The sequence below is a fragment of the Meriones unguiculatus genome, chromosome 18, assembly GCF_030254825.1.
Source record: "Meriones unguiculatus strain TT.TT164.6M chromosome 18, Bangor_MerUng_6.1, whole genome shotgun sequence".
In the NCBI taxonomy this organism is placed as follows: Eukaryota; Metazoa; Chordata; class Mammalia; order Rodentia; family Muridae; genus Meriones; species Meriones unguiculatus.
The window spans coordinates 19,836,468-20,124,825 of record NC_083365.1 but is presented as its reverse complement, the minus strand read 5'-3'; the positions used below and the strand labels follow the sequence as shown (position 1 = coordinate 20,124,825).

General features: G+C 42.0%; 3 protein-coding genes and 1 non-coding gene across 10 annotated transcripts in view; 3 read left to right on the top strand and 1 right to left on the bottom strand.

Annotated features, from left to right (window-relative positions):
* The window catches only part of Frmd5 (FERM domain containing 5), a 250,220-nt gene extending 156,208 nt beyond the window's left edge, over nucleotides 1–94,012 (bottom strand). For 4 of the 5 annotated variants that reach the window (XM_060371877.1, XM_060371879.1, XM_060371878.1 and 1 more), the window contains exon 1: nucleotides 93,671–94,012. In XM_060371877.1, the coding sequence (XP_060227860.1) occupies nucleotides 93,671–93,772 (102 nt within the window). In that variant the 5' untranslated portion in view covers nucleotides 93,773–94,012. Of the gene's footprint in view, nucleotides 1–12,034; nucleotides 12,096–93,670 lie in introns of all 5 variants that reach the window. The other variant, XM_060371881.1, reaches the window with a different exon arrangement.
* LOC132649112 (U6 spliceosomal RNA) lies at nucleotides 41,108–41,214 on the top strand. Its single transcript, XR_009587546.1, has one exon. It is a non-coding gene; the product is annotated as a U6 spliceosomal RNA (small nuclear RNA).
* Nucleotides 94,013–156,514: 62,502 nt separating the features above from the next.
* Nucleotides 156,515–223,601, top strand: Golm2 (golgi membrane protein 2). Of its 2 annotated transcripts, XM_021649010.2 has the most exons (10): nucleotides 156,515–156,996; nucleotides 181,935–181,989; nucleotides 184,479–184,581; nucleotides 186,373–186,463; nucleotides 189,091–189,232; nucleotides 189,977–190,057; nucleotides 193,868–193,969; nucleotides 197,198–197,368; nucleotides 214,135–214,302; nucleotides 221,440–223,601. In XM_021649010.2, exons 1-10 carry the CDS (start codon nucleotides 156,670–156,672, stop codon nucleotides 221,508–221,510), a joined length of 1,311 nt encoding a protein of 436 aa, XP_021504685.1. In that variant the 5' UTR covers nucleotides 156,515–156,669; the 3' UTR covers nucleotides 221,511–223,601. The 2 variants fall into 2 exon arrangements, with proteins under 2 accessions (XP_021504685.1, XP_021504687.1); XM_021649012.2 differs by lacking the exon at nucleotides 214,135–214,302.
* Nucleotides 223,602–232,808: 9,207 nt separating this feature from the next.
* Nucleotides 232,809–287,014, top strand: Ctdspl2 (CTD small phosphatase like 2). 2 transcript variants are annotated; one of them, XM_060371803.1, is made up of 13 exons: nucleotides 232,809–232,973; nucleotides 245,303–245,512; nucleotides 252,714–252,852; nucleotides 253,780–253,926; nucleotides 256,214–256,426; nucleotides 261,957–262,035; nucleotides 264,691–264,802; nucleotides 266,762–266,848; nucleotides 275,762–275,824; nucleotides 275,927–276,006; nucleotides 278,697–278,823; nucleotides 279,809–279,904; nucleotides 282,160–287,014. In XM_060371803.1, exons 2-13 carry the CDS (start codon nucleotides 245,327–245,329, stop codon nucleotides 282,223–282,225), a joined length of 1,395 nt encoding a protein of 464 aa, XP_060227786.1. In that variant the 5' UTR covers nucleotides 232,809–232,973; nucleotides 245,303–245,326; the 3' UTR covers nucleotides 282,226–287,014. The 2 variants fall into 2 exon arrangements, with proteins under 2 accessions (XP_060227786.1, XP_021504682.1); XM_021649007.2 differs by having other exon boundaries at nucleotides 232,812–232,973; nucleotides 253,777–253,926.
* The last annotated feature ends 1,344 nt before the right edge of the window (nucleotides 287,015–288,358 follow it).

Genomic DNA, 288,358 nt, shown 5'->3' with positions numbered 1-288,358 from the left:
TACCCAGCGCAGCAGCAGAAGTAGGAGACCTCAACTTGACGGAAGGTGAGAATCCACCTCCGAATCTGTCCCTGGGTGTACACATGTGTGACATGGCATACACATACGTGCACTCACACACATATATAAACACAAAATAAATAGACAAATAAAGTCACCTAAGTCCGAGAACGGCAGCTCGGCCTTATAATTCCAACACTCATGAAGCTGCATGTTTGAGGCCAGGCTGTGTAAAGTGTCTGTGGCGTTACTCAGCCGTAAGGGGGACATTCAGATCATGCCCCCTCCTCACTAAGGCTCAGGGGTCACCCCAGAAGAGGGGGTGGAGGGCCCGTAAGATGCAGAGGTCAGGGAGGAGCACAGCGAAACAGTGTTTTCTGGACGTGACCTCATAGCAGCCGTGTTTCCCTGCCCAAGGCCAAGCCGGACAGCATTCTAGCGCCTGATGAAAAGGTGTTCATGAGCTCCCACCCCTAACTGAGGAGCAGCGCCAGCTGTTGGTGGCTGCCAGGGAAAGGAGAGATGGTCTTCTTTAGGGGCCCGATCCCTGGCAGTTGACCTGCTCCGCTGGGTGGCTCTATACCCATGAGTCTGGGAAGCACAAATTGGACTCAGTGGATTAGTAAGAAAAAAATAAAAGAATATGAAATTGGGGGAGGAGTTAGAGGCAGGAAGAGTTGGGTGGGGGTAAATGTGACCAAAATACATGCTATGAATGCATGCACAAAGAATAAAAATACTATTTTAAAAAGACCCTGTCTCAAAAAAAATTTTAAAGTACAAATAATTTTTTTTAATGTCCTTTTATTTAAAAAATTCTGTTTCTTGTGCTGAGTTTACACCTTTATAACCAAAGTCGACAAAGAAGAGGGGCGTTCACAATTATTTTGACTGTTTAACTGTTAGGTATCACAACCTACCTGTCAGGTACAAAGCATCTGTTAGTGTGCTCACAATTTGGAATAGGACACGCGTGGACAAGATGGCTCCCTTTTATAAGCAAACCATGCGTACAGTGTACCAGGGACTAACTTCTGAAGGCAAGCGGACCAGATCTACACTTTCCTGCCAAACTCTACGAAGATTTCGCTCATCTAATAATGAGATGTGTGTTCGGTGCGCCTTAATCAAAAAAGAAGACACTGTGACCTGACAGGAAGAGAAAAATCTCAGATCCAACAGAAAGAACAAATATGTTTAAAGCGGTCACTAACTTAGATATTAACGTGACTGCCTACTGCAGTATATGCAAAGAGCTAGTATACAGTACAAAATACATGACTAGATAAACAACCAGAAGGATAAAAAAATAATGGAGGAATATGGCATTCCTAAGGTAAAAAAATGTGGTAATTCCAATAAATGTATACATTAGTTTCTCAGGTTTACATTTTCATCATAAAACAGCTACCAGGCTCAGAAATGAATCAGTCATTAAAGTGCTTGCCGAGCAAGCATGAGAGCCTGAGTTCAGACCACGCAAAAACTCCAGCACAGCAGTGTGTGCCTGAAATCCCACCCAGTACTGGAGTGGGAGAGGTGGGCACGCTGGCTATCCAGTCTAAGTGAAGCTGCCAACCCCAGGTTCAGAGAGAGCGCCTGCCTCAAAAAACAAAGAGAAGAGTGACTGGGGCAGACAGCCATCATGGACATCTGGCTTCTGTATGCACCAATACACACGCATGCATACATGAACATGCACACACAAAAAAAGAAAGAAAAAAAACCCTTAATTATTAAACATCTGCCAAGGGATGGTAACTTGCTACTTGTTCTGAAGGTCATGGAAAGGAGAACTTACCTAAACATTATCATGATTTCTGCATACATTCTTAAATAACGAAAGCTTGTTGCTTACAGAGGTTGTTGCTGGGGCTGGAGAGGTGACTCAGTGGTTAAAGGCCCTGGGTGCTCTTCCAAAGGACCTGGGTTCGATTCCCAGAACCCATAGGTTGCCTCACAAACATCTGTAATTCCAGTCCCAGAGGGAATCTGATGTCCTCTTCTGCCTTCTGTGGGTACTACATCCACACATAATTGTTTAAGAGGTCAAATGAAAACGTTGCTGTTTAAAAAGTTGTTCAACTTATTTAGAAAATTCTGTCTGGCTTTCCATATCCAATTTTTTTGATGAAAAATTCGCATATATATTCTTTGTCTCCCAAAATTGAGAGTACTATATTTTGGGGAATTTACAGTCTAACTATCTGTAAGTATATGGAATTGTGAATGTGTATGCACATGTAATATTTTCCACAAGCTTATAAAACATGTAAATCCTACATTTGTTTTCAGGAAGCACTCGTGTGTGTGTGTGTGTGTGTGTGTGTGTGTGTGTATGTGGTGTGTGTATATGTGTGTGTTTGTGCTGGTTTTTAACTCTATCTTTGAAATAACCAGAGATGGAAAGTGGACATTTCTTTCTCTGCTCAAAGGCGATAGGAGAGGTCCAGTGTGTGGGCACTAATCAGATCCAGGATGCAAGAGAAATGATGGGCGCGAGACAGACCTTTGGGAGTCTTTGACGTAGAAGAATCATTTGTATCATCGCCTGATATGGCTGTCATTTATGTACCTGGCTCTCTTTCTATAGATTAAAAATTCCTGGAGGGTAAGGGGATGCTTCATACGCTATTTGTTCCATGCAACATCAACAAAGGACCTTTAAAAAAACAAACAAACAGAACGAAACAAAAACAGGTGTTCCAAACAATTGAAGTTGCAGAGAACTCTTCATTCTCTCTCCAGCTGTCCGGCCTATATTTGAATAAAGCTACTATGAACATAGCTGAGCAAATGTCCTTGTTGTACAGGAGAGCGTCTTTTGGGTATATGCCCAGGAGTGGTAGCGCTGGGCTTTGAGATACCACTATTTCCAATATTCTGAGAAAACTGCCAGATTGATTGTATTCCCACCAGCAATGGAGGAGGGTCCCCTTTCTCCAGCATATGTTGTCACTTGAGTTTTTGATCCTAGCCATTCTGACGAGGTGTAAGATGGAGTCTCAGAGTTGTTTTGATTTACATTTCCCTGAGACCTAAGGACGCTGAGCATTTCTTTAAGTGTTTCTCTGCCATTCAATATTCTCTGTTGAGAATTCTCTGTTTAGCTCTGTGTCCCATTTTTTTAATTGGATTATTTGGTTCCTTGGTGTTTAATTTCTTGAGTTCTTTATATATCCTGGATATTAGCCCTCTGTCGGATATAGGGTTGGTGAAGCTCTTTTCCAAGTCTGTACCACCTGTATTTGAAATGTACACATTTCCTCTAAATCACAGCTAATCACTTTGGCTTCTTTCCTGATGGAAAGGTCAGAGCTTTGCATCTGCCTGTATCTCCGTCTCCATTTTGTCACATGAGCACTGTCTTCTCTCTTCTTGCACTGCACAATCCTTACATCAGTACCGTCTGATCTCCCTGGCGCAGAGATTAGCAGCCCAAAGTAAGATTGCCAGACAAGCAGCATCGCTGCAGGGGGACACTCTTCCCTTTCTTTGAGAACTCTCGGCTAGCCCTGCTTCTCTGTGGCCACTTTGCCTCATTTCTACAATATTTCTTTACACTCCATAGCCCTTCCCTTGATGCCCTGGTTAATTAAGTTTACATAATTTCCCGCTGATTAGTTTCAAACAGCCTGCTCTGGATTTTCTCTCCATTAATTCTCTGTCTTTCCAGACTGCTTAGACCCCTCAACTGTGAATTTGGGAAAATTTATGTGTTACTACAGAGCTCACTGTCATCCATGCATACATCAGTCCCTACCCCCCACAAAAATACTGTGGTTCTTGAAGTAATCTGGGATTATCTATCCCAGAAAACCAGGAGACCACGATATGGAGTCCAGCCAGAGGTAGGCAATAAAACCCAGTCACCTTCGTTTATGTGCCAAAGTGAACTAAGATCCACTCTTTCACTCACCATGCATCTCCTATTTACTGAGATCACATGAGAATCTGTGTGCTTGGAAACTCAGAGCATTAGCAAATAAAATTATTAGCCTGTATTTAAAAAGTATTGCTCAAGCTGATTGATAGCTTCCATCCAAATGAAACACTAAACTGGTATTCTGTCCAAGTGTTAGGGCCATAAATAAATGCCTTATAGAGAGATTTTTAAAAGCCATCAGTTTTGACCATTCTGTGGTGGATGTGAATTGCCACGTGGCCAATGAAGGCTTCTAATAACAGCAGCAGTGAAAATGAACAGGTCAGCCATGTTACAGCCAGGTCCACCTGCTGCCTAAGAAGCTGTAAGACACTGCGGGGCGAGAGTCAACCCAAAATGTCAACACCGATCTGCTAAGGCCTTTCCCGACCCAGGAGATGGCAACAGGCTTTGAAACCGTTTGGAAACCAGTTTTTCTCACCAAAATTTTTTCTTGGTGTTCGGGGGAAACAGTAAACAATCTAGTCTCCAACACGACTGTTCTTAAGGCTGTTGGGTTCCACAGTCTTTTCCATTCACATGGGACAGTGAGCCTGACTGGACTGGGAAGCACCCGGGAGGTTCCGAAGGCATTCCTCCAGGTGTCTGCCACAGCACTTTGAGGGAGGAAGCCAAGTGGGGAACGCCTACCCTGGCTGCGGGGAGCACTCTTCCAATGTGCTAGGAGGCCGAACAAAATAAAGGGACAAAAGAGGACGCCCAGGAGTCTGGACATTCTCTGTCTGCATCCTGCCCACAAGGGTAGAAGCCGTTCTCCACCAAACCAGATTGATCCCCCATAATGGGCCGAGCGCTCTAAAACCACAAGCCCAAATACAGAGGTCTTCCTTTTAGGTTATTTTCCTCGGCAACACAAAGTCTAACCAACATATCGTATTACCTCTGCGAAGCAGAGAAAGAGCCTCTTCCTTCCCCACCTCACACAGACAACGCACATGAGACACAGCCAGAAGGAACAGAGCTCACACTGCAACAAATCCTCCTCGCCTGTACTCTCAGGAATCAAGGGTAAGCCTGTGATGTCGAGTTCAAGGAACAGAGCTTACAGTGTGACCTTGCCCGCACACTGAACTACACCAGGTCAGATGTGTTGACACTCACTCCTCCCAGCAAGGACAAAGTGTCTTCATGCTGGGGCCTTATTCCAGGGCAGATAAGCAATTATGTGCTGCTCTGCAGAATTATCTTTCCATTGTTCTTTTATTTCTATTGACGACTGGATTGTTTCATATGCCAAGAAACACTATGATAGAGTCCTTTAAAAAGTTTAAATCAGTTTCCACAGATAATATGGAGTCTTAAAAAAAAAAAAAAAAACAGACACATATAAATCACTTCCCAAAAGCGTAGCTGAAGGTCATATTATGCAGAGAGGAGATATAAAGCAAAGGAACACACACATTTCAATTTGCAAGCTTACAGATAAGTGTCAGTACTTGGAGAAAGAGATTCATAGGCTTGGAAATGAAAGAGAGGCTATGGAACACTGGCTAATTGGGTAATTCGCAGGGATAGCTTCCCCTTGGAACAGCATAATTCCCATTATGATAAGCACCTTGCAGGTGTACTGAGGGAAGGAGAGATAAAGTTTGGCAATTAAGTTAGTATTTTCCCAAGTGAATTCTGACTCCAACGATGGCACCAAAGCAGTGTGATGCAATTATGAATCGAAATTTCACAGGATTTTCATGGCTGAAGATACTCTGTAAAAGACCTGATGAAAATATTCATACCTCATAACAGGATTCTCAAAAATGTTCTCTGAGTTACTAAATGACAGAATAAAATGTTCTTCTTTTCCCTTTGGGCCTCAGTGGACATATACAAGCAGCACAGGATATTTTATGTAATAACAAAACAGAACTGAACTGGCAATCACACAAAATAGCTAACCTTCCCCAGGAAGCGCCAGGGAAGATGGGGACATTCAGTCTTAGGATGTAGAGGCAAATCCAGACACTCCCATCACAGATGCATTCATTTTACTTATGCAAGAAAAATCGATCTCATGAAATATTAAAATATTTAAAAAAAGGGGGGGTCTGGGGGTGTAGCTCGATGGTAGAGTCCGCCTATTACACCCAAGGCACAGGGTTCAAACCCCAGCGCTGCATATACACAATCACAGGAGCCATCAAGGTAAGATTTGATTTGCTCAGGTCAGTCATGTAGTTACTGATCACTGCAGTGCTTGGATGCTCTGTGCTTAAACTCGGAGGGCGGAACCGCCGTCTTTCCGGGTGGAACCTAACACGATCACCCTGCCCAGGCTTAACCACCTGATCTGTTCCTAGGTAAGCTCCAGTTGAACCCAGCATCCTTTATCCCACTGCTTCACTTCACTGTTCTTAAATAGCTTTGCTGTTTTCGATGCTGCTGGTGTTAGGAGTTCTGAGCGTTTTGCTGTTTTAATACATTTGTTGTTTGTCTCAATCAAGACACTGAGATGAAACCAGACTTGGAATGAAACAGAAGCAGCACAATAAAGTATAGCGTCTCCTTGGAAGAAGCATAACTCCCATTATAAGCACTTGGCAGGAGTTTGGATACTATTATTCATGGAGAATTTCAGGAACTCCCAACCCTGCTGGGCCCCTAAGTGTCTTGAGCTACCCAGCCTTCCTAATAACACATAAGGGGTCTAGACATGATCTAGTCTTGAGCCTGTTACTATTTTATCCAATAAGTTGTTTTTATTTTCCCTTTGCTGTTAGAAAGTGTAATTCATTTGTTTTAAAACTATATGGAGTCTCTTCCCAACTCTGCCTATAATAGACCCCTTGATTTGGAATGACCCGAATAATCTTTTGTATCTGAATGTCACCACCGACATAAGGTGTAGCACAGGCAAAGAGATCTATGACATCCCTCGCTGTTCTAAAATCTTATGACACGATCACCAAATTTCAATAAAGTAACATTACACATATACCCGTATGCTAACGCCCTGTCTTTGCTTTATCTAGACTTCAGTTTCTCACAGTTGAATGAGAAATCAAAAAACATTTAAAACAACCCAGAGGAAGCGCCAAGACCCATCTCTCTACTTCCTGACTGCAAACAAATTCGATCAGCAGTCCCAAGTACCCGCCACCAAACTCTGCTGTGATAGAGTGAACCCTCAAACTGTGAATGTAACCGAGGCATCTCTAAGGCCAAGCCCAAAACGAATGTGTGTGTTTGCTTCTATGAATAAACTTGAAATGACAACAACCACCAGCCAGTGGATGCCTGAACCATCACTACAGAACTGACCAGCAGGCTCCATGACTGGACGCTGTTATTGATGAAGAATTCCCGAGGCAGTGCCCTTCATTTTCAGCTCACACCAACTGTCAGAGACTCTGCTGAGATGAGCAGATATAAGTCTGTCTCCTCCTATCTAGCTCCTCGCAACTTCCTGACTCCTCCCTCTTGTGCAGTGTGACTCAGATCTGGATCCTTTTTCCATGATCACCTGACAGATGCTCCAAAAGTCCTGGAAGGAGCCATCACATTCCAGGAAGTTTTAGGTTTTCTATGTCAATTACTCTTTGGCCTTTCCCCCACTGAGCTATGTACTACAAATGGGTGAATTTTGGCACCTGCTATATTTCAAAGTGGTCTTTAAAAAAGAATCCTATATAGAAACGTAAGACATTTAAATTGCTATGTCCGTAGTGAAGAAATGACAGCGACCCTAAAAATACTCCCTTGAGTCACAAAAACAGATGCTCTCCTTATGCTCATTTGTTAGACGGACTGGGCCTAAAGTTTAGTGGCATAGTGCTTGCCTACTGAGCACAGGTTGTGGTTCAATCTTCAGTTTGGAGAAGTGGAAGGGATAAAACCTTTTTCTTTCTTTCTTTCTTTTTTAAAAAAAAAATGAATTGGACATAGTGGTTCATGCCTGTAATCTTGACACTAGGAAGGTAGGGGTAAAAGCACCAAAATTCAAGAGCATCGTAAGCTACCTAGAGAGTTTGGGGCCAACCTGGGATACATGAGACTCTGCCTCAAAAAAGTAAAATAATAACAACAAAAATAAAAGCCAGAGGCCACCATTCTCATAGGAAATATGTTCATAATTCTGCCGAAAGAATATGACTACAATCTACAATCTGGAGAAGTAGCACATACAAACCACACGCAGGGACAGGATACAAAGTTGCTTGTGATCTGATGAGCACAAGGGGGCTGTAACCATGGAAACACAAACACAGCCATGGAGGACAAGTTTCCTTATGTACCAACATTACTCAGCAGCTGGCAACTGTATAGAGTCTTATTTAATAACTACAGCAATTAGTTTATTGTGAAAAATTTTAAAGATGAACAAATAATCCAAATAAACACATGACTTGGAGAATATTCATTATGTGAATATTACATAAAATACTATGTTCCACAGCCTAGCAATGTAACCAAGAATTAGACCCAGTGCTAGCCCTACAGGAGATGTGTCTAAGAGGTAGCAAGAAAATACAGGAGATAAGATAAGGAACAGACAGGAGCCAAGAAAAGAAATGTAAGAACATCTTTTCATTTTTGGCAATGGGGTAGACGAGATAACTTTAAAAAACCTCGCTCAAGGCTCTTTGACACACACACACACACACACACACACACACACACACACACACACCCAGGGAGGAGCAGCCTTGCTGGGCCACAGAGGAGGACTTTGCAGCCAGTCCTGAAGACACCTGATAAACCAGTATCAGATCTAACGGGAGGAGGTTCTCCCTTATCAGTGGATTTGGAAAGAGGCAGAGAGGAGATGAGGTTGGGAGGGTGGGATTGGGAGGGAAAGAGGGAGTGGGATACAGCAGGGATACAAAGTTAGCAAACTGTAACTAATATTAAAAAAAATAAAAATTAAAAAAAAAACCTCGCTCAACAAAACTGAAAATGGGGGAGGGGGACTCAGTAAAATATACCAAGCGTTCCTTTATACGTACAGATAAGTGTTCATGAAAATCAGGGAGACTACTCAGAGGCCAAAGCAGAAACATTAAGAAAATCAAGAAACTCAGCAAGTGACTTGAAACTGAAATGGTGTGTGTGTGTGTGTGTGTGTGTGTGTGTGTGCAAACACCTGACTTGTTATGGAGATTTAAAGGTCAGCAGAAGCAGAGAAAGAGGCCTCAAACCAAGTTAAGGAATTCGGCCTTCATCCTGTAGTCATGGAGACTTAAAGCAGATACACAAAGGAAGAAAACAGTACGATCAAATTTGCATTTTTCAAGTTATTCTGGTAGCAGCACGGTGGGTTTAAGATACCCAAACAGGAGGCAGATGAGAGGTTAGAAAATGAGAAATAATAGCTAAACAGGTTGGTATGCAGCGAGTGGCCGAGAGTGCCTTTACATGTCAAAGGCCTGGCTTCACATGCTAGCACCAAAAAAACAAAACAAAACAAAACACAAAAATAAACAAATAAAAGCAAGGAGGGAAATTGAAAGCCTGTTTCACCGAGAGCCTTAAGTGTGTCACCTTGCTTCACCATTACTACGGCTCAACAGAGCCATTGTGAAACTGAGCCTCAGAGAGGTTAAGGAGCTGGCTGCTGTGAGGTGAGGTACTGAGAATCTGCTGGCTGGCATGCAGGCTAGGGAAGGGATCGTGCCTTAGAAGGTCAAACTGACAGGGCGGCTGTCCGCTTAGCTCCAGGGAGGGCAGAGAGAGGAGAGTAATGCCCACGTGTGTTACACAACACGGATGACTCGACGTTTGAGTTCCCTCAAGCTAAATGTAGACGTGCCGCATTGGCAGCGCCATGCTACTCCTGGCGATCAATGCTCGAGAATTAAAAACAGTCCAACAACCTTATTTGTACATGAATTTCCACAGCAGCTCCAGTAACAAAAGCCAACATGTAGAAAGCATCCAAACATCTAATAACAAGTGAATGGAGAATCAAAACGTAGCATGTTCATACAGAGAAGTATAATTAAATAATAAAAAGAGGAATAAAGAACTGCAATAGCATATAAGGTGGATGGATCGTGAAAAATAATGCTAAGTGAAAGGTGCCAGGCTCCAAGGCCATGCTTCTATTTACATACGCATTCCAGATAGGGAGCAGAAAGTAGATAAATGGTTGCCAAGAGCATGGCACAAAAAAGATTAGGAATGACTATTTAGTGGACTTTTTTTTATATACATGCGAGTATATGTTTGTGTGTGTTTATGCGTGTAATGTAGTATATGTGTAAGTTCACATGGGTGTGTGGTGAGGGCAGAGGTTGGCATTATGGGTGTCTTTTCCAACTGCTCTCCATCTTAATTTTGTTTTTTGATGAAGGGTTTCTCACCGAACCTGGAGCATACAAACTCGGCTAGACTGAACTGCAGGGCTCTTCCTTCTGCTTCTCCTGGATTCCTCAGGGCCGGGAGTACAGCTGCAGCTTTTATGTGTGTACGAGGGGTTCAAACTCAGGGCTTCTTGCTTATACAGCAGGCACTTTACTGCTGAGCCATCTCCCTGGGCCAAATGAGTTTTCTTTAAAAACTTGATTTGTATATTATCATCGTTATTATTAGTGTACACACACACACACACACAGTGCACATGCCACAGTGTGACTGTGAAGGTCAGGGAAACGGTGGAGCTGGTTCTGTCCTTCCACCTTTACCTGGGCTCCAGGGATGCAGCTCCCATCAGCGGGCTTAGGTGGCGATGCTTTTGATCACCAGACATCTAACCAGCTCCCCTAATGGGCTTCCTGTTGAGGTAATGAAAACATCCTGGGCTTACATTAGAGGTGACAGCTACGATTATGAATGTACTTGTCCCCTGAATTGTCTGATTTAAAGTGGTTTTATGTGTGTCTTTTCACAAAATCTTTAACAATATTCCTCTAAGTTTTTAATGATTTGTTTCTATTATTTTTATGTGCGTTGGTGTTTTGTCTGCATGAGGGTGTCAGGTCCCCTGGAACTGAGTTACAGACAGTTGTGAGCCGCCATGGAGTGTTGGGGGTTGAACATGGGTCCTCTGACCAAGCAGCCAGTGCTCTTAACCACTGAGTCATCTCTCTAGCCTTCTGCCAGAAATTTTGTTGTTGTTGTTTTGTTTTTCAAGACAGGGTTTCTCTGTGTATCCTTGGCTGTCCTGGACTTAATTTGTAGACCAGGCTGGCCTCAAATTCACAGAGATCCGCCTGCCTCTGCCTCTCTGAGCGCTGGGATTGCAGGCGTGCACCAGGGTGCCCGGCTCTTCCACAAAATTTTAAGGATGGGATATTGGCCTGTCCACAGAACACTTTCATAGTGATACTAAAAGGGTAGAACCCCCTTTATCATTAAAAAGCGCCAATTCTACCTTTTATAAAATATTTATATAATAAAGGGAGTGTTGGACTTAATAAATCACTACTATGAGAATTATCTGTCTACTATAAAAATGCACTCACGCTCTTGGTAACACAAAGGATAATGTGAGACAAGAGCAAGACAGAGTGAGTCAAGGCCAGCCCCGGCTTTACAGGTGTTAAAATCAAGGGGAATAAAGAGGGCTTAAAGGAAGCCCAACAACATAACAGTATAAGATAAAAATTCAGGATGAATACAGTCAGTGTGTGCTGTGAATTCAGAAAAGAGAGGTCAGGGCAGACTCCCTTGAAATACACGAAACGAGAGCAAAGCAAGTTGTGTGGTAGTTAGCGTGTGCTATGGAGCCAAGGGCAGTAGTGAGCGTGTGCAATGGAGCCATGCTGCACCCTGGCTCTATCACTTATTTTACTTGCAGGACCTTCTGTAAGTTACATTTTTCAATGTCTTCATCTGAGAGTTTAAAATTACAGAACTTCTCCCAGAGTTGTTGAGAAGACTACATTAACATGCATTTAAATGAACCATGGTGACATATAATCCTGGTATGCCTATAATCCTGGTACTCAGGAGGTTGAGACCAGAGGACCATGAGTTTGAAGACAGCCCACAATACACTGCAAGACTCCATCCTTGACATACAAAATGCTTAGATAAGGGTCTGGAATGTAGAACATATTAAGTATAAGCTTGTCCTAGCTGGAATCACTATTGCTGTGATGAAACACAGTGACCAAAACGCAACTTTAGGAAGAAAGAGTTTATTTGACTTACACTTCCAGGTAACAGTCCATCACTGAGGAAGTCAGGGCAGGAACTCAAACAGGGCAGGAACCTGGAGGCAGGAGCAGATACAGAGGCCATGGAGGGGTGCTGCTTACTGGCTTGCTCTTCATGGCTTGCTCAGCCTGCTTTCTTATAGAACACAGGACCACCAGCCCAAGGGATGGCCCCACCCACAACATGTTGGGCCTTCCCCCATCAATTGCTAATTGAGAAAACGTCCTACAGGTTTGCCCATAGCCTGATCTTATGGAGGCATTTCCTCAGTCCAGGTTCCCTCCTCTCTGACGACTCTAATTTGTGTCAAGTTGATGTAAATGTAGCCAGCACAAAGCTCTCATCAGTACCGTCACAGACCATAAATAAAGACTAAATGATAGTCAGAAATAAAATTAGGTATTCTGGGACAACTACTTCCAATTGTTTTGTGTGTCTAAATGTACAACTGAACTTAAAATCCCGATATTTACACTAAAATGAGCAACCTGAGACCACCCCATACAGCCAGCTTGGGGACAGACACAAAGACCAATGTAGCTAGGGAAACAGCTGAACATGGAGATACAGCACAAATCAAAGAAGCCAATGCCTTGCTTTGGAGATCAATTTATAGCAACTATTAATAATTGTTATATTTAATTTGTAAACATGGTTTTTCTCTCTCAGTGAGATATTTAGGAAACCCTTAAGTGTTTTTCCTCAGGAGAAGAAAATGATAAATCTAATTAAAACACTGCACTTGGCTGGTGCATTTAATCATTCATGAAATGAACACTATAAAATCAGGCTTATTTGGCACTTGGCATATGTTCATAATATTTATTTCAAACATATACAGAGATCTAGGTATACAAGTATATGCATACATGAATTTATGTGGCCAGGTTTTTCAGATGATAAATTCCTCAAAAGCAAAAAGTATCAATAATCTGTAAGACTCCTTATCACTGGTGGCCGGTGGAGTGCTCATGATATCATCTTTAATGAAATCATTCCTGATTTAGCTCTTGTCTCCTAAGCACAGGAGGCTTTGGAGGAAGATAAATCGCAGACCATTAATGTGAACAAGACTTTGTGATGGAAGAAAAAAAAAAAAAAGGAAATCAACAGCAAGAGTCCACCATGGTACGTCCCAGAAGAGGGGCCCAAGCGACAGTTTCATGAATGTGGTGGCTATTTCATTAAATGGTGGCCTTCCCCAAACTTTTAAAAAAGATTTCTTTGTTTTATCTGTGTGTGCACGGTGTGTGTGAGTGGAGGCTAAGAGAGTGAGGATTCCCCTGGAATGGGAGCTGCAGACGTGGGTGCTGAGACCCAAACCTGGGTCTTCTCCAAGAGCATCAAATGCTCTTAACCTCCAAGCCATCTCTCCAGCCAGCCTTTGCTTTTTAATGGTATTGTAGACCACTGTCAAATGCAATCTTCACTTTGCAGAAAGTTGGGTTTTGCTTTTTTTTTTTTTTTTTATGGCAGTTTTGTGTTTTGTTTTTCTCTAGCACTGTGTGCTCCGTCTTCCATATCCAGAGAGGAAGGGGAAAGCACATAAAGTGCCATTGTAAACATAATTTAATAAATTTAGGATGGAGCTGAGGCACACGCATGTGTGTGTGTCTTCGAATGTGTGTGCAGGCCAGAGAAACACCCCTGATAATTGTTCCTCAGGCACTGTTCGCCTTGATTTTGGGGTCAGTGCCCCTTGTTGGTCTAGAGCTCACCACAAATGCTGGCCTAACTGGCCTGGCCACCGGGTCGACCGTCTCTAGCTCCCCAGCAGAGCCACTACAAGCAATAGCCACCATGTGTTCTTTCCCTTTGTAACATGGCTTCTGCAGGTCACACTCAGAGTCATGCTGGCAAGGCAAACACTTTCCCAACTGAGCAAGAACCCTGGCCCCTTGATTTCTATTTTAAGGCTTATCCGGGAAAAATGATTTTCGAAAAGTCTTAGTGAAGCCGTGCCCTGATATTACCTCTGCTCTGAGCTTCCATTTTACTTTACGGTATAGGAATTATGTTTTTGTTCTATTCTCCATCTTGCTCTCTCTCTCTCTCTCTCTCTCTCTCTCTCTCTCTCTCTCTCTCTCTCTCAAGAGCTGGCACTGAAATTTATACAAATTAGGTAAGGAGTACAAGATTATAGTTCCATTTTCACCTACACACACACATACACACACACACACACACACACACACACACACACACTAAACTCTCCCTCCTTCAGGGGGAAAAAATCCTCTGATCTCATTAGATATAGAAAAGAAGGATATGAACAAACAAGGTGAGTGGAGGGCTCCCCTTTGTAGAGGCTGATCTGAAACTCGAACATGGATGGGGGTTAGTCGAGTAACAACGAGCCAGGATGACTAAAATCTCTGGCTTGTGCGAAAGAGATACAATATTTTTTTTTCCAAAAATTGTAACCATGTTAATATGACATCTTTACAGAGCAATCCCACCTAGGCGCTGAAAAAAAACACAAAAATATTAACAGTGTCTGTTAACAGCCGCTGCATTTTGGGCTAAGTGTGTCATCTTATCAGGGTTCTCTCTCAGCAACTCACCTCTGCCCTGTATCTCTTTCTCCGGGTGCACAGGGAACTTTCTAGGTAGCCTTGTGCTTTCCATGAGCCCAGCGCGCACACTCACTCAGCCAGGCCAGTTGGATTTTCTCTGCTAAGGGTCTGGAATTGAGACCGTGAGATCTACCAGGGGAGTGAATTTATGAGCTACCCAGGTACTTCCGGGTAGTCACTCTGCAATAAACAGTGGAACAGAGGAGCCCTGCCTGCCTGTACTCCTAGGAAAGAGGCAGATGTACAAATAAAAGCAAAGGGAGAAGAGCATGTTCCCTGGCTCCTGGCAGAGGCCAGCTGCTCCCTTGTTCTTGGGTCAGGCGACATTAATATCTTTACAATGAGCCCTCCTGGTCGTGGTAGTCCCAGTTGTCAACCAGACGCCCTCGGGAAGCGCCTTAGAAACATCCCTGGCCATGTCTGTGAGGGATGATCTGGATTAGATGAACTGAGGCGGAGGACCTACCCTAAACGGTGCCATCGCATGGACTGGACTCAAGGAGAAGGAGAAAACGAGCTGAGCGCAAGCATCCGTTGCCCTCAGCTTCCTGGCTGTCCGCGGTGTGGCGTGTCCGACCTCCTCATCCTGCCGCCCAGCCTTCTCTGCCTCCACGGCACTCCCTGGAACTGTGGCCTGCCAGTGTTGCTTTTGACAGCCACAAGAGGAGTCATGAATAGATCTCTCTTCTGCTCAGGCTAGTCCACGTTCCTTTCAAACGCCTCAAACGCCTCATAGTTAGTTCTAGCTATGGGTGTGTTTCTCAAGCCCCTGCTGTGCACGAGTTATTGTCCATCTGTGTACAGATATCTAAGAGTTTTACCTTCCACATAACTTCTTTTGATCACTGAACAAATTATTTTAGACCTTACAGATTTTTTTTTTGTGGGGGTTGTTTTTTATTTTTGTTGTTGTTGTTTATTTGTTTGTTTGTTTGTTTTTAAGAGAAAGGGTTTCTCTGTGTACCTTGGAACTTGCTCTGTAGACCAGGCTGGCCTCGAACTCACCTATCTCTGCCTCACAGGTGCTAGGATCAAAGGTGTGCAAAACAACCAACCACTTTAGACCTCACATATTTAAAAGCTGTATGCCTATAAATAGTAAGCTCAAGGCCTGTGCTCTCTGTTTTGTTTTGTAGCCCACATTTACTCTGTGAATTTCTAATAGATAAACATCACTATTCTGAAAGGCACATGGGTAGACAGAGACAGCATGTTCAGCGAACTTGTTCGTCTCAGACTCAGCTCATCCAACAAATCTCAAATGCATTAACACAAAGTCCTGGGAAATTCACTACCGAGTCCATTAAAACAGCCTCTTTGGAGAGCACTAGTGGACGTGCTGTATCCATAAGATGCGCTACCATGACGCAGTGATGTACCTGTATTACTCATGAAACCCCTCAGGAGCCACCTAACGGAAGAACTAGTCTCTCAGTGTGGAGCACCCCCCAGTCACCCAGCATGGGGCTCTCCCGGAGCACTTGGAAACACACAGGAGCCAAGAGCTCACCTAATGAATCAGAGTCCAAGAAGTAAGCGTAGGGGACTCTGAAGAGATGACAGGGGATTCTGTTCTTCTTTAGTGAGAGTCTGAGGCATGACCTTGAGTTTCGCACACATGGAGTGCAGGTCAGCTGCTGATGGGCTTTTCTTCATCTGCACCTCCTCTCTCGGTTCTGCATTCTCTAACTTCCATTTAACTACCTGTTCCTCTTCAGGCAGACTCCTAAAGCAAGGCTCCCTAGCTTTCCCGGAGTTCAGCTCTCTTGTTCCTTCCTAAAGCAGCCAAACAGAGAGACGGTGATAAAACACACACACTTCTCCCCATTCTCGCCCTAGCCCTTCCAACTGCCAACTGTACCCAGAGGCGTCCCCTGGTGGGCACTGCCCGGCCCCGATGGTCCTCCTCAATCCAAAAGAGACTTTTAAGGAAGGATGGCGCAAACATCTTCCAGAAGCCCCAGAGTCAATTATGTCCATGCCTTGTTTTTGCTTGTTTGACAGTGTGTCTTCAAGCAGCCCTGGAACAGGCTATGCACCTGGAACTCACACAGACGCTCCTGCCTCTGGTACCCACACACAGGAATTGAAGGTGTATGCTACCATGCCCGGCCCATGAGTCTAACTCAGCGATTGAGTTGATAACAAAGGAAGTGCTTTTCTTGTTTAAACACTACAGCAACTGAAATGGTACAATGCTATCCATTTCACAGTCTGACCCACCTCCCCAGAATATTGCTGCTGGCTGGATCCGGTTGTGTGCATCTTTAAAACATATCCTGTCCAAAGGAATTTACAATGGGGCAGTCCTCAGCCAGCCCTTTCCAGAAACCACGGATGTTAACGTGCACAGCGGCTCCTCTGTGTCTCCCAACTGTCTCACTCTCTGGGAAACATCGGAAGTAAACGTAAGAGCAGGAAAAGGTAGACAAGATGGCCAGTGACTCCCACCATACCTTGTCATGTATGGAACACAGAGAATGTGTTTCTCTCATCAAGATTCAAAGAAGTCTGATAAACCGACTTTGTTTTCTGAAATAAACAAACCAACACATCCGGCAGTTACACTGACTTCTCCAGGGCTGAAGGATGAAAAACGACTTAAACAACTAAGGGTGAAAAAGAGCAACTGCCCCCACCTGGTCAGAACTGTAATAGCAACAAACAAACAAACAAACAAACAAACCAAAAGGCCTTCAGCAGTATTTTCCTTTGCTGTATAAAGAGCAGTTTGGTTCATAAGACTTACCCGGAGGAGACCTGACCTCACCCTAGAATGACAGGAGTCCGGGGCGTCCAGGCAAGGTGGGTAATAGGAGACTACCCATCAGCCTAATGCCTGTACTAGCCTTGGAGTAGGCAGAAGACGCCATCAATAGGCACAGGAGGCTCTGGAGAAAGCAGCATCCCCGAGCAGGGGGCCGGACTCCACTCTATACATAGAGACAATACATAATGACACGTACACACAATATGCACACATGGTAACCAGCTATCTGTGCCTAGAAATTTAGACTAGTAACTCGACTCGTGTGTGCAAACTCCTTCTGTGGGCAGAAGGACTGCTACTGTGTGCCCAGATGGGGACATGGAAAAATTATGTTTACCCAACTTCAGAGAATCCATGCCAAAATATTCCTCCCAAACAAATGATTTCACTTGTTCTTGTTTTCCTCCAACACACCAGCCTGACAAACTGTTTTACACATGAACTTGACTTTTCAGAAATCAGCATGCAATCATGGCAAACTCAGTACATCCTTGTGCTCCAGGAGATACAGAAAGGCCTTCGAACGACACGCGGACCACATCTGAATGTAAAATGTCATCTTCTGAAAGGACAGGAGAGAGGACCTGTACAGCAGCCGACCCGGCCTGACTCTGCGGTGTGTGCATCATCAGGAGCCAGACTCTTAAAGTAGCAAGAAAAGAAATGCCACACTCCCCAAAGCTCATAGTGACAAAACAAAACAAAACAAAACAAAAAAAAAAAAAAAAAAAAAGTGCTTCCAAGGCTCAAATTCTTCATTAGGCAGAAACCCTTTTCCACACAGACGGAGATATAAGCAGAAAAGCAATTAGGAAGTAGCCCTGATTATCTTTCTTTGCCCACAGAATTTGACAGCTCTGAACACTGACCACAATGAATAGTTTCCTCAGCGGTTGTTATTTGACACCTCGGATGCCTCCCTTGAGACCTGTCCCAGCTGAGACCAGAAGACTCTAGACTCCACCATCTGATTGTACACTTATTCACTGGGCAGAGTGGGGCATGCTTGTCTCAGCTGCTTGGGAGCGTGAGGATCACTCGAGGCCAGGAGTGACCAGCCTGAGAAGCATAACAAAACTCTACCTAAGGAAAAAAAATAGCTGTGCATTTTAGGCATAACTAAAGTCACCTTTTTCTAGCACCCAAACTGTTTTTGTAGAGTCAATATTTAGTACCTACAGTGAAGATGCTTGCCTTGCAAATGAAGAGAGAAGTATATTATTCATGAGGACAGCAGCCCAGCAAGACTATGACCACAGTGTACACTGGCTCCCAGATTAAGGAAAGCACCATCACAAACCATTTATCCTGATGTTGACGGTTGCTGCATGAAAGCCAGCCACCGCCAACACAGCAACACAGCTTCACACCAGCATGTCATAGTTCTGGCAAAATGTGCCAAATGCACAGCCATTTTAACGATGTCAAGAAGGTTGGCAAATGCAGCTAGAGGTTGCATTATATGTGCAAGACTCTGGGTCTGCACTGAAAACAAACAAGCAGAAGCACGGGGAAATCAACGTGCTTATAACCAGTAAAATGCCTAGCCACAATCCCTATGCCAGGCATGCTCAAAATTTAACATGCATACAAACACCTTAGGGTCTCATTAGACCCAAGCTTGGATTCAGTAGTTCTTGGGCAGGGCCCGAGACTGTGAGGTGCTAATGAGCTCCCAGATGATACTGATGCTTGTGGACTCAGTAGCGAGACCACCTACCATGACCTCTCCTGGGAGTCCAAAGTAATCTCTTTTTCCCATCCCATCACAAGAAGAAAGCAGACACCGTTTAAAAGGAAACATACAAAAACTATAGGGAGATTGCTGTCTTCCCTTGTGGAGAACTGGAGGACGCACCATCATTCCATCCTCCTTTCCTCAAAATTGTCTTGGCATCCTGATGTCCTCAAGGGAGACAAGACTGCTTGTTGCCAAGATCCAGCAGTATCCAAGGTACAAAAGCATTATCTTTTACCGTCTAACACAACCACCTTCCTGAAGTCAGCCTAAGGACAGTTTCAGGCCTCCTGCAGAGGTGGCTGTTAGACTGTCTCTGGAATTAAAAATATAGCTAAATGATACTGGATTCACAGGGCTCCATAACACCTTAAAAAATAATCTCGTTGACAGGCAGTGGTGGTGCACGCCTTTAATCCCAGCACTTGGGAAGCAGAGGCAGACAGATCTCTGATTTCAAGGCCAGCCTGGCCTCTACACAGTGAGTCCCAGTAGAGCCAGGGGTACACAGAGAAACCCTGTCTCAAAAAAACTAACTTGTCTGAGTTTAACCAGACTTTTTTTTTTTTTTTTGCCCTTTTTTTCTGACTTAAAGCATTTAACTAGCATCCTGAAAATACTCTGAATTCTCATCCAACCCACAGCAGGAAGAGTGTTACGGCATATTCAAAGGTTTTTATATTGGAAGATGGAAAACAGCAGGGAAAGGTTTAAGCTGTATTCACTGGAGCTGAAACCTACTCATCTAGATCGTATCTGGTAACGCCTCGATCATAATATTGCATCCAAATCACCTACACTGTCACCTAGCAGCAAATGGAGCCCGTGGACTAGAAGCAATTAGAGCACATCCAGACACCCACAGATGCAGCCGTCACCGCCGAGGAAGCACGTGTTCAATGAACACAACAGACTTCCTCCTCGAACAACACTTAAGACTGCAGTTTACAAGCCGATCCTCAGAACTGAAATCGGCTGCTTATTATTAAAATTAGTGACATCATATTGGATCCAAACTTTTACAATTTTATCTCCTTTCCTCTCTCTTTTTCTCCCCCCCCATACTGGGGATTGAACACACAAAACTCTACTACTGAGCTGCACCCCCCAGGCCCATAAGCCGTCGCCATGAAACAGCAGAAAGCCACAACCATCAGGGTGAGACAGGGTGAGGCCTCCGCACCGCCCCTCCAGAGCAACACATGGACCATCAGCAGCCTGACTTCTCGGCCTAAGATTCTTTCGCTCCACCCCCTGAAAGAAGTTGCTATAAGGAAAGACTCTACGTTTTCTGCATTCTTTTTTTAAATATTAGATTAAAGGTCCTGGACAAGAGAACTAGCGCCTTTGTCTGGAAGTACTCCTGATTTCATATCTGTGTGCCAAGAGGGAGAGGCCAGCAAGGTAGGCCAGCAGCTACTCACATGATTCTGTGGAGTGTGCCCCTAGGGGGGAGCAGAGAAGGCCGTGGAGGGTGTAGGAAATCCAGTCCAAACCAGTTAAATATTACAATAGACTGTTTTCCCCCAAAGGACATAATGGAGTACCTCAAACAAAGTAAAAAAAAAAAAAAATTAATATCCTAACCTCATTAGCTAACCTACTTACTATGTATTTCTCCTCACTAATTCCCTTGAGTGTCTCTGGATTCCAGGCCTTGAAGATGACTTGAAAATTTCCTAAAGATGGAACTAGATTGATGGTGAGAACTGGTGTGCCTGCTTCTTTTCACCTGTTGCTGTAAGGAGTGGAAAGAAACATATTTGTTCCCGGGGTGATGAGCAAACACAGGTGGACAAGATGCTCTTGTGATCCCAGGAGAGACACACCCCATCCTAGGTGACCTGTACAATGTATTTGCAAATTGCAGTTGGTGCCTCCTAATTTTCTAGGGATGCAGTGTGCAACTAAGGGAAAGGGTAGTTACGGCTTCGCTCCCTTTAAGAAGGGAGCCGCAGCCAATGGCACTGGAAACACTTAGGAGCTTTTAAAAAGAACGGAGATCTTGGGTCCTACTTCTAGAGAGTCTAAATTGTGAATTTGGAGGAGCTCAGAAACCTACTTCAAATCATCCTCCATAGCGATTCTGAGCTCTCTAAAGTCTAGAAGCTCTGGCTTAAGAAAATGTGTGACTGAAAACCCTTGGGTCACTGGTGGTGAGTCAAATCTGCTAGGTGTGGTGGCATATTCCTTTAGTCCCAGCCCTAAGAGGCAGAGTAAGGGGGATCTCTGTGAGTTCCAGAGATGGTCTACCAGTTCCAGCCTGGTCTACATGGTAAGTTTCAGGCCAGCCAAAGCTTTGTAAGACCCTGTCTCAAAACACGGATAAAAGAATCAGTCATAACTGATTTTTATGACCATCACCTTACCACACTCAAAAGCACCATTACTGAATCTTTGCAGTGACTGAACTGAATCTCTTGGGTACATTCACCTCCCTGGACCACAAGGTCTAACCACAAACAAGGTGAACTGGTCCTGCCCTGGCCTGTGGGGCCTTGTAAGAACAGTTAGAGTTTGGGAAGATGCCACACTTCAATGCAAGAACAGAGATGCTCCAATGGTAAGGGACGAGGTGAGGCTGCAGGCAAATCCTATACTAGCAGAGTTCAAGTCCAACAGAATGAGAGTTTTGAGAAGGAAGGGGTTGTCATGAATGTTATCACAGAAACTAAAAACAAACAGACAAAAGCAAAAAACCCAGAATGAATGCAGGTTCTGGCATGAAGGTCTTCAGTCTTTAAGAATATATTTCAGATAAACACTCCTGCCAAGATATGAAAATGAAATTAGAGGAAGTAAAGCAGCCATGAAGAAATAGGGTAAGAGAAATGAAGCTCTCCTAAACATACTATTTTTAATAGGAAAAGAGGAAACGCAATTAACCTGAGCTGGAATTAAATGTCGTGTGTTTGTTTTTCTGTAGATAGGGGTCTTTTCAAGAGCTCCCCAGAGACATTCATTCTGGCCTACAGAAGAGAAACTTAACTTAAAAGGTTTCCCAGTCCATCCACCATCTACCCCACTAACCAACATTTCACCTCAAGTTTCACTGACTCCTTGGGGGGTTCCTTAAACAAGCAGCAGAACAAAGAAACAGGCTGTAGTCCTCACTGTTATATGTGGCCACTGAGCGAGCAGAAAAACCAGCTGTTCCTTCCTGCTCTGAGTCCTGAAGGCCTAACAAGAATGAAAAGAGGAGTGGATAAAAGCAGGTGTCTGTGGAACAAAACAGTCTCACCTACACTTTTAAGCCTGGCCGTTGGTGCCAGGGAAGAAGGAATCCAGCTGTGAAGGTTGGGAAATTTCCTTTCTAGGGGAAGACAGACAGCTAAGGGGAGATGCGCATGGCCAATGAGGAAGAATGACCTCTGAGTAGCGGACACATTGCATGTGCTGTCCTCAGGCCAGCTGATCATATGAGAACAGCCTTGGGAACTGGCCAGCGTGGGTGTCTCTGGACTCAACAGCTACCACAGGGCTGGACTCCAAGACTTTCTCAGGTCAGCACTGAAGGAGGTCTGCCCAAGTCCAAATTCTCCAAAAAGGGAGTGACAGGAACGACAGCAATAAAAATGGCAGATGACAGAGGAGACTCTTATGTTCTGAGGAAGATACGCATTGCACTCAAATTACGATTCAGATTCACGGGATGCTTTCATTTAGACATACATTATAAAATACATCCTTGGCCCTTTTTCTTTCCTCACTACATTCATTTTCTAACTTTCAATATGCAGGCTATTACTGCCTCTGGTAATATAAATAGATCAAATGGCTCTAGTGATACATAACTCACAAGCCATTTAAAGTTTACCCATTTAAAGGGTTAAACAGTTTTTAATGTACATATATACACATATATGCATATATGTTAAACTCTGCCACAGTTAATTTTCACTATCTCTGAATGAATTTCCCCAGGCATTAGATATCTTTCTCTATCTCCCAAACTGCCTTCAGCTCTAGACAATCACTAACTTACTGTCACATGGATTTGCTTACTAGATGTTTCATATAACTAGAATAACATAATACCTAGTTGTTTGTACTGATCTATTTTATTTAACCCAATGCTTAAAGCTCATTGGTGTTACTACATATATTTCTTTTAATTAATGAAAAATATTACATAATTTTGAGTTTACCACCATTTTATTTGCTTATTTACCAAAAGACATTTGTTTCCACCTTGGGATGATTATAAATAATATCAATAACACTGATAAATATCCAAGTAGTGAAGATCTTATCAAAATAGTTCCAAAAGTCTAGAAAGCAAAATTTCTGGATGCTATTGAGCCGGCTGCAAGGACCTGTCAGTCAGATTTGAATCTGCCAAAACGTGCAGATTTGGTGTCATGCTGTGTCACTCATAACTGAATGGAGAAATGAGCCTTTGTCTTGCTGCTGTTCATCTCGAGCTATCCCTCCTCTCTTCTGTATATGCTTTTAGTTCTAGCCATTTTCAGTTCAGCCTTTCCAAATATGAAAACATTTTTTACATTCATTAGCTTTAACAAGAGAACCCGTAATCATTACCACCCATTAGAACTAAATGGATGGTGAGTATTTACCAAGCTGTTGCTATTAAGCTTAGTGCTATGGTTTGGGGAAAAAAAAAATGTGTTACATTTAGTTTCACAGAAAAATAAAGTTAAAGCCGGCTGCAGTGGCACATCCCTTTAATCCTAGCACTCAGGGAGATAGAGGCAGGCAGATCTCTTGAGTTCTAGGCCAGCCTGATCTACAAAGGGCATGTCCAGGACAGCCAAGGCTACACAGAGAAATCTTGCCTTGAAAAAAAAAAAAAAAAGAATGAAAGAAAAATGAAGTTAAGTGTCTTCCTAAGGAGATCTCTAACTTGCAAAAATGTTTCTTAATCAAGAGTAACATAACTATGTAAAAAGTTTGTTTCTTTCATCTATGTATTTCATGGTATCACAGAGCCTGTTAGGAGCATAAAAGAAGGTAATACTTATATGTACACATTAAAATAATTAATCTTGGGGGCTGGAGAGATGGCTCAAAGGTTAAGAGTACTGTCTGCTCTTCCAAAGGTCCTGAGTTCAATTCCCAGCAACCACATGGTGGCTCACAGCCATCTATAATGAGATCTGATGCCCTCTTCTGGCCTGCAGGTGTACATGCAGACAGAACATTGTCTACATAATAAATAAATAAATCTTAAAAACAAACAAAAATAATTAATCTTTTAGTTGTAAAGCAAAAATACAATTCCACATGTTACTAACACAAAGTGGAGAGTATAGTGATGTCAATGGTAAAAAGTCAAGGTCCTGTCACAAAATGGAACAAGCTTATTTTCCAAGCATTCACTTCAGAAATCTTAGCATACAACCTATGACCAAGAAAAGGGCTTTGACCTAATCTACACATGTGCTTCATGACCTGAGCTAGAAGTTTGGAGTGGGGGACAAGGTCCTCACAGAAGTCTATTAAGAGGCCATCAACAAATGCTAACACGAGAGATCTGCTATTGTATGTAAGTCAGAGACTCACGCTCATGTGACGTATATAAAGCATATCATACGATCTTACAATTATGGGATTTCCCAAAAACCCACAGCTCTACTGAGACATAAGTCACAACAGAAACTTTGACTCATTAAAATGCACAGCTCAGGGGGGGCTAAAGAGACGGCTCTGCAGTAAAGAGCACTCGCTCCTTTTCCAAAGAACCTGGGTTCTTCATATACAGAAGCAATAAAATTTATGCTCTCCCTTTAAGAACAGCATCCAGAAACCTGATAGGCTAGGCTCAGATAGAGCCTAGCCCTCCCCTATCTGTGGGTTGGTGGAGGGTTATAGGAGGAGAAGAGTGAGAAAGGGTGAGAGTGGGAGGGGCTGAGGGAGGGGGCTACAGCTGGGATACAAAGTAAATAAACTGTAATTAATAAAAAATAAATTAATTAAAAACAAAACAACATCCAAACCCCACCTGCCGGCAGAAGCAGATTCCCTCCACTTCTGGGGCACGCAGCTCTCTTTGCCTCCATGCCTTGCTTTCCACTTCCAGAATGCCTCTCACCAAGGTGGGTCACCTGGCCAGCTCATCCTGGTCTTCACAGGCTGTCTCCTTGTGACAGCTTAGTGAACGTGGCTCCAGCCCCTCACTCATCCCTCTCACAAGCACCATGGTCACAACCAGTTGTGTATTTTTTCTCTCGAGATCCCATGACCCGTGATGTCTCTGCAATGACTTCAGATACTTAAAGGAGTATGCCTTCCCTTGAAAACTGTGAGGGGAGGTTCTGTCACCATCACCGTGGCTGAGAGTACACAGATCCTCAATAAAATACTTTTTGTTTCCTGATAGACACATCAGCCATCCTCGAACATTTTGGTCTCAGAAGCCCTCACAGCAAAGACTTCAGCAATTTCTGTTACAGACGAGTGAGGTGGCTCAGCAGGTAAAGGCACCCACCATGCATGCCTGACAAGCTGAGTTTGAATCCCAGAACCCCGGGCTTTAATAAAAGCTGCCTGCTGTCTGTAATCCTAGCATTCCTTATGTGAGATGGGAGGCAGAGACTTTAGAATCATACAGAAGCCTGAGGGCCAGCTGGCCTGCAGTATGCAGAGTGGCAGAAACACGGTGGACAAAACAAAACAAAACAAAAGGCCTCCCGGAAGTTTTCTCCTCATTCACACACACGAACATGGACATATGCACTAACTGGTTAAATGTTTCATGTGTGGATTGCATGTGAAGGTTGTTTACAGTATTTGCCTTTAGAATGTTAAAGTCAGAAAGCCGCACGCTAAGCCCTAAGAAAAATAAGCAGCATGAATAACTCCCAGCCTTTTACAAAAAAATGACCACAATTTCCAGGAGCTGAACACATCTCAGGAGTCCGCAAGGACCCCAGTCCACCACACGATAGGACTTGGGAACTTGTTGGGTTTTTGTTTTTTCTTAAATTGCTAAATGCATTTTTGTACTCACAGGCAAAGTTAACACATTTGTGTAGCTGATGGGCAAGTGAAAAGATCTAAGCGGGGAAGAGAGGTAAGTTTAGTCAAAGCTAGGGAAGGCTGCTAGGTATAAAGAGGCAATGATTGCAAAGACGAAGGAATGCAAAATAAAGAGGCAAAGAAAAGAGAGAGAGAGAGAGAGAGAGAGAGAGAGAGAGAGAGAAATCCTACTAATCCTGAGAAAATAATAAAGAAGCCAAAAGTAATTTTGCTCAAACAAAACCAAGACCAAGAAATGAGGGCAGGTGGGTGGCAAAGTGAGCAGAGCGCTTGCTGCCAGGCCTGATGACCTAAGTTGGAGAGAGCCAACTCCTGAAAGTCACCCTCTGACCCTCATATGCCACTGTGGCGATGCACTGGTACACCTATACACACAGCCTTGAGAAGACGTATACACACCTAAAAATGAAAACCAAGAATGGTAGAAAGGCCAAACGTCTAAACCAAACCTTACACAGAAATTGGCCTTTGGTATGAAATGCTGCCCACTGACAAACTCCCTTGCTTCCCCATCCCCCACCCACACATCTTTTCCCACAACCACCCTTCCTGTGACCTCTCCTTCCTCATCTGGATTTGCATTCCTTCTGGCTTTGCCATCACTGGCAGAAAATGCTGCACAATGTGACGTGGTTTAGAGACAGAGATAAGAAAAGGCAGTTTTGATAAAGCTGTGACTGAATTCAGACGATACATTTTTCAACACTCAATTAGAATATAAAAATGTTAATGAGATTTTAAAATAGGAACACTGAAGCTATTTTTATATGCTAGAAATACATTTAAAATTAATGCCCTGAAAATATGCTTCATGAAAGCCAGGGCTGGACAGTAATTTGGATTTGACTACTGTGCTGAGATGGTAGAAATAGAGAGGGTTTAAATTATTTCGCTAATTTTATGTCATTTTTTTTTTACAGGAACAAAAGTCATGGAAATATGATAGGTAATTCTCATTTTAAGGTCTACTTGGCCCTTCCCACAAAATATCCAAGGAAATCCAATCGGTTTGGATTTTACTAAGTAGTTACGTGTACTGAGGTCAAAATATAAGCCCAAACCAAATCCATCCAGTAGATGGTTGTTATACAGTCCTCAAGCTCAGAATTTTTTTCTATTTAAGCAGTGTAAAAAACAAAGAACAAGGCAAAAGAAATTGTGTTTAGCCTGTAAAACAAAACAACAAAACCCTATCCTATCATTTATTTGCTTTGAAGTTTATTGATGCCAAAGATAGAGCATATAGCTTAGTCCCTAATCAATAATATGTCTCAGTAAAGTCAATAATTAATAATCATATTGATACAGTATGTACTACAAAACTACTAAAGCCCTGTCAGGAATGTTGGTTGAAATGTAGTCACCATAGGCTCATGTGCTTTGCACCTGGTTTTCAGCTGCTGGCAGAGTTGGGGGGGGGCATGGGGCATTGCTGAAAGAAATGGGTCACTGGAGGAGGGTCCTGAAATTGACCCCCCCCTTCTGGTTCCAAATAGAGTTCTTTGCTTCCTAATCCACTGCCCTGCAATTCCTAACATCATGGACCAGGATAATCCTAATTTCTTCCGCTCCCCTCTTCTGCCATGTTCCCTGAGATTTGGAGGAAGTAACAAAGATGTCTAACTATTCTCCTTCAACTTGTGGTGGTTGAATAAGGATGGCTCCCATAGGCTCATATATTTGAATAATTAGTTATCATGGAGTGGCAGTGCTTGAGAGGGATTAGGAGGTGTGGCCTTGTTGGAGTAGGTGTGGCCTTCTTGGAGGAAGTGTGTCACTGGGGGGTGGGCTTTGGGGTTTTCAGAGGCCCAAGCTATGCCCAGCGTCTTTCTCTCCCTGCTGCCTGCAGATACAGATGCAGAACTCTCAGCTACTTCTCCAGCACCATGTCTGCCTGCGTAGTGACCCTTTCCCCACTACGATGACAATGGAATAAGCCTCTGAAACCGTAAGCAAGCTCCACAGCCCAGTCTTATGGGAGCATTTTTTCAATGGGGGTTCCCTTCTCTTAGATGACTGCAGTTTGTGTCAAGTTTCAAAAAAACTATCTACTACAATAGCCAAGGAGGATGATGTCCTGTTCTTCCCTTCCGCATCTGATGATCAAATTGATTTCCTGGTTCTGAGAGGTCCTGGATTTGTACTGCGGCTGTAGTTTCAGCTGTCGCCTCATTCCACCACACCTGGCTGCCAAGGGAGGTTCTGGTTGGGCAAACAGTTCATACACCAACATTTTTTTTTTTCAGATAAGAAAGATACACTACTTCCTCCAAGAGTAGAGGGAGGAGATGACTACTCTCCCTGGGGACAGGCTGACTCTTCACCGGCACTGTTTCATCACTGCTGCTTCTGTAAACTAGTATTAGGTTTCCAAGGCCTTCCAGAAACACATCAGCACAGCATCTGGCTTTCTGTCAAAGTTCTTAGAAACTGGGGCATCATACAAATCTTGCCACATCTGTGTTCGAATAACCCAGACAGCCCTTTCTCTTATCTCCTCCAGCTTTCTTTACCACTCTAGAGCCCTGACTTATACGCTGGTCAAAGACACTTAGATCCAACAGAGCTCTTCCTGCCTCATAATGATCCTGCCCCAGAAAAGGGCTGAGAAAAGCCCCTGATGCTTCATCGTCTTGGGGTCCCTGCTAAATTAAGGTCTTCCTTTAGTCTATGGTGGACATAAATGACCCAGGCCAGATGTGTGGGCCATACGCTTCTTGTATCTCATTCTCTCGACAGGGCCTGTCCATTCTTCATGGAGACCTTCGAAGGCAATAACCAGGTGACTTTAACAACCCATAGAAGCCACTCTTCTTCCATATTTCCTTGGGCTGTTTAGCTTTTGTCCTAAGGAGGAATGGGCAGTTTTTTTACTTAGTTTTCCTGCTTCTGCAGCACTCAGACTGATTCTGTATCTCCCACAGCCGTATGGATAAGGCTGTGAGAGGTTCTTTCATTGTTTAAAGGCTTTCCCCAATTCAGGTAGTTCAGAGACTGAATGTTCTCTGACTGCCATGGACTCTCCAATGGATCACTGTTAAGGTCCACCTACATGCTGACTCATGGGTTTCCTGGTTCTCTGTATTAAAGGTCTGACCTGAGGGGTGTCTTCTGTCATTTTTATCTCTGTTCCTCTTCACTATCCAACTTCTTTCATGAGTTCTAGTTTTGGGGTGTTCCAGAAAGGCCTCATTAATATGGATCTGATTCATGTTCTCTTTACCCCTTGGTCCCCTGCCATGAGAAGGGGCAAGCCAACACCTTTATCTTATTCTCCCTTTTATCAAAATTCTCTGCCAATTTGGGGGTTAATATACAGGATGCTAGACATCCCTTTTTCATTGTAATTCTGCCTTTACACAAACAAGCTCTTTCTGTGCATCTATCTCAGCCTCAATGGGCTTCTTACGACACACGGCAGTGGCCAGGCAACCTCCACAGCAGTTTGTCAATACGTTAGGAGCTACTTAGAGACTGCGATAATTACTTTAGCCTTTCAACCATTCTCAGGATGTCTCCACACGCACGCGGCTGACTCCACTCATCCAGCAGCCACTTCATCTCTCAAAGAAGACAGCTACCACCCTGGGATCCCTTAACAGAAACCCTACCTCCTGGCGGCTCGGCCTCACTTACACATCTTACGACCTTTAGTAAGAGCAATCCAACTGCTACTACAGTTATGAGGCATGCATGTGCACACACACACACACACACTTCATGAGGAATGACAGCAATGCCCTAATTCCCCCTACAGATGCTCCACCCCTTAGACAGCACACCTTCAGCTGCCCGTCTCATCATAATACCACTGTTGCTCCTTCTGAACTCTCCTTGGTTTTACATGACCCCGCTGACCCTGCTATCCCTGTGCTGCTAACTCGGGGTCACCTGTGCTCTGTGAGTAAGCCCAAACCCATGGTGAACCTGTGTTTGCCATTGGGGCTTATAGGGAAGAGGTATACTTTGTACATGTCTCCCCAGGAGAATAGTTCTTACGCTGTTACTATAAGACTAACCATTCTGAGACAAGGTCTATGGAGCCCTGGCTCTCCTGGAAGTCACTGTGTAGGCCAGGCCTGCTCTTACCTCCCGAGTGCTAGGATTAAAGGCGTGTCCTCATACCCAACTGATCTAGGACTATAAGTTTGGAAGCTTTGCTTTGATTCTCGTGTTGTCGTGGTTTCGCACTGGGACTTGTACATCTGGAGCTGGGGAGCTGGTTGTTTCTTACTTTCCTTATCCTTTCAGAGTCGGTGCTTGCACTGTTCGCACTAGGTCGCTGTGTTCACCTGGAAGGGTAAGGGCAGGGTTCTAGAGCTTTGGTGGACACGCTGACCTCACGCCATGCATGCCAGCTCATAGGACTCTCATGGATGGGACACTTCACTCCCCGCATCAGGGAATGTGGAGGGGCTGAACACTGTGCTCACCCCGGCCAGACGGGTAAGGCTAAAGCTTCCAGGTGGAGTGCATTTATTCCTGGAGTGATGCAGGGGTTAGGAGCCGAACCTTAACGGACACATTGACCTCACTGGTACTGTGTGCAGCGATGTGGACTCCTAGGCACGTCAAACTCACCAGGATGACAGGCAGCTCTGGAACCTTCCTGGCTTATGCTCATTGGGAGCAAACAGGTAGACGCAGGGCCTTCACTTGTGTAGTCTTCACCTACGTAATGAGTGGGGGCTCTCCTGTTTACTTTAGAAGAGCATTTTCATGGCTGGAATTCTGGATATGACACTTTTTTTCCTTTCTTTCATGACTTTAAAACTGTCACCTGATAGGGCGTGAATCTGAGATGCCTCTGAGACGTCGGGATCACACTTTGCATGCTTGTCCCCCAGCTGGTGGTGCTACTCTGGAAGCCTGTGGAGCCTTTACAGTCAGGCTCGGGTCACTAGAAGTGAGAGATGGAGATCAGGCCTGGAGCCTGGTTTCTATGGTGCGGTCTGCTTTCTCGTCTGCAGTGAACAGTCTCTCCACACACTCCCGCCACCAGTAACTGAGTTCTCTCCCGTAGAAGGAATCTCTTGTGTCTGTGTGGAAGTATCATCTGCCAATAAAAAAAACTAATGGCCTATTAGCTGAAGTAAAAAATAAGGAGGTGGGAGTTCTAGGGAGAGAGAGAGAGTGATGAATTCTGGGAGACAGAGGCGAGATTCGCCCTTGACTCTGAGGAAGATGGGCCTATGAGTCTGAGCAGAGGTAACCAGCCACGTGGCAGAACTAAGAATAGAATAAATGGGACATTAGGTATGAGCAAGTCAGGGAGCGTGCCTAGCTATATTGGCCTAGGCTGTTGTAAATATATGTAAGCGTCCTATAACTTTCCAGCCATGCTGTGCTAACACTGCTACCCAAAATAAACCTCCCCTCCCTTCTGTTGATTCTGCCATACATTCTGTCATAGTGTAACCAAGTAACTCACAGAAGGAACCAAGACACTCACCATCTTCTAGCCTGCAAGGTTTCTGATGAGAATCCCACGGTAAGTCACAACTTTGTCGATTTTTCAGTGGCTCCTTCAAGATTTTTCACCGTATCTTTGGTTTTCAGAAATCTGAATATGATATCTCTCGGTAGGTACATGGGCTGGGGCTACGCATGGGGCATCCATCTTTAGGTGTTCTGAACCCCTTAGAGCTGTGGTTTGTTATCTCATGTTTCATCATTATTAGCACATATTAACTATACAAACTAGTGGGTCTCACCGTGATGCTCCCACACATTAAATATTATTCTCTATGTTCATCTACCCTTTCACCCTGTCTAGACCCATTCATACTTTGTCCCTTCCCCTGGTACTCTTTCTCTTCTGCAATAATTCCTTTCATATCTGTCTGTCTTCCTTCCTTCCCTTTGTCACTTCCACATATCGGAGAACTCTCATAATAATCGCCTCTCTGGGACTGCCTTATTTTGCTTTCCCTGATTATCTTCAGGGGCAAACATTTCCCTGCAAATGACAACACTTTTCTTCATAGTTAAGCAATACTCCGTTAGATCTATATTCTGTATTTTGTCATTTAATATCTAAACTCCCAACAATTATTTCTTTAAATGTTTTCCCTTTTATTGAAAATAGTTTTTTTTTTTCTCTCTCTCTCTCTCATATATAACAGATCCTGGTTCTACTCCCTCTACTCCTCTATGTTCCTCTCCTCCACATGGCTGGTGAGGGGCAGAGCCAGCTCTCCCCAGATCACATCCTGGGGCCTGCTCACCAGCACCCATGACACCTGGACCAGCTCTCCTGTTCTGCCCAGGTGAGGTGAGTGCTGCCGCCGATGACGGGTGAAGCCATCTCTCGTGTTCTCACGCTCTCACACTCTTGGGGTCTACTCTCCCATGCTGCCTAGGCAAGGGCTGGAGTTAGCTCTCCCACGTGCTACAGCAGGCCCAGCCCTCCACAGCCCTCTGACATCAACATGGCCCCCAGTGGTAGCCCGGACCAGGTGGTAACATGGGCCATGGGACATGGCCGTCTGCAGCAGCACAGGCTGTTCACATCAGGCTGTTCCTCAGCGCCCTAACATCTCCAGCTCTGCCTCTCTTCATCGTGCGCCCGCCATTCTGACTCTCTTTCTCTCCCATCCCTCCTCCACTTATTTTGCTCATCTTAATGGTGCCCAGGCCTCTGCGTGTCTTCCACCCTGCCCGCACTGTGCAGCAATAGTCAAGGGTTGTCTAGGGTAGCCTCTGCTCCGCCTGTCATTTTTTAAAACAGCTGAATAATATTCCAGCGTATAAACATACCACATCTTCTTTATCCATTTATCCCTCTTGAGGGGCATCTAGGCTGTTTCCAATTTCTGTCTTTTATAAGACTGGTATAGCTGGATCTCGAGTCCCATCTTCCTGAGGCACCGCCACACTGATTTCCTTAGTGGCAGTACAAGTCCGCACGCTCACCAGCAGCGGGTAAGTGTTCCCCTTACGCCACATCTTCACTCGCAGGATCTGTCACTTGTTTTATTGATCTTAGCCATCCAGGCTGGTGTAAAGTGAAATCTCACAGTAGTTTTGATTTGTATTTCCCTGATGGCTAAGGATGTAAAAGTAACTTTCATTCGCCTGATGTAATTGTTGTCTCGAAGGCTTACTACCAGCCGTCTGCTAAACTATGCCTAGTCCTGGAAGCTTCTAGTCTCCATATAATCTAACCTAGGCCTAGAACGTTTTCAGCCTCTGAGACTTACTTGAGTAAGCTCACCCTTTCTAGCTCTTTCTGAACTCCAGATGGCTGGGTTAACTCAGCTGTCTGGCTCAAATGCCTCTCCTAGCTGACTGCTTCAAACTGGCTTCTCTCACTTCTGCCTGAATTGCTCTCCTTGGCCTCATACTAACTCTAGTAATCTGTTCTCATCTTCTGCTTCCTTCTCGTTCTCTGTCTCCTTCTGTCTTTTCCTGTGTCTAACTTGTTCTGTTTTCATACTGTCTCCGGTAAAACTGCCTCTGAATTCCATGAGCTGAACTGCCACTCCTTCTGAGTGCTGGGATTAAACGTGTCTGTATTCCAGCCTGATCACACAGACATAGAAGGTCTTTGAATGTGGTCTCTTGCCAGACATCCATGTTCTGAATTAAAATTTCTCTACAGATGTTGAATATATTGAGAATGTTTCTCAGCCATTTGAGTTTACACTTTTGAGAATTCTCTGTTTAGATCTGTACCCCATTTTTTAATTGGGTTACTTATTTTCCTGGTATCTAGTCTTTTGAATTCTTTATATATTTTTGGCTATTAGCCCTCTATCAGATATGGAGTTAGGAAAAGAAGAAAAAAAAAAAAAAAAAAAAACAAACTCTTCCCATTCTGTAGGCTGACACTTTGTATGAATGACAACGTCTTTTGCCCTTTGCTGTGCAAAAGCTTTTCATTTTCATGATGTTCTATTTATTAATTTTTAATCTCGGTGGTCTTTTTCAGAAAGTCTTCCTGTACCACTGAGTTCAAGGCTATTCTCAACTTTCTCTTGTATAAGACTCACAGTATCTGGCCTTGTGCTGAGGTCTTTGATTCAACTGGAGTTGAGTTTTGTGCAGGATGATAAGTATGGATCTATTTGGATTCTTCTATGTGCAACCATCCAATTTGACAACCACCAATTGCTGAAGATGCTTCCTTTTTTCCCAGTGTGTATTTCTGGCTTCTTTATCAAAATTCAGCTGTTCATCAAAAGTCAAGTGTGTGGATTTATGTCTGGGTTTTCAATTTATTACACTAATTAACATTTCTGTTCCTGTGTGAATAGTATCCTGTTTCTATTACTATTACTCTGCAGTACAACTTGAAATTGGGAGTGGTAATACCTCCAGAAGTTCTGTTTGTTTGTTTTTGTTGTTGTTGTTTTGTTTGTTTGTTTTATTTAGGAGTGTTTTAGCTATCTTGGGTTATTTGTGTTCTCATACAAAGTTGAAAATTGTCCTTTCGAGATCTGTGAAGAATTGTGTTGAAATTTTGATAGGGATTGCATTAATCCTACCAACCAATAAGCATGGCAGATCTTTCCATGTCCTAGTATCTTCTTCAATTTCTTTCTTTAATGTCTTAAGTTTTTATCATACAAGTCTTTCACTTGCTTGGTTAGAATTACCCCAAGATATTTTCTGTTATTTGAGGTTATTGTGAAAAGTGTTGTTTCCCTGATTTCTCTCTTAGTTCATTTGTCATTTGTATATAGTAGGCCAACTGATTTTTGTGCATTTATTTATTTTTTATCCATTTACTTTGCTGAAAGTGTTTATCAGCTGTAGGAGCTTCCCAATGGAATTTTTAGGGTCACTATGTACACTATCATATCTGCAAATAAAGATACTTTGACTTCTTTGCTTTATTGTATCCCCATGATCTCCTTGAGCTGCCTTATTGCTCTGGCTAAGATTTTAATCACTATAATGAATAGATATGGGAAAAGTGTACAACCTTGTCTCTTTCCTGATTTTAGTGGAATTGCTTTGAGTTTCTTTCCTTATAAGTTGATGTTGGCTATGGGCTTGCTGTAAACTGCTTTTATTATGTTGAGGTATGACTCTTGTATCCATAATCTCTCCAGGACTTTTACCATAAAAGATGTTGAAATTCATCAAAGGCCTTTCTTCATCTTCTGTCTATCAGGTTTTTTTATATGGTAGGTCATATTTAGTGATTTATTTATGTTGAACTATCCCTCTATCTTTGAAAGGGAGCTTACTTAGTTATAGTAGATGATCTTTTTGGTGTGTTATTAGATTTGGTTTGCAAGCATTTTATTCAGAATTTTTGCATCTATGATCATAAGGGAAATTGGTCTGTAATTCTTTTTATTTGTTGGGTCTTTATGTGGCTTAGGTATCATGGTAATTGTGGACTCATAAAAAATTGAACAATCTTCTGTTTGTGGGATAATTTGAGTAGTATTAGAATTTACTTTTTGGGTTTTTTGTTTGTTTGTTTGTTTTTTGAAAGTCTGGTATAATCCTTCCTTAAAATCATCTGGCCCTGGGCTTTTTTGGGAGGTTAGGGGTTGGAAGACTTTAATAACTGCTTCTATTTCACTAGGGATTATAGGTCTGTTTTAATTGCTTATCTGACCTTGACTTAAACTTCGTAAGTGGTATGTACCAAGAAAATTATACATTTCCTTTAGCTTTTCCAGGATGATGAAGTTCAGGTTTTTAGAATTTGTTCTTATGAGTCTCTGGCTTGTCTCAGTGTATGCTGTTAGGTGCCTTTTTTCATTTCTAATTTTGTTACTTTAGATATTCTCTCTCTACCTTTTTATTAACTTGGATAGGGATTTATAAATCTTATTGATTAAAAAAAACTTATTGATTTTCTCAAAGAACCAACTCTTTAGTTCAATTATTCTTTGTATTGTTTCGTTTGTTTGTATTTCACTGATTTCAGTCCTTAGTTTGATTATTTCCTGCCATCTACTCCTTCTGGGTATGATTTCTCTCTAGAGCTTTCTGATGTGCTATTAAGTTACTGGTATGAGCTCTCTCCAATTTTTAATATAGGCACTTGGTACTATGAACTTGACTCTTAGAAGCACTTTCCTTGTGTGCTATAAACTTGGGTATGTTTTGGTTTCATTCTCATTCAATTCTAGATATTTAAAATTTCTTTCTTAATCTGTCTTGACCCATTTTTCATTCAGCACTGAGTTGTTCAGTTTCTATGAATTTGTAGGCTTCCTGTTGTTTCTGTTGTTGTTGATATCCAGCTTTAATCCATGATGGTCGGATAGGATGCAGGGTGTTCAGTTTTCCTGTATCTGCAGAGACTGCTTTGTGTCCAAGCATGTGGTCAACTGTAAAATGGCTACTTTGTGGTCAAGTATGTGGTCAATTGTAAAATGGCTGGCTGTTTTGGAACAATCACCAGTTCTCTTAACTCCCTGGCAGCCCTCCTCCCGGTTTCCAGCCCAGCTCCACAGTTAGAACTGGTTACTGTTCGAAAACAGCTAGCCATTTTACAGAAAATTCTAGGGGAAAAAATTCCATGAGGTGCAGTGAAGAAGGTAAAGTCTTTTGTTTGGGGGTGAAATATTCTGTGAATATCTGTAGGTCCATTTGGTTTAAAATGTCAGTTAGCATCAACATTTGTTTAGTTTTGTCTAGGTGGCCTCTCTATTGGTGAGAGTGGGGTATTAAAGTCTCCGTTATTAGTGTGTGAGAGTCAATAGGTAACTTAAGCCATGGTAGTGATCCTTTTACCAGTTTGTGTGCCCTTGTATTAGGTGAATGGATGTTAAGAATTGTAATATCCTCCTGGTGGATTTTTCTTTTGATAAGCACATAGTGTCCTTTCTTATCTCTTCTAATTAGTTTTGGTCTGAACTCTATTTTGTCAGATATTAAAATGTCTACACCACTTGCTTCTGGTCCAGTTGCTTGGAATATCTTTTCCCATCCTTTTACCCTTAGGTGATGTCCACAACACATGACTTCATGCATTTTATAAATGCAATGCCAAAAGTCTCCAGTTGACTGCTATTCAGCACAGTAAATGCCTCATACAATCATCTGACAACTGTTTCCCAGGTTTGCTTTCAACATGGGAAAAAGCACACACACCTCTTCTGTTACCCTTCTCTAGGCTCCATGTTTTTTATTTCTCCTCATATGCCCAACCGTGACACTCCGGAGGCTGGCACTCTCTAATCCTCTCATGAAGCCACGCTGTAGCTTTCTCTTTCTCTCGACATCTGATCGCCCTCAGATGACAAAATGTCTCTGGCTTCGATATCCCCATTTGCAAAGTGAAAATAACAGTGGGAGAAGCTAAGTGCAAGTGTACAGCCTTTGAGAAATTCTTGGCTATCGCTGTCATTTTCTACCATTAATAGATGATTAAATATTATAGCTACAGCCACCTGTCCAAAGAGTCAGGTATCACTTTCGTAGTCGAGCATATAACCTCTACTGTAATGTTACTTCTAAGGGAAAAAAAACAATTTAGACTTTCAAATTATATCCACTCAATATACCTTTTCCAGGAATAAGCTGGATGTAATTTTGAGGTCCTCCCATACGCTACAAAATACTTTTTCATTCTTATTTTAATTTTCATGCGCACATATATACATGTATATATATATATACATGTAGAGCACGTGTGTATGCATGTCTACGCGTGCTACTATATATATGAGCGTCATGATTGGTGGCAGCCTCTGCACATCTGGCCTTCCATCTGCAGCAAGGACAATGCCAGGCATAATGCTTAGCTCATTTTTTTCTTGGAGAGACTCCATTACCCACTCATATATTTCACTAACTCTAAAAGAACCAAGCAAACGATCTGATGGTTTTTGGTAATTAAAAAAACTTCCTGCCAGCATGCATTTTCAGCAATTGCCAAAGGTATTCCACAGTGATAAATTGCTTCTATGGGGGCTTAATCAATCTATTTCTCTTGATCTTCAAGTTTCCTCCTGCCTATATAAACACAAGCTCAGAGTATTTTCTAGTACAGCAACTACCAACATTTCTGAGATGCGGATAGGGTATGCATCCCTTTGTTAATGTAATTATTGGGCCAAACAAGACAAAGAAAGATGGTTTCTGGATCAAAAGTCATGGACAATTTTAACATCCACAGAGCACTTCTTCCATATGAAGAAAGGTCTATTTATGTAATAGGATTTAGATAACCATAGATCAGATGCTGCTCTCATAGTTTTGAAAAGCAAAGTCAAGTTTTAGGACAGTAATTACTGCATATTACTACTAACTAAAGCACGTGCTGTACAAATGCAATATTCATTTTAGGTTTCACAGCAAACACTTTTCCCATCCTAAATTGCTTTAAACCATTGAAAAGAGCCTGGTGATTTTTGCTGTAACAGAGATTAATAGAGTTCTAATTAACACACACACACACACACACACACACACACACATAGTGGGAAAGGGAGGGAGGGAGGAAATAAGGGAGGAAGAGAATGAATATCAATTAATTTAGCTAAAATGCACCAGTACTTTTCATGATTCCAAACAGATGTCCTACACAAAGGCAACCATGGCTTCCTTCAGCCTCTATGAATCTCAGTGTCACTAGGCATAGGTGGAGGAGCTAGATTTCAATTTCAATTCCAAAACATTTAGAGTTGTTCTTAATCCTCTGAAAAAGCAGAATGATAAGACCCGATTTCTGATCTTTACAGAAAGAGACAATTGCTACTTGCAGACCAGTCTGTACTCTCAGCCACGCGAAGGGCAGCCATAAGGCAGAGAAAATCCACCAGCTGCTATTTTAGGAGTCAACAAGAGGGAACCTACATGCCAGAAAACTGATTTGTTGAATATTTCTTTCTCTTTATACAAAGGTGGCCAAAATTTCCTGACTGTAGAAATATTCTGTATTTTTTATATCTCAAAAATGTTCTTCACTGCTTAAGTGTAAAGGAATAATAATAAAGGTGGTTTCATCCAAAAGTCTTCCTGTCTTATATCTTTGTAAATAAATCATTTCACCGAAACTGGAGGAACTGTGTCTGTATTTTGTACACTCACTCAAAATTTGAATTCAATCTTTCCAATATTTTGAAGAAATACTAAAGAAAACAAAATCCAGCGGGAAAGGCTCCCCTCTTTACCTTGCCATTCCCACTGCCTTTTTTCTGAAAATGACATGGTTCCATCAACCAGTACCATTAATGAGTATCTTACATGAACAGTTGTGTTTAAAAAAAAAAAAAATCTCTTTTAAACTTTTGTTTCTTTGCAGCTGCCTCAGACGGGACCAGAGGATATCCAATTTGTAAGGCTTACAACTATATCCTGGAGAAGGCCTCCTGAAATATTCTGTGCCATTCATGGCTAATTAGGCACCTGTGCCTTTCCAGCAGAAGCACAAAGAAGGCACCTGTGCCTAGGTCACTCTCCCTCCAGTTCCAACCCACCGAGGGCACTCCCCGATTCCGCCTGACTCCTGGGACTTCGGGCAATGGCATAACTTAGGTCTGTGGACTCTGAATTCGGTGAACCTCTTTAGTTCCCAACTCTACCACTTACTAGAGCGACCTTAAACAAATCACTTCCACATTCTAGTCATTTTCAAAAGGAATTTCATTACTGTTAAAACTTGGACGATCGTGATACTTTTTCAAGTGACATATGGGGCTAACTGGGGTTAAAAAAATCACATGTTTTTTTGTGTACTTTATTTAAGGAACTTCGAAATCTTAAATGCCAGTCTGATCAACACGTGAGAATAAAGTACACCCAGAGTATGAAAGCCAGAACTAAACATAAATCTAAGAAAGATAAACATTAAACTTACCTCTGTAAGTCTTCCACCTAAAAGGCCATAGGGGTTTCTCTGCATCATGCCTGCTAAGAGGTATCTTGGTAAGAATGATCTGCTTAAAGCTACAACTTAATGATACTGAAATCTCAGTGGAGAATATGCAGACAACGGCATGAGTGGATCGTCTAGTTAGAGGAAGTTACAAAGAAGAATTTGGCAACAGTTACTCTTCAGTGTCTGAGGAAGACAGATATTGGGCACAGGCATGATGGCGGTCAGAGGGCGGGTTCTCCTTTAAGAAACAGCTAAATACGCCTCTTCTCGCTGAGGTGAAGGTGGCATCCCTCTCCTTTAAAACCATCAAGACACTTTACAGTTACTAATGAGATCAGCAAAAATAAAAGGCAGACCTACACTGATGGACCTCCGTGGGGACACTGTAAGGCCCGAGACAGAAAGTCACTATCTCTTCTGGCTGCTGTATGGACTCTCTGTCTAACTTCAGCATTAGCTACCAAGAAAATACTTGGCAGATTGACCAAGGGCCATGCATTAGACTCATGGTTTGATTCTCTTCTTCCTCTAGGTTACAGTATCAATATAGAAAGATATATTTACAAAATTACATATATCCTTTAAAAAAATAAAGCTGATAGAGTACTCGCAATTGAAAATAAAGGTTGATAAGGTTATACAGTTTAGATGCTGAGGCTCAGGCAGCTATGGGGTCAGGAGAGAAACCAGTAAGAAAAGCAGAGCAGCTCGAGGCACGAGGAAATGATGAAGGCTGGGTGCGGCAGCCGCTACAGCGCTCTAACCATTTACTACCAAGTAATAGACCCAGAGTTATTAAACTTTCTGATTTTTTTTCCAAAGGAAGCTGTAATTTGTGCCATCTTTGTGAAATATTAGCAATTATATTTCCATTTTTTAAATTTTTGAATGAAGATAACTTAGACCAATTATAAGTAATGAGACTGAAGCTATAATTAAGTCTCCCCACAAACAAAATCCCAGGGCCAGATGGATTCACTGCTTAATTCTATCAAACTCTGAAGGAAGACCTAATACCAATACTTCTCAAACTGCCCCACAAATTATAAAAGGAAAAAACACCAGAACCGTTATGAAGCTGATATTAATTACCCAGATACCAAAACACGGTAAAATCACAACAAACTGAAAACTACAGACCAGTTTCCTTGATGAACTTAGATGTAAAAATTCTCAATATTCTCAATAAGTGCTCACTTCAGCAGCACACATACTAAAATTGGAATCATACAGAGAAGATTAGCATGGCCCCTGCCCAAGGATGACACACAAATTCATGAAGCGTTCCATATTTGAGAGACTGGAGAGATGGCTCAGAGCACTGGCTGTTCTTCCAAAGGTCCTGAGTTCAAATCCCAGCAACCACATGGTGGCTCATAACCATCTATAGTGAGATCTGGTGCCCTCTTCTGACATGCAGGCAGAATACTGTATTCAGAATGAATAAATAAAAGTTCTCAACAAAACTGTTGCAAACTGAATTCAAGGGCACATTAAAAAGATCATAGATCACGACCAGGTAGGCTTCATCACAGGGAGAAAGTCCAACATAAGCAAAGGAATGAAACAATAACCTTAATGATAGAAGTCATATGATCATCTCAATAGATACAGAAAATGCACTTGACAAAGTTCAACATGCTTTCATGATAAAAGTCTTGAAGATATTAGGAATAGATGCTATGGTGAGTAGTTGGTCCTGAGTCAGGGAAACTGTTTGGGAAAGATTAGGAGTGGCTTTGTTGGAGGAAGTATGTCGCTGACGGCGGACTTTGAGGTTTCCAAAGCCCACACCGGGTCCAAGTGCCTCTGCCCTCGGGTCAGGATGTAAAGCCTTCAGCTACTGCTCTGGCGCCATGCCTGTCTGCCTCCTGGTCTGATGATCATGGATTAACCCTCCAAAATCGTAAACAGGCCCCCCATTAAATGATTTCTTTTATGAGTTGCCTTAGCCAGGGTGTCTCTTCACGGCAGCAGAGCTGTGCCAAACACCAACGGAAAATACCTCCAAACAATAAAGGTTCTAGACACACACAGCTAATGTGTTACTGAGTGGAGAAGATGAGAATGTCTCCTCTAAGTCCAGGAGGAAGGGGGTGCTCACTGTCCCCACCCTACTTAACAGAGTGCCCAACAGAGCAGTAAGACATACAAAAAATATGAAGGGACAAAAAGGAAAGTCTATATCCCTATTTGTAATGACACAATTCTATACTTAGAGACCCCATATACTCTACCAGAAAACTCTTCTTTTTTGTCTTTTTAAGATTTTTTTATTAATCACAGTTTGTTTTGTATTCCAGCTGTAGCTCCCACCCTCATCCCCTCCCAATCCCACTGTCCCTCCCTCTTCTCCACCCATGCCACTCCCCCAGTCCACTTATAGGGGAGGTCCTCCTCCCCTTCCATCTGACCCTAGTCTATCAGGTCTCATCAGGATTGGCTGCATTGTCTTTCTCTGTGGCCTGGTAAGGCTGCTCCTGCCTCAGGGGGAGGTGATCAAAGAGCCAGCCCAGAAAACTCTTAGACTTAGTAAACATTTTTCAGTAAAGTCACAAAGATATAAAACCAACACATTTTAAAAAAAAAAAATCATAGCTTTTACATATACCAATAACAAAATTGTTAAGAAAGAAATTAAGAAAAGTATTGTACAGCCAGAGTAATAATGTACAGGATGGGGAAAAAAAAAATCTTTGCCAGCTTTGCTTCAGACAGGAGGCTAATATCTAGAACGTATCAAGAATTATAGCAACTAAACAAGAAAGTAAAACTGCCAGACAACAAATGGGCTAATGAAATGAGCAGGCAGTTCTCAAAAGGAGAAACATAAATGATAAATATATCTAAAAAGATATTTAACACTCTTAGCCATCAGGGAAATGCAAATAAAACTACATCTGAGATCCTATCTCATCCCAGTCAGAACTACGATCATCAAGAGCGAACACCAAATGAGCACTGTTGAGGAAAGAGGAATGGGGAATCCTTTATTCACTGCTGAGACTAACCTGCTACAGCCTTATGAAAATCAGTATGCGAGTTTCTCAACTGAAAGAACTGAAAGCCAGACTTCCATAGGATGAAGCTGGAAAGGCAAGTGAGGAAATGCAGACTCGGAAGGAGAAAAGGAGCACGTGTTCTCTCATACAAGATCCTAGCTTATAATGCTGATATGTACACGTATGAGTGGGACTTGGTGTGGAGACAGATATGAGACCAGCAAGAAGAATTTAAATGAGGAGGAAGAGGTGTTGAGGAAGGTTAAGAGGGGCAACGCATGGCAGGAAAGCAGAAAGGGGTAAAAGGGAGTTAGGAAGATGGGGAGATGAGGAAGCATATGCGTCAGCAAATATGTCCTGTCTGGGAGGGTCATAATGAACCCTAATAGTATATAAGCATATGCTTAAATAAAAATGATAGAGCCAGGCAGTGGTGGAACACACCTTTAATTTCAGCAATCAGGAGGCAGAGGCAGGCAGATCTCTGAGTTCCAGGCCAGCCTGGTCTACAGAGGGAGTTCCACGACAGCCAGGCTACACAGAGAAACCCTGTCTCAAAAAAAGAAGGAAGGAAGGAAGGAAGGAAGGAAGGAAGGAAGGAAGGAAGGAAGGAAGGAAAAAAAAACTGTAAATAGATAAGCCCAGAGGTGGTGGCTAATGCTGGGGAAATTTTTATTTTTTTAAATAAAAAATTAAAATGGAATAAACTAATGTTAATTGGCCAAAGAAAAAGTTGTCTGTAGCTTAAATTTAGCATGAAACTTACCATGCAATTTGAAAATGCTTAAATATATTCAAAAACAGAAGCCCGGCAGTGCAAGACAAACTATTCAAATGATGTAGTCTTCTTACAAATAGAGATACAGCAGAACTATCCAAGTGTGTTATGTGGAACATAACCCAGTAATAAATTTTGTTACCAACATCAAGTTTTATCTCCAGAAACAGTAGTCATCTGCAGGACTCAGGCATTTATGTCACAATCAATTCCGTTCTTTCGAATCTAGGACTGACTTATAAAATCAACTTAGCAAACTCCACTTCTTAATACGCTCACCCTGCCAACGTGTTCTGCTCTTTAATAACATTCTGACTCAGTCATATGCAGAGGAGAGACATACAGTATACATGGGCAACAAAAGCTAGGGCTGGCAGGGTAGAGTGTCTAAGCCTTCCCTGTCCCAGATGGAAGCAAAGAAAATAATTCATATTCAAATTTTAGCGAAAGCAGGGAAGAGTGCTAAGCAGATCACAAAGTCCTAGAATTTCTCAGAGGAAGAAAGGCAGGTGAGATCAGATCTGAAAAAAGATGAGAGGAAAATCTGAGCTCAAAACACTTATGATAAAAACCTCGTGCGACGTTAAGTGCGGTTCCAAAAGCAGCTGAATGAGGTGCAGGTGGGGGCTCTCTGGAAACCGGCGGGATTGAAAGGGAGGCCAGACGCGGCCAGGCGGGGTCTTCCTCTCTCCTCAGGCCAGCTGCCGGGAGCACAGGGGTTCAAGCTAGTGCCTGCAGAGGGTAGGCCAGGCCCCACCAGGCCCCACCCACGGCCCTTTCCACCAGCCTCAATTGTGCGCTGGTGGAAATGGCAGGATGAAGAAGAGGATTTCAGGAGGTATTTCGTCAGTCAGAGCCTGCCTGCACTGATCACGGCTGCAGCGCTCCTTTGAAAGAACTGTCCAAGGACAACGATGGCGGACGGGCATGCGGTGGCCGAAACAACACGTTCTCCTGACCTGGGTAAAGGTTGAAGAAGGAACCAGCTCCTTGCAACTAATCGGGTTTGGAAGACAGGGACAAGGATAAGCACTCTTCTTTGTGCCTCCCTCTCCAGGGACGCTACTGGTGGCTTTTTTGTATACATTCTTCCTCCCCTGAGCCAAGGGAATGGAATTCTTGGCTCCTCAAAGCAGCCTTATGCAACCATGACAAACGTTACTCAAGTTTGATTGCACCTGTCCAGGGAAAGGAGGAGACAGCTCAACCTATCTTTCCCTTTACCCACTCAATTTGCACGTTTTCATTTTCCTCTCTAGAAAGGTACGTATATTTGTTTGCACTGCTTAGTCTGTATAACATTATTGATTTTAGAGCTGACTATTGAGTATTGGACAACCAACTGGTGTGCTTTTCCCAGGGGAAGACTATTTCTCCCACACTGAGCATTCCTTGATTGTTTGTCTATGGTTTGGGGGTAATGAGCTTTTCCCCCTTCCACGTTAGCATGCCTACTGGTGTCATCCTTCTTCAGGTCTTGTTCAGGCAGCCATGTTAATGAGACTGCCTAAGTCTGGCTTCCATGTTGTTTCTGGGAGACACAAGCCTAGAGGACTTTGTGTTCCTCTGGCCCTTATAGTTCTTTGTGTGAGAGGTGTTTTTTTGTTGTTTTGTTTTGTTTTTTTTGTTTGTTTTGTTTTTTTTTTTTAATTTTCCAACTTAAGCCTGCAGCCATGTGTGAAAGAGACATGAAACTATGGAACTCTCTGAGAAAAAGTCTGGAGGGAAGGAAAACAGGAAGGAATGAGAAGGGTTTTGTTTTGTTTTTTGAAGAAGTCTTAGTGATTTGGTAGTTGGACTGTCTAACCTTTAAGGACCCTCACTCTTATTCATAGCAGATTTGGGCCAGTAATCACTGGTTGGAAGACAGAATTCAGGTTAAAATTTCAACCTTTGCATGGCAGTACTGATCTAGTGGTCTTTCCCACAACACAAACACCTCCTTTCCCCCTCCCCCCTCTCTTCTTCCACAGCCAACTTCTCTGAAAGATGTAACTCACTCTTGCTGTTTTCCCTGCCCTGTCATTTATTTCCCTTTGCATCCACCCAAATCTGTCCTTGGGGTTGCTCCACCAGAGTGCACGCCCATGATTTTGTAATGTTTGACACAGTTTACCTCTTATGTTTAAATAATTTCCTCAAAACCAATCCAAGTTATCATTTCTTTTGTCCTCCTCAGATCAGTTCCCTGAGTTTTTTGTGAGTTATTTTTATGTTTGAAGATTTTATTTTAATTATATGTGTGTATGTCAGTGTGTTTGTGCACATGGGTGCAGCGCCCACAAAGGCCAAAAGAGGGCACTGTATTCCCTTGGGGCTGGAGTTACAGGCTGTTATAAGGTCTTGGACATGGATGCTGAGAACTGAGCCAAGGTTCTCTGGAAGAGCAGAAGTGCTTTGAGTTACTGAACAAAATTTCTAGGCCCATGTGGGTTCTTTTCATTATTATTGTTGTTGTCATTTTATTTTATTTTTATTTCAGCTAAGCATGGTGGCACACATCTTTAATCCCAGCACTCAGAAGGCAGAGGCAGGTGGATCTCTATGAATTTGAGGCCAGCTTTGTCTTTATAGTGAGTTTCAGGCTAGCCAAGAATACAAAGTGAGACACTGTCTCAATAAATAAATAAGCCCAGTGATGATGACAATTTTATTTTACATGTGGGGGTGTTTTGCCTGTGTATATGTATGTACACAGTGTACATACCTGGTGCCTGCAAAGCCAGAAGTTGACACAGCATCCCCTGCAACTGCTGTTACAGATGTTTGTGAGCTACAGTGTGAGTGCTGGCAATCAAAACCCAGGTCCTCTGGAAGAGCAGCTAGTGCCTTCATTGCTTGTGCTCCAGGCATCTGTGTGATTTTTTTTTTATGTTGAAGATTCACAGGAGCCTATCCCTGAACATTCTTCTTGTTGTGTTTTGTTTCTAATCATTCTTATCTTTGGTAAATTTCCATTATCATGTAGGCACTCAGGACTACCGAATCTCTACACACTCCAGGAGGCTGAATTCTTAAGCATAAGACTTGTACACTCTTGCTACATATATTTTTCTGTTTAGTTTAGGTACCTTAGTATTTAAATTTTAATACTAAAATTTTTAAAAATGGATAAATAAATATGTATAGTAAAAAGCAGCCCAGGGCCCAAAAGATGGCTCTGTGAGTAAATCTGCTTGCTACCTGATGACCTAAACTCAGTTCTAACACCCACATTGTAAAAGGAGAATACTGAGTCCCAGAAGTTTGCACAGAACTATGTATACACACACACACTTAAAAAACAACTTTAAAGGTCCCATTATAATATAGTTTTTGAAATTAGAATCCAATTACATTTCCCTTTCCCTTTCTTCCCTCTATCCTTTCCAGGTATACCCCTTTCTGTTTTTTCTCAAATTCGTGGCTTCTTTTTCTTTAAACGTGTGTGTGTGTGTGTGTGTGTGTGTGTGTGTGTGTTAAATAAAATACATATATCAGAGATGGCACAGATTATAAAGGACATAACTTCTAAAATCTGGTGTGACTGGGTTGCACTTCTCGGTGACACTGTTAGCGGATCTTCCTGAAGACCAATCACAAACGCATACCCAGAACTACGAAATTTGCTCCCATAGTTTGAACCAACAGTACAACTGGCAATGTGAGAAAATATTCACATTCACCTACAAGGGGGAGGGGGCGGGAAGAAAAATGAAAGGAGAGAGAGAGAAAAATAAAAGAAAGAAGTAGGAATACCACAGAAAGATCTTTTCCTCTATGTAAACACAGAAAGATGACCTCAGACTATAAGAGTGCCATAAGAGAGTGAGCATGAAAATCAGGATTCATCAGTGACAGACTCAAGCGCTGCCATTAGAAACGCAGCCAGTGTCAAAGAACGGCAATGCATCTGAAAGACATAGTGTTTTGTTTTTGGTGTATTCTCTTTCCTCTGGAGTTGCTTAAATTCATGAAAACAGTGTCCTCCTAGCTCCTCAATGACAATGGCACTTGGGTCAAATCAACAGCTTAAGAAAAAAAAGGAGGAAATGGATATGGAGATGCTAATAGCATCATACTCTTTCTCGGCAGTGTTAAATTTTCACCTTTGTGTTTACAGCCTGTTTTGTGTGTCAGTGATCACTGGATCTAGAGCCCACCACCAGTCTGGCCACTGTGGGTTCAGATTCACTGTAGTGCCCGCCTCTTCTCTCTTTAGGGACGGCATTTAGGCCAGAGCATTATGGCTTCTCCTGGGTGTGTATAAAAGCAACAAAAAGCTTTTAAAATGTCATCAGCCTTATCACTAAGCGATAATTATTATTCCATTTGGAAAATGAAATAAACTATTTTTCATTTGGAAAACACCCATGGAGTTATAATCATATATGCACACACACACATACACACACACATACATGTTTGGTGGAGGGGAGAAATTCAAGAACTATGGCTCCAACTGATGACTCTGAAATCCAGGCAGAGAATCTCCCTATGGTAAGTCCTACTTTGCCCCAATTTTAACTTGTCCCATTAAATATTAATTAATTATTTCAGGTCAAACCTTATTTAAAAAAAAAAACTTAACTATAAGAGTTTAGAATACTGTAAATGTGTGTCGTGAGACATACCACAGTTTATAAACTGTGGTAGATTTAAATGAGTGTCATATTGTTCCTAATAAAATCTGGGCTGCTAACTAACAGCACCCCACTTCCCTTCCTTCCACAGTGATATGATCTTGTCACAAACCTTTCCAAAAATATTGCACCAGCCTACTGACTAAGAACCATCTCAGCTTCAGACTGAGTTTCACATTCCCATCAACTGCAAACACTGACCCCATGCTCTTACTCCTGTCACTGCTGTCCTCATCAGACCTGGCCCCTCCTCTCTTTACCAGCCCCATTTCTGTTCGCCTTTCTCACTATCTCGCCATCACTTAAATCACCTTCATATCAGTCTTCTTCATAACCAACTAATAACATACATGGGACAGCCCAGATGCAAGAGTTAGCTTAATAATGGGGCTGGAGAGAAGCTCAGCAGCTAAGAGCACTGGCTGCTCTTGAACAGGACCCAGGTTCAGTTCCCAGCACCCATGTGGCAGCTCATACCCATCTATAAGTCTATTTCCAGAGGATCTGATGGCCTCTTACCGCCTCTGGGGTCTCCTGCACACACATGGTACATATACTTGCAAGCACAGAGAATACACATAAAGATAAGTAAACGAAAATTTAAAGAGTTAATATATTTTCTCATACCAATCATTGTGCACTACTGTAGTCATGTAACATATACCTTAAGTGTTTGTTTGACCCTAACGAACATTCATTCTGTGACTGTTCATTTTAAATAGCAAACACTGGGAGGGAAGACACACACCCACACACACACACTGCACATGAACACGCACACACAAACACGCACACACTCGCACACACATGCCAGATGGAGAATAGATAGAACATGTCCATCTAATGAAGCATCTTCAGTATGAGATCACAGGAGACATGCACCCGATTTCTAGATGGAGTCCTCGGTGTTCGCTTCAAAATCACAAAACACTGGTCATCATTACTCACCTTTGCCATGACTACTGAATAATCTCAATTTGATTGTTATTGGCTGCCTTTTCTCTCACCTTTTCTCATTAATAAAGGTAACTTAGTTTTTACACCCTTCTATCATAATTCCTGAACTTGTCTGGCATATAAGAAGCAGAGGAAAAGCAAAAGGTCAAAATGGCTCCCCTGCTCCAGAGGATGGTGCCATGACTGTCACTTTTCAACAATTATTATGACAAAGGAAAGACAATCTTCACAGAAAACAAAAACAAAACAATATGTATTCAGAATACATAAAACAATTTAGTATTTAGAAGTTAAGAAATTAAGCTTCAAAGAGAAGTGTCAACAACAAAAAAACATTATAATTCATGTTGGCAGACACCTGGGATCTATCAATATGATTTCAATAAAGCCACTCACAGAGGAGCTGAGGGCACCCCTGGATGCTCACTTACGCAAACTGTTACTGTCACCCAACAAGAGCCTAGAAGTAGGTGTATCAGGTGCCATGCTTGCCACTGGACCTCCTCCACCATCCCCAACATTATTTGACAGGAATCAAATGGAACTAACTTAAAGATAAGTTGTTTTTAAGATGCTGACAAGAATGGAGAAAGGGGTACAGCTTGACCAAGAAAAAAGCTCAACATGAACAGGGCGATGCCCTGGGGACTCTCTGGCATCAGCCTTATCACTAAGCGATAACTATTATTCCATTTGGAAAATGAAATAAACTATTTTTCATTTGGAAAACACCCATGGAGTTATAATCATATATGCACACACACACATACATGTTTGGTGGAGGAGGAAGGAGACAATTGTTAACCAAGCCACAGCAGGAGCAAGAAGCTCTGAAGCTGTGCAGACAAAGCCAACAGTGCTGGTTAAAAAGCATTTCTACACTTTACAATCCCACATGAGCCCTACTTCGAAAGAGGTAACAGTATAACGGTGAAGACAGACTAACTCCAATCCAAGTCGCCCTCAAGCACCACTGTTAGTCATCCTGGGAATCTGTATGAGATGCTCTTAACTTTGCCCAATCTAAAAATGAACAATGAGGGCTGGCAGGTTGGCTCGTCTCTAGATGATCTCTCGCTTTGCTTGACCTCTAGAACCCATGCAAAGGTGGGAGGAGAACAGTGACTTCACAGAGTTGTCCTCTGGCTGCTACATGCATGCCACGGAACACATGCCCCCTCATGCACATGCATGCACACACATTAAAACAAACATGAGGAGAGAATGAAGAGAGAGAGGTTAAAATGAACACAGAGGTCCTTCCCTATGTGCCATATTAAAAGTCCAAACAATAAACTCCCCTGAGCTGAGTACAGCTTATACTAAGTGTTCATGAGGCCCTGGGTTCAATCCAGCTCCTTAAAAGAAAAAGAGATGGAGGAAAGGAGAGAGAATCTAGTAAAAAAGAATTCTGCCTCTAAACTCAAAACCCAATTTTTTACATGCTTCATGAACATCGTATAACCTGAAGCCTGCCGGTTCTGATTTATTGTGGGTCTAGCCTACAGGAAGAGGAACAGTCACCTGGAAAAGGCAGCATGAAGATCCGCTCTGCTCCCCGGGGCCAGGAGACACAGCAGCAGCCTTGCCCCGCTCCTGAAGACTCCGCTGAGGAGTGACGGCACTTCCTCCGTGTGTGTCTTTACTCTGTCATCCATACCTCAAAGGCACTTCTTAATTTAAAATAAACAAAATGTGAAAGTAATCCTTTGAGGTTCCCTGAAGTGCTCGGACAGTATTACAACTCTGTTTCTGCTCCAATGTCCCATTAACTCCAAACAAGAAAAGACAGCTTAAAGCCATTTCCAAGAGAGGCAAGAGATACTGTAGGGAAGCTTTCCGAGTGAAGCTCTCACACACCAATCACTGCCATGAAATGCACCTAATGAGAGCCCAGAGCAGCGGCAAGGGCCTCTTTCTGTCCAACATTCATGATCATCGTGTCTCCTCCGACAGGAGGCACGCTTTGAGCGCTGGCCTGCAGAATTCCCTGCCTAATAACCAGGACCCTTCCAATGACTGACTTCTGGAGGAAGCAAATGTCCCAAGAGCAAAAGCGAGATACTCGGCAAACTTCTGTAACAGGTGGTTCTCCAGAGCAACAGATGGGCAAAGGTCACCTGAGGGTCCTCAGTGTTCATTGCACAACACCGGCGGTGGCCTGGCTCACACAGAGCCCTCCCTCACGAATGAGACTCCCTTTGGAAAGGAAGGCCACACTCTACACACGCACCGTCCTGAATCATTCACAGAATGCTGGCGGATGCATAAAAAAGATACATAAATGAAATACTGACAGCTATGTTGGTCAGGTGTAATTGCAAGATTTTTAAACTAACTTTAGCATCTAAAGCAGAATCAGATTTGGTAATGTAGATGCTAATGCTTTAATCAGGAGGAGTGGAGGGCAGACATTAGGCCAGACCTTCAGGAATGAGTCGTCAGGGCTGGAGCTGTGCGTGGCCCATGAAAACAGTGTCCTTTTCTGGAATCAGCCCCCAAGGCTCTTGAAGAGATTTCACTCTTGAGAATCATGCCCAAGGTGCTCTGCGCAGTCTGTTTCTCTCCTCACATAGATTCACTAGTTACAGAGACCGTTTTGAGGTTTGTATTTGCTTCTGCCTTTTGTACAAATTTTCTTGGAGGGTCTCCTTTCTCTGATCTCATCTTCAGCGAAGCATTCATCTATGCAAGAGGCTCTGTAGCCTGTCTTCATCCACACCCAGCTCGAAGCTATTTGCTGCCCCAACCATGGCCGTCTATTTTGCGGCCTCCTGGCAGCTGGCAAATGCTCTGATATCATGGGTGAGCATCTTCAATGTCCTCTTCCAGGTGTCCTTTATATGTTCTCTGATGAAATCAACGTCAGGAAGAAATAAGCCTTGAATGCAGTCACACACCATTATGGTCTTTCTCGTATCACCTCAGTGTCTTCCCACGGCCTCCCTGGGTGCAGGGCTCCACAGTAGATCTCAAATGCTGCTGCAGTTCCTTGATATCTGGTTGGATCAAGGAGATGGCACTGGAGAAGAAACGCGGCTGTGCTGCTGGGAAGCTCACCAAGTGCAGGAGCATTATCGAGAAGCAAAATCTGAAAAGGTACGTTACTGTCAGGTCAGGAGAGTCATTCCCAGTTCTGCTGCCACCGCCACTCAGGAGCACCTCTTGGAAAAGGCTCCAGATCAAGGGCAGCTTCTTATTGCTCCTGCAGCAGGCAGCAATGCTTACTGACATGTCAAGGCCTGGATTCTTGATGAGCCAACTCATGAAGGACTTTAGAGCTTGCAGCATTACCCCTAAGTAAGGCCGCTGTCCTGTCCAAAAGCCTTAAGACCTGACATTGACTTGGCTTACTTACAGACTCAAGTCCGTTCAAGTGTCCATGTCTAGCGTTTTTATCCACACTGAAAATTAGCTCTGGCAAGGACCTTTCCTCCACTATCAGCTTGTGTGATTTTCAAAAACTCTACTGCAGCCCTCACATACTCTCAGCTCGATTTCACATTATGTAATGAGTAATGACTCTTGAATCATTAGATCACCCACAGCTGGCCGCATATCAACAGTGTAGTTAGGTCCAGCCTTTTCTATGCGACACCAGAGGCTGTGGTCCTCTCAGCAATGAGAGGCATGTGCTTCGAAGTCTCATCTAAAGATCATTGCGAGTGTCTCGGTGTCAGACACAGGACCTTCGAGTGTTTTTGCTGGCCTCACTGTCTTCAGTGAAGCAGATCCTTTACTGATCTCAGCACTCTGTTCTTCCTGAAGATCATAGGTAGGACAGGACATGGCTGACTTGCCAGCGATAACCATCTGTGGTCCTTAATCCCTTCAAATTTCCCTGCCAGGCCAATCACTCAACACCTCTTACTGGCAATGTTAAGTGTATATTTTTATGTACTCTGAGGCCATGATGAGCAAAACAACACAAGATTAAACCAAACACACACACACACACACACAACGGTCCAACTACTGGACAGTAGAAACATAAGATATGAGAGCCTGAAGCAGTGCCACACTCAGTGCCTGAGCAGTGCCACACTGCTTCACAGTGAAGCTTCAGTGGTCTTGGGTCCAATCCCTACTGCCCCTAAATAAATAAACAAACCCTGCCTCAAATTCAAAGTCTTCCAATCGAGCCTTCCAAGCAGTGTGACTCTAAGCATGGGCCACTGTGTCCAACTAATTGAAAAATGAAGTGTTTTTTTTTTTTTTTAAAGAAACAAATTACAATAGCTATAAACATTACAAAGTAGCTGAGGACAAAACAACATCCAAGAATATGTGCACATAGCTGAGAGACTAAAGGATAACATCTTATTGTTCCCAAGCAGAAATACTTGATAGAGTAACCTCGGTTCTTTTCAAATTGCCACTAGGAACCCAACAATAAAAACATGACAGTCAATAAGGAACTTGGTAAGGTCATTCTCAAACTCACACAGATGAGTAAAGAATCATAATCAGTCAGCCAGTCTTGAAGAATATAGTTCAATAATTTAAGTGGTGTGGTTCTAGCATAAGTGAAGACAATCAGACCCTTGGAGCAGAAAGAAGTACAGTCAAGTCTGTATGCGGAAGCCTGACGTTGTAGAGAGGCAGGAAAAGTTAAGGAGAGAAACAAACTATTCAAAAAAAAAAAAAATGGTCCAGGATAACTGACTTGCACACAAGGCATCTTTACCCTACAACAAAATAAAAGTAACAAGAGAAAGAAAAACTTCCCAAAAGAATGAAAACGCTGCAGCTGCTTTGGCATTTTTTCCTTGATACAATTTCAGTACCCAGCACTGAACTCACCTTGTAATCTGGAAGGTGTGGAATAGAGTGGGAACCTCACTTTAGACTCCTGGTAACTCACCTGCCTGATGACCTCCGCACTTGCGGGCTGCTACAAAGCCTTACAGGTGTCAGGGAGAGGGTGTCAACTGGTAAAAGCACTAAGTCCCCGGGACCCGTAGAAAAAGCTGGTACAGTGGTGCAAACCCTGAAATCCTCGCTCTCGCGTGGTGTGTCGGGAGGTGAAGGCAGGAGAATCAGCCGGAAGCTTAGGACCAGGTACCCAGAAGTACTAAACAAACGTGGCAGCAGAATCAAGAAGGATCCTGCCTCAACAAGGTGGGGACCAGAGCCGACTCCCAAAAGTTGTCCTCTGAGCACCGACAGGCATGTCATGGCACACACTTGGCACTCCCCGCCCATACTAGATACATAGATAAAGTATGTTTTCAAAAGACCTAAGTCACTCTTACACCTACCACACGTGTCAAGCCTCTCACAGCCTGGTCTTCAGCAGATGGATTTTCCTCAGGCTTCCAGTTACTCACAGCTCTGTTAGGCCTGCTGCCCTTGCCGGCAGTGACCTTTCCCTATCACTGTGTGTCATCAAATGTACTCATTACACTAAGTCGGTCACACAATCAATACGCATGCTCTGTATCAAAGGATCATCTGAAGAACCGATTAAAAATGTGATCGGAAAACCCTAGCGCATAGCAGCAAGCTTCCTCCTCTGACTCATTAGTACCAACTCACTTAACTGCATCAGCATTTTGTCTGTAGGTTTCCTTCTGGCCTCCAAAACTACCATGGAACGTCTCCTGCTTCATCCGGGCTTACCACTTACGACCAAATTTCCATGATCTGCTAGGTGGCTCCTAAGCCTAAGATGTGAAATGAGCCTGACGTAATTTGGTTCTAGTGAACTCAGAGAAACACAGAACTCCAACTTCTCACCTTGTGCTCACAAGCCACTTAATCATAATTTTAAGTATGCTCATGAAAAATTAGCACAATTTACAGAGAGACAAAATTATAACTTAATTACTATAGCCTCTACAGGGGACATATAATTATGAAAAATGTCTCTTCACAATGAAATTTTCTTCACAATCCATCAGTTTCTAAAAATAACTGGTAAATCTAAGAAATGGTCCTCCTTAGGGGGTGAAAGAAAAATTTTGAGAGGGAAATAAATATAAAACTGTAACTGAGTCATATAAATTACTTTAAAGAAGCTAGGTTTGGTAGGACACACACCTTTAATCTCAGCACTCAGGAGGCAGAGGCAGGCGGATCCCTGTACATTGGAGGCCAGCCTGGTCCACATAGGGAGTTCCAGGCCAGACAGGACTACATAGTGAGTCTCTGTCTTTATCCCTCAACCCCATGCCAAAAATCAAAGAAAAATAAAGTTACGTTGATAAGTCCTGTAATACCAGTTCGGGGAGTAAGACAGGAGAATCGCAAGTTCAAGGCCAGCCTGAGAAATAGAGAGAGAGAGAGACTTTGCCTCAAAATAAAAACGTAAAAATGTGGTTCAGAGATTCAGTGCGCCCCTGAGTTTAACTTCCAGAGGTAATTTTTTTTTCTTTGACAGTTAAAGCTAAGCGAAGGTAGCCTAGGACACTTCATAAAAGGGGGTTAACAATGTGTTCTAAATGCTGATGGAGTTTTAGTACCCAGTTCCAAAGATGATGAGATATGTGCCTGGCCACAAAGGATGTCCCACACATAGTACACTCAAGCCCTGATACTGGAGGACAGAAAATGTTCTGCCATCCTCATGAAGCCGGCTTGTTAGATCTTCCTGTTGAATGTGCCAGCAATGCCTGTGAGACTTACTTCTTTAAGTAAAATGATAACATTTGTTGGGAAAGAGTGTGTGTGTAAAAGAAAAAAGAAGCTAAAGATATTGTATAGTGCAAGGATGAGCATACAGCCAAAGATTTTCATAGACCACAAAAAAAAGGCTACTTTGCCATTAAGGAGCAAAAATGTAAGTATCTGATTACAAGATAATCTTCGTGACTCAGTTATCATCAGAACATACTACTAAACATATTCCTGGATAGTAGACAGTAAGTGAAAAGCTCTTGTTAGTATTTCTTTCTAAGGTTCTGGGGTCAAACACAGGGCTTCGCACATGCTAGGCTAGTGGGTACGTCAGCACAACGCTTCGCTCCTGTCCCAAGCACTTACAATTACAAATGAGAAGCTGGAATATGAAATTAAAAGCTAAAGGCAGTGAGCAGCTACTGTGCATGACTAGGAAAGCCCCAAAGCATTTTAGTGTCTGGTGCAACAAGTGCTTCTGTCTGCCTCTCTTTACTGTCTCTTTTCCATAAGGAACTAAGCAAAAATGAGTAGATCACATATTGGTATGGGTCCGTCTGTGCTATCCCCTAGGAGCAGAGTTAGAGAGCTAAAGTATAAACAAACAGAGAAAGACCGGCTTAAAGAGAACCCAAGGTTTAAGCCTTGCGAAGGCAGAGCCAGAACCTGGGTCACAAGCAGCACTCATTCTATTGTTTTATTATTATTATTATTATTATTATTATTATTATTATTTTGACTCCCTGATCATCATCAGACCCTAAAATGGCATTTTACAGAGCCTTTCAGCTACAGGAAGATTAAAGACGCACCAGACTCCTACAGTCACAGGATTGTGGAGTTAGAAGAGTCTTTTGTCCGCCTTGGGCTTTCTAGCACTGTGATAAAACCCCACGACCAGAAGCAACTTGGGGAAAAAAGGGTTTATTTCAGCCACAGTTCCATATCGAGTCCATGCTTGATGGAAGTCTGGGCAGGAACTCAAGGCAAGAACCTGAAGGCAGGAACTGAAGCAGAAGATATGGATGGGTGCTGCTTACTGGCTTGCTCCTCATGGCTTCCTCAGCCTGCTTCCTTATATTATCCAGGACCACCAAGCCAGAGCTGGCACCACCCACAGTAGGCTGTGTACTCCCGCATCAAACATTAATCAGCGGTGCCCACGATCCAATCTGGTGGAGCATTGTCTCAACTGTGGCTCCCCTCTTCCCAAATGACCCTAGCCTTTGTCAAGATGACCAAACTAGACAGCACACTGTCCCTCCAACTCTGCCTCTCACATACATGCAGACTTCTGAGCGGTTTGCACAAACTTCCCATGTGAAGCACAAAGTGAGAACTAAAACTATCTACATGAGACTCGGAATTCATTCCCAGAACCAGAGGAAAGGGAAGGAGGGACAGAAGAACTGAGGAAAGGTGTTTTTCACTTCCATTACCAGACTTCCATCTCTTTTCTTTTCCCCACCCTAACAATTGCTTTGGCTTAAAAACAAAGGCTTTATAAGTCGAAGGGCATATTACTTTGATAATTTTTTTTATCGTTGCAGTTGTGAATCACTTTGGGAAAAGCTTGTAAATAAGGAAGGCCGCTCAGCCCAAGTCTGTTAACCTGTGAGCTGACCATTCCCTGCCTCTCTCTTACTCACTGGGGACATCAAGGCATGGATGGTGCGCAGGATGAAGGACCCAGGAGGGCAAAGCCCCGGCAGTGAGTTATTAAGAAGAGTCTCCATTATGTTTCACTCTCTCTATGTGATGTGGTGTTTTACTGTCTTGGACGCAAAAAGGACTCTCTGGCTCGGAAGCCCCCAAAGAGCCTAATTCTAAACTACAACCGCTTTCCTTTCCAAAGGAGACCCTGAGCCAAAAGATCCCCATACACGAGCATAAAGACCTCATCAGTGGTTTCAAATGTTTTTCAGGTGCACCTTACCATACTGTCCTGAACATTCCAAACGAACATAAGTGTCACTCACGAATATGTCACTATTATGCTTAAGGCTTCCCATTCACTTCCTCCAAACGAAATCTTTCTGGAAGAAATCCATATAGGTTATCCACACCTAATAATGAGATTATTTGCTTTCTGAAGTCTGGTTGGTATGCAGGCAGAAGAGGAAAGGACCATGGCTGAAACCCGCCATGAGTCCCAGAGTCACAGTTATTACTGGCCTCATCTTGATAAAGTGTTCTGAGAGGGAAAAGAACTTTTCTTTTCAGTTTACCAAGATTTAAAATAGAATTCTCTGGAGTAGAATCCCAGGGGGGGAAGAGAACTTGCAGCAGGTCTGTTTCTCCGGCTTTGCCCTTCCACTGCTGATTCTGCTTGGCAGGCCTGTCTTGAAAGCCCTCCTGCAAGCGTTTGTCCCGAGGTCCTTGTGCTCCAGGCCATGAGGGAGCTGGCAGAGAGCAAAGCCACACGAAATCAAATGCACCAGCTACCCACACTGGGCCAAACAAGAGCAAGAAGCCATCACCGGTTATGACACCAGTGAGGGAGTGATCCGTCAACACTCAGCTCTGTAAATCCAGCATCTTTCGAAGTCCCTGTTTCAAGTGACATCTTATTCCTCGGTGCAATGTCTGTGTGTACATTCTTCATAAAGGAAGTGTTCTCATACATACACACACTTAGGACAGTGATACACACACATACACACACTGACACAGCGATACCCACATGTACACACACATGTACAGCAATGAACTTCTGGTGTCTAAAGGGGACAAGGGGGAGTTGGGGTTCTGAAAATCAGGTTTGACAAGGACACGTAAATGAAAGCTTACATAAAATATTTATTTAACAACAGAATATCTGAGAGAAAAATCCATTTCGATGGAAAACTAATTTTGAGCAGACCTCCAACTTGGAAAAAACTCCACTACAGAGTCTGCTGTTCAGTATCTGGGCCGTGGTAGCAGATAACGCTCAGATACAATTCTGATTGCACACTAGCATCCAATTACATTTAATAAGCAGCAGGAACACACAGTCACAGGGACAATTCTGCCAAACAGAGTGAGAAAGTTCGAGATTTAAAACATGTAATTCAGTGAGCACATTTGGCCATTGATAAAATATATTGGCCCCTTGTCCTTCATTTTAATCATCTTTATTAGAAGAAAAATATAGCATACCAAAGAAGTTCGCTGTATGGAAATAGCAACTTAAAAGTGCATGTTCTATTGCTATGCAGAAAATCAGCACCTGTGGCTCTGCAGGCTGAGAACGGAACTTTGACTCTGAGGTAAGAGTACACGGAAGACCCTTCCACGTGACTTAGAAAATGAGTACCAGGAGAGACTGACAGAAGCCGGGAGTCTGGAAGAGGCACCAGGTACCTGCCTCCTCACCTACACCACAACTACACTGGCAAAGTCTGCCTGCTGTAACTGTGAGATTGAAGTCTATTAAAGGCTCCCAGGCTCCGTGGGAGAGCGTGGATGGAAAACGGGGCTAATTTTAGTCAATTTCACTTCCTAGCATAGTAACAGCTACCCATTCCCCACCTGTCAGCCTGAGGGCAGACAGCTATGCACCTGCTCAGGAAGCCACTGACACGGTTTTCAGGAGCCAGAGGTAGGCAAAGGGGGATGATGGGTAGCCGCTTCTGATGACAAAGATGCAGACCAATGGGCCGGCAGGCAGCCATTACTGTTAACACCTCTGCTCACTGTTGCAAGCCCCTCCTCTCCCAGCTGAAGTGATTTTCAAAGGACTCAGGAACCAGCACCCTCTCAGCTCCCTCTTCTTTCTTCCCTCTCCGCCCTTTCCAGGAGCCAGACGTTAACGATTATAATGTTCAAAATCAACTGCTCACAGACGACAAATCAGAAGAAAACCGCACACACTGGCCGAAAGGGAGGTGCCCTTAAAAAGACCTGGGGAGACAGAAGTTTACAACCCAGGCTGACCGCTGACAAATAAACAGCCTCCAAAACCTAAAGAAAAAAAGACAGTAAGAAAACAGCAAGCCCTAGAGAAGGCAGAGAGTTTGTGATAAGGAGATGTTACGCTGTTATGTTCAGATGTCTAGTTTTCAAGGAAAAAAAATATGGACTAGGCTAAGAAACAAGAACAAAGCAACAGAAATCCTAAAAACAAACCAAAATGGGTGATTACTGACAAGTTTTTAATTCACTGAAGAGATTCAGATGTAGATTTGGGACTAACAGGTGAACCTGAAATCAGTAGGTGCTGGGGGTGGAGCTCCATGATGGAAGGCTTGCCCACCAGTCCCAGGGCCCTGGGTTCACGTTCCAGCACAAAAAACAAACAAACAAACAAACAAACAAACAAAAAAACACGAAGTAAAAGAACGGAAATAATCAAGTCTGAGGACAAAAATCAATTATGAAAGTAAAAGAAAAGTCATCAAGGGGCTAAGGAGATGTCTCAGTGGCTAAGGACACCGGCTGCTCTTGCAAAGGATTCTAGTTTGATTCCCAGCACCCACACCCACACCCACAGCCGTCTGTAAGTACACAGCAGGGGGATTTGACACCCTTTTCTGGCCTACAGAGGCACCAGGCACACACATGGTGCACAGACACACAAGCGGGCATACACACACAATAAAAACAAATAAATCTTAAAAAAAAAATATATATATATAAACTGACCAAAGACATGTGAGACACTATCATCTGAATCGACTTCCACACAGTGGGGACCCCAATGGAAGAAGAGAGGAGAGAAGAAAGAATATTTACCAAAATAATGACGGAAATTCCCAATTTGATGAAGCACAGAATATAAACATCCAAGCTCAGTGAAAACCCTGGGGAAGGTGAACTCACATTCCAAGACTCACTGTCAACAAATCCTAGAAGCCACAGATAGAAAATGTCTTGAAAACAAGAACAAGTGACCTGGCCCATATGAGGGAATTGCGGTCAGAATATCAGGTATTTTTTTTTTCATTACAACTTCATGAGCCAAAGAGTTCTCATGCTCAAAACGGTAACAAAAAAGAAAAAAAAAGGAGGGGTGACGACATGATGGAAGAATGTTCGCACACACATGAGATTCCAGGCTCAATCTTTAGAACCAGTTTCTTAAAAAAAAAAAAAAAAAAAAACAACTTGTATCTGACCAAACTGTTGTTCAAAAGTACAGGAAATATTGATAGTCCCAGAAAAGCAAAATCTTCAATGTACCTTACCACTAGACCTGCCCTGCAAGACATGTTTAAGGGAGTCCTGCAAAGTGAAAGGAGAGGACAGCCAGGCAGTAACTCAGGCGGACAGAGAAGGAAACCCCAGACAGAACGGAGAAATGATGATCTCTGTAAAGGCAGACACCCTGGTGGTTACAGAGGAGTTACTGCAATGACAGTTTGCGATGCCAATGTTTATTTTCTACGTGGCTTAAGAGACTCGAATTTGGTAAGTAAAGAGAGGAACTGTTAGCTTACGTTTTAGGGAATATAATATGTAAGGATGTGACTTTATGATATCAACAACCAGAAAGGTTGGGGATAGAAAGAAACATTTCTGGGAGTGGAGACAGCCCAAAGGTAGAGTGTTTCCCTCACAGAAGGTGGAGAAACTTAACATTTTATTACATTTACTTGTTTATTACATTTGTTTGTTTGTTTGTTTGTTGTTTGTTGTTGTGCATGCCACAAAATGCTCATCCAAGTCAGAGAACAGCTTGCTTGTGGGAATCAGTTTCCTTGGGCAACGAGAGTCCTAGGTATCCAACCCAGGTTGTCTGGCTTGGTGGCAAAGGCCTTTACCCACTGAACTATCTCACCAGGTTCCAACAGACTACTTTAAATGTTAAGCTCTCTGCTTAAAAGATGAGGCTTATCAGGATCTATTAAAAATGCACGCTCTAACTATATGCTGTCTACAAGAGACTCAGGTTGGAGCCAAAGACACAAATTGGTTAAGAGTAAGAAAAAAAGTCTTGATCAAAAGATATATCAAAAAAGACACATAAAAAAGTATAGCAAAGGTGGCACTAATGTCAGTGGCAAATAAACTTTAATTTTAAAAAAGCTCTGGAAACAAAAATAATAAATACATACTTTCAAACGTTTCAGCAAATTCATATAATGATTATAAATATTTGCACATTTAGTAATAGGGAATCAAAATATATGAAACAAAACTGACTGACTTGAAGAAATAACTCTCCTGTTATGGTCTATAAGACCAAACTAGGCAAAAAAAAAAAAAAAAACACATGCACACACAGAACCTATATATTGGGGGCTGGAGAGATGGCTCAGAGGTTAAGAGCACTGGCTGCTCTTCCAGAGGTCCTGAGTTCAATTCCCAGCAACCACATGGTGGCTCAAAACCATCTAGAAAGAGATCCGGCACCCTCTTCTGGTCTGCAGGCACACATACAGGCAGAATACTGTATACATAATAAATAAATAAATGAATAAATAAATCTGAAAAAAAAAAACTACATACAGACTACACAGAACACTGATGCAAAATTCTTCAGCAAAATAGTAACAAACCATCTTACAAGGTTTCTGTCTTGGTCTATAAGGCCAAATGAGTTAGTTTTCCCCTGCAATGCAAGAATGGTCCAAAAACAGGTCAGTGCGAAACACCGTCTTAAGGAAATAAGAAGAAATTGTGCAAAACACCATCTTAAGAAAAGCAAAGAAAAAGGAGAGCGGAGTGCATTGCGGCTACAGGGCTTCCTGAAGTACGGGTGTCCCTGAGCAGTCTTGTGTGGGTGTCAGGGTCCAAAATATGGTCCTCCGATACAACAGTAAGTCTTGATCACTGAACCATCTCTTCGGCCGCTAGACTGTAAATCCTGTTACATAAGCTTTCTAAAATACAATTAATTAAAACATTTTTTAATATTTTTAAAAAAATAAAAGCGGCTACCAATATAAAAAAGACAAGTAACACAAGTACTAGTTTTGCTATTAATCTCCACGTTAACTTGTTTGCTTTCACATTTGGTTGCTAAGGAAACCAAAGATTTATCTTTGACATTAATATGGTTTTTAATCACACTTAATGATTTAAAACCCTCCTTTATTATTTATTAAATATCAACACACATTTATGAGATACTTGGGAGTGAAAACTGTCTGATAAACACTGTTAGGTTTTAGTGCATTATTCCCATGACAAAACAGGCAACATTTTATGGATAAAGCTTCATTGCAACCCCTGTATATAATGTGTTTTATACCTGCACAGTCACAAAAGTGTCACTGTGTAATACTTCAGCAAGGTTCCCAGAATAGGAAACTCTTTAAACACAAGAAATGAAGGAGAGCAGTGAGAGAGGGGAGTTAGGACATGGTGGCTCCCGGGTTCAGGCTCTCAATCTAATGTTTTAAAACTGATCGCAGAGTCAGAGGCACAGCTCTCTGAATAAATTAAAAGCCAGTGGATCTTACATTCTACGTGTGAACCATATGGTATGTGAATTGTTTCTCAAGAAACCTATTTTTAAAACAAAAATAGGTACTTGAACAGGTACTTCACTGGAAATGACAGCATATATATATATGATCATGGCTATACATTTATATATATATGCATGAGCTCTTCAACTCTGTTAGTTGTTAGAGAAATATAAATTAATATCAACATAAGATACTATCATATGGCTACCAGGACAGCTAAAATTTAAAAAGGTAATGCCATTTTGTGGTAAGGATATAGTACAGCATTCGTAGGTATTAATAAAAACGGAAGTTGTACGGCTGCTTTGGAAAGCTATTTAGTAATATCTACTAGAGTTGAAATATAAGCTAAGAACGGTAACAAAGGCCTGTAAACCCAGGCAGGATTATGATTTTTGAGACCAGCCTGGCATATATACTAACGCCCTATCTCAAACAAGAAAGCAAAAGAGTGGGGGCAGGGTAGGGGCGGGGTGGGGGCATGCGCACACGCATGCTAGGTCACATGCAATGCACTATATATGAATACTTTAAAAACATGTCCAAGAATGTATATACAAGTATTTTTTGAAATAGCACTAGACTAGAAACATCTCAAAAGACTGCTAAAAATTGATTGTGGGGGAGGGGCTGGAGAAATGGCTCTGTGGTCAAGAGCAGTAGATGCTCTTTCAGACGGCTGGGGTTCAATTCCCAGCACCCACATAGTAAATCACAACCATCTGTAACTGCAGTTCCAGGAAATCCAATGTCTTCTTCTGGCCTGCCTGAGCATCAGGCGTGCATATGGTGCTCAGGCACATGCAGGCAAACATTCATACACATAAAATGAAAATAAATAAATTTCAAAAAAAAGGAACGTCCTTAAATTAATGCTTTTGCTAAACATGGTAGGAAAAAAAAGATCCATGTTGAACAACCTTTTATTAAGTCCTGCTTACTTTAAAAAAATAATAAATACAAAAGCAGTACAGGCTGACTTTTAACTCGTAGCAGTCCTCCGGCCTCAGCCTCTCAAGTGCTGGGATTATAAGCATGAGCCACCATGACTAGCTTTTTATATTATTTTTTTAAGCGACACATTTTGAGAAGCAAAGCAACATTCCCCTACATCAGTGCAAAGGGGCTAGCCCGAGCTAAAGCTAGCAGATGTTCGTAAATGGCAGTCAAACTGTTCTATCAGTATCTCTAAGTTTGTTTCCATTTTAAATTTAAGTATCAGCAATGCCTTAGCCTAGTCTGGTAAATCGCATCCCAAGCTGCTATTAGTTCAGGATATTGAAACACAAATTTCTAAATGTGTTATGTGAAAAACTATTAGGCTGATGGGATGGTTCAGTGAGTAAAAATGCTGCCATGCAAACCTAATGCCCTGGTTCCATGCACTGAAACCACAGAAGAAGAGAACCAACCCATAAAAGTTGTCCTCTGACTTCCATCCAAGTAACTGAATTCACAAACCACACAGCCACACACCCCCACCCCCACACACATGCATGCACACACGCACGCACGCACGAACATGCACATGAATGCGCGCACACACGTGCACACAAGCACACACACTAATACTAATAAATAAAATAAAAAATTTAAACTGACTATTGCTGAGCCATATATATGAAAAATTGTGAATCCAAAATAATACTAGCCCTACTATATGCAAATATACAGTCTAATTTCAGATAAATTCTTCTCACCACTTCATCAGACTCCAAATAGGAAAGAAAATTTAAGAGCACAATTCGGAAGCTGATCTCAGAAGTTGAGATGGAAAAAAGAAAACCTAAGAACTTCAATCAGATGCACATGACTCATATTGTTTGGAAGTTTCTGATTTCAACCCTTAAAAAAGGAAGGAAAGAAAGAAAGAAAGAAAAAAGGAAGGGAGGGAGGAAGGGAGGGAGGGAGGGAAGAAAGAAAGAAAGGAAGGAAGGAAGGAAGGAAGGAAGGAAGGAAAGAAAGAAAGAAAGAAAAGAAAGAAAGAGAGAGAGAAAGAGAGAGAGAAAGGAAAGGAAGGAAGGAAGGGAAAGAAAGGAAGGAAGGGAAGGAAGGAAGGAAGAAAGAAGAAAGAAAGAAAGAAAGAAAGAAAGAAAGAAAGAAAGAAAGAAAGAAAGAAAGAAAGAAGGAAGGAAAGAGAAAGAAGAAAGAAAAGAGAAAACTCAAGGACCCTTCAGATTAAGTTTGAGCCAGATGCCTGATCAGACAACTGAATCACTTATCTGGGCTACATCCCCCTTGAATCAGACCTCTTCTCTTCCTGCTGCAAATATGTTTGTTCAGTGTAAATGGAGTGATGAAACTTGACCTTTTTAGCTGAGCTGCTGGCTGAGCAGGATTTTAAGTAGTATGCTTAGGATTTCACTTCACTTGATTTAAGGCAAAAGGAAGTGATATAGAAGTCTGTGGATGGGCAAAAGAAGGGACTCTTGCCTCAACGGTGCAGGAAATGACAGCTGTGTCATTACCTGTGACACAGTGCACATAGAGAGGTCAGAGGACAGCTTTCTCTCCTTCCACTGTGCAGTTCCGGGGATCACACTCAGGTCACCAACCTTGGCAGCAAGTGTCTTTACCAGCTGAGCCACCTCACCCTTTTGCCAGAGTCACCGTCTTACCCCAGGCTTAGAAATATCAGCAGTAAAACACTGAATTACTGTGAAAGTTGGAGGCTCCAAAACAGGCTGAATATCTGTCTTGTAAGAACTGTTCCCATTTATTTTCCTGTCCTCAAGACAAAAAAAGGGAGGGAGGAAGGGAGGGAAGGAGGGAGGAAGGGAGAGAGAGAGAGAAAGAGGGAGGAGAGGAGGCAGGGAGAGGGGAAAGGGAAGCGAGAAAGAGAGAGGAAGAAAGAAGAGGAAGAAATGATTGAGCTCTATGCCCTGCTCAGCACCTTGACATATCAATGTCCTTTCACAGATGCTCCCTCCAACAGCATGAAAATAATAAGACTTCCATTTCCTCACGTGGTGCCTCAGAACCTGAAAAGCGAAGCAGTCTGGATTGAAAGCCGACTGTTGTGGATATTTAAGGCCGCGTAGGCTTTCAGTATTTCATAAAAATTTTACTCTCCTTAATCCTCGTCCCCTTCCCCCGGTACTGTACACGTCTGACTCAACCTATTGCCCACTAAAATTATAAACACAGGGGACTGTGAGCAACGGCCTGAGAAATTACATACTCAAAGCAGCCTGCAAAAACAAATTTCCATGAATGTCTAATGCAAGGAGGGAAGAGCCTGCATTTAGGAAATTTCTGTATACCTGCTACCCGATTTTCATTCAAGGCAAGTGTGAGCAAGTGCTTTTATTTGCATAGCTGATAGGAAGCTGAGTCCAATCTTTTACTCAAGCAGGCACGGTGCTGGAAGCTGAGGATGCAGAAATAAAAGATGAAATCAGACCCTTCATTCAAAAACCTCAAGTCCACGGAAAGACAGCCAAAACAACACAATCATGATCCCTCAGACTGAGCCTAGACTGGCATGGGAGGGTACAGCGGGGTACACCTAACTCAAATCTGAAAAGATGAGGATGGCTTCCCAAACAAGCATCAGAAGCAAGTCTGGAGAGCGCCTCAGGAGAAATGAGTAAGGGGTGGGAGAGGAGGGGCAGGGCATTCCACACAGAGGAGGAGGCATGTCAGACACAGATCATGAAAATTCTGGAAACAGAGCAGTAATGCTTAGCTTTTATTTAACAGCACTAAATTATGCAATTAAATCGATAAGCTTGGTGCTACGTATAATTTAACACAGACACACTCACACACACAGGTCTCTGAGGGTAAAAACCTTACTAGGGTATCCATGGAAAAGACTAAATAGCAAGCAGAAGCACTGACATGCCTCAAGCTAGACAATAAAGGGATCTGCATCCCATGTTCAAAGACTGTGGAGGCTAAACCCCAGGGGGGAAAAAGCCTGGAAGGTGCAGGAATGATTAGCCAAGTACTAATATACTCCTGATGAGCGCCAAAGATCTGAATTCTGAGGGGGAGTGCAAATGAAAAGAATGAATAGAGTTCTAAGAAAGAAGAACAAAGGAGGCTGTCATAATTAGCTTCAGCTGTCAACTTAACAACAAACATCACCTAGGAAGAGGGAACCTCAACCAAAGAATTGCCTCGATCAGGCGGGCCTGTGGCCGTGTCTGTGAGGCATTTTCTTAATTGCTAGTTGATACAGGCAGACCCAGCCCACTGTGGGCAGTCCCATCTCTAGGCAGGTAGACCTGCGCTGTGTAAGAAAACTAGCTGAGCAAGCCAGTAAGGCGCTCCTCCGTGTGTCTGCTTCAGTCCCTGCCTCCACACTGGAGTTCCTGGATCGGCTTCCCTTCGGGATGAGCGGTAACCAATAAGCTAAAATAAACCCTTTCTTCAACAACCTGCTACTGGTTCCGGTGCTTATCGGAGCGACAGAAGACAACTAGAATACAGCTTGACTGTAATCTCCTGGTTCGTTCTAGAGTGACCAGTATTGGGAGCTGACAGGTGATTTTTTTTTAAACAAATATCATTTATTTATTATTTATACAGCATTCTGCCTGCACACCAGAGGGTACCAGATCTCACCATAGATGGTTGTGAGCCACCATATGGTTGCTGGGAATTGAACTCAGGACCTTTGGAAGAACAACCAGTGTTCTTAACCTCTGAGCCATCTCTCCAGCCCTGACAGGTGATTTCTTGAGTAGGTCTGTTGACTCAGTGGAACTTCAGAGCCCCAAAAACCAAAGAATAGCCCTGATCCAAAGAGAAAGAAATGTTTTCCATCTTTGAACAAAACCAACCCTTACATATCAGTATGAAAATGAGGGGCTTTGGAGATAGCTTCTCCAGCAAGGACCTACTGAATTCTGTCAGATCCCTTTTCTGCATCTTTTGAGCTGATCATGTAATGTCTGTCTTTAAGACTACTCATATGGTATACTGTATTTGTTGATTTGCATATATTGAATGCACTTTGCATCCCTGGGAATGGAAAGCAACTTGATTATAGTATCTGTGTTCTTGAATTTGGTTTGCAACTATTTTGTGGAGAATTTCCACACCTACGGTCATCAGACAAATTGGTTTTTAAATTTCTCATCATTCTGTGATGTTATCTGGTTTTAGTATTGGGGTAATACTGGCCTCATAGAATGAATTTAATAGTGTTCCTTCCCATCCTGCATTGGGAAGCAGTTTGAGAAGTACTGGTGTTTGCTCTTCCTTAAACATTAGGTAGAATTCCGTCAGGCTGTGTTGGAACGTGGAGTGTTTAGATAAATGGAGACAGGGAGAACTTGTCTCACCACCCCACGAGATCCCGGGAATCACAACACCACTGCAACATTATTTTTTTTTTCTGAAGGAGGAGTTTTCAGTGTAGTCTGAGATGATCTCAAATGTGGATCCTTCTTTCCCCCACCCCCCAAGCCCTAGGATTACAGACATATACCACGATGCTCAAACTTCAAGCTCATCTTAAGCATTAAGCCCATTATCACAAAATCATCACATTTTCATGGTGGCATCTGGTGAAGCTATGTATATCATTTGAAGAGCCCTTCACAGCCAATTGAAAGAATCACAGCAAACTTACTGGCCCTGGTTTTATAGGAAGAAAATACATTACTCAGTGGTTGGGGATATATTAATTTTATCAAGCCAAGAATGCCATACAGTTGAGGCAGAAGGGGCAAGCGATTCATTAAATATCATTGCGGTGGCACAAAAGGTTAGACGCATCCCCAGGAATGAACCTGCCCTGGGCAGCGGGCTTGACTGTACTGGTGTTAGGTCCACGGATGCTCACGCTCTTTCTCTGAATTAGTAACAGATCCAGGGGAAGAAGGCTGCACCTGTGCCCATGCACAGGCTTTCGATTTGGTGGGTGAATATCCAGTTACCGTTTCTAATAACTGTGTGCTCTACGAGGAGGGACAAGCCAAACCCTCTGAGAATGCGTGGCTCAGGAGGACTACAGTTCGGAAGGCTTCCGGAAGAAGTGACAGGTGAGCCTTCTTGAACAATACAGAGGGAGGAAGGTGAGGGACATTCTGTGTGGAAGGACCAGCATGAGACAGGCATCCGGCTTCTTTGTCTGACTAAAGGAGGGACCAGTGAGCATCCACAGTGCAACACACTAGCTCCTGTTGACAGAGAGCACATGGCTTGCTCTTAGCAGATGCATTTAATCTTTTGTGCCCCCACAGTGCCATTGTAATCACTAATGTGATGAGTGATACATAATTAATAACTGATTTGAATGCATCGCTACTGTGGTAATTCCCGGAAACTCAGGGGGTGGTGTGTGGCAACCAACTTCTTCCATCAGCAATAGGACCGGCCTCATCTACCTGTCTCCGTTGATCTACATGTTCCGGGTTCCAAAACAGCTTCTCATTCCACCATAACCTTTCCCTCCCCGCTAAAATTATTTCCACAGGACATGGGCTCAGGCGAACGACTTCTTTCTCCACTTCTATGTGACCTGTCTATCACCTTTAGAACTTATGTTAGGCTTCCTCCCAAGAGGTCTTAGGAGAGATGTTTCCTTAAGGGATTATAAACCTCAGACTTCCCTCTTTCCTTTCTTCTTCTAATGCCTACAAAAATAAAATAAAATAGAGACGGCAGAAGCCTCAGTCGGCATATATTAAAAAAAAAAAAAAATTAACCAGTGGTAGTAGCACACACCTTTAATCCCAGCACTCGGAGGCAGAGGCAGGTGGATCTCTGAGTTTGAGGCCAGCCTCGTCTACAGAGTGAGTTCTAGGATGGCCGGGGATAGATAATCAGACCCTGTTTGTTTGTCTCAGGAAACAAAAACCAAATGAAAATTTTCTACTATTTTAACATTTCTTTTTCCTAGCATCTTTACATTTAACTATTTCTTCTTTAAGATTCAGTGTGTGTGTGTGTGTGAGAGAGAGAGAGAGAGAGAGAGAAAGGAGAGAGATGGAAGAGAGAAGGGTGAAGGTGCCCTTGGAGGCCAGAGAGAGTGTCTGATCTCCTGGGCTGCAGTTGAGGCACCTGTGTGCCACCTAACGTTGGGTGCTAAGAACCAAACTCAAACCCTCTGTAAGAGCAGCAAGTGTTCTAAACCACTGAGCCACATCTCTGTAGCCCCTCTATTTTTTTTTTTTATGTAATTTTTTTTTCAGTGCTGGGGACTGAACCCAGGGCCCCACACATGTTAGCTAGGTAAGCCCAAAATTAAATTTATTTTATTGACACAGGAAAATTATTTATGGGGTACATGGGATGCTTTGATAAATGTACGCACTGGATGATGTTTATAAATGAGAAAATCCATCTACTGAAACATACAGTTTCTTGATGGTGAAACGATTCAAAATTTTTTTCCAAGTACAGTCCATTCTCATTATTATGGTCATCCTGCTGTGCAACCCATGCCCACCTCTTAACTATACTCCTGACTAGAGATCAGTATCCACATCACAGGCATCCCTCCTCCTCCTTTCTTAAAATTTGCTTTTGTATTTGCACTGCTCTGCCTAACACTTGATTTCTCTCAGATAGCCTTCTTTTTATTAGAGTGCCAATTCTGGATTTGTTATTTCCTCTAGAGTTATGTCTCTTCCTACCTTCCAGCTAAGAAGTTAATTATCTCTCTGTCTTAAGAAACCTGCGGCCATTCCCAGCTCCCCCTCTTCAAAAGCTTTTTATATTAGGCTTGACTCTCAGGATTTTAGCAAGCTCAGTTCAGCTGTCTCTCCAACAGACCACAAACACCCCAAGGGCAGGCACTCAGACAATACTTTTTAAAGGACACCGAATAAATAATGAACGTGCGTAATGAATCTAACAGATTCATTATATCGTTTCCTTTGATCACTTCATATCAAACCCCCCCACCCAACCCGTCACCGATATCAAGCTGATGACAGCTCTGGATTCTACCAATTATTTGCCATCCTCAGGACACTATCAAGGCTGAGCTGAACATCTGGGCACCCCACCATTTGTTAGACTGCTAACTAAGCCCACAGGAAGCAAAATATCCAAGCCCTCATCCTTCATAAGCCCGGGCAGGCATCTGCCTAGGGAAGAGCTTCCACCGGTGCTGGGAGCCAGATTAAATGTTGGTAGACATGAATCGTCCAGCCAGAGACCAAAGCTGAGCTCCAACATGCACTCCCAAACATCTCCAAAGGCTCTCAAGAAAACGGGGCACGCAGCAGAAGAGACCAGCTGCCCACGGGCTTCTGGAAGCTCACGGCCCCACCCTGTCCCTGGGAGGTCTGCCTATCCTCCCTCCCTCTCCTTCTCCCATCCAGACAGTACCTGTGCCCCATCCTATCTGCTCGGTTTCCTCAAACATCCTACTTACAACTTACCACAGACACCGTCATTCCAGCAGGTGTCAACCAGGCATGCCAGGGACTTTCTCGTGTACCTTTTGATATGACAATTCACTAGTTCAAGTCCTCCCACATGCACACAATCTTTTAACATGTGGCTTTTTTTGTAACCTTAAGGCACTTTTGCGGGGGATGGGGGTTGTTGTTTTGTTTTTGTGTGTGTGTGTATGTGTATTTTCCCTTCATGTATGTATGTGCCTACTGCCTGGAGGATTCCCTGGCACTGGAGTTACTGATAGTTGTGAGCTGCCATGTGGTTGCTGGGAATTGAACCTGGGTCCTCTGAAAGAGCAGCCAGTGCTCTTAACAACTGAGCCATCTCTGCAGCCCCTAAAGTACCTTGTGTAATGTATACACTTGTATATCCTATCATTTGATGCATCATAATTAATCATTCTGTTTCATATGTTTAACTTTTTAGTTACAATGTTCTATTGACTGGGCTTACATAAAAACATTTTCTTGTAGTTCTAAGAATTATCTTGGAACAGTGTCTTACACTTGAGCATATCAGACTTTTCAGGAAGTCTGCTGGGCTGACTAACTGCTATCCCACCCTAAGGCTGTCCTGTAGCTCCTGGCCTTCCCTACTTCAAACGTTTCTTCTCTCCCTGTTGTTCTTGATCAGTATCACTTCAGGATCACGCAGGTGACTCCTCCCTATCGCTTACTACCTCGAATCCGGCTATCTGTTCTCCTCTGTGCTCACAGCAAGCACTGACCACAGTGAATTCACGAGAGAAATCACAGGCCTTGGCTGAACCACTGTCCGCTTTGCTCTGTAGAAGCTGGTAGAGGTAATAACGTAGTAAATCACACTTGCCTTAGCTCTCTTTCCCTCCCCCACCTACCCCTGGCTCCCTGAAAGGGTCTAATCGTGTCTCACCTAACATGTAACCCTTAAGGGCCCACCACACCTTTTTGAGACTGATTTTAACTGTATAATTTTTTTTATTAGTGAAGGAATGAGGTCCTTCAGCAAAACATATTCAGCTAATTTTTCCCCAGGTGTGCAACACCTTATGGTCTATATTGTGGTCAATTTACAAAGGTTAAAGCTATTGTTTTTTTATTGCTTTATGCACCACAGTCTTCATCAGGAAAACATAAAGCAGACACTCTCCCCCACCCCCGATTCCTCCTGATCTTAATTGAGGGTTAGCCTCAGCCAAATGAGTCCTTTGGAACTGGTATTTCAAAAAGCACTTTGAGAACAAGCTTTAAAGAGGGGGAAAAAAAATCCCAGGGTTGGAAGTAGGATGCAAAAATCACCCCTGAAAAGAGGAGAGCGGAAAAATGGAGAAAAGTGAAATTCCAGAGTGAGGGGAGGAAGGAAAAAAGGAAGAAACAAGAGCAGAGAACAGGGACTCCGCTGGAAATATTTAAGCATGCAGGCACACGTCTCTCTCCCTATAAAAGCCAGTGGTTGTTAAAGCATGTGGGGCCGGGTTTCATATTTACTGAACAGTGTGGACTGCTAAGGACCTTTGTTTCATCACTCCTCAGAAAATGGGAACTTCAATATGACACAGACAAAACAGAGGTTTTGCTTCAAATATGGTACCTATTTATATATAACGTCTGAAAATCTCACATTCTGTTACGCTACCGAAATACAATTTTTAAAAATTTAAAATTTTTGAACTGATAGACCAAGATCAGAAAGGAGAGGAGAACCTCCCCTATCAGTGGACTTGGGGAGTGGCATGCAAGCAGAGGGAGGAGGGAGGGTGGGATTGGGAGGGGAGGAGGGAGGGGCTTATGGGGGGGATGCAGAATGAATAAAGTGTAATTGATGAAAAATTTTAAAAAAAAGCAAAAAAAAATTTTTTAATTTTTAACTTGTGATAACATTATAATGACTTCCATGTTTGAATATTGTACTAAGACTCCTTTTTTTCAAACGGAAAAAAAAGTATTTTCCTTGTTTAAACATATCTAGACAAAGACAATTATTATCAACTTCAATTTTTTTTCATTTTAAAAAAATCTATTCAGAGGTAAAATATAATATTTAGCCTTTGAATACTGTCTTTTGTGCTGCGCTTTAAGCTTTTCTGTTCCCAGGAATGAGATGATATCAGTACATAAATTGTTCAGGGGATTTTTTTTTTCTAGTGCGAGACACTGGGACGCTGAGCCCTACGACTGAGCTCTCTCTCCAGCCTTCGTTATTTTTAAACAAGGCCTCACTGAACTCTATGACCCCTGAAGGTGCTGAGCCTGTGACCTCCCTGCCTCAGCCTCCTGAGAATCTGGGATTACAAGCAAGCACCACCCTATTCCATCCATCTGACTCTTCAATGATGTCCACCAACAATGCATTCCCTATAGTATCTTCAGAACACAGATGATTTTTTTTTCTTAAGCAAAGACATGATTTTCCCTTGAATGTGAATGATTAAAGTTTTTGTACACAGTTCCTGGGCAAGGCTCGAGAACCCACATAAAGGTGGAAGGAGAGGATCAGCTCCACAAAGTTGTCCCAGGACCTCCATATAGGTGGTATGGTGGGCCCTTCCTCTCCATAATCATAAATAAAACAAAACCTTTGGAAAGTTTCCAAATGGCATTGAGAAACTTGGCTGGCACAGGCACCATTGCCTTCCCCATGTTAGGCTCTGTTTTCCCATCCTCAGGAAGGCTGCTGTGTCCTTACTGAAGAGAAAACAGTTCAGATTCCATCTGAACTTTTAACACAGTATCACTGTGTATTATTTTTATTAAGCTGCACAGTCTGTTTTTTAAAATAAGACATATATATATGACAAAATTGATTATATGTAAATTACAAACACATCAGATTTTCTATTTCCTTTAATTTAGAATTAAATTCAATGACTTTTTGAAAAATAGTCTATAATTTCAAAAAAAAATGAGACATGCTGTTTTTCAAATTGCTCCAAACAATAAAGGCAGATCCAACAACCACAACGAAAAGCTAAATAAATCTTGTAAGGATGCAATGATATTTTACGCTAGGTAGCATTTTTTATTCTCCAAAATACACATTCATTTCCGTGCTACTCAAAATACATAATTTCAGTGTTAAAATATATTTGACTTAAAGGAAATGGGGGGCTGTAGAGATAGTTCAGTGGTTAAGAACGTTAACTTCTCGCAATCATGAAGACAAGCGCTAAGACCGCACACGCCAAGCCAAGCATCCCAGCGGAGGTCTGTGACTCCAGATCCAAGTGTGGCAGAGGCAGGAGGATCACTGCACCTTGCCAGACTCAAGAAGCCCTGGGTTCAGGGAGGACCCAGACTCAAGCAAGTAGGTGGAAAGTGCTAACAGGGAACACTTAACACGCTCTTGTGCCCTGCATATGTACAAGCATGCATACCGACTCCACACTGGCACACACTAACACAGGCAGACGGAGGCACAAATAAATAAACAAACTTTTAAAAAGTGGAAATGCCTGGGAATAGTGCCTTTCATCTCAGGGACAGGTGAATCTCTGTGAGTCTAGCCTGGTCTATAGAACAAGTTCCAGGCCAGCCAGGAACTAAATAGTGAGATCCTGTCAAAACACACACACACACACACACACACACACACACACACACACACAGAGAGAGGCCAAAAAGCAAGGGAAAGAGACAAAAAAGAAATTGTTACAATAGACGGTGACGAATCAAAAGGACTCTGAAAACCCTCAAGTAAAAAAGTTTCCCCGTCAACAAGCAAGAAGAGGAAGTAACGCTCTAAGTGACAACCTTATCAGCCTCAAGCATCAGAACTGGAAAAGCTACTTCCATTTCAGCAAGGAGGAGAAAGCCGCCTGCCTCCGCCACTGAGGACTAAGGACTTTACTCCATCTAGGACTGAGGAGTCGAATCTACAGATGAAATCTCTTCTTTTGCGTGCTGTGATAATGTATCGTGAAATCTATTCTGGACCAACAAGTGAATCTGGACAGGGCGGAAGAGGATTAGATTTCAAACGCATCTAAAAAGGAGCAAGAAGCTAAGAGGACAGGCACTGGGAAAACGATGAAAAAGGGAAATTCAAGGCTGAAGAAGAAAATCTGTGTGCTACTCATAGGCTTAGTACGTCAGCCATGCTCATTAAGCTGAACAGCTACACAAAATTAAAATCAATTTATCTTTTCCATAGGAGAAATCTCAAGTACTCACATCATTTCTTAGTTTGGACAAAAAATAACAAAGGGTCAGTTACCTGAAGAAGAGGAGGGGGACCCAGATCAGAGCAAAGTTTCCCCAAGTAAGTAGAGATGTGAGGCATATAGCCAAAGATGTTGTGGAAGTTTTGGGTTTTTTTATATGCAAACGTGTTTCTGTTTTAATGCCAGGTGTGGGATGTGGGACTGATTCAGACAGTCCACAGCAGCAGACTATTTGCCTCATGTGGGCTCTGAGAGGGGTTCATTGTCAGCTGCAGATAGTTTAAATCTGAGGATTCTGGAGAGAGAATAAATGCCAGAGCCCAGAGCGTGTTGGGGAGCTCTAAGAAAGAACAAGGCAGCTGCTGCTCCCCAACTTCGGCTCCACTGGACTGGCTCCAAGGAACCCGACGACCCTAACCACCAGGAAGTAGCTAAGAGAACTGTGCCCCCTCTCCCACTAACCCTTTCTCTCTCCTACCTGGTGTTGGGGTGCTAGAAAGGGAGAAAGAGATATAAGAAATGTAAATAAATTGGTTTTAAAGAAATAGGCCAACAGAAAGATTACAAGGAGGTTACAGCCAAGAAATGAGTGCAGTGGTTAAGGCTGAACTGTCAACTTGACACAACCTAAAATGGCCTCAGAAGAGTCTTAACTGAGGCACTGTCTAGTTGTCGATGTTAGCGTGACCTCTGGGCATGTTGTGGGGATGGTGTTGAGTAGTAATTGGTGTGGGAGGGCCTAGACCACTGTGGACGCCACCATCCCCTACACCAGGGGTCCTCAACCGTATGAGAAAGGAGAGAGGAGCCAAGCAACAGGCGTGCGTGCATTTCTCCCTGCTCCTGACTGTGGATGTGACGTGACCAGCTGCGTCAGCTTCCTGTCACTGTAGCTTCTCTGCTGCAAAGGCCTATACCCTGGCATCATAAGGCAAATAAGCCCCTTTCTCTCCTACGTTGCTTTTTGTCGGGCTGTTTTATCACAATAACAGAGATCATCAAGAAAAAAAAGTACACATCACAATTCAAAGATCACTGTGGAGGATATAACTATAGGAGAGGGACTCGTGAGGTTCCAGCCCTAACTGAAGAGCTACTGGAAACGACTTGAAGCTGCTGTGGGGAGGAGGGGAGTTTTCTTGAGTGGGATAGCCACTTCTCCCCCTCTTTCGGTCTGTCTCTATCTCTGTCTCTGTCTCTGTGTGTGTGTCTCTATCTCTGTCTCTGTCAGTCTTTGTCTCTGTCTCAGTCTCTCTGCCTTCATCTTCTTCCAACTCTGTAAAGTAGGTGGGCTGCTATGCCTATTACCTTTTCTTATTTTGGGGAAGCACGTACTTGTAAAAGTTACCCACATTTTGACACTCCTTCTCATGCAGGGCGCACCACACAGGTGCTATGTGACAAACCCAAGACTTGACTTCAAGTTTTCTGATCACAAATGGGATGGTCTTCTCACAATACAACTATCACATAAATCCACTAAAACCCACCACAGGCAGCTGAAAAAAGCCTCTTCGTCTAAGCATGAATGACTTGCCCATCAGCCCTCCAGCCAACCTCAGAGCCATCAGTGCAGAACTGAAAACCCCAGGAAAGACTTTACAAAAAAAAAAAAAAAAAAAAAGGCTTGTTTTAGCCATTATGATGACAGTTAATGAATTCATCTTTACCCTTTCCACACTGACAAGCCACTGCTGGTGTTTGTCAAAACCGATCAGAAAATATATGCCTGTTTCCCCTCAGCAAATCTCTGCTTGTTTCCTCACCTGCTTTCATAATGCATCGTCATTTATAACCTCTGACAGTTGTGCCACATTTCCTACCCATTACTTAAAAACCCAATGCAGTCATTTTTGGAAGGGCTTGTGCTAGAAATCTGTTTTCTATGGAAAGATACCCTCACTTTTCAGATCATGGAGGACGACTTAGTTTCTATCACCACCTTTGCCATCAAGGAAATATTAATATTTCTAATTATCACAAATATGAATCGGTGGGCTTTTCAATATCCTTCTTCATTAGACAACTAAATAAAGCTGGGCATGACCACAAAAACACCACACCAAGAACAAGGAGCTTTATGAGTCAATTCTAGACATCAGGGCTGTGGGCAACATCTCCCCTCCCCCCACCTCTCTTCCTCCTTCCCTTTGCCCTTTACCTCTCCTTTTCCTCTCTGGTGCTAGGGGTCAAACCAGGACCTTTTGCATGCCAGGCAAGCACTTAGCACCTCGCTGCATCTGAGTGCCCCCAGGTTCATATGGAAATGCCACAGAGCAAAAAACCATCTTGAAAATGGACAGTTAGGAGCTGGAGAAATGGACCAGCGGTTAAGAGCTCTTGTAGGACCTAAATTCAGTTCCCAGCACCCACATCGGGCAGATCACAACCGCCTGTAACTCCCGCTCCAAGATATCAGACACCATCTTCTCATATCCACAAGAACCTGCACACATATGGAATTTACTCACACAGACGTATACACATCAGTAAAAATACGTTTTTAAAAGAACAAAGTTAGGAAGCCGGGGGGACGGCCCAGGAGTCAGGAGCACGACCTGCTCTTGCAGAGGACCTGAGTGCAATTCCCAGCACTTATCAGACAGAGAGCTCACAATCGCCTATAACTTCAGCTCCTTTCTGGACTCCACAGGCAACTGCACTCACACATGCACACGGGCACACACATACAATAAAAATATAAAAAATTTTTTTTTAAAAAAAGAGAACAAAGTTAATGAATTCACATTTTCTGATTTCAAAACTTCCTGAAGAGCTAAATCAATCAAGGAATGTGGTACCAAAATGAAGGTAGAAAGATGACTAGAACAACACCAAGAGTCAGAAATAAGCCCATATCTTTATGACCAGTTGATCCTCAAGAAAACGGACCAAGACCATTCAATGGGAGAAAGAACATTTTTTGAAACTCATGGTATGAGCTTTCCATATGTCCTCACGTGACACTACCTAGACCACTATCGTGGTTTCCAACACCCACATTAATAGTTTGTAACACCAGCTCAAGGAGATTTGATGCCATCTTCTGGACACCAGATGCAAATGCACTCGTGTGCACATCTCCCACACAGAAAAACATGCATACACATAAAATCTTTGAAAGATGAAAAGATAATCCACAGGGAAAAAAAAAAAACAGTAAAGGCATTAGATCCAGAACACAGAGTGAATTCAAACTCAACAAGAAGACAATAATCCAATTTAAAATGTGCATGCCAGGCCTGAGGGTGCAAGTAGTACCCTCAGCTAGTAGGAGACTGGGGCACACTAAATGCAAAAACAAAATGAAACAAAACAGACTCATAATGCATAACCACAATTGTGACACTGGAAAAGGCAAAACTCTAAGGAGGTAAATCAGATTCATGGCTGCCAGATGCTGGAGAAGGAGGGAAAGTCAGATCTCACAGGAGCCCAGGAAACCACACGATTGGTACATATGGTATTTGTTGCATGGGTTCATTTGTCAGACTCTTGATAAGCACATACTGCGAAAAGGCACCAATTTTATTCAAAGTAAATGTATACCTTCCCTCCCACCTCCACCGCCCCCCAAAAAAACCTGACTTTTTTTTCTACACAAGGTTATTGTGTTGCCCAGGATAGCTTGGACTCAAGAATCCTCCTGTCTCAGCCTCCTATGTAGCTATCCATACTGAACTAAAATGCTGACATTTTATTTACACTGTAGAGGTGAAAACAAAAACAAAAACAAACAGTATTTGGAAGCCTGAGAGCAAAGAATGACCACCTTTAAAGCGGTCCAGAATTTACCCTCACTGAGTTCTACAACATTCAGGATGCGCCTCTGCATTGCACCAACATGAGGAGCCTGGCGACTGCAGCTCAGTGGCAGACCATTGCTCTGACAGGCAGAGTGCCCTAGCTTCAAACAAATCATGAAATCCCAGGCCCAGGAGTGGGGCAGATATGTAATGTCGCCTATGACAGCCTGATGAGATGGCTCATGTCTGCAATCCCAGTACTAAGAAGGCTAAGGCAGGAAGATCACTATGGGCTCAAAGCCAATATGGCAATCTAGTGAATTCCGGGATACCCTTGACTAGGATGAGAGCCTGTCAATGAAGGAAGGGAGGGAGGAAAATATTGCCTGTGACACTGTAATAATATAGTCATAACAGTGAGGGCCAGGTTAGAAACCCCTCCCTTGGCATTTAAAAATCAAAGTTAGAAAACAAGTCTCCCAGTAAAAGATAAACTAGTAAAAGTCAACATAACATTTACGTTATCTAGCTAAGTCCATTAATTTAAGGAGCAAACTGTCTTAACAAATAAGTTCTAAGAAATTCCCAAACCTAGTCACCTAGTTAAACAGATCATACCCTCTGTCTAGACCTCTGTTGCTATATTTTGCATTTTCCTCATTGTTACTCTGTGAGTGTGTGCATGCATGCATGTAGTAGGTGGGTGTAATGTATATGATATGCCATGGCATGTATATGGAAACCAGAGGACACCTTTCTCTGCTTCCACCTTTACACTGCTTCCACCTTGAGGGGTCCTCCAGCCTTTGAGGCAGGAGGTCATCTGAGTCATCTCACCAGCCTGTCTAGATCTTTAAAAAAGAAAAATAGAGAGAGTAGGAGGTAGAGAAGAGAGAGAAAGAAAAAAAAGAAAGAAAGAAAGAGAGAAAGAAAGAAGAAAGGAAGGAAGGAAGGAAGGAAGGAAGGAAGGAAGGAAGGAAGGAAGAAGGGAAGGAAGAAAAAAGAAAGAGAAGAAAGGAAAGAAAGAAAGAAAGAAAGAAAGAAAGAAAGAAAGAAAGAAAGAAAGAGAGAAAGAAAGAAGAAAGAAAGGAAAAAGAAAGCGCTACAGACGTATCAGCGTTCATTAACATGCTGTTGAAGGGGGAAAGCTCATTTGTCTCAGAGGTGTACGTAATCCCTAAACTACCGCTATGGAAGTGGACGACTTATAAGAACTCTACGCAACCTGGAAGACTACTGCTCAAAACCATTTGATTCCCTTTGTCTTCGAAAGCAACGCCGTAATTTGTTTGTCCAATGTCTTTGACCCTAAAGCCACTGCCTACGCCAGCAGAAGGCAGTAGTCATTAATCCAAATATAACCACAGCAGATTCTGCATGGGTTTTAAAAAGAGCTCTTGGGAGTTTGGACTAGCAGGAATCAATCCTCCAAAACGTAATCTGTGTTGGACAGCAAATAAAATTTATTTTGAGTTCTGCACAACGAAGGTCAGACCACAGAGGGGAGCACTAACCTCCTGTCACCTCACTCTGAGAATGACAACGGCCATGCCAAGTGGCCCTCACCAAGGAAGGGAAAACGCTTAGTGGACTATGAGCAAATCTCTCGTGAGCTACAGAACGTTCTGGCACTAAGAGACTAGAGGGACCTCCAATCTGAGCTTTCTTTTCTACAGATGAGGAGGCACATTGCTTCTTGGGGGGCCAGTTGCCAGCCCAGGGTCTCAAAACCACTCAAGAGTCAGGCATTTAACACAGGTCTCAAGTTTTTACCGTAAACTATTAAACTTCCTGCTTACTTCATCAGAAAACCGTGAGAATAGCTTTGAAGTCAGGCAGACCTGAATTCAAATCCAACAGTAGACACAGGGTCATGTTGGGGAAAAAAAAAAAGTTAATAGAAAATTCTACATTTAATGCCTAATGCAGCCTTTAAAGCTGAAAGCTTTCAAACATTTTTAGATTGAGCCCTGTTGCGTCCCTTTATTCAGGACAGATTTCTACTCTGTCTCAAGTTCTGGTTAACTAAAATATAAACATAAAGCTTTTTGTTTAACAATGAACTTCAAGGTCACACATCACCACATCACACTCTCTGCCTTTCCATATACCAACATATACACTGGGGAGTCGGGGGGGGGCACCCCAATACAGGTGTGGAGAATAAAGGACAACTTTGGTGAGTTGGTTCCCTCCTGTCGTCTTAGTTCCAGGGATCAAACTGAGGTCATCAGGTTTAGAGGCAAACACCTTTACCCCCTGAGCCATTCTGCCAGACTTACTGTTTCTCGGCACCTCCCTCCTCCCGCAAAAGAAGGCATAACCACACACACAGAGTCCTGACACAGGCAAAGGCCGGAAACCACAGACGGTGCTGAGAGGGTTGCCTGGCCTACAGTGCCTGAGGCTTTGCATGAACAGGGCCCTAGGTTTCCATTTCTAGCACCAAATAAACGAGGAAGGTTATGTTAAATGAGTGGCTGAAAGTACAGGGGAATGGCGAGAGGCGAGCAGAAATGCCAGCAAGCACATCAGGAGAGAACACAGACCACTGTGGTGTCTACAGCGCAGAGGTGCAGTTGTTGACGTAGCTTGCACAAAACCCTTGGCTAGACCGTAACGGCTAGACCGTAACATGGGGGGGGTTGAGAATTCTGAGGAGGGGAAAACAGTTTTTTTTACTTCTCTTACCATTTTTTTTCCAACCAGAAAATAAAGATATGTAATATGTGATATATATTTAATACAAACTCCATAATATTCTACAATGACATGCTGAGAGATCTATTTGCAGCAAGATAGTATAACATTATATCTGTCTCTTTAAAAAAAAAAATCAGACCGTCAAGTGTAGGCAACATTGAAATTAGAGTGTGAGTAATGTCTTCTTTACCGTAAAAATTATTAGAAAACAGTTTGCAGATGTGACTTCTGTAATGTGGTTATTCATTTAAATAACCATATATATTAAAAGTAAATCAGGGGCTGAAGAGATGGTTCAGCAGTTAAGAGCATGTGCTGCTCTTGCAGAGGACCTGGGTTCGGTTCCCAGCACCCATAGGGTGGCTTACAACATCAGTGACTCCAGTTCCAGGAGATCCAGTGCCCTCTTCTGGGCTCCACAGGCACCAGGCACACATGGAGCACACATATACAGATGCAGAAAAAAAAACACTTGTGCACAATTTTTTTTTAATGTTTTATATTTAAAAAGAGTGTTGACTTCTCGGGTCATCTCCACTGCTTATAAAACCCGGCTGTGGTTCTGCAGTTACACCAAGCAAGCTGCTTTTTCCCACCACAGCTCGCATACACTGGAATCTGAGGCTGAGGATAATGTGACGTTATCGCTCAGCAACCAAGCTCCTTCCATGGAGTAACTTCTGACGAGCATCCGAAGAGCTGGTGGTCTGGCCTGCCGCACAGACTGTGTGCCCTGGAACGGCAGGCGCACTGCTCCACGGAGCATGCTCAGAAAAAAAAAAAAATACTTCCCAGCCCGTGACGTCCTTCTGACCTGTAGAACTCCAATCCAATCCAACCAGGGGTTTGGATAGTTCCTAGACACAAGAGTCTGAAAGGAAGTGGGCTGGGTGGGTGCTTCCACCTGCTAAATTATCCCTGGAAATACATGACATCCTTCAGTGAATCTATTAATCCTGTTCTCTTGCATTCTGATCAATGTTCTCTTACCTGCTTGGCTGGTGCCCAATAAAGTATGAGTCTGAGTGGCACCTGCCTAGAGCACTGGAAACCTTCAGGGAATGATAAAGAAGCTCCTACAGTCAGGTACCCTAGGATGCAGCAGGGGCCCAGGTTAGAAGCTTGTGAGTTACATCCTGTGCGGAGAAGAAACGGCTGTACACTAACCTAGTGGCAACAGATGATTCTATGATCATGAAGGGCCAGACTGCACGGGCTCCGAGTGTTTGACTTACTCCCACAAGTTCGATGGGAGTGGCCAGACATTGGCTTGCTGTTTTGATATGCCACTATTAGTTTGTTCACATCTTGGGTCCAAGGGTCTTAGCTAAAATTTTTGGCTCCCATAATACTACTTCATAGCAAACTCCCTCATCTTCCCAACAAAAGAGTGTTCCTACTGTCAGCTATGACCGCATCCATTGGACTTCAGGCTTAGGCCTTCTTTTTCCAGAGCAAAATAACTGATTGCATTGGCATTCTGCCTAATACTGATTGCCCAAATGGCAGGCACTCCTTTTTTTTGGAGGTTCCCATCCCCAAAGCTATTCCCTGGCACTGTATTCAGTGCTTAAAGTGCACCCTGGATAGGGCTGACCACTTTAGAGTTGCCAGGGAGGGGTTCACTAGGGAATCCAGGGAAGTATGTCCTGGTGATCTGGAAGCTATTTTTGGTGGGCACAAGTTTAGGGACAGAGATGCTCAAATGTGCCTTTTTAGGATTTCACGTGTCACATTTTATAACTGCTACTGAACAATCAAGGCTGAGCCGAGACCATTAGGAGTCTTTTTAAGCGTCAGCTGAAAATTGGAATTTAATCATTAACATTGATGCCCACGAGAAGAAGATTCTTAAAAATAAAATTCATAGGTAGCTGCTCCAGCGACAGGATTAAAATCGAAACATGCTAGCGCCGTCCTGTGAGGATTCTGAATGTATCACAGTCTTAGAATTAGACTGCATTTACCACCAGCTTTCTGCATTTATTTTTAGTTTTGACTGATTCCTCTCAGTCTGTCAAATATGATTGAAATTTTGCTGGCAGTAATTCTCCCTCAGCCAGCATATTTCTGTTGTTCGACTCAACTATACCAGAGCAAGTGAGATAAACACACTAAAGACTTCGCATCTCCAGTTCCCTATCGGAAGCAGCTTCTGAACTCAGCCTGAAATGCCCCTTATCCATCCCCAAGTCCCATTTTTTTTCAACTTCGGTAATCTTTCATAACCTAGATCAAATTTCACCCCCACTGAAAACTTAGAGTCCTTCTCCCTCTCCCAAGCCCCGCCCCACACTTGCGGTGAAAATGCCTCGGCTGCCACAGCCCCCAATCCACGAGGTTTATAGCTTACAAGTAAATTCATAAATTCTCACTGTGCTCTAAGTTATAAAAAACATGAATTGATAAATATGCGTTGACCAGGGGCTGGAGAGATAGCTTAGTGGTTAAGAGCACTGATGGCTCTTTCAAAGGACCTGGGTTCAATTCCCAGCATCCATACGACGGCTCATAACTATGTGGACTCCAGGTACAGGAACCTGATGCCCTCTTCTGGCTTCCAGGGCACTGCATGCACGTTATAACATACATACAGGTGAAACATCCATATAAAATAAAAATAAGTATGCAATGATTGAACTGTTTTTAAGCAAGGGAACGAAAAACATGAAACTGATAAATATAACATCAAAATGGTATGTTGAACAGAATCTTCAGACTCATGACATCATATAGGTCTGCATATGTATAAACAAAGTAAGGCAGTAAGATCATTGCAAAAATAAAAATCAGAAATGTGAGATTCGCTGGGTGTAGTGGCACACGTCTGTAATCTCAGCACTCAGGGAGGCAGAGGCAAGTGAATCTCTATGAGTTTGAAAACAGCCTGGTCTACAAAACAAGTCAAGGACAGCAAAGGCTACACAGAGAAATCCTGTCTCAAGAAACCAAAAAATAAATAAGGAAAAGGAAGGAAGGAAGGAAGGAAAAAAAAAGAAAAGTGAGATTCAATCTTTGCTTTTCTCTTACTTTCCATATCCAATAAATGAGACTTGTTAATCTTCCTCACGAACGCCTCCATAACCAGGCAGGAAAACTCTCAAACCTCAGCAGCACAAGAACCACCTAGAAATCTTGTTCTAAGGACAGGTAGAAAGACGGCTCATTGGGTCAAGTGCCTGCCTTTCAAGCACAAAGGCCAGAACCTGATGGTAGAATCCCTCCAACAAAAATAAATAAATAAGTGCCTGGCATGGTGACACACGCTTGTCATCTCAGCAGTGGGAGAGAGACAGGCAGATCCCTGGCTTGGCTTCCTTGGTGAGCTCCAGGACAATGAGAGACTGTGCCTCAAAATAAGATAGACGGTACCTGAAGGACAACATCAGAGACTGTACCCTTGGCTTCCACATGCATGTGCACACCAACACATATGAGCACACATACATGCATGCATACATACATACACACATATGTATGGTTTCTGAACTTGCTCTCCTGTTTTTGGTTCACTAGGGCTGAGATGGAATCAAGAATTTACATTTCTATTGAGTACCCAATTGGGTACATGGTAATCCTGTGATCCAGCAACCACAGTTTACAAACCACTGGTTTGCTGGACAGTGGTGGTGCACACCTTTAAATCCCAGCACTGGGGAGGTAGAAGAGGGAGGATCTCTGTGAGTTCAAGGCCAGCCTGGTTTACAGAGTTAGTTCTAAGGCAGCCAAGGCTACACAAAGAAACCCTGTCTTGAAAAAACAAAAACAAACAAACAAAAGGAAGAAGGAAAGAAGAAGGAGGGAGGGAGGGAGGGAGGGAGGAAGGGAGGGAGAGAGGGAGGGAGGGAAGGAAGGAAGGAAATCAACTGGTTTTATCCATTCCTTACTTTACTTCATCTTCTATGCTTTCGACAGAGCTCACAGTCTACAAAAGAAATAGGAGCTTTGTAAAATGGGGAGGTGCTTTGAATGATGCATGAGACAGCTAAATTTGTCCTGCTCTTGAATGGGTTCCCTTAGTGTCGAAGTTTTCTGAGGTTCTGAAATGATCACTAACACTCAAGAGTGAATCTTCTTCCGGCACTTCTGGAGTGGTCCAGAGCACTTCTCCATACAAACCAGCAGATGAGGTCATGGTCATGCAAGGAGACAGAAGGGGGGTGGCAGCTACAATCACTGTCAAAGGGGTGTTTTCTGTGGATGAGTGAATGGAACTATTGTACACAAACTCAGTGGATGCCAAGCATGTGGCCCAATTATTTCGCCTGTCTGAGCATGGCACGGAAGGCTCTCCTTGGAGAACTTGATCCACGTGTTTGTGTTTTGTTCTGTATCCACGGGCCAAAGCCTAGAGACTTTCAACCTGAGAGTCTTCAAGTTTCTGACTTTCAAACCTAGAACATAAATAGGTTGGAAAGATTTAAACATCATCTATAGAAATAAAATGCAACTTCAGCTGGCGAAAGACAAATACTCTGGTTTACACTAGTCAGGATACTGACAACAGTGAGGGCCAATCAGGCAGTGGCCTTGGAAGGCCATGATTTATGTCTAGGGATCGGTCTGAGAAAAACTGGAGTTTAAGAAGACTTGGTGAAGCCAGGAGTGGTGGTGCACACATGTAATCCCAGCACTCAAGGAGTCAGAGCCAGGCGGATCTCTGTGAGTTCAAGGCCAGCCTGGACTATAAGGCAATTCCAGGATAGCCAAGGTTATACAGAGAAAGCCTGTCTCCAAAAAACAAAAAACAAAAACAAAAAAAAAAAAAAAAACAGGGCAGGAGGTTGGGGGAGGCTTGGTGAGATGGATAAGGACCTGAATTTGGATTCCTAGCACCCACATAAAAAGCCGGGCATGGCAGCATGTGCCTGGGGAGACAGAGAGGGCATTCCCAGAGCTCACTGTCCAATCAGCCTGGGTAAATTGGTGAGCCCCAGCTTTAGAGAGTGACCCTCTGTCCAAAAGAAAGTGAAGAACAATTAAGGAATCTAAGTTCAGTCTAAAGACACACACACATACACACACACACACACACACACACACACACACATGGTTGGGGGGCAGACATGGGATTGGAGAAGTATGTACTCTTAGATTCTGTTCTCCTTAATCTATCTTTGACTCTCCCTATATTAAAGGTAGTTGTATTGGTCACCAATGTCCAGAGTCTTAAAGGAATAGAAGATCTGTTTCAGTGCTAGAATGGACATATGCCTGGGTGTTTTCACCTGGGGGTGGGGGGGACATTCACCCAGCAACACAGGGGTGAAAATGGCTTAGTACCATTTTTATGTTCAGCTGCATAAAAATCAAAATTAACACACACACACATACACACACACAATGACCTGAGCCTGAGTTCACGCACACCTGAGGGAAGAGTGGCCCACCGGCAGCTGCTCCATGAAGTCTGCTAGCTCAGCCAGCATGTTATAGACTCAGCTGTCTGTCAACAGTGAATTCACCTTGAAACAGCCCTCACTAGAGACAGCGGGGCAGCACAGTTCACTTGGAGGTCTACCTCCTGTTCCGTATAGTACTGACACTGGGGACAGGGCTGAAAGCGTTATTCCGCTATCAAGGATGCGACATTCAAAACGCTAATGCTGGCAGGCCACTGGGGTTCCGTGAAGCAATTCACTGGCACAGTATTCATTTGGCATAGGCTCTTTATACCTGCAGGGATAGAGAGCACAAAAAACCTGAAGGATAAGAGGAAAACCAGAAGACGCAGATGCTTACAGACTGGGGCTACATGAAGTCAACAGAGGACAGCTGCAGTTATCAGAGATGTCAAAGATCCAATAGATATCATGCTCAAACGTTTGGCCTTCTCACATGGGAGGGACCCTTCAGGGAAAACTGGTTTGGGAGAGATGGATTGAAAATGAAGAGAGTTATAGAGTTAGGAGATATTTATTATTTTCAGGTACATGACATTTGGGGAATTATCACTGCAATCACAGAACACAAATCAAAACAAATGGGGCTTTTGTCGTTTGTTTTTTTAGCTAGAACAGTACAGGCCTTAAGCTAGGTGCTGTAATTTTTCTTTTATTTATACAAGCTTTCACTGCATAGCCCTGGCTGTCCTAAAACTCGCTCTGTAGGCCAGAGTGGCCTGGAACTCACAGAGATCTGCCTGCCTCTGCCTCCCGAGTACTGGCATTAAAGGTGTGAGCCCCCATCACCCAAACAAATTTTTCAGGTTCGTAACTTACAGCTTACTCTTAGTCTAGCCTTTGAGAGTTCTCAAGTATAATCTGCCATACAAATTGTGTGATCATTTCAGTATAGTAATGATTACATTACCAGTAAAGTTCTTCCATAAATGTCTTGTTTCTGATACTGTGTTACATATGTCAAACCTGGACATAAACAGCTGCAAATCTGTAACAGAAACATCAGTTCACCCAGGGTGGTGGCCACTCTAATCCCAGCAGTTGGGAGGCAGAGGCAGGTGGATCTCTGGGAGTTCAAGGTCAGCCTGGTCTACAGAGTTGAGTTTCAGAACAGCCAGGGCTACACAATAGAGACTCTATCTCAAGCAAACAAACAAATAAAAGTCTGTTTTCAGCGTCTCCTACTGATGATGGCACAGCTGTGATAAGTGAATCTCTCGATGATGAAGTAAACTCCACATTTCCAGTTCTTTTATTACATGGTTTGCTGAACTGCCTCATCCAGCACAGTCACGCCAAGCGTTTAATAGAATGCAAATTCATACAAATACCCAGAAGTAAAATCTGTTGTGGTGAACGTTCCTGGATCCCCGGCGTGCCACTGACACCCCATAAACAGACAGAAGAACGGGGATCATGTATCCAGAATTCATCTTCTGTGCCAAGAAGATATATTTTATAAAAATATCTAATTAGTTTTATACAATATTTAATACTGAAGTCAAGAAGCAATACAAGTGCTTTTAGGATTCTGGAAGGCTAATTTTGCAGTTATCTTAATTTCAAGAGCTGGAAACTAACTGACTTGCTATTGTAACAGAGATCCTGAGACAGAGACAGCATAATTACCTGTTCCGTAATTTTTTTTTTTAGGAAAAAAAATCAATATTCATGAAAATACAACAGCTTTGTGTTTTTTCTCTGTGAATAAAATTACCCTAATTTTCTACCAACATTCCATCTGCATTAATGAAACCAAGGGTTCAACTTACAAAATGGGAAGCAGAAATTCTTAGAAGAGGCAAACCACCAGTCCAGAAATATACCTCCTAAAGCCAAAGACCCAGGTAAGACAGAGGAAGATAGATGGGAAATCACGGATTTTTATTTTCTTCAGGGGGGAATTGGGGTATCAAAGGACAAAATTGCAGGAGCTGGTTCTCTCCTACCGCGTGGATTCCTGAAATCAAAGTCAGACCATCAGCCTTGGCAGCAGGCGCCTTCACCTGCTGAGCCATCTCACCAACCCAGCTTCTTAAATTTTAAAGAGAGGCTCTAATAAGAAGTTATACTAACCCAGGATGAAATTTTACAACTTCATGGAGACTAATCAGAAATCATTTTAAAACAAAATATGATTGAATCTGACTTATTTTCCTTTAAAAAGAAAAAAAAAAAAAAAACGAAGAATTTTTCCAGTTCTACTTTGTGCTTAAATGTCCCTCATTTGTTTGTACTATTTCCAAGTAATTTTCTTTTAGCTATGAAATAAGCATTATATTACCGTTGTACAGATGAGAGAATGAAGGTAGAAAGGTAGGAAGCAATTTAGGAAGTCAGAATAGACAGTAAATAAGATTAAGAATGAGAAAGACATTGGTTTAAATACAGTAAGGCCACCTACTAACAGGAAGTAAATTCCTTTGACCTCTGGGACCTGTCTTTTCAGCTACAAAACAGAAATGATACTACCCACCTCTTTCCTGTAAGGCGCAGTCTAACAGAATGCTTGGTGCATAATTAGCCATTCGGCACAGGGCCTGCCCACCAATCCACCATGCCATTTTCTTCATTTGGTACAATGGGTATATAATCAACCCATAATGCCACTGTGAGGGACGTGAGGGACAATGAAAGCCCAGGTCCCTGGCAAGCCCAGGACTGCTTGCTGTTCATTTGTCCTCTCCCTCCCTCACTCTAGGTCTCAAAATGACTAACTAGTTGAGCCACAGTCAAATCCAAAAATTGGCTCCTTTGTAGAACTGCCTCTCTACACACAGCTTATTTTTAACACTAACGGAAAAATCTTCTTAACCTGGCTGCTTAGTCTGTAATTTCAATGTGTCTCAAATACAGTCTAACTCATTTCTAGGGTGGCTTTATCTTTCAGTTATCACCCTCCAAAATGTTATACCTCTTTTGAAAAATACTTGTTTGTCCAATAGATATTGCTACTAGAATGTCTGCAATATATCCTTAATAACACACAAACTGTTAAAGGTGTATTCACAAAACATGTGTAGACATTTCAATTCAGGTTGACTTCAAAGATACTAATTAATTAGTCTTTTCGCTTCTATTTTCTCCCAAATAAAGTCAGGCAGTAAACATGGCAAGTGAGTACAGATCTGCATAGATAAAAACAGATGAGTGAAAAATATGCATCAGATCAGAAGGTCTGAGGCAATGACCTTCAAAACTGGCTGTTAGCAACGTTCTTCACAGGGGAGCAGTGACATTACAATCCTCCTATGCATACTTTCCTTTCTCCTGGTCCACAGACAAATTCCCGTATCAGAAAGGATAAAGGAGGAGGCTGGTGACAGGCAGAACCTTCTTTGCAAAGACAGAAGGCCTTCCGGCTACCTAAATAGTTACCTCCTGAAGCCCATCTCACTATAACTGCATCATGAAATGCCGCTAGACCAATACCTTGACAGAACTGTCGTATGAGTGAAATTTACCAAACATGGTTTTCATGACACAAACCTACTGATGTATTTATAATTCTGTATTGCCCTACATGGTCTCTGGTGATTTCAGAAGCCGTAAAAAATATTTCTAAAATAGACACCGTATCTAAATGAGAATGTAACACTTTAAGAAAAGAGGAGCTCAAATCACTACCAAAAGATTTTAAATATACAGTACTGCCATTCTGAAGGTGTCCAGAACAAGGCTTATCTAAATAGGGAGCCCACTCCTCCCTTCCCTGTTAAAAACTGTACCGGGTATTTCACAAATAAGCACATCTGGCCAGACACATGTGGGCACACACACAACACTCAGAGCAGAAATATATAAAAAGGAAAAAGATGCTAAGAAAAAGCTCAGTCTCCAAATGCTTTGTTTAAAAAGCCATATATAAGAAAATATTAGAATTGTGTAGATACTGTCTTTTTTCAAACCTTTTCTCATATGGGTAAAAACAAAAGCAAAACACTAACTGAACAGTGGTGTAAAAAAATGACAAATATGCTACAATTCCTCCGTTTTTGAGACTACCTCAAAATCATGATTAACTAGACTGTGTATGGAAACCATGATTCTTATAACATTAAATTATAAGAGCAACAAAAAATAAACACAAACACGATGGGCTATAGTAAACATTAGCCCAGTAAGTCCAACTTAACTTTAAAATATTCTTTTGTTTTCAATGACAATAAGAACCATCACCAATCACAATATTCACCAACCTCACCTGTTCTGCAACCAAGGAAGACTAAAAAGTTGCCTTTCCTGATACCTAAAACCACAAGGCTATCAAACATTTTTAGAGGAGTGATGTTTCATTTGTACTCTGCACCTTGGTAAAAGTTAATGATCTACTGGAGAAATTTTATGTCACTATATACCACAAAAGTATTCTTAAGATTTATGAAGCCTAAACCTCACACTGCCCTCGGCAGGCTATTTTACATATTTGTTAAAATTTTAAACGAAGGGATAAAGACTTTAAAAGCTCTTGACAATGTACTGAAACAGCAAAGGTGTCAACTGCATGCTTTAAAACAAAACAGGGGAAAAACTGTACACAGATGTAACGACACCATAGAAACAAAAAGTAGCATGCCACTCACTGAGCTGGAAGATAATACATACTCTCTCCCCACCATAGTTAACTGCAAAAACCCCTTCATTTAATGGCTAGCATCTTTATGGGCATTTAATCTGTGTTAAGTAGACTTCAAAAAGAGCTGTGCTCTATCTCTGCTCTCCTGGATCTTTGGCAGCAGTCAGCACTTAAGCCAAGGGCTTGGAAGGGGGGAAGGTGCTTGGGGGGTGGGGGGGGGGAGTCTGAACTGAGCACAGTCAGCATTAAGGAGCTGCTCTCAGACACTACCGAGGGACTTTCTCACACGTCTCTGTTTTATGCTATTGAGCACTGTCAGCAAGATGACAGATGGATGGATAGATAGATAGATCGATAGATATTAGATAGATAGATATAGATAGACAGACAGATAGGTGCAACATGAGGGTAAGACCTAGGCAGGCAGTTTTTATCACATCTGAGCTCAAGAAGCCTCCTCTGGGTTCTTGCAGAAAAGGAAAAGGATCAGGTGAGACCCTCCCCGGTCCAACTCAATTTGCTTCTCCACAAAGAGCAGTTTCTGGCAGTGAGCGCAGGGTCCTCTGTTTGAAGAACTAACGAGAGCATTGTCGTTGCTTTCAGTCTCTGACTTTATAGGGGGAGAGTCTGCATTCCTGGGGAAAACACTACATGACTCCTGACGCGCCACACAGCAGTTGTGAAGGGACACAAGCTAGGGGTTGTAAAATCCCTTTCAAAACGCCAGGTTCTGAAAGAAATGCTGTGCGGCATTATTGCATTGTTGGCTTCTCTTTTTAAGTCCCCGATTCTTTCCAGGCACTGCCAACCTCCAAATCGCTGGGACTTGTTGCTAAATCTTTACCTCACGCCCCTCACCCCCAGAAGCAACCAACACCTTGAGATTTGGAGACCAAAAGACGAGGAAGGGAGCTAAATCCTGAAAGCCCAGAGGGCTGGGCGCCTTCAATAGGCCACTCTGCATGGGCTGCGCGTTCCGTCTGACTCACAAACGCTCAGGAGAAATTATGACATAAACCTTTATCCTTCCAACCAGGGAGATAGATAAAGGCTGGCTGGCTGGCGGGCCTGGCGGGGGCCCGGGGAGCCTCAGCCCGCGCCCCCCGACGGGGCGAGCGGGGCAGGCGCCTCCCGCCCTGCACGCCCAGCTCCGGCTACTCGCCAAAGGTGCAGCCTCTCCACCGGCTGGAGGAGCCCCGAGACCCGGGGTACCCCCCCGGCCCGGGAGGCTGCAGGAGTTGCGGGACGCGACTCAGCCCGCAGGGGCGCACAGCCCCCCGGCTGAGCTCGGGCTGGGTGGCCGCGCGCCGGGCGGTGCGGCTGCGGGGCGGACAAAGCGCAGCCCCGGGGCCGGGGCCGGGGCCGGGGCCGGGGCCGGGGCGACCCCGGGCGGCGGGAGTGCGGGAAGCGGGATCCCGCGGGCGGGAGGGCGGGCGGCGCGGCGCTGACCTGGATGGTGCAGGTGTACTCGCTGTCGTCCAGCAGCCGCACGGTGCAGCTGTACTCGCGCTCCAGACTCCTGCTGCTGCCGCTCATCAACCTGCTCAGCATCTTCCCGCCCGCTCGCCCGTCCTCGGGAGCGACGCGGCGGCGCTGCGGACTCCGGACCTGTCGCCCCTCAGCGCGGCAGCTCCGCGCCGGCTCCCGGCCCCCGCACCATCACACCCTGGCCGCTGCCTCCTCCCGCCCCGCTCCTCTGCCTTCTCCGGAGCCGCGGCCGCCTTCCCCCCTCCCCACGACAAAACCCCAAGCAAGCTGGGCTCTCTCCCGGGCGCCCCACTGCCCGTGCCCAGCTCATGGGGCGGAGCCTGGGCGGGGGGCCAATGGAGGTCAGCGCGGCGGAACCGATCGGCAGGAGGGAGGACCAATCAGAATGAGGAACGGGAATGATGGGCGGGCGGAGGAAGCAATCGCCGCACAACAGCAGGACCTAGCCCAGCCGGGCCGGCCCACTAGCGTCCCAAGCCCTCGCTCGCTCCCTTCACGGGCGGTGGTGGGTATGGATGCTGTTTGTCCTCGGCCGGGCGGTGTGTGGACACTTGACAGGATCCGTGTCTCCGACCTGGAAGGACGTCTGAGCTGTTTCGGGAGTCGCAGGTCCTGCACCCTGCCGCGCGCGGTCCCTGCGCTCCCGGGAGCCGCGGCGGGGAGGCGGCACCTGCAGGAAACGGGCACCCACGGCTCCAGACCTGGCGGCTGCCCCCACCTGTGCGCTGCCCCGAGCCGGCTCCTCGGCCCCCGGGCCCCGCGCACCCTCGTCGCGGCGAACATCTGTTTTACAGTCGCCGTTTACGCTGGTGCGGCCGCAGAAGCTCCCGTAAGCGCCCGCGTTTAGCGCCCAGAAAAACCCTCCGCTCAAACCCTCCTTTTTTTATTTTTCTGGAGACAAAAGGAGACTGAGGTGTGTGCTTCGAGGCTGGGTGAGGAGCAGGAAGTGGTGAGCCTTTCCTGGCACTTTTTGGAAGAATTATGACAGTCTTCAGACGTGTGCGACAAAACACAATAGGTCGGGAGCTGCACAGCACAAAGAAAAGAGGGAAGTGCCTCCTTTCCTTTGTGTCCTCCACCTCTGCCGACTTCAAGTTCCTTCCAGAACTTCACCAAGAGACGTAGTGGCCCTCAAAGGTTTTATTGTTGGCAGCATGAACGTGTGCGCGTGCACGGCGTGTGAACGCTCAGCTGCCGTGCACGAGTGTGGAGGTCGGGAGGACAACTTTGTGGAATCGGCTCCTTCCTTCCACCTTTTATGTGGGTTTCAGTGATCAAACTCCGGTGGCCAGGCTTGCCTGGCAAGCGCCTTTACCCGCTAAGCCATCCCACTGGCTCTACCCTCAAAGATTTCAATGGAAGTAAATGTTATAAAGGAATCAAGTTGGAATAGGGTTGTACCTCAGTGGGAGAGCCCCGGCCTAGCATGTGACAAGAGCCAGCACTGAAACAGTGTCAATGCAAAACACATTAGTGCTCTGAGAAATGTATTTATTTAAAATAATGATTTATTAATAATTAATAATTCCTTATTACAAGCATGCTCTTATGTCAGCATAACACATAACTATTAAATCCCCTCCCCCATAGTAGACTAGAAGAAAATTCTGCCAAATTTTTTCCAAGACAGGGTCTCGCCGTGTAGCTCTAGCTGTACTTGAACTCATTCTGTAGGCCAGGCTGGCCTCAAACTCACAGAAATCCACCTGCCTCTGCCTTGCGAGTGCTGAGATTTAAAGGCATGCACCCCTACGGCCTTAATTTTAACTTAATTTTGTCGACTTGTTTACCCGAATCAGATTCAGGACCTTGCATTTGCTAGTTAGGTGTTGATGGTAGCACTCAGAGTGAGCTACATTCCCAACATTTGCGTTTTTGAGGTGGAGTTTTACTGTGTAGCTCAGATGAGCCCAAACTGGACCTACTTTGAGTTTCCCAGTTTTGGATTAGAGGCGTGTTGCATGTAGCTGGCTCTTGACCTTTACAGTATGCTTCACTGTTCACTTCTCCATCACCTTTGTACAGTGCTGCATTCAGTAGCCGTGGGAAGAGGTTCTTCTTTTCAGTGGAACCCTGACAGAGTTATGAGACTAAAAACCAAAGAGTCAAATGCTCTGTCTGCGTCAGAACCTGGAAAGTAGCTTGGGATCTGGAATACAGAATTCTGAAAGGCATTCTGTAAATGATGAACTGATAGATGGGATGATAGGAATACTATTGTATCTGCATCTCCAAGGAGGATCCATGAAGAACCAGGAGCTTCAGGAAGGTCTTACAGAAAAACATAATCATTACTAAGTCAAAAAGGATAACCCGTTAAGTCCAGCCTTGTTGTGTAACTGGGAGGAAATGGAAATTTTCAAGCAGGATGCACTTTTGTTGAAGGCAAAAGTTGCTATCTGTTATAAAATCTAAAAGAGGAAGGAGAAAATGTCCAAGAAGCTAGAGGAAACCCATTAGTGTGATGATAGGGACAGATTTTAACAGGTTATGCAAATAAGCAGCTGTTAGGATAAAAAGGCAAAGCACCACGAATCCAGAAAGCTGGAAGGAACTGAATGCTGTCTTCAAAATAGACATACTATAGGGCAATCAAGAAAGGTGGATGGTGGCTGCTATGCCAACGTTTCAAGTAGCATCCCTGCTTAGTCTAAGAAAATCACGTCTGCCTCGAAGCTCCCCAGTTCAAGATCCACCCATGTCTGTGCATAAGATGAATCTGCAAACTGTCCTTTCCTGTCTGATACAGAACAGAGAGTGGAAAACAAAGAAACACAAGAGTCTAGTATAGCGCTTTAAAAGATCATGAGCAGATGTTTAAGGGGAACTGGAAAGATGGGGTTCCAGTAAAGTCAAACTGAACAAATACTTTGGCATTTTTTCTGTTTATCGAGTCCACTGTGGCGGCTTGCCCATTAAAAGGCTGCTTGTGAGGCTTGGGCTGCGGTTCAGTTGGTAGAGGGCCTGCGTAACTTGCACAAAACTCTGGGTCCTATCCCAGAACCACGTAGACGTGGGGACATCGGTCTACAGCTCAGGTCCCAGCAAAAGGTAGAGGCAAAAGGATCTGAAAGTTCAAGGTCACACTACAAAGTGGATTCCAGACTGGCCTATGCTAAGACCCTATCTCGAGAAAACAAAAACACAAGGCTTCTAGTGCCTTTGTGAGCCATAATGTTGTGCTTTCATGTTTTTAAGTATAAGGAAACTACATTTAAAACAAAATTGCAGCTTACAATGGTTGTGAACCCCACCTTCCAAGTTATCAGTAGCTAGCTCCCTTCCCTATTGTGAAGGAGTCCCCAGGTACCCCAGTTTCACTTCCCGTTTCCTGACAGAAGCGGTGTAGGGGGAAGGGTTTCTTTTAATTCCAGGTTACACTCCATCCCTGTGAGGGGGGCCAAAGCCTCAGAAGCCTGAAGCAGCCATTCAGTCCACGTCGAGCAGAGAGAACGCCTGCGTACGTGCTCCTTCTCAGCTGGCCTTCTCCGCTTTTATATAGACCAAAACCCAAACCCAAGGAGTTTACCTTGCACCTCACATAGATGTGCAGGCCTTTCGTACCTTTTTCAACAGAATGAAGACAATCCTCCAGAGATATGCCTGCAGCCAATCAGATCTGGACAGGTCCTCACTGAGACTTTCTTCTCTAGCGATTCTAGATTTAGTTGACATTTAAAACTAATAGTCACATCACTCCCAGATATGCCTGAGATTATGATGCCTTTTCTTCAGATCCTCCACCCCCACCTCACCCATACCCTGCTGGTCTCTCTCCAGCCAGGACTGCATTGCCCTAGGTTTTGGCAGGAAGAAGCATCACCTTTTTTGTTCGTTTGTTTTTCTTTGTCTTTTTGTGTTTGAGACAGAGACCTCTCTACATAGCCCTGACTGTCCTTGAATTTACTTATATAAACCAGGCTGGCCTTGAACTCACAGAGATCCATCTGCCTCTGCCTCCCAGGTACCAGGATTAGAAGCGTGCACCACCAGACCCAGCAGTATTGCCTTTTCTTATATTTATGGTTGTGAGCCTAGCCTTTAACAGCTGAGCCATCTCTCCAGCTCTAGTATTGCCTTTTCTTAATCAGAACATCAATAACATATATCCTTCTCATCAAAGTCTCCACTGTAGCACAGCTCAGACCAGGCTCTGAGCTCCGGGGCTGGAGATATGGCTCAGTCGTAGTATCCTAGCGCACGTGAGACCCTGGATTCTGCCCGAGCTCTATAAGAAAACAAAGGAAAAAATGGGCTCTAACTTCTAACAATACTTTGAAAGGTATGGCATGGCTGTGCTGCACCATATTTCAAAGCAGGCATCCTGAAAGCCTTCGTTGACTAGAAGTGTAAGCGCCAAAGTCCTCAGACTGGTCTGTGTGCCTACAGAGAGTTCCCTGTCCCTAGCAAAAAGCTGCTGATCACGTTTAGGACATTCTGGTCCAATAACCCTTCTTAGATTAGAGTTCACTCTTAAAATCTCATTTTCTGTCCCATATACTACCTCTTCCTAGGGTGATTGAACTAGAATGTCATCTTGGGGGTCACCTCGACCTCTGAGTCAATGAAACTATTGCATTTGTTTTTCTTTTCTTTCTTTTTTTTAATTTTATATCTATTCTCTCACGTATTACATCCTAACTGCAGTTTTCCCCTTCCTCCTCTCCCCCAGTCTTTCCGCCATTCCCATCTGCTCCCCCGTTTCCCTTCAGAAAAGGGCAGGCCTCCCTGGGACAGCAACCATGGCGTGTCAAACTACAGTAAGAGTATTCACCTTCCCTCACATGAAGGCTGGAAGAAGCAACACGGTAGGGGAAAAAGGGTCCCAAAAGCAGGCAGAAGCAACAGAAGCAACGCTTCCCACTCCCACTGTTAGGAGTCACACAACAAGACCAAGCGGCACAGCCAGAACATACGCCGAGGGCCTACGGCAGTCCCAAGCAGGCTCTATGGCTTCGCAATTCAGTCTCTGCGAGTTTCTGTGAGCCCAGGTTAGTCGATTCGGTGAACTTATGGTGTCCCTGACCCCTCTGGCTTCTCTTCCTCCCTCCTCTTCAGCAGGTTCACCCAAGCTCCTCCTAATGTTTGGCTGTGGTTCTCTGCATCTGTTTCTGTCGGTTGCTAGATAGAGCCTCTCTAATGATGATTGCACTAAGCTCCTGTCATGTTTGTCTTTCTGGGTCTGGGCACTTACTTTTCTGAGACAAGACCTCAAGTAGCTCAGACTGACCTCCAACTTGCTATGTAGTTGAGAATGACTTTGAACTTCTGACCCTCTCCCTGCCTGTACCTGCTTAGAGCTGTATTACAAGTATGTGCAGCCAGCATGGCCAACTCAAGACATCTTTCAAAATAATAGCCTGAGTGTAGTATATATGCAGACAGCAAGATTGCAGGCTATCCTTGGCTACATAGAAATTTCAGGTTTAGCCTGTGCCTCAGAGTGAAACCCTGTCTTGAAAGGTAAGTTGGCAGAGCAGCTGTCAAGCCCGGCAACCTGAGTTCCTTCCCACATGGAGAATGGAGAGAACCGGCTCCCAAAAATTGTCCTCTGACATCCACATACATGCTATGGCATGTGCCTCCCACACTACCTCCTCAATAAAAATGGAATGGAATGAAAAATAGAATAAGAAGAATAGTCTAAAGACTGGGGGGGGGATAGTTCAGCATTACAAGAGTGTGCCAGCACTTCCAGCTCCAGACAAACATTCTAAAATAACAGTCTGACTGATGATAGTAGCTCACACAGGCAGAAGGACTGCAGCAAGTTCAGGCTGGCACAAGCTTGTAATCCCAGAACTGACAAGGTAGAGACAGAAGGATCCCCGGGGTTCAACAGCCAGTGGGTCTAGACTAATTGAAGAGTTCAAGGCTAATGAGAGACCCTGTCTCAAAGGAAATGGACAAAGTTCCTGAGGATGTGCCTGAGGTTGTCTTCTGCAGTCCACATTTGTGCGCACACACACATGCACACACACAAACATAGTCTAAACATAGACACTTCTTACAAAAACCCAGTTATTCAGTCCTTATGTGTAGGTCAGAGGGAGCATCAAAGCCAGCTCAGTTCTTTGGTGTAATCATTTCCCCAAGCAAGCAATAAGAAGCACATGTATCTTCAATTCTTATCCCTCTTAAATCTCAGCTTCTGCTCTCCTAAGAACAAGTGCTCTAACAAGGACATCCTCGTCGCTGTATGCTCTAAATGTACCGAGAAGAAGGAAGCAAGCTCTTATGCTCCTCTTTTCCCCACCAGTGCCTACAGGAGCAGGGCTCCTCCTGCTCCACACAGAAATTTGCCCACTCAAATGAAGCATCGTTCTTCCGTCTAAAGCATCTACACTCAGAATAATGGCTGCTTCACATTTTCTGAGTGTGTTAGATTGAGAATTGCTTTAATATGAGTCGTTAAACAATTGATATCATTTTCCACAAACAGTATTCTCTGTTGTCAGGACAGAGTCCCACCTACCATTTAAGAGGCAGATTTTCACCTGGCATTGTGACACACACTTTTCATTCCAGCACTCAGGAGGCAGTTTCAGTGGAACTCTGAGTTCGAGGCCAGCCTGGTCTACAAAAAGTTCCAGGACAGTCAGAGCTATTACACAGAGAAACCATGTCTCGAAGAAACAGACAGAGGGACAGAAAGAGACAGAGAGAGAGACATTCCACCTTTTCCAAACCCTTACGGTTTTCAGGTTCCATCCAGCCTCTCTTATGCTAAGAATTTCTTCCTTTACAAGAAGATGGAAGCATCCTTGTGCTATGTTATTCAAAAGTATAGTTCTGAACATTTAATGTCAGGCACTGTGATAACCTTATAAAGTATGTAAGACATACTTCAAATATAAGAAAAGGAAACGTGAATCAGGAAGTTCTCAATGTAAGAGAGAACGTTAGATGTATGTATAATTAGCCACAGTGCAATTGCCTGTAACTCAGTTAGTTCTAAGATGATATTAGTTGATTTACCATGTACGTTCAATACACGGAACATGGAAACACCTCTTTTAGAGAAAATCCTATCTATCTCAGGAATGGGAAAAAAATCATACAGTGATTTAAACTTGAGAGACAGAACAGCTTGTAGACAAAGCGTTTGAGTTAGCGCCTGAAGGATGGGTACAGAAAACAAGAGGACAAGGGAGGAATGGCAGAGCTGTGTTAGTCTGTCTTGCAAGGTGAGAGGTGTTATTATGTTGCCCAGGCTGGTTTCCACTTAGGCTTAGACGATCTCTCCTTGGGGTTCTGGGTAGCTACAAGTGTTTGCCTCTGCACCTGGCAAGTGTGAGAAACAGCATGGGCAAAGATCTAAAAGCACTAATGTGCATGCCATTTTCCCAAACCACAAGCAGCCCTGATAGTGTGGGGAGTTCGGTGGCTGTTAAAAGACAGACTGCGGCTAGATCATGAAGGATCTTCAAGTATGACTGTATAGTCTGGAGGCAGTTTTAACTTAAAGAATTAAGGACTTAAAAGGCCAGTTTAGCAGAGAAGTAAAGGTACTGGGTCTGCATTTGTTGATGGATATTTTTAGGCCAGTATAAATAATTAAATTAGAATATGAAATAATTAAATTAGAATAAAAATTTTACTTGGGGAAAATGAATTGTAAAAACAATAGACTATCTTTAATGAGGCACCCAAAACATCTGCACTATCTTTCCCGTTTGTGTGATAGTTTTTATTTACTCTCCAATGGTGGTGCATTCTTCTTATATTTCTAGCTAGTCTTCAGCTATTATTATAGCAACAAAACATATAGAAAATAAGGGAAAAGAATTCATTTCTTTAAAAGATTTACTGATCTAGATGTGATGATGAATACCCATAAGCTCAATGCTCTGGAGTCTGACATTGGAGGATCATAAGTTCAAGACCAGCCTGGGCTGCCTAGTAAGACCTTGAGTCAAAATAAATAAATAAATAAATAAATAAAGTCTGATGGTCGACTGTGTTCAAGTATATTTGCCAGGTACTGAGAGATTGCAGAGATGAATACATCCTCTCTAATTCTTAGAGAATTTGCCATCCCATGCAACCTGCAAAATTACTTCATTAACATTTAGTAAGTATTCTGTCAATGTAGAGGAATATCCAGCATTCATTGGTTTTATAAAAAGGATAAAAATAAAAGTGAGAATGAATACAGGCAAAGAAAATACACTGGAAATGAAGGAAATTGGAGCAGTGTGTATTTCCTGATTCATACTATCAATTGACTACTTGCTCTAAAAACACACCCTCATCCTCTCTACCATCTAACTCCCAACTTTTGTGCAGCATGTCATTTCTCTTTCATTGGTGCTGATAATATTTGTAGCTTCCAGCAACCATATATCTCTTTTCGTTGTTCAGTATTACTTGAATAAGGGGATTCAGTACTTACTGCTGAGTTTCTATTGTTACATAATCATCTCTGGGTTTCTCCTTCATGTTCAAATGGGTGGGATTTCTGTGCTAAGTAGTTTGTTCAAAAATGGCTAATGTACATGAATTACAACATAAACTCAAAATGGATTAAAGACAAATATAAGACCTGAAACCATACATTTACTAGAAGAAAAAAAAGCAAGAAAAAATTCTTCAAGTCATTATAATGAGCAAAGATTAAAAACAACAACAACAACTAAGACCTCAACAACGTAGGAAACAAAAGAAAAGCGTTAGCAAATGGGATTGCATTAAACTAAAAAGCTTCTACATAAAAGGCTCTGCATGGCAAGGGCAATACTAATAAGAGTGGAAATTAAGGTACAGAATAGGAGAAAATATTTGTAAGCTATATATCTGACAAGGATTAATATCCACAATATATAAGAACTTGATAGCAGAAAAACAAATAATCCATCTGAAAAATGGGATTAGGGCTGGAGAAGCAGCTAGAGGAATAACAGCCAGCAGATGCAAGTCTGTGGATTTGATCCACAGGACTGACAGATAAATGATCAGACAGACAGATAGCACTAGATTAAATAGACTTTTACTAAAAAGAGATAAGCAAATGGTCAACAGGTATATGAAAAATGTTCAGTGTCACTAATCATCAGGGAGAAAAAAAATCAAAAGTACAGTGAATCTCATACCAGTAATAATGACTATTATCAGCTGGGTACAGTGGCACACACTGTAATCCCAGCACTCTGGGAGGCAGAGGCAGGCCTGTGAGCTTGAGGCCAGCCTGGTCTGCAAAGTGAGTCCAGGACAGGCCAAGGCTACACAGAGAAACCCTGTCTCAAAAAAAAAAAAAAAAAATTAAGAAAGAAAAAAGAAACTGAGTATTATCAAATCAACAAAAATAAATGTTGTTGGAATGTAGAGCAAAGGGAACTCTTGTGCACTGTTGGTTAGAGTGTAAGTTAGTATGGCCAGCATAGAAAACTGTATGGGGAGACTGAAAAATCGAAACTAAAATGGCCATATGATCCAGCAGTCTATGTACTGTGTGTACATACAAAGGGAGTGAAATTCATATGTTAAAAAAAACAAGTGCACTCCAGTACTCAATGCAGCACGATGCAGAAGGGTTGTTCAGAGAGAGAGTACTTAAATGGCCATCTGTGGATGGGTAGATAAAGGGGTTGAGAGTAAGATGGTGATTCCAGAGACTGAGGAGGCTATCGGTAAGGAGGGATGGAGAATGGCTGATCCACAGAATCAAGAAATTCTGGTGTGCAGCTCCGTGTAAGGTGACTACAAGTGAAGATCAGGCAGAGGAGGAGAAAGAAGAAAAGAAAGACGTGGAGGAGTAGGAGCATTTCAAAAAGTTAGGGAAAAGAGCTTGAGTCCTTTCACCAAGACATTCTAAGCTGCAAAGATGGCTCTGCAGTTAAGAACATTGACTGCTCTTGAAGGTGACCCGTCACCTACATCACATGGTTTAAAACTATCTGCAACTCCACTTCCGAGAGATCCAGTGGTCGCCCTCTGGGTTCGATGGGCACCTACATGCATGTGGCACACATGAACTCATATATGCATACACATAATGAATCTTTTACTGGGTATCATGGTGCATGCTTTTAATCCCAGCACTCAAGACACAGGGGTAGGTGACTGTCCATGAATTCAAGGCCAGCCTGGTCTATATAGTAAGTTCCAGGACAGCCAGGGCTATGTAGTGAGACCCTGTCTCAAAAGAGAAGGTGGTGAGGAAGAAAGAAAGAAAGAAAAAAAAAGAAAGAAGAAAGAAAGAAAGAAAGAAAATGTGCTAAATACGGGGCTAGAGAGATGGTTCAGGGATCAAGGGCAACTGCTTACTCTTCCAGACCACCCAGGTAGCTCCAGCCTCAGGAGATCTGACACTCTCTTCTTACCTCCATAGATACCTGGCACCCCATCTGGTGCACAGACATACATGCAGGCAAAACATCTATAAAAATGAATAAAAATAAGTAACTCTTAAAGAAATGCTATTTGAGGAGCTAGATACATTTAAACAGACTTAATTGTTACATGATATATGCATGTACCAAAACATCACGTTGAGGGAAGAGGGCTGGGGAGATGGTTCCCCGAGTAAAGCATGGTTTCCAAGCATGGGGACTGGAGTTCAGATCCCTAGAAAGCACATAAAAATCTGGGTGGCTGTGGCAGCTGCCTATAACCCAGGCCCTCAAGAGGCAGAGACAGGGCATCCTTAGGGTAATTTGGCAAGCTAGACTAGCTGCAGTTGGTGAGCTCCAAGTTCAATGAGAGACCCTGTTTCAATAAATAAAATAATAATAATAATATAATGGAGTTGGGCTGCAGAGATAGCTCAGTGGTTAGAGAGCACTGTCTTCTCTTACAGAGGATGCAGGCTCTGTCCCTATACCCATATGGTGGCTCACAGCCATCCATTACCAACTCCAGGACATCAGACACCCTCTTCTGTCCTCTGCAGGCCCCAGGTACATATGTGATGCGCATGTTCTGCCCAGTTCATGAACCCCAAAAGACCAGGAATAAACAGACTCCGCTGTAAATACATGAGGTTCTTTTTATTGTAAATTACAAGCTGCAGCTTGGGCCCACACCCCACACCTCTGAAGCGGTGGGAGCCGAGTTCGCTGTGCCCAGGTTAGTTGGATGATTTAAAGATTCTGGCCCATCCCAGCATGCCCAAGGCAGGGGCGATTCCTGCCTGGCAAGCATCTATTGGTCAAAATGCTACATTTTGAATCGATTGGCTATAGGTAGGTTCCCAGACTATTAATGACCTGGTGTCCCTCCCTAGGGGGATGGGCCAGTTTCCTAGCAACTGTATCTCTAGTGGGTGGGGAAAAAAGAATGCAGTGACGTGGCTCTTCCCCTCAGGGCATTACTAGACTTCTTTAAGTACCTATTCGGGTCTTAATAATAGCTGCTAATTTATCTTTTGGTCTCTCACGCATACATGAAGGCAAAACATTAATACACATAAAAATGAAAGAAAATCTAAAAAACTTAAAAAATAAGTAATATGGAGAACAATTGAGAAAGACACCTAACATCAACTCAGGACTCCAGAAGTTCACACACATGCACACACACCTGCATATGTGTGCCCAACACATGTGAACACACACACGAAAAAAGAATCGTGGTACTCCATAAGTGTGTATGATTTTTATGTCCTGGTTGTCTTGGGTCTCACTATATAGGCCAAGTTAATCCCAAACTTGCAGCAATCCTTCTGCCTCTGCAGACTGGGCGTATAGGTTTGTACCAACACACCTGGCTAGTTTTGCTTTAAAACCTGGCTGCAGGCCAGGCAAAGGTGGTGCCTGGCTCTAACTCCAGTACTCGGGAGGCAAAGGCAGTTAGAGCTCTGTGAGTTTGAGGCCAGCCTGGTCTACAAAGCGAGTTCCAGGACAGTCAAGGCTACACAAAGAAACTCTGTCTTGAAAAACCAAAACATAAAATAAAACTTTGTTGTAGCCACTGGTGAGCTTTGGGGTTGTCAAGCAGCTTTGTTGTACATTTCAGTGGGCATCAGTGCATAGACTGGGTGACACCTGTTGCGCTTGTCTTTAAACTATTTGTTTGGGTTTCTTAACGCCTCTCCCTTTCAACCTCCCAACCCTAGGTAGGAGAGGGAAGGTCGGTGGGGGAAAGGGACACAGACCTCTTTGCTTCTCTAGGCTGTTTTAGGGTCTACGTGTTCTTTTGGGGTTAAGTACCAATCTCCATCAACACTGAAAGAAGTCTCCTCTGTCTATCTCCTCCAAGCCGCTGAGCCTCAAAGCGTCTTTCACTTGTCTCTCCAAACCACCACACAGTCTTGGTCTCTCCAAACTGCCACAGGCTACCTTCTCGTTCTGGGCCCTGGCGTTCATATCCCTCAGAGTCTTAGACACCACCCCTCTGTGTGCTGCTGGAGGCAGGCTGTTACCAGCTGGCAAAGACCACACCCCCAAAGGAGGCAGTTATCAGCTGTGGGTAAACTAAAGCCCAAACTAACATCCCACACTTGGGACTAAAACAAAAACACATTTATATAACATAACTGATTTAAAAAAACAAACAAACAAACAAAACTTCCATTACTGGGACCTGGTCTAATTCTTCTATTCATACTTACAAGTCACTTCACTCAGCTCAACTTAAATTTGAAATATTGTAGCTGTTCATCAAAAATATTTTCACAAAGAGGTTCAAACAGAAGAGAAGAGTAAACATTCCACAGTGCACATACTAATTATTCAGTAAATGTCTGCAAAATTAATTTGAAAGTTTCCCTCGACATGGTTCAGTTAATTAAAATTGTAAGTCATTATTACATCTTATCATTTTTTCCATTGTAGTAATAAGGGAGCTCTCGCAGTGCCAGATCCCTCACATATGTGAGAAGAGTGCCCTACCACCAAACCATGCCCACTGCCCACCATTCTCTTTCCGTAGAGGAAGAACTTTCAGCATAATGAGACTAAACAACTCACTGAAAGACTACAGCCCTCAAGATGTAAAACCTGGGCTCTGGTCCCAAAGATGCTTTCTTTTTTTTTTTTTTAAGATTTATTATTTATACAACATTCTGCCTGCACACCAGATCTTACTATAGATGGTTCTGAGCCACCATGTGGTTGCTGGGAATTGAACTCAGGACCCCTGAAAGAACAGCAAATGCTCTTAACCTCTGGGCCAGCTCTCCAGCCCCCAAAGATGCTTTCTTAAGGTGTCTATGAATGTTGGTGGGGAAAAAAATGACCAAAAGCAACGTGGTGAGGAAAGACCTTATTTAATCTCATAGTTTGTACTGCACCAACCAGGCAAGCCGGGGAAGAAACCTGCCTCTAGGCAGGAAATGAAGCAGCAGCCATGGAGGAATGCCGTTCACTTGCTTGCTCCCATGGCTTGCTCAGCCTGCTTTCTTAGAAACTCCAGACCCACCTATTCAGGGGTGGCACCATCCTCCCACACCAATCACTAATTAAGAAAATATCCCCACGGGAGGGCATTTTCTCAGTTAAGAGTCTGTCTTGCCAAATGACTCTAGCTTGTATCAAGTTGTTATTAAACTAGCGAGCATGGATGATATTTTTAACAACCAAATTAGAGAGTCTTCTTTTTCGAGGATTTAATGGAAAGAATACTCAACTTGTAGGCAAAACGTCTCCACTCTGAGCTCCGGCTTCAGCATCACGTATGGGCAACCTTTCAAGTCATTTAATTCTATTGCTTACTCGTAAAATCAGTGTGATAATGACTCCCTGGATTGTCCTGAGTGTTATAAGACTCTTGCTTAAAACTGTTGGTCTAGGAGCTGGGAGATGGCTTAGTGGATAGGAGCACAAATGTGAGGACCTGAGATGGTCCCCAAGAACAAGAGAAAGCCAGCCGTGGCTGCCTGCACCTGTAACTCCAGCTATAGGGAGAAGAGCAGAGCCAACTAAAGGCTGGGGCGTAAACTGGGCGATACAGCATTTGCATATGCAGGGCTCTATCTTTAATCCCCAGCACCCAGAAAAAAAAAAATGAGGGAGGCAGATTGAGCACATCCTTCTAATCTCATACAAAGTTTACTAAAACAACAATAAAACATTATTATTTTTTTTTTAAATCAGGGTCTCCTTATGAGGCTCTGGCTGGCCTGGAACTCGCTCTGTAGACCAGGCTAGCTTTCTGGGTGCTAGATTACAGCATGCACCACTGTGTCCAGGTCAGCAAGATGATCTTTTAGAATCCGGATGATCTAAAAGCCCAATGTGACTGGAGAAGAAACGCAGCAAAAATATACCGGAACCGGGTGTGGCAGTGCGCATTCCTGCGTTCAGGGCTGAGGAAAGAGGATCACTAGTTCGAGGCCAGCGTGGGATGTGCAACAAGATCTTGCTGTCAGAGGGAAAGTTGTTGGAATCTCAGACACATATGAGTAAGTAACTATGGATTAAGCAGAACCAAGAAAGCTAAATCCAAACCTAAAAAAAAAAAAAAAAATGGAAGGCTGAAAAGCAACCTGGTTCATACTTGTTTTATGTCACTTTGGCATAAGCTACAGTCTTCTGAGGGGAGGAGCTTCGATTGAGAAAACCACCTCCATAAGGTCAGGCTATTGCCATGGTGGCGCACGCCTTTAATCCTAGCGCTCCAGAGGTAGAGGCAGCTGGATCTCTGAGTTTGAGGCCAGCCTGGTCTACAGACAGGATGTCTTCCAGGACAGCCAGGGCTACACAGAGAAACTCTGCCTGTAGTGGGGGTGGGGCTACAGGCAAACCTAAACCTACAGGGTGTTATCTTAGTTAGTGATTGATGTGGGAGGGCCCAGCCCATTGTAGGAGGCTCTACCCTCGTGGTCCTGGGTTCTATAAGAAAGCAGACTGAGGGTCTGGAGAGATGGCTCAGAGGATGAGAATGCTGGTTGCTCTTCCAGAGGTCCTAAGTTCAATTCCCAGCAATCACAACCATCTTATTATGAGATCTGGTGCCCTCTTCTGACATGCAGACAGAACATTGTATGCATAATAAATAAACCTTTAAAAAGTTTAAGAGAAAGCAGGCTAAGCAATCCTTGAGGAGCAAGCCAGCAAGCAGCGCCCCTCCACGGCCTCTGCACCAGCTCCTGCCTACAGGATCCTGTCCTTTTTGAGTTCCTGCCTTGGCTTCTTTCAGTGGACTGTGACTTGGGGTATGTAAACCAATTAAACCCTTTCCTCCCCATGTTCCTTTGGTCATGATGTTCTGTTTTGTTTTGTTTTCATAGCGATAGAAACCCTAAGTAAAACAATACTGTAGAACTCTCAAAATACTTAGAAACTGATATGCCTGCTGCTTTTGGAAATGAGAGCAGAACTGAAACAGAAGCATTGTTTGAAGTGCACTTGAACAGCAGCTCCCCCTGAACTCCAAGCAGCAAATAAAATTTCTTCCATCCGTGGCTGGACTGCAGGCTAAATCTCTGGAAAGAATAAAGCAGGATGAGGTCACCATACCTTTCTGAAATACCTCTGGGCCGGTGAAATGGCTCAGCAGGGAAGTGATACTTTTCGCACAAGGCTGGTAATCTGAGTTCAATCCCTGGACCCCACAGAAAGGAAAGTAGGAGGAACGTAGGAGGGGCAGGATGAGGAGTGCGACGAGGTGCTGTCTGCTGGATTTGACAGAGCTCACAGCGCTGGCTACCTGAACCAGTCCTACAGAGGATCAAGCCAGCCAGCAGTTCTTGCGTAGGTGGGGGAGGGGCTCCTGGATGCCATTCCTAGCTGAGACACTACTAGCCATGAACCGATGGCTGCTGGGAGAACTGGGGTAGTTTTTTCCTCCGGGGGCGTGGCTACTGATAGGTCGCCCATACTCTTTCAGACAGTAAATTGGACACAGTGGGTTACAGAAGAAGAGGAGGAGGAGAAGGAGGAGGAGGAGGAGGAGGAGGAAGAGAAATCATGAATTCACAAAGGTGGGAAGGACACAATCTACAGAGGTCTGAGGAGAGTGAGGGGAGGAGCTGGGAGTGGGCGTGACCAAAATACACTTGCATGTTGTGTAAAATCCTTAAAAAACAAGTTTGAAAACTTGTAAAAAGAAGCACACCTCTAAGGCTAGTGTTCTCTACACAAAATAGAAAATGTCTGAGGCCATAACTATGCCAGTAACTCAGATCTGTAATTAAATATTACACTGCGCCCCATAAATGTATATATGTATATATAATTATGATGTCACTTAAAAATGAAACTCTATTTTTTTTAAAGTAAACACATCTAACATATAATATAGACCAAGTCGGGTGTGGTGGCACATACTTATAATCACGGCACTTGGGAGTCAGAGGCAGGTGGGTTGCTGCGAGTTTGAAAAAGACAGCCTGGTCTGTGTAGCAAGTTCTAGGACAGTCAGGGTTATGGAGTAAGACTCTGTTCTCAAAAAAAAAAAGAGCATAAAAAAACCAAAACGAAAGGGAAATAGGCACTAAGTCAGAAAAAAGGTTTTTAAACAATGAATCTGGGTGTCGGGGTTGGTCGAGTTCTTACCTAGTGTCTAGTATAAGGGTTATTCTTGGTTGTCAGTTTGACTAGATCAGGAATTAACTATGAGATAAAGCAACTGGACTTAATGAGTTAGGGATGGTCTTGATCAAGTTGTTTGAAGTGAGAGGACCCACCCTAAGTGTGGACAGCGCCCCCCAGTGGTGGCCGGGAAAAAGAAAGTTCCCGGCAGGAAGCTTTGCTCTTTGCCCAGTTGCCTTCCTGTGGGCGGCAGCAAGCTGGTCTACTCTGTTGACCTCATGGACCCTGCTCACCGCTTCCTCTATTCCATTGCTGCTGAGGCAGCCATCACTCACTGGCCTCAGCACTCGCGACTCCAGCCTCCCAACGTGGACGAAAGAAATCCTCCAGGCCCTCAGCAGTCCACTGCGACTGCCGAGGCGTCGGGCCTCGTGGACTCAACAGCTCCCGGGTTCTCCGTCCTTGCAATGTGAAGACAGCAGTTGTTGGACTACACAAGTCACGTCATGTCAGCCAATCTGACAAATCCCTCGTGGAAGTATATTCATTCTCTCGGTTCTATTTCTCCTGAGAATCCTGGGCGACACAGTTAGTACGTGCAGGACCCATGTCTGATCCCGGGGGGAAAAAAGAGAACAATTTATTAGTATTCAGAACTTGGCACAGTGGTACACACATACAATCTCGGCATTCAGGAAGCTGAGACAGGAGCATCATCAATTCAAGGACAGTCTGGCCTACAGGAGACCCTGCCTGAAAAACAAAAGGACCTAACAGAAATCAAATAAGGGACATAGCAAATAAAACTGAGTAGAAACAGAAGGAAAATAGACTGTAAGAAATGATCAAAGGCATGATTCATGGAAAGGTCCCAATATGAAGAACATGAATTTTCAAGTTTGCGGAGCCTGCCAAGTGCCCTGCACATTGGATAGAAACAAGTCTGCCCTGACAACACTGGGAAACTTCAGGGCACTGGGGACAGACACAACGCTTTTTTTCCGGAATGGGAAGAGTGTTGGGAACAAGCATTAAGTTTCTAGCTTCTGAAGAGCAGCTCTGTGGGGAAGCGTCTACAGTCTCGGAGAACAAGCTCCTCCCAAGACACTGCGCCCACAAGCACAACCAGCTCAAAAGCAGTTTAGCTCACGTGTGCCTTTCCTTCCTCGGAGTTTTTGAAAGGTGAGGGTACCAAAATCATCAGCGCAAACTAAGAAGAGTACTCTTAGTGGTGGATTATTTTATGTCTTCAGATATGTATTCTCCTTTCTCTCAGAGCTAGAGTTTTACTTCCTTTCCTCCAGTAGCATCAAGGGTGGCTGTTTGTTTATTTTGAACAGTAGAATAAGAACGGAAATACAGATGTATCCTTTTCTTTTCTCTGGTCTCTTCTTCCTTCTCTTTCCTCTTGGATAGCAGTATCGGGAATTGAACCTAGAACCCCATGCTTGCCTGGCTATGCCCCAGTTTCTATTTGTGCATGCATGCCTGTACACGTGTGTGCTCTTATGCACAGGTCAAAAGAGAATATTGGGCACCCTGTTCAATCACTCTCCATCTTATGCCCTTGAGACGTGTCTTTACTGAAACTGGAACAAATCCTAGCCATCCCTCTGTCTCTGTTTACACCCAGCACACACAGGATTACAAACGCGAGAGCAGGCACAGCCAGCTTTTTACATGGGTGCTGAAATCTGAACTCAGGGCCCCATGCTATGAGGCTGAGGGGACCCTGCAGGTGTCACGGCAGGCAGGTGAGAATGAAAAGTCTTTAAAGACACAGGATGTAGGGAGAAGATATTCATTGTCTCAGAGTTTATGGGCAGGAAGAAACAATTTCTCTTTGAAATGTAGTTTTTTCTTTCTTGCCAAGTCTCAGAGATGTCTCTAGGGTCAACAAGACCCCTGCTTGTTCATTGAGAAAATGGAGTCCAGTATGGTTTCTGTGATAAGTTGAGACAACAGAAGCTGCCAGGAAAACCACTTCCCTCCCTAGCGGACATGCTGGTCTTTTTTTCTTCCTTTACTCCCAACATTTCCAGTCCTTATCCACAGTGCGGGGCTTTTGGACACACAGAGTCGACTCAGCCCATATCCAGGAACCATCTTTACCCCAGGGGCGCTTCTGGCAGAGCTCAGAGTTCTTACCCTCCGCCCCATTTCTAGTTTCCGAGTTCCTTTCTGGTTCCCTTTCTTGGCACCCAAGCCTTGACACAGCACGACCTCACTGCCCTCTGAGGAGGAGCTCAACATGCTGTTATCAGTCCCCAGTCTAGATGGTGCTATCTGCAGCCATATCTGATTCGGGCAGTCTGTTTGGATTTTTGGCTATTTCTCCTTCGGGATATTACCCAGAAATAAAGTGTCTACCTAACCCTAAGCCTTCTTGTGTGTAGTTTTCCCGGGCCATCCTGCCTTCTGTTTTGGTGCATGCCGATGAGGCTGTGCCTCTTCCTAGGACCTGCTGCTGGCTCCGCGTAATACTTGTCTTGACTTTATTGCAACTGTTTACCCATAGTTAACCAGGGAGTCCTGGTCCTCCGTGTCTCAAGATAAGTCAACGATTCAAGCAACTTGGCAGGCAGGATGTAAAGCAGTAGGAAGGTTCAAAATTTGAGATTAAGACTGCCCGTACATACAAAGTCATGGATATATTATACACATAGACACATGCAGCTTACAACCCTTTATGTAGTTCACACCCGTAATGACGCAGACATCAACTTCCCTCCTTTCAGTTAATGACTGGATTTGAAAAGATACTGTACGAAGAAAATGATTTGTTCCGTTGGCAGAAATTTTAAAAAAATACAAAGTTTTACATTTTTTTTTAAGGTTTTTCATTTTGGGCTATAATAGTAACTAACTAATGTCACTTGCTATACGCCAGGCACTGTTTTTAAACACTTCATGCAAATGAATTTATTTAATTTTCATCACTATTCAGTGAGGCAATACTGTCTTCACAATGTTAAAGCCCACTTACCAAAGACCAGACCACCAGGAGAACTGGGCCTTTCCAGTGATGCTGAGCAGTGTCTCCTGTCTTAGCACTCAGGAGGTGAGACAGGAGCAGAGCAGCCTGGGCTACACAGCCAATCCTGTCTCAAGATGTAATAATAAAAATAGCTGGGCCTTGCCTACAACTGGCAGTACACACTTTTAATCCCAGCACTTGGGAGGCAAAAGAAGCCAGATCTCTGAGTTTGAGGCCAGCCCTGATCTACAGAGAGAGTTCCAGGACAGCCAGGGCTACACAACAAAACCCTGTCTAATAAACAAACAAACAAACAATAGCTGGGCCTAGGAATGCACTCTGTCCCTAGCCTCTTATCTTCAGCTCCTTTAAACTGCATTTTGTAGTCCTTTAAAATAAAATCCGAACAGATTACTCTCAGTGACTTCAAACTGGTTCTTTTGGCTTTAGCTTCCTAAGACACTCGATAATGTAAACAGGAAAGCCGCCAATTTTCCAGTAAATCATGTTTTGTATTTATTAAACAATACCATAAAATTCAGATGAAAACCCTTATTGTAATTCAAACTGGAGGGATTTTTTTTTCTTTCTTTCTTTCTTGTTGATGATGTTCAGAAACTGATCCAGCTGTTTCTCCAGCTGCCTGGTAATTCCACAGAAACGAATCAGCAAATCAGTTCACATTCTAAATTCTGAAAGGGACAGTGCATTTCCTTTTGTTTTCCTGTGGCACCTACATTTAAATCACAATGCGGAAGCTACTCAGCGCTGAGTGAGCACATTTGCATAATTGGTGTCAGGGGTCCAGAGCAGAAGCAAAGGGGGTTAGAGCTTGGTGGGTGTGATAATTCTATCCATCTTCATATCCTTTTATGACGGGATGTTTTGTTGCTGTGCACGCCTCCTTTAAAGTCTACCTATGCTAGCAGAGCTGAGTTCCCTTACAGAGAGAAAATTCCGCAAGTTTTTACATATTTAGGTCTTTTCGTCGTTGTTTAGAATATTCGTGGGTAAGCATGGGCGCCCACTGCTATAAAGTTTTCGCGCTGTTCAGCATTTTCCTTAGGAACCATTTGCCCACAAAGCCCTCGACATCTGTTGAACCAGACAACCAGTTCCTGTCCTGGAAGGCTAATCGAGAGAATTCTGGCAAAAGTTTCGGAAGCCAGACACCTGCAGTAAACATGGCCTCCGTCCCTCAGAGGTTAGCCATGTCGGGGCGGCAATTGCTTGCAGGGAACAGAATCCCAAACCAGCTTGCGTGAGCATGGAGAGAGGCTGCTCTCGTTTACAAAGATGGCTGCGTCAGAGGAGAAAACCCCGCCCGGCGGGACAGCCAGCGTTCACAAAGCACATGGGATTTAAGTCAAGACTGAAAATTCTCTTTTCACGTTTAGGCTTTGTGGCGTTTTCCGACCTCTCTGAAGACTGATTTTCTCAGCTTCTGCCATCTCCTTGGCGGAAAATGGCAGCCCCACCCTACCCCTTCACCCCCTCTGACTCCCCTGCCCAACACAGACTAGCAGAGGGCTCCGCATCCCAGTATGTAATTAGCTTAAGTCAGATGGCTGCCTACCCCTTAGGCAATTAGATGGACTCTGGGTTACTTTCCCCAGGTAAGAGACTGGGCTTCCTAAGCAATCCAATAAGGCTCATGAGCAATCACAGCATTTCGTCGCTGAGACGGCGATTTAATACCAACCAGTTCAATTTAGCCACCCCATGAAGCATATCCATACTGCAAAGCAAGCACGTTGCACGTGACAAATACATACTTTTTGTCAATCAATTAAATAGAAAAAAAAATGAAATGAAAAAATAATGAGCTACAGATGAGTTTGCCCTCAAGTCCTCTGAGCTCCTCATCGTCTGCATCTGCCTCTGCATCTCAAACCCACCCTAGTCTCAGCTAAGAAGGTTAAATACTTTTTAATTATTGCGTCTGCCAAAGGTCATCAGCAAAGGGACCGGGCCGGTTGTGAGCGACTGTCGACGTGTTCGGCTGACCCTGACTCGACTGCTCGGAGAGGGTTTCCTGGAAAATCTCTCCTCGTTGCTCCAAGAAATTCCACACACTCGTCTGCAATTATCCCCACACTTGCCCTCAAATTAGGTGCTCGGTGACCAAAAAATAACATCGGAAAACACGTGAACGGTAACACCTTTAAGAGAGTGTCTTCCAGAAAGTGAGCCGATCTCAATGCTGTTCTACTGTGAACATGTACAAAAGAGAAATCAAGAGTGATGTCTTGGTTAATCGGCACATCACAGTTTTGACATTCTAACGGAAAATGGAGTCGCTTCATTAAGATACAACTAGGTCATTGTCCGCTACAAGAGACGTGGCAGAAAAATTAACAGTGACTAGTGGTGATCCACCTAATACCAGCATGAGCCAGGATAAGCTCTGGGTTCTGTGATTTACTCAGGCCAGGACCTCTTTCCATTCTTTCCATGCTCAGGGGAAAGTGCCCTCTTACCCTCTCTCCCCTCCCCCTTACCCTCTTAATGGTTCTTTTCTTTATTCTATTCTATTCTTTATTCTTTATTCTATTCTTTCTTTTGTTTGTTTTGTTTTGTTTGTTTTGTTTTTGGCTTTTTGAATCAGAGTTTCTCTGTGTAGCCTTGGCTGTCCTGGATTCGCTTCACAGACTAGGCTAGCCTCGAACTCACAGCAATCTGCCTGCCTCTGCCTCCTCGCGTGCTGGGATTACGTGTGTGTGCCACCACACCTGACTTTTTTGAAACAGGGTTTCTCTATGTAGCCTTGACAGCCCTGGGCTTGCTTTGTAGACCTGGCTGGCCTTGAACTCACAGAGATCTGCCTGCCTCTGCTTCCCCAACTGCTGGGATTACAGGCGTGCACCATCTCACCCAGCTTCTTAAAGGTTCTTAATGTTTAACTTTTAACATCTCGAAACTAAATTGTGCTTATTTTATGTGCATGGGTGTTTTGCCTGCATGTACGTATGAGTACCATTTGCAAGCCTGGTGCCCTCAGAGGCCAGAAGAGAGCATCAGATCCCTTGGGACTGGAGTAACTACCTTTACAATGCATGTGAAAATCTCCCTCTGGCATCTCGAGAGTCTTTGGGTCCAGAAGATAGAGAATGCTGCTGCACAGCTCTCAGACTCACTCAGTGAGAACTCAGAAGTTAGCAGCTGAAGAGAGAGATGACTTCTAAATTGCATCTGTGCAGAAAATGCTGACTCTGGGTTCTGGGCCAGGAATAGCCACAGCCATTTATTCTCCCCTTCTTATGTTTTCCAAGTGAGTCATAAAAGATGCTGTGTACTCCAATAGTGTGTCATGAAGTGGGAGTGACGAAAGATGGAAAATGGACATCGCTGTCTCTCCTTGATGGATCCGACTCTTTGGTATCGTCTGTGAGGGCAGAGCAACCTACAGAAAGCAGAAGTGAGACTACCCCCAGGCCAGTCCAATCTGGGGTGTGGAGGTATGAACTCCGGCGGGTCATTCAAATCTCCCGGGAGGTTTTTTTAAAACAGTGATACCCAAACCTGTCCATATTTCTGTGTTTTGCACATATGAAGATGTGGCTTTCACCCTCTAAGGAGCAGGTTTTTTTCCCCACAGGCGTGCCATGGAGCCCACTTACAATGCACGTCTGCAGTGGCGACTCCCGCATCAGCGGTTTAGAGCACGGAAGTTTACATTTCACCTGCACAGCAATGCACGCCTCAGCAGAATTATTCTGAGTAACCTTCTAGACTGCTGGGTCATCACCTGGACTGTTAGAACAGAGGGAAAGGGAAGTAGGAGCCCCAGCGCTCAGGCCACTGAAGCCGGGGGGGGGGGGAGGGCAGGTGCAAGCTTGGACTGTGTTTATCTCAACAAACAAACAAAAACAAAACACCACTCCCCAAAAGAGGACTCTTCCTCTCATAGCTTTTGCCAAAAGACCCTCCAGAGGTGCCACTCACCTTTCAAGGAACAAAGTCACATGATACAAGCAGAGCTTACTAAGATGAGTATGGGCTTCTAGACAGGGGCTCTCAACCTTGTTAACGCTGCAACCCTTTAACACAGTTCCTAATGTTGTGGTGAGCCCAACCATAAAATTCTCTTCATTGCTACTCCATTACAGTCATCCTGCTACTGTTATGAATCATAACGTAAATATAGTGTTTGCAGATGGTCCTAGGCCATCTCTGTGAAAGGGTCACTTAACCCTTAAGGGGGTCACCACCCACTTTTTTAGACATTGATGAGCAGACTACTAGAGTGAGCGGTTCCGGGTGTTTGTGCTGTGATTTTAAAAGACTCATAATAACCAGAGAGATGCTCAGTGGTTAAGAGCCTGCATTGCTCTGCAGAGGATCTGAGTTCAGGTTCTGACACCTCCATCAGACGGCTCCCAGCTTCCTGGGATTCCAGCTGAGGCTCCAGCTCCCTCCTCTGGCCTCTAACCTGCAGCCATGTGCGTGCACATACGCTGAGACAAACATCATTTAAAATAAAAAAAAAAGACGCCTGAGGAAGGAAGGAAAGAGCCTCGATGGGTCAGAATGGAGAAACACATGGCTGATTGGCATGGATGGAGGAAATTAGCCCAAATGAAGAACATTAGCAAGTATTCCACGAGTGTGTGGAATTTCTTGGAGCAACGAGGAGAGATTTTCCAGGAAACCCTCTCCGAGCAGTCGAGTCAGGGTCAGCCGAACACGTCGACAGTCGCTCACAACCGGCCCGGTCCCTTTGCTGATGACCTTTGGCAGACGCAATAATTAAAAAGTATTTAACCTTCTTAGCTGAGACTAGGGTGGGTTTGAGATGCAGAGGCAGATGCAGACGATGAGGAGAGGTAGCCCAGGTCGGAACGATTAAAGCAGACGGCCTGAGATAGGGCCTTAGAAGTGATAAGGATAGTTTAGAGGGTTAATATAAGGCTATTCTAAAATAATATATAGAGAGAGGAGACACATCCCTGTGAGCCAGCAAGATGGCTTGGTAAGGAAAGGCCCTTGCCACCAGGTCCGGAAACCCGAGTTCAACCTTTAGGACCCACACGGTGGAAGGAGAGAGTTGGCCCCTCTAAGATGTCTTCTGACCTCCACACGCGTGCCACAGCATGTGTGTCCAACCCCCAAAAGAACTAGACAAAAGAAGAAAGCAGGTTTTGGTGGTTTCAAGACAGGCCCTCACTATGTAGACAGACCAGCCTAGCTTTACACTCAGGAGAGATCTGCCTTAAGGCATGCACTGTCTAACATTTTGCAAATTTGTCTTTTGAGACAGGTTTTACTATGTAGCCTTGAGTAAATTTTATTTTAAAAAAATATTTATTCTCTCTTCTCTCTCTCTCTCTCTCTGTGTGTGTGTGTGTGTGTGTGTGTGTGTGTGTGTGTGTGTGCAGGTGACTTTGGATGCTAGAAGGGACAGTTGGACGCCCTGGAGCTGGAATTACCTGATGTGTGTGCCAGGAACCACACTCCAGTTCCTTTCGAGAGCACTATGCACTCTTAACCACTTAAGCCACCTCTCCAGCCCAGAATTTTTGTTTTGTTTAAAGAAATAAGTCAGGAAACAGATTTCAAGACATAATAGAATAATTTAAAGGAAAATGAGCATTTCAGTTTAAATTGACCTGATTCAAAATATTCAATATGATGATTTTTCTAGATTTTTGTGTTAGACATAGAAACTCCTATTAATTACCAAAAACAAAACAAAACAAAACAAAAAATCCAAAACTGTTTGAGGAAGCAGGAAGATACACACATATGTATATGCATTCAGAGAGAGAGAGAGAGAGAGAGAGAGGCAGAGACAGAGACAGAGAGGAGGGGGACTGCAACCATGGTCTTCACAGCTCCTCTGGGCAAACCTTTGCTGCCCTTGCAGCTCCGCGTTAGAGCCTGTGCTGAGCGTACCAGGTCCCAGGGCTGCAAATAAACGTTTCATTGTTTAAGTAGCCCCAGAGCCATTCCCCAGGACTGCAGAAAGAAAGCATGAGCAGAAAAAAGAGAAAAGAAAAGGAAGAGAGAAAAAAAAAAAAAGACGAGAGGAAGAGAGAGAGTTCTCCAGCCTGTTTTCTCAGCCAAAGACTCCTGAGGTCCTAAGGAGCTCCGCGCAGACAGACTCTTGGCTGGGACAGGCTGGTTGCGAAGGGAGCGTGGACTATGTGACCGATGCCTACAGATTTTCACGAAACCGCACCTCGGTTCTTCCAGGACTTCCACGGGGACAGGCAATGGATAGGTCTCCATCACTCCGTCCCTGACCTATTTCTGTGTCTCTCCACAGACACAGCTCTGCAGTCCTGTTTCCCTTTAGGAGTTAGGCATCCGGCTTTGACCTGGCATTTCAGTACCCTAAGCTGATTGTGACACCAGGATGACAACTTCAATCTTCATCAGCGACCCTGAACAATCAGGACAGCGCCAGCCTCGGGGAGAGGTTGCTGAGGAATACGCAATGCTGCCACCTTGTGGAAGACAATAGTTACATTCTTTGAGGCAGAAATGGGTAATAACAATATTAGGGGGGAAAAAAAAGAACTTAGGGAGTAGGGAATGCAAAAGGGCCCTGAAATTTACTTATTTTGTAACTTGTGTGGTTTGACTTTCTGTAACTTTATGAGTGAATCTCATTTTACAGTAAGCTTATTCTACTAATAAGTAAATGAAATTTCAAAAAGAACCCTATCACAACTCAAGGTCTTTAAGATATCTGATTAAGTTAACATGTGTCCTGGCTCCACCAGGAACTAGTTACATAATTTTCATAACACAAATTTGTTTTCCTGTTAGAAAAGTGTGGGCTATGGAGATATTTAAGTGATAATTTTTTCTCTAGTATCTTTCCATTAAATTTTCCCCAGCCTTCTTAATCCGCCGGAGGAACTCTTATTTCCTTTATAGGTAACTACACAACAGAAAGTCCATGGAAGGTTTTCAGTAATGAAATCTAAACTGAGGCATGTCTTGAAATTTTAATTCAGAACACAGCTGGCTGTTCTGGCAAGAGATCACATCCAAAGATGATCTAGGTCTGTGTGATCCAGCTGGAATACGAACATGCCTTTAATCCCAAACAATGAAGGGAAAGTTTGTAGAAGGAGGCATCCGTGTTTGAGAGTGATGCCTAACTGGGTGGAAGAAAAAGTGACGAATCAGAAAAGACTTGACAGAATAGCACACGCTCGATTCTCACGAGAAAAGAGAAGAAAAACAAGATATTTAAGGGGCAGTGCAGAGAGAGAAGAGGCAGTTTTAACAGGACAGGAGTAGAGAGACAGGGTGCAGAGAGAGAGCACAGGTGACGATGGAACAAAGCCAGAGAATGAGCAGGATCCAGGATATTAGAGCAGACTGCTTGAGTTAGAGACCAAGCAGAGCAATTCAGAGGCCGAGAGAAAAGCCAGATTGAATAAGTCAGCTGGGAACGGAGTTTGCGCCAGAACAGCTGAGTGAAACAGCAGCTCAGCGCTAAGATTTAGAAAGGGTGAGCTTATTCAGCAGTAAGTCTCAGAGGCTGAAAACATTCTAGGCCTAGGTTAGATTGTGCGGAGGCTAGATGTTTCCAGGACTAGGCCTAGGTTAGCAGAAAGAGGCAGTAAGCCTCCCAGACAACTGAACCAGGTGACTGAACCAGTTTTAACTTCTTTTTACAGAGGCATGGTCCCAGAGCAGCATGCCCTCTGGGCAGGACAGCTGCACTCATGAACTCACAGCAGCTGTTGTTGGCTGTACAAGGGCTGGGAAAATGGCTCAGCAATTAGCAGCACTTATTGCTCTTCTGGAAGACCAGGTTGATTTCCAGCACATGATGGCTCACGACCAGATGTGAGGCCAGTTCCAGGGGATGCAATAGCCTCTCTGACCTCTGTGGAGGTACCAGGCACACACGTGGTACACAAACATACATGCAGGCAAATCACACATAAAATTAAAATTGAAGCTGGCAATCCCAGCACTCGGGGAGGAAGAGGCAGGTGGATCTCTGTGAGTTTGAGGCCAGCCTGGTCTACAAAGTGAGTTCCAGGACAGCCAAGGCTACATGGAGAAACCCTGTCTCAAACAAACAAACAAAATTAAAACTGAATAAATCTAATTCAAAAAATTTTAAGACCTACATAAGATCGAGACAGTCAATCAATGTTCTAGCATGGAGGAGGAAAGGGTTCATGAGCTAACCCCTAACTTAGGAGCTATTGACAGTTGATGGCCCCTGGGGCAGGGAGGGTCAATTTTATTTAATAAGGTCCCTTGTAGGTTAAACATGCTCCAATGGTTATCTCTACACATGAGAGTACAGGAGCAGCTCCTATTGGGCTCAATGGGTTATTTAGAAGAAGGAGGAGGAGGAGAAGAAAAAGAAAAAGAGGAGAAGGAAAAAGAGGAGAAATGGGGGGTTGAGGAGGCAGATCTGAGGAGAGTTATGGGAGGGAGTTGGAGATAAATATGATCAAAATCTATTGTATGCAATTCTATGAGAATCAATAACGATATTTTTATAAAGCAAGGTAGGGTAATTCTAACCACACAGGTTTTTTGTTTTTGTTTTTGTTTTTTTTGTTTTTTAATAAAAGCAACACCGTTTTTTTTTTTTAATTTATTTATCTATTACGTATACAATGCTTGCACCCCCAGAAGAGGGCATCAGTTCTCATTATAGATGGTTGTGAGCCACCCGGTGGTTGCTGGGAATTGAACTCAGGGCCTCAGAAAGCGCAGACAGTGGTCCTAACCTCTGAGCCATCTCTCTAGCCCCCACACAGCTATTTTTTTTTTTATCGATAGACTTTATAAAAATTTATGTGTACAAGTGGTTTGTTGAACATTTATGTCTGTGTATCTCTTGCATTCTTGGTACCCATGGGGGCCAGAAGATGACATCAGAACCTTCAGAGCATAATTTAAAGTTACAAAGACGAATCAGTTGTCCTCCGTTTCTTCTGTGTCCTTAGCTCATGTAGATACTGAATGGTATGCAAAGCATTGTGACTCATGAACTGTTCCCTTTGCTTGTATCTGACTAGAGAAATAGACTATACTAATGAACTCACCTGAGATAGTTAGATTGAAGTAAAAATACATACTGTCCCAGTTGCCACAGCTAGAGGAACCTCAGTTGAGGAAGTGCCTGGTAGACTGCCTGTACTCAAGCCTGTGGGCCATTTTTTTTTTTTTTTTGCTAATAGAGGGATGCCCAGCCCACTGAAGCCAGCGCCACCCCTGGGCGGGTGGTCGTGTGTATATAAAAAAGCAGGCAGAACAACGAGGAGCACTCCACCATGGTCAGTCTCTGCTTCACTTCTGAACTCCGGGTTCCTGCCCCATCCATGATGGATTACAACGGACTGCAAACGGAAATAAATCCTTTCCTCCCCACATTGCTTTCGGTTAGTCTTGTTTTATCACGGCAATAGAAAACACACACACTAAGTAAAACACGTACCAAACGAAATGCTAAGGCTTTCTGTGCAAAGAGAGCTGCGCAAAGCTACAAAAGAAGATAACCAAAAGCTTGCGGGGGTCTGAGATGTTTTATGTTGGCAACACTCTGAAATGAAGAAGATGTGGGCATTTCATGACTGAGACAATGATTACAACAGGACTTGAGAGGAGAGCAGGAGTACATGTGGGAGAAGATGCATAAGAAATTTGAGTGGAACATAGAGTTTCTGAGAAGTATTACTTAGAAGAAATATTGCGTAAGCAGGGACCAAACTGAGGAGGATCCCAAAAAGGAGCCTCAAATGCTATAAATAGTCAAGACATCATTCTCATAGGATTTTAGGAGGAACAAGCTCTTAGGGCCTCATAGATGCTAACGCACGCTCTGCCACTGAGCTATCCCCGACCCCATAAATTCTTATTTTTCTCCATGCATCGTTTCACATTTTAAAAGTGTCTGCCATACACTAGGCTCCAATCCAGGCGAATGCAAAACTGCTAGAACTCAGTGAGGGTTTGTGTAGAGGAAATCCATGACTGAGGGGCTGGAGAGACGGCGCAGCCATCCACAGCATTGGCTGCTCCTCCAAAGGACCGGGTTCATTCACTCTGCGTTTTCATGGGTCCCAGGCACAGTTTTCTTTAATATTATGTTTCCCGTAAACTTTAGATTCCAGGTGGATCCGAGAAAGTCATTTCAGGACTTATTCCCTTCTTTAGGGAGAAATCGTGTTCTGAAATGATGATCTCATTACCCAGGGCAGGCGAGTCCCTCTTGTCTTTGACAGGTATACCGTTAATCCCATTGATGAAAAGGCAGATAACTCTAACTAGCCAACTCTGCAGCTTGAATGGTTGTTTTCTGAGAGCCTATGGTAGTTTAGGAAATAGATCTCATGGCTCAGAAGAAAAATAATTTGATTCTGCCAAATTTTTGTTTTAATAGAGACAAAGCTTTCACTTTATGACAGAAAAACAAAACAAAGAGGCCATGCTTAATACCAACACAATCCTTGTCTTTCCTGAATAGAGTTTTAGAAATGAGACTGCATCCAAGGAAATACATTAATCTGGTTGTAGGCACATTTTTTTTTTACTTGTACATTTCAATTGTTCATTATTCTTCTTTGCATAGGCCTTTCTATGTAGTCAAAAAACCATTTTCTTAGAAACCATTAACAAATTAAAAGGGAAGAATACAGGACTCTTGTAGCGCGGGGCTGGTTCTATTCCATTTACAAACAGCTTTGTTATCAACCAGAACCTTTTTCACTTTGGGACCCGGCGGTGGTTTGAATGAGAAATGTCCCCCCTGCTTGGTTAAATGCTTGGTTCCCAGTTGTTGGTGGTGTTTCGTAAGGGCTGTGTGACCTTTCGGCGGTGTGGTGCTTTAAGTGAAAATGACCCCCACAGGCCCAAAGGCGGTGGCACTGTGAGGAGGCGTGGCCTTGTTGGAGTAGGTGTGGTCTTGTTGGAGGAAGTGTATCACCGGGCCTGGGCTTTGAGGTTTCAAATGCTCAAGCCAGGCCTCTCTCTTCAGAAGCCTGAGGATCCAGAGAGAGAGAACTCTCAGCTCCCTCTACAGCACCTTGTCTGCCTGGATACTGCCATGTAAGAGTCTCTGTGGTCATGGTGTCTCTTCACAGCCCTGGAGACCCTCGCTAAGAAGTGGAACCCCGCCGGTGAGGTCGAAGTCTGGCGTTTCCGTGTAGTTTCTCGGCTCGGTATAAAGCAACGGACTCCCTTTCTCAGTGGGGTACCCTCTCTGCCTGAACCCTAAAACCTCCAAACAGAGTCATAAAGAAGATTACAGGCCCGACCCTTTTCTGATAAGAAACCTACTCAGCAAGCACCTGGGGATACCTAATGAGGTGTCTTGGTGTCTTGGCTTTCAACCATGGCCTTTAACAGTACCTGGAGATTCTCCTCCACCCACAAGATAATCAAGTACCGTGTTCTCCTTCCTATGATAGGATCATGATAGGATCCTGTGATAGGATTCATGAAATAAATCTCTCGAACTTCACTTCTCCACCAAGGGCACCCATTTATTCTGGGGAAGGGAGGGCTCTTCTCCCTGGAGATTTGTGGCCGAACTCCTGGGGCTCAGCTGCTTTGCTAGTTAGTCAGCCATGTGCTGCTGGCTGCTGTGAGCTTCTCCCTCCAGGGTGTCAACATGGATCATGGATTGCTGCCACCATCTTTCTAGTGCCCTTCCGCCCTCTGCGGTGCCCGCCTGTGGGAACAAGCAGCAGGCTGTTCCTGAAACAGCCACCACTCATCCGGGTCAAGCCGGACCCTCGTTGCCACCTTACTCGGGCTTCCAAGCTCTGAGTTCCTGGCTGCCATCTGGCCTGGCACCGGCAGTCTAGTCTAAAAGAGGGTAACGGTTATTTCTGGAGAAATCTTTTCTCCTGCCCCGCACACTCCCCAGCTTGCCTGGAGATCTTCTGCCTAGCAGGCCTAAGACACTAAGACAGGAGATGTGGCTTTGCTGGAGGGAATTGTGTCCCGTGGGGTGGAGCTTTGAGGGCTTAGGAATTGACCCCGCTTCCTCTCAGCTTCCTGTATGTTAAATAGTAGACAAGTAAGCCTCTTGCTCCTCCCACAAGGCCTGCTTGTTGCCATTCCTGCCCAGCCATTATGAACTCTGCCTTAGGGAGAGTAAATTAAAATTGTAAATGTTGTTTTTATTTCCTCAGATGAAGGGATGAGATTAGACTGTACCCAAGCTTTACGCATGCATGGCTTGGGCTGAGCCCAGAGCATTTCTATCTCTATTCTAACTATCCCAAGGCCTAGACCTAGGCCTGGAAGCTACTAACCTCTATGCAGTCTAATCTTCTATAAGCCCAGACCTTGATGGCTTCAGCTTCCAGCCTCCATCTTCCTGTCTGTTCTTCTGAGAGTTGGGTGTATCCTATCTCTGACTCATTCTGTCAGAGCTTTCTCTGATTCATCACTTTGTCTGCCCCTCAATTAGAAATCATTTGTTTGTGATTAAAGGTGTGTGTTAAAGGTGTGTCTGTATTCCAGCCAGATCACACAGGCCTACAGGGTCTTTGGATTTGATCAGAGTAGCCATGTTCCTGGATTAAAATTCCTCTACATTAAAGGCTGATTTACAACCTTTTTGACTGAAAAACAAAAAAACAAAACAGCAACAACAACAAAATGCTGACTGTTGAAAATAGAGCTTAAATGGCTGTCAGCAGGCTGTTCTATTTGAAGTGTTAAGTGCCTAAGAGATTCATAAGACAAAAATGCCTCTAACCTGTAAGCCCTCTATGCAAGGGCAGATGCTTTCTGAAATGCTAGAGGCAGTTGTTTACGTGAGATAGCAAACCCACGTGTTTTTGTTCCCCTAAACAAGTGTGTTTGACCCAGCTGCACCGCATGGCTTCATCACATGCAGGAAGAAGTGCCCGCAATCAGGAAGTCCGTCAAGATGTATGCTTACCCCTGATTGGACCTGGCGGGAGATACGCAACTTTACAGGATTGCCTTTATAAGCCTCTGCGAAATGTGACTTGTCATCATTGAGAACCCCAGAATGGTCCTAGCCAGAGTCCATCATCCTGGCCAATATTCGATTAAAACTCTTTTCAAATTTGACTCGAAATAATGGTCTTATTCTCACCTGGCAGGATTAACAGAGCCTGGGAGATAGTGGTGCTGAGAGTAATACACACAGCGCAGGCTTCATTCATAAGGTTTCAAAGGGGGAGCAAGGAGCCTAGAGGACATGCATGTAATATTTTAACAAAGAATCCCTGGGCCCTAAAGACTTCCTTGAGGATGAAATTTTAAAGTAATGGACTAATTTCTAATCTTCTAATTTTGGCAAAGGAAATCTAGAAACAGACTATAGTGCTTTGAAAAGGAAATGCTCCTGCCCCCCAGGCTTATATATTTGAATATTGGTTGGCATTGTTTGGGGAGGTACAGCCTTACTGAAGGAAGTTTTTTACTGGGGAGGGGTGTGGAGAGACCGTAGCCTCGCCACACTTCTGGTTTGATCCCTCTGCTTCCTAGGTATTGATGGAAATAGGATCTCTCAGCTTTCTGATCCATATCTCCCTTGCTTTTTTTTTTTTTTTTCACTCTTATCCATCTAGAACTGTAAGCCCAAATAAACTCTTTCTTCTGTAAGCTACTTCTGGCCATGGTGTCTTATAGGCTTAGATTTTTCAAACACTTTCATTTTTTTTAAATATTTATTATGTATACATATACCTGCATGTATACCTGCATGCCAGAAGAGGGCACCAGATCTCATTATAGATGGTTGTAAGCCACCATGTGGTTGCTGGGAGTTGAACTCAGGACCTCTGGAGGAGCAGTCAGTGCTCTTAACCTCTGAGCCTTCTCTCCAGCCCCAAACACTTTCTTTAGTTAATGTTCTTAAAAGCCTCTACTTCCCTTACACCCCTTTCCCCTCCCCTCCCCCCCAAAAAAACCCTTTTGATGTGAAGTCAGTAGGGAAAGGAGCTGTAGACCTCTTTCAGCTGCTTCCTGCTAATTAGAATCACTGGGTTCTTCGGGAATATACCAATCTCAGTTGTCAGGATACCAGCCATCCAGCCAAACAGGAAAGCAGCCAACCGCAGCAGCAGCAAACAGCAGCAATGGTGGTCCGACTCATCAAAAGGGGCAAGACTCCGCCCAAACGGAATGAGTGCCCTGAAGTGGTGAAACTCTGCTAAAGCAGCATGAACAGTTCTCTTCAGTGTTTCTGTGAAAACCAGCAAAGTGATGTGAACCATTGCAAAGCATATCGATGCAAAAAGCATTGTCTCACTGTCTGTGGGCTTCTATTGAATGATTAAATAGAATGAGAAATGGCCCCCTAAGCTTATATATTTGAACACTTGGTCCCCAGTTGGTGGTGCTGCTTCGGAAGGTTCTGGAATCTTTAAGAAGTACAGCCTTTCTGGAGGAAGTACTGTTAATCCCACCGGGTGACAATAAGATCACTACCACAATTTTTGAGCCAAATATGAAGTAATATTTATTAAATACTGGCCAGGACATGGACACTACCCAGATCCGTAGCTGGGATTTCCAGAGAATGGCAAGGATTAACTAGACCTGCGCTTTTAAAGGCAAAACGTACAAGGCTATGCGCGCCGCACCTTTGTCCAATTGGGGGACAAGTTACTCCCTGACGTACTTCCTGCCTACGGTACCTGCCACCTGTGCAGTCGAGGCAAACAACCTTGTTTACAAGAGTGAAAACGCATGGCTCGTCATCTAACTTGAACAACAGCCACCAGCATTCCAGAAAGTTATCTGTACTTGGGCAAGCGGAACTTGGAGGTTAGAGGCTTTTTTGTTTTACAGATTCCTTAGGCACAGTAGTTTAAAACATAACTTTAGCCATCGCAATACATCACTCGGGGCAGGCTTTCAGAGTTTTAACTTCGCCACTTTCTGCTTGTTCTTTCTGCTTCCTTGTGTGTGTAAAGAGTGATCTGCTCTGCGCCCAGGGGGTCCTACAGAGACTGATGCACCATGCGTGGAGAGGACCTAGACCCCGCGCTCAGATGTGGCCGATTGGCAGCTCAGTCTCCATGTGGATCTCTGACGGAGGGAATCATGGGCTGCCTCTGTCATGAACTCAGCTGACTGCTCCCTGATCATTCACCCCTGATGATGCAGCCTTGCCAGGTCACGGAGGAAGAGGATCCAAGCAGTCCTGATGAGACTTAACAAGCTATGGGCAGAAGGCAATAGTGGCGAACTCCCCCTTTCAGTGGACTAGGGGAAGGGAAGGAGGGGAAGGAGGGAAGGTGGGACTGGAGGAATTGAGGGAGGAGGCTTCAATTGGTATATATAATGACCAAATTGTGAAGAAAAAAAAATTTAAAAAATGATCTGCAAGATTCCTACTCTTGCCTCCATGCCTTCCTGCCGCTATACCTTACAAACTCTAGAAACAGAAGCTAAATTAAACTTTCCTTCTCTAAATTGTCATGGTATTTATTTTTATCATCGAAACTAACAAACACTTAACTTTGTCTTTCGCTAAAAGCTCATCTATTCTTCATGGCTCCATGATGGCATTGTTGTCATCACTTTCAGGAAAATAAATAGATTTAGAAGGTTTGGGTAATTTTCACTAAACTTTAAAAACAAAACAACAACAAAAAAAGCAAGGAACCGGAAAATAAATGCCATCTGCTTGGTTTCTCCCTTTTCCTCTTTCCCATATTTGTTATGCTTTGACCTTTCGGGATAATTATGGAAAATAGTAGTGCTTGCATAATAAGAATAAGGAAAGAAAAAAGTTAAAATGTCAACTAAATAACCAATTGGCATTTAACTGGAAGCCTCCATAATGACAATGTCTATGTCATAAAATTAGAAAATAAGGAAATGCTAGAGGGGAAAAAAAGAGAAAGGGAGGGAGGAAAAAAACGATAAAAGGGAGAGAAGAAACGAAGAAAGAAAAAAAAAGAAATGAATAAGGGTACAACAGAAGGACTCAGAGGCTATATTGGGGATGTTTTAGGTTCATAATCCTGATGTGTTTTTTTCTTTTCTTTCTTTGTTTTTCTTTTTTAAGTTTTTCCAAGACAGGGTTTCTCTGTGTAAACTTGGCTGACTTAGACTCAACTTGTAGACCAGGCTGGCCTTGAACTCACCTAGATCCTCCTGCCTCTGCCTCCCTGAGTGCTAGGATTACAGGGGTTCACCACTGTGCCTGGTTAATCATGCTGTTTCTAAGAAAATAGAAGGCAAACAGGCAAAGGTCAATGCAGTCACTTCCAGTTGGGTCTCACTGGGGTGAGACCTCCAGCTTCCACCTTTTCTGCACCAGGGTTGCCCTGAAGAGTTTAAGTTAGCCTGGGTGACTCCATTTTGAAATAAGGAGTCATCTTGACTGGGAGCTGAACTCAAGTACCAGGAAATATCACAGAATGTCCACCTGGCAGAAAACAAAGTTAGCCCTCCAAGCAACGGCCTCCAGGAAAACTTATAGAATAAATGTTTAGTAAAAAATAGACAATCACCCTGGCAATTGTGATTACCCAATTCTATAACATCAAAGCATGAACCCCCGCTGCTTTCTCTCATGGAAACATGAACCCCCCTGCTTGCTGTCATGGAAACCCCCTGCTTACAGTCTTTTCCTTTAAAAATCCTGCTCACTCAGGGCTCAGGGTCCTACTTCTCTACTGCTGTGTCAGTGAGACTTGGCTCCCGAGTTCAATCACTCTCGTAATAAACCTCTCTTGCTCTTGCATCGACTCGTCTCCTGGTGGTTTCTGAGGGTCCGTGATCCTGGCATTACAGCCCAACTGTATTTGTTTGTTTGTTTGTTTTGTTTTTGTTTTGATGTTAAAAATTATTACTCTTTTAAAATTGTGTGTAAGTGTGTGAAAGTATATCTGGATACCCACAGAGGCTAGAGGTGTGGGAATCCCCTGGAGCCAGGGAGTTCTAAGCCACCTGATGTGGTTACTGTAAACCAAATTCAGATCCTCGTCAAAGGGAATATGTGCTCTTAACTGCTGAGACATGTCTCTTCCCTTCCCCTTTTTAGAAGATTTATTTTCTATTCATTCCTTCATTCGTGTGTTTATTTTATTTGTGTGCTTATTTATTTATGTGTGGGTGTGTGCCTGTATGTGTGTAGGGGGTGCCCGAAGAGCCTGGACAGAAGGACATTGGCTCACTTGATCTAGACTTACAGACAGTTGTGAGCCTTCTGCAAAAGTGCTTAACCCGTTGACCCGTGTGTTACAATTTCATAGAAAAAAAATTTAAGCCAGGAAGTACACATATGTTTATTTATGTTGTCAGAACTATGAGAAGTCACTCCCCAGGAAGCAAAGGCCTCCTCTGGCTGGCATCTTTCCCTCCCCAACATGGGGTCCTTCAGAAAATGTTCACTCTCCAGGGTCTGATGTTTGCAACAGTCTGGTAATCAAGACAGGACACAAGCATCTTTCTTTAAAATACTGCTTTTTGTGGCGGGGTTTACAACCAGAAGCTGACCTCAAAGAGCAGCGTGTAAGAGGAACTATATCACCACCCTAGGATTATGATAAATATTCATGAGTTTATTCTGAAATAAATCAGTAATTAAGTAAACAAGTAAATGGGAGAGAAGGGACAATTATTACAGAAGAATTCTAATTAATAAAATAGAACAAGCCCAGCTTGTTTAGCGCTGCCAGAGTCCTAATAAGTTTGTAACAAGTGGTTAATAATTATTAGTAATTAGACATGTCACTATCATGGTCCTGTGATCAGAAGTACTGAGAAGGGCATGCTACCTTTCTGTAACTTCAGTCTAATAATGAGGAAACAGATAAGCCCAAACTGAAATACATCCTATAAGATTCCTGGTCACTGCAACTGAAGAGTGTCAAGGCTGTGAAAAACAAGGCATGAATGAGGAACTGTCAGAGACTACAGGAGTGTGAAAACTAGCTGAGGAACACAGCTCGGAGGTTCAGTGAAAGTTCGAGGCCGTCCTGGTCTGCAGAGTGAGTTCTAGCTCCAGGCCAGAAGCCAACAACCTGTCTTTAGAACAACAAAAAGCAAAGCAAAACAAAAACCCAAGAAGTTGGGGAGATGGCTCAGCAGACAGAGCAGTAGCTGCTTTTCCGGAGGACCTAAATTTAGTTCCTAGAACCCACATCAGGTGGCTCACAACTCCAGAGCCAAGAGATCTGGTCTCCTCCGTCACCCACCCACAGGTGGAAAACACTCACATACACAGACACATAAATTTAAAAAAATTAAAACTAAAAAAAAAGGTCAGTGAGATGACGTAGTGGTTAAGGGCACTTGCTGCCCAGCCAGATGACCTGTGTTCAGGCCCCAGAACCTAATGGTGAAAATGAGAGAACTGATGTCTGTGAGTTGTCCCCTCAAAGCTGTGGATTAATTAATTATGTGTAAAACAAAGCAAACAGAAGAAACATGAAGACTAAATGTAATGCGAAATCCTGCCTCAAATCCTATGACAAAAGAATATTTGTAAAAAAATCATGATATCCAAATCAAGTCTGTATCTTCAGCGGGTTTCACTGATGTTAATTTCCTAGTTTTGATAAATGTTCTATGATAATCAAGCGTGACATTAACTTTGGGGTAGCTTAGGTAAAGAATATGTAAGAACTCTTATATTATCTTTGGAATTGTTTTGTAATTCTAAAACTATTCCCAAAGGAATATAATTAACTAAAAATTAAAATTATATGCAAATAATACAAAAGTAGGCTTCTTCTGTTTTCTAAGTCTGAACTGTGCCTTCTAGAAAACTCTATTACTATAAAATTATTTATTTTGTGTGTATGGGTGTCTTCTTTGCATGTCTGTCTGTGTGCCTTTTGTGTACCTGGTGCCCATGTAGGCCAAAAGAGGTTATTAGATCCCCTGGGTCTGGGGCTACAGAAGGCTGTAGCTTTGTAGAGGCTGAGACTTGAACCTGGTTCCTCGGAGTCCACATCTAAGTCATCTTTGTTTTCTTGATGCTTGACAAATAAAAACAAGCAAATGCCTATCGAGTTCCCTATGTTCTACACACACTTATCACATATGTGCATATTTATACACATACATACATGACGAGTGGAGCAAAAGACTATAATTGTACAGGCATATGCGTTCCCGAAACTGGAGTGCCAAATACAGAAATGACACATCTCATGGATGAAATGGGTGTGTTACATGAGCTCAGATGCTACGAACGAAGCCTTTCATTTCTAACATATGAGGGGATAAATGAATTAATTTAAAAAGCCTTCCACTTCTCTCTTCCCTGATGAACTTTGAGGCCAGTTGACAGACCACATCGGTCTTTGTCACCTGGTGACAGGATTGAGGTAACGGCGGCGGGCGACAGTCTGTTCACTTCCCGTCTAGTCCCTCATGTACCCCCAAAAGAGCATCCATATGAGAGCTGACAGCAGCCACGGAGTGACGAAAAGGGAAGTGCTACAGCAGGAAATAGAAACCAGCCTTTCGCACACCCACTTCATGAATAGGGAACGGGAAAGAGGGCAGTTTGCTCACACTTGCAGATTGATGGACAGGAAAGGACAAACGGGAGAGAATCAGATGGGAGCTGTCTTTCTTTCTTTCTTTCTTTCTTTCTTTCTTTCTTTCTTTCTTTTCTTTTCTTTTCTTTCTTTCTTTTTTTGCCTGTATCCTCTTCTTTCTGTGTGCCTGAATATGTGTGTGGAGAAACAGAGGGAGAGACTAGAATTCATTCCCAAATGTACCATCTGCCTCATAGTTACACACACACAGTTATCTGTAGAAGTGCAGATAGGACTGAGACAAAAATGCCTGCTTGCCAGTTTTCCTAAATATGTATGTTCAGAAATTTCCTACCATTAATGAACTGCAAAGTAACTACACATTGAGGCTGAATATTAAACAAATAATGTAAACCAGGGATGTCAAATTCTCTAAGGTGCTTAAATAAGAAGCCAGTAAACAGCTCAGCACATGCCTTTAATCTCAGCACTAGGGAGGCAGAAGCAGGGAGATCTCTGTGAGTTCAAGGCCAGCCTGGTCTATAGAGCTAGTACTAAGACAACCAACACTACACCAAGAAACTGTCTTGAAAAACAAAAGAAGCCAGCAAGCATGAGAAAAGGAGGAAAATGCGCTTTGGTGGCCAGATGTTATATGTGTGGGTATTTGTTATGACCTTAGAGTTAAATATGTTGCATGTACGTTTTACAAGTTTCAAAATATGTGTTCCTAAGACATATGTGTCACTCCATACCTGTAATCCTACCCACTCAGGAGGCTGAGGCAGGAGGATCTCAGGTTTAAAGTGAGCATATGTGTGTGTGTGTGTGTGTGTGTGTTATGTGTATTAGGTGTCTTGCTGATTACTTTTCAATCTTATTTTTGGAGCTGGGCCTTCCACTGCCTGGAGCTTACCAATGCAGCGAGGCTGGGTGTCCAGAAGCTCCAGCGATCTGCCTGCCCCTGCCTCTCCAGCGCTGGGCTTACAGATGTGCACCTTCACACCCAGCTGCTCCCGGCGGTGCTGGAGTTCTAAACTTGACTGACTGAGCCGTGTCCCCAGTCCTTGTTTGTTTTTGGAAACAGGGCCTTGCTCTGTCTTCCTGGTTTGCCTGAAGCTCACCATGTAACCCGTGTGTTGTGAACATTTTGGTTTATGACGTGGAAATGTAAAACACGTTTTTATTATAATCCCAAGTGGGGGACTTTAGTTTGTCCACATCCGTCTTGTGTGGAGAGTGGTCTTTGCCAGCTGGAATTAGTTGGATTCTGAGGACTTTGAAGGGTATAAATGTGATAGCCCAGAGGAAAAAAAGGGTGGTGTAAGAGACGGAGGAGGACTTCTTGCTGCATTTGCTGGTTTGCTGGTTTCCTGGATTTCTGATGACGGATATTGGTATTACCTCCAAAAGAATCCTACGACCCTACCCAGCAGGAAGAAGTAAAGAGGGCTTCATCCCCTTTCCCTTACAACCTTCTTTGCCCCCTATCTGGGGTTGTGGGGTTGGAAGGGAGATATGAGCTTTAAGGAATTGCCCAAATAAAGTATCGCTTGAAAAACTAGTGCCTATACCCATGCTGCTCTCCAACTCGTGATCCCTTTGCTTCTGCCTCCCGAACATTCTGACGTGTGCCACCCACCACACCAGGATCTACAAGACTTGTAGTATCTTAGACACACTCTTGTTCTCAGATGATTAAGAGAGGCATTGGAATATATGCTGGACCAGCCACACAGGAAAAAAAAAAGAGCAAGAGAGAGAGAGGAAGACTGTTGTTATCAAGTTTCTCTTCTATGCTTATCCTATTTACAAAAGTTTATTCCTGAAAAAGTGGGTGTTTTTATTGCTATTGTACAACTGAATTTAGAGAAATTAACTATCTTTGTGTTTATAAAACTGATCAGCTGACTAGGTACCTTTAAGTCCAGCATTCAGGAGGCAGAGGCAGGTGGATCAAGATTAGTTTAAGACCAGCCTGGTCTACATAGAGAGTTCCGGGCTGACTGGAGATACACAGTGATACTCTGTCTCAAAATAACAAATGTCTGCCCCGGGAAGGAATTTTAACAACACTTGCTGTGGTTAGTAGGAGACAACAAAGCTGAGGAAAAGTGATAGCGTAGTCCCTGATGTGGGAATACAAGCCTCTGAAAGGAAGTTGCATGAGGCAAGGGTATTTATAGAGGAGGTTTGGGCACGGTAGTTTGTTCCTGTAGGACTCATCGGGGTAGCGGCAGGAGCATGAACAGTGCAGAAGGTAGCGAGACACGTGACCAAGTGAGGCCGCCTGAACAGGGCTTTCTGTAGGGGAAATATGAAGATGGCAGGCTTCCGGGAGGGATGGAGTGACACCTGCTTGATGGACAGAGTCTACCTTGGGAGTAGAAGTATGCTTTGAGAATAGCCCAAAATCCAGAAGCAGACTCTGCAAACCCGGGAGCAGCACATCAAGGGCAGAGGAATCACCAAGCAGCTGCAGAGGGGGCCTGGCCGCTGCTGTGGGTGAGGAGAGATCTGGTAGAGATATATTAAAGATGTAAAGGCTGAGGTGGCCTCCTGAGTGAGGAATTACAGCAAGAAAGGGCGGTGAAGCTGGAGGCCTCTGTAGTGGCCTTTGACTTAGAGGCTTGATTAGAGAAAAGAGGAGACATGGAATGTATGGACCCCAAAGAGCAAGAGCGCCCCCTGGGACCCCAGTACCTGGAACCTGTTTAAGGAGTCAGGTATAGATGAGGAAGAGGAAGGGAGTGACTTGAAAGCAACGAAATATACCCTGTGAATCTGACCTTTGACACAGACAAAGTGAAACATCCATGACCCAGCAGGCAGACAGAGGTCTTAGCAATGGTCCAATGCTAGAGACCGCGGTAATCAAAGAATATTGTGCGCTGGAATTGCTGAAATTAGGGAAAAGCTTTAAACTAGCAATGAAAGAATCTCTCACATCCTGGCTCGTGAGCGTGTGGGATACGGGAGCAGATGGGATCAGTCTGAGCGCTGCAGAAGCAGAAAAACTGAGCAATATAACCGCACACCCGTGCTCGCGGCACAACCATGCAGCCGGAGGCTCTATGAGGGGAGCCAGTCCCCATGGAGTGGCTCAGGGGAGTCACTAGAGATACTTGGTCATCACCAGTAGAATTTCCCATGGGTACCAGGGGCTGAAGGACAATAGCGGAGGGAACTTGGTATGAAGGAAGCCATGAAGATGCCCAGTTCACACAGGCCGAGAGGGTGGTTTCACCAGAGACCAAGAACTGGATTCAGTAAGGACTGCAAGACTGCCAAGGTGCTTCTGCAAGCTTTGCTGAGCCCTTTGGTGGGGCAATCTTTATGAAAAGGCTTTGGAGGATCTAAGTGACTTGGACCAGCATGTCTAAATAACAGTGTCCTGAAAGTGAGAGAGCAACCTAGAGATAAGAGAAAGCAAAGCAGAGGAAAAGGTCTATCTGGCTTACTAAAAAGCAAAGATTTGCAAGAAGCCCAAGTTTCCAAGGAAAAAATGGACGCAAAGCCAGGTTCTGGAAGACATTAGAGCCTGAACAGCAGTTCACATAAGGCATCCATGATAAAATAACACAGGTGCAGAAGATCAAGCATGTCCCAGGAGTGGACAATTCTCCCTCCAGACGAAGCAGGGTAACTTTGTCTCCTGTGAAGGGATATGCCGGGGGTGGAGGCTGCCCATCCAGGGCTTCCCCCAAGCAACTGTAGCTCCAGCCACAGTGCCAACCCAGAACCTCTCTGACCCAAGGAAGCACCAGCCTGAGCAGCAGGGCAGAGCACTGGGGAGAGGGGCCAGAGAATTCTTCCTCTTTGGCCCTGGGCAGGGCTGAGCAGCATGAGCCATCTCCAACAAGCCCATCATGGGCAGGAAAATGATGGGAAATTCCATGGAAGGTCCTGGGGGTTTGGAAGTGGAATGGCTCAGAGAGAATGACTGAGGGTTGTAAAGCTCTGTGATAGAGCTTCCTTTCCTGGTATTGTAGGCAACAATGATCTGTGGAAGAAACAATGTATACTAATGGATAAGGTCCTGCTTGTATTAAAGGCTAGACCTTGCTTTATCCATTGTGAAGTTCCTTGATCACCAGATACAACAGATTTTTCAGAGTGCTTTGCCAAGGTTATCTCTGCAGTCCCAGTAATCATTGTGGGATGGTGGCTCATTCTATCCATCTCCTGTGTAAAGGTTTGTTCTGCACAGACAGTGTTAAAGGCCTGTGAGGGCATCTGGAGGAGCAAGCCTGGCACTGTATTTTCAATTGTTGATTCTGTATCAGCACAGAGGTAAGTGCTGACAGGATTTTTCTATCATCATTTCTACGGCCCATTCCTGGCTTTATACTTGTAAATCTTTGTCCTTCCACACCTGCTCAGATACTTGAAGGTCAGGCAGCTTCTCACTGCTTGACTGTAATAAAGATCCGAGGGCCAATAGCTGGATCAGGAAGTGGAGGGCAGAACTTCTGGGAGAGTGAGGGATGCTGGGAGAAAAAAGCAGACATGGAAGAAAAGAGATAGACAAGAAGAGGAGCAGAGAGGTAGCCACATGGAAGGTCGTAAGCGAAAATAGTTAGGTCAAATTTAGATAGTAGATGAGAATCTCCCCCAGTTAAAGGCCTAAGCTTTAAACTATGTAAAAGTCTCCTTGTCATTATTTATACCACTAGTAAGTCCATAAAAGCCCCCCCCATAATAGTTGTGGGAACTTTATGTCCAGGTAAGGTGTAAGTGATACCCACAAGATGACTAGTTAGTCCATTAGTTTGCAATTGCCTCTAAATATGTATAAGTAAACAAAAAGTAAAAACAGTTGCTCCTGGAATCCATGGGCAGTTAATTGGGAATCCCAGTACTAGATTGAAGTTAAGTCCTAGGAGTTGATGGCCACAGAGTCTATAGAGATCTCTAAAACAATAAAGGCTACTGTCACTATTGTTGGTTGCATTCAAGAACTGGATGGTAAGACCCTATTGCTGAAGAGGTTGCATGTTTTAGTTGCCAAACTTGGATAAATAAAGGTAGGATTGGGCCCAAAGTGTCCCCTCTTTGGGAGCTAGCTCCTGTGAAGATAGGAGTTGCCTCTAAGGATGTTGAGGAGAATTAAGATCAAAAGTCCTATTCAGCTGTGTGTTTTGCTTGCTTCACAATGGACGTACCAGGCCAGATATGCCGGCTCATGTAGTAGTGGTATGAGTAGTTAATGGTTAGAACCCACTTTCTTATTAGACTTAAGGCCTGCTCTGCAGAGGGAAGGTCACGAGTGGTTCAGGAACTGGTACTGGAACAAAACATGGAAGCCACAGGCTCCAGTATTGATGAAGGAAATCTTTGAAGTAACAAAGCTTGTGCTTTAAAGGATGCTCTAATAAACTTGCTTAGAGATACTAAGTTACTCAAAGTAGAATCCAGCTAAAAAGGCACCACCTCCAATAGGACTGGAAGAGTATAGTGAACTCATCTGGCTTATTAGAGAAGCTTGTGCCATCACAGAAGTGTAGGGATGCTGACAGAATGTTTCTGCTAACGTTCATTCACAAAGATTGACTGCCAATTAGGCTCCATCCTCCTAACAGAGGGAGAGATGGCTCAGTGGCTAAGAGCACTTGCTGCTCTTGCAGGGGACACATGTTCATGTACCCAACACCCTCTTGCTGGTTCGAAATCATGCTTAACTCCAGTTCCAGGGGATCTGATGGCCTGCTCTAACCTCTGATGGCACCAGGTATGAACGCGGGACACATACATACAAAATATTCACACACATCAACAAGTCTTTAAAAAGACAAACACCCAGCTGACAATGCACTGTGGAATGTTATAGAGTCTTATGAAATGTTTGATGTGTCACATAATGCAAATGTCCAGTTTAGTGGTCCTTTGGCTACCTTATATTGAGCTGCTTCTGCGTAATAGAATTGCCTCGAGACATCCAGAAGATCCAAATGAATGAGACTAGAAGACTTACTCCAGCAAAAGGATGGTATCTTTCCACAAAAGAAGACACAAGGGGTCATCTCATCCAAAGATTTGGGACTATTTGACTAAAGAATATTCTTTATAGCCGGGCATGGAGGTTTACACTGTTGGGGTGACCTTTTTGTACACTGTGTGAAGGATGCCTCTGTATATTCAATTGCTAATTCTGTACTGCCGGATAGCTGAGAACTGTCCCAACTTTGGTTTTGTTACTCTGTTTGCTCAGCACTTCCATCGCATTTGGTAAACATACATTTCCTTCACCTCCTGATTGGTTTAATAAAGAGCTGAATGGCCTATAGCAAAGGCAAGAAAGGAAGGCGGGACTTCCGGGCAGAGCTAGGAACTCTGTGAAGGAATCAGAGGTGGGAAGAGTCACCAATGGATCCGGAGGACTAAGATTGAGAGGTAACGGGCCATGTGGCAGGACACAGGACAGTCCGGTATTGTTGGGTTAGAGTAGCTGAGAACCTGCCCAGCTATGCCGCCTACACTTATAATACAGTCGATCTCAGCGTCATTATTTGAGAGCTGGTGGTCCAAAGAAAGTCACATTTTAGCACAGCTTTAATCCTAGCACTTGGGAGGCAGAAGCTGGTGGATCACTGCAGATCTGGGGCCAGCCTGGTCTGTGTAGCAAATTCCAGGCCAGCCTGATCTACATGGTGAAAGTCTATCTCACAAAAACAAAAAACAAAACAAAACAAAACAAAACAAAAAAACAAAAAGGATACACTAGCGATAGACTGTTTTGACCCTGTATAGAAGTTAAATGAGTTGTCCTGAGACCCAAATGTGGGGAAACTGATGGTTAGGCTTTTCTTTCATGGTTTATGACAACTGAAAGGACTATAGCTAGGAGAAGATCATGATTTTTGACCATAAGAGAAATAACATGTTCATGGAGTGAAGTTAACCCCAGAGGTCTTTAGAACCACATTTCCTTTGATATTCTTCTTGAGACCTTAATACCAAGCATGTCAGAAAGTATGTTGAGGCAAACAGTTTTTCCAACATTTATTTTTTGGGGGGAAGAGAGGCCTGTGCTACAGGGGTCAGAGGACAGATTATGGAGGGTTCTCTCCTTACATTATGTGGTTCCAGAGAATGAACTTGGATTTTCAGGCATGAGAGCAAGTCCATTTGTCTGCTACGCCATCTTACCAGCCCAAGCCCCTCCCTCAAATATTTTTAATTTAAATAGAGATTTTTAAAATTTTATTTAATTAACTTTATTTGAGGCAAGATCTTACTGTGTTAGTCTGGCTACCCTGGAATTCAGTATGGAGATCAAGCTGACTTCTAACTTTTGAGGAATCCTTCTGCCTTTGCCTCCAAAATGTTGGGCTTAACGGCATGTGCCACCACACCTGGCAGAAAGAAGAGCTTTAAAACTAGGACCAGAAGTGCAGTGGCACACACCTGTAATCCCAGCACTTGAGGAGGCAGAGACAGGCGGATCTATGTGAGTTCAAGGCCAGCCTGGTCTACAAATTGAGTTCCAGGACAGACAAAACTGCACAGAGAAATTCTGTCTCAAACAAACAAACAAAATGATAATAAAATAAAACTAGGACCGAATTAATTAATAGGTTTACTGATGGTTCAGTGTTCCAAGAGACAGACATTAATTAGTGTTATGGGTTCAGGAATAGCCTCTCACTGACCACTTGGACACCAGACTCAACTCAACAGATTTATTGAATGCTAAACAGGAACTGATCAGCCAGGGCCATAATCTAGACTCTGCAGCCAGACTATGAAGTTGGTCTGCTCCTAAAGTAGGTTTTTTTTCAATAAAACAAACAAAAAACAAAAATCATAACCAGGCAACAACTAGGTAACAAAAACATAACCATGTATCCAGGTATAGGAAGCAACATTACATCATTTTGACTAGCTAGACATTTCTAACTGACCTTTAATTTGATTGGTTCTGCTGTTGGGGGACTTCACAGAGTGTCCAGGTAACAAAGTATACAAAGTATGAGAAATGAAACCATAGAGACATACTAAAAGTGGACACTTGGAAGCAAAATGGCTTCTGGTAGGCTAAAGACTGCAGCAGGTAAGGAGCCATAGTTATGCTAAGAAATAGAGTAGGTTTCAACAGAGCGGCTATAGAATTTAAGCAGGTTACAACAATTAGAACTCTTACAATATTTATTAACAAATATTTTTATGTGTATGAGTGTTTGCCTGCATATATGTGTATGTACCATCTGTGTGCCTGGTACCCAAGAGGCCATAAGAGGGTATCAGATAGCCTAGAACTTGAGTTACAGATGCTTGTGAGCCATCATGTGTGTGCTGGAAACTGAACCCAGGTCCTCTGCAAGAATAATATAAACACTCTTAACTGCTGAACCATCTTTCTAGCCCCAAGAATGAATTTTAAAACAACACGGTTTCATTCTTTTTCATTTTAATATAACATTAAATAATTGCCAGTTATTACCTTATCAGCCATTTGCTTCAGGTAATCTTGCTCCCAGAATTTTGTCAATGTTCCCAGAACAATTAGAGATTTAACTCTGTCCTTCTCCATAAAACATGACCTGCCTATAGTCCTTTCTCCTTGGGTGATCTGCCGCCTTCTATTTTAACAAAGAAGATTGACAGTGAAAATATCTGATTACATTTCTTTTCTTCTCAGGGGTAGGGATATAGCTCGGTGACAGAGCACTTGCCTAATATGCACAAGGCCCTCGGGTTTGATCTCCAGCAATACCCTATGAGGTATTTTTGTCATCCCACTCTAGTGACAACTTTGGCATTTTGGTTCCTTAAAAACAAAAAAACAAACAAAAAAACAGCGATATTATAAAAACATGCTTTCATTTTAATCCCAGGTTCCCAGGTTTAGGGATGTGGGGCAGCTTAGGACTGTCCGCAGCAGCTGACTGTGATGTGCCTCATGCTCTCGCAAGCAGTGTGGTTTTGCCAGCTGCAGAGAGTTTCTGCAATTGTGTGACGTTTGGAATTCTGAGAACTTCATTTAGAGGACGTATAAATTCGAGAGCCCCAATAGCCCCGAGTTTGGTTACTGTTTGCTAGTACCGGTGGTCACAGAAGAAACAAAAGGAAAGAAATTGGATTCAGGGATTTACCTACTTCCTCTTTCCCCTTTATCGTTGTCAGAGGATGAAACATAAGGGGGGTAGGGTGGATAAAGGGTAGGAAAAGGAAGAATCCACAAAATAGCAAACACCAGATATCTCCCGCCACCAGAGCTCATTTCAACATGATAGCACAACATCAGGAAAGTCAATGTTTACAGATGAAACCACTTGAGACAGCTACATTGTCACATAGCCCTTGTCTATTCTCTCACAGGGCTGTAAAATGTAAGGTCAGATGAAGATCTTGAAGACTTAGAGATGGGTAATCAGCAGCCAGAAAAAAAACACACAGTTGTAGAAATGACTAAGTTCGTTGGCAAAGGAACTTCCAGTTCAGAATTCTCCAAGGTTCTGTGTTGAGGTGAGTGGTCCCAGCGTCCATCCAGTTGTCTGGGGTGGAGACTTGTTCTGTGACTCATCTGAATTGCAACAGTCTCCTCATGAGTCTTCCCACCATCCTCAGACTTTAGACACAATCACCGTTACCCAGGAAAAAAAAAACTCTGAAAGCCTAAGTTTGATTATACTTCTCCCTTCTCAAGATCTGCTGTGGCTTCTTACTACTCTGGAGCCAAAGTCCAGACACCCAAAATGAATCTGGGCCTCACTTTTCTCTCACCCCATCTCTTGACAGCCTTTCTCCAGTCCCTATACCAAGGAATCACAAGTAGTGTGTACAAGATCATCCTCTGGTCGTGGATATGAATGTGAACGTTTACTAACCAAGAGTAAGAGACAAACAGAAGATAGCTAAAATCCCAGAGAAAGCTATGCAAAAGTTAAAAGGAGGCAAGAACTCGGAGGAAGAAGAGAGACTAGAGGAACATGGACAAAGAGCAAAGACTGGCCATCAGAAGAAACAGATGATTCGCAGAGCTTTGATCATGACAGACTGACTCCTGGATCAAGTTTCAACCTATTAATATTTGTCTAAGGCAAGCTGAATAGATTTTTTTTTGGTTTTGTTTTGTTTTGTTTGAGACAAGGTCTCACTAATTAGCTCTTGCTGGCTTGAAGCTTGCTTTATAGATCAGGCTGGCCTTGGACTCACAGAGATCTTCCTGTTTTTACCTCTTAAATGGAGAAATTAAAGTCATATGCCACCAAGCACCATCTTTCTTTGCATTTTTAAAGCATTTTGAGAGATGTTTTTGTTTCATGCTACCATAAGAATCTATCTACTGGGTAATGGGCTGGAGAATGTAGCTCAGAGTGCTTGCCAAGCAGGCAGCAGGCTGAGGTCCCCACCACCTCCAAAAAAAAGTATCTAAAAATACTTAGTCTGTATTTTTAAGGAATTATTTAAATAGAGCATGTCTTTGTTTATTTGTTTGTTTTTCTGTGTAGCCTTAACTGTCCTGGGCTCACTTTGTAGACCAGTCTGGCCTCGAACTCATAGAGATCCGCCTACCTCTGCCTCCCTGAGTGCTGGGATAACAGGCGTGTACGTATTTTTCTATGCATTAACCAAAAGTTGGTCTATGATGTGGTGCTTAAATTTATTGACATAGATGTTACCTGTAAGAGGTTAAGTGAAAAAGTCAGGGAAACAGGCACAGTACTTTTAGTATGCATAAAAAGAATGTTATGGCATGCATGTGAACATGTTTATTTGTGGGGAGGAAGGTAGGAAAAACGACTGGAAAGACCTCTACCAAAATGTAAGTGGAAGTCATGCCAAGATGAGGACATTGTGTTTTTCAATCTTTGTTCTCCCTTTCAGATTATCTGATATTTTTAAGTGTGTGCACATGGGTATATGTACACACAGCTGCACATGTGTGCACGCAGGGGACAGAGGACAGGCTTCGGTGTCACCCTCCAAAGGGCCACTGACTTCCCTTGAGGCAGGAGCTCACTGGCCTGGTACTCACCCCTTACGCTAGACCTGCCTCCCAGTGAACCCTAGGGAGGAGCCTCTTGCCCCTGCCACCCATCGAGAGGATTTCTGGGGTGCACCACTACACCCAACACTCTCACATGGCTTCTAGGTATCGAACCCAGGTCTTCATGCTTGCAACTGAATTATCCCCTTAGTCGGATTAGGTTTCTATGACTGGAAACAGAGATATCTGTTAAGATAAGAAAAGCACTCCCCCCAGGAATAGAAGTGGACTAGTAAGCTGAGGGAAAAACCACCAAAGATTGTTTTAAAAAAATAATTACTATCTTTTGATTTTATCACTTACCCCTTCCTTTTCCTCCCTACAAACCCTCACTCACACATACACACACACATATATACACACACACATATATGTTTATATATCCATCCCTCCTGGCTCTCTTTCAAACTCATGCCCTCTTTTTTCATTGTTGTTACATCCATCCATCCATCCATCCATCCATCCATCCATCCATACATACATACATACATACTATCTGTTCTGTGTATTTGTTACCACCGGGTACATATTTTTATGGCTAACCATGTGGTACTGGATATCCAATTGGTATGCTCTTTCCTGGGAAAGACCATATCTCTTGCTCTCGACATTCTTTGATTGCTTGCGGGTCTTTGTGAAGGGCTGAGGCCTCCTGAGCTTTCCCTCATCACATTATCCTACCTTTTGGGGTCGTCTTCCTTGTTCAGCTCATGTTTAGGCAGCCGTGTTGGGGAGACTCTACGGGTACAGCTTCTGACATTCTGAGGAGACACAGCCTCACAGCTGACTTCCTGATCCTGTGGCTTCTGCATTATTTTCACCCCCTCTTCTGCAGTGATCCTTGAGTTTTAGGTACCAGAGCTGTGTTGAAGACTAACCAGTTGGGACTGGGCCAGTGCTGATTCTTTAGGTGAACATCCATTACTTTCAGAAGCATTAGAAGCTATGGGCTGTTTCTGTTTTAAAAAACACAGGAAATAATAATCTTGTCAGGATCTTCCCACATGGTGGAAAGATCAAGTGTTAATAATTAGCAGCCAGGGCTGGAGAGATGGCTCAGTCGTTAAGTGCACTAGCTGCTCTTCCGGAGGACCTGAGTTCAATTCCCAGCACCCACATGGCGGTTCCTAGCTGTCTGTAGCTCCTGGTCCAGGTTATCTGGCACCCCCCCCCCCAACATGTACATGCAGTCAAAGAACCAATGCACATAAAACACAAATAAATAAATTAAAAAAACTAATTAGCAGCCAAAAGAGATACATCAGCTGTGAAACATACTAAACTGCCAGTCATATTGCTAAATGATGGAAAGATAAGAAGAACCAGGTTTGTCTTTATGACACTCATGGGGTATACCAGGAGAAGTGCGTAGACTATAGCTGTAGTGTAGCTATAAAACATGAAGTGTCCCACATGTAAAATGAATGTGAGTGAAAGGGTTTAGAGAATATTCGCAGGGAATATATTCTGCAGAAAAGAACCAATGTTCCAAGGCACAGAGCAGAGTCACACAGCAGGCAGACGGTGCCATTTATTCATATATACTTTCACCCAACTTATTTGGCTGTGTGTATTAAAAAGACTTCTTGGGGCTGGAGAGATGGCTCAGTGGTTAAGAGCACTGACTGCTCCTCCAGAGGACCCTGGTTCAAGTCCCAGCCTCCACACGGCAGCTTACAACCAGAACTCCAAGATCTGACACCTTCACACAGACATACATGCAGGACTTCTTTACAATACAACTAGTTATTAACATAGATGTTAAATAAACCCAATGGGGGCCAGATAACAAAAGAACACTATTGCAGTAAATTAAAAATGAAATGGGTGTTGGGCTGTATAATGTTTATTATTATCCCTATGATTATCATGGCGGTATTATCTAACCCGCTATCACAAATAAGTCAGAGACAGCTGTTAGACTTTATAATTGCTTTATTTACCTTGGGCCGGGCATGTATTCCTACCTACACTGTCTAAATCACCTCACCAGCCATCTCCCAGCCCCCATTCAATGCCATTCTCCTTAACTATGCTATCTTCCATCCATAATATTTTAAGTCTTTGCTTTTCTTCTTCATCTGGGCCTTTTCACACCATTATTGGAGTTCTTCCCCCAGGCCCCATGAGGTTTCTTCTCTAGTCTAACCCATCATGGAGTCCTCCTTCTTCCTCTCTTCCTGTCTGTCCGTTTCTCATGGTCTCTTGAACCCCTAAAATCCCAGACCCTTGACCACACCATTCCTCCCTGCCCAGGTATAATCAGCCAACCAGCTCTTAGGCAGGTTTACAAAACGAAGATGGGTGTAACCTGATCTTAACAGCCAATAACACCCATCAGACCAACCTCCAACAGAAAGGTCTGTTCAGCGCAACATGAAGAAGGATGACTATTTCAAAGGTACTGCTATCACTTGGTTCCAAGAGCCTTCTCCCCAATCTCTGGCCGATGCTCTGCCTTGAGAAACAATGTGCTGTTTCTCCAGGATACTGACACATCAAAACACAGCACCTGCACAGGAGCCGCGAGGTGGGCTCAGTCCATTGTCAGGTCCATCCATCGTACATTGGGGGAATCTACAAAGGAAAGCTGCACGTTGCAGTTCACAGATGTAGTGGAGAACTGCATAGGTTAAGTAAAAGCCTTTAGCCTCTACTCAAAGCTCAGACAATGAGGCTGCCTACAGGGCACTGTATGACCCTTGTGCTGCTCTGCCCACAGCTGATACCAGGTTAGCTTTGCAGCAAGCATGGTAACGGGAATAAAGTGGGGGAGGGGGGAGTGTGTGTGTGTGTGTGTGTGTGTGCTAAATAAAAGTAGCTTGGAAACTCATAGGTTAGTTGTTTGGAACCAAGTCCATGTAAAGTCTCATTGCATTCGATGAGAACCTGTTTAATTGGGTCACTCTACAGAAGCCTGTCTCACAGAGGAAGCCGCCACCAGAAGACTAGATGAACCGCAGTGCAGAGAACAAAAAATAGGGCAGAAACCTTGGGTTTGCTGCCAACTCCCGAAAAAAAAGAAAAAAAAAAAAAACACATTGCAGCAGATTGTACAGAGTCTTGGCTGTGTGTTCACTGGTTGCCAAGAACCCAAGTCTGGTTCTTAAAAGCTGTAAAGGAATAGAAGCAAACGTGAAGGAACACAACTATAATTTTTTTAAAGATGTATATATATATATATATTTACTTTAAATTATACGTATGTGTTTGTGTCTGCGTGCGAGTGTGTACAAAATGGGTGTCTAGACTGGGTGCTGGACCCTCCCGGAGCTGGAGGTACAGGAGGTTGTGAGCTGCCGGAAGTGAGTGCTGGAAACTGAACTCCGGTCCCTCGGAAGAGCAGTAGGGAGTGAGAAATCTCAAGATTGTTTTCTAGAAGGGAACTAAATTGTTCCTAGACTGGAAGCTTGGGTCTTTTGAAGACCCTTTCTTGTTTGTTTTTTTAAATTGTTTTATTTTTAATAAATGTGTGGCATTGTTGTGCTCTTCGAAAAGGATCATGGGCGGGTTTTCTTTCTTTCCCTAACAAGGAAGTCGCCTTGCTTCCTTTTCCCACCTGAATGTGGCAGGAGGTAGACATTAGGACCGCAGTCTTGACACTCGACATCTTGAGTTCAACCCCTAGCCTTGCAGTGCAGCCTCCTTGCCCCACAAAAGTCGCCTCCTTGAGACAGGGTCTTGCTGTGTAGTCCGGGCTGGCCTTGAACTTATTCCTCTGACTTCAGCCACCTGGGGTATTGGATTACAGGTGTGAGTCACCAGCAGGGGTGGATGCTTTTGTGAGCTAAACTGCTGCCTTAGGGTGTTGGTTTTCTTCACTCTCCTCAGGCGACGCTCTTTAAAGAGCATTCTTAGGAAGCACGCGTTTACCCCTGCCGCCGTCAGACAGCCTTGCGAGGGGAAGGTCGCTGGTTGAACAGAAAGCCAGCCGAGCCTGCATCAGTGAAAACAACCAGAATTCGGGTACTTAACTAACAAAAGTGAACAAAGACCCGAGGACAATAAGCGCTTCACAGATCTCTGCCATCGAAAGTTGTCTCTTTGAAACAGAAGTCAAGAAGCACAGAAGCTGGAGTTCCCCCAAATAAAGACGCCAAGGAGCATGGGGAGGCTGTTCTTAAGGGGGTGGAATCAATGTGGCTTCATTGTCCAAAAATAAATATTTATTTATTTTTAATAAGTGTGTTTGTGTGTGTGCGTTGCTCATGTGTACCTTTGGAAGCCGGAGCAAGGCATTAGATCTTCTGGAGCTGAAGTTGTGTGCTGCTTGACATGTGGGTGGGGAACCAAATTCCAGTCCTCCGCAGCAGCTTCTGCCTTTAACCTCTGAGCATCTCTCCAGCAGAAAAGAATCTTCATTAAAAAAAAAAAAAAAAAGCGAGTGAGTAAAAATAACAAATAAACATCAATAAAAATAGAAAGCTGGGTGTGCTGGCACATGCCTATCATCCAAGCAGTTGCTAGGGGGAAGCAAGAGAAACGGGAGTGCAAAGTCATCCTAGGCTACATAGTAGGCTTAAGGCCAGCCTGGGATATGAGAGACCCTTCCTCAAAAATACCAAAATAAATAAATTAATAAATATATAAATAAACAAACAGGGCCTTTCTTCCTCTACTATATCTCTTCCAGTCCCTTCCACTGACCATACAGTCTGGCACACGGTTGACAGTCAGCAGGTGTTTGATTAATTAATTTGTATTAGTAAATGCATGTTTAGTAAAAACAGTAGGCACTGTTTTTAAACTCTTTGTTTGAGGTTCCTAAAACCTCTACCTCCTTTCTAAACTCCCAACCCTAGGTAGGAGAGAAAGAAGGTTAGAAGGTTACCTCTTCCAGCTTGGTCATTGGGTCAATAGCAGTCTCATTCATCAGGATATCCAGCAGTCCAGGTAACCAGCCAACCAGCAAATGAACAGAAGTGAACAGTCTTCTTTCTTTGAAGTGTTAGTGAAGTGTCATTTCCATCTGTCTCCTCCAAGCCGCTGTCCCTTCTCTCTCTGGGCTCTCATATTTATACCCTCTGAGTCCTCAGAATTAAACTAATTTGCAGCTGGTAAAGACCACGCCCCTCTCTGAGCCACACTCGACAATGATCAGCTGTGGACAAACTAAGGCAGTCCCATATCCCACACTTGGGATTAAAACAAAAACATATTTACATAACATAACTGAGTTTTTAAAGAAACCAAAACTTCCACTACAATACTCTATGACATAAAGACTTGAACAAAGCAGGTCTCTAATAAAAATGTTATGATGTAAAAAAAAAAAAACAAATTTTTCTTTTTTTGTTTTTTCTGAGACAGGGTTTTTTTTTTTTTTTTTGTGTAGCCTTGCCCTAGAACAAGCCCTGTAGACCAAGCTGGCCTGGAACTTACAGAGATCCACCTGCCTTTAACTCCTGACTGCTGGCATTAAGGGTGTGTGCCACCAATGCTTCGCTGGAAATTTTTAGATTTTCATTTAGAAGTATTACTTACTTTATTTTTCAGGTATGTATTTTTTTTTCAATCAATGATCATATTTACAATATAATGGAAATCATGTGGACATGTGAGAAATTTGTGTCACTGTTATTGAGAAAAAATAAATTAACAAATACATGGTAGTGAAAGATGAAAGGAAATAGGAGATACATCTAATATGAGGGAAACGCCAAACAAAGGGTCAGATAGATACTATCACTTGGGCAGAGGTATATGATGAAAAATTGGGCTGTGAAGTTTGATAGAGTCTGGGTTATAACCATACAAAAATGTGTCCAGGGATGTGGCTCAGTGGTAGAAAAAACTTGCCTATCATGTATGAGGCCTTGTTGTCAGTTCCAAGCACCCCCCAAATACTGTAATAGCCAGACATGGTGGTCCATGCTTGTAATATCAGTACCTGGAAGGCTGAGGCAGGAGAATTGTGAGCTTGAGGCCAACTAGAGCACTGTAGTGTAGTCCAGGCTAGTTTGGGGCACACAGTGAGACTTTATCTCAAAAAAAAAAAAAAAATGAAAGAAATCAAAACTGTGGCCTCCTTTTGCACGTAATTACAGCTGTGATTCCAACAACCCCTGAAGGCTGAAGCAGGAAGGTTTCGAACTCAAGGTCAACCCGGGCTGTACAGGGAGACTGTATGGCCTGAAGACGGGGGTTTGTGGGAATCTGACTTTCAACACCTTACGGCTGCACTTCCTTGCCTTCTTGGGTAAGTGTGACTACCTTTGGGTCAATGAGAAGTAAAGGGACACGGATGTATACCCGAAGAAATCGTAAAAGTCAGGAGAACAGTGTGATCCTTCCTCTTGCTTCAAGAATGTCATGATCAGAGATTAAAAAAAAAAAAAAAGTTAGGATGACCCTGCAGGATACTAACAAAGGGAAGCAAAAGGAGCCTGCCGTACTAGCCTCGACAGCCTGCCTTGGGTGGGTTTGCTTGTTCAGTTATTGTTGCTAAGGACTGAAGCAGGGACCTCATAGGTGCTAAGCATCTGCTCTATCACTAGGCCCTACCCCAGCCTTGCCTTTGATTTTATTTTATGTGAAAGAGATGCGGGTTTGTGTTGCCTAACTGATTTTTTATATCCTTTCCATGATATATGGAGCCAAGATCAATTCTAATATGCTATTTCAGAAATGAGAAAACTAGGATTCTGGATAGCTTGTTTGATGTTACAAAATTAACAAGAAGGCATGACTTTCTTTCCTGTTTCTCCAAAGCTCTGCGAGCATATCACGAAAGGCTTGATGACATGTTTGGCTAAACCTAAGCGATGCAGCATAATGCTTTTTAATTATACTCCCACGTACACCATGCCCATCTCTTGCAATCGGGGTTTGCAGGTTGGTTTTGTCAACTTGACACAAACGTAGACATACCTGGGGGGAGAGAATCTTAATTGAGAAGATGCCTCCGTCAGATTAGCCTGTGGGCAAGTCTGTGTAGGAGGTTTTCCTGATTACTGATGGATGTGGGAGGGCTTCACCCGGGCAGTGCCATGCAGGGTAGTCCTGGGTGCTACAAGAGAGCAGGCTGAACGAGCCCGTAGATAAGCTGATAAGCAGCACTCCTCCATGGAGTCAGCTTCAGCTCCTGCCTCCTGGTTTCTGCCTTGAATTCCCTTAGTGATGGGCTGTAAGCTGAAATAGACCTTTTCCTCTACAAGCTGCTTTTGGTCATGGTGTCTATCACAATAGAAACCTTAACAAAGACAGGCCTATTCACATGTCAGAAAACCTTCTTCCAGTTCTCAGCTATGCTCTGCCTTGGGAAACTGGATTGTTTTAGTGCAGAGATGCAGAGATCAAGGCACCTTTTGACCTCAGATTGATTGTCTTTAATATCTCAGTAACAAATAACCCAGCAGCCCTTATCAAACTGGTAAGCATTTCCACTTCTGCATCGCCACTGCTAATGGAAATTCCTACTCGGGAAAGGCCGTGGCTTCCCTGATTTGTGAGGGGAAGAGTTGAGCTCTCAAATAGAAGCAAATAGCAGACGGTCCGCCCTGTTGAAAAGATTGTTTTTAAGAGTCTGGTTCTTCCCTGGGGCTTTCTTGTTGAGCAGTTTATTCAAGTGTCCTTATGAGCAACTTTCTGAAGAATTATTTTCTGATATGAGTGTTTTGCATGTCTGTGTGTTTATGCACTACACTTATGCCTGGTGTGCAATGGGAAGCGTGTGTGAGGGTCATAGGTCAATGTTGAGTGTCCTCCTTGGTTGCTTTCCATTGTGTTTTTTTGAGACAAGGTCTCTCACTGAAACTGGGATTGGTCAGTTTGATTGACTGGCTGGTCAACACACTCTCAGGATCTGTCTCCAGGATCCCACAGCCCACCACACCCTGTACTGGGTTCACAGTCACATCTCCTATGCTCAGCTTTTACATTGGTCAACATGGATTTGAACTCAAGTCTTCATGCTTGAGTGAGAAGTATTTTACTCAGTGAGCCATCTCTCCTGCTCCTATAATATGTTCTTATAACCCAATTAATTCTTAAAATATCATCTACGATTAGCCTGTTTTCCCAGTTATATAATAATATAGGTATCTATACTTGACAACCTAAAAATAATTACTTTATGTAATTACTTTATATATGTATGTATATATTTTGTTGGTGGATTTTTTTTGAGATGGGGTCTCTCTGTATAGCCCTGGCTGTCTTGGAACTTGCTTTGTAGACCAGGCTGGCCTCGAACTCAGAGATCTATCTGTCCCCACCTCCCAAGTGCTAGAGGAAATGACTTCTCTAAAAACAATTTTTTTTGTTTTATATTTGTTTCTGTTTTATTTATTTATTTTGCAGGATGTATACCACACGCATGGCTGGTGCCTGTAGAGGCCAAAATAAGGCATCAGATCTCTTGGAACTGGAGTTAAGGATGGCTATGAAACTAGGGGTGGGGGAATGCACGGCTGTGATCCCAGCACTCTGGGAGGCAGAAGCAGGTGGATCTCTGTGAGTTTGAGGCCAGCCTGGTCTACAAAGTGAGTTTCAGGGTAGTCAAGACTATACAGTGAAAGCCTGTCTCAAAAAACAAAAGAAAGCTCTGTACCACTAAGGCTATGAAGAGGGTACAGGAACCTGCTTCTCTTCAAGAGTAGCAAGAGCTTGTAACCACTAAATTATCTCTTCAGCCCCAGGAACTGACTTTTTATTTGAGACAGGATCTCACTATGTAGCATTGGTTGACTTGGACTCGCTATGTAGACTAGACTGGCCTCAAACTCATAGAGATCACCTGCTTCTGCCTCTGTGGTGCTAGGATTGAAAGTATATACCACTAGCCAGGTGGTGGCAGTGCATGCCTTTAATCCCAGCACTCTGGAGGTAGAGTTAGGTGAATCTCTGTGAGGCAAGCCTGATCTACAGAATGAGTTTCAGGATAGTCAAGGCTATAGAGTGAAACCCTGTCTCAAAAAACAAAACAAAAGAAAGCGCTGTATCACTAAGGCTGCTGGAACTAAGGCTGTGAGAGTTGACCAATTTTTTTGTTTTTAAAGATTTATTTATTTAGATGAATGCTCTATCGGTATGTACACCTGCATGCCAGAATAAGGCACCAGATCTCATTATAGATGGTTGTGAGCCACCATGTGGTTGCTGGGAATTGAACTCAGGACCTATAGATATGTAGACAGTGCTCTTAACACTGAGCCATTTCTTTAGCCCTGAAGTTGATTTCTTAAAAAAAAAAAAAAAAGTTTTTAATTGTCTGCACAAGATTGCACCAGCCAACATGACAATACAGGTGGGGAAAAACTCGTGTGGCTTCCCTTCTTGATAGAGTTACTGGTAGCCAGTGGTTCCTGAGGAAAGTAGACTAAGTTTCTACAGGGGCAAGCTTCTGGTAGATTGTTCAAGACTAATTCTGCAGTCCTAAGCCCAGGTACACACCGGTAAACACTGATTTGACGATTATAGAAGTTATGACTTTGAGATGGGAAGGTGGTGTGAAGATGGAGTTGGACGGGGAGAGGAAAGGATGGAAATGTAAAGTCAATGAATTCGTGAATGATCTTAACAAAAAAAATTAAAGTTTAAGTTAAAAAATAGTTTTCTTTTTTAGACTAGTTCTAGATCTACAGAAAAATTGTGACAGTGTAGAGTTCCTCATCTTCACTTTCCCTTGTTAACTTTATTATATGTGTATTCGTGACAACAAACTGTTAAAAGCACTTTATTGTAGCTCAGGTGGTAGAATGGTTAACTGGTATATGCAAAGCCCTGAGTTTGGTCAGCAGCAACATTTAAACAGGTTGAATGCCTATAATGTCTGCCTTCAGGAGGTGGAGGCAGAAGATCAGAAGTCGGAAGTCATCTTGGCCACGTGACTGGTTTGAGGCCAGTCAGCTCCTGATATAGGAGACCCTCCTTCAAAACAAAGGAACAAAACATTACAGTTTGTACTAGTTAGTTTTCTATTGCTGTTGTAAAATACCACGACCGAGACAGCTTACAGGAAAAAAAAAAAAAAGGGTTTATTTGAGCTTACGGTTCCAGACGGATAGCAGTCCATCGGCACTGCAAGAAAGCTCAGGCATAGAGGCGAGCACAGCCTCTGGGGCATCAAGCTGAGTGCTCCTGTCCTGAACCTCTGGTCAGCAGCAGAGGGAGCAAACTAGAAATAGTTTAAAAGCTCCCCGCCCCCCCCCCTTGCAGTGATATGATCAGGCCAGCAAGAGCATACCTCCCAAACCTGCTTCACCTGGGGATCAAGGGTTCAAACGCTCCAGACCGTGAAGAACACTTCTCATTCAAACCACCATGCTACCTGAAGCATGCGTTCAGTGAATGCTTCCTTGTTCTGGTCTCTGCTCCTACACTGCAATCGTTTATTGGTCTGCTTCGAGCTCATTACAGTTGTGGTTTTCTTCACTTTTGATGGCTTTGACATTTTTTGTTGTTTTTGGTTTTGTTTGTGGTGTGAGGAATCAAGCCTGGGGAGGTGCTCTACCATTGTACCACATGGTAGCCCTCCTGACAGCTTTGAGGAGTACTGTCTGATGTTTTTCTCATCATCAGACTGTTACGAGTTTTTGAGAGGACTGCAGAGCATTCTCACCACCACATCACACCGATGACAGGCAACATATTCCACTCTCGGTGTTAATCTTCATCACCGGGCCTAAAGAACTGGCATTTCCCTTTATTTGGTTAATGCCTAGCTCAGCACTGGCTATGAATGCACTTATACGCTCCCTTGGTGGTTTCTAGATTAGATTATTAAGGGGATAGGTTGAGGAGGTAACTGTGGAAAATGAAATCCCAGGAGGAGAGGAGAAGAGGCTTTCAAGCTTCAGCTCTGCAGCCCCCTGGCTTATAACTCTAGAAAAATTTCGTGGCAGTTTGTAAAATAGAGCAATAGTCAAATAGGGCTTTTAAGCACCTGTTGGGGAAAAGGTGCATGTGTTTTGTATAATGTAGGTCTCTCAGATCCCATTTAAAAAAGACAGCATCCTTTAGGCAGTTAATACAACATCAGTTAGTGGATTTTCAGTGACTGGCTGAGATAACACAGAGCTAACATTAGTAGAATAAATGGCTAAGATTTCCAATTTGGGGGCCCGCGAGAGGGCTCAGTAGGAAAGGGTACTTCTGCCAAGCTGGGCATCCTGAGTCCCAGGACCCACATGGGAGGAGGGAACCCACTCTTGCAAGCTGTCTTTTGACCTCTACGATAGCCCGCAAGCTCCAATAAGTAAATGTAATAATTCTTTTAAATTCCAAGTTTGACCTGCCTTCCTTTTTGCCAAAGTCTGCCTGATTGTTTTCTGAGAGTGGATGGAGATGACTTCTCCGATCTTCTGAAGTCAGAGCTCAACTTTTTGTTCATTTTTGTTTTTGTTTTTTGAGACAGGGTTCTCTGTGCAGCCTTTGCTGTCCTGGACTCACTTTGTAGACCAGGCTGGCCTCGAACTCACAGAGATCTGCCTGCCTGTGCCTCCCTGAGCGCTGGGATTGATTACAGGCATACGCTTGGCTAGAGATCATTTTTTTGAGACATCGACTTTGTATGCAATCTAAGCTGGCTTCCAATTTCTCCTTCAACCTCCCAAACGCTGTAACTACAGGCATAGCTAACCTAAGAATTCAACTGTGATGTGAACTAAATATTGGCAATGCTGGTGTTGTTTTTCCACATAGTATAAAAGAGAAACACCCCTCTGCGAAGGTACAGTTTTTTTTTTTTTCTTTTTGGAAACAACTAAACTTTATTTTTGAAATGCACAGGAAGCATGGAACAATTACTCAAAGTTGGGAGTCTTCCTGTCTCCAAACTATCAGCCGGTTTGAATAAACACACTATAAAGTTTATGTTCTTGAGGGAGTATGATCACTCGGTGTCTGACAACAGCAAATACAGTCGCTGCCAACACAAGTGAAAACCAGTAACTTTGTATTATTTGTTTAAACACATACGAAGGAAATATGCTGAGGGAACAAGCAGGGCATTCTCTTGAGTATAACGGTACGTGTTACGTTCACTGAAGAGAACAGGAACACACAGAACAACACCTGCTACAAAGCAGAGAGCAACGGTGTCAAGAATCCCATCACTTGGCTTTAAGCCCAGTTCAGAAACGATGCAGGGCTTTGAAGTTTCCGAGCATCGTCGTGTCCTAGCTTTCTCGTCTGTAACACCGTTGTCGGGATAGGAGGGATATAAAACTAGGCGTGCAGAAACAACTTGTAAGGGCTACTATTGCTAATTCGGAGCGTGTCAGCCGTCAGTAACGGCGCATTAGCTGCCATTCACAGAGGGCAGCTTCTGGACTTTGCCTTCGGCTCGGTCGAGGAAGAAAGCAGCGGAGCGTTTTAAAACGGGAGCACCGCATTCTGGAATTCTTCCTACCCGCGGCAGCCGTAACCTTGGAAACCGGGCGGCTAACATCTCAATCCCAGAGCTTCCCAAAGCTGGGCATCTTCCTGCTGTCTTTCCACACCGTCCCGGCACCGCTGTTCACGTAGACTGTTTCGTTTCCTCCACGTCGTTGGCACAAACGAGAACAGGCAGAAAACCTTTGCCGGACCCCTCTCAGGCCGCATCTCACCTGGAGCATCTCACCTACCTGCTGTTAACAGTCTCAGGATCCCTGAGAGGCGGAACTGCCCAAGGGCCGGCTTAGAGCAGGACCTCCCCAGACCCGGCCTCCCAGGCATCCGCCAGGTGACAGCAGCAGCCACACCCACCCAGGTACGCAGCGCGACCCCGCCGCCGCGCCCCAGCCTCCGGAGAACCCTCGCGAGACAGGACCGCAGGGGGGGGACGAGAGGAAGCCCACTATCTCGCGAGAAGAGGGGGTGTCGGCGGCGGAAACCAGCAAATGCCCCCCTGGGCGCCCGGGTCCCAGCCGGTGGGCGGGGACGGAGGAAACCCGCCCCCTTCCGGCGCGCGTCCCCGCCCCCAGCCCTGAGGCGTCGGGGCCGCGGGTACCGGCGCCGGCTTCTCCCGGTTCCCCGCGGCGGGCGCCGACCCGGCTTCGGCTCTCGGAGGGCTCGCGGCGGGGGCGCCGAGGGGGCGGGGAGGACCCGCGACGCCCCGCCCCCTTCCGCGCTCCGGCGGCTAGCCCCGCCCCTGGGGGACGCGGTCCCGAGGCCGCTCGGATCGCAGGCCGGCGCTGTCCGCAGGTGTCGGCGGCGGCGGAGCCACCGGCCCCATGGTGGGTTTCGGGGCCAACCGGCGGGCCGGCCGCCTGCCCTCCTTCGTGCTGGTGGTGCTGCTGGTGGTCATCGTCGTCCTTGCCTTCAACTACTGGAGCATCTCCTCCCGCCACGTTCTGCTTCAGGAGGAGGTGGCCGAGCTGCAGGGCCAAGTCCAGCGCACCGAGGTGGCCCGTGGGCGCCTGGAGAAGCGCAATTCGGACCTCTTGCTCTTGGTGGACACGCATAAGAAGCAGATCGACCAGAAGGAGGCCGACTACGGCCGCCTGAGCAGCCGGCTGCAGGCCAGGGAGGGCCTGGGGAAGAGATGCGAGGATGACAAGGTAAGGTCGAGCCCTTTCCTGGGCCTTCCTGGAGTTTTTTTTCTATTCATCTCCGGGGTGAGGTGTTAGTGTTAACAGCCAGAGAGCGGTTGCTGTATGGCTTCAGCGTGGTAACCCTTGGAAGCTCCCCAGCCCCACAGCATCCCTGTTTGCTGTGAGACTTTTCCTGTGGTATCAGCGCCACATTCTCCATTTGCTTCCAGGGACGACTGTAAGTTCTGGTTGTCTAGAGTGGCCTGTGTGTAGATGCCGCCTTTTCTCCTTTCTTCAAGCTCAGCTGCTGAGCTGGCAGTGGTAATCATCCGGCCTGTGTGGCCGCCTTAGGTTCACGGGCACACAGATCTGCAGGCTGCCAGGTATGGTTATGGGCATTGTCTCATCCTCATTCCGTGCAGACTGATCAATATTAATGTCTTTATTTTAGAACGGGGTCTCCTTCCCTTTTGATGCTCAACAAAATATTTGTAAACAGAATGACTTTTAAAATCTCTGTAAGTTGATGGTTTGCTAAGTAGATTTTTAAAAACAAATGATTTTTATGTTGAAAGTGTTGTGATGGATGAGTCAGGAACCGTGTACCGAGCCACGCTTTTGACTTGGGCGCCGTTAATCCTTTATCTTCTCAATTTGAATTGTTAATGAAATTAGCCAAAATGGTAGGCTCTAAAAATAAGTTCTTAGGAACAGAATCTTATGTCTGCCATTACTGTTCTTGAAAGAAAAAAACAAAACTATACGCTTACGTAGCTGTTATAAGGCTGGTGCTTAATGCACACAGAAAATAAAATATTTTAAATTTAAAAATTGTATAACGAAGACTGTCATCATGTCCTACTTATAGGATGTGTTTTCACCATTTTATTGACTTTTTTTTTTTAAACTTAGGCAACTTCAGTTGTTATAGCAGAATTCTGAAAGTTTCTAGATAGGCAGTACAGTAGATGACTTCTTTTCTGGACTCTTATAAATATTGTGTGTGTGTGTGTGTGTGCATGCACATGCCAGAGTACATTTTTGGAGATCATAGTACATTTGTGAGATCGCTTGGTAGACCAGACTGGCCTTGAACTTACAGGGAGGCGTCTGCATCCCTGGATAATGGGATCAGAGGCCCAGCCTGTTGGCTTTTTAAATTTTATTTATTTATTTATTTTATCTGTCTACCACCCGAGTATTTGGAGGCCAGAAAGCTTTGGATCCCCCGGAACTGGGAGTTACAGGTGGTTTTGAGCCACCATGTGGGTGCTGGGAATTGAAAGCAGGTCCTCTGCAGAAGGCACGGAGGAACAGTAGGGATGACTTGAGTCCTTTGAAACCTCAACTCCTGCCCCCAGTGACATGCCTCCTTCAACAAGGCCACACCTCCTAATCCTTCCCAAATAGTTCTACTAATTTGGGACCAAGTATTCAAACATGAGCCTATCAGGACCATTCTTATTCAGGCTACCACATAGATAGAGTAATCCCACCTCTGGATCATCAGAAAGGTGATGGTGATATTTGTTTCTTCCAGTTCATTGTGCCGTTTCTATCATTTCCAGGATGAGAATAAGTGTTCTTATCACTGCCCCGGAAGTGAGAAACCAGGCTCATTTTTCTAGATTCTCTCAAATGTATTGTATTTTATTCTGTTCTGTAAAGGTTTTTAATATGGAGGAGTGTATTAATTTTCTAGGGCTGCCATAATAGTACCACACACTAGGCGTAGAACTTTATTTCCGCACGGCCCTGGAGGCTGAGCGTCCCAGCTCAAGTTACTGGCAAGGGTTGATTTTCTCAGAGATCTCTCACCTCGGCTGCAGATGGCTGCCGTTATCCTGCTAGGGTGTTCTCTAGATGTATGCAACCCCAGGGCCTCATCTTCTCAGCTCCTAGATATTTTGGGTTGCGGCCCCTCTCGTACATGTCTATTCTTTTGAGTGAAACAAGCATCATCTTCAGGAGTTCACCTTTGTCTGCTTAGAAAAGATCGTCCCAGCTGAGCTTGTTGAACTTCCCCTCATAGGTGGATGAGAGGGTCACAAATCTTCACCCAAGTGTCCAGCCACTCAGTAGTAGTTACTGTATGCAAGTCTATACTAATTGCACAGGGTTTCAGGGAGGGACTAGAGTATTCAGACTGGTGAAGACTAGTGTCACCTGTGTGTCTGTGGAAAAGCTTTCATTCCTCCTGGTGGGGGCCCTTGGTTGGGGAAGGGGAGCACCCACACTCCTGTAAGTAACTAACCCATTACCTGTGTGCTATAAGGAAAAAACTCACTGGTTTCCCAGGGGTAGGTATTTTTTGTGTTTCCCCCAGGGATGCACTTTAGCAACAGTCCCACACTAATAGCCTGCTTTCAACTCCAAATACGGCTGTATTCTGAGATCCCGGAGGTTGAAACTTCAACATAGGAGTTTGAGTAGCACAATTCACCGAGTATCTTGGGGGAAATCAATCATATACCAAATGTAGTCTCCCCTCCTTCTTCATTATATCTACTGCATTTCCCTTTTTCTTTTTGTAGTAGACGAGAGTGGCACCATGTGCTAAGGCTGGCTCCAAGTGTCGGTATTTATCTGTGTGTGTGCCCTCACTCAGCTTGCTTGATTCTTGTTACCGCGTCCCCTGGACTGCAGTAAATGGTCTAGATCAAGTGCTTGATTACGGAAAGGAACTGTTTGAGTGTAGACAGTGTCTTCCTCAAAGCTATTGTTCTTTTATAAATATGCATACTCAAAGGCCTAGTTTTGAAGCTAGATGTGGTGGCACAGGCCTGTAATCACAGCAGGGAAGGTAGAGGCCAGAGAGTCATGCGTTCAAGGCCAAACTGGGTTACCTAATGAAACCTTGTCTTGAGAAAATAAAAAAACAAAAACAAAACAAAACAAACAAACAAACAAACAAAAAAAACAGACCAAAAAACCAAAACATTCAGTTTTGCGGTTTGGAACTGAGCAATAAATGACTTCTTTTTTTTCAAAGCTGCATAGTCTTCACTGGGAATGTATTAAAAAGAATATATAAAATATGTTTAACAATTATAAGTAGCTTTAGTTGAATGAAGACAAGATGGAGTCAGAAAGGAGAATGGAGACCATATTATATTTTTCCTTCAAAAATTACCTTCACTGTGGTGTACAACACAGTGTATAGCTATATAATAGTCTCGCACACAAATGTGTGAATAAAAGCCTTGGCACACAACACATAGAGACCAGGCTGGGCAGTAGGTGTGCCCTTTGCTACACTACATTGCACGTCTAGTATCTGTTTCATCAGGCAGATTGCTTCTCTGCGCCTTAGCTACCCTCACCTGTGAGAGGAAGAGGGCAGTCCTTCTTACTCTTTGGAAGTTTAAACAAACAAATTCATTAGAATTCTTAGAATGGAGCTGGAGAAGTGGCTCATTGGTCAAGAGTACTAGCTGCTTTTCTAAAGGATCTGGGTTTGATTCCCAGAACCTGTGTGGTGCTCACAGCCATCTGTAACGCCAGTTCCACAGGATCTAAAGCCTTCTTCTGGCTTCCACAAGTGCCAGCACATACATGGTACCCAGCACATGCAGACAAAATTTTTATACACTTAAAATAAAGATAGGTAAATCTTCAAAAGAAAATCTTCAAATTGTGTCTTAGCTCTTATTATTCACTTAAAGCTTCCTTATTTATGACTGCCTTTTCTCCAGGATGGAGCTCTATTTGTGTTCCTGCCCAAGATCCGGTTCTAGTACTAGCCTACTGTTTGACTTCTTTTTTTTCCTTCCCTATTTCCTGGCCCATTTTCAGTTAAATTTAGTTGGTTCTTCCCATAGTTGTCTTACCCGATTCTCTGGAGCTTGACTGTTTCTCTGTACTTTAAGGATCAGCCTTCCACGTAGTTCTAAAATACTTGAAGCATTTTAGAACTAGGTGGAAGGCTTTTCCTCTAGCTCACCTGCTATAGTCTGGCTGCTTTATAACTGTAATTTAATTGCTAATTCATGTAACTCAAATCCTGCAAAAACCTTCCTTCTGAGCTTCTGTCCTACTAAATTAGCCCTGTACACAATGTTCATGTAACCGTTACTAAAACAGGTTAGACTGTTGTGCTCTCCCTTTAAGCAGTTCTCCCCATAAGCAAACTCGGGCCCCCTCAGATCTTCCTTTGGAGTGGCTGTATCAGTTACTCCGTGAAGTCAGAATGTTGTTTAATCTCTAAGTTCTTCTGTAGTGTCCCCAACCACCTGTATGCTCCATTAGCTCCTCATCCAGACTATTCCCGACTGGTGATTCTGCGCAGCGCTGTCTCCATTTTTTTGTGTCCTGATAGTTGATTTTGTGTCTTTCTTCCTCTTCCCTGTCTTATCCTTTCACTTCTTTTTTGTCTACCTCTCTTTAATGTACCTTCTGATCCATGTCAATTCATTCAGTGGCTCCTAGGACTTCTAGTCTAGATCACGCTTTTCTTTTTTTTATATATATAATTTACCTTTATTGTTTGAGCCATACTAGTTTGTTTGTTTAGCTAATAGCTTCCTATGTGTTAACCTCTTCTCAATGTTGTAAGTTCCTTGAGAACAGACTGCTTTAAATTCCCTGTGGGGTTTCTGATAGTGCTTACTGCTGATTGAATGTTAAGAGTTTGTTTTTGTATCTCTCCCATACCCCCATTCCAAATTCTATTAAAGGTTTTAATCCCTGTTATTGTGTATGTTACTTTGGAAATGGGTGTAGCTTCTGACACTTCTAGGAGACACAATCTCACAGCAAGCTCCCTGTTCTAGCTTTTGAAATCTTTTAGGTCTGTCTTCTGCAATGATCCCTTAGCCTTAGGTGCAGGAATTGTGTTACAGATGTATCAGTTGGGACTGGGTCCCACAGCTCCACATTTTGATTGATTGTGTATTGTGTGTGTGTGTGTGTGTGTGTGTGTGTGCGTGTGTGTGTTTTATGATGTCCATCTGTTGGCAAGAGAAGTTTCCTTATGGAGGTGAGGATTACACTTTCGGGTATAAATACGGACAAATATTTAGAGTGTAGTTAGGGATTATGGTGGTTTAATAAAGTGGTGATTGTAGATTCTCTTTCAAGGTCCATGACTGCACTAGCTCTGGGTAGTTGACTGGGTTTCCATTATCAGGCATGATTTCCTTCTTGTTGAATGAGTGGTAAAGCCAATGAGAGAACTGTTGGTTATGGGCAAGTGTGTATGCCACCGCTGCAGCCATAGGGTCACGGTGCTTTGCTGGTAGTTGTTGTGGTTCATAGGATTGTTGGTTTCTTTCCTCCCTTGGAATCTTACATTGTGCCTTTTGGTGCCGTCAAAGCTAGTTGTCAGGGAGGAGGCTTTTGGGTCAGTTCTATCCTCTGTGCTCTGTGTCTGAAAGGTGTGGGGTCTTCAGCAGTAGGAACTTACTTTTACCTTCCACCTCTGGGGTAGAAGCCATGGGTGATACAAGAGCCTATAACATTTTAGAGTGCCTTGGACAACCCTGGCCAGCCTTCTCGTACTTGGTGTTGGGTTTTTTGTTAAATGGTTTTTGTCTCTTGGATAGAGCATTGTAAACCCAGATGGGAAATTTTCATAAAATTGTATATGTAACTCCAGTTCCGGGGAATACAACATCTTCTTCTGGACCCACAGGATACCAGACACACATGTGGTACACAGACATATTTGCAGCAAAACACTCAAACATATAAAGAAAAAAAAGAACAAATTGAAAAACAAATACTAACACTTTTTTTTTTACATTATTTTTCAAGCCAAAGGTTTTTAAAAAACAAAAACAAAAACATAAAACAGATTATCCTATTGTATCCTATCCTTTTCCAGGGTCTAGCCAGGTAAATGGATGGAAATAGAAAAGATCATATTGAGTAGAGTAGCCCAGACCTAGAAAGACAACTGTTGCACATTCTCACTCATCTGAGGCTCCTAGCTCCAAATATTCAGACATGAGTACATATCCTGGAGTAACTAAAGAAGGAATGGGGGGAGGGGCATGAGAAAGGGGGAATAGAAGAGTACAGATGATTGAAGGGGAAAATGGGAAAAAACGGGGAGGGGCCCTCTAATTAGGGTGGGAGAGAGATAAGTACAGAAAGGATGTCTTAAAAAGTCATAAGGGGCTGGAGAGATGGCTCAGGGGTTTAGAGCACTGGATGTTCTTCCAGAGGACCCAGCTTCAATTCCAAGGACCCAGGTTCAATTCCCAGCACCCACATGGCAGCTCAAAACCGTCTGTGACTCAAGTTCCAGGGGATCTGACACCCTCACACAAACACCAATGCACGTAAAAGAAAAATAAACAAATTATTTTTAAAAGAAAGAAAGTCATAAGAAATCATGTTATTACCTCTCTACCTAAAAATACCTATGATGGTTGTGAGCTGTCATTCTTGTGCTAGGAGTTGAACCTGGTTCCTCTGGAAGAGCAGTCTTGTTCAGAATTTTTGCACTCATGTGCCATCAAAGAGATTGATCTGTAATTTTTTTTTTTCGGTTGGAGCTTTGATTTTGGTATCAGAGTAATACTGGCTTTGTTATTATTATTTTTTTAATGGAATAATTTGAGGAGTGTTGGTGTTTGGAGGTCTAGTAGAATTCTGTGTTGTATCATCTGTTTCTGTTTTTGTTGTTTTGTTTTTATTTTATATTGTAGATGTGCACCATTTCTGGTTTGGACCTACTTTTTTCTTTCTTTTTTTCCCCCAAATACATACTATCTCTTGAATTTGAAAATCTAGTCTGCGTGGGGAGGAGGATGTATGTGTACTGGAGTGCTTGCTTAGCACGCGGGAGGTGTGCTGTGTGTGTGTTGAGTTGGAGTTGGAGGAGATCCAACCCAGGTCCTTGCACGTGTAGGTAAGCACTCTGCTTCTGAGCCACATACCCCCCTCCCCCCAATCCCTGAGTTTGATCCCTAGCACTACAAAACAAAACAAACTCCAGCTGGTAGGGAGAAGACGATTGGAAGAGGCTGAGCATCAGGTGCAGTGTTAGCTGATAGGGTGAATAAATCCTGATGTTCTCTTGCACAGTTGGCTGACTGCAGGTAACAGTAATACATTGAGTGTTTCACAGTAGTGATAAGGAGTTTGTTTCACCGACAAGAAAGGAAAAGCACTTGAGGTGATTAATTACTCTGCTTTGATCAATACATATTATATATGTATATCAAAACCACATTTTACCATATAAGTTTGTCAGAGTATTATCTATCCTAATAAAATAGAAACTAAAACACTGATTGTTGTAAACACAAGTTTGGCACTACAAATTAGGTGTGGACTCAGGAAGTATTTATGACTTATTATCAGTTTGCCCTGGTTTTGAAATCAAGGCATGTGTAAATGTGTGCTAGGCTACCCGACATAAAATATTCGCTTATCTAAATGTACTCACTACCTGTGAAAGATATGATCAAAGTATTCTGAGGTAAAATCGTCAACTCATTGTCTTCCTAGCATGAAGAAAATATTGCTTTTGTTTCCTTCATATTTTTCTCCTATACACCTTCCCATATTAATTTTGAGATGGAGTCTTGGTATGTTGCCCAGGCTGGTCTTAAAAGCTAAGTTCAAGTAGTCCTCCTGTCTTAGCCTCCCAAGTAGCTGGGACCATAGGTATGTGTTCCCGAGCTGGTTTTCATTTCAAAACCGCCAGATAGCTTTCTGCTTCCATTTAACATTTAATGAGGAGAAGAAAGTTTAGAGATTAAGCTAATGGAGTATTGTGAAAACATTTTCAGTCATCTTATAAATTGCTGTCAGAAACATATTTTTTCTTAATTATCTTTTAGATCTGTTCATTTTCTTATGTGCATGAATATTTTGCCTGCATGTAGATATGTGTACTATGTTTGTACCTGGTGGCTGCAGAGGTTCAAAGAGAGTGTTGGATCCCCTAGAGCTGAAGATACCAATGGTTGTGAGCCATCGTGTTGAGTGCTGGGAACCAAATGTGAGTCCTCTACAAGAGTTGCTAGTGCTCTTAAGCACTGAGCCATTTCTCTAGTCCCAGAGACTTGTTTTATAAACTAATATGAAGAAATAAAGTCTTATGTTAATAAGATGTTTTATGATGTTTAAATGTGTCCCAGCACTTGGGAGGCAGAAGCAGGCAGATGTCTTGAGTTTGAGGCCAACCTGGTTTACAGAATGAGTTTCAGGACAGCTAGGACTGTTGTGGGGTATTCATCAGAAAAGACTGCTTAGACACAGGTTTAAGCCAATAGAAAGTCTTTATTAGCCAGCCTGTAACTAGATTGGGTGTTTGATTTATTCAGATCTCAGATTTATTGAGATCTCAGTGTAGCCTGCGCCTTTCTTAGGGTGAGCTTTTAAGCACAAAAACCATGTCTTGGGTTGACATACTTCAATTAACAAGAACAGTTAGCTGGAAGCAGAACTACAGAAACCAAAAAGCAAGTGAGCACGGTTAGAGACTTTTCCGCAGCTACTATGGCCTTTAATGGAGTAGGCCTGTGCTTTAATTCTGGCAGGTGGGGCTGGCTCTGTGCCGAGTTTTACAATCTGAATGGTTCTTCCATCATGGAGTCAATTGTGCTAAAATCTCAGGCCCTACTAAGGTCTGGGGCGCTGTCAAACTACACAGAGAAGCCCTGTCTTGAAAAAAAAAAAAGTGTGTATGACTGTTTTGCTTTCTTGTATGTCTATGCACCACATATGTACAGAACCTTCAGCGATCAGAAGAGATTGTCACCTCCTTTGGAACTGGAGTTTAAGAAGGTTACAAGCTACCATGTAGGTGCTGGGAATTGAACCCAGGTCCTTTGGAAGAATAGCAGTGTTCATAATCACTGAGCTATCTCTTCAGGTGTCAGGTTCAGGGGAAAGCAGACTATCATGGTCAAAGCATGAAAGCTTAGAGAGGCTCCCTTTGTTCAGTTTTATATCTGAAGTTGTTACTGACCTGTCATTCTTCATGTATTCCAGGTGTCAAAATCAGTCAAAAAATTTTCCTCTATTTTGTAGATTGTACTTTTAGTCTGTCATTAGTGTTCTTTGAAGTTTTGAATGTGGATGAAGTTCAGTTTTATCTATTTGTTCCTTAGTTGTCTCTGCTTTTCATTATAAAATTTAAGAAATAATTATAAAATCCAAGGTCATGAACATTTTTTCCTGTTCTAAAAGGTGTACAGGTCCACTTCTGTTGAGGCTTGTAGTTTGTTTGGGTTAATTTTCCCATATCACATGGTACAACCTTGCTTTGCATGTGATTTATTCAGTTGTTCTAGCATGTTGAAGAAACTTGTCCTGGTTAATCTTGTCAGTTTGACTGGAATGACCTAGGGGCTTAGTAAAGCATGTCTCTAGTTGTGTCCAGAGAGCACATGAGGGCTCTGACCTGAACAATGTTTTCATCTTCTAATAGATTCAGTATTTGAACAGATTGTTGTGGGAGGAGAAAGTGGGTCACTGGAGGGGTACCTTTAGAAGATGGATGTTGGCCCTGGTCCATTTTTGTGCTGTTCTCTTCTTCCTGCAATACCATGAACAAGCTCCGGTGTTAAAATATTTTGCTCTTGGCTAGGCCCAGAAGCATTGGAACTAGCTGTACTGAAAGTTCTGAAACTGACCCAAAATAAATTCTCCTCCTTAAGTTTATAACAGCTATCCTGTCATTGTGGAAAAACTATACTCAGGCCTCTTCTTTTTCCATTAACTGTCTTAGCGTCTATATAGAAAAATCGTTGACTGATTATATGTTGGCTTGTTTTGGGCCTCTTAGGGCCAGACACTTAACAGTCTTATATGCCATACTAAGGGGCTTTAGTTTATTCTCAAGGGTAAGGGGAATAAAATAAAATTTTTATTTTGAAGAGATAAGAGCTGGGCATGGTGGCACATACCTGAAATCACAAGAAATGGAAGCATTTAGAAATAATGTTCAGCCAGGTGGTGGTAGCACACACCCTTAATCCCCATTCTTAAAAGGCAGAGGCAGTCTGGATATCTGAGTTTGAGGCCAGCCTGGTCTATAGAAAGAGTTCTAAGATAGCCAGGGCTACCCAGAGAGACCTTGTCTTGAAAAACCAAATCAAACAAACAAAATGGCCTTTGAGGAGATAGTTTTCTGATTTTTAGTAAGGCACGGGGAACTAAGTTCAATCCCAGAACCACAAAGGGGGGAAGGGCTATAGTACATAGGTTGCTGTAGACTAGGGAGAAGGGTTCCACCTATACAGCTAAGGGAAATACCCTCATCTCTCTTTGGTGTGGTCTGCTGGGGAGGAGCACCAGCACTCACTCCCCTCCCCTGTAAGTAACCCCTCATCTATGGTCTGTAAGGAAGCCCGATAAACTTACTGGTTCCCTAGACTGAACTTTGGTAAAATCATGTCTTTGTCTATGGCTGAGACCTTTGGAGAAAGCGTAGACATTGCGTGTATCTCCTCCTGGAGAGAGTTTTACCAACATTGTGTGTGTTGTGGTGTGCTGGTTTTTTAAAATCACTCATAGACTCGTGTGTGCCATGCTTGGCCCATAGGGAGTAGCACTATTAGGAGGTGTGGCCTTGCTGGAGGAAGTGAGTGACTGTGGGGGTGGGCTCTGAGCTCTCCTGTGCTCAGGCCATGCCCAGTGTGGCGCACAGTCCTCTTCTGCTGCCTGCGGATCAAGATGTAGACCTCTCAGCTCCTTCTCCAGCACCGTGTCTGCCTGTGTGCTGCCACGCTTCCTGCCATGCTTCCTGCCGTGGTGATAATGGACCAAACCTCTGAAACTGAAAGCTAGTCCCAATTAAATAGTTTTTGTTTGTTTTGTTTTGAATAGTAGTTGCCCTAAATACATGTGTCTCTTCACAGCAGTGGAAACCTTAACTAAAACATACGATGTATGTGTAGAAGTCAGAGGACTACTTGTGGGAGATAGTTCATTCCGTCCACTATGGTTGTGTGGGATCAAACTTGATTATTAGGCTGGAAAACAATGCCCTAACCCACTTAGCCACCTTACTGGTCCATAGTTAATACTCTTTGTTTTGTTCTGTTGAGACGGCATCTCTCTGTAACTCTGGTGTCTTCAGACTCGCTCTGTCGAGCAGGCTGGCCTCAAACTCAGAGATCTCATCTGCCTCCTGAGGCCTGAAGGTGAGGCCTGAAGGTTTTCCAGCTGAAGGAGATGTACCACAGGAACATCATTAACTACTTACTCAGAGTGGGGACTTAAGTAACTAGGAGAAAACAATCCAAAATGTACTTCTTTACAGTATAATTAGCTCAGAGCTCTTTAAAAAGAGTTGAGAATTGGCTGATCGTGGTGGCACACGCCTTTAATCCCAGCACTTGGGAGGCAGAGGCAAGTGGATGTTGGTGAGCTTGAGACTGACCTGGTATGTTTAATGAGTTCCAGGCCAGCCAGAGCGACACATTAAGACCCTGTCTTAAAACAAAGAAAGAATTGGGAATACCACCCCTTCAACCCCAAAAAAACTAACAGGCAAACAAACACACAAACAAAAAACAGTAGAGCTAACAAATCTGGTAAAACTTGAGATTTCAGAACCAAGACACAAAAATCAGTATGCTTCTTCTGTTATGGCAGTGGGCTGTGAGAGCATGCATTAAAATTCTGTTCACATTAACAACAAAACAATAAAACACTTGGGATTTTACAAAGGGATGAGAAGCTCCTACATTGACAATTATAAAATACTGATGAAGGAAACTGAAAAATACAAACATAAATGAAGGAATCTCCTGTTCATTTTTTGGAGGAAAGAATACTGTTAAAAAATGGGCACCAAAGATAAACATGCCCTGAAGGTGAAAGGATTTAGTGCCCCAAGCAAGTGAAAATTGAAAACAAACTGGTGTAGCTATCCTGCTCTCTGATAAAATAGACTTCAAGCCAAAATTAGCTAGAAGAGATGAAGAAGGCTATACGTATTAAGGAAACAGTTCATCAAGAAGATAGATTAATTAGACAGGCAAGATGTCCCAATGGCTAAAGTTGCTTGCTGTAAGCCTGACAATCTGAGTTTGATCTTTGGGACTCAAATTGTGGAAAGAGAAAATCATCTTTTACAAATTTTCCTCTGACCTCCACAGGTGTGGGGTGGCTTGCATGCCTCCACACACTAAAATTAATTAATTAAACAATTGTCAAAAGAAGATACAATTGTAAATAAGATATAATAATTGTAAATATTTATGCACCAAACATCGGGGGCTCTCAACTTCATAAAGCAAAACTAATAGACACAAACGTATATATAACTCCTGATAAAAATAATAACTGTTATCAGTAGATAGGCCATCCAGAATAGAAGCCAAGAAATTTAAGAGCTGAGATGTACCATAGATTAAATAAAGTTAACAGACATTTACAGAATATTCCATCCAGTAAGAATGAGATACATATTCCTCTTAGATCATGGAACTGTCTCTAAAATAGATTATATTTTAGGCTATAAAGAAAGTCTTAACAGAAAAGTCAAAATAATTTTTTGTTTCTTACCAGATCATAGTAAAATAAAACTAGAACTCAACGCCAAGAGATACCATATAAAATATAAAATATTAGGGAGGAAACAATACTCTTATTATTGAAGAAATCTTGGACAACTTAAATTTCTAGAATCAAATGGAAGTGAAAACAACTTACCAGACCCTTTGAGATTACAGCTGTTACTAACCCGATACCAAAATCAGGTGAGGACACAGAAAACGTTAGACCAGTTTCCATAATGAACATAAAACTTATCAATAAAATATGTGCAAACCCAATTCAGAAACATATTACAAAGACCACACACTATAATCAAGTTGGTTTCATTCCAGGTTTCATCCAGGGATGATTCAAATCAATAAATATAGCACATACACATGCTTAGAGATAGAAACCAGGCTGGGGAGATGGCTCAGTGGGCAGAGTCCTGCTCAAAAGAAAGGACCTGAGTTGAGATTTCCATTCTCTACATGGGTGGGGCGTTGGTGGTACAGTGGTGAGCATAGCTGCCTTCCATTATCTATGTGAAAGTCATGGCAGCCTGCCTGTGACCTCAGTGCTAGGGGCTGGAAGGGAAGTGGGGAAAACAGGTGGATTCCACTGGCTTGTGCAGCTGCTCTAACTGAAAAGGTTAAGTCCAGGTTTGGGGAGAGATACGAAACAGTGAAAAACCCTGACTCAAAAAATACAATTAAAAGTCAACAGAAGACATTATCTGACATCAGTCCCTGGCCTTCACACATGTGAACAGTCAGAGCACACACAGACATAATTATAGGCCACATACACACATATTATATTACATGATCGTCTCAATAGACATGAAGAGGCCTTTGGCAAAATTTAACATCATTTCATGATAAAAGCCTCAAAGAAACAAATGGAAGGAACATATACCTCAGCATAATAAAGATAATATGATAGACCAATATCCAATATAATACTAGATCAGGAAAAGCTCAAAGCATTTCTTCTAAAATCAGAAATGAGAAAAAGTACTCCACTTTTTCTGGGCAGTCCACATTTCTGGGCAGTCTGCACTTTAGGATACTTTCCGATCTCTTTCCTGTTCAGACTGACTCTGCTGTTCTTACCTTTTACCCATTTACTCCTTTTCTCCTTTCTCAAGGTTGTCCCCTGCCTGTGTAAGAATTGTCTGATAAGGCTGAGAGGTGGTGGCGCAAGCCTTTGATCCCAGTGCTTAGGAGGCAGAGGTAGGCAGATCTCTGAGTTCTAGGTCAGCCTGGTCTACATACTGAGTTCCAGGACAGCCAGGGCTACACAGAGAAACTCCGTCTCAAAAGAAAAGGAAAGAAATATATGGTAAAACTTGTTCTGCCGAATCTTGAGGCATATTCCCACCCACGCTGTTTTACTCTTTAGTTAAGGGAAGGTTCTGGCTGTCAACCTTCCTACTTGTTCTTTGGATCTTCTTCCCCTACCTTCTCAGAGACCTTTAATAGTTCTCTCTATAAATTTACTCCCTATCATTTGAGAAACACTTTGCAGTCAGATATTACTGAATGGAATTGTTTTTCTCATGCCTGATTTTCTTTTCCAGCTCCTTATGTCTCAGATCTCTTTTCCAGTTCTCTATGCTCTTGACTCCCATGACACTAGGTTTTTCTGTTTCCTACTGTCCTTGGCTGGCTTCACTTCTGCTCACCATTGTTTAGTACTGCTCATAATTTTTAGTTTGGATCCTCCTCATTTTCCTTTTTCTTAGCCATATTTGCTCACAAAACTTCAGTTATGTATGACATGACTCCAGAATTTGTATAATTTAATCAGAAATCACCTCATGTTTCTTGTATTTTTCTATATCTCTAATCTTTGCAGTATTTTCTTGTGACTGGCTAATGGGATGAATGATTTCCAGACCAACAAAATATTTTGTATCCCCAGTCCTGGAACATAGTGTACTTAGAAAATGTTTTATAAGTTATTGATTGAATGAATAATGAATGTGTATCACAATAAAATTCAGTTTTAAAATACAGTTAATGAGTAAATGAAAAAAAATGTGGTTCATTGTAACAAACCATGACCAAAGACTTTGTTTGCTCATTTAAAATATGTAACTAATAGGACCAGTGAGATAGACCAGCAAGTAAATGTACTTGCTGCCAAGCCTGATGCCCCAAATTCTGTCTCTGGAACCCACATGGTGAAGGAAAGAACCAATTCCTGCAAGTGTTCCCCTGACTACCACACATGTACATAAACATGCAAACATGCAAATAAGTAAGTTAATATAATAAAATTATTTTTAAAAGTGTAAAACAAGGCAGGTGTGCTGCATACTTTTAAACCAAGCACCCAAGAAGCGGAGGCGGGAAGATTGTTTAGTCCGAGGCCAGCCTGGTGGTGAGTTCCAGGCCACCTGTGTAATAAAACTTAGTCTTATACACCCTACTCTTCACATAACTATTTCAAGAGAGACAGATCTTTAACTGGTCAAGTAAAAGTTATAGTTGTGTTTGAAATGTTTGTATCTTACATGTGAAATGTAAGATGTGAGAGAAAAAGATTAATCACCTATCAGATCTAATACATACACAGTGGTCACAGTGGCCAATCCATTCTTTGGATTGTTACTGCTTGGAAGAATATCCAATATCTGTGCCTATGACTTAGGGCACAGGGTCTTCATCTGTGAAATGGGGACTATCACTATGCCTGCTTTGTTAGGGTGGTTTTAAGCATTAAATGAGATTATATATAGAAAGAGAATTTCTCACGGGATCTGGTGTAAAATAAGCATTTAATATGCATTAGTTATGCTATAGCTCGGTTCTTTTTATTTTATGTATATGAGTTTTGACTGAATGTATGTATGTGCACCATGTGAGTGCTTGTCCTCGGAGGCTAGAAGTGAACATCAGCTCCTCTAACTTGGACAGACAGTGGTGAGCTGCCATGTGGGTGTTAGGATTGAACCAAGGTTCGCTGGAAAAGTAGCAAGTGCTCTAAGTGCTGAGCCATCTCTCCAGCCCCTAATTTAGAGCTTGAACATTGCTCACACATCCATGTGTTGAAGGCTTTGTTCAGAGTCCACGGTACTATTGAAGGGTGATGGGACACAGTGGTAGGCCTAACGGAAACAAGTCAAGTCCTGGGGGCCTGCTCTCCAGGGAGGCTCAATAGTCCAGCCCATCTGCTTCCTCTCTTTGCTTTCCAGCAAAAAGATGAACAGGCCTTTGCTATGTGTTCCCAGTCATGCTGTGCTGTCTTGCCACAGGCCCAAGGGACAAAAGAACCAAGTGGCTGTGAACTGAAAACTCTGAAAGGAAAGCCCAGATCAATCTTTTCTTTTTATAAGTTGATTATCAGTGAAAGCATGGTTATTAATGGTTTTCCATTTTCATAGAGCTGGCATGTTAACGAGCTAAAACAGTATAGATGAGTAATTGCTGTACCTATCAGAATCTCTTGAGTTTTTTAAAATAGTTTCCTGTAATCCCTAGGTTGCTGAATCATGGTGGGTGGTGAAGGGGAAGGACTATGGGTTTTTGTTGTTTAAAGTCTAGAATTTGCTTTATTTATAGTGTAAGCTAGCCTTTGCTTCTCAGCTTAGAAAATGCATTTAAGTTTTATTACATTTATTTATTTTATGTGTATGTGTAGGCTATAGCACATGTTAAGGGTCAAAGATAACTTGTAAAAGTCAGTTCCCTTTTTCTATCCACCCTGAGAGTTCTGAGGAATCAAACTCAAATTGTTAGGCTTGCAGGCAAGTTTCTTAACTCACTGAGCCATCTCACCAGCCAGATGAAAAAACCATACATATGTACATACATACATGTGGTATGTGTTTACACTAATTACTAAACATACTAAAGAAGATATAATTATTTGTAGAAATCACTTGAGTGTGAGATAATTTTAAAATGGGGCCGGGGATGGTAGATAGACACTGAGACTCTCATCTTTTTGGTGTTGAAGACAAAGGAGACAGAAATGGCAGTAGCTTATTAAAAGCTAAGTATATGTAACCTCTGTAGTAATTGGTCATAGCCGTGCTAATTGCCCAAGAGCAAGCCGTAATGAAAGTGAAGCAGACACAGCTGAGCCATTTTCAGGATCCCTAGATGAAAAGGAAAGCAGAAGAACTGAGCTGGTAACAGCTGCTGAAATTAATCTAGACAAACCACAATGCTTGGCGAAAGCATTAAAAGAATTTCAGAAAGAGCTGGTAGGAAATTAAAGACAAAATGTTAGATACTGAGGATGAAAAGTTAGAGGAAGTATATGAAATATTTGGAGATGAATAAGAAGTATGCTAGAAAACATAATTCTTCTGAGAAGAAGAGATAAGAACCTGTACTTCTGAAAAGAGGTCATAGGAAGGGCAGGGTTGCTGTTTGGACATGAGGTGGCCTCAGGGCTCATGTGTTAGGGCTCAGTCCCCAGGTGGTGGTGTTATTTTGGGAGGCCTGGAAACTTGAGAAGATGGAGCCTAACTGAAGGAAGTAGTAGGCCCCTGGGGGTGGGCCCCTTTAGTGTGCTTCTCCAGTGCAAGTACTTACTAGGCCTCACTTTGTTTAGGTTCCAAGATCAGATGAGATAGTGTGTACTCAGGGCTGTAGCGATTCCCTTAGGCTGTTTCTTTTGTCACAGCAGTGAGAAAAGTAACCAGTGAAAAAAACAGGCCAGAGAGAATATGGTGAATTGGCCAAATCCCAGAGATCAGTGTTACAGAATAGTAGAGGAGAAATAAACTTTTAAGACAATGAAAGTGATGGGAATTATGTGAGGAAGTGCTAACCTCTGTGAGGGCTGAGGAATGTTGTAAAAGTTGCCTAGGGTAATTTTCATCTCAGAGGCCTCCTGCCTCCTCTGCTAAGCCAGGCCTGGTCTTGGAAGCATGTAGCTCCATACAATCTAATCTAGGCCTACAGCCTTTGAGACTTACTGCTAAATAAGTTCACCCTTTCTACCTCTTTTTGAACTCTGCCTGGCTGGTTTTTAACTCAGGTGTTCTGGCTCAAACTCCTCTCCAAGCTGACAAATTCAAACTGGCTTTTCTCTGCTTCTGACTAGATGGCTTTGCTTGGTCTCATACTAACTTTGGCAATATGTTCTAATCCTCTGGCTTCTTTTCATTCTCTGGCTCATTCTATCTTCACCTGTGTCTAGCTTGTTCTCTCTCTTTCTCTCTCTCTCTGCCACTTGCCTCCTGTTCCCCGTACCCCCCGCTGCTGCTACTGCTGCTGCTGCTGCTGCTGCTGCTTCAGTCACCTCCCTTCTCGTGAGAGTTGGGTATGCCCTATTCTGTCAGATCTCTCATTCATCACTGTCTGCCCCTCAATTAGACATTTCTTTCTAACACGGTTGCTTTCTTCTACTAACTAACTTTACCTCCATTGTTTGGGATTAAAGGTGTGTGTTAAGGGTATGTCTGTATTCCAGCCAGAGTAGCTGTGTTGCTGGATTAAAATTCTTCTATAGAGTGTAGCTTAGTTAGTATAGTTAGTTACTCTAGGCAGCATGTAGGCTTCCGGTTCAAACCCGTGAGTGTGGAGGTAAAACCTGTAAGCCCAGCACTTGGAGGGTAGAAGCAGGATGATTAATAGTTTCAAAGTTAGCTGGGTTGTGGTTGTGCACACCTTTAATCCCAGCACTCAGGAGACAGAGGCAGTCAGATTTCTGAGTTTAAGACTAGCCTGGTCTACAAAGAGAGTTCCAGGGTAACCAGGGCTACACAGAGAAACCCTGTCTTGAAAAACAAACAGACCCAGAAACAAACAAACAAACAAACAAACCCAACAACAAAAAGAAGATACATATCTAGTTTGAATCTAGACTAGGATACCAAACGATGCTTTCTTTCCCTCACCCACCAAAAAATTATTGAAAGCTAATTAAAATTATACAAGCATGAATGAAGGCAATGTAAGAGGGCAGTGTGTGAAGTACAAAGAGCGTGGGGCATACAGAGATAGAGGGTCAGTCAGCAAGCATACTTGCAGTGTTTACAAGTGATAGCATGGAGTAAGGGTAAATGAGACACAATTTTTTTTTAATGTCACAGCCTAGCCAAGACATAATTCTTTTTTACTTATTTATGTGCACTGGTGTTTAGCCTACATGCGTGTCCGTAGTGAGGGTGTCAGCTCTTGGAGTTACACACAGTTGTGAGTGGTCATATGGGTGCTGGGAGTTGAACATCAGTGCTCTTAACCACTGAGCCATCTCTCCAGCCCCGAGACATAATTCTCAGAATTCTTGATTCTGATAACCATTGAAGATTGAAAAAGAAAACTCTAAGTAGCATTCTCATTGGAAATAAGACAATATATAACTTTTGAGAAAGTTGTGTTAAGGACTGCTTATGAGATTACTAATACAACCAGGCAAGTTGTTTGTAATTTTTTTTTTTCTTTTTTCCCCCCTCTTTGGTTTTTTGAAACAGGGTTTCTCTGTGTAGCCCTGGCTGTCCTGGGTTCACTTTGAAGACCAGGCTGGCCTGGAACTCTCAGAGACCCACCTGCCTCAGGCTCCCGGGGTGCTGGGATTATAGGTGTGTACCACTGCGCCCTGCTCTCTTTCTTTATATGTGGTGCCTTGCTCTATTTTTCCCATTAGCCTTCTGGACTCAAGCAGTCTTTCTGTTAGTGTACAGGTAAATTCCACAGGCCTGCTCTTGGGGCCCTAGCAACTGCTTATGTCATCACCTACCAATGTTACCAGGTTTGTGCTGTGGATAAAAGGACTAACAGCCACCTCAGCTCCCTCTCTCTCTGCATTTTCTCTCTGTTTGTGCCACCCCACTCCTTTTTCTGCCCTCATGGCTCTCTGTTCCCTGTCTGTCTGTCTGCCTGTCTGCGTGTCCACTTGTTTGCCTCTGTCTCTTCCCCAGGTCCTCAATCCTCTCTCTTCCCTCAATAAACCTCTTTTGCACCAGATCTGTTGCACGGTGTAATTTCTCAGGGGAATACATTGCCATGGGTCCACCATAGATATATCCTCACTGCATTATATGTCATAACACTTTCTGCTGTCTGTCCAGTAGTTGTTTGTGTGTGTCTGTGTGTGTGGGAGTGTATACATACAAAATAGAAGGCCAATATTCCCAGCTACCATTTCAGATTTTTTGAAATCTGAATTCCTGCCTGTCTTAGTCACTGTTCTGTTAATGTGTAGAGATACCATGACCAAGGCAACTCTTTATTTTATTTTAAAAGATTCATTTATTTATTACTTAGACAGAATTCTGTTTGCATGTGTGCCTGTGCATCAGATGTCACTATAGATGGTTATGAGCCACCATGTGGTTGCTGGGAATTGAACTCAGGACCTTTGGATGAACAGCCAGTATTCTTAACCTGTGAGCCCATCTCTCCAGTCCAAGGCAACTCTTATAAAAGAAAACATTGAAATTGGGGCTTGCTTAGTTTCAGAGGTTTAGTTCATTGTCATGGCAGGGAGCATGGCAGCATGCAGGCTGGCAGCTCCTGGAGCTGGAGCTGAGAACGACATCATGATCTACAGGTAGAGAAACTCTGGGCTTGGCATGGACTTTTGAAACCTCAAAACCCACTTCCTTGAACAAGGCCACACCACCTGCTCTTGCTAATCCTTTAATCCTTTCAAGCAGTTTCGCTCCCTGGTGACTGCACATTTAAATATAGGACTTTATGGAGGCCATTCATATTCAAACCACCAGAGTGACTATCTGGTTGTAGATGTAATTGGGCAAATGATGGGTTGTGTTTGTGACTGTTGCTTGTCTGTTCACCCATTTACACCACCCACCTGCAGAGAAACTTGAAGGAGAGCGTATATAGTTTTTTTTTGTTGTTGTTTTTTTTTGTTTTTTTCGAAACAAGGTTTCTCTGTGTACATTTGGCTGTCCTGGACTCACACTGTAGACCAGGCTGGCCTCTGCCTCCCAGAGTGCTGGGATTACAGGCATGTGCCACCTCACCCAGCTCATATATAGTATTTTCTTGCATACTTTAAGTAAGAATATCCTGTGTGCTGTAAGTAAAAAGCCTGAAAGTAGGACTGTGGATGTAGCTCAGTTGTAGACCACTTCCCTGGCTTGTGGCCCCGGATAGAATTCCCATGCCAGAAACAAACAAAAAGATCACTGTAAAAGCTAGTAAGGTGGGAGGGAGGCCACACTGAACCCAGATAAGGAGAATCCCTTTGTAAGATAAGGAGTAAATAATACTTTGAATGTTTGTGCCGTTTCTCGCTAGAAGATAAATGAAATTAAGTATTTTTAGAACTTTATCTAGAGTATTGCCTATTTGACAGTGGGCGTGGCAATGTGATGAACCCATAGTAATTTTTAATTAATTAGTAGTAATAAGAACCCAAATTAAGGGCTGAACGGAGGGCTCAGTGATGAAGTGCACCTTGTTCTCTTCCATAGGACCTCAGTTCACCCATGTTGGGCAGCTGACAACTGCCTGTAACTCCAGTGCGTGATTTTCAGTTAGCTTCTTCTAGCTTACTGTCTTGCACACTGTTCCTTGGCTGGCTTGTCTGTGTCTTCTTCTGTCTCCCTCCACTCCCTCCACCGTGTGTGTGTGTGTGTGTGTGTGTGTGTGTGTGTGTGTGTGTGTTACACTTATTTATTGGGAATGGGGAACATGTTCATGTTATTATTGTACTTACATGGAGGTCTGAAGACAGCTTCAGGAGTCATTTCTCTCCCTCTACCTTGTGGGTGCTAAGGGTCAAACACAGGTATTAAGACTTGGTGGCAAGAGCCTTTAACCACTTAGCTATTTCAAGGTGCTGCCTTTCTCTTCTTATTCTGTGAGTTTAAGGGTAATCGGACCTTTACTATTAAAAAAGAAAACAGAGCAAAACCGGGAGCAAGTACTTGAGGCTTTGGAGATCATATTTCTGTCACTATCACCACAACTACCAGGTGTGGACACAAGCATTGTGGCTCATTTCCCACAAAACTACTTATAGTCATTGAAAGTTGAATTTTCTGTGGCTCAATATCATAAAGTAGTCTTTGGAGAGTTTCCCCAACCATTAAAGTGTAAGCAATGCTCTTAGCTTGTTGTCCCTATACAAATGGGTCTAGTTTAGAGACATTTTCTCTCACCTATAAAAGGACCTGATTTCCTTTGTCTAGTCTCGTCCCTTCTGCTCTGCTCATTATACTGCAGCCAAATTTATCTTAAAGTTACAAATTGGATATCACGATTTTGCTGGATTCATGAAAATGCGCACCATCTTTGGTGTTAGGGACCATCTTTGGTGTTAAGGACCTTGTGGTAGCCTTGTGGTAGCCTGCAGCCTCTGACGTTATCACCTGTTGCCACAAGGTGCACCCCAAGTGTGTGCCGGATGAAAAGGACCGGCCTGCCGTCTCGCACTCCTTTTCTTTATTCTCTGTTGGCGAGCTTTTTAAAAAACTTTTATTTACATTTCTTATATTTTTTTCTCCCTACTCCACCCTAATTCCTCCCAACACCCTGGTAGGAGAGAGAATGGGTTAGTGGGAGAGGGGCGCAGTTCTCTTAGCTGCTTCCTGCTGGTTAGGGCCTCTTGGAACCAGTACGAGCCTCCTTTCAGGAGATCTCCAACTTCTTGTCTCACAGCAGCAACCAGGAGTAGCAAGGGAAAAACGAGAACAGCAATGGTCTTTCTCTCCTCCACACTCTCTGGGCTCTGGCATCTATTCCCTCTCCAGAGTCCTCAGATTTAAACTATCTGCAGCTGGCAAAGAGCTCCTCTCACAGCCCTCAGGAAGCAAATAGTCTGCTGCTGTGGACCGTCTAAATCAGTCCCACAGCCCACACCTGGGACCAAAACAAAACCCTGTTTATATCCACAACTCTTTGTCTTGTTGCCTTTCTTTCTCTCCTTGGGGTACCCCTCCCTTTCTCTGTTCCCTCTATCTTTCCACAATAATCTCTTTTGTACAGAATATGTTGTGTTGGTATTAGTCATTATTATAACATCTGATTATGTTTAAGCGCTATGTCTTACTCTTTCCTTTCAGTTCCATTATTTCCAGCTCCGTGGGGGCTGATCGCAGACCCTAGAATGTTCAGTGATTTTCACCTCTCAATTGATGTGTCCTTAAATGTCTGCCCTCTTTACCTCCCCTACTGTGTTCTGTATGTCTCTAGAACCTCATGATACCATTTATTTCACCATACTATAACTGCCTGTTTTCTTCAGGCCTCTTTTGAATAATGAGCTTCCTGAGCACAGTGTTTGTCCATTGTTCTATTTGCGTTTTCCTGTGAGCTATCCGTAGCACACAGGTCATTCGGCATGGCTGGGGATATTGCTCAGGTGTAGAGCAAGGGCTTGTAAAAGGCTGTGGTCTTATCCTTCGACACTCCTTGTTACCTTCCCTCCCCAGGTGGCAGCCATTTTCTTTCTCTCCTTACGTACTGGCCTTTTCTGGGCACTTCCTATGAATGGATTCAGAAATTTGTTGCCCTTCTTTTTTTTTTTTTTTTTTTCTTTCTTTCACTTGACTATGTACTGTTCCCAAAGTATACCTGTGTTGTGCTATGTACTAGGGCTTCATTTCTTTGTGTTGTTTTTAGTTTGTTTGGGTTTTGAGACAGGCTTTCTCTGTGTAACCCTGGCTGTCCTGGCGCTCACTATGTAGACCAAGCTGACCTCGAAGTCACAGAGATCCACCTGCCTCTGCCTCTGGAGTGCTGGGATTAAAGGGCTGTGCCACCACTTCCCAGCCCCATTCCTTTTTATAACTGTGTATCAGCCTAGTTTAAACTTCTTCTTCAAAGCAGCCAAGGCTGTAGTGAGACCGCTGGACTCCTGCTCTTGGAGCAGTTCTGCCTTTATCTGCTCTTTGTTTATGGGGAAACTTTGACCTTCAGTATTATACATCTTCAGAACTCGGGCTAGAGAACAGACCTGCTTGAGTCTAAAGGACCTTCCTTGGCTTTTCTGCCCTAGCTCCTTTCCTGCTATTCTTTCTGTTGAATCACCAGACAGTACTTTGGAGTCTTCTTGCATACCTCAGCCCTTCTTGACTCTATGCATTTTCTTGGTTATTTTCTCTTTCTGAGGCGCTCCTTTCTACTTGCTTCAAGTTTCACCTTGCCTTCAATTCCTATTTCAGACAGAATCCTTTCCATAAAATCTCTGAGCTACCATAGGAATTACACTCCCTAGATACTACCTTGCCTACTGATTCTTGACACTGCTCTTACATTTTCTCTGTTGTTTCATGTTCTTGCCAGTATGTTGGCACTGGATGGTAGGAGAAAGGGAATGTGTGTGACTGTAAGAGATAGTGTAAGCACCGGTAGAGGGCTGTGAACCTGATGGCCTGAGCCTGATCTCCTGGATCCATATGGTGGAAGAAAAAAACTTATTTTTGCAGTTGTCCTCTGACCTCTGCGTACATGCACACACGAATGTGCGCACATAGACTAACAAATAAAGTGAAAAAGAGAAAGTATAGTATGAGAGTTCTTTTGGTAATAGAATAGCTTCTGTGTCTTGGCTGTCATGTAGTTCCACAGACCAACACACATGTAATTAAATGACATGGAAATGTACATACTTGTTATATTATTGTCCTGATCTTGAAGGTGTACTAATAGCTACATGCACTGGAAGAAATTGTGTGAGAGTTAAATGAAATATCTGTGTAATATCCTATACTTCAAATGAGAAATTTAAAAACTATATGATGTAGAAATTGAGTTGATATTTATCATACGCCTTTTACTTTGTTGCTTCAGATCCATATGAATCTGGCCTACTTTTGGGCAAGAGTACCTATTTGTGGTGCATTATACAGTTAGGCAAAGCCTGTTTATAGCATGAACTAAGACGTTTTATGCAAAATAAGTGACAAAAGGAAAAAATTGAAAGATTTTAAAAAATGAAAAAATTTTACATTATTCAAGTGCATATTTTACTTTGAGTGGTGTTAGTTTAGAAGTCATGTTTTGTACACCTGTGTCCTAGCATCTATGTATACTGACTCCTAAAGGACAGTGACCATGGCTCTGAATCCTGAGCACGTACTTTTGTTTACAGTTATGATCAAGTTCAAAGTGAATATGAGTAAATATGAATGAAACTACATATTCTTGGTGGGTGAAGTGGTGCACACGTAAGCATTAAGGCAGTGGAGGTATGAAAATCAGGAGTTCAAGGTCATCCTTCACTTGAGAGTAGAACCAGCACTGTAGGCAGAGGCAGGAAGATCTTTATGAGTTCTAGACCAGCTGGTCTTCATAGCAGTTTCAGACTAGCCAAGGCTACATAGAAAGACCCAAACAAACAACAATAAAAATAATATAGGGAGTTCAAGAGTAGTTTGAGCTACATAGGACATTGCGTTTAAAAAAGAAAGAAGCCAGGCATGGTGGAGCACAGCTTTAATCCCAGCACTCAGGGAGGTAGAGGCAGGGCATGAGTTCCCCACAGCTACACAGAGGAACCCTGTTGCAGGGGGAAAAAAACAAACAAAACAAACAACAACACGTTAAACTACATATTATTAAAATGAAAACAATTTTTTTTTTCAGGTTAAGCTACAGAACAACATATCGTATCAGATGGCAGATATACATCATTTAAAGGGTAAGAAACTTGTAACTGTAAAGTAAACACTACTTCATGTCTGAAATCTTCAGTAATTAAGAAATAGGTGGCTTGCTGGGCACCATGGCACATGCCTGGCATCCTTAACCTGAGCACGTGGGGAGACAGAAGCAGGCAGATCTGTGAGTTTGAGGCCAGTCTGGTCTACACAAAAGCAAGTTCAGGACAGCTAGGGCTACACAGAGGAACCCCGTCTCGAAACAACCAAAACCAAAAAAAAAAAAAAAAAGAAAGAAAGAAAAAAGGACGGATGGGCTGAGCCAGGTGGTAGTGGTTTGTCCCTTCAGTCCCAGCCTTCTGGGAGGCAGACCCAGGTAGATCGCTGGACGCTACATACACATGTGTGCATGTGTGCAAGCAGACAAAAAACTCTCAAAGAAACTTGAGCTGTAGCTTGCGTGGCCATTAAGTTTCAAGGAAAAAAAAAGATGGGTGCTTCTTCCGCATCATGTCTAATCTGCTGACATTACCCATTCAGATGTGAAGATGCTTTGGTGAAGTTCTCAAAGCTTAATGTATTGTACACTCTGGAGACAGAGTATACCATCCAGGGAGGTCAAGGCAGGAACCTGGAGGCAGGAAATGATGCAGAGGCCATGGAGGAGTGCTGTTTATGGGCTTGGTCTTCAAGGCTTGCTCAGCCTGCTTTCTTATACCCTTAGGGCCAGCTGCTATTGTTTTAGATGAAGTGATGAGATAATCAGAGCTTTTATACGGAAGAATAGATAAAAAGAACAAGCTCTGCACTTAGATTACATTTGTCAGCTTGCCTCTGGGAATTGGGGCATGTGATGGTTTAACCTTCATTGTCAACTTGACTGAATTTGTAATCACCTGGGAAAAACAACTCTGGCCATGCCTGTGAGGGTGTTTCCAGACAAATGTAATGAAGGAGCGAAGACTCACTCTAAATTTGAATGCCAAGGTCTTCCTATGTAGCCACGGCTAGCTTCAAACTTACAGTGAGTTTTATAATAGTGGCCATTAGCAGCCTCACCGAACATTATCTTTGAGCTCATATTAAGAAAATACAGAGCAGCGCTGTAATTTCAGCACTTGGGGAGGCAGAGACAAGTGGATCTCTGTGAGTTCCAGGCCAGCCAGGTCTACAAAGCAAGTCCAGGACAGCCAAAGCTACACAGAGAAACCCTGTCTCATAAAAACAAAAACAAATGAAAGAAAGGCAAAAAGAAAGGAAAGAAAGAAATACACAGTGTAGGTGGGCAACGCTGGTGCCTTTAATCCCACTACTCAGGAGGCAGAGAGAGGCAAGAGGCACTCGCTCTAAGATCAAGGCCAACTCTTGTCTCCAGCCAGAGAGAGCCACACAGAGAAATCCTGTCTCAAAGAAACAAAACAAAACAGGAAGGAAAGGAGCAGGAGAGGGAGGGACAGACAGACAGACAGACAGACACTGTGTAATTAGGCATCCTGGTGCAAGCCTTTAAAGCCCAGCACTCAAGGCAGAAGCAGGTGGATTTCTGTGAGTTCCAAGGCCAGCAGAGTTACACGGAGAGACCGTGTCTCAGAAAAAAAAAGTGGGACTTCAATACTATTGCAGGTAATGCAATTCTGGAGGCATCTAAGAACTTGTGTTCAAATCCTACTAAGTCAAGCATTCTATTCTCATGGACCTGCTGAAGAACATGGTTGGTACAGAAGAAGTAAATACAGACTTCAAAATGGAAGCCAAAGAAAAATGTAGAAATAATACAGCAATGTTGGAAAATGTGTGATATTTGAAATTTCTGGTGCCCCAATGATGAAGCAGTGTGGATACTTTCAGAGTTTGATAAAGTTGGACAGCAACCAAAGCTGTTGTAGAGCTGAATAGGAGGTGTTTTGGTAGATGAGGAATAAAAGCGTGATTCTACAGTTCGGGTCTTAGGTTTGGCAGAACAAGTTTGATTTGAGAATTGTAGTCATCTTGGTGATCTTTACCTCAGCCACAGTCTGAACAATGAAAAAGGCATCAGGAAGCCCTGGAGCTTGTTGACCAGCCCTCTTAGCCTGCTCAGTGAGCTCCAGATCTCAGAGAAAGATGTCTCAGAAACCTCAAGGGGAAGGGCTGGAGATGGCTTGGCAATTGAGACTACTTAGTGCTCTTGTAGAGGACTCAGGTTTGGTTCCAGCACACACATGGCAGCTCACAACCATCTGTAACTCCAGGTACGAGAGCTCTAAACACCTCCTCTGACCTCCAGTGACTCCCACTCATGCAGTGTACAGACATACACTAAGGCACACAAAAAATAACAACCAACCAACCTGGAGGACTCCTGAGGAGCTACATGCAAGGTTGATATCTGACCATCACACACATTATCTAACTTCCTGAGAATATAAGTAGAGAAATTGACAATGTACATAACTAAAAGACTACTCCATAGTGGTCTTTTAAAAAAATTTTAAAAATATTACAATAAGTAAATTTGATTATTCGTTGGCTCCTCTCCTTGTATGGCTAGAGCAACTGGCTGAGCTTCGTCAGGAGTTTCTTCGACAAGAAGACCAGCTTCAAGACTACAGGAAAAATAACACGTACCTTGTGAAGAGGTTAGAATACGAGAGGTAAGATGCTGCCTGCAGTAACCTCTGTGAGTCTCAAGTGTTTATCCAGCTTTTGTATATAATTCAGTTCTTCTGTCTGTCCCCCTGCTCTTTTTCTTTCATTTTCCTCATCCTATTTTCTCTTTCAAAGGCTCTTAGAAATTCATAATCTTTTATTTTAATAGTTAAACACTGTGAAAACGTCTCTAGGTGGTCTAGATTGTCGTTTTTGTTGAATGGGATATATTAAGGACTGAAAGAAGAGTCTTTCCTTCTGAGGAACTTCCCAAAGTGAAAGCAGCCCTGGAGCATGTCCTCAGAGTTGCCAAGGGAGTGTGTGCTCTCACTCCTCCTGTGTCTGCCTCCTCACTCACACTTCTGCTTAGGTAGGTAGGGGAGTTGTTAGGGCCCTATACTTTTGATCAGCTTTATAGTGAAGGGTTTTTAGTTAGGCCTGTATACCAGAAGTTAGGCTCAACAGTTTATCTCTTTCTGACTGCTTTCTACTATAATTATGTGTGTACAATTACTTCATGTATGTATGTGTTTTAACCTGCCAGTATTCAGCGTTCTTCATATGCTATAGGATTGAATACTAAACTAGTGAGATACATTTTCTAGCATATTGATTTATCAAAACTTAGTTTCTGCAACTTGTGAGACCGTCGTAGAAATTTTCTTTTTCTTAGTATTACATGGGCCAGCAAGATGGCTCAGTGGGTTAAAGGTACTTGCTGTGCCAATCTGATGACCTCAGTGTGGTCCCTGGATCCTGCCATGGAAGGAGGGAACTAACTCCCAAAACTTGTCTTCTAACATCTACGTGTATGATGACACGGTACACTGTGGCACTCATTTACATAGAATGACTTATCATGTACACAGATAAGTAACAGTAGTAATAATGGTAAAGGAAAATAAATAATTTTAGATTAATGTGTTTTTTAATGTAAATTTTTGAGATTTTCCCCACTTCGTATGTCAGTAGTATATATTCATAAGCACACATTTACTAAAAGTGTTTTATCATTTAGCTGCTTGTTAAAGATTGCTTTCTAAATAATTGTGCTAGTTTATAATGTGAATGTTTCCTCATTGTTGCCCTACCAACATTGTTGATAGTTTGCCTTTAATTTGGGAGCTGTAAGAGTAAGGTAGTCCAGTGATATCAAGATAGGAAGTTTAATTTGCAGTAATAATGTGAACATTAACACGTACCTGTGTATTAAGTGCTTGTGTTTGTTTGCAAGAATATCTATTTGTATCCTTTGATTTGTGCAGCAGAAAGTAACCATTTTTATCGGTTTTGACTTTTTCCCCCTGATGCTATACTGTGTCTTCCTTTCCTTTTATTTCATGGTATAGACTTGTATTATATTTCTTCAGTAGTAGAAACTGAAGAAATCAATAGCTGCCATTCCTTATTGGCTCTTAATTCCAGAATTTCTCATCTATTTGATAAGAACCAGAGTTTTCTTTTGTACAGTATTTTTCTCTTTTGTGATTGAAATTGGCCTTGACAATTGTTTCTTTATAGGTGTTATTTTTTAAACACTTGAGGAAGGACTGTTGGCATCTGTTTTCTGTTTTTGTTTTGTTGCTGTTTTGTTTTTTTTTTCCAGTTAACTTTAGCAGTATTTCTTTCCCCTGTTAAAGATTCAGCTGTTTTATGACTAACTGTATTTCTCTGTTCTCTTTTCTGCTCTTCTCTGCTGACTGATGTTTTGTCTTTCTAAGTGTATGTGCCAGCTTCTGGACCGACTTTGAGAGTTCAGTCTAAGATGGCCTAAAAAAAATGACTTTCTAATTTAGTTTTCAGTGTGGACAGCAGATCAAGGAATTAAGAGCACAACATGAAGAAAATATTAAGAAATTAGCAGATCAGTTTTTGCAGGAACAAAAGGTAATTAAAAATAAGCATTTTAACATTATATGCTTTGGTTGTTATTCATGTAATTTTAAAGTAGTTGTACCTTTGTCATGACACATTAAGTATTCTAGCTTGCTTGATTTAAAAAAGGATGTGTATTTGCTGAGTAAAGTGGGTGTGTGTAAAAAGATACAAACTTTTTTATGGCTAGCAATTGAATTTAGGGCCTTACATATGCTAGGCAAATTATTGTTATTATAGTTATCGTTGTTAATATCAGACCTTATTTGTATATATATATATATTTATTTATTTGGGTTTTTGAGACAGAGTTTCTCTGTGTAGCCTTTGCTATCCTGGACTCTCTTTGTAGACTAGGCTAGCCATGAATTCACTGAGATTTGTCTGTCTCTGCCTCCTTGAGTGCTGGGAGTATAGGTGTATACCTGGCTTAAATAACTAATTTTGATTCAGACTTTCTTAAAGTACTCTGTCAGATTTGTGGCTTCATATATGCTAAGTAAATGTGCTGTTGAGCTACATGATCAGCCCTGGCTGTTACATTTTGAGTCAGCAAATATATTTTCTTTATTTTCTTTCTCTTTCTTTCTTTCTTTCTTTCTTTCTTTCTTTCTTTCTTTCTTTCTTTCTTTCTTTCTTCCTTCCTTCCTTCCTTCCTTCCTTCCTTTCTTTCTTTCTTTCTCTTTTTTCTTTCTCTTCCTTTCTTTTGATTTGATCTATCATAGGTCATTGTAGAAAGACAGGGAATTTTGTAAAAATCACTAAAAATTATGGACATGAGTTATATTTTATACTCTTCAATCTCAATTGGTTAAATCTAATTTATATAAAATCTTGTAATTAAAAGTAAAGAGTGACTCACTGATGAAAAGTATTTCTTTTGTGCTTTGGTAACATCTAAGTACTAGAAGTCAAAGTTTTTGATACTAGATTTTCCTCAGTTTTGCAGCAGGATATTGAAAGTGTTATATATCTTTTAGTTTTTCAACTGTAGATTGAAACAGTTGCTGTTTATCTGTCTCAACTTTGAAGAGTGTAAGAACAGGCTAGTGGAAGAAGGCAGGCTTGAGTGATCAGCCATTGTGGATGTCCTGGGTGTAGTTAGTATTAAGACACTGGAAGTTTAGAGGAGAATAGTGGAATGTGAAAGGAAGGAGAAATGTTTGCTGGGGTGTTTTGCCATTCATTGCAAGCTGTTATTAGTTATTTTTCATGCTATCTTGACAAAAATAGATGACAAAAGCTGAAAACTTAAAAGAATACTATATCATGACATGGAGATAATATTAAAAATTCACAATCTAGTATCATTAAATAATTTTTTTTTATTTTTGTGATACAAGGACAGAAAAACTATGCAGACCAGGGGAGAATAAGGAGACTTGAAGACTAAAACACCTTATAGTGTACTGAGCTAGGTCTTAGAATGGAAAAGAGACATGGTAGAAAAACTGGTTAAAAAAACTCTGCATGAAATCTGAAGTTTAGTTAATAATAATAATTGTATCTTCTTTCTGTCTGTCTTTTTTTGTTGTTGTTTTTCCTTTTTTCCTTTTGATCCAGGGTCTTGTGTAGCTCAAATGGGCCTTAAATTTCCAGTGTAGCCAAGGGTGACCTTTGTCTCCTGTATGCTGGTATTAGAGATGTATGCCACTCTGCCCAGCTTATGCACTTCTGGGGACCCAGCCCAGGGCTTTATACACGATAGGAAAGCGAGCTACCAACTGAGCCAGATCTCCAGCCCAGTAATGCTGTTGTCTTGGTTTTACAAGTGTATCATGGTAATACTAACTTTAATGTTAGGAGAAACTGGGTGGGTGGCAGTTAATTTACAAAAATCTCAATTATTTCATACCATGCAGTGGTGGTGCAATGCACTCACGAGACAGATGCAGGCAGATCTCAGAGTTCAGTGTTAGCCTGGTCCAGCGTGTCAATGCCAGAGTGAGTTCCAGGATAGCCAGGCTACACAGAGAAATTCTGTCTTGAAAACCTAGATAGATAGATAGGTAGATATAGATGAAATTATTTCATAATAAAAAGTTTCCTTAGAAGCAACAAGGATCCCTTCACTAAACCACAGAAACATTGGTTTTGTTTTAAGAAAGTTGTCTTATATCAAAGACGCTACATGGTGTGTTGTACCTATAATCCCAGCACTTGGGTAGCAGAGGCAAGAAAACCACCATACATTTGTGGCTAGCCTGGTCTAGCTTACCTAGGAAGTTCTAGGCAGCATAAACTGTGACCTTTTTTCTCAAAAGAAGAAAGGGCAGGTGGGCAAGCAGACTATTTAAAATTTATCCATTCACACAAAGGTTTTAATATTAGAAGGAAAACATCTATGTTAACTTGTTTTTTAAAATATACTTTCTGTAGCCCTTAGATGGTTCAGTGGGTTAGGGCACTTGTCAATAAGCCTGGTGACCTGGCCCACTTCCCACACGATATAAGTAAAGAAATGACTTCCACAAGTTATCCTCTGATTCCATATGCCTGGTACTGGTATTAATGTGTGTGTATGTGCTCATACATACACATTGCTTGAGCACATACACACACTTTAATAGTTTTATCAGGATCTTAATTATTCAAAGCTGAAAAATACTTATTGTTACCAAATCTTTATCCAACAACAGGAGACCCACAAGATTCAATCAAATGATGGAAAAGAATTGGGTATGAAGGATCATGTAGCACCTAAAAATATTCCAAGTGTTGCTGAAAATGATGCAAATAAGAATGAGGAACCCTCAAGCAATCATATTGCACATGGGAAAGGTAATATTATTATTTTGTGTTGATAGAATATTGGCCATTTCTTCCTGTTGTGAAATATGTTCGGTCATTAAAAACTTGTTTGATTTTAGTTCTGAGATGATTTAATGTCTATATTGTTTAAACTTTTGGTTCTATGATAGAAGAGAAAAAAGCTAGGTATTTTAGTTAAAACTGTATCAGGGCTGGGGAGTTGGGTCAGATGATAAAAGCACTAGCTGTGCAAGCATGGCTACCAGAGTCCCTCGCATCCGCATTAGTAAGTTGCACGTCATGGCACACATCTGCAACCCCCGACTCCTACAATGAGGCAGGAGGCGGAGACAGACTTCTGGAAGGGTCAGGCCCGCTAGTCTGTTGTGTGTGCAGCACACACAGCAGAGGCCCTGCCCCCGCAGTGGAGGGAAAGAGCTGCCTGCCACATGTGCACACAGACATGCACACACATGCTGAGGACCGTATTCTTTCTTTTCTTTTTTAATGAAAAGGAAAAAAACCGAGCAGGTCTCAGTGATGCATGCCTGTAATCCTGGGAGGCAGAGGCAGGCGTATCTCTGTGAGTTTGAGGCCAGCTTGGTCTACAGAGCTCCAGGACAGCCAGGGCTGCACAGAGAGTTCATGTTGGGGGCGGGGCAGGAAATAAAACTGAGTTCCAGACAAGGTATTCACTTGTGATCTGTGGCTTTAGAAACTGATTTTTACTTTCCTTCGAAACATTAATTGTACCTTATTTTGTCTCCTGGGCAGAGCAAGTCAAGCGAGTTGGTGACGCAGGGATGCCTGGGGTAGAAGAGAATGACCTAGCAAAAGCAGATGATGCTCCTGCTGGTAAGTGAAAGTTACAGGAGAATTGAACTGAAGTGGTTATGTTGTTTTTATGTGGCCCCATTCTCTTCTATGTTGTTGTTTGGAGACAGACTGCAACTACGAAGGTAGCACAGCCTGGCTTTGAACTTTGTGAAGTACAGGCTGGTCTTGAACTTTTCCTGCATCAGCGTCCTGAGTGCTGGGGTTTCAGGCATGTACTACCATACTCTGTTCTCAGTTTGGTTTTTTGTTTGTTTGTTTGTTTGTTTGTTTTGATAGGATATAGAAAACCTACAGATATGTGATTGATGCTGCCCATTAATTGCCAGAATTTAAAACAAACCTTTTATTGCATTTATTTGTTTATGTATGTATATGTGTGAAGGTCAGAGGACAATCTGTGGGGGATGGATCAAACTCAGGTTGTTAGGCTTGGTGGTAGTTGCCTTAACCTATTGGACCATCTCTCTGGCCAATTGCCAGGATTTCTTTTTTAATGTAAATTTTATGAAGCTTTTGTTAAGTATAAAACCAATTGAAAGAGAGACAAATACACATGAAAATACCTGCTGTTATATCACTTCTAAGCTTCTCTGGGAGTCTTATAAAGCTTTGTTTGTTTAATCCAGCCTTGTTTACCTTTCTGTCTAAACTGGTGATTCTCAAATTTTCTAATTCTTCAACCCTTTAATATAGTCTCTTATGTGATGACCCACAGGGATAAAATTATTTATCTTCATTGCTACTTCATAGCAGTAATTTTACTACCATTATGAATCGTAATGTAAATATCTATGTTTTCCTATGATCTTTAATCCCTGTGAAAGGGCTATTCAACCCCCAAAGAGGTCATGACCCACAGGTTGAGAAACACTGATCTAAGCCATAGGGTTTTGGTTTTGGTTTTTTGTTTTTTAATAGCTCTGGCTGTGTTGGACTCACTGTGTAGACCAGGCTATTGAACACACAGAGATCTGCCTGCCTCTGCCCGCCAGTGCTGGGCATGCACTGCCAAGCCAGGCTTGCCATAGTTTATTTTTAAAGTCACCTTGTTCTTGAGCAGGAGGCATTATAATATAAATCTTAACATGAATGATTATTATTTAGTAATAGAGATGCTCTGTCGTCTGTACTTGATCTTAGCCAAAAGGCCAAGAATCACCCTCCCTTTGTCTTACGGCATGTGCTAAGGACAGTATTGACCAGCAGATTTATAGACAGGAAAAAGCTGCCCCTGGGTCTGTTACCAAGTCACAATCACGCTGTTGATTCTAGTGAAGTGCTAGTCTTTAAAGGCTTTAGCTGGTGTTACCAGCTGCTTTGTGTGTAGAAGTGTGTTGTAGATGGCAGTGGAAACAAGGTGTAACGGTGACAGAGTGATGCAGAGAACCTGCTCTGTGTATGTGACTGATGTTTTCCTCAGAGTAAATGCCAGACTTCTTGTTTACTTAAATTTAGAAACTATGTAATGATAAGAGACAAAATCATGTAAGCAAACTGTAAAAATGAAGCAAGTAATATGTGCTATTTAGCATAGACAATAAAGTGATCTCTTAATAGACACCCTCAAATTGCAGCAGCCTAAAATGACAAAACCTTTAGTATTCATCTTAAAGCTTGATGTAGGGTGGGAAGCTCTTTTTGAACATATGAACAGCGGCTTCTGTCATGATACTACCATGTTCATATTAGCCTTATATGTTGTAGAAGTAGGGAAAGAAAGATTTACATGTATTTGATGTCAAGCCAGGCATGTTGGCCCATGCCTGTAAACCCAGTACTTAGGAGGCAGAGGCAGTTGGATCTCTGTCAGTTTGAAGCCAGCCTGGTCCACAAAGCATGTTCCAGGACAACCAGAGCTACAGAGAAACCCTGTCTCCAAAAACCAACAGTGACATACTCAGTTTTATCTATCTCTTCAAAGCCAGAATTAAGGGTTTTGTCCTCTAACCTCAAAGGAAAGCTGGTTCTGTATCCAGCAAAAATATAAAATAGGATCATATACTGTCACATTTACAGCACCGATCTTTGAGAAATAAAATGTGCCAGTCTTCATAGATAGGAGCTTCTATTTTTTTTCTTTCCCTTTTGTTTTCTTTCTTTTTAGTTTGCTTGTCAACTGTCTGCTCTGTTGTCATGTTCTTCTACTCATATGGGAGTGAGTGGTGATATGTAAAAAATAATCTCTTCTTTTCCCTGAGACAGGGTTTCTCTGTGTAGCCCTGGCTGTTACACTCACTCTGTACACCAGGCTGGCCTTGAACTCACAGAGATCCGCCTGCCCCTACCTCCAGAGTGCTGGGATTAAAAAGGTACGCAACCACATCCGGCTTCCCTTCATTTCTTAAGAGAGAAGAAATTTCTAACTCTAAATACCTTCTTACTAGTAAAGTTCTTTATACAAATAGCATTTTCCATCTTAAATATAAAAATTCCAGGGGCCTAAGAGATGGTTCAGAGTATGTACTACTCTTGTAAGGAAACCAGGTTCAGGTTTCAGCACACACACGGCAACCCACAAACATCTGCAACTCCATTTCGGGCGAGCTGACCCCTCTTCTCCACACCACAGGCTCACGGTGCACATACATACACTCAGGTGCACATGGACATGCACACGCGCACACACACACGCGTGCACACACACGCACACACACACACACACTCAAAAGAAATGTTTAAGTAATACAAAGTAAGATGGGTGTGGTGGTCCCCACCTGTAATCCCAGCATTCAGGGAGGCAGAGGCAGGGGGATCGCTGTGAGTTTGAGGCCAGCCTGGTCTACAAAGTAAGTTCAGAACAGCCAGGGCTACACAGAGAAACCCTGTTTTGAAAAACCAGAAATAAACAAATAGGAACATAAATAAAAAAGAAAGAAAGAAGGAAGGAAGGAAAGAAAGAAATAGAAAGTAAAAATTCCAGACCTGGGGCTAGAGAGATGGCTCAGTGGTTAAGATCACTGTCTGTTCTTCTAAAAGGACCGGGTTCAATTCCCAGCACCCACATGGCAGCTCACAACAGTCTGTAGTGCCAACTCCAAGGAATCTGGCACTTTAACACTAATGCACATAAAATTAAATGAATTATTAAAAAAATTTTTTTCATGGTAGCTCATGCCTGTAATCTCAGCATGAGAACAATAGTGATAGCCACATATTTGAGGCCAGCCTGGGCTGAATATTGAATTCCAATCCTACCTAAGCTACAGTGTGAGACACCCTGTCTTACATAAATAAGTAAAACTTATGTTTTGTTTTGCTTTGTTTTGAGGGTTCAGCAGGATGGCTCAGTGGGTAAAGGCACCTGCCAACAAACATGATGATCTGAGTTCAGTCCCCATAGGTCACTTTGTGGTATCTTGGCTCTCCCTGTTCCCAACATACTCATCTACACAGCATAAGTAAATACAAATGTAATAAAAAAAAAAAAAAAACACAAAACAACTTTGAGCAACTGAGGGTACCATATTCTTAATGTTTTACCTAATCTGCAAGTGTAGTTTTTACATTATTTAATCTTATAATTATTTATTTAAAAGGGTCTCATGGTTGTAAGCCATTATTTTTGAAGAGATAACTTGTTTGTTTATTCATAAAATCTTTGCTTAATGCGTATTTTGTGCTAGGAGCTTTTAGAATATGGTAGTCAGCAAGACAGACTAGATAGTACAATGTATCAATTATAACCATACAAGAGGTTTGTAATATGCCAAGGATAGGGATTACAAAGTTTGGATAAGCATAGGTAGGATTACTGCAATATAAATTGATTCATGGTGTTTGGCTTTTAAAAATCACAGTGAATAATGTGGATTTTTTTTTTCTTTTAAGCTTTAAAGAAGCCCCCTGTGTTAGCTTCTCCACATGAAAGTCATCAGACAGTCTCCCATGTTCCAACTGGACAGCCTCTCCCACCAAACATGGCTGCTGCAGGTATAAAGTCTCACTTACCATTGTATTTGAGAATCAACTTACTGCTCAGGGGTTACTATAGAGAAAGTAGAATATGCTGTTCAGCAGCATGGTGAGGTAGCATTTTTAAATGATTGGCAGAATCTCCTGATTTAGAGATAGTCATCTAAAACTGCACTTCTGCGTCTGGGAATGTGATCTAGTACTAGAATGTGATCTAGTACTAGAATGTGATCTAGTACTAGTACTGGGAGAGTACTAGCATAGAACATGTAAAGCCCTGGGTTCTGACTCCACCACCACATCAAACTGGCCGGTGGTCTGTGCTGATTCTACCAGTACCCCAGAGGTAGACGTAGAAGGGTCAGCAGTTAAAAATCATCCCATTACCTCAAGACCAGCCTGGGCCACGTGAGGCACCCTCAGAAATAACACAAATGCTGCCTACGTGGTTCATCAGCTGAAGGCACTTGACACGAAGTCTGGCAACCTGAGTTTGGTTCCTGAGTTTGGTAGAAGGAAAGAATCAACTCCCAAAAGTTTTAAGTTGTTTTCTGATTAATGCACACGCATGTGCACATACACACACAAGTAGATAGATAGATAGATAGATAGATAGATAGATAGATAGATAGATAGATAGATAGATGTGTTAAAAATTAAATTTAAAAATCGGATTTTAAAGTGGGCATGATGACTCATACCTGTAATTCTAGAACTCAAGAGGCTGAGGCAGAGGATTATCTCAAATGCAAGGCCAGCCTGAGCTTTGTGTAGTGAGACCCTGTCTCAACAAACAAAAAATGTTGAGTAGTATGGTTGTCTTAGTCAGTGTTCTCTATTGCTGTTAAAAGGCACTGTGACCATAGCAACTCCTATAAGAGAGCATTTAATTGGCACTGGCTTTTAGATTCAGAAATTTAGTCCATTATGATCATGGCAGGAGCATGATGGCATGCAGACAGACATGGTGCTGGAGAGTAGCTGGGTCTTGAAGCCTCTAAGTCCATTTCACAATGATCCACCTTCCTCCAACAAGGCCACACCCACTTTTAAGACGTCCACACCTCCTAATCCCTGTCAAGTAGTACCAAATGACCAAGCACTCAAATCTGTGAGCCTGTGGAGGCCATTCATATTTAAACCACCATAGTGGTGATGCATGCTTGTCATCTCAACACTTGGAAGTGGAGACATGAGGACCAGGAAGTCAAGATCATCATTGTTAGTCACTTTTCTGTTGCTGTGAAGAGTCACCATGAGCAAGGCAGCTCTTACTTAGGGGGGAAAAGGTATTTAATTGGGACCTTGCTTATAATTTTAGAGGCCTAGACTATAAGCATATGGCAGCAGGCAGACAGACAGGGGTGCTGAGGGCTTACATTCTGAGCCACAGGCAGCAGGGAGAAAGCCTCACCTTGTGTGGACATTTGAAACCTCAAAGTCCACCCCAGTGACACACCCTCCAACAAGGCCACACCTCCTAATCCTTCTAATCCTTTAATCTTTTCAAACAGTTCCACTTCTGGTGACTAGCATAGCTGTGGGCCATTCTTATTCAACTACCACAATCATCTACTGTGTACCTAGTTTGAGGAGAGCCTGGGCTAACATGAAACTGTTTCAAATTGATAAAATGAAGAGATCCAAGTAAACTGTATTTACTTAATAGATTTTTAGTCTTTTACTTAAGATCACAAGAATTATTTGTTGTACCAGTTTGATCTGTATTCCCTTTATTCCTGCCAGCTAAAAGAGAGTCACCTATTCAAAATGTGTAGCATCTCATAGAAGCTTTCTATACATTGGTATTCCTATTAAACACTTAACTTAGGAATATGTTTGTTTTCTACTGAACACCAATAGTATTCTCCTAACGTGACTGAAAGGAGCTGCTTTGAGGAGATGATGGTAAAGAACAAAACAGAAGCAAGGATTAGGGAAATGGTTCATCAGTGAAGTGCTTGCTACACAAGCATTCAGCCTAAGTGACCCTCCGCGTCCCAGCGAAATGCTGGGCACAACCTGCTCTTGCAGTCCCACCCAGCACCAGTAGGTGGAGACAGTTCTGTCCCTGACGCTTATTGGCTATCTCATGTGGTCAACTCAGAAAACCCCAGGTCCAATCAAAAACAAAGTAGACACTCCTAAGGAATAATACCTACAGGTGACCTGTGACCTCTACACATACTCGTACAAACATGCACACGTTCACATGAACACACACAAAAGATGTGGAGATTGCTGGCTGAGGAACTTTCTGATTTCAGAGCTGTGAGGCATTAAGAGTCTAGTAGGCTGGGGATGCAGCTTAGTCATAGAGCAGTTCCCTAGCTAGTATGAAACTATAATTTCTATCCTCAATGCTGGAAGAAAGAGAAAGAATGAGAACAGCTATGAATCATTGTATAGATAAAGATGACATAGATATTAAAAGTGTCAAAACCCTGGTGGATCTTAGAGATTTCTAGGAGCTGTGTAGAGTGAGAAGAAATGAGTGTCATTTCTACTGGAGAAACCCAGAGACAGAATTGGATAAGGCTTATAGTCAGTGGTGGAGAAACTTAGCCACAGATCAACTGGCATTTGATATAATAGAGTAAAGTTTAATCACAAACCAGCTCTGTGATCTCCCACTGTCAGAGGCCATGGATTTTTGCTTTTCTAAAGCAGGTCATATGAAATTGTTTTGTTAAAGAATACATTCCCCAGGGCTGGAGAGATAGCTCAGAGGTTAAGAGCACTGACTGCTCCTCCAGAGGTCCTGAGTTCAATTCCCAGCAACCAGATGGTGGCTCACAACCATCTATAATGAGATCTGGTGCCCTCTTCTGGTGAGCAGATGTACATGCAGGCACAACGTTGTATAAATAATAAATAAATACATAAATAAATATTTAAAAAAATACATTCCTCAGTTGGGATATAAAGCAAATACATAATTAATTAAAAAATTACATTATTGGGTTAAGGATTTAACTCAGTGGAGGGCTTCCTCAGCCCTGTGTTCAGTCCTCAAGGTGGGGTATGTTAAATTCTTAGCCGGGCATGGTGGCCTGTGCCTTTAATCCCAGTACTCAGGAGGCAGAGGCAGGTGGATCTCTGAGTTTGAGGCCAACCTGGTCTATCGAGTGAGTTTCAGGACAGCCAGGGCTACACAAAGAAACCCTGTTTCTGAAGAAGGGGGGAAAAAAAAGCAGAAGAAGAAAAGAATCACAAATCTTTTAATTTGCTCTTTTTATACCACAGGTTCACATCTAAATCAGAATGAAAATCCTGGCACTTCAAAACAGAACCCTTCAAATCCTCTTCAGCACTTAATTCCAGGCTCAAACCTGGAGCGGGAACCCAGAATTCAAACAGACACACTAAAGCAGGCCACCAGGGACAGAGTCAATGATTTCCACAAATTGAAGCAAAGTAAGAATTGATTGATGAATACTATGCTAACAGGAGCTCATTAAATATAATGTTTGTCTTTGCAAGACTGAATTGTGGTCTCATTGTTATGCTCTAAAAAAAATATGTAAAAAGAAAGTATGGTTCTGTTAAAGTTTAAAAAAATAGGTTTTACGTAGACAGAAACTAGTCTGAAGAAATTATAAAAGGCTTATCATGGTCACTGTTAAATTTCAGGTGAGTTGATTTCTTTGAAAAAATGCTTTGTTCTTGTACATTGAAACTTTTTTAGAGAAATGAATCTAACTCCTGGAAACTTTGATTAGGAGGGCGGAGAATAGTTTTGAAAAGTAGAGTATTTGGGGAGAACAGGAACCTGGTGAGGCTGCTGTAATGGGAAGTGCAGTATTATGTCCTCCTCCATCCCTTTCAGTTGTTTCTGTCTCGCGTAGGTGTGAGCATACTCGCAGCACTGTGGAATGAAATATGTTGCTTAGTTACTTCAGAGACATTGATTTTGTTAACATTTCTGGGAATATATGTAACTCTAGTTAGTGGATTCTTGGTACCTATAAGGAAACCCATGGTAGCAGAGAATTTAGTGTCGAAGCTGTTCCTTAGGTCAGCTCCTTAAACTGCTTTCTATTCTGTTTTCTTTTCATGGCTTCTTTTTCCCTTCAGTATGAGGACAGAGTGTTTAGGTTTCTTACAGGTTGAGAAGTATTCATTCAAATACTTCTGTTGTTTTCTAACAGTTACTTATATGTGTGTTTATATGCATATTAAGTTTGGATATTAATTGGCTTTCCTTCCATGATATTTTAAAGCATATTTGTGCATCTTGATTAAAATACTACATAAATATTTTATTTGTAAGAATGTAGCTAATATCTTAAATGTGTGAGAAAGAAATTTTTTAAAGTCCTACTGTGGAATAGGCCTGTGCGTTAGGTACTTGTTTCACTGCTGTGACAAGATACATGAAGGAAGCAGGTTAAGGAAAGGTGTATTCGTTTTGGCTCACAGTTTCAGGTGCAGCACATCAAGTTGGGGAAGGCATGTCCGCAGGGGCTTGAGGCAGCTGCTTCACAGTGCCTCCTCAGGCCAGGCATGGAGCGTGCTGAGGGTGCTCAGCTCATGCTCTCCTTATTCAGTCTGGGATCCCGGCCCACAGGGGACACCACCCACAGTTAGAGTGGAGCGTGCAGCTTGCTTCAACCATCTAATCTGGACCCTCGTCCACAGACATGCCAGAGGCTTGTCTCTTCATTCCTTCTAGATCTTCTTAACCATCACCAACCAAAAACCGTTCCTCTCAACAAGGACAGAGGTCAACATTAAACAAGAGGTTTAGATGAATTGGTCCTAGTGGCTAACACCTAAACTCCTAAGCACTTTGAAGGCTGAGACAGGAGGATCACAAATTTTAAACCAACCAGGGTTAATGAGTTCAAGGCCAGCCTGGACTGCGTAGTGATACCTTGTCTCACAAAAAGGGGTGGTGGGGTTGTGGGAACAGATCCTGAGGCTGCATCTCAGTTGATAGAATGCTTGATGTATGAAGCCCTGGATTTTATTCCCAGTTCCACATAAACCATGAGTTTACTCAAGAAGCAGGAGTATGAGGTTCAAGGTCATCCTTGGTACATATTGACTTTGTGAGACATGCAATTCTCTCAGAAAAAGGAAAAATATATATACTAATAGAGGACTGGTAAGATGGCTCAGTGAGTAAAAGTGCTTGCTGGCAAGCATGATGATCTGCGTTTGATCCCGAGGACCAGCACAGGGTAAAAAGATAACTGACTTTTGCAAAGTCCTCTGGCCTCCGCACACATGTGCTACATCACGCATGTGCTGCCCGCATACACGTGTGCACACATCCATACCACACAAACAATAAGTCTTAAAAAATAAGCTTATAATAATACATTTTAATTTGTCAGCCAATTCTCTTATAACATTGATTCTACAGAATGATAGGCTAGTGTTGATTTGTATTTACGTACTCATAGATCAATCTGTAAGTAAAGAATGTCTGTAAATCTGGGAAATTATTCTCTATAACATTTTGGAAAGAGCCCCACTGAGCCTTAAATTGTTTTTCATGTATCATTAATGTATATGAAGAAATATATTTATATATATATATGCATGTACATTTTTTAAAAAAGAGATGTATGTGTTTTGCCTACATGCATGTGTATGTACCATGTACTTGCAGTGCCCTTGGAAGCCACAAGACCGTGTTGGGCCTCCTAGAACTGAGGTTACAGACAATTACGAGCCACCATTTGGGTGCTGGGAGCTGAACCTAGGTCTCTGCAACAAGAGCAAGTGCTCTAAACCACTGTACGTCTCTCCAGTCCCCACAGTACTGTTTTAAAATTCACTTTAGTTAATGTTATTTGTTATATGCCCTTTATGTGGTAATGGGTCAGGGTCTTGCTATTTAGCTTAGGGTGACCTAGAACTTGTAGTCCTCTCCCTTCTCAGTTTCCTGAGCATTGGCATTACAAGCATGTACCACTATACTATCTCTCTTACATACCTTTTGATTTTACTTTTTTTGTTGTTAATTTTATGTATAAGATGTTTTTGCCTGGGTGTTATGTCTGTGTACCACTCACGTGCATGGTGCCTGTAGAGACTAGAAGAGGGTATCAGATTCATGGAATAGGAGTTATAGGCAGTTGTGAGCCACCATGTGAGTGCTGGGAATTGAACCCAGGTCCTCTGGAAGAGAAGCCATCTTAATCCAGTAATTTTGTACTTGATATTAATATACATGCACATGCACACAAAATATATACATATTCTGTGTGTGTGAATGTAGGCCCATGCACCACAGTGCTTGAGTGGCCAGAGGATAACTTGAGGTGTGCTTGTTCCTCACTTTCCACGCTGGCTCTTCCCTTCGCCTTGTGGGATAGGTTCTGGTCTGTTGTTTTCACTGTATTCACCAGGCCAGCTGGCTCTTGGATTTCTATTTTGACTATTTTTTTTTTAATTTTTTAAGATTTATTTATTTACTATGTATACAGTATTCTGCCTGCATGTGTGTCAGCAGGTCAGAAGAGGGCACCAGATCTCATTATGGATGGTTATGATCCACCACCTGGTTGCTGGGAATTGAACCCAGAACCTCTGGAAGAATAGTCAGTGCTCTTAACCTCTGAGCCATCTCTCCAGCCCGCTCTTGAGCTTCCTGAACTTTCCTGTCTCTGCCTCCCGTCTACTCACAGGAATACTGTTGCTTGGGTTATATGCCTGGCTTTTCCGTGGATCCTGGGTTTTGAGCTCAGGTCTTCATACTTTAGCATATGTTTACCCACTTAGCCATCTGCCCAGCCCACATATACATATTAACATATATATTTTTTTTCAGTTTTGTACCTTTTACTCTTACTATTTATATTTTTTCATATTTTCCTATTTTAGTTGTCATGGTTCTGACTGTTTTTTTTCCAGATTGTTTATTGCCCCTACTTTGAATTCAAGTGTAGTTCAAAGAATGAAATTACCAAGTCAAGCACTTAGCCAGCTTTGCAGCTGTTAGGTCATCACATTCTTCTTCAGAGCCGTTTTCTCCCGTCCCTGCAGATATCTGTATCTGTTGCCCTGTGCTCTGTCTCTTATCGAGTATTTCCAATATAACAGTTCCTTCAGGGTGTGTTAGTGAGGCTGGAGGTGTAGCTCAGAAACAGCACACTTCTCTAGCATGTACAAGGTCCTGGGTTCAGTTTCCAGCCATACTTTCTGATGGCCTGGTTTTTTTAAAAATCTTTTATTAATTTTGAGACATGATCTCACTGTGTTGCTCAGGCTGACCTGAACAGGAAGGAGTTCAGGTCACTGGGCTTAAGTGACCCTCTTCTTCAGCCTGCTGAGCAGCCTGGCTGCCTATGTTGTTTCATATGAGCAACTTTATTTTAATGCTTTCCTGGTATGTAATCTGTATTTTGATTTTTAAAAATCGCTTATCCTGAAGATTGTTTTAATGTACTTCTAATGAGTTTTAGAATAATTCAGATATTACCCTATAATAAGTGCCTTGTGTGTGTGTGCATGTGTGTGTGGTTTTTTGAAACAGGGTTTCTCTGTATAGCCTTGGCTGTCCTGGATTTACTTTTTTTTTTTTTTTTTTAATAGCCACCATCCCAACTTTTTTTCTTTTTTTAATTTTTTTAAGTGTTCTGTCTGCATTTTTGCCTGCAAGCCAGAGGAGGGCACCAGATCTCATTAAAGATGGCTGTGAGCCACCATGTGGTTGCTGGGAATTGAACTCAGGACCTTTGGAAGAACAGACAGTGCTCTTAATCTCTGAGCCATCTCTCCAGCCCCCCTGGATTTACTTTGTAAACTAGTCTGGCCTTGAAGCTCACAGAGATCTGCCTGCCTCTGCCTCCCAGAATGCTAGGGTTACAGGCATGCATCACCGTGCCCAGCTAATAAATGACTTTTTAAATGTTTATCCTACTTCAATGCCTTTCTTGGTAGAAGTCTTTATTTATGCATTTTCTTTAATTAATTAATTAAATTTTTAAAACCTGTGTGTATTTTGGGAGTGAAGCATGTGCAAGTCCCCACAGAGACCAAAGGAGGATTCTGGCTTTCCTGGAACTAGAGTCGCAGACAGTTGTAAGCCACCATGTGGGTGCCGAGAACTGAACCCTTGTCCTCTGGAAGAGCAGCCAGAAGAACCCTGAGCCCATTAAATTGTCATTCCCTGTTTTTTCTTAAGAGCCGCTAGCAACCACCAATCTGTATTGTAGATATTTCAGTAAGTGGAATCATAAAATACGTGGTGTAAACCAAATGTGGCGGTACGCTCCGTGAGCCCTCCCACCCCCAGCCCCCACTCCTGAGAGGCAGAGAAGGAAGATCCTAGGTTCAAGGTCACAGCAAATGAGAAGCTGCCCTTCAGTGCCTGGCTTTTTAGCGTGTTTCCAGTCTTAGTGTGCTACAGCTTGTATCACGGTTTTATTCCTTTGTAAGCTAGATAGTAATCGTTTATGGTTGCATCTTGTTTATTCATTTACTGATGGCTACTTGTTTCTTTCTGACTTTTTATAAGGAGTGCTGCCATGAAGATTCCCGTGTCGATCCCTTGCTAGACACCTGTTTTCAGCCTTTTGGCTATGTACCTAGATGTGGAATTGCTGAGTCACATAATAATTCTATGTTTAGCTTTTTGAGGAACTGCCAGGCTGTTTTCCATAACAGCTGCACCATCTTATTAATACATTCCTCCCCGAAATCTGGAAGAGTTCCAGGGCAGGGAATATGGCTTAGTTGGTAGAATGCTTGCTAACATGCAGGAATCCCTGTCCTGTCTTTTATTGCCAGCACCACATAAAAACAGACATATTTGTAGTCTCAGCTTTCCATAGTGGGTTGGAGGCCAGCCTGGACTACATTTCCTGCCAGCAAAACGTACTCTTTTTCCCTTCCCTGCCCCTCTTCTCTCTGTGCTGCCAACCTACTGGATGTGATGGGGTATCTCATTCTCCTTGTTTGCTTTTCATCGCTGGGGATCAGTCGCAGCTCACCTTGCACCGGCATCCTAGGGATCAGTTCTTTTGGTTTTGGTTTGTGTGTCTAAAGACTGAGCTCCTTTTGGTGTTTTATTTGTATATCCTCTTTGGAGAAATGTCCATTCAAGTCTTTTGCCCAGTTTTAAAATTGTATTGTTTTTTATTTTTGTTGTTATTAAGTTGTAAGAGTTTTTTATATATTGGATAGTGGGGCTATTATATCTATTATTTCACTATGTGTATTGGGTGCTAGACCCCTTAGCTATACTGTGTGCATCTCTCTCTCTTTTTTTTTTTTTTTTTTTTGTCTTTCGAGACAGGGTTTCTCTGTGTAGCCTTGGCTGAACTAACTTATATAGTCTAGGCTGGCCTTGAACTCAGAGATCCGCCTGCCTCTGCCTCCCAAGTGCTGGGATTAAAAGCATGCACACCATGACCTGGCTCTCTCTCTCTCTTTTTAGACAGGGTTTCTCTGTGTAGTCCTGACTGTCCTGCTGGAACTCATTATGTAGACCAGGGTGGCCTTAAACTGAGAGATCCTCCTGCCTTTTCCTTCTGAGTGCTGGGATTAAAGGTGTGCACCACCTCCCAGCAGTTTTCTCAATTCTGTGGGCTGCTTTTTAAATTTTAAACCTTAACACCACAAAGTGGGTAGGGGGAAGACTTCCATTGAATGATCATAATATTCTTACCAAAAATTGATTGACCACCAGTATATAGGTTTGATTCTGGATCATGAATTATGTTCCATGATGTATATGTCTGTCCTTAATGTCAGGATTATCAGAATCCATCACAGTAGAGACTGTAAAATGTGAATTATTCAGCTGTGTTTTTTTTTTTTTTTCTTTAGGTTATTTGAGCTATGCACAATCCATTGCAGTTCTGTGAGGTTGTTTTTTAAGGATCTGTTCTCCTCTAAAAGTAGTTGGTTATCCCGTGAGCGTGCATGAGTGTGCACGCGCATCACATGTTTGTTTGTGTAGGTGTGTGGAGGTCGGTGACTGATGTCTTCTACAGTTGCTTTTCCTTACTTTCTGAAGCCAGGTTTCTCACTGAACTGGGTGCTTACTCATACAGCAGGACTGGATGACCAGTTAGCTGGCCCCAAGCTGTATCTTCACTTCCCTGCGTCGACTCTTGTGCATGTGTCTCCTTGCCAAACTTTTCTCTTTTCTTTTTGATTTTGTTTATTATGTATAGTGTTGTGTCTGCATGTGCATCTGTCTGCCAGAAGAGGGCACCAGATTTTATTATAGATGGTTGGGAGCCGCCATCTGAACCTCTGAGCCATCTCTCCAGCCCCTCTCTTTTCTTTTTAATGTGGGGTCTAAGGATCATTTCAGTGCTTGTGCTTATGCAACAAGCACCTCACCACATGAACCATATTCCTAGTCCCAGCAGTTAGGCCAGGAATTGCATTGACACTGTAGACCCCATTTGAGAACACTGCCATCTTCACCATGATATCGTCCTTCCATTTATTTAGGTCTTCTTTAATTTCTTTCAGCGGTGTTTGTATACAAATTTTGTGCCACCTTGGTTTAATTTATCCTTAACTATTTTATTCTGCTTATGTTATTGTGAATCAGATAGTTTTCAGATTCTTCATTGCTAGCAGTTAGAACTAGTACTGGTTTTGTGTCTGTTTTGTGCCTTGATGCTTTGCTGAATTTGATACAAAAGGCTTTTATTTGTGTGTGTTCGAGCATATCTATCTTCAGACTTACAACAATCTCCATTTCTTTTTTGTTTTGTTTTGTTTTTTTGTTTGGAGAAGTTTGCTGTTCGTTTGGGAGGTTTGTTTTTGTTTGTTTGTTTGTTTGTTTGTTTTGGTCTTCTAGTTTTATATTTTAAATATTTATTTTATGTGCCTCAATGTATGTATATTTTCCATATAAATGTAACTGCCCAGGGCCTCCATAGGAGGATGTTAGATTCCCTAAAACTGGAGTTACAGGCATTTGTAAGTTTCCTGATGTGGGTGCTGGGAACAGAACCCAGTTCCTCTGCAAGAGTATCAAGTGCTCTTAGCCACTGCACCATCTCAGCCCCTTGTTGTTGGAGACAGTCTTGCTGTATAGCTCTGATTGATCTGAAACACAAATCAGGCCCCAAGCCTCCTGAATGTTGAAATTACAGGCATAAGCCACCATACGCAACACTTCAAAATATTTTTACATTATTTATTTATTTAGTGTGTGCATATGTGTGCATTGTGCCACAGTTTGCATAGGAGGGTTGGAGGATGGCTTAGCAAAGCCAGTTCACTTCTAGCACCATGTAGGTTTCCAGGCTTCAACTGTCAGGCATAATGGTAAGCCCCTCACCTGCTGAGCCATCTTCTCATTGTCCCAGAATGTAGTTTTGTTTGTTTGGGTTTATTTGTTTTGTTTTTGTTTTCCTTTTCCCAGGCTGGATTGGAACTCTTGAACTAGCTGAAAAACCCTTGAACTTCTGATTCTTCTACCCATTACCTCCTCCTCAGTGCTACGTTGTTTTACAGCTGTGCATCACCATACTTGGATGATTTTACTTTTTCCTCCCCTTTGAAGTTTATGATTCAGCTTTTCTCTATGCCTATGTCCATTTGTTTCACCATTCTCAGTAATTTCATTTTACCTTTGAGATAATCTTAATTAGGTTTCTGTTACTCTGATAACATGTGATTACCAAAAGAACTAGAGTAGGGAAGGATTTATTTCCCCCAACAGCTTACGGTCCTTGGTGAAGGGAGGTCAGAACAGGAATTCAAGGCAGTAACTAGAGTCGAGACCACGGAGGAGAACTGCTTACGGGCTTGATTTCCCTGACTTGCTCAGCCTCTTTCTCATACAACCCAGGACCACTTGCCCCCAGGAGTGGCACCATTCACAGTGGGCTTGCCAAGTAAACCATTAATTAAAAAGCCTTTAGGCAATCTGATGCAGGCATTTCCTCAGCTGAGGTTCCTTTCCTTAGGTAACTCTAGCTGTGTCAAGTTGGCAAAGAACAACCAGGAAAGGGATGTACTTGTGGTCTATTATTTGCACATTAAATTATCTCACTTAAAGCTTTTCTTTTTGGCCAGGGGTGGTGGCACATTGCTTTAATCCCAGCATTTGGGAGGCAAGGACAGGCCGATCTCTTGTGATTTTGAAGTCAACCCAGTTTTCAAAGTGAGTTCCTGGTCAGCCAAGGCTACACAGTGAAACCCCAGTCCCAGCTCTTTTCGGATTCATCTTATTCCCTAGCTACCCAGTTTTGTCTTCCATGTTGCCTTTATATTCCTGTATGTGCGCCCTCCCACTAAAGTGGGGCTATTCATAAAGAAAACCGGCTTCTGCCAGGTGGTGGTGGCACACGCCTTTGGTCCCAGCACTAGGGAGGAAAGGCAGGCAGATCTCTGAGTTGGAGACCAGCTTGGTCTACAAATCAAGTTCCAGGACAGCCAGGACTACCCAGAGAAACCCTGTCTCAAAAGAACAAAACAAAAAAGAAAGAAAAAGAAAACTGACTTCTCCCTTTCCCAGCAGTTACCAGTGGCCAGTAATTTCTCAACTAGGGGTATGACATGGTGCCTACTTCCACTCTCCATGTTGGGATTTGCACATGCTGTCAACAACTGCTCTGGATTCATAACAGCTGTCCTTTGAGTTCATAAGACACTGCTTCCGTGTAGCCATCCACCACCTCTCGCTCTTACACTTTCTTCCATGTCTTCCACAGCAATCCCTGAGTGTTGAGAGGAAGAGTTCTTGTAGACATGTCCAGTCGAGGGTTAACATTCAGAATCTCCTAGTCTCTGTGCCTTGACCAATTGTATCTATGTTCCTCTCAATCTACTACAATTTGAAGCTCCACCGATGAGGGCTGAGAGATGGATTTATAATGATAAGCCAGTAGGAGTTGGTTTAATACTCTATCTGGTTAGGAGAAGAATCGTTGTAGGTTTTCCTATAGAGTCTGTAGCCACAGGTTTTTGGCCCCTATAATAGTGCCACCTGTGGGCTTCATTTTGTGGAGCAGATCTGACATCCAGTCAGAAAGTGGTCACTCCCATGGTGTTGATGACACTTGCTCCAGTGGGCCTGTCTTGCCAGACCATTCGTTATGGTAGCTTACAGAATTCACAGCTGGAAAAGGTTGATGACTACTTTTCTCTTCCAGCAGCATGGATCACACCTTCCAGCACTTGAAAGCTTGCCAGTAGGGATAAAGCTTCCACATCCAGAATTTATATTTGTTCGTTCCTTTAAATTACTATATATGAAGACATATGTTTGTGGACACACATTCAAGCATGAAAAGAGCTTTTTCTGAGTCCAGAAAAGAGCTTTGTGGAGTTGGTTCTCTCTGTCCAACTTTTCTTGTGTTCTGGGGATTGACCCTCTGAGCCATCTCACCTGTCCGTTGGTTCTATTGAATATATTGATCTGGAGTTCGTGAATTTAAGAACTCTTTTGTATGAATTTGATTCTTAGAGTTTTAAAAGGCTGTGTTGTTGTTGTTGTTTTTTCTAAAACTTTTACTTAGAGTTATCCTATTCTTTTTTTTTTTGACGTGTTATGGGTTGAGTTTAAGACCTTGTAGAGGTCAGGCCTCTATATCCTGAGCCCCAGTTTATTAAGTTCTAGTGAAGGTTTTGGAAAATTTAATTTATATTGAATTGAGGCTGTTTCCTACCACTTAATGATATTTATTTCTTACACTCAGTAAATATTAATCATGATCTTTACATCCGAGACTTCATGTATACTTTCTTGGCTCTTGCTAGTCTGTGATTCTGATGAAATAGTTGCTCTTTAAGTTCAATTAATACCATATGGTTATCCTTTTCCTACTTATTTGAATCTAGAAGGTTTTTTTTTATTGTATTTTGTTTTTTCATGCATTTGTGTGTGTACAAGTTTACATGTGTGTGCAAGAGTGTGCTGGCACATGTTTGTGCAGGCATGTAGAGACATGAAATTAACATGATGTGTCATCCTGTATCACCCTGTACTTTATTTGCTGAGGCTGAATCAACCACAGTCAGTTGAGCTGGCCAGCTTGCTTTAAGGACCTGTCTCTGTTTCCTGTGTGCTGAGACTGCTGATGGTCACCATGCCTGCCTGGCTGCCTGGTGCATGCTGGGAACCTGAACTCTGTTTCTCATTTGTACACAACAAATACTTTATCTCCTGAGACATCGCCCCCAAGCCCGTGGTGTGTTTTTAACTATTAGTTTATAGAGACTGTAATCCATCTTTTTTTTTTTTTTTTTGGTTTTTAGAGACAGGGTTTCTCCGTGTAGCTGTCCTGGACTCGCTTTGTAGGCCAGGCTGGCCTGCAACTCACAGAGCTCCACCTGCCTCTGCCTCCTGAGAGCTGGGATCACAGGCGTGCCATGTGCCCGGTTTATGATTCATCTTTATAGAGACATACCTGCCTCTATCTTTTGAGTGCTTGCTGTTTCTCATTTTGCAGCTTTGTGCTATTATTTTCTCACACATTCAGTAAATTCTTTTTACAAGGATTTGTAAAGAAGTTGTGATGTGACTTTATAGAATTATTTTCATGATTCTTAACTCAAATTACTCTCACCAGCATTTCTGATAGTGTTTAAATGTTAAATCTAGTGTTTTTCTATTAAGCATAAAATTAGCTTTTGTGATTAAGTTCCCTTTAATTTAAAGAGTCCAGTTTTTTTATTAATTAGTTTATTCACTTTGTATCCCAGCTATAAAGAATCCAGTTTTTTAAAAATGCTGTAGATCCATGATTTATTGCCATTTCTATTTATGCACACAGATATTATCATTCTTATCTTCATTCAGCTTTGCTTTCTAGAAGGTAAACATCATTGAGTCATAACTAAAGTTTATTTTAAAGTATAGTTTTGCCTTGTACTTTTCTTCCTTTTGGATTTTATGTAAGTTATTTTTAATTGCTATGACCAAAACATTTTACAAGAAGCACTGTTATTTTTGCCTTTATATTGGCCAGTAGTTGAAGGTGACAGAGTCCATCGTGGTCGGGAAGGTGTGTGGCAGGGGTGTGACTATAGTGAGAAGGTGGAGAGGGATGGATGCTGGTGCTAGCATGCCCTCTCTGCAGTTCAAGACCGCAGCCCACGGGGTGGTGCTGTTCACGTTCAGGCGCTTCCTCTTCTACACCCCTCTAGAGATAACCTCAGGGCATCTAGAGATGTTCCCATCAGGACTCTGAAAGCAGTTGACAGTGAAGAATCCCCACAGCATTACAGTTTTCTTGTTTGTTTTTGTCTTGGTTAATTTCTTTCTTTTCCCTTTCTTTCTTCTCCTCCTCCTCCTCTGTGTGTGTGTGTGTTGTTTGTTTGTTTGTCTTGAGACATGATGTCTCCATGTAATACATAGAAAGCTCTGTCTGCCACTGCCTCCTAAGTTCTGGGATTAAAGGTATGCATTCTCATCTCCAGATATTCTTGTTAAGTTTTTATATCAAAACCATTGTCAACAATTTTCAATAACAGGACTATTAGAACTGCACTTTCTGTGTACAAAGAACTACAAGAGGTGGTCAAACACAGCACTGCCACTCAGAGGGTAGGTGAGTGACAAGGAGCAGCCTCCAGTCAGACTGCTGTGAAGATTGCAGGTCTTGACTCACACCTTCTTTACCTGTATGTGGGGTTTTTATTTGTTTGGTTGGTTTGGGTTTTTTGTTTCTGTTTTTGTTGTTGGGGTTTTGTTGTTGTTTCAAGACAGGGTTTCTCTGTGTAGCCTTGGCTGACCTGGATTTGTTCTGTAGACCCGGCTGGCCTTAAACTCACAGAGATCCACCCGAGTCTGCCTCCCGGAGTGCTGGGGTTACAGTGTGCAGCACTATTCTTTACATGTTTGTTAAGGCTTGAAGCTGCTGCTTTGGGAGCATGTTGTCTGTTCAGGTGCTGGGGACAGTCTGGGGCATGCGTGCGATAGGCGAGGGCTTTACTGCCCAGCTCCACAGAAGCTGTTGCTCTGAGGTGGAAATATTCCCTCTCTCTCTCTCTCTCTCTCTCTCTCTCTCTCTCTCTCTGTCTGCTGTCTCTCTCTCTGCTCCTCCCCCCTTTCTCTGCATTGCCCATGGAGTAGCTTCCCTTTCCTCTCCCCTCTGACACTTAATCACTTTCAAATTTGGCTGCTTCCTTCTACGAACTAATTTCACCTTCATTGTTTGGGATTAAAGGCCTGTACCACCACGCCTGGATCTAAGCTTTTCTTTACCTGAAACTTGCTCCAGGCCAGGCTGGCCTTGAATCAGCTCTGCTCACCTCTGTCTCCTAGGATTAAACATGTGCTTGTATTCCAGGAGGATCACACAGACCTAGAAGGTCTTTGGAAGTGATCTCTTGCCAGAGCAGCCACGTTCTGAATTAAAATTCTTATTTGGCACAGCCCTAATTCATGTCTGTACTGTCTTGTCCAAGTCAGTTCTCTTCTTGTACTACTTCCAGCCATAGAGCATGCTTTCAGCTTTCATTAGTATATATACAACATGTCGCATTGTTCTGCAAGGAGCTATTTACTTTTCCCTCTGCTACAATAGTAACTTCAGTAGTGTTAGAGTGTCTCACTTTTTTTCTCCCAGCCTAGCAACCATTTGTTAAAAATTGATAAAGTTGTCCTATCAGTATTTGTATTTTACTTTTTTAGGTAAACAATGAAATTATTTATTAATACAGAATCATACTTTAATGTATAATTAATGTCTTCATTTTATAGATTTTGTTATAAGACTCTTAGTCCCAAGTTGTTGTTTTTTTTTTTAACTTTTATTTTTATGTGCATTAGTATAATGATGTCAGATCTCTGAAGTTACAGACAGTTGTGAGCTGCCATGTGGGTGCTAGGAATTAAAACCGGGTCCTTTGGAGGAGCATACAGGGCTCTTAGCCACTGAGACATCTCTCCAGCCCCCCAAACTTTTATATTCTCTTGTACTTAAAAATTATAGGCAAGCAGGGCAGTGGTGGTGCACACCCTTAGTCCCAGAACTTGGGAGACAGAGGCAGGCAGATCTCTGTGGGTTCCAGGCCAGCCTGATCTACAGAGTGAGTTCCAGGACAGCAGGGGCTAGACACAGAGAAACCCTGTCTCAAATAGTTATAGGGCAGTACACACCTTTAACCCTAGAACTCCAAAGGCACAGGCAGGAGGATTTTTGTGAGTTCCAGGCAGTTTGATTTACATGATGAACTCCAGAACAGACAGAGCCAAGAAGTGAGATCCTGTATCAATAATACATGAATAAAGCTGTACGGGGTGGCGCACTCCTGACATCTCAGTACTCCGAGGCAGAGGCAGGTGCATCTCTGTGAGTTCCTGGTCTACAAAGCAAGTCCAGGACAGCCAAGGCTAGACATGGAAACCCTGCCTCAAAAAACCAATAAATGAACGAATGAACGAATGAATGAATGAATGAATAAACAAATAAATAAATAAATGAACTGTGTGTGTGTGTTTTAATCAATAGGGTGAAGGGGCTCAGTAGTGGACCAGCCTAACTGAAATGAAGAATTCCAGATTCAAGGAGAGACTCTTTTATTTAAAAAAGAATTTTTTTTTTTTTAAAGGGTGTTAAGAGCACCTACCACTTTTGCAGAGGAACTGAGTTTGGGCCATGTTGGGCAGCTCACAACCACAACCATCTATAGCTCCAACTCCAAAGGATCCAGTATCTTCTGACCTCTGCAGGCACTGTGCACACATCTCACACAAACACCCCCCCCCATACACACACGCATGCAACACACATATACGACACGCACATGAACACACACACCACACACACAATTACTTTAAAAGTAAAAACAAAATATTTTGCCACTTTATTCTGATTTTGTCTTCATCTAGAAGTATTAGAAAATTTTTCTCTATGATTTTAATTGTTTTGAAATGGGGTTTTACTATGTAGCCCTGGCTGTCTTGAACTCACTATGTAGACCAGACTGTCCTCAAGCTCACAGAGATCTGTCTGCCTCTCTGCCTTTGGAGTGCTGGTACTAAATGTATACTATCACACCCAGCTATAATTTTGTTAATTCTTTTCTTCTAATTACATTCCAAATTGGTGAAAGGATATTTGGGATTGAATTTGAGAGATAAACCTATTTGTTTCTTTTGAGGTTGCAGTTTATAGGAATGTCAGACTTTTATTAAATTTGGCAATTTGATCTTTTATTGGGCTATATCTATATGTTCACAAATTCTTTCAAAATATCTTTTGCATAGCTTTATGGCCTGTGGCCATATCAAGCTAACATGGTGTTGTGGATCTGCATTTTTTTATATTGGAAACAATTACACACATACATACCTGTACAGCCCTGGCTGATTACTGTGTAGATCAGGCTGGCCTTGAACTCACAGAGATACACCTGCCTTTTCATCTGAGTGCTGGGGATAAAGGCATGTGACACCAACGCTCAGCAATTACTAATAGTTATTACATTTATTTAGTGTGTGTGTTCACACACCTGCCTCAGTGTGTACTAGGTGGTCAAAATGTGGCGTGGCTCTCTCTCCTCCCACCATGTGACTTTAGGGATGGAATTCAGGTCCTCAGGCTTGGCTGCAGTTGTCTTTACTTACGTCCTTAGTAAATTAGCCTCATTCTTATTAGGGTATTGTAACAGTATTCATGTGTGTGTGCGTGTGCGTGTGCGCGAGCGCAAGCGTGCCCAAGCTCGGGTATGTCTGAGTACCCACAGAGGCCAGAGGCATGGGAATGTGCTGGAGCCAGAGCCTTAGGCAGTTTTAACAGTGCCCCATGTGGGTACTGGCGACCAAATTCAGATCTTCTTCAAAGGGAATGTGTGCTCGTCATTGCTGAAACATGTCTTGTTCCCCTCCCCTTTTTAAAAGATTTGTTTTCTGTTTGTTTATTTGTGTGTGGGGGTGTGCACCCACAGGTGTCATGGTGAGAGTGCAGAGGTCAGAGGATAACTTGTGGGAGTCCTTCTTTCACCTTTACTTTAGGTTCTGGGATTGAGCTCAGCTCGTCAGACTTCTGCAGCAAGCACCTTTACCACCTTTACCTCTCCTGCCCTTCACTATTAATTTCCATTCTGGTTAAATTTAGTGTTAAAGTAGTTTTGTGGCATTATTATTGCTTTGTTTGTAGTTCTAGGAACGGAGCACACAGCCTTCCATGCACCAGCGACCTCCCACTAAGTGCTGCGTCCAGCCCTCCCAGTAGTTATTAACATGCTCGTGAATCAGACCTTAGTAGACCTGGCCTGTGTGTGTCAGCTCGGGAATCAGGCCAGCAGGCACCATTCCCTGCTGAGCCACCTTTCTGGCCCAGTTTTGCTTTTAATGCCTAGGTATCGGTGAGCTTTTATGAGAGGCATTAGGTTCATCACCCTTCTTGATTTTTCATTGTTATGGAACGGTGTTAAAAACATGATCGGGGAAACAGGAGGGTGTAATCTAGGATTTTTTCCCATGCAAACACCAGTAGAAGTTCATGGCTGTGGCGAGTCAGTATTATTAAAGGAATTTGAAATGGCCTTCAGATGGTGTTAGTTTTCATAGAGCTCACTGGTTGCTTTAAATTTTTTTTCAAATAATTCATGGATAGTATTTCATAGAACTAAAAGACTACAGATTTTAAATGTAAAATATATATATATAGAAATAAAATTCTCCTCTCCCTAAAGTGTCACTTTTGACATTAGAGAAATTGTAAGTCATTAGAAAAGGAATCTTTAAGAAAATTTTCGAATCACCCTTATTGGGGAGACCAACCTGAATTACACAGTATGTCGTTGTCTCAACAAAAACACAGAAAACATTAACTTTTTTTGTTGTTGTTTTTGGTTCTCTGTGTAGCCCTGGCTGTCCTGGAACTCGAGTTATAGACCAGCCTGGTATTGAACTCAGAGATCCACCTGCCTCTGCCTCCCTAGTGCAGTATTAAAGTTGTGTGCCACACATCTTGCAGAAAACATTAAATCTTAATATTAAACACTAAACACAGAAGAGGAAATTTTGAATAAGTTTTATTTTGGGGTGTAGGCAGGGATGGAGTTGCTGCTCCATCTACCACTCCTTTGTAGTATGATCAATAAACTACTTCTTTTAAAGGTATTTTGAGTCTTCGTTCTTACTCACTTTTGTCTTGTATAATCCTCATAAAGTGTGTTCTTCTGTGACCAGTACCCTGAACACTGCCGGATTTCCGTTGCCTGCTTTCTCATCTGTCTTCAGTATAGGTCCCTTCTTTTCTGCTCTTTCCTCTTAAATTAATCCTCTACCTACTTCACAGGCCGATTCTTTGATGAAAATGAGTCCCCTGTTGATCCGCAGCATGGCTCTAAACTGGCGGATTACAATGGGGATGATGGTAACGTAGGTGAGTATGAGGCAGACAAGCAGGCCGAGCTGGCTTACAATGAGGAAGAAGATGGTGATGGTGGAGAGGAAGACGTCCAAGGTGAGCCTGGCCTGGCTTCCGTGCTGTCGCCGTGAAACTCACCTCTTAGGTTTTTGGTTGAATTTGTGTAGAATTTTCCCCACTTATAATGGTAGCAGTATCTTAATCCTTATTAAAGAGGTTCTGTGTAATTTTCCAGTTTTGAGAACCGTTTTATGCTAGTACAAGTTATCTATGAATAATTGGAAATTTTTTCCATTTTTAGATTATCTTATATATATTATTGATGTGACAATTTGAAATGCTAAGTCCTCAAAATTGTTAGAATTAAATTGTTTGAAATTACTCTAGGCATTACTTTTAAGGCAAATACTTCCAGAAACTATCTTTTTCTAATCTCACTGGAGAACACTTATTCCAAGTATATAAAAATATTGGCCAGACAGCCTTTTTGTTAAGGCAAAGCCACAACTGAAATGGCCTCTGTAATAACAGAAATGTACGCTGCCGCTGATAGAACACGAGAAGGCTGAATGTTTTGTGAACCTTACCATTATATTTCATGAAGGGTTTTAAGGTTTGTCTTTATGTTTGATGCACAGATTCAACACATTTTTTTTTTCTTGTTGACATTGCTTCTGAGCTTTTAACTTGGTGAAAGTTCAGAATCCTAACTGGTGCATGCCTCAGACCACACTGCTGTGCTGTAGCCGGCCTTTGGGTTTCTTTTCTGCCTACTTGTGTTCAGTAGTGTTTATGGAGTTTTAAAGTCTTTTCTTTAAAAGTTACCTATGATCTTGTATATAAGATATTTGTAATACAATGCATGAGTTTTCTGTTGTAACAAGTTTTATTTCTTATTTCCTTTTATAATTATTAAAATTTTACTTAGGTTCAAGACAAGAATTTTTTTTTTTAAACTTAGAAAATAATATAAGTGCCCTCAAACACTATAGAGTTAAGATAAAAGGGAAATCTAGTGCGCTCACTTCCTAGGCATCATTTTATGGTCCACCCTAGATGGCTATAAATATAGTTATTGGTGGAAAAAAAGAGATTAGTAAATATTGGGAGTTATATGAGGACATCGTTTTTTCTCATAAAATTTTTCTCATTGCTTTTATGATTTAATTGGATTATGTTTGTTTGTCATTATCTGTAACACTTTATGGCTTTTTCATGCATGTGTATCATATTGCCAGTTAGGTTGTAAGCTCAGGAGCAGGAATTTTCATTTATTTTATCCTGCACTTTATTTGTGTTCTTTTTTGTGCTCACTTGGGGTCCAAACAATGCTATTAACTATTAATATTATGCCTTTTCATTGCTTTCATTCTTGTAACTGAGTGTGGTGACTGCTCTTTAACTCTGGTCACAGCTTGCTTGTTTGTACTTTGAGGAATATTCCCTCCCTCCACAAAGATCTCTGTCATTTTATTAGATAATTTTGAGGTGCTTATTAGAGCTTTTTTTTTTTCAAGTATTAGTAATTCTTACATTTTGCCTGTCTTAAGCTTGATGATTTTTAACCAGAAAATTTCATTTAATATTTATATGGATTTAATGTACAGTGAGTGATTTATCTTCTGTGATGTCTCTATCTTTCTTGTATCCTCCTCGAACCCATTTCTCATTATTGGTTTGCTTTTCCTTTCACAAAGACAAAAAAGCAATAAATTCATTGGTTCTAAGGAATTTAAGAAGCCTAAGATATTTTCAGTGAAGTGAGAAGGTAGTTTTTAATTTTTTCCCATTAGGATCTTTGGTAGCCCAGGCTAACCTTACACTTGGTACATAGCTGAGGGCAACCTTGAACTCTTGATCCTTCTGCCTCCACCTCCCTAACGCTGGAATTACAGGCACATGCCACCAAATCCAATTTTATGTGGTGCTGGGGAAGAAGCCCAGGACCTCACATGTGCTGGCTGAGCACTCTACCAACTAAGCCACATTTCCAGCTCTAAGTGTTTACTTCAGTGTTTGCAAGTAAGTCATACTTGTGTTGAGTCGTTAATGTTTATCTTATGGTGGTCTCCATAGTAATAGTGGCAGGAAGTGGACCACTATAAGGAGATTCATCAGAGAACAGAAATAAACAGGAACAGCAGCCCTAGGAAAGGGGAATAAATTGAACAAACTGACTTTAACAGGAGTATTTAAAAGATCTAAAATAATTTCAGACGTATTTGTAAGATTTTAGGTTCCAAAGATTGGGGAGTGAGACTTAGCCCCAACTTAACAAGATAGATTCCAGGTGTTGTGGCAAAGTCAGAATTTACAGGGTTGAAATCAATTTATCATAATTCTAACACTCTTCCAGCCCAAGCAGGTGCTAAAATTGAGTTGGGGGGCTGAGGTGGATGGGTGGAGGACGACAGAGCCACTTATTGGAGTTAAAGTCTCTGTGCTGCTTAAGTCACGTAGATATTCTGTGCAGTTCTTTATCTAGAACTAGAATGCTGCCCACATTTCAGTAGAGTTGCATATACTTAAGTACTGTAAGAAAACACAGTTCTAATTTCAAAATGCCTGAGGCACAGTTACCCCCAAACTTGGGAAAGAAAGAAAGGATTTTGCCACTGTTGAAACTTTATAAACAAAGATAAAAAGAAACAAATCCCGGAAATATGACTGGGCATGGTGGCCCACACATGTAACCCCAGCACTCAGGAAGCTGAGGTGGGATGAGAGGGAGGGAGAGAGAGAAGGAGGGAGGGAGCGAGCACTCTGGGTTATTCTGAGCTACAGAGCCATGCCTTTTCATTTGAATTTTTTTCTATTATTTTATGTGTGTTTTGGATGCATGTGTGTCTGATGCTAGAAGAGGAAAAAAGTGGTGTTGTGTCTCCTGCAGCTGGAGTTCCTTCATAGGTGTAGGGAATTGACCTTGAGCCCTCTCTAGAAAAGCAGTCATGCTCTTACTGTTGAGCCACCTCTTCATCAGGAAAGGGGAAGGAACAACTTCAGAAGCATTAAGGCTCTGGGTCCAGGCTGCACTGACTTTCTTGAGGGATATACAGGGCTAGGGACTCCAACTAAAGGCTAAGGTTCCCTTATTTAAATACACTCTGACTTGGATCTCAAAAAAGTCAGGATTGTGAGGTGGTAGCTTTGGCTTGAAGGAGCTACAGCGTTCAGCCTTGCCCTGTTTTCTGTTCGTGCATGCTGATATTGGACCCAGCACTGTTAGCTGCAGTGTCTGCTTAAATGATTAAACAAGGCCTCTTTTCCTGTATAATAATGGCTTATTTTTATTTCTGATTCTTAGAGTATCTTAAAAGAAAGAACTTACTACATTAATATAAAAAATTGAAAAGAATATCTGTGGAAACATTGCCTCTGATAGACAACATCTCTTTTAGTTCATTCTTTCCTCTGATAGGAAGGTAGAAACTTGGGGCTGGAGAGATGACTCAGCTGTTCATCAGAGGACCCAGGTTCAATGCCAGACATCGACATGGCAGGGCACAGTCATCTGTAACTTCAGTTCCTGGGGAGCCAACACACACTTTTGGCCTCCAGCCTGTGTAGTGGTACACAAACAGAATACTCATATACATAAAAACTTTAACACTTTTTAAAGATTTGTTATTTTTAAATGTGTGTGTGTATGTGTTTCTCTGTGTGTGTCTGCATCAGATCCCCTGGAACTGGAGTTACAGATAATTGTGAGTGCTGGGAACTGAACTCGGGTCCTCTAAAAGAGCAATAAGTGCTCTTAACTGCTGAGCCATCTCTCCAGCCCCCAAATAAAAATATTTTGAAAAAGAAGTAGAATTTTATGTTTCTTTTATTCTTTACTATCAAAGAAGTTCCTAATTTATTTGCTAAATATTAATAAACATTAGCCTGTTTGCAGAGGAAAGCTTAACTGAGCATTTCAGAGCTGAAAAGCCTGGGTTCAAATCCTCTCTCCTTCACAGCGTGACCTTGTAAATACTAAGATTTGTGCCGTAATGCCCACAACTATAAAGCAGAAATAAATGTACTTATCTAACAATTATGTGGACTACATGATTTGGTATCAGTCAGCCCTTAAAGCGGAGTACTTCATTCTAGAAAGCACTATGTGTTCGTTCAAAAAACTTTTTTTTTTTTGACACAGGGTTTCTCTGTGTAGCCTTGGCTGTCCTGGGTTCACTTTGTAGACCAGGCTGGCCTTGAACTCTGAGAGATCCACCTGCCCCTGCCTCCCTGAGTGCTGGGATTACAGAAGTGTGCTATCACACCCGGCTTCAGTAATTTTTTTAAGTAAAAGAAAATTTAGAATTTTCTCTCAGAATTGCCTCCTTTGGAGGGTAGTTGGTCCTCTTCCCTGTGGGCGCCTTGTGACTTACGGGCCTATCTGTCTCAGGAGCTCTTTAGTTGCTAGTCATTTCGTACATTCGCAGGGAGCTTAGCACTGATGACACAACTTATGCATGTCTCTCTGTCTTTCCTTGGTTGTTTCCTCATGGTTAGCTGCTTACAAGTACTGCTGCTTTCTGTAGAAACTAAATGCCTAATCTCTATATTGATTGTAGTGTGTCAGATATATTCTGTCAGGAATTGTATAGGTTTATAGTGAAGTATAAAGAAGTTGTTCATAGAAACTTGAGTTCTGGGTAGGATAACTACACTAAAACTAAACTGTAGTCAGTGTAAATGATGCTCACTGAAGCATTCCAGAAGTCCTTGAAATTCTTAAACCATGTATAAGGATCGTATTAAAGTTGTGCTAAAGTGAGATGGGGCCCTCTAGCTCAGCGGTAGAGTGCATGTGCCGCTCCTGAGATCAGCCCTCAGTACATGCACACACAAGCACACATGTGCACAGTAAAGACCATAGATTAAGTTTGTCAGGCCTCCCTTATGTTTATGGAGGACTTTGCAAATAGAAACTGCGGTTACATTATTTTATTCTGGGGTAGGACAGTTGTTCTTGTACTGAAAAGGTACAGTGCAGGTCCAAAGAATAGGAATAGAATAGATTGTGTCTAAGTGTCTGATCCAGGAACAAATGTCAGTGTTTTCTATCCCTAGAACCTTTGTTTTTATCTCATATTTTCCATGTATTTATTCATGTAAAAATTCAGAAAAGTAACAACATTTTTTTTCTGCAGTAACTTTTGTGTTGAATTTCTCAGAATGTTTCATTGCTCCATAATGATTGTCTTCATTTAATTACTAATATCTTAAAAGATGTGTTCATGGGCATAAATTGAGGCTTCATAACTCAGGTTCTCCAGAAAGCATTCTGGGAAAGTGCTTGTGATTATCTCTTTAAAATCAAAGATTTTTTTTTTAAGTTCGTTTCTTGTTAAGTGATTGTCATGATTACAGAACACAAATGTGAATATAGCATAAACGTTAGCCTTTACAGTTGTTCTAATAGGTCTGGGTGTGACTTTTACTTTAGAGGTGTGACCGTCAAGCAAGGCCAGGTGGGGCAGGCCTCTAATCCCAGCTATTCTGTGGGCCAAAGACAGGGGATTGAAAGTTCAACACCAGCCGAGGCAACTTTTAGTGAGATGCTATCTCAAAATAAAAAGTAAAAGCAATCTAAGGATGTAGCTCTGAGAGTGTGGCCAGAGCTCTGGGTCCATCCATAGCACCACAAAAACAGATGGAAAGCAAATGAGCCAGCAGATATAAACAGGCTGAGCTTGTAGCTCAGTGGAAGAGCACCTGACAGTATGCAGACAGTTTGCGTTCTGTCCCTGTCACACCCTCCTAAAAAACAAAAGCGATCAGTTTTCAGAGTATGTTACAAAATGGTTGCCTGAAGTTTTAAACAATGTTTTTAACAGGAAAGTTGTTGTAGGTGGGGAAAGAACATTGACTTGCTTGCTGGTTTTTGAAAGACCAAAGTAGCACATGAAAGGTTGAAACAGCAGGATTAGGAGTTCAAGGTTGAGCTACATAGTGGAATTGTCTCAAAAACAAACTGTTGTACTTGGATCTGGGAAGGTTGGTGTGCGGGGAATAGGAGTCAATAGTCAAAGTAAATTGTATAAAATTCTCAGAGAGAATTGATAAAAATTTTAAATTCAATATGATTAAGATTCAAAAGTGGTCCCTAATTTGTAATAGTCCAGTGTGTGGTTTTCAATTTCCCAAAAGTACGTAGAAAAGCTTTCCCACGCATCTGCCATGCTTTTCCTTTTCAGAATGGTGTTCAGTACATTATGGGAGACACTGAAAAATAAATAACAAAAGGAAGCATTGCACAGAGAGAGCCAACTCCTTGGGTTCTCATTAAGCCTCCTTCCATTCTTAATTCTAACATAATTTTAATCATTTTGAGAAGTTTATATCAAAATTTAGGGGGGAAATGATGGTTATTGAGAGAGAAACTGACAGTACAAAGGTGGCAGCTGACAGATGAGACTGTAGCCAGAGAAGTCAAACTGTAAGGCATTCATTACAGTCATTTAATACAGCTGCCCAAAAAAGGCTTTTTGCTGAAGAGAGAGCTGAGTTTTGGTTAGTGTGCTCTGTTAGAAAGTCAAGGGCGAGTTCTCTAAAATGTTACATGCTGGGACTGGGCACAACTTACATTTGCTCTTATTTTCTGATTTTTTTTTTTTTTTGATGACTAGTGCAGATTACCTTTATAATTTGAAAAGATGTTGCTAGTTTATCTTCTGGCCGTCCTGAAACTGGCTGTGGAGCCAGGAATGACCTTGACTCTCAGCTCACAGGCACGGGCAAACCCCCACGATTAGCGAGATGCTGGCTTTGAGGTAGTGCATGACAACACTAGCTCTGCAGTGCTGTGCATTCCTAACTTTTGCTAGCGCTGCCTGTCCTACATTTATCTGTTTCCCTAATGCCTGTCATGGATGGTTCTTGTTCTGTTTTCAGGTTGGGGATGATGTTTTGTTTCTTTGAGATGGAATCTCATGTAGCCCAGATTGACCTCACACTTTCTATGTGGTCCAGGCTGGTCTTGAACTTCTAATCCTTTTGCCTCAGACTCCCTAGTGCTGAGGTTACAGGTATGCCCAGCTCAGAATAGTTGTTAAAATTAAATCCTGAAAAGAAGTGACAGGCTTTTTATATTTCAGCCGTGCAGCTAAGAAACAAAGCACTGTTTAAAGATAAGAGATAATGAGAAAAGATTGCCATAAAGCTGAAAAACTAGAGACTCTTTGAAGCTGGCTCTCTGTGGCGACTTTAGAATCCTATCCTTGATACATATTATTTTGTTTGCAGATGATGAAGAACGAGAGCTTCAGATGGATCCTGCAGACTATGGCAAACAGCGCTTCAATGATGTCCTTTAAGTCTAAGGGACGTCGGAAACCCAAAGTGCTGTGCAGCAAATCATCTCTACTTGTCGATTTTGACTTTTGTTGTAAAGATCAGTTGTATCAGTTGTAAAGATACATTGAGATAGATTTAAGGGGATTTTAATGAAGGAATGTACCAATGTACATATGTGAACTTTTTCATATTGTATTATCAAAGCAGATTCTTTTTCGGTTACGACACAGCTGAGCCAAAAACAGTTAATCTTTGCATTTAAAGCAAACTAATGTAAATTTCACATTTTATTGAGCCTGAGTTTTTTGGTTGTTGTTTTTTTGTTTTTTGTTTTGTTTTTTTCCACAAAAAGACAAACAGGAACAAGTGTTTGTACAGGTTACGTGCTGCACATAGTGTGACCGCAATGAGAAGCCATTCAAGTGAAAAGTCTACACTAACACATTTTTGTTACCCTGTTGGTGTCCTCTCTACCCCTCATTTAACACTCTAAGGAGTTACACTAGAATAGTTACACAGAAGTGGGGAGGCTAGATGTCAAGCGATGGGCAACATGTACAGAGTGCCCCCTGTTCCCTTACCCTCCGCGAGTGCGGGTGACTGGGCCGAGGCCGGAGGAGGGCCTGGGTCCGCATGGCCATAGCTCTCAATTGTTCCTTACGCGGTTCTGGGCATCGTGGAGGGCATGGCTGACGATGTAGTTTCAGTGTTCAAGTAATAACAGTACTGTTTAACTCTGATCGGCACTGGCTAAAATTCTTTAGATTTTCAGAGTTCAAGCTGGTGAATACATTCACCGTTCAAGTGTCAGATCCTGAAAGAGATGAAATCCACTTTGAAATGAGTCTACAATCAGTACAGCAAAGCTTTTCAGGTAGTTTTAATGATCATATTTGATTAGACTTTTCCAGGATTACTAAGTAAGGGATTTCAAAAGCTTTTTATTAATGAACAGATAAATAGAAATACCGTGGAGTCTACAGCTGTTTTGCCGAAATAGCTGGAAACTTTGTAATAAAAATGAATATTTGTAATTAATGTTAGTTAAGAACCCACCTAGCTCATTTGCTAGACTTACAGAATTATTTTCAGTGCATTGTGTCTTTTGGCTTATTCATGTATAAGCTAGCTAATCCTTGTTTGCTGATTTCAAGCACTTTTAATTTTTTTTGTGTTCCCTAAAAATGAAAGGTATTGATCATAAGGGGAAAATGTAAGGCTATTAATACTGTGTTTTAGAAGGGTTGCTATTAATTGCACATAAACATGAAATACTGAGGAGTGACTGTAGCTCAGATGTGTGAGGCCTGAGTATGATCCCAACACTGAAGAATAAACAGCAAACCAAGTGAACAGGCATGAAAAAACCCTACACTAAGGCTCTGGTGAAAATAAATACTATCTGTAGAAGAGGTGGTGGTTCATTTACTGAGACACTGAGGTTCTTATGTTTCAGTCCAAAGTTATTCAATGGCCAGGAAGAGATGCAGTAATTTATTAAAATTGTTTTTGTACTATATCAGATTATGAACAGCTGGGCATGCATCTCACCTACAAAGGTAATGTTGAGGAACCAGAAACAGATGGGTGGGTCCCTGGACTCCCTGACCAGCCATCCTGGCCTAATTAGCAAGTTCCAGGCCCCAAAATGGACAGTTCCTGAGGAACTGTATTCTGAGTCTACAGGTGCCTAGTGATGCTTGATCCTGGAGAACTGTACAGACAAAATACAAAGAGGCCTGCTGAGTACATGTCAGGAAACCCTCACTGCTTGTACGGGAGCTATCCTTACACAGCAAAACGTCAGTTAGTAGCCTAGACGTTTTATAAACAGAGGAATCTTGGACCAGTTGATGCTCTTTCTGACTGTATTAACATTTAGTGCTGTAATTACCGTGTGGGTCTCTTCAAGTCGTGATGTTCTGCAGTGTGTAGTGGACATGCTGTTTTATTTTGTTTACAGCGTTCCACTTCTGCCTTAAGATTTAGGGGGTTTTGGTCATTTTTTGTTTCGTTTTAATGTTTCTGCCCTGAATTAAGTATTAATTTGATGGGAACTCTGATTTTAAAGATCGTCACTTACTGGGTTCTAATAAATTAAAAAGATAAAACTTGTTTCACAGTTTTGATTTTGCTACATATGTATATAACTACCTGAATGTAAACATTTACATCTTGACACTGAAAATTGAATAAATGATAGCATTTATTTTAGGTTAAACTGAACTAGAAGACTAGGGTTTTTACTGTAGAACCAGCTTATAGAGCAAAGATGGAAAATGTTTTATATCCTTAACATTAGTTGTAGGTAGTGAGGTATGTGAATAAGCTGAGGTCTGTTCTAGAGCTTGCATTCAAATGGAAGCAGTCAGCACCCAGGAATCAGATAAAATAGTGGTACGATGGAGAAATGGGAAAATGGGTGACAGACGCACTGGGCCTGGATTGGGCTTTTGAAACCTCAAAGCCCATCCCTAATGGCATAACTCCTCTAACAAGGCCACACTTCCTAATAGTTACTCTCCATGGTGACCAAGCATTCAAATCCATGCCTGTGGGCACCATTCTCATTCAAACCCCCACACAGATACATGCGTGTGTCCACACACACACAGATTGTTTAAAGAAGTTATGCTACGTGGGGTGATGATACTTTCTGAAAGAGCCATAGACTATCTAACACAAACCCCAATACCAAGCAGAAAACCCCCACTCAAGATGTGGGGCAGAAGATTCCAGGAGACACGAGTCTACACCGCTGTTACTGTTGTCGTGCTTGCTCTGTGCTGAAAACGTGATACACCTCAGACAGAACTTGGAATGATGGAACCGTGATGTGGTAGCTTCCCTGAGGAGTGGCTCTCTTGGTGTCGGTGCAGGCTGCCAAGGAAGAGCAGCACTGGGTAGCCCTACAGTCACTGCGCCAGAAACATGTGAATAACAGAGCTTGGGGGCTTTCCAGCAACTAATTAGATTTAAAGCCTTGCTCAACAGGAGAGAAATCATGCTTGGTACTGTAAATCTAGCCAGCTAACCGTGGCTGAAGAGGTCGTAGACCTAAGAGAACCTACTACCAATACTTTCCTAAACCAATATAATTCCTAATTGCACTCCAAATAATTACCTTACACCCACAGATGAATGTAGCTATTGCCCATCATCAAAGAGGCCTTTTTTTTTTTTTTTAAGTCCTGTAGCAGGAGACCATTACAGAAAGTCAGGCTAGTCAAAATACAGAGAACAACTGAGCATGAAGTGCCCAGCCACAGTGGAGACATACACAGTACAACTGCATTTGAGGCTCAGGAAAATCTCTGAAGAGGGAACAAAGATTTTTAAGAGCCAGAGGACCGGCAAGTCTTGCAGAGTGTTCTGGGACCAGAGGCTGGCAGAGTCGTCATCAGAGACAAGAAACTTCATCCAACAGCTGATGGGAGCAGATGCAGAGATCCACAACCAAATGTTAGGCTGAACTGGGGAGTCCGGTGGAGGAGGGGGAAGACATGGCCCTCGGAACCAACTGACTGGGACTCATGGGGACCCTGTTGGGGTCTGACCTAGTTCCTCTGCATGTATGTTATGCCTGAGTAACTTGGTGTTCTTGCGGGAATCCTAACAGTGGAAACGGGCTGTCTCTGACCCTGTTGTCTACTTGTGGGACCCTTTTCCTCCTACTGAGTAGCCTTGTCTGGCCAACCCTGCAATGGTATGTGCCTGGTCTTATTGTAGCTTGTTATGCCATGTTTAGACAGCCAGGGCTACACAGAGAAACTGAAAAAGGAAGAAAAAAGTTTTAAAATTTATTTTTAAAAAGTTCAGCCAGTCTGAAGAGATAGCTCTATAGTACTTGCTGTGCAAGCATGAGGACCTGAGTTCAGATCCCTAAAACCCCCATTAAAATGCCAGCTGTTGGTAGCACCTGTCTGTAATCCCAGTCTTGGGGAAGGCTACAGATCCCCCAGAGCTCCTTGGCCAGGCAGCTTGGCAGAACCTAAGAATGCCAGGTTAAGGTGAGAGATCCTATCTTGGAAGTGAGGAGAGAGATTAAAGAAGACACTGGATATTGCCCAATGGCCTCCACATGCACGCATGTGTATATACACACACAACTCAGGCCATGTTCCAAAAGGTCAAGGTCCCGGAGCTTTTACTCAAACAGTCCAGTCAGATGACTGGTGTCTTGGTTAGGGACTAGACCCTCTCACATCAGTCACTAATTAAGAAAACATCCCCCAGGCTAGCCTGTTTACAGCCTGATCTTCTGGAGGCATTTTCTCAGTTGAGGCTCCTTTCAGGTGACTGTAGACTGTGTCAAGTTAACATAAAACTAGCCAGCACAGCTGGAGTGGAATGAGCAGGCCCATAAGTGAAAGTATAGAACATAAAAGACATTTTATATATTTTCAATAAAATGTGAATATAACAAAGTCATTTGTAAAGTATATCATCTTTTTAAAAAATACTAAGGTTATATGGGGCTGGGAACATAGGCAGGTAGAATGCTTGCCTAGCACTCATTCAAGGTTAGAGAAGTCCAGGAAGCCATGCTTGAAATCCCAGCACTTGGGAGGTAAGGCCAGAGGGTCAGGAGTTCAAGTTCACTACATTGTTGCTGTATTTGTTTTGGCTACTTATTGTAGTTCTTATATCTCTACCTCTCTTCTCTACCCCAACCCCTTCTAACTCCCCGCAGACCCTCACCCCCCACACCAGGTAGGAGAGACAGAAGGTTGGGAGGGAAAGGGGACATAGGTCTCTTTAGACTACTTCCTGCTGATTAGGGTTGTCTGGTTCCTTGGGGCAAGTCCAATCTTCATTGTTAGGCTGTCTCCAACTTTTCTTCAAACTGCAACAGCAGCAGCCAGGAGCAACAGTTGCCACCACCACAGTCTTTTCCTTCTTTTTCCTACTCTTCCTACGCCGCCGCCTCCTCCTGTCTTTTCTTTGCACGCCTGTCACTCTCTGGGCTCTGGCATTTGTATCCTCTCAAGAGTTCCCCAGAATTCCAAACATAGATTGTGTGGAACTGGCAAAATCCCGCCCCTGCTAGAGCATGAGGCAAATCATAGCAGCTGTGGACCATCTGAAGCAGCCCCATATCTCACACTTGGGGTGATGACAAAAACATAGTCACCTCACTGGGTTTTTTAAGAAACCCAAATTCTTACTACACTACATAGCGAGTTCAGGGTCAGCTTGGGATACGTGGGACCCTGTCTCCAAAGAAGAGAAAGGATTAAATTTATCCATTTGCTCATTTGCATACTCATGTAACAAAGTTTGCTAGAATATGAGAGCAGAGAATCTTTTAAGGGTGATACCTATAGTCCCAGCATTTGGAAGACTGGGGGAAGGGAAACAAGTTCAAGATCACCTGAGTTATATAGTGTTTCAGGCCATCCTGACAGAGAGTAAGACCTTATCTTTAAACAACCAAATAAAACTTGTGAGGGAAGGTGTTACTTCCATGATGGACGACACAGGAAATTTCTGTTCTAAAGTTGGCCTGTGGCTCCAAGAAGGTGGCTGTTGGGGAGTTCCAATAAATTGGGTCTAGCCATGAAAAACGTAATGATGAAAGCTGCAAAGAAATTTACCAGGCAGCGGTGGCGCACGTCATTAATCCCAGCAACTCAGAGGAAGAGGCAGGTGGATCTCTGAGTTTGAGGCCAGCCTGGTCTACACAGTGAGTTCCAGGACAGGACAGCCAGTGACACTTAAAGAGACCCTGTCTCAAGAAAACAAAGAAGAAAAAATGAAGAAGAAAGGGAAAAAGGAAGGAAGGAAGGCCATTTGTCCTTGGGAGCTAATAGCATGCCCTTTTTGGAGATCTATTTTAGACCTGCCCTACCCTTATACAGCCAAAACATCAAGCCTTTGGTTATATTGTCAGAGGAAACACTAGGGAGATTACATTCTGCCAAGTTATGACTTGAAAAACTCCCAGAACTCTATGGATTAAAACATTTGGTAGTGTGTGTCTAGCTTGTCTGAGGCCTTGGGTCCCATCCCCTGCATTACATAAGTCAGGCATGACCTGTAACCCTGTAGTACTTCGGAGATGGAGGCAGGAAGATCAGGCATTCAGGGTTATCCTAGGCTACATAGAGTTCAAGGCCAGCTAAGGATACAAATGAAACACAAAAGAACACAGGGAGAGTTAAGGAGATGGCTCAGTGAAATCCTGCTGCCCAAGCTTGGAGCCACAACTTCCACAGAGAAAGCCAAGGTCAGAGGCTGGAGGTGACTCCATGCTTCAGACACAGTGTTGCTATTGCAGGGGACCCAGCACCCATACGGTCCTTCACATAACTCCAGTCCCGTGGGATCCAACACCCTCTTCTGCACGCTGCAGGCACCAGGCATGTGCATGGTGCACAGTCACAGATGCAGGCTAGCTGGAAAGCTTCTGAGGAAGAATCCGCACTTTTCAGAGATGGGAACAGACTCTGGAGTCTCAATGCCGGTAATGAATTAAAAAAAAAATGACTAACACCGGGTGCGGTGGCACACACCTGTAATCCCAGCAGAGAGGGGCAGATCTCTGTGAGTTCAAGGCCAGCCTGCTCTACAAAGGGAGTCCAGGACAGTCAAAGCTGCACAGAGAAACTCTGTCTCGAAACAGTCAAAAAGACTAGCTAAGGGGTCTGGGAAAGATGGCTCAAGGTTAAGAGCTTTTGTTGCTCTTCGAAGATCCCAAGACAGTTCCCAGCACCGACAGCAGGCAGATCGGGCAGATTGCAGCTGCCTGTAACTCCAGCTCCCCCTCCTTTTTCCTTCCTCCCTCCTGCCTCCCTCTCTGTATACACTTTTCCTTTCTCTTTGCCCTCCCCTCTGTCTCCTTCTACATGGCAACCTCCCTAGCCCCATTCCTTGGGACCAGTGAACCTACCCACAATAAGCCTTCCTTTATACTTTAATTTGGTTTGAATTGGTTCCTTTCATTGGCAGAAAATACTACACAGTAAGATCTTGTCTTAAAAAAAAAAAATGAGTAATGTTAGGGACCCAACATCTGCCTTCATGTACTTTTGCCATTCATTGGAGGGCCAAATGTAATATTTCTTATAAAATTAACCTAATATTTGTACCAATGACACAGGGGCCATAGACTGCGGTAAAAACCTGCTAACTCAGCGAGGAAACTATTTTCTGAACTATGTACAAAATATCTACTTACGAACATGATTCTACAACTAAACTTGCTAGCTCTTTATAAATCTGTGTCATTCTACCGAGCTAGTGTACCTTTCTCTGGAGCTCCTCCAAACCCAAGAGGGCGCCTTGGCTCTCTTTCCTAGAATACTGTTTACCTGTGTCCTGCCAACTGCTTCATTGGTGTTCCTGCAAGCCCAGAGAGAAAACCCCTCTTTCTTGGAGGGGTTTTCCAAGGCAAAAGAGGAAGCTCTCAAAGGTCCAACTGCTATAAAATTAGTCTCTAGCTCCTCACCTATGCCCTTGGCAGACTGAACCCTGTCACCATCGTGGTAGTCGGACTACAAGCCAAGCCGGTAGGTCTGAACCTTTTCAACATTTATGATGAGGTAGCTCAAGGCCATCCAGCTGACTTTGCCTCGGGTCATAGGGCAAAGACCACAAGATCTCTCCAAAGCAACTTGCCTTAAAATAGAAACCTTTCAAATTTGTTATCATTCTTATCAATGGAGGCTTTCAGAGGCACACCCAAGTTCCATCTCTTCAGGACACAACTAAGTGCATTTGACGTCCATTTAAGCTTTTACATTTTACTAACAATTAGGTTTTCTATGTACAGTAATGAAAGATCCTGAAGCAGGGCTGAAACAAGACAGTGTCTTCTATCACGCATTGTGCTTGTGTGATGCAGTTTATGGCCTTGAACTGTCTCCTCCTTTCTCAGCCTCCCAAATAGCTGAGAAGTCAGGTGTGAAACTGTTCCCAGGCAAAGTTTTTAGACTTTTAGTATGAAATCTTGGACTGGATTTTTATTTTTCTTGAGATAGAGTCTGTTAGTATTTAGGCAGCCTGCTTCTGGGTTGCTTAGCAACCTATGATATCATGTGGTTAAGTTGCTCCTTAAAAGGATCAACCAGCCACCTTGTCGCTCTTGCTCTCTTAACTCTTTGCTCTCCTGCTCTCCCCTTTCTCTTTCTGAGCACCACCCTCCCTTCCTCTTATGTCTCGATCTCTCCTTCTCTCTTCATCTCCATCTAATAAACCCCTTTCATATAAAATCTGTGCACATCATTTCATTGGTCCTAACAATCTCCCTGTCAGAGCTGTCCTGGAACTCACTATGTTAACCAGGCTGGCCTCAAACTCAAGAGATCCACCTCCTTCTGCCTCCTGAATGCTGGGATTAAAGGCGTCTGCTACCATGCCTGGCTTAGACATTAATAAAGCTTAATGATAGTAACAGCTGCCATATTAAAAAACAAGAAAAGCACCTTGCTGAGTGCTTCACAAATAATCTCATTTGAATTCTATTATAGAATAGATAATATCATCTAATAGCCTCTTGATGTGTCTTCTATCCTAGGGTACAGATGGAGCACCTATGTTTTCAAGTGAAATTCATATTTAGACTAAATTCACTTTGGTAATGGGAGTATGGAGGTAGTAGAAGACTGGAGAGTAAAAAATGATAGCTAAAGTGAAAACTGGAAATAAGTTATTCCTCTATGGTGGAAAAGGTCTTAGAGGTTAAGTACAGCTGTATTCTAGCATTTGGGAAGTTAGTCATGAGGCAGTCTTGTGTCCATGGCAGGGTTAAGGCTAGTCTGGGAAACATATAACCTTGCCTCAAATAAAAAACAACCCCCCCCAAAAAAAAACCAACAAAAACTGAAAGGGGGAAAAAGTTCTTAAGTTGCAAACATTTGGTTTATAACCTGGAACTTTTCTGAGAATAACACATATAACAATATTTTATTGTTATTTTTTGTTGTTTGCTTTTTAAGACAGGGTTTCTCTGTGTAATAGATTCCTGGCTGTCCTGGACTTGCTCTGTAGATCTCTTGAACTCACAGAGATCTGCCTGCCTCTCTCAGCCTCCCAAGTGCTGAGATTAAAGGTGTGCACCACCATGCCTAGCTAAAAAATATTTTTTTAACAATCCATTTATTTCTCTTTCATGTGCTTTGGTATTTTGCCTTTATGTATGTCTGTGTCAGATCTTGGTGTTACACACAGTTGTGAGCTGCCATGTGGTTGCTGGGAATTGAAACTGGGTCCATCCGGAAGAGCAGTCTGTGCTCGAAACCACTGAGCCATCTCTCCAACCCCTTATGTATATATAGATATATGCATTTTTCTCTCTTCCAGAGTCCTGAGGTCCAGCGCCCTCTTCTGGCCTCCTGGGGCACCAGACACACTCGTAGTACACAGGCATACATGGAAGTAAAACACTCATACACATAAAAATTAAAACAAAAACCGACAAAGGTTTTAGTCTGTGTGTGGGCCTGATGATCTGAGTGTCTCGTCTGGATCACACAGGGTAGCAAGAGGGAACCACAGAACTGTCTGACCACATTCAACAGTGGTACATGTTAGTTTGTACATATACAAATAAGAATGTACCAAAGTAATTTCAGTACTCCGTGTAGATCATTTCTTGGTTTACATTCTATTACTTTCTGCCATATGCAGTAGATAACCCTTATTTTTTCATTTTCAGTTAGCCTTTCAGGAAACTATGATTATATGGACTTCCAACTCATTCTGTGTTGGGCTCTCAATCGATGTTTTACTCAAAGATTTCTTCTCCCCTTTATTTCTCTCTCTCTCTTTTTTTTTTTTTTTTGAACCAAGTTCTTGTCATGCAGCTCAGCCAGTTTGGAAAAAAATTTTTTAAACAAGATTATGTATAGTGTTCTTACTGCACGAATGTCTGCACGCCAGAAGAGGGCACCAGAGATCTCATTATAAATGGTTGGGAGCCACCTGTGGTTGCTGGGAACTGAACTCAGGCCCTTTAGGAGGGGCAGCCAGTGCTCTTAACCGCTGAGCCATCTCTCCAGCCCCCAGAGAACACACGTCTTACAAAATCAACTCCCCAGTTATGCTTCACGTAAGGGAAGTCTTATGAAAGCTCTCCCCACCCCGTCGCTGGCACAGGGGCATGCTCTCCTACTACGCCTACCGTTTCATTTCTGTAACTCACTTTATCACACTGTTCGAGCGCTTCTTGGGTGGCGTGTGAACTCTGGGAATGCAGTGACTGCTTTTCCTAATTCAGTTATATCCCTCTTACACAGTACGTTTCTGATCAACATTCCTTATAGGATGATGAGAACGGCTTCGAGTTTCAGCCCAAAGCTAAGGCGCTGTAGGGACCAGCGATTCTCAACCTGTTGGTCCCGACCCCTAAGGGGAAAGTCAACCCTTGAGACCGTCGGAAAAGATACATACGATTCCTAACAGTAGCAAAGTTACAGTTATGAAATCGCAACGAAAATTTAATGATGGGGGGGGGAGTCACCATAACACGAGGGACGATGTTAGAGGGTTGCAGCATTAGGAAGGTTGAGAACCCTCTAGATTTTAGATGGTTACGTTCTTCTCTGGTTTGGAGCCCCGCAGCAGGGAGGAGACCCATTCGAAAGCCCCGAGTTTCCCAGCCCACAGGATCGCCGTCCACACCGCGAGGAGTCCGTCCCACGGGTCGGAGGACGGCGGCTGCTCCCGCCAGGGAAGCTCGGGGACGCCCCGCGGACCTCGGCAGGCAGCGGGCCCGGGCTGGCCCCGGCCCCGAGGAGCGCACGGCACTGGCTGCGGCTCCAGCGCGCCAAGCCGTTAGCGCCGCCCCCTGCGGCCGGCTCCACCCACCGCCGCCGGCCCCTGGCCCCGGCCGCCGGGTGCGCGGCGCGCTCCCAGACCCCGCCTCCCGGCGAGGGCGCGCTCCCCGCGTCGCTGGGCTCCAGGCGGTTCCGTTAGCGGCGGGAGCGAAAACCGTCCCTGGCGTCCCCGCCTCCGCGACTAACGCTCTCCTCCCTACTCCCCCTGCGACCACCCCGCAGCCCGCTACGGAGGCCCCCGAAGTACAAACGTCCCCCGGGCCCCCTGCCCTCCCGAAGCCTGCGCCTCATCCAGCCCCGCGGGCCCCGACGCCCTGGGCTCGTCCTTGGCTTTCTGTTTTTGCTTTTAGTCGGGAATTCGCGCCGGTGAGTTCCTTGGGGCGGCAGAAACTTCGGCCTCTTCGCGGAAGTGGAGGGCGCTCCTCTTCCTCCCCCGCTGCCGCCCAGGCCTCCCGCATTCCTTCCCTCCCGCCTCGCCGGATAGTGGCGGGCGGGGGAGGAGGAAGCCAGGGCGCCTGCGCGGGGAGGCCGCTTTCCATCCGGGTCCCTGTCCGTGCGGTGCAGCAGGTCGGTAGGCGGGAAATGGCGACTGGCTGAAGGAGCTCGTTCTGTTGCTGCTGAGGGATAAGCGGGAAAGACACCACCTATTGCGCAGTCGGGACCATCGCCGGGGCCCGAGGACACTTTTCTGTCGTCACAGTGAAGGTAATTCCCCTGGTCCGGACGCTGCCGTTGCGCCCCAGCTCAGCCGTCTTCCAGGGCCGTCTGCCGGGATCTCCTCCCCTTCTCAAGCCGAGCCTTCAGCGGTTCCAGCGCGTCTGTAGGCATGCACTGTTGGCGCCTTGTACGTCCACTGTGTGGAAGCCGCCCTGGCCTGGACTTTCCCCTGGGAACGGAAAGGGAGCTCACTTCCCGCCAGCTTCACCTCTTAGGCTGCGGCCTGTGTTGTGATTTCTGGGGTTAGATTTCACTTTGCTATCCACCCCCAACCCCAGCTCACGTTCCTAGTCTCTGACCCCTTGGTCCTTATGGCTAATTAAGCTAGGTTGCCTTTTCAGAGCTTCTTGTGGGCCCACGTAATGTTTTCGGTATTTCATTCTTGTAGGGTGTTTTAGGGGGGCGTTGCTCTAGTTGAGCTTTTACAAACATCCTTTGAGAATCTGGAAAGAGGTTCCAGGAACTTCTGTTCGTCTTCTGCACTGGTAAAATGTTGAGTTGACATTACTATTTAAAAATACGGAGTGGTGATAAAAGCCTTATTTTTGGCTTCTGATTTCCATAGTGGCCAGTTATGGGTGATTCTTAATTATACTTAACATGCTGTTTACTTTAGGTGTGTCTGTATGAGTTTACTTTTGCATTCTTGACCAGGATTCAGTGATAAATAGTTGCATAAATAAATTGTGTTTATTTACTTCTCACCCTAGTGGTAGCTGAATGTGTGAATGATGTTAAGCACTTGAAGAGTACCTCAGGGAAACCTACAGAAATGACTGCTGGGGAAGTACCCTAAGCTCCTTAGATGAATATACTTAGATGTTACTCCAAGGCAGGAATTTAGCTTTCTCATGCTTCTGAGGCAGTACCAAGATTACTGTACATCGGTGTACAAATTAGTGACTTCAATTATGCTTATCTGCATAATTTTTAGATTGTAGATTGCTTATTATTTCGATTCATCAAATGCCAAGTTACACATTGCTGTTTGTGGTCCAGCAGTTCTCTTTATAAACGCAGTGAAATGGCATTCTGAAGCTAAATTTTACTCACTCCAGTTTTTTCTTAATGTAAAGAGGGCCTCAGTTTTTTCGATGCTTTGGTCGTGTCGAATTTGGGGCATTAAAGGTGTTTTCCGCCTCGAATTAAGATTAAGATTAAAACATGTTTTATATTACATATCCGTTAATGTTTATCATTCAGTAGCTTTCTGCCCCTTAGGTCCAGCCTAGAGTACTTAACTTGCTGTTCAGTAATAAGCAGGCACATGGAAACATCATTATAGTTTTTATTTGAAAGACTTAGCCCAAGGTCATAAAGAAAGTCAAAGTAAAATGTAGCTCTTATATGAAGTAGTCTTTGGAGTGAACTAGGCCTCACTGCTTTTATAGGATCGCTTGATTTAGGGGTTGGGTAGTGAAAGTATGGACATAACTAGATTCTTGTTGAATTGATTTATTTTAAAATGGGACCAGTTATGTTACTCAGAAAGATTAGGATAAATTATGTGTCAAGTGCAGGGTTTGTCTTTATTTTAACAATGTTTTGGGGTAGTTTTTTGATAAAATTTAGTTTATAGGTAGCAGAATCAGCATTGTAGACTGTCTCCAGGGTTTTCCCAAGTTAGTTACTAACTACATTCGATCTGAGCAACATTTTTTTTTGTTTTGTTTTGTATACTTTTGTTTTTTGAGAGATGATTTCTCTGTGTGACAGCCTTGGCTGTCCTGGAAGGCCCTTTTAGGCCAGGGCTGCCCTTGAACTCCCAGAGATCCACCTGCCTCTGTCTCTGGAGTGCTGGGATTAAAGGCAGGTGTCATTGCTGCCTGGCTAGTCTTAACACTCTTGTCTGAGTGGTGGGAGAGGGTGTGGGAGTTGCCAAGTGGTGCAGTCTTAACTTACGTGTACTGTAGCAATAAGAGGGTTGTGTCGGAACAACAAATAGGATGGTATGTTTTAGAACATTCTGCTGTACCCAGTGCTAGTGCCTTACAGACCTTTCATTTGAGCTGGTGGTATTTTCCCCCTCAACTGTTAAGTTTTATCTTTTCCAGACTAACCTCACATATTCCACTGTTGTTATTTTTGGTCAGATGGCTTCTTCATGGGATGATTTTAACAAAATCTGGTTGGCTGTGTAGCTCAGTTGGTAAAGTCTTGCCCAGCATGCAGGAAGCCCTGTGTTGTGTAACCTAAATCTCCAACACCACATATTCTGGTTATGGTGGTTTTTGCCTGTAATCTCAGGGAGATGGAAGCAGAAAAATCCGAAGTTCAAAGTCATCTTTAGCCATGTTACAGGTTGGAGGCCCTGCCTCTAAAAGAAACTTGGACCTGTTTGGAAAGGACATAGTAGACAGACTTACGATTGTAGAATCATCAGTTGATTGATAAAGTAGTATTAAGTTGTCTTAGTTAAACCCTGTGTGGTGGCCCACACCCTTAATCTCAGCACTCAGGAAGGCAGAGTCGGGCGGATTGATGTGAGTTTGAGGCCAGTCTGGTCTACAAAGTCCAGGACAGCCAAGGCTACACAGAAAAACCCTGTCTCGAGGGGGAAAAAGTGTTTAAAAAAAAAAAAAAGTTATGTTAGTTAACTATGCTTTTGGTTGATAAATCAAAAATATATAAAGAACGTAGTGGCCTGTGAGAATTTGAAAAAGGCAGCATCTCATTTATTTTTAATTTATCAAGTTTTCATGAAAATGTAAGGGAAGAAAGACACTTTAAGATACATATTAAAGGTCTGAAGAGGACCTTATGTATGATACGCTCCTAAGGAATTTTTATTAGCAGGTTAAAGTTGCCAGGCAGCAGGGGATCACTTAAGCTACATTGAGAATGAGGTTGTTTATTTGCTTGTTTGTTAGTGAGACAGGGTCTGGCTGTATAGCCTAAGCTTATTCAAACTCCAAATCCTTCTGCCTCACAGGAGTGCTGAGTGCTGGGACTACAGGTGAGTGCCACTATGTCCCAGAGTTAAGCTACTTAAAAGGCATGAAACTTGCTAGAAAGAACAATTTCAGCTTCAGTTTTTACTTACTTACCCTGACATCCTTATGCCCTTACCTAAGCCAGATGTATTCACTAATGTTTGTACGAGTGCATACTTTTTTTGTGTCCCTTAAGTCCGGCCAGGTGCCTCTGCCGTCTGAGTCCTGGGACAAAAGGTGTACATCACCACAGCTATTGAGTACATGCATTTTAAATTTGAACTGTATTAAATTGTTATTGAACCTACCTTACAAATAGGTAGACCTACGTGGTTGAGATTTTCTTGAGAAGTGCCATGCTTGACTTCATTTCTATATACTTGACTTTATTTATATATACTCAGTCTTATGGAATTCTTCCAGAAATGCATTGTTTAAAATTATAAATTTAGCTGGTTGTTGGGCATCCACCTGTAATCCCAATTCTTGGGAGAAAGAGGCAGGTTGATTTCTTTGAGTTTGAGGCCAGCCTAGACTATATAGCAAGTTCTAGGACAGCCAGGGCTACATAAAGAGACCCTGTCTCAAAACAAATTACAAATTCTTAGATAAACATCGTTGTATTTTACTCATAAGTGTAGATTAGCCTGTTAAACTACATGTAAGTGAGGGTTCAGAGACAGTGGAATTGAGGAAAGTTAAATTTCCTTTCTCTTTTATTTTTTCTCTTTTACTGACACAGCTCTGGCCTGGAACTTGCTCTGTAGTGCAGGCTGGCCTCAAACTCAGAGATCTGTCTGCCTCTGCCTCCAACGTGCTGGGGTTAAAGGTGTATGCCACTACTGCCTGTCAAGGAAAGTTATTTTATATTCTTGCTGTGACTGGGAGATGTGTGGACTAGATAAGTGTTGTGTAGGTAAGATAAGCATGATGAAAGTTTAATTTACATAATGAGAATCTTGGGCCTTTAGGTGTCTTTTGCTATTTATGTGAACCCAGCACTAAGGAATGGTGAGATTTAAATGTTGCCTCAAGAAAAGACTTAATAGGCTTCTTTTGTTTTGTGGCAGGGCAGACAGGCTTTGAGTCTTTATGTAGCAGGGTCTGGTCTTGAACCTCTTTCTGATCCTTCTGCCTCTACTCAGATTAGATTGCAAGCATAAACCACCGTGTCCATGACAAATAAAATTTTGACTTGAAAATCACAGTAGGATAGCTCTCTATCGTCAGATCCTGTATTTCCTACTGGTAGACTGAAAGAAGGGGAGATGCAACATTGCTAACATTACTAACAGTGCTTTGAATTGGAGCAGTCGGGCTTTCGTGATGGCTGCAGTAAGTTGTAGGACAAGGACTTTTCTTATTTTAAAGATAACATAAAACAGTGTATGCTAGAAGGTAGGACTTGAATACTTTAGAAATAATTGGCTTTACACTTTATTAGTAGCTATTTGTATAGGTTCTCACTGTCTCTCTAAACAGACTTTTTGTCTTCTTTTTTTTAATTTTTATTAGGTGGTAGAGAAGTCTACTTTCTTTGAATTTCTTTAGTGACTTGGAGAAGTAGGGGAGAGAAAATGGCCAGATCTAACAGCAGAACATTGATTTCAGTTTAGGTATACTAAAATATAGACTACTTTTAGCTTTTTCTTTTTTTTTTTTTCCAAGGGTTTTTCTGTGTAATCTTGGCTGCCCTGGACTCTCTTTGTAGACCAGGCTGGCCTTGAACTCAGATACCTGAGTTCACCCTGCCTCGGCCTCAGGAATGCTGGTATTAAAGGCATTCACCACCATTCCTGGCTCAAGCTTTTTCTTTCATGGATGTGTTAATATATATTTAGGAGTCGTGTGATTTTTAAGATAGAGGATGAGTTCATCATAGAATTTTAAGTTTAGCAGAGAACAAATTTTTAATTCTTCCAAGCTAAATTCATTGTTTTAGAACTGAGATTTTTTAATTAAAGCTTTAGTAAAATTCATTTACTGTGTGTTATGTGCACATGTAGCATGCAGTAGTGCACATGCTGTCAGTGGTTGTCAGGGGGCAGTGGGGAAAGATCAGGTCTTGTCTTTCACCGTGTGGATGCCAGGGATCTAACTCATGTTTTCAGGCTTGGTGGGAAGCGCCTTCACCTGCTGAACCTCTGCCAGCCCAGTTCTGAAAACTTTTAAATGTGTAGTAAGTGGATTTTGGCTTGGTTTGGTTTTTTTGAGATAGGGTTACTCTGTGTAGCCCTGGCTCTCTTGGAACTTGCTCTGTAGACCAGGGTGGCCTGATAGAGATCCGCCTGCCTCTGCCACCCAAGTGCCGGGAGTAAAGGCATGCACCACCTTGCCCGGCTGTAGTAGACGCTTAATCAAAGTGTATAGGATGGCTTTTGAAAGAATCAAAGATGGAAACAGGCTGGACCAATGACTCATCTTTCACTTTGATTTAGTATGTATGTATGTGTAATGTATGTTTTGAGACAGGATCTCACTCTAGAGCCCAGGTTGGCCTCAAACTTGTAGTGACCTTCTTCTCAGTGCTAAGATTATAATGATCACCTTTACAGCTCAGCCCTTTACAAAGAGGTAAAATTTGTATGTGGTAAAAAGCAGTGATGCACCGCTTGGATTTGGGGGTTGAACTCAGGCTGTCAGGCTTGGTGACAAGCATCCATACCCAGGAAGTCATCTTACTGGCACAGTGTTTCCTCTGTGACAGGGCTAAACAGGGCCTTGCACACTAAGGCAACTAGTTACTTTACCATGAATCTGTACTTACTCAGATAGTCTTTATAATAGACAATCATGGCTAGTCTTTTTTTTTTTTTGCCTTTAAAGCTTTATTTGTAATTTTTTTTAGAGGTTTCTTTATTGTCTGCCCTTATTTCCCAATGTATAATTTGTCATTGTAACACTACTGTCATTCATTCAGCAAACATACTTGTTTAAAAGAAGGTGTATTAGGTAGTCTTGGTAATTTTCTGACAGCCCTTCATATCAGTGGATCATTTCTCTTTAGTTTAATAGAAATTAGTTCACTGAAAACCTGTGACAAATTTTCAACTGATTTTATACTTGTACCATTACTGTGAATTTCTGAGTTTAAGGAGCCACGTAGATAAAGGCCAGGCCTCTACTTGTACCATCATTGTAATGTGGTAACCCAAGATGATTTACGATTGTAATTGTCTGCCTCACAAACTGCTTGGGGGCCGTGAGGGTAAGGGTGTGTGCTGCCAAGCCTGACCACCTGAGTTTGAGCTGGTGAGCCCACTGGTGGAAGAATGATTCCTGAAAGCTGTCTTCTGATCCCCTCAGTGTGCAGTGCATGAAGTGACACACAGAATGATGATAAATAAAATTTTAAAATAACTATAATCTCGGTAGATATCAGAAACTTTGTGATAAAGGAAACTTTTCTTTGTTAATTGGCCCCCATTTTGTAAGCAAACATTCTTTGTTTGTGGTTGGTTAGTTTTGTTTTGTTTTTTCTTTCTCTTCAAGACAGTTTCTCTGTGTAGCCTTGGCTGTCCTGGACTTGCTTTGTAGACCTGGCTGGCCTTGAACTCAGGAGATCTGCCTGCCTCTGCTTCCCAGAGTGCTGGGATTAAAGGCGTACACAGCTACTCCTGGCTGTAACCAAACATTCTTACAGTACCGATTGTATCAAAGATAGGATTTTTTCATTATCTGATCTGTTTGAGAAAAATGTGGTTAAGTTCACCAAAGGCTGAGTTGTGGTGTCCCACGTTCCTAAAGTTACAGATTAGATCACTGCCTTCAAGGGGTTTTAGTTCTTTTGCTGTGCATGGTCCTAGCCATCTAGACTCACTCTTGTCAAGTGCGATTGAATCTATTGAAGCAGGTTATTTTAGTGTAATTTGGTAAGAGCTAAGGGAAAGATGACCTCAGGGTTTACAGAAGTTTATGAGTGTGGAGGTGGTTTTTACTGCTTATGACACTTGGGCTGAAGTTTAAACAGTGAGGATAACTAGATAATTAGTTGAAATAATACTTTGGTAAAGAGGACAGAAACGTAGCAGAGTGTCTGTAGCTATGATTACTGCAGTACAGAGGATGACAGCAAAATAACAATGAAGAAAGACTGCACCTTTTCTGGGGGAGGTAATACAAGTGGATTGCTGGTGCTGATCATGGGCTCCAGGCTCTGTTAAACCCTGTCTCAGTAAGGTGGAGAGAGACTGAGGAACAGAACTGCTGTCCACCTTTGTTCTCTACACACGTATATCAGCACACACGAACCCTTCCATGTGTTTGCAGCCCGTAGGTGCACACACCGAGAGTAGGGTGATACATTTGCCAGTGAGTTTAGTTTTTATTGGAAAGCAGTCGATGAGAAACCTGCTAAAAGGAATAGGCAAAATTGGGAAGTTCAGAGGGTAGATTTAAAGGGAAAGACTGAAAATTAATTTTAGATGTTAAAAACCAGAATTTGATAATTGGCTATAGGAACTAAGGGTAAGGTGTCCCAGCTAGGGTCAGTGGAGTTTAGGTTTCTTGGTTAGTTGGTTACATGGATGACTGTAGGAGAAAAAATACAACAGGAAGAAGCTATTTTGGGATGGGATGAGAAAAACGAATTCAGTTTTGCATAAGTTGAATTTGAGGTGGCTAAATGTAAGTCTGAATTTTAGATGGTAGCTTAGAAAATCTAGCAGATTTAATGTTGTGGTTGATGGTGAACCTTTGGGAGTTTTCTACCAGCACCAACATCCTTCCCCTATAATCTATTTACCTGGGCAGCAGGTAACTACTAAACAAACTTATTGCCCAATGTTTAGATTTCTGGGCAGCCAACTTTTCCTAATCCTAAATGAGATCTGGTTTGAATATTGGAAAAAAAGATGTTTTTATGTCTCAAGTTCTTGAACTATTCTCATTTTTTTTTTATCATTTTCATTCATTACTACTAGGTTTATTTATTAAGCATGATCATTTCCCAGTCTTCTGTTTTTTTATTTTTTATATAAAGATTTATTTATTTGAGTGCTCTATTTGCTTGTACATTTGCATGCCAAAGGAGGGCATCAGATGCCAGTATAGATGGTTGTGAGCCACCATGTAGTTTGTTGGGAATTGAACTCAGGACCTCTGGAAGAGCAGACAGTGCTCTTAACCACTGAGCCATCTCTCCAGACCCAGTCTTCAGGTTTTTTTTAGTGTTATATTTTTAAATTTTTTTAAAAAATTGTATTTAAGTGTTACTGTTTTATGGAGAAAAAAATTATGGATGGATATAGAGATGGCTCAGTGGTTAGTGTTACTGCTCTTTTAGAAGACCTATGTTCAGTTCCCAGCACCCTCCTTAAGCAGGTCACAAAGTGCTCGTAACTCATGTTCCAGGAGATCTGACATCTTCTTCCCTTACATACACATATGCAGGCAAAACACTTATATACATAAAATATCTTACGAATCTATCTGGGCCTTGTATTTTACATATAGTTTTTCCTGTATGCTCAACTTTAAATATGAGGTTAATCAGCCTTTTTATCATTGTATAAGACTTTGGTGATTTTTGTTGTTTGAACAGAGACAAATTTTGTTATGTCTCAGGCTGGCTTCCTACCTTGGCCTTCTGAGTGCTGGGATTTCAGCTGTTTGCCACACTTATCCCTTGCTTGTGACTCATCTTGAAAAATTTGGCCCTTTCATCTGAATAGGTGGATGTAAAGATGTTTGGAATTTGCTAGAATTCTTTCTTAGTCCATGGGTTCTGTTATTTTCAAGTTTTCATTCCCAATATTGGCAAATTGTATTCTTTTTCTTATTCTTGCCAGAAGTTTATCAGTTTACTGGTTTGTTCTTAAAAGGTTAACTTCTGGTTTATTTCCCCTCCATTTTATAGTTCTAGAGACAGCCTAGACCTTAGGAAATTAAGTCAGTGTTCTGCCCCTTAGCAGAACCCTTATCCCTAAGCCTCAGTTTTTCCATTCTGTGGAATTTAACATTTGCTTGCATTTGCTGCATGTGTACTTGTGTGCGTGTTGGGGGAGCAGGCCACAGCACGTGTTGAGGTCAGAGGACAACTTCATGGAGTCATTTCTTTCCTTCCACCCATATGTGAGTTCTGGGGCTTGAACTCAGGGTGCCAGGCTTGTGTGGCAAGTGCTTTTTATTCACTGAGCCATCTTGCCAGCTCTTGGAATATTTTACTGAATGTTGAATATTATAAATAGAAAGTAAATACTGGTAGAGTATATATGGAAAATTGGATTCTTGGAGTTGTATGTGAAGGTGTTTGGGTTAGCTGGTATTTTTGTTGTTGTTGTTTTGTTTTTGCAGAGGGTACCTTTGTGCACCATTGACAAGTTTCCTTGTTACTTTTGCTCAGAATCTAGCTGGAATGGGAAAGTTTCTGCTTTCTGGTCAACTCTTGGATTTTGGGTATTCTTTCTATCTGTGTTACCAGCTTGTGCATGCTATCCTAGTGGCACTTAGGAGCATCTTCCATCCTCTTTCATCTTTAATGACAGCTTCTCTTGCACCTTGGGGTTCATTGGACTTGCTGCCCCTCCAGAGCCTTCACAATTTTGTACCTTAGTGGAGCAAATCTGCTTTGGACCCTTTGTTTCCCACAGTAGAGTTGCTTCAGTGTATAGACATGTAATTTATGCTCATGTTAACCCATGTTCATCCAGTTTATTAAAAATTTTAGGGACTGGTGAAATGGCTTAATGGTCAAGACCATTTGTTGCTCTTGCGAAGGACCTGGGTTTGGTTCCCAGCACCCATGTGATGACTCAACCATCCATAACTCCATTTCTAGGGAATCCAAACTTTGGCACCGGACACACATGTAGTACACATACATACATGAAGGCAAAACACTTATACACATAAAATTAATAAGTCTAAAGAAAAATAAAAAGGCCAGGCATGGTGGCACATGCCAGTAATCCCAGTACTCAGGGAGGCAGAAGCAGGTGGATCGCTGTGAGTTCGAGGCCAGCCTGGTCTACAAAGTGAGTCCAGAGCAGCCAAGGATACACAGAGAAACCCTGTCTAGAAAAACAAAACAAACATTTGAAATCCTAAATAATTTTATGTATTTCTGTTTTTTAAACATTTAAAAAACTGTTATTAAAAACTTACAAATAAAAGATTAGTTCTCATATGAACAAAGCAATTTTAGATTAATTTTTAAATGTTTTTATAGCATAATTATTTCATTTGTTCTACCACAGCAGAACCCATGTTTGTAACCTGTCTCTCCTAAAAAGGGTTTATCTTTTCTTGGATTTGAGATTGATTAGTTACTTCAAGTCCTTAGTACTCTGTTGATGTCAAGAAAGTTTTAATTCTCTTGTGATTCATAGTTTTCTATAGTTGTTAGTGTTATGCTGGAGCAGTTTAATTATTACCAGCTTTCTGTAGGTGAGGCAGAACTCAGTTATAGCAGAATTGGTAATAGCCTCTTTTGTGGGATTACAGCTTTAATTCTGACTTTTCCCCCTACCTTGAAATTGTCTTCTGATTTAGATTAAGGAAAGGGTTCCTGTTTGCCAGATTGATAAGAAGGAAAACAATGCCTCTTTTGGCTTGGATTGCATTTTCCTCTTAAGGCAAACTCCTGTAATCCTAGCACTCTTGAGAGGCAGAGGCAGGCAGATCTCTGTGAGTTCAAGGCCAGCCTGGTCTACATACTGAGTCCAGGACAGTCAAAACTACATACAGAAACCCTGTCTCGAAAGACAAAACAAACAAAGGAAAAAGGAACCTTAAAGCTCTGTTACTCTATGACTCTGTAGAACAGACTGGCCTCAGAGCTGCCTCTAGAGTTCCAGAGTGCTGGGGTTAAAGAGGTATTGGCCACCTTGTCTGGTGCTGATGTTTCTTTTTCAGTCCAGTCATTTTTTGGTCTCTGATGAGGTTTCTTTATATATTCTGGATATCATTTCCTTAAAGTGAATGATTTGTACATATTTTCTTCATACATATGCACATGTGCATGCCATGGTAGGAATGTGGAGGTCAGAAGACAGTTTATGGGACTCTAATCTCTCACCATGTGGGTCCTGAGGATTGAACTCAGACAGTAAGTATCTTTATACATTTACCCAAGGGCACCTTGCCAGCCCTTAGGTTGCTTTTTCAGTTTGTACATAGGGTTCTTGGTACACAAATAATATTTAATTTTGATGTCTTGATTTATCCGATTTGTTTTTGTTTTGTTTTGTTTTGTTTTGTTTTGTTTTGTTTTGTTTTGTTTTGAGATAGGCTCTTATTAGCCCAGGCTGGCTTCCTGCTCACAGAGCTACCTGCCTCTGCCTCCTGATACTGAGATTAAAAGTGTTGTAAACATGGCCAGGTCATCAGGCTTTTGAGGAGGCAAGGGCTTTTATTTCCCAGGCCAGCTTTCAAGTTTCTCTACCCCCAGATTCTGAATTTCAACAGTTTCTTTTTCCTTTCTAAAAATATATTTTGAATGTATGTTTCTACATGTGCCTTTTAACACCATGTTTGTACTTGGAGAGGCCTGAAGAGGCCATCAGATTTCCTGGAGTCACAGGTAGTTGTCTGGGACTCAAACCTGAGTTCTCTAGAAGAGCAACAGAGCAACAGGTGCCCTTAACTGCTGAGACAGCTCTCTAATATTTGTATGTGTTGCTGAAGGCAGAGCCTGGGACCTCTCATATTTCTAGCAGTGATCCACATCTCAGCACATAAGTCGAGTTTTATTATGTGTAATAAGACTGAATTCTTTTCTTTTTTTTTTTTTTGCAAAGATTTATTATTTATTATGGATAGTGTTCTTCCTGCATGTATACCTGCTTGCCAGAAGAGGGCACCAGATCTCATTCTAGAGGGTTGTGAGCCACCATGTGGTTGCTGGGAATTGAACTCAAGACCTTTGGAAGAGCAAACAGTGCTCTTAACCTCTGAGCCATCTCTCTAGCACAAGACTGAACTCTTACGATGATATAACCTCTCGTTACTCTCACATGGTTATTGATTCTTAGAATTGTGTTTATGAAATTCATTCATCAAGTGGTGGGTTTTCCCTTCCCTCATCTTAAGGTCAAAGGACAAACCCCTTCCCTACCTTGTTTACTGTTGTCTTAGTGCTTACCTAATTTGGGGTCTTAAGTGTGATTAGCTGCTCAGTATTTATAGGGTAAATGAATTGAGAGTAATTTTGGCATAGGCAGAGGTAGTACAGTAGATGGTGCACTGTGTTTGGTGTTGTTTTTCTCTTAGAGGAGGTGTCTCACATGTCGTTGAAGATACTTGGTAGATTACATATATAAAATATATTGCCTTTCACTTACAAATGTTAGCTTTTTATTTAAGTCCTCTTAGAGACACGGTTCCTTTTATTGTGTAAGTTACTGGGCATATTGGGTAACAACTTGTGTTATTTTTCTTCTACAGGTTTACATGTGGCACCCATAAAAGATGAAGCTGAGAACACGGAAGGCTTCTCAGCAGTCCAGTCCAATCCAAACACAGCGTACTGCCAGAGCAAAAAGGAAATACTCAGAGGTTGATGATAGCTTGCCTTCAGGAGGAGAAAAACCATCAAAAAATGAAACCGGCTTATTGTCTTCAATTAAAAAATTCATTAAAGGAAGCACGCCCAAGGTAATACTTTGACCCCACACCTACATAAAAATATACCATGCTGAGGTCATTTTCTCTAAGCATGTGTAAAAGAGAAGTTGATTTTGATAGAGCCCATTTCCAGGGATAATACACATTTTGGTTTTATTTTCAGAATTTTACATATGTAGTGTTTAATGAAAGTTCAAGACAAACATACCACTGAACTAAACCATTTAGCTTTCTGTCATGGTTATTCTTTTGTTTTTGAGACAGGGTTTCTCTGTGTGTAGCTGTCCTGGAACTAGCTACATAGACCATTCTGCCCTTGAACTCACAGAGATCGCTGTCTCTGCCTCCAGAGTGCTAGGATTAAAAGTGTGCACCACCACCGCTGCCAGCAGTTGTTTTGCATTTTTGATATCGTCTTGTTATATATCCCAGTCTGGCCAAGTGTTTGCTATGTAGCACAGGCTAACTTCCATTTATGTCAGTCCTGCCTTAACTTCCTGAATGTTGAAATTACAGGTATGTGCCATTCGGAAGGCAAAACATTTTCTTCATTCCTTTGAGTTATTAAAACATATTAATTTGGTATAGTTCAGTGAGCAGTGGGTATAACAGCAACAGAACTACTACCTGTAGCTGAAAGAAAGTTATTAAAAGAAAACATGACTTCTGAGCAGGAGTGTTTTATATGTTCAATATTGATATTATGGGTTGTTTTAAGCAACTTAAGGAATCAGTTATTCTAAGCCTCAAGGAAGTTGGGATTGGTTCCAAGTGCTTGGTCTCTTTCAGACTAGATGGTACATGGTACAAAGCGGAAAGCTGTTTTAGAAACGTGTGTATTTTGTAAATTTTCATTATTTTTGATACAGATTTTTGTCATGACTGTTTATGACTTTATTTGTGTTTCTTGGGACAAGTATTTTGAAAAATAGCAAAATAATCAGTTTCTTGGCTTGTTCATAGTGATTGGTTATAGCTAACAAGTTCTTTTTAACGTGATTTTTTTTTTTGAGATTTTTATTTTAGCCTGCCACAGTGCTGTACTGTAATTTCAGCACTCAGGGAATCAGAGGCAGGTGGATCCCGTGATTTTGAGGCCAGCATGGTCTACAAAATGAGTCCAGGACAACCAAGCCTCTACAGAAAAACCCTGTCTTAGAAAAAAAAAAACAAAACAAAACAGCAAGAGAGAGGTTTTAATTTTATGTGTATGGGTGCTTTGCTTGTATGAATGTTTGTATATGCATTACAGCATACCTGTGGAGGCCAGAAGAGGGTGTAGGAACCCCTGTAACTGGAGTCGCAAACAGTTGTGAGCTACCATGTGGATGCTGGAAATTGGACCAGAGTCCTTTGGAAGAACATTCACTCTTCTTAAAACACAGAGCCATCTCTCCAACCCCCTAATTACCTTTGAAAGCCAATGTTTTTTATTTTTTTTTTCAGTTACCATATTTTAAAATACAGCTTTAGCATATGAGTATTAATCCCTCCATTTTTATTTTTTGAAATCTTTTTGAGTCAGGGTCTCAGTATGTAGCTCTGGCTATCCTGGAACTCCATTGTACAGAATAAACTCAACTCATACAGAGACCCACCTGCCTCTGCCTCCTGAGCACTTGGTCTTCCTGTGTAGCCTGGCTAGCTTTGAACTAACCTTGAATTCACAAGTGATCGACCTTCCTATGCTTCCTGCATCCTGGGTTAAAGCCATAGCCACCACTCTTGGCTCTCCTCCCCCATTGTTTACTTATAACAAAGTAAATTAAATCCTTAGTCTGTTTCAAACCCATATTTTGGCCCAAAGACTCACCATTTCTCTGATTTCCGAGTTTTGAAACTGTTAGCAAGAACACTCAGTAATTATTTACACACAGCCTTTCTGCTTTTAGGACACTGAGGTCTCTAATACTGTATTTAAAGTGAAAGCTTCATAGTTAGGATAAGGTGTAATTTTAGTGAAATGCTGAAATATTTATATCACATTAAATCCATATTTATAGGTCTTCTAATTATGACCTACAGGAAGAAATACATATTTTTATATTATGTATGCAAAAACATAACCTCACTATAGATAAGACATGTTATTGAAGATCGAGCCCAGGGCATTATGCAGTCTAGGTAAGCCCTTTACCACTGAGTTGTACCAGCCTCCCTTCCTTTTCTTTTTTTTTAAAGATAAATTCTCATGCCATACCTGAAGCTGGCCTAGTACTGAAAGCAATCTTCCTACCTCAACCTCCGGAGTGCTAGGATTGTAAAGAGCTACCATACTCAATTTTTAACTCTTGAGTATTGTAATAGACACTCATCTTCTTTTGTTCTGTCATTTCTTTTAGAGATGATTATAAAATTTTAATTTCATGATGGATTTAGGTCCCTAAATTAAAATGTATATATATATTAGATCAAATTTGATTGTGTTGTTTTGTTTTGAAGCTGTCTTACAAAAAATTCTGGCTGGCCTAGAACTCTATATAAACCAGGCTGACCTTAAACTCACAGAGCTTCACTTGCTTCTGCCTCCCAGGTGTTAAGAATAAAGGTATGCACCAACATTCTTGGCCTTGGATAGTAAGATTGTAATCTTTAGAATGAAATAATCCATGAAACCATAGTAAATATTTTACTGCATTTTGTTAATTGCATGCTTATGTATGCAGTTGTATGCTTATGTATGTGTATGGGTGTATATAGGCCACAGCAATGTGTGATGGTCAGAGGATAATGGTGAGAGTCAGTTCTCTTCTATCACGAGAGTCCCAGGATCCAAGTCAGGTTGACGGCAGGAACCTTACCTGCTGTGGCATCTCATGGGCCCAGGACCATAATGAACAGGCAATCTCCTTTTCTTTCCGTAACATAGTCTCACCCCAACCTCTGTGTATCAGAGGGTGGTCCTGAATTCCTGATTCTCTGGCCTCTGCCTCCAACTACTGTGACCATAAACACATAACACCTGTCTTATAGGCTACTAGGGCTCAAAGCCAGGTCCTTGTTCATGCTAGATAAACACCCAGCTGAGCTATGGCCCCAGTGCTTTGTTTTTTTGTTTACTTATTTGTGTTTGTCTTTCTTTCTTTCTTTCTTTCTCTCTCTCTCTCTCTTTCTTCCTTTCTTTCTTTTTTTTTTTTTTTGAGAGAATTGCTCTAGCTCTGGCCAACTTAGAATATGCTGTGTAGCCCAGGCTGCCCTTGAACTGTAAAGCAGTCTTCCTGATTGAGTCTGCAGAAGTGTGGGTTACAGGTATGACCCACCACACCAAGCCTAGTAGATAAATTAGTAAATAGAGAAGTTGAGGTCCTAATATATATCTTAGGCTGACCTTAGACTGGCAGTCCTCGTGCCTTAGCCTCCCAGTGCTGCTATTTACAGGGCTGTGCACCAAGTCACAATTCTGTTCCTGTGTTCTGTGAGGCATCTTAGATGAGACAGAAGTATTTGAATTTTGTTTTATTTCAAGTTTATTTTATAATTACAGATTTTTTTGGTAATTTAATATAACTTTTAGAATTAGTTTAGATTGTCAAAAAGCCCACTGGTATTACAATAAATTTTGCACATCATTCACTTGATTGAATGTGTAGATCATTATCGAGAATGGACATCTTACTGTGGAGTCTATCAGTTCATTATGATGATGAATGTGAGCCCAGACAGTGGTAAGTGTCTATAGTCCAGCTCTTTGTAAGGCTGAGCTAGGAGGATGGCTTGGGCAACACGGTGAGACTTGTGTGTTTTGAGAAAATAAAAAGCAAAGCATGGGGCTGGAGAGGTAGCTCAGACGTTAACTGGCTGTTCTGTCAAAGGTTCTGAGTTCCATTCCGAGCACACATGGTGGCTTATAATCATGTATAGTGAGATCTGGTGCTCTCTTCCAGCATGGTGGGTATATTCTAATCTCATTTAGCCTGGGCTACATAGCAATATATTGTCTCAGGAAAGAACAACAAAAGACTTGGGAGATGCAGGCAGGAATGGAAAGCTAACCTGATTCATAGCAAGCCAGCATGGGCTATGTGAGCCTATGTTCAGGAGGAAAAATAAAAAGAAAGTCATATATAGTCATATATTACAACATATATATATATATATTACACATAGAGTGGTGTGCACACTCACGTAATCCTAACACTTGGGGAAGCTGATACAGGAGGATCATCATGAGTTCTAGACCCATCTTGGTTTACAGAGTAAGTGCCAGGCCATCTGGAGCTAAATGGAAAAACTCTTGTCTCAAAACCAACCAACCAACCACAAAAAGTGCTGTGACACTGAGTTACACTCTAGCCCCAATATGTTTCTGGATAATATGGAGGTCTTGCTCTATTTCCACCAGTTTTATTACTAGGTATTGATGTGTGTGTGTTTGTTTGTTTGTTTGTTTGTTTTGTTTAGTTTTTGGAGACAGGGTTTCTCTGTGGAGCCTTGGCTGTCCTGGACTCACTTTTAGACCAGGCTGGCCTTGTACTCACCCAGCTACCTCTGCTTCCCTGAGCGCTTGGATTATAGGCGTACATCACTGTGCCTCTGGAAGAGCAGCTAGTGCTCTTAACTTCTTCTGAGTTACCTCTCTAGCCCTTTACAATACTTTTAAAAATTTACCTTTGTAATAGTTTGTTGTTGATAGAAAATTCAGTTTATGGGGACTGGAGAGACAGGTGAGCAGTTGATACATCTTTTACCATTATGTGGGTTCTGGGGATTGAACTTGGGTCATCAGACTTAGCAGCAAGTGGCTGAGCTAGCTACCTTATTGGCCTGTAATAGATATTTTTTTCTATCTTGATCCAAAAAGGAAATTAAAATTATTGCCATTTATAATACTAGGTTTTATCTTTAAAATAATATAACAAGGCTAGGGACATGGTTTAGCAGTTAAGAGAACTTGCTGCTTTTGCAGAGGAATTGGCTTTGGTGCTTAACAGCCACATGGCAGCTCACAACTGTCGTTAAGTGTATTTAAAGGTATATATATTTCCTCCATGGACACCAGGCACACATGTGTTATACATACAAGTAAACAATACATGAAGTAAACATAAATTTGAAATAAATTTGGAGGATGGAGAGATGACTCAAGTAGTAAAGATCACTTGTTGCTCTTGCAGAGGACATCTGTTTCCTAGCGACTCAAAGCTAACTGTAGATCCAAGGGATCTGGCACCCTTTTTTGGCTTCTATAGGCTCCTGTGTGTGGTGCATTTAAACTCATGAGGGCCCATATACATTCATTTTATGTTATATTACATAACATTATATACACGTATATTATATATGTGTGTCTATATTATCTATTCAGCCTTTAGGAAATTGATAGTGGTACATAGTTTCATTACCGTATTTTATTATATTTTGTGTATGTGTGCCTCTGTGGTGTGTGTGCAGTTGTGGTTGGTCCTCCACTCATATACCTCCCATCCCCCTCTGTATTAGTGTTCAGAGGACAATTTGCAGGAGTTAGTTCTCTTTCCATTATGGACCGTGGGAGGAACTCCAAGATCATCAGGATCAGTTTGTGTGTTTCTCTGCCCACTGTGTCATCACTCTGATCATTGTTACTGTAGTTTCTTTTCCTCTATGTATGTTTTGTTTGCTTGTGTGTTTGTGCACCACTTTCATGCCTGGTGCCAATGGAAGCCAAAAGAGGGCTTCGTATCTCCTGGAACTGGAGTTATAGACGGTTGTGAGCTGCCTTGTGGTTGCTAGGAATTGAACCCAGGTCCTCTGAAAGAGCAGCCAGTGCTCTTAACCTATGAGCCATCTCTTCAGTCCTTAATTACTGTAGGTTTTGTTTTTTGTTTTTTGTTTTTTGTTTTTTTTCAAGATAGGGTTTCTCTGTGTAGCCCTGGACTGTCTTGGACTCTCTTTGTAGACCAGGCTGGCCTCAAACTCAGAGAGATCTGCCTGCCTCTGCCTCCCAAGTGCTGCCCAGCTTACTGTAGGTTTTTAAAGATTTATTTGTATTGTTTTTACTTATGTGTATAGAAGTGTGCATGCTTGTTAATAGGTATGTGTCTCCAGACGATAGAAGAGGGTGCAGATCTTTACTGAGCTGGAGTTTGTAGTAGGTATGGCCTGCCTGACACGGGTGCTAAAGCCACAGTCAGATTCTTTGGAAGGGCTGCCGCACATGCTCTTAACTGCTGAGTCATCTCTCCAATCCCTTTGCTACTGTATTTTAAAAGTACTTCAGAGGAGCTGGTAAGATGGCTCAATGTGCAGAGGCGTTTGCCACCAAGACTTCCTAAGTTGTCCTCTGGCCTCCAGACACCCATATACTACTTACATGCACGTGTGTGTGTGCGCACACACATGAACATGCACACACATACACAATTGTAAATTTTTTAAAACACCCAAGTGTTTTCACCAGAGTGAAGCAGTGAACCAAGGTAGATGAGAATATTGTTAATAGAAATTATCATTTATATGTTTGAAAATTGAGTCTTTATCAGATGGCATTAGTTTATCTCATTAAACTAGCAACTAATTATAGAGTATTATCATAGTAATGCAAGAAAATGACTATGATTGTTTCCAAAGGAGAAAAATAGATGCATAAATTGAGAAAAGTAAGTAGAGTAATGCTTGGAAGTATATTTTATTTAGTTTGTGTGTGCGGTGTGTGTGTGTTTTGCCTGCATATATGTGTGTGTGCCGTAGTAGTGCCTGGTGTTGGTGAAGGTGTGGATCCCCCTAGAAACGTAGTTGCGTGTAGTTGTGAGCCACCATGTGGGTGCAGGGGCTAGAACCTGGATCCTCTGCAAGAGCGAAACTGCTTTTTACTGTGGAGCCATCTCTCCAGCTCCCTTGGAAGTCCCTTGACTCCCTTTAGTCATTATATGTCAGGAGCAGGCCCTGTGGACTCACCTCAAGTAAGGCAGCGAATAGAGTGCTAGAGATTAATTTGAGTAGTGGGGGTTTGGTAGTGGTCGGCTCTGTTTTGGTAATCTGAACACCAGCAGATTCTGTGAGGCTTCCCTTCTAGAGACAACAGAAATGAGCTTTGTTGTTTAGAACTCTGTTAAAAGTTGGTCAGAAATTGAGAGCATATTGTAAAGTTCAGTATTTTGGAACATGGGAAATTTATCAACACTTTAAAAACGTTAATTGTTCTTCATGTTCATTGTTTTTTCAAGATACAAAAAGCAGGAGGAAGTATTATATATTTAAAATGCAAGGCAGAATAATTATGCTAAATGATCTTTCTCTATTATATCTTAAGGAAGAGAGAGAAAATCCTTCGAAACGGAGTAGAATTGAACGTGATATAGATAATAATTTGATCACATCAACACCAAGAGCTGGAGAGAAGCCTAACAAACAATTGTCCCGAGTAAGGCGGAAAAGTCCAGTCAATGGAGGTTGGTTGATATTTTGATGCTATCTTTCCTTCTTTAAGCAGAAGTCCCTCCTCACCTGCTAGAGCCTTTGTTTTAAAAAAAAAAAACCGTTGGTGGCCTGTGCCTGCACTCAGGAGGCAGAGGATCCAGAGTTCAAGGCCAGGCTAAGCAACAAATCAAAAATCTTCTCTCCAAGAACAGCAAAGCACTTGGAGCAATTTTTACCATGTTTTTATAATCAATTTTTGTACTGCATATTAGTTGAAAGCATCAAGTGAAATTCAAAATTATCTTCCTAAAATTTTTTACTTTGAATTAAGATGAGTAAAGGCAGAATACCAGATTTATATTATTTCTCCTAAGTGTACATGGACTGGGGCTAGGAGGGTTATACCTCAGTGGTGTGGTGTACTTGCAATAGCGTGCTCAGTTTCCAGCACCCAAGAAAGGCGTATGGATCAACAGTGGGACAACTTAGTTGAAATAATGTACAAAAACTTGTGGAACAAACTATGTTTATTTGGCTGACATTCATTAGAAATAGATGTCAGGAAAAGTTTTATGAAATAGCTTAATGTTACAAAAATATAAACAGCAGGAATCTTGTGTCTGTGTGTTGGAATTGGTAACTTGTTTGCTTGCTTATATGGATTTTCTTTATTTTCTATGCTGATTTGAAATCTTTTAGTCTCTTAAACTTTAGATGTAAATCAGGTTTGAAAAAAAATATGCAGTGAATGTTAATATTTATAAAGCATTGTAAATACATTAAAATAATTTGTATAAGAAATTTACCTCAGGATTTCTCTAATAAGTATTCATGAACATTAATGGCAGTCTACATGAGATACTTTGAGAGGAAATACTTTTTTAAAATGATTCATAGCATTTAAACCTGAAATGCAGTGTTTTCTAGACATTACTTTTTTCCTGTTTCTTTCTTAGAAGCTGGTAGTTACGAAATGACAAATCAACATATAAAACAAAATGGGAAATTAGAAGATAATACTTGCTCGGGTAGTCCTCCAAGGACTACATTGTTGGGGACCATATTTTCTCCTGTCTTCAACTTTTTTTCACCAGCAAATAAAAATGGTAAGTAAAATCTATTTTTTGATAAATATTAGCTAAAATAATAGTTTTGAAAGATCTTTTTGAGCAAGCATAGTGGTAGATCTCTTTCAAAGCCAGCCTTGTCTACACAGAGAAAGAACCAAAAAAAAGAAAAGAAACCTTTTTGGGTTTTTTGGCATATTATGTCATAGAGGAGATGGAGGTGATCATTAAAATGTCATCTGACTGTATCTGAAGGGCATTGGTTTCTTTTGCCAGAACAATTTTAGAGTAACACATGAATTTGGAAGCTTAATACCATTGAGTTAGACAAATAAAATGGATATTAGAAAAATGGCAACAAGTGTAGAAGTCTATGAAGATTTTAATGTGAAAAAAAAAAATTAAAGAAGCCACACAGTCTGAAGGAGTTGTTTGTCTCAGAGACCAAGCATATCTTTATGCCTAAGGAAAAGAAAGACCTAGCAGTAATGAGTTGAAAATAGAGGAGTGAAAACCAGTAGAGGCTGTTGACTGGCCTGGGATAAGAGGTAACATGGGAGGGGAGTAGCACAGAAGCAAGATGGAGACTTTTCCTGAGGCTGGAGGACAGAAGGACAGATGGGGGAAAGCATTCCTCTCTACTACATGACAAAGTAGGAGCTGTGTGTAATTGAGAGTTTGTTGCTGGTAATATGTGGTAGATGGATGCAAAGAGCCACATTGTCACAAAACATTAATCTCAAGTAGTTGTGCTTTTTGCTTTTATTCTTTGTTTTGCCTGTTAGTGAAAAATCAGCTAACTGGTAGTAGTGGAGATAAATGTGTATTGGAGCTGGAAGAATAAAAATGTTGGGGGTTGTGTATCAGGTAAAGACATACTTTTAGTAGAGGGGTTAGCATTAAAGCACTAAGGGATGAAGAGTATTGTATAAGGAAGTTGAGAATACTGGAAGTTAATTTGTTATTTTCTTTAAAATTATACTTGAAGGAAGAAAGAAACAGACTTGCTATGATTTCATAGTGGGAGAAGAACTAGGTACCTTTATTCTGTGTTACTAAACTAATCATGTCTTAAAAATTAATACCATGTCGTTAACATTTTTTTTTAAATCATAGCTACTTTTTAAAAAAGATTATTGGGGTTGGAGAGATGGCTTAGGGGGGTTAAGAGCACTGGCTGCCCTTCCAGAGAATCCAGGAGCAATTCCCAGCACCCACACGGCAGCTGACAACTGTGTGCAACTCTAGTTTCAGGGGCTCTGACACCCTCATTCAGACATAAATGCAGACAAAGCACCAGTGAACTAAAAATAAATAAAAAACTATTAAAAAAAAAAAGATTATATACAGTATTTTGCCTGAATTGAATGTATGCATGCACACCAGAAGAGGGCACCGGATCTCATTATAGATGGTTGTGAGCCACCATGTAGTTGCTGGGAATTGAACTCAGCGCTCTTAACCTCTGAGCCACCTCTTCAGCCCCTTTAAAAATTATTTTATTTTGGGTCTTTTAGGAAAAAGATTCTTATGGTAAGGAAACATTTAGCCTGTTCTTGGATAACTTTCCTGTGGTTGGAAGTTTAGCTGCCCTGATGGCTAGAAGGGTTAGTGGATTTGATTTAGAAAATGGAGAGCTGTTTGGTGATGATGAATGTCTATCAGATGATTCGCAGTACTTTAAAGGAAAGTTCTAAATTGTAGTTATTATTTGACTTAAGAGGTGTTTCTGAATTATTTGAGAGCTTAAGGAAAACTTTGTTCATAAATATTACTGGTGGCACAGACCTGTAATCGGAAGCTACCTGAAGGCTTAGGCAGAGGGATTGAATGAATGTCCTGACTGAGCTACTTAGTGATACTGTGCTTCAGAAAGTGAATGGAGACTAGGGGTATAGCTCAGTGGCAGAGGACTTGCCTAGTGTGTGTGAATCCCTAGGTTCAATGCCTGGTACTGAAAAACAAGAACAAAAAAAGGCCTATAATAAGTCAGTGTGTTGGTGTGCACCTGTGATACCAGCACTCTGGGAGGCAGAGGCAGGTGGATCGCTGTGAGTTCGAGGCTAGCATGGTCTACAAAGTGAGTCCAGGATAACCAAGGCTACACAGAGAAACCCTGTCTCGGAAGGAAAAAAAAAAAAGAAGCCCATAATAATCTTTATTCCTCGTTGTTTAGTGAGTTTTTTTTTTAAAGATATTTCAAACAGTGATACCCTCAGTTTTACTTTTTATGGGTTATCTAAATAAATAAACAATAATGTTGATTACATTTAGCTTTTCTAATATTTGTGCTTTGAAGTGATTCATAGTTTATTGATAATTCTAGGAACGTCCGGCTCGGATTCCCCAGGACAGGCTGTGGAAGCTGAGGAGATAGTGAAACAACTTGACATGGAACAGGTGGATGAAATCACTACCAGCACTGGGTCAGCTAATGGAGCAGCTTACTCAAATCAAGCAGTTCAAGTGAGGCCATCCATAAATAATGGGTTAGAAGAAGCAGAAGAATCAGTTACCCGGGATATCCCACCCCTCACAGGTAAAGAAAACACCCCCTATCCACATCTTATGAATACTTATAAAAAAGTCTTTAATATTTTTTCTTAAATGTCCAGATTACGTATTTGAACAAGTTTTGTTTCTGAATCCTTTATATGCACTAGCCTAAGCCCTTTGAGACTGAAGTTTCTGTAGAGAGAGGGGCAGGCTCAGATTTGTGTGATTCATAAGTGGAGGCCCCTTGCTCAAAAGATTATCTTCCCCTATCCCAAACTTTGCAGCTTGATCTTAGGTCTTAACAGAGTTTTAACTTAATTGTTACATTCTTGCACTAGTTGTCATTGAAGTGTGGAACACATGAGATCTGAATTTATTACTTCTAAGTACTGTAGTACATTAAAAGTACAAGATGATGTTGTGTTTGGCCATTTTTCTTTATTTATTTTTGAGACTGGGTCTCATTTTGTAGCCCTACCTGTGAGACCAGGCCCCCATTACAAATTGAGAGATCCACTGCCTCCTAAGTGCCTCCTGGGATTAAAGGCGTATGCTTCCATGTCTTGCTGTGATCAGCTGTTTTAAAAAGTGGAACTATGGGACTGAAGATGTGGCTCATTTCATTGAATATCTTGCTAGCATATGAGGCCATGGGTTCCATCCCCATCACTGAGTATCAATTAAAATAGATATAATTATGAAATTTCTGTAAAGTACAACCCAGTTGTCGTAGTTGTAGTATGAAGTAAAAAATGGTAAAACAGAAGGATATGCTTTAAATCAACTAAGTAACATACTTCAGACTTAATAATACTGAGATTAACAAGCACATCATTAATATCATGAATAGAAGCAGGGTAAGGAGGCACAAACAGGTAGACACCTGTGAATTTGAGGCCAGCCTGGTCTACATAGATAGTTCCAGGCCAGCCAGGGCTACATAGAGATACCCTGTCTCAAAAAAGTAAAATTAAAGATTGTGCATAGTTGGTTCTTTATGCCGATACTTGAGAGTGACTTCCCGGTACCTATATATTTTTTTAATGCTGGTTACTTTGCCAAGTTGTTTCTTTCCATTTTGGGATTTTTGTTGTTTTTCAAGCAGAGTTTGAAAAACTCATAGCCCTGGCTGTCCTGGAACTCATTCTGTAGTCCAGGCTGACCTTGAACTCACTGCCTCTGCCTTCCTGAGTGCTGGGATTAAAGGCATGCACCAATATGTCAGGCTGCATTTTTTGGGATTGCTTGTTTTTTGTTTTTTTTTTTGAGACGAGGTTTCTTTGTGCAGAACTGATTCTGTAGACTAGGCTGGCCTCTAACTCAGAAGTAATGCTTTTCTCTGCCTCTGCACCATTGTGCCTGTCCTAAGGCTAGGCTTAAACTTAAAATCCTCCTACCTGCCTCAGCACTCCCAGATACAAGTGTATGGTTTTTGTGATGGAAATTACTGACACCATGACTGAGATAGGCTCCTTGATTCTAAACTTTCTGTGGTCAAATTAAAGATTTAAATATACAGGAAAATTATGATAGTGTAGTAGCAAATGCACATTTTGGCTATTTTGGAATGCTATGAAAAGGCTTTAGAGAAGGTAGCATTCATTTTTTAAGGGAGGCAGATGCAGGCAGATCTCTATTGTGAGTTCAGGATCAGCTTGATGTACATAGTGAGTTCTAGGACAGCTGGGGCCAAAGAGAAGCCTTGCCTTAAAATGTAAATGAAGAAAGAAATGAACAAAGAAAGAATGAATGAGTGAATAAGTAATAGTAACAATAAAAAGGTGAACAGCAGTGATAAAAGTGCTGCTTTTATTATTTATTCAAATGAATTTATTTGGGGGATTCTCCCCCCACCCCCTGAGACATGCTCAGCTTAGTTTTTTTGTTTGTTTGTTTGCTTTTTTCTAGACAGAGTATTGTGTATCTGTGGCTGTCCTGGAACTCGCTTTTGTAGACTAGGCTCGCCATAGAGAGATCTGCCTGCCTCTCCCTCTTAAGTGCTGGGATTAAAACAAGAACATCAATGGTTTTGGACTACTTTTTTAAGCTCTTGAGACAGTTTCAAACAGTTATTTAGCTTAGTGATAATAAGCTTGGCACAGTGGCACATACCTGTAATTCCAGATATTTAGACTAAGGCAGGAGGATTCCTTGAGCCTAAGGAATTTAAATCCATCCTGGGTAACACAGTTACACTCCCCATCTCAAAAATACACAAACATATATAAATAGCTGGGCTTGGTGGCACACATCTGTAGTCCTAGCACTTGGCAGTTTGTATTGGAGTCTCCTTACATTGTTATCTCAGGCGTTACTTGTTTACCTTGTAAGCATCTGTGCCCTTGTCTTCCAAGTTAAAATTGGCATGTTAGTAAATTCTCATTTTAATATTTCTGATGCTCTGTCAGTTGACATGGTATTGGCGCAAATAGAATGAACCATGGGACACAGAATATAGAATTGCTTCTGGGTTATTTTGAAGTGGGAAAGTTTTATGAAGCAGTGATTTCTACACATTTTAACCATTTTTATTAATTTATTTTTATTTTTTTGTTTAATATGTTTGGGTGTATTACCTGAATGTGTGTCTGTGCACTATATGGCTACATGGGTGCCCCATATGGGTGTCAGGACTACATGCAAAGGCCAGAAAAGGCCATCAGATCCCCTGGAAGTTACAATTATAAACCATCACATGGGAGCTGGGAACTGAACCCAGGTTCTTTGCAAGGGCAGCCAGTGCTGTTAACTGCTGAGCCATCTCTCTAGCCCCCAAGCTTTTCTTAACTTTTTTTTTTATGATCATAAAACAAAACAACAACAACAAAAAAACAACAAAAAACCTTGAAATTCCTGGACAAATGTGCATATATTTTCTTTCTTTAGTCTTCATTGGGCTCATAGGCTCTTTTACTTCCTGTTCTGTTCTATTTTATTCTAACCTCTCTTCTCCTCCTTTTCCATTTACTTTTTTTCTTTCAGATGTAAATGATATGAGAAAAGTTATACATACTGCTGACACTTGAAGGATCATGTGTTTGAGGCCAACTTGAGTTAATACTGAGATCCTTGTCTTACACAATAAGATGGGCTGAAGAGATGTTTCAGGGGTTGTTGGTTAGGAATACTTGTCTCTCTTGTAGAGGGCCCCAGGCTCAGGCTCACAACCATTTCTGTTTTAGGGGATCCGACAACATGCAGACAAAACAGTCATACACACATAGAATACAGTAAATCCAAAAGAAGAAAGAAAGAAGCCAGCTACAGTGGAGCACTGTAATTCCCATCACTTGGGGAGGCAGAGTCAAGTGGATCTCTTAGTCCAGTCTGGTCTACAAAGCCAATCCAGGACAGCCAGAGTTACATAGAGAAACCCTGTCTTGAAAAACCAAAAAAAAAAAGGAAGGAAAAGCCAGACCCATTTAGGGGAAAAAAAAGAAAAAGAAAAAATCCAGGAGTGTTGGATCACCTATAATCCCAACACTTGGGAAGCTGAAGCAGGAGAATTACGAATTTGAGGCCATTCTGGGCTACATAGTGAATTCAAAGCTGATCTGGTCTGCATAGTAAGACATTGTCTCAAAACAACAAAAACAGAATAAGGCAATAATTTCCTATCAACATACAAACAAACACGGAGAGGGGAGGTATGTGCTATGTAATGTTTTATTCACATGTACATTTTATAATGTTTAAATTAGGCTAAACCTATCTAGCTCCTCAAATGTTTTTTTTCTAGCTTTTTGAAATGTACAGTACATTATTGTATCTACAGTCTTGGTACAACAGCACAAGAGAACTTCTTGCTTGATTTGAAACTGAGATTTAGTGTTTGTTGCTCAACCTCTCTCCTTGCAACAGCCACATAGTGAACTTATTGCTTTTTTTTTTTTTAAACCTGTCTCATTTTACTTAATATAATGCACAAGTTGAATCTCTTCAGGATTAGTGGAATACTTTAAGAGCGTTGTGGACCGTAGATTTTACAACCCTATTTGGTTTGTTAAACTACCTGTAAGTGCAGGGCTGTTTTACTACTGCTGTATGTAAACACTGTCCAATTAGAAATTTATTGCTCTGGTTTGCTTTCTATTGCTGTGGTAAGTCTCATGAACAAAAGAAACTTGGGGCCAGGTGTGGTGGCTGCAAGCCTTTAATCCCAGGACTGTTCTGCAGGGTGGGTGCCAGGGCTAAATATCTCAATCAAAAAACAAACACAAAAAAACCCTTATAAACAAAACAAACAACCCACAGCAGGAACTGAAGCGGAGGTCATGGAAGAACTTTGCTTATTGGCTTGCTCATCATGGCTCATTCACCTTTTTTATATAAATCAGGACCATCTTTTCAAGGTGGCAACACCCATGGTGGGCTGGATACTCCTGACTATAAAGAAAATACCCACAGACTTGCCTGTGGGCCAGGCTAATGGAGGCATTTTCTTAATTGAGGTTCCACCTTCTAAAAGGACTCCAGTTAGTTTTAAGAAGCAGAAAAACACACATGGAATATACTCACTTATACGTGGATGTTAGAAATATAATATAGGATAAACATACTAAAATCTGTATACCTAAAGAAGCTAAGCAAGAAGGAGGACCCTAGTTAAGATAATCAATACTCATTCAGAAAGACAAGCGGGATGGACATTGGAAGAAGCAGAAAACAGCCTATTACAGGGGGCCTCTGAAAGATTCTACCCAGCAGTTTATCAAAGCAGATGCTGAGACTCATAACCAAACTTTGGACAGAGTGCAGGGAATCTTATGCAAAAAAAGCGAGAGATTGTAAGACCTGGAGAGGACAGGAGCTCCACAAGTAGAACAACAAAACCAAAAAATCTGGGCACAGAGCTCTTTTCTGAGATTGATACTCCAACCAAGGACCATTCATGGAGATAACCTAGAACCCCTACTCAAATGTAGCTCATGGCAGCTCAGTGTCCAAATAGGTTCCATAGTAATGGGAACAGGGACTGTCTCTGACATGAACTCAGTGGCTGGCTCTTTGATCACCTCCCCCTTATGTGGGGAGCAGCCTTACCAGGCCACAGAGGACAATACAGCCAGTCCTGATGAGACCTAATAAACTAGGGTCAGATGGAAGGGGAGGAGGTCCTCCCCTATCAGTGGACCTGGAGAAGGGGCATGGAGGAGATGAGGGAGGGAGGGTGAGATTGGAAGGGCATGAGGGAGGGGGCTACAGCTAGGATACAAAATGAATAAATAATAAAAGAATTAATTAAAAAACAAAACAAAAACCTAACTAGCATACTATGCTAGTTTTTTGCTGTTTGTGTGGCCCAATATTGTCTTCTAATAATAAATAGTAGATTTCCTCTTAGCTAATACACATTTTAATTCTGCCGTGTTGTAGTTTGCCAGGTCATCAATAGCAGTAATTAATTTCCTTTAGATGTAGAGCTAAGTTTGTTTTACTAAATTTGCTTTTAGGTGATCTTTGTAAATTGTTTATATCTTTAAGCTAAAATATACAGGACCTCAAGAAGCAATTTTAAAAGTGTATTTTGTGACAGATGAAAGTAATCTTATTCTTTTCCTCTTATTAAATAGCACCAGTAACTCCAGAGAGTGGTTATTCGTCAGCTCATGCAGAGGCCACCTATGAGGAAGACTGGGAAGTATTTGACCCGTGAGTTGTTTATCATATTTTCTTTCTTATTATTAAACTGAAAAATTTTGTTTGTCCAGTAGGAACCTTACTTTGGAATTTGAATTTCTACTTTTTCCAATGTCAGCAGTATATAACAGGATACTTGTGGTGATGGCCAGTGAACTCCATCTCTCATTCTTCTGTGTACTCACAATGGGAGATAGTTGATGCTCTGCATTGCTTAACTTAGTTTTTCTATTTTCTTAGACTATGTTTGCTAGTCTAGGTAAAGTAAAGACATTTTTAACTTAGAATATTTTTGACGTAAAAGTGGGAAATAATCTCATGATGAGAGAGACTTCTAATTTGCGCCAGGCAAGGTGGCGCACATCTGTAATCCCAGCACTTGGAGGTAGAGGCAGGCACATCTCTGTGAGATCAAGGACAGCCAGCTCTACACAGCGAGTCTAAGACAGTCAAGGCTACACAGAGAAAAGCCAGAAAGAGAGGGAGAGGGAGAGAGGCATCTGTTTTACGAAGAGCTTGTGATTGTGACCTGTGAGTATCAGTACTAGTTTTAGAGACACTAATCTGTGTGCTCTTCCTTATATGTTTTCTAAATTTAGTTTATTGGGTTAATTACTGCTTCATTGCTGTGACTAAATACTTGATAAGAAGCAATTTAGGAAGGATATTTTTTATAAGATGTATTTATTATGTATACAGTGTGTGTTTGCATGTATACCTGCATGCCAGAAGAGGGCACCAGATCTCATCATAAATGGTTATGAGCCACCATGTAGTTGCTGGGAATTGAAAACTCAGCACCTTTGGAAGAGCAACCAGTGCTCTTAACCTCTGAGCCATCTCTCCAGTCCCTAGGAAGGATATTTTTGGCTTGCATCTTAAGGATGCAGTCCATGGGACCATGCATGCTAAATGTGCCAGGTAGGAGTATGAGACTGCTGACTGCATTGTATCTATTACTGTCAGAAAGTGAATGCTCTCTGTGTTACTAGCTTTCACCTTTGGTCTTTTTTATTTAGTTCAGGATCCTAGTCCATGATTGGAAACACCCTTAGAGACACACATACATGGAGATAACTGTCTTCTGGGTGATCCTGTTAGATTAGAGGAAAAGTAAATGCAGCCGTAACATTCTTGATATCCATCTTTTCGTAGTGGAATACTTAAATAAATGAGGTTATACTGCACATCACTTTAATGCACATTTCTTGCTTTTTTTCTTTTGCTAATGACTTATAGCTTACTGTATGCTTTTTTGCTAACTTTAGATAAGGTCTTACTATGTAGCTCTGGCTGGCCTGGAACTCAAAATGTAGCCCGGGGGGCCCTTAAATTAATAAGTGCTAGGATCAGAGGTGTGAGCTGCTTTGTCTAGCCCTTGATGTTTCTTTTATACTGTGGAGAGGATACAAAACAAAAACCAAATCCAAGCTAAGTAACTCAGTCTGCATTCAGTAGTCACTTGGTAATAGAAATAAGTGGAAAGTTGAAAAGGCTTGGTAAGTGGGTACCTTATGAGCTGATGGAAAAGAAAAAAAAAAGTCATTTTGGACTGCCATCCTTTTTCTCAGTTGTGACGTGCAAAGAAAAATCTGTTATATACCAACAACAATTGAGAAAATCAACCTAGGGTTTTGAGAAGAAGCTCCAGAGCACTTCTCGGAGCCAAACATGCACTGAAAAAAGGTCAGGGTCAGTGTTTGGTAGTCTGCTGCCAGTCTGTTGCACACAGATTTCTGAATCTGGACAAAAATGTTACATCTGTGCTCTGCAGCCTAGGAGATAAGAGTAGGTATTTTTTTAAATAATTTATTTAATTTTTATTTTATGTGCATTAGTGTGAAGGTGTCAGATCCCTTGGAATTTGTGTTATAGATAGTAGTGAGCTGCCATGTGGGTGCTGGGAATTGAATCTGGGTCCTTTCAGAAGAGCAGACAATGCTCTTAACCACTGAGCCATCTCTCCAGCCCGTTTTTTTTTTTTTTCTTTAATTTTTTTTTTCCAGAAAAAACATTTCCACAAACATCAGCATGAAGACAATGCTGTCCAAGAATTCATTAAGTCCCAAAGCCTGGATTTTTTTTTTACACTACAAGAGTGTTTCTCAACCTTTCCAATGCTGGGACCCATTAATGACAGTTCCTCATGTTGTGGTGACCCCCAACCATAAAATTTTCTTTGTTGCTTCTTCATAGCTGTAATTTTGCTATTATTATGAATCATACTGTAAATATCTGATATGTGACCCCTGTGAAAGGGTTGTTTGACCCCTAAGGAGTTGTGAGCCACAGTTTGAGAACAGCTACACTGTAGGAATAAACAAACATTTCTTGTAGTTGAAAACATGTTAATTGTTCTTGTTGGAATCAGTGAAGATGTGTTTGAGTCACAATTTAAAATTCAGTCTGACATAGCAGTTCCTTTGTGCCATATAAAACCAGTGGAGTAGACAATGAAGACCAGCCATCACACGTCTGTCTGCATTCCGTGTGTGTGTGTGTGTGTGTGTGTGTGTGTGTGTGTGTGTGTCTTGTAGGGATGGAAGCCAAGGCTTTGTACATTCTAGGCAAGTGCTGTATAGCTGAATGCATCACAAGCTAATTAAAATTTAGAATTTAGTACTGTTTTATATGTATGAAATAATAATGTTAAAATTTTATTTATAGCTATTATTTCATCAAACATGTTCCGCCTCTGACAGAAGAACAACTAAATAGGAAACCTGCTCTTCCTTTGAAAACAAGAAGCACACCAGAGTTTTCCCTGGTCTTAGATCTGGTGAGTGTGCATAGATCTTTACAGGGACAAAAAATGAGGGTTAACATTCTCTTTAAAATAACAGCGCAAAGTGCCACCAAGAATACAAGTGAATAAAGAGTCATTGTATTTGCATAACATCTGCTTTACAGGCCAGGTTGGCCTCAAGTCTTGAATTTATTGTAGTCTTCCAAGCACTTGAGATTATTTGCTCCTACACTTGGCTTTTTATTTTATTTTAATGGTATTATCAGGGAACCAAGTATGTTAGTATTTACCCAGCAACTGAAAGGCTGAGGCATGTAGATTGTGGGTTCAAGGCTAACCATATAGTGAGGAAAAATAAGAGATAAAGAATATAGCTCTTACTGGTCTTAGGGAGGTTGCTTAGTGTGTGGAAGGTTCTGGGTTTGATCCCTGTCACTGCTCCCATAGTCCAAATATATATGTAATCTCACACATATACGCATACATGTTTATTTAGAGACTTAAAAAAAAAAAAGCCAGGTGTGGTGGTACGAATCTTTAATTCCAGCAGCCAGGAGGCAGAGGCAGGCAGATCTAAGTTCAAAGCCAGCCTGGTTTATAGAATGAATTCCAGGATAGCCAGGGCTACACAGAGAAACCTTGTCTCAAAAAACAAATAAACCAAAAACCCAGAAGCTAATAATGTGGAATTGAAAGATAAGAACATTCATGTTTAATTCTAGTTTATCCCAGGCTGGAAAGATAGCTCAACTCCTGAGCACTGCTTGCTCTTGCAAAGGACCCCAATTCCCAGCACCCACATGGCAACTCACAGCTGTCTGTAATCCCAGTTCCAGGGGATCTGAAACCCTCACACAGACAAACGTGTAGGAAAAACAGTAATGCAACATGGATTTAAAAAAATTTTTTTCCTAGTTTATCCCTTTTTTTGTTTGTTTGGTTTTTGTTGTTTGAGATAAGAGTTTCTTTGTGTAGCTTTGGCTGTCTTGGATTTCACCCTTTATATCAGACTGGTCTCAAACTCAAAGAGATCTGCCTGTTAAGATTTTGGTTGATTTTAACTAAGCCTACTGAAAAATTAGTGGTGGTTCCTGGCAGTACATTTTATTTTTGAGATTGCCTAAGGTGTCTTTGAACTCATTGTATAGCCAAGGATGACCTTGAACTTCTGTTTTTCCTGCCTCCTTCCAAGTGTTGAGAGTAATAGGCGTGTGCCACTTTACCTGATTATGTGGTGTAGGAAACACTGCCAATGCAGCTGTATCCCGTGTCCTTTTTAACATTCAGGTTTTAAGAAATGTGTTAACTTAGATTTTTTTTTTTTTAACAGCCTTCTTATTTTTCTTACTCTTGTTAAGAAATCAGGATTTGGTATTCAAATCCTGAATATTTGCTTGGGTATTTAATCAATTCAGATGAAATATACTCAGGTACCATATACTATCTAATCCTAAATTAAAAGTTTGAAGATGAGTTGTATGAAAAAAAAATGAGATTCTTACATGAGTTATCTCAAAGAAATGTAGTTAGCATAAGCAGATTGTGTTGGGCCATGGTTCTATGCTCTTAGCATTAGGAGGTGATACAAGAAGACTGGATCATGTAGCCTAGACTACAGAGTGAGACTGTCTTTAAAAAACTAAATAAGAAGTTAAATTACGAAAGGAGTAACATGTTCTTTAAAAGAAAGTTGAACTGGAGAATTCAAAGCAGTGGTTTGCAAACTTAAGTCAGCTCTAGAGATGCCTGGAAAGTTCATCGCAGCCCACTGAATGTGTGAATCATCGGGGATAGAGCTATAATAGCTCTTTGGGTTCTGATGCTGCTTACTGCTCGTAAGAATTACACTTGAGAGCTACTAACTCTAGGAAAAATACTGTCCTAATCTATTTTGACAGACCTGACAGAAATTCTACATACAAAGGGTGATCTTGACTTTCAAAACTGTTGTTTGAAGTTTTTTTTTAATGTTTTGTTTTACTTTGTTTTAAGGATGAAACACTAGTGCACTGTAGTCTGAATGAGCTAGAAGATGCAGCACTTACTTTTCCAGTCCTTTTCCAAGATGTCATTTATCAGGTAATTAAGACTTTTTAAGCCTAATTTTAAACTATTAGGTAATATTCTGAGCCAAGAAAAAAATTGTTTGTGATGTTCATTGTCTTTCTATAGATTTATTAATAGTTTTTATCAGTATTTCAGTGGTGTATTAACACAAAGTGTCATTATGCTAGATAGTTACATGAAACATTAATTTGTAACTAAAAATTACTAACTTTTCTGACTTGTGATCTTTGCTAGTTTCATAATCTTTGCCAGCAGGTGGAGGCAAGGAACACTGACACAGATCCCCAAGAGCTTGCCAGGTTAATACCTGGGGTTTTTGTCTTTATTTTTCCCCATAAATCTAATTAATACAAAGAAAGCTCATTCCTTGTTGGTCATTTTTATTTACTACATTAATAATACCTATAAAATTACAGTTCAATGTACCTAATCAATATTAGTCACAGAATTGAAGGACTCTTGTAGTTACTGCTTTATATAAAGCAGTTTTCTCGTCTTTGTTGGTGGATAGGTTAACAGTGCAAAATGTAAATATTGTTAAGATTTTACTGTGGATTATCTGTGTAGGCCATATTTTTTGTTAAAAATTTTCCACCATAGGATTGGCTTAATTAATAAATGAATATACATTGAAGACCACAGAGTCCTTTTGTGTGTTTGTATTTGTTATCGTGACCTTTACATTCACCAGCTTATGAAAGATTGAGAAAGGTCAAAAAGTTTCTTGTCAAGAGGAAGCCACCTCAGGGTTAATAAAGCTGCAGCATTTGCCGTGTAGGTACGACCAGGTCTCTGGTTTGTAGGTGCTTGTGGTGGCAGGTACAAAGTGAAGATGGTTTCTTGTTAGATTTCAGTTGTTGATTTTACATAGTAGACATTTCAGGGCTATTTAGCCAAACACTTTATGGATAGTCAGATGGATTTATTTTACTAGTGATTTTCAATATAATTTAATCTAGAACGGGCATTACAATATCTGAATAGTATATTTATCTTCGTGTAAAGTAACCTAATAATAGTCCTGATACATTATTAGGGGAAGAGGAAAAGATATGTGAAATATTATTTGGTTTAAGGCTTTTCTGAATGAGCTATTTCCTGCCAGGTAGATTGTTCATCTTTAGTCAGCTTTAGGGACAGCTATCTTCAGGCCAACATAAGTAATAAAGCAATAACTTGGTGCTCTGTTTTTAGTGCAGGAGCCTTGTTGTTTGTTGTTCTTTGTGGTTTGGTTTTTGTTTATTTATTTTGAATGAGTTTGAAAAGTGGTTTTAGGTCTTTGAATTTCAAAAGAAAAGCTTATTTGTGAATTCTAATTTTTGAGTTTTATGTGTAGTATTATTTTTGATGTTGGGTTTTTTTGTTTTGTTTTTTGTTTGTTTTTGTTTTGAGTAGTGAAATAATGTGGGAAGTAGACTCTTTGGCTCCTTTCAGTATGGGTATATATTGAAATTTTTCTTATTGTTTCCACCGTTTTTGCCTTTTCTTCTTAAAAGTTGCTATTTCTTATAGATCTGGATAATTGTCTTTGAATAAAAGCCTTACAATAGTACATATTAACTAATGCTTTTAAAAGCAATACAGTATATTATACCTACCCTTATAGAATTCTAAAAACTTTTTTCACATATATTTTTAGTTGCTCTTTCTGAAACTGAATAAAATATGACCCAGCCATCTAAATAGCAATGTGCAGGAAGTTTGAGTTTTAGAAGCTTTAGAGATTATTGCCTTTTTAGTATTATGGTTTACTTACTTTATGAAGGACATAGTTAATTCCCCATACTAAATTTTTAAAGATGTCCATAATTAATATTGGGTAACTTTCCTTGTATTTCTGGTTTTGACATAGCTTTTTAAAAACTTCAGTTTAGGGCTTCCCCCAGTTTTTTCAGACCAGCAAGCTCCCTTTAAACAGGGAATGATGTCTTTTAAACTTTCAGTGGTGTTGTCTCCATCTACTGGCAAAGAAGAATATACACAAGGGTCTGGGATGAGCTAAGACATTTTGGAGAAACCACATTATTAGGTAAGATGTAACTTACATATGTAACCACTGTAATGTGACATGGCTCACCTAAAGGTGGAAACCCATAAAATACTGTATATACTCTGACTTTAAAATTTATTGAGGTGAAATTTACATAGCACATCCATGGCACTTACCTGTATGTTCCATAGCAATCTCTTCTTGTGTGAGTGTGTGTGTGTGTGTGTGTGTGTGTGTGCGCGCGCATGCATGTGTGTGTGCGTGTGTGTGTGTATTTAAGAATCAGCTTCTTGCTGTGAATCAAGGCGAGATAAAATATCCTCTTGGGTTTTATTTTTGGTTTGTCTTGAGTTTGTAAAGGTACACCTATAACTAATTTCAATTCTATCTTTTATTTTTCTTTCAATTTAAAACAGTTTCAAGTTATAAATTATGCTAAACAAATTATGTTCCAACCACTCTTTCTGCCATTCCAACATGAGGCAAACCATCCATGAAAAGAGTTAGGCGGAAGGGGTAGCCTACACCTGTAAACCAGCACTGCAATCCCAGTACAAGGGAGCCTGTGGCAGGAAGACCATTGGTGTGAGGCCAGAGTGGACTACATAGTGAGACCCTGTCTCAAAAAATAGACAAAAATAGTGTTGTATTCCAATAAAACTTAATATATGCTAACAGGCCCAAATTTGCTGAATTACAATCTAATAATTATGAGAAAATACTATAAATTTGTAAATTCTGAGTGGAAGTGAGTAATCAAATGTTCATCAGAATCCTTATTTTTATATATAAAATTTAGATTTATGGTGATGTGGTGATAGGCTTTCCTAAGACTGAGAGAAGCTTTAGGTAGTTACTTATATTTATATTTAGATTGCCATACTTCAAAATATATACTCTTATTTTGGGAAATAAGGATAAGTTCAGATAATAACATCGTTTAGTATTTAGTATTTACATGAATTCCATTTCATATGGAGAAAAACAAAAACAAAAGATCCATCTCAAAGTTGACATGTTACATCATAGACTTGTTTGTGTCTATGAAAAATATGAAAGGACTAATTTGAAAAAGGTACAGGTTAATTGAATTGCTGTACTTTTTAATACACATTTTCCCTTAAAATTGTTGCATAAGGATTGAGAAAGGATTTATTCATAAAATGGTATAGATGCATTTAATTTGGAAAAACAGGTGCATGATCACTCCCAGTGCACGTTTAAACTTGTAGTTAAATATTGACACATTGTCAGGAAATCCATCTCATGGTGTTACTCAGTTAAGAGGTCTCCACTGTATTTAGTTTCTGTTCCTGCAGATCCACCAATTCAAGACTGTAGGTCATCTCACTCCCTCTTCCATCCAGAAGATGCCTGCTATCCACAAGCAGAACTGAATCAAAAGACATTTTTCACTTAGCTCTTGAGCTGAAACACCTCCTCAATGACCTTCCTCTGTCTCCATCAAGAACTGGAGCTCAGTTTTTTGAAGATGTAATAGAGCTACTCAGCCCAAATGTGGCTGATTGAAGACAAAGAAGATACCTCATATGTCTCACCACAGTGCACCAAACGCAACTGTGTTGTCCATCTCCTCATTCTGTACAGTAAGGCAGGGGCATCTGATTTTTGACTGTATTCACCATTAAGACTTTAGCCAGTGAGTGGCTTTCTGAGGATCAGTAAAATCAACAGACTTTGGGTCAGCTGTCCAGAAATGAGACTATGGTAAGCACTTGAGGAGCTAGGGTGCTGTAGGGAGGTACTTGTAAAGGATGCGTTCTCTTACTGGTAGAGGTGCTCTTACGGGAAAAGCTGGTGGGAAGAGGAGCGCACAGCTCAGTCTCCTACTTTGCTTTACTGGAAATCGTATAGCTCAGGATATTTTTCACACTACAAAAAGAGAATTACAAGTGTTAATGGCTTCTAACTCTTCCTAGAAAAACCAGCTTTATTTTTGCTTCATGAAGAGAAAAATAAATAAGGGAAGAATTCTGTTGTAAACACCTGATTACATTTTCTCTTTTGCAAATTCTGACTTTACAATTAGGCATTTGTTGCTGAGTTTTATAAATTTACTTTTATTGTATGTAAGTATGTATATTTGTACATAATTATGCCTTGTATATATTTGGGGTTATGAATATTTAGTCCTGATGTCACTTTTAGCTAGGCAAGAACAGTATTTGGATAGTAACTTACTTGTAGAAAGTGTTAAAAACAATACATCAGAACAATTCTAATTTAACTTTCCCATCCTTCTTAGTAAGTAATCATTGACACTGTTTTCATTATAATTATTAGTAATATAAGTTAAACCTATAGTTTTCTGCTTATTAGAAAATATATCTCATGAGTTCTTTAAGTATCTTTTTCAAATTAGGAATAGTTTATTTAGAAAACAAAACAACAGATTATATAGCCAGACAGGTGAGACATACCTGTAATCGCAGCTCAGAAGGCTAAAGCAGGGAGAGAATGGGTTTGAGGCTTGCTTGGGCTATATAATAGTGGGGATTTAAAATATTTTAAATATGAAGAGATGAGAGTTGATTACAATATGCACTAAATTGGAGGCTCCAATATCATTAGAATGATTTTTTTTTTTTTGAGAGTGATCTTATTTAACTTTATTTAGTTTTAAGATAGAGTCTCACTGTGTAGCCCAGGCTGGCCTAGAACTCACAATCCTTCAATTTTATAATTGCTTGCTAGAATTGTTACTGACGCCACCACTGCTGCTGCTGCTACTGGAAGGAAGGCCTAGAACTAGCCAGGAGTAGTTGGCCAGCCAACTTAGACAAGAGTAGCCTTAATAGCACAGAGACCCGCCTGCCTCTGCCTCTAGAATGCTGGGATTAAAGGCTTGAGCCACCATTCTGGTGTATGCTAGAGTGTTTCTTAAAGGCAACATTTTGTTACTTAAATGGCTACTTTTTTGCTCTTAAAAGTAATTGTAGTTTCTCTTAATATAGTCATTAAAAGTTTCATGTATGTACTGATATACTTAAATTTATGTACAAATAAATGGCCATTTCCCCATAATGAACATTATACTTTAGTCCAGGTTAACTGTAAATCCCTTTTCAGATTGAATTTTGCTTCATTAGGGAAAATACTGGTTCTGATGTTTTAGTTCTTAACTATTAATTCCCAGTTTGATTCTCTCGACAAATATCACCCCTGCCTCTTACTGGAACTAGGTGGAGCAAATGATGACTGACCTATGGGTTATGAAGTTGAGCCTCCATGGCTCCTACTTGAGTAGCCTTCTGTTCTTGGAGAAGATTTGGCCTTTGTTTCTGTGCTTGGTACTGGTGCTAAGAAAATGTTAGTGGGAGTCAGTAATACTTCTTTTAAGGGACTGGGTGGTAGTCTAAGTTCTCTTTAGACTTGTGGTTGCTCAGTTTCACCCCACAAGTAAAGAGCTAGGTCACTTTAAATGTGGTGGCCACAATACCAAATGCTTTATGAGTATTAGTTAACCTTCAGAACACTGAGGTTCATTTTGTAGATGAGGGAACTAAGGTGTCCAAAAGTTTGGAAATTGGCAGAGCTACTTTGTATACCTGTGTATCTATTAATCGGGGATCTTCCCCCCAGATAATCACAGCATTTCATTCTTCAAAAACTAGCATCATTTGTTTTCTGCTTTCTGCTGCCCGTGTGCTGAGACCACATTTTGACATGAGATGTGCTATTGCACTTGTCTCTGCGTGTTAAATAAGTATGCTCACTAAGTGTCTTCTTGTTTAAAGAAAAACCTAGTGTACTTTCTCTGGAATATGTTTTGTGTTTTACTTCTTAATAAACTCAATGAAATCCTCCTGCTTTAGCCTCTGGAGTAGCGGGGTTAAATGAGCTCTATCAAATGTATTTTTCTTTTGTTGCTCTTGATGGGTCCTGCCTAAGCCAAGTATACATGTAAACCTTGAACTATACTTCCACTCTATAAATTTATTATTATTTTTTAAATTATCATGGTACATCAATAAGTTCAAAAGACATCCTAAAGAAAGTATTGAAAAAAAGGTTTTTTTGTTTGTTTGTTTTTGTTGGTTTTTTTTTTTAAGACGGTTTCTCTTTGTAGCCCTGGGATATCCTGAAACTGGCTCTGTAGACCAGGCTGGCCTCAAATTCAGAGATCAGCCTGCCTGGGCCTCCCAAGTGCTGGAAATAAAGGTGTGTGCCATGCCATGATGGCTAGTGAAAGTATTTTTTTTTCATGTTATTATCATACTGTCTGGGCTTAAAAATCATGTAAAATGTTTCTTTTAAGAAGACTAGTAGAAACAAGCAGCTTATTTGTAGGTAGATTTCACTCTGCTTTTTGGTCCTATTGATAAAATAACAGATGGAAGTTTAATAAACTAATAGTAATAAGTTAAATTTGAACTTAACCAGACTTAAAGTGTTTATGGTCAGTTTGTAAGTATTTTTCTATGTAACTGACAAAATTATTTGTGGTTCTGTTCGTGTTTTATTAGTACCATGTACATATAGTTTTCGTTGACATGATACAAAAGAGGATACAGAAAACAAGCTATTCATTGTCAAGTAGTGTTATTGTACTGTTAATGCAGGGTACCATTTTCTTATTATATAAAATTTAAATTTTTGTAAAACACTTTTCTAATAGATTCTAATAGTTTTGTTTTTGTTGTTTTTTAAACTTACATGTTTTTCAAAATATATTTGGTTTATTGACAACAGATTTAAACCAAATAGCATTGCTGTAGATTTGCAAGAACACATGTAAACTAGAGTAAAATCATTCTTTTGTTCTCTTGTACACAGTTAAGGGTTAAGTTTGATTGGGCATGGCTGCACTGAGAAGGCTAGGGCAGAAAGGACCAGCCCCAGCATCCAAGCCATTTTGGTTACACAATAAATTCAAGTTCTGAGTCTGAAAATGATAGTTGGTAGAAAATAAAGAGTGGGTACTTTAGAATATAATCCTTTATAAGACTGAAGTTTGGAGAAGGAAAACAGAGCTAATGGTTATTTGTGGAATAGGTTTTGAAGCATTTAGAAGGATTGTCTATCTTTGACAATACAATTAAATAACAACGTCATGAATTAAACTTTCAGGGCCAACATGATGGCTCAGCAGGTAAAAACTTGCCACAAAGCCTGACAACCTCAGTGTTTGATTCCTTGGTCAAAAAAAGTGGATTTTTGAAAGTTGTCCTCTGACTGAATAGCATGTACATGCCACAAACATACCTTGCCTCCAGCAAATGGATCTAATAAACAAAAAAAGAGACTATATTATACATACTTTTGTTATTTCCTTTAGAATAAAACTTGGGGCTTGCTGATTCATATATTGCTGATCATATTTAATAGATCTCAATGACATAGACCTTGTTGGGCTTGTACCTAATCTTTGCTATTTTTGCTTATGGTTGTGTAATTGTATCACGTGGTATAGGTCCCTGTGGTTTTATTTGAGACCTAACTTTTTTTCTAATATTTTTTTCTCCATTAACCATTATGTTATCTGTGTGTTTTGATCTTTCTGTGACACCTTTCTGATAAAATGGTGAATCTGTTCTGCAGGTAAAAACCTTGACAGGCAACTCTTTTACTCTTTGTATTGTCAGGGTCAGGAAGCACTAGCAGTGTACTCTCACGTCTATCATTTTGAAAGCAGTGTCAAATTATAAAATGTGTTATAGTCAAACATAGTAATAGCAGTAGGGTGCATAGTGTAATTTCAGCTTCAGTCTAATCAGAAGTCATTGGAAAATGTCACTTTTCTTTGTTTTCTTTTGTTGCATGCTTTCTATGTTTTACCATAAAACATTCCCAGAACTGCCATTTTTGTCGCAGAACATTTTCACGCAAATGGCAGAATTGAACACTAGGCTTGCATTAAATGTGTAGTCACCACAAGCTTGTTCAGAAGTCACAATTTATTTAACTTGGCTTAATAAATACTTATTTATGGTATCTGAAATCAGTAGTCACTTCTCAATGGAGTAAAAAAGTTAGTCACCAAGCGAACACAAGTGGAAGAGTGGACTCTAACAGTGATTATTTATGGCGTATTTGTGTGCTTTTTCTGAATATTGTAGCGTATTACAAGAGCAATAATGTTAACATAGAAATAAGAATACATAGCATGGCAGTGACGGCACACACCTTTAATACCAGCACTTGGAGGACAAAGGCAGACAGAGCTCTTGAGTTTGAGGCCAGCCCAATCTACAGAATAAGTTCCAGGATTGCCAGGGCTACACAGAGAAACTGTCTCAACCCACATACAATACAACACAACACAACACAACAGAAATTATCCTGAGCAGTGGGCTTTGAGAACTGTTGTCTTTTATACTTAGAGTCTCATTTGTTATATCTGGATCATTAAATGTAGAAGGGTAGGTTGATGGAGGTTAAAGAAGGGGGTCAGTTTTTAAACTCACCAACCCGGGTCCCACCTTCTCAACTATTATCATCTTAATAAAAAATTTAGTATGGGTATTTTTAACAGGTGTTTATTCAGAAGAAGTTCTGAGTACCTTTTGAGGAAGGTCATTGAGACAGGTCAACTTAGCACTGACACACAGCCTGCATAATGATTGGATGGATGCTACCTGGTTGGAAGATGGACATGATTTGGTGGATCAAAATCTGTATTCAGGGAAATTTTCTAATTTTCTATTTTTAGTTGAAGTGCTTTTCCAAATTACATTTCAGTGAAGTGCTATTGCACTTACTATTAAAAATGAAAGTCAATAATTACTACCTCTCTAAAAGACCTCTTAAGTCTTCTGGTATATGAAATAGTGCTGCTATATGCACTTAGTAAATATTTCTGTTACTTTAATATATAAACTTAAATTATAATATATCCAAAATTAGAGCACAACATCTTAAGGTGGTTTTTATTTTATTTTTAATTGCTGAAAACTGTGTTTGCATTTCTTCAGGTTTATGTGAGATTAAGACCATTCTTCAGGGAATTCCTGGAACGAATGTCTCAGATGTATGAGGTAAATGTGCTTAAACTATTTACATTGTATTTTTATTTTATTCAACATAGTACCCATATTTAGATCATGTATAATGATTACTTCTTTTCCCTGAATTTGTAGATCATTCTTTTTACTGCTTCTAAGAAGGTGTATGCAGACAAGTTACTGAACATACTAGACCCTAAAAAGCAACTGGTCAGGTAAATTTAATTAAGAAATAGTAGAAATGTCTGTCACACTCATATATGCAGTTACTTTGATTCTATTTAATTTTAATGGCCAATGGCCATTGAGAGATTTATTGTGTTGAATGGTAAATGAGTTTTTTAAGTCCCCCCAACTCTTAAAAGAGTTCCTAATTATGTAACTTCAGACAGACATTCCTTGAAGGGTCCCAAAATCAAACATATTTATTTACTGTCACATCTGTATCTTTATATCTTTGGGAATTCCAGGGAGGGGACTGGGGGCCGGGTGGTTGGTGGGTGGAAGTTTTCACTGTGATTTTGTTTTATTTCCCTGTCTCTGAGATAACATTTGTTACACTGTAATGGCATACAGAAAAAGAAGTATAATAGAAAAGATTCCTTAAGAGCACATTTAATGCAGAGAAAATGTTACATGCATCTAACTGGAAAATTGGCTTAATAAAAAATTGGTTTAAGCGTTCAGGTTAATCCTAATCTGGACTCTGTTCTTTGTATATGCCATTAACCAGCAGATGGCATGTGTTCCTGCTTAGCAGGTATGCCTTGGGGGATTTTGAAAACCAATTCCATTATTTCTCTCAACTGGAGAGACTTCAGTCAAGACTACAGTACTTACTTCTCTAAGAACTGAGTGATTGAGAGTAGAGCAAGACGGTGTAAGAAGCTTGTAGCAGCTATTAAACTGGGCATTGCTTTTCTTGAGTATCTCACATTATCTTAGTTATAAATCTTAAACCTACTTTACCTACTGTTAATACTTTATTCCCAGGCATATGGCACAAGCCAGAAGGTCTCTGTGAGTTTTATGCCAACTTGAGTTATGCAGTGAGATGCTATCTCAACAAACTGAAAAATAAATAAATAAATAAATAAAACCTTTATTAAGTGGTTGCAATTATATTGAAAGGTTTTTTTCCCTGTGACCACTTACTTAGTTTTATTTAACTGTGATCTTTAATTTTTAATTGAATGGATCAAATAAGCTACAGGGTAAAAAAAAAATGGTATTTTCTATTCACCAAAGTATATTATATGTTCACTGTATCTAACATTTATAAAAGTATATAAATTTAGATTTTGCTTTGATGACTATTCTAAAAAATTTTTTGTTGTAAGCAGTGCAATCCTTTTGCTGCTTTCATTTTTCTGGGGACTAGTCATGCTGTTACTTTGTGTTATAATAGCTAGGTTTATAAAATAAACACTTGGGAATTCTGATTTGTTCTACTAAATTGGATTTTGAAAAACTTAAGGAGAAGAAAAAATGTGAACAGATTGGAATTTGTTGAAGTGCTCTGGAGTCCAGGATAGCCAGGGCTACACAGAGAAACCTTGTCTCAAAAAAACAAAAATAAGAGAGAAAGAGAGAGGGGACAAGAGGGAGATAAAGAGGTAATTATCTTTTTAGTGATAGGGTACCTAAAACTTCCTCTTCGTCATTGCCACCTGCACTGGATTTTTATGTTGAGTTTATGTATGCTTTTTAAATGTTGGGGCTAGAGAGATGATGGCTCAGGTGTTAATGAACACTGGTTCTGGATTAAAGGTGTTTCACCATCATACCCAGCTAAAAATACTTTTCTTGAAATTATAAGACTAAAAGTAGTATATTAAGTAGTATATTGCAAACAAGACAAGCTATTAAGGCATTTGGCGTGATGTATTTCAAGGTGAAAACCTATAAATCAATAATGAGTACTATTTAGAGAATGATATATTGATTATAAATGTGGATAATTACTATAGTGTGTATGACTTGTACAGTTTTTGATAGACTTCTAGATTTAGTTGGTGAGATTGGTTGTTAGTTTACATTTATAATACTTAACACCTGTTTTGTTTTTGTTGTTTTCCTTTGGTTTGTTTTTTAAAGACAGGTTTCTCTGTAGCCCTGGCTGTCCTAGAACTTACTCTGTAGGCCAGGCTGGCCTCAAACTTAAAGATCTGCCTGCCTCTGCCTCCCAGAGTGCTGGGGTTAAATACCATATCTGGCATCAATACCCATTTTTTGAAGCAATCTCTGTCTGTCTGTCTTTCTCTTTCATACATACACACACATACACTTTTTAAAAGAAATGAATGTTTGGGGAAAGTTGAAATGATGGAATGTTTTGGCCTCTGCAGCATTTTTTTTTCTCAAAAACTTAAAAAAAAATTCAGTTCGACTACAAAAAACATACCTTCTTATATTTTCTATTCTGGCATGTACAGGGATAGGGAGGATGTGTGGTCTACTGGTTAGAGCAAAGGACTGGGAGCCAGGAGGATCCTGGGTTCCAATACGGGGCTAACCACAGACTTACTGTGACCTTGGGCAAGTCACTTGAGCCTCAGTCAACCATCTGGAAAATTGGTTAAAAAGCAGGACCTCGCTGACAACCAAATGCTGCATCTGAGCTGAGCTTTCCTGGGTAATTAAATTACAAAAACAACTTAAAAGTTTTAATTCCCTCTTGTAATTTATGACATTATAGTGTAAACCAAAGTTCTTTAAAGTACTGTAATTTTTTTTAAGGTCTCAAGAATTTTCTAAGAATTTTTTATATTGAAACTAGTCCACAGCTTAGGCCCAGTATTTGTATTTGAATTTGTTTCCTGAGAGAAAAGAATATGTACAAAATTTATGCTTACATGAATATGTTTCAGTGCATGTTTTAAAATTTGTTTTAATTTTTGTTTAGGCACCGACTTTTCCGTGAACATTGTGTTTGTGTACAAGGAAACTATATAAAGGACTTAAATATTCTTGGAAGAGATCTTTCTAAAACTATAATAATTGACAACTCACCACAAGCCTTTGCCTATCAGGTATGGAGAAGAGTCCTGAAGACAATTGCTACCAAGAAGACTACGATAGAAAAAATTGGGATTTTTCTATTTACTATGCTATCTTTTAGGATTAGACATGCCAAATGGATAAGTACTTGTGGGAAATGGTCTTCTGCATGAAGTACTACGTAAATTAAGAAAAATTTAAGTAGTAAATCTGAAAATAGAATTAAGGGGTATAATCATCTAATAGCATTTTGTTTGATAACTAAAATTAGTATTGTAGTATATTGACTTAAACAATTTGGATTATTTCTTAGATGGTTTTAGCAAAACTTTCATGTTTTGCTAATATTTTCTATATCCTTGCTGTACCAGCTGAGTTACTAAAACAACTCATACTGGTTAGTGTGTGTTTGTTTTGGTTTTTGAGGCAGAGTCTCGGAAGCTCAGACTCACCTCTAACTCAGATCAGCCTGCTTCTGCCTCCCTAGTACTGGGATTAAGGGCCACCAAATATTTTCTATCTTAAAATCAGTGCTTTTCCCACCCTGTATTTGTACTTTTACGGTGATGGCAGAAAAATGGTTGGCTGAGGCTTAAGGGTAGGCATACATATAAGGTCAGCAGAACAAGCCTCTGTCTCAGAAGAATGGGACAGATACTACAGAAATGAAAAACAACAAACAAACAAGAAGAGGCAGGACAAACACAGTAGGAAGGGCATTGTCCTTAGTGACTAGCATTGTGCTGGTAACTTTTTTGAATGAATATTATTTTAGAACTTTCATTAGTCTTTTTGTTGATTAACTTTGTATTTACTGAGGAAGTGAGTGACACTGAACAATTAAGCTTCATTTAATTCATTAGGCTCTGTCTTGCATTATTGAGCTGTCAGTGAAATCCTAGTAGCATTTCTTTTCAGAGAAACTTTTACACTGTACTTACTTATGTCTGTTTCTTTCGTTTTCCAAAGCAGGCTAACATAGTTAAAGAGAACCTAATTATATATTTATTGTTTTAGCTTTCTAATGGAATCCCTATAGAAAGTTGGTTTATGGATAAAAATGACAATGAACTCCTAAAATTGATTCCGTTTCTGGAGAAGCTTGTAGAACTGGTAAGTATACCTTTGTTAATAGAACTATATTGAACAAATCTAAACTTAAAGTTCACTGTGAACCAACTGAGAAGGCCAGCCTAGGTTATATATGTAGTGAGACCCTCCCTAAAAAACAACAATTAAGTTACATGGTAAAAGATTGTGGCAGAGGGAAGAAGATAGGGGCTTTTTGTTTTGAATTCATGTTTATTTCATATGCATTGGTGTTTTGCATGCTTGCATATCTGTGTGAGGGTGTTGGATCCCCTAGAACTGGAGTTAGAGACAGTTGTAATATGCTAGGTGCTGGGAATTGGACTTAGGTCCTCTGGAAGAAGAGCCAGTGCTCTTAACCTTGAGCCATCTCTCTAGCCCCTAAGGTTTTGTTGTTTTTAATAATAAAGCTTAATAATGTGCTGTGGAAATAGGACTTAGGCATATTCTTACATTGAAACAAGGTTTCTGACCGTTGTGGTACATAGCACTAAGGTGGAGGCAGGAGGATCAGGAATTAAAGGGTCATTCTTATCTACATCATGAGCTTGAGGTTAGCCTGGGACTAAACGAAATTCTTGTCTCAAAAAGTTTTTTTCAATACAGTTTATTTCTATTTGCATATTGAAATAGAGTACTCTATAAGTTACTTTCAGTCAGTCTTCTCATTAAGTGTTCAAAAATAAACAGCAGGAGTACCTGCAGAGCTCATGTTGGCAGCTTGAGAGTGAGCTTGGCCTTGCAATGAGAACATAGATTCCACAAGTACATAGAGTTCTGTGGATCAGTTAACCTCAGGGAGTCTAAACCTTTCAAAAAGTTCCCTTGCCAGGCAGCGGTGACACCTTTAATTCCAGCACTTAGGAAACAGAGGCAGGCAAATCTTTGAGTTTGAGGCCAGTCTCATGTTTGTGTGGGATCACTGTCTGTGTGGCAGGGTGAGACAAAAATACTGTCTGGCATTGCAGCCAGTCCTGGTGAGACCTGATAAGCTAGGGTCAAATGGAAGGAGAGGAGGACCTCTCAGTGGATTTAGAGAGGGGCACGGGAGGGATGGTGGGATTGGGAGGGAATGAGGGAAGAGGGTACCACTAGGATACAAAGTAACTAAACTGTAACTAATATAAAAAAATAAAAATTTAATTAAAAAAAAAAGACTGGGAGGGTAGTGACTTAGGGAGTTTCTGGTGAGCAAATGATTTTGATTAGAAGCTATCACCTGTATCTGCCAAGGTTCTGCCTTAGGGCACTAAGTCTCTAATGAATGATATAGCTGGTGTTCAAGGAAAGTTTTATCAGTGGCCAGGAAAATGGATCAAATAAATAGGTCAAATTGTTTTTGTTGTTTGAGACAGGGTCTCACTCTGTAGCCTTGTCTGGCCTGGAACTTGCTATGTGTATCAGGCTGGCCTCTAGCTCTTAGAGATCTGGCTGTCTCTGGCTCTTGAGTGCTGCCATGCCCAGCACGTTAAGATGTTTAAACATCTTTCTTCATTAAGAGATACAAGAGGAAGATAATAGAGAAGCCAGGAACACTGGAGAGAGCAAGGGCTCAGAAAAGGCTCCATTCCTCCATGGGTTTTATAAGAGAAACCCTGGGCTTGGAGGCCGGGTGCTTAAAGGCAGAATAAATAGTATTCCTTCCCTGGAGGGGAGTAGAGGGCTCAGCACAGATTCAGGGGTGCAGTCTCATGTCAGGCACTCCCCAGTGTTGTTCCCATGAACAGTTTGAATTGTATTAGAGATTATTAAAATAAGGCCTACCAGACTTTAGTAGTTCATATTTTGCCTCTGTTTACAGGAATTATTTTTATTTATAAGTCAATCAATTGTAGAAAGTAGAATTTAGCGGTATAACCCTTTTACTTATCTATTTCTAAGTTGCTATTTATTTTTATCTTGTATTCTAATACATGGCCACCCCTCCATAGCCTTCTAGATTGGATCCAGGCTCCCCTGTATTACCAGAATCTACAAGTACTCAAGTCCCCTAGAGAGTTTTGTGTGGTGTTTCCTCCCAAATGCTTGAAATTGTCTCTAAAGTATTTAGTAATACCCAGTACAATGTAAATGCGAAGTAAGTAGTTTCCACTGTACTGTTCAGAGATTACTGTGAAAGAGACAAGTCTGCCAGGACAGATTGAATTATGTGAATCATAAAAGCTGACTATTTGGCAAGCACATTAAGTGTCATGGAGTAAAGTGTGTTCATAATGCATGTTATGTAGAGCTGTGCCATAGAAACTGTGGTTTTTCACAAGTAATCTTTCTCCACACAGAATGAAGATGTCCGGCCTCACATCAGAGACAGATTTCGATTGCATGATCTGCTGCCCCCAGATTAAGTTCAAAGACTTGTCAGATTACTGAAGGGGGGGGAGAGAATGCAGGACCCTTTTGGACTAAGACAAAAACATTGCCATTACTGTTGAAATTTTGCATTTTTGTACCCCGTCTTGCTTTTCTTATCTTTGGTGCCCAAAAATAATCAAGGGTTACAGAAAGAGACTATCTCAGATTGAACACATACAGTGGGTAGGCTGAACAGAAGCGTCTGTAGAAATAGTACAACTCCAGTGAAACTTTTTATGTACAGGACATCTGCAGTTTATAAAGAATTCTGTTTCTGCCACCAGCAGTTGGACCTGTAGTTACACAGGATTTTATGATAATAACAGAGATGAAAGTGGACTTTCATTTTCTCTCTGTTTGGTGCTCTCCGTGGGTTTGTAGCCACTTTTCTGTTACTTTACTATTCTCATTTCAACAGGAATGGCCAGTAAGAGTTGTTTTATTTTTCCTGTTAAGGTTTATACCTTTTTACATTTCTGACCTGTATTAGATTAGAATCTCATGATGCATTCCTTTTAGTTGAGGCGCTTCATAGTTTTCTGGAAATAGTCAATTTTTTTTATTATACATTTGAATGGCCGTTTTCCTGCTTTGTCTGCCTGCATATTGTATATTTGTTTAAAAATATTCTCTACTTTTAGTCCATGTAAGTTTCATTTAAAAAAAATACATGCATTTATATTTTGTTCTGTAATATTCTACTGTAGGTGAAATCTTCAGAAATCAAGAGACTGGGTAGTTAAGAATATATGAATGACTAATATTCAAATGATTTGAACCATTGTGATGACATGTATTCCAGATGGTAATATCTTGCAATGGCACACATATAATGGATAAAGGTATACCTCAGACTTCACTGTGCTCACTAATCTTTGAAGAGAACGAGTTCAGTCACCTGTTGGGCTTGGTTCAGTTACTGCTGCCTTTGGTTTTCTCCAGGAATGAAGTACTCAGCACAGTGACTCAGTATTTTTACTTTGCATGGGCTGGTAGTACCTCTGTTATGCTCTTGGTTACAATCAGTTTAGAACTCTGTGTAACAGTCTTGGTACCTAACAGTGGCTATGCATAATCGTGTGGCACAGTACCCGCCCGGGCCACCAGGGCAGTCAATATGCTCATAGTGGTTTTCTATGCTACATGAAAATAGTCGTCACGCCTTGGTTCCCTAATGCAGCTCCCACAAGAGGTTGATATTTTTATAGTGGCGTGTATTCTCCTTTTCAGGAGGCTTTTTATGGAAGGTAGAATTTGTAAAAGTTAGTATGCTTTGCCTCTCAACTGCATTAACATGCCGCAGGCTCAGACTGTTTTTGTGTAAAGGATGTCAAAGAACGGCACTTTTTCTAAAGAGAAGTTTGATATTTTGTATGCTTGTTAAGAAAGTACAGTATTGGAAATTAAAGGTGGACAACTGATAATTGAGGAGTATGTCAGTTAATTTTTTATGTATATTACCTGTTTACTTGTACAACTTATTGTACAAATTACATGCAGCTTCATTTTCAAATGAATCCTTAAAATAAGGAAATCTTTTTAGGAAAACATTTAATTTTTGTATTTTTGATTTTAAAGGCATGAGTTGTCAGTTTTCAGTGTATTAATGAAGATTTTAACTTTTCATCAGGTTGAGTGTTTTCTTACTATATTATCTGTTGTGTATGTAGTTAGCATATTGTGTCACTGAACTGTTTAAAAATCTAGCATGTAGAGCAAGCCTGTTTTGTGGAAAATCCTTATTCATTAAAAAAAATAATCATGGCAGATTTTCTGCAAAAAAAAAAAAAGCAAAAGCAATTGCAATTCAGAATACTGATTTTTTTTTTTTTTATTTAAAAAAAAAAGGTATTTTGCTTGCAGGAACAATACTACAGATTCATTTTAATGAGAATCTTTGAAATGTATTTATCTTTAGGGCACCTGGGCATCTTTATGCTGTTTGTCTGATGTCTTTCTTGAAATAAAATGTACATACGTTACCTTTACATATGCTCTTTCTCAAAATTGTGAACCTAGTTAATTTCCTGCCCCCATGATTTTTATGCTTATACAGCAAACCCCAAACCTGTATAAGAGCTGAATTTTTGACATGCATAACTGCTGAAAGTTTTCCTGATTAAATGAATACAGTCTCAAGCCCTTCCCACAACCTTAAGGGAAAATGTAAACACTTATACACCTCTGGGCACTTTAATAATAAAAAAGCAGGCCCATGCTAGGAGGACTCCTGTATGGAAGTCAGCTGAGAAGTGAGTCAAGAGCAACAAATTTTGAAATTTTACATGGCCTGACAGTTGAGACCAAATTAATACATTATTTTTTTTCCATTACTTTATTTGGATAATTCTAAAGTTGTTGATACAAATAAAGTTAGAAACAAGTTAGCCGGCTTTTTTTTTTTTTTTTTTTTCTCATTTTAATGGATTGTCTTCCAATCATATCTTTTCTTTGTTGGTAGCTGTAGTTAACCAGAGGTGTGTAGTTTTTGAATTGAGATGTGCCCGGCCTGTCAGTGCACACAGCAAACATTACTGTAGTAAATGCAGGGGCCATGGATCCATGCCACAGCAAGCTACCTGTGTACACATTATAATTCTTAAGGACCTATTAAAATTGTGCTATTTCCAGTTATGAATGTTTGACTTTTAAGACATTCTTTTAAATATTTGTATCATTGTTAGAGGCTGTTTAATTGGTTGTATTTTTTAATCCCATGTAATATATGTAGTCCTGACCAGATTTACTACCATTTTCCTCTGGGTCCTAAAGGAGAATTGATGACAATTCGTAACCAGAAATTGTTTTATATTTGCTAGTATGTATATTTATTTATCCAATGGCTTTATTTGTTTCCCAAAATTGTTTTGGGACTTGTTGAAAGCATTGTGTAACTTCTATAAATGGCTATTTTCTTGTAATTGTCAGTGATATGGATGTGTACATTGTTTTTATATATATATATATATACATACATACATATATATATTTCTGGGGTAATTTTTTTTTAGGGTTGACAGTGTTTTTTGGTTGATGTTGTTTTTAAGTTACCTTTTGCCAATGATGCTAGCTTTTACTTTCATTCAGCCTTCTAATGGAGTTCATTCTTACTGTATTGTCAACTTGCCTGTAAGAGAGACTTCATCTCATCAGTGAAGGAGGCATTTAATTATTCCTACAAGTCTTACAGCAAGCACAGATTCTTCATAAGGATCAGATCTCTTCCACGTCTGTCAGTCACAGAAAGGACCCTGGGCCTTCGTTTGCTTGTACTGACAATGATGTTATGCACTACATCACTAGCTAGATGAGGCTTTCTAACCTGACTTCTGTCTTCCTAGGTATTTATTTGTTACCTCTTTAAATCTTGTGTGTCTCAATTAACTCAGAATAGTCACCCACCGAATAACTATGCCAAGAACTAGGAAAGAATGTTTATTTTATTTCCCCTTATAGGGGAAGAGTGGACTGGGAACAAAAATGTAAGGCCAAAAGGCCTTAGGTTATCATTCATTCCCTTTTTTATTCCTCTCATGGGCTGTATTTAACTATATAGTTCTTTGTTTTTTTTTGTTTTTTTTTTTTTTTTGTTCAGTGCTAATGTATTTGATTATGCCATTGCTTTTCATGTCTTCCCTTGAGTTGAAAACCTGCTAGAAATTTGTATAAAATACCTTAAAGGTTTCAGTAATAACCACAAAACTCAGTACCTTATAGTCAAATGCTACTTAAATTATTAATCCAAGTCACATTATTAGGATACATTTTCATAAAATGTTTCTCTGTTATCTTGAAGTGAAATTCCATTGTAAAAGTTTATTCCACCAATATGTTTTAAGATCTTTTTCAAAAAGGATTTAAGAGAGCAAGTTTATTCTAGCTTATGATTTTAATAGTAGTATTTTAAGATACATAGTGATTTCCAAACCTACCTATTCATCAGAATTAACGCTGAAGTGCTTTTAAACTACAGACTCCTGAAGCCTGGGGAGCTACCTTGTGTCTAGAACAGGCTTTGAGAGTTCTGTATTTTTGAAGCTTTCCCAGTGATTTAAATAGACAACTTTTGTATATTCCTGTTTTAAATAATGTGGTTTGAGGACAGGTTACAAAAGTTCACCAGGCATATCTCTCTCTCTCTCTCTCTCTCTCTCTCTCTCTGGTAGTTTTTCCTTCCTTCCTTCCTTCCTTCCTTCCTTCCTTCCTTATTCCTCCCTTCCGTTCTCCCTCCCTCCCTCCCTCCCTCCCTCCCTCCTTCCTTCTTTCCAAGTGCTGGGACCATATTTCACAGAACTTATTCAAGATACATGGAGGAATAATGAAGATTGAGGCTACTGCTCCTTACCATTTTTGTCATTCACACTTTTTAAAGAGTTTGCATTTATAGAACTCTGAATAGCTGATCACTTCCATAGCTGAAGGACATGTCCCTGAATGAGACCATTATATATATTAACTAAAATATTTCACTATTTTTTTATTTTATAAATCTTTGTAGAAATAAGCAATGAAATGCTAATTTCATCTTTTGAAATGGGATTTTTCAAGGTAGTGTCCTTTTGGCATTAAGGTAGGGGGGAGTTAATATTCTCTCTACTTATTTCCACATGAATCAATATGAAGTCGTGGACATTTAAAAAAATCTCAATTTAATTTCTACTTATTTACTATGCAGTATAGCCGTGAACAAGTAATGTAGATTTAGTTTTCTCATCTTCAAATGCCCTGATCACCCTACCTCACAGGGTTGTTGTGGGGATAAATAAAACTTTTATGGAAGTACTTTTCTTTGATGACATTTTATCAGCCATCAGAAACAATGGACTTTTGAACATCCTCTTTGTTTTACAAGTATTTGGTTGTTATGTTCTTTACATTTTGATACTGACCTTAGAACATGCGTGTAAGGACCAATAGAGTGGGTCACAGATGGGGAAAAACCAGTACAGCAACAAAAGTCAAGGGGCTGTGAACCAAGACAGAGCTCAAGTAACACTGCAGTGGGCTGGCACTCTTGTAGAACCACGATGATGCATAAATACGAAATTTACGCAGAAGTTGGGTTAATCTACAACATACTTCTATAGCAGGAATATAGAACCACGTAGAACTGCGCCTAAAGGTAGCATCCAGTTTTGAAACTAGAAGGAAACTGCAGCTTCCACGTTAACTTTGTTTAGCAGATAAAGGCCACAGCCGGGAGTAGAATGCAGGTCTCGTAATTGCCCAGTTGTAGTCGAAGCAATTACTGTGAGCCAAGGTGAAATAAAAGATCTGAGGTCAAGCCAGATAAACAGCGTGAGCTTGGTGAGAACTCTTACATACAAGCTGATTGGAGTCTTGATTTGACTCAGTTTCCTGAGTCTCAGATTTTATTTGTAAAATGAGTGCACTAATCGCTACCTTTGAGCAATCTAAAAATAAACACATTGCAAGCTACAAAGCAGTCAACAGCAGGAATGGGGTTTTCAAAGAGGATAGTTTTCTGAACGATGGTATTTGAATTGGTAACTGGTATATCCCACAGTCCTACCAGGAGGGGCTGCTATCAGCTTGAGGCCAGCCTGGGTTACATGCATGGCAAGTACTAGGCCAATCGGGGCTTCTTAAAGACAAGCAATGAGGCCGGGCAGCGGTGGCACACACCTTTAATCCCAGTACTGGGAGAGGCAGGCAGAGCTCTGAGTTGAAGGCCAGCCTGGTCTACACAGACCCTGACAAGCAATAAGCAAATGATTAAGTCATGAGTAGGGTGCCTATAGTTGAGAACTTGAGTGTGTTTAGGTAGGATATGAGTGAAGAAAGAAGGAAGGAGCTGGAGAGAAACCACAGGGTAGATACCTAGCATGTGAGACCCTGGGTTCAAACCTCGGTAGTGCAGAGTGCTGACTGGTTAACCAGTGTCAACAGACCAGATTATACAAAGGGCAGATCACACCAGAAGCCGCTTTAAAAACTGTGAGCCAGCCCTCAGTGCTTTAACAATATTTATTGGATATTACCCTTCCTACAGACTACTTTTAAAATACTATTGGGAAAGCTGGGGGTGTAGTTCAGTGAGTAGAATGCTTACCCTGCATGTACAAGGCCCTGGGTTTGGTCTGTGACTTTGAATGAAACCATCAT

Bases quoted from the DNA above. Each gene is read 5' to 3' on its own strand.
- Golm2 (XM_021649010.2), top strand. From the start codon at position 156,670: ATGGTGGGTTTCGGGGCCAACCGGCGGGCCGGCCGCCTGCCCTCCTTC. The intron at 156,997-181,934 runs GTAAGGTCGAGC...TTTTTTTTTCAG, and splicing joins AGAGATGCGAGGATGACAAG to GTTAAGCTACAGAACAACAT. The intron at 184,582-186,372 runs GTAAGATGCTGC...TTTCTAATTTAG, and splicing joins AAGAGGTTAGAATACGAGAG to TTTTCAGTGTGGACAGCAGA.
- Ctdspl2 (XM_021649007.2), top strand. From the start codon at position 245,327: ATGAAGCTGAGAACACGGAAGGCTTCTCAGCAGTCCAGTCCAATCCAA. The intron at 266,849-275,761 runs GTAATTAAGACT...GCATTTCTTCAG, and splicing joins TCCAAGATGTCATTTATCAG to GTTTATGTGAGATTAAGACC. The intron at 279,905-282,159 runs GTAAGTATACCT...TTCTCCACACAG, and splicing joins TGGAGAAGCTTGTAGAACTG to AATGAAGATGTCCGGCCTCA.